Source organism: Esox lucius, chromosome 1, assembly GCF_011004845.1.
Source record: "Esox lucius isolate fEsoLuc1 chromosome 1, fEsoLuc1.pri, whole genome shotgun sequence".
NCBI lineage: Eukaryota > Metazoa > Chordata > Actinopteri > Esociformes > Esocidae > Esox > Esox lucius.
Window position 1 is genome coordinate 11233509 of NC_047569.1, and position 253189 is coordinate 11486697.

At 42.7% G+C, this 253189-nt stretch overlaps 3 protein-coding genes and 2 long non-coding RNA genes across 8 annotated transcripts; 2 read left to right on the plus strand and 3 right to left on the minus strand.

The window, feature by feature from the left end:
* Positions 1–29118: 29118 nt before the first annotated feature.
* On the minus strand, positions 29119–30099 carry LOC109615908. Its single transcript, XR_002196930.3, has 2 exons — positions 29711–30099; positions 29119–29245 (listed from the first exon to the last, which is right to left on the minus strand). It is a non-coding gene; the product is annotated as an uncharacterized LOC109615908 (long non-coding RNA).
* Positions 30100–42723: 12624 nt separating this feature from the next.
* Positions 42724–58714, minus strand: LOC117593919. The gene is made up of 5 exons (XM_034290654.1): positions 58656–58714; positions 45703–45754; positions 44732–45028; positions 43755–44051; positions 42724–43422 (listed from the first exon to the last, which is right to left on the minus strand). Exons 1-5 carry the CDS (start codon positions 58662–58664, stop codon positions 43142–43144), a joined length of 936 nt encoding a protein of 311 aa, XP_034146545.1. The 5' UTR covers positions 58665–58714; the 3' UTR covers positions 42724–43141.
* A 20317-nt stretch (positions 58715–79031) lies between these two features.
* Positions 79032–206068, plus strand: LOC105024072 (cytoplasmic dynein 2 heavy chain 1). Of its 4 annotated transcripts, none has more exons than XM_029119454.2 (91): positions 79032–79189; positions 79684–79900; positions 80077–80247; positions 80841–80979; positions 81062–81180; positions 81268–81412; positions 84949–85181; positions 85481–85615; positions 85700–85813; positions 85912–86023; positions 86121–86245; positions 86317–86492; positions 87406–87601; positions 87690–87785; positions 87894–88157; positions 89300–89439; positions 89712–89940; positions 90643–90770; positions 90857–90972; positions 91908–92035; positions 92689–92838; positions 92931–93136; positions 93222–93377; positions 93593–93707; positions 93999–94328; positions 94412–94480; positions 95197–95351; positions 96146–96278; positions 96446–96563; positions 96647–96759; positions 96835–96948; positions 97158–97308; positions 100168–100373; positions 100905–101087; positions 104096–104278; positions 104413–104636; positions 104841–104956; positions 106808–107007; positions 107431–107562; positions 110649–110781; positions 110922–111129; positions 112845–112974; positions 113162–113317; positions 114002–114261; positions 115481–115727; positions 117845–117996; positions 118129–118273; positions 119572–119674; positions 120708–120872; positions 122272–122399; positions 124842–125090; positions 126014–126122; positions 126699–126812; positions 127153–127295; positions 127377–127461; positions 127556–127716; positions 129660–129797; positions 131255–131368; positions 131814–131974; positions 135954–136077; positions 137761–137882; positions 138059–138145; positions 139554–139680; positions 140492–140633; positions 140953–141062; positions 141398–141418; positions 143853–143951; positions 144883–145006; positions 145947–146110; positions 146227–146346; positions 146809–146943; positions 147771–147914; positions 150672–150761; positions 158856–158921; positions 159057–159107; positions 162519–162596; positions 163193–163324; positions 164178–164250; positions 180020–180180; positions 180313–180438; positions 184162–184272; positions 185538–185693; positions 189310–189606; positions 189688–189792; positions 193640–193756; positions 196977–197186; positions 198367–198456; positions 200883–200992; positions 201360–201441; positions 202388–202504; positions 205578–206068. In XM_029119454.2, exons 2-91 carry the CDS (start codon positions 79718–79720, stop codon positions 205734–205736), a joined length of 12954 nt encoding a protein of 4317 aa, XP_028975287.2. In that variant the 5' UTR covers positions 79032–79189; positions 79684–79717; the 3' UTR covers positions 205737–206068. The 4 variants fall into 4 exon arrangements, with proteins under 4 accessions (XP_028975287.2, XP_028975289.2, XP_028975293.2 ...); XM_029119456.2 differs by having other exon boundaries at positions 120726–120872; positions 205578–205736; XM_029119460.2 differs by lacking the exon at positions 159057–159107.
* An 11928-nt stretch (positions 206069–217996) lies between these two features.
* Positions 217997–218966, minus strand: LOC109615783. Its single transcript, XR_002196774.2, has 3 exons — positions 218827–218966; positions 218526–218637; positions 217997–218286 (listed from the first exon to the last, which is right to left on the minus strand). It is a non-coding gene; the product is annotated as an uncharacterized LOC109615783 (long non-coding RNA).
* A 2300-nt stretch (positions 218967–221266) lies between these two features.
* Positions 221267–230730, plus strand: LOC105024085 (semaphorin-4E-like). The gene is made up of 14 exons (XM_010893756.2): positions 221267–221411; positions 226513–226652; positions 226750–226809; positions 226904–227002; positions 227218–227317; positions 227474–227584; positions 227768–227919; positions 228026–228201; positions 228345–228498; positions 229040–229262; positions 229372–229490; positions 229607–229773; positions 229887–229939; positions 230090–230730. Exons 1-14 carry the CDS (start codon positions 221267–221269, stop codon positions 230728–230730), a joined length of 2340 nt encoding a protein of 779 aa, XP_010892058.2.
* Positions 230731–253189: the final 22459 nt, after the last annotated feature.

Consider the following 253189-nt stretch of genomic DNA (forward strand, 5'->3'; position numbering starts at 1 on the left):
TATATGGAATTCAGGATGTGTGAAGGGAGAAAGTTATTAACATTTGTATGTATACATGTTTATATCAATTGGTATTCATTTAATTGCATGATGTTCGAGAGATGGTAAAGTATTTTCTCACAACTTAAAGTGAGAGGCTCTCTGATGTGGAAGAGGAGGTTTGGCCAGTGGTTTCTGCCTAGCAACAGATGAGGGGGCTGTTATTCTCCAGTTCCCTGTGTTGTGTTTGTATTCCATTATCACTGCCACTAACCTGTGAGAACAGGAATGGGAGAGACAGATACAGTGGGTCAAATGGAAAATTTCAATATTGAATTAGAGTACTAAATACAAAGTTTCCAACAAAAAAGTTATGTTCCTTACATTTCAATTCACCATACTTCACTTCCCTTTCTGATCTTTTGTGATATGTTTTACTTATTCCCCTTCTCTGCCCCTTCCATGCCAAATCCAGAACACAGACCATTTTGTGACTGAGGCTTTGGAGACATTGAGGTACCGTCCACAGAGCATTTATGAAGTAGGTCAAACAGCCAGATACCAGCCTTTAAACCTGAAGTAAGCAACACTTAGGGACTGTTTCAGACAGGAAACACCACGTAATTGATGTATCCATTTATTGAAAACAATGGAAGTATGATGTCTTGGCATGAGGTTCTGTTTCTTGAGGTAACTCACTGCCGTCACACAACATAAATACATGCTAATAATGATAATAATAATAATAATGCGTAAAATGTTAACATTAATAGCAATAATTACAGGCAATGAGCAAGATATGCAGTACCAATCCCCCCCAGCAGAAGGAAACACAGAACCAAACAGGTGGAGGCTGGGGCAGTGGGTGGGTTGGCAACCTCATGCTAGTACGACCGGCAGCGTACTGTAGCAGAAATGAGTGAGTCCCTCAAATATTCTTCCCTGTTTAAATAATGAAACTGAGACTGTGGTAGGAGCAGCCCCTACATCTGCTAATGTAGCTGAGTCAGTGCATCACTTGGGTTCTCTAGCTATGCTAATGTGTTGCATAAACATTTTTTTGAGTTTTTGAAGGGGAAGTTCACCCACATGGCCTTAACTTTGTCCTTTTTGTGTTGACCCACCCAAAGTATTTCAACATTTGCTTTATTTAGAGAGCCTTGGTTTTCACATTTTGCCAAATCATCACTTGCCATTGATTTATCTGCATGATGAAATAAAAAAAAATGATATCACACACTAGGGTAAATTTGTGTCTCATAAAAACAAAGTTAAAACAAAGGTCCCAAATCCAACCCTTGAAGAACACCAAAGGGTACTTTTGATATGTCAAAGAACATACCATCCACGCATATTAATTTATATCCTTTTCTGATATATATTCAATTAAACCAGGCAACAACTTGTCTGCGTAGTCCAATATGGGTTTCCAATCCCACCAATGGAATGGCATAATCAATGGCGTTGACTGCACTAAGAAGTATGAGGACAGAAGTCATTAATAATTTAGTCAAATGTTTTAGTCACAGGTCAGGAATGTATCAATGCTGAAATGAAGGCCAAGTTCATTTGTTGAATTTAGCTTTTTACTTAACTGCAACTGTATCTAAAATACGTTTTGGATCATTTAGTTTTTTGTTCTTCTCAATCTGTTGGAAAAGTAGGCTGATTGAGCAGATGTGAATGCTTTTTGATATTCCATCATACTGTCTATTTAGGCTAGTCTTCCAATTTAAAGCGCCATTTCTGTTCCAGTTTTCTGGAGGCATGCTTTAAGGCTCTGGTATTACACTCTGGTGGTCTGTTTACAGGGGAGCTAGTTTCTTGTTGTGTATTCCTTTTGTTTTTGATATTTTGACTGTATCTTAGGTATTACTCAGGATTAGGTTTAGATCCTGTGTTAGATCTTTAAAATATTTATTTACTCTGACATCCTTGGGTTGTTGGAGATTGTCTGGTTTTACAGCTTTTGAACGTCCTTGGTTGGAGTTGTAATGGGGGAAAACCAAGGGCACGTGGTGAACAGACAATCTTAGCTTGAACGTGTTTTATTTAAACTCGAAAGCCAAAAAGGAAGATAAGACCAAAAAAAACTCAGGTATGCAACATAAATAAAATAAACATAAGGTTTCTCGAGGAACGGGCTAGGCAGGCGGTGATGCCACAGCTGGGCTCAGTCACAGCTTGTAACCCAAACACACACAGCAGGCCATTACTCATTTACGTTCTCCACCTCACCTGCATTGGCTCCCATTCCCCTCTGACTAGCTGTGTGGATCAACCTTCATGACAGGCAAGTGCGCAGGGTAAAGTTCCAGACAGGTGCGCCTCTCCAGCTCTCTGCACATTCTCTGAACATTCATTGTCTTCAAGCACTCAGTCTCAATGATCAAGAACCTCCATGACAGATCTACAATATCTATTCCACAGGACCAAACAAGTCCCACTACGGTAACCAGGAGAGGCATCATTTAGGGCAGTAAATCCATCAGGCTTAAGCAAGGTTTCACAATGACATTCAGTTTATGATCAGTGATTCATTCATGAATGTGATTTTCTTCAATGAAAAGGATCCGACATTAACTAGTCCAGTTTTGAGTTGCAGGGATTTATTAGTCTTTTCTGTTAATGACCAAAACGGAAGAGGGATTTAGAGTGGGGAGAACAAGTATTTGATACACTGCCAATTTTGCAGGTTTTCCTACTTACAAAGCATGTACAGGTCTGTAATTTTTATCATAGGTACACTTCAAATGTGAGAGACGGACTCTAAAACAAATATCCAGAAAATCACATTGTATGATTTTTATATAATTAATTTGCATTTTATTGCAAGACTTAAGTATTTGATTATCTACCACCCAGTAAGAATTCTGGCTCTCACAGACCTGTTCGTCTTTCTTTAAGAAGCCCTCCTGTCCTCCACTCATTACCTGTATTAACTGCACCTGTTTGAACTCTTTACCTGTATAAAAGACACCTGTCCACAAACTCAATCAAACAGACTCCAAACTCTCCACAATGGCCAAGACCAGAGAACTGTGTAAGGACATCAGGGATAAAATTGTAGACCTGCACAAGGCTGGGATGGGCTACAGGACAATATGCAAGCACCTTGGTGAGAAGGCAACAACTGTTGGCGCAGTTATAAGAAAATGGAAGAAGTTCAAGATGATGGTCAATCTCCCTCGGTCTGGGGCTCCATGCAAGATCTCACCTCGTGGGGCATCAATGATCATGAGGAAGGTGAGGGATCAGCCCAGAAATACACGGCAGGACCTGGTCAATGTCCTGAAGAGAGCTGGGACCACAATCTCAAAGAAAACCATTAGTAACACACTACGCCGTCATGGATTAAAATCCTGCAGTGCACGCAAGGTCCCCCTGCTCAAGCCAGCGCATGTCCAGGCCCATCTGAAGTTTGCCAATGACCATCTGGAAGATCCAGAGGAGGAATGGGAGAAGGTTATGTGGTCTGATGAGAGAAAAATAGAGCTTTTTGATCTAAACTCCACTCGCCGTGTTTGGAGGAATAAGAAGGATGAGTACAACCCCAAGAACACCATCCCAACCGTGAAGCATGCAGGTGGAAACATCATTCTTTGGGGATGCTTTTCTGCAAAGGGGGCAGGACGACTGCACTGTATTGAGAGGAGGATGGATGGGGCCATGTATCGTGAGATCTTGGCCAACAACCTCCTTCCCTCAGTATGAGCATTGAAGATGGGTCGTGGCTGGGTCTTCCAGCATGACAACGACCTGAAACACACAGCCAGGGCAACTAAGGAGTGGCTCCGTAAGAAGCATCTCAAGGTCTTGGAGTGGCCTAGCCAGTCTCCAGACCTGAACCCAACAAAAAATCTTTGGAGGGAGCTGAAAGTCTGTATTGCCCAGCGACAACCACGAAAGCTGAAGGATCTGGAGAAGGTCTGTATGGAGGAGTGGGCCAAAATCCCTGCTGCAGTGTGTGCAAACCTGGTCAAGAACTACAGGAAACGTATGATCTCTGTAATTGCAAACAAAGGTTTCTGTATCAAATATTAAGTTCTGCTTTTCTGAAAGATTGCAATATTGATCACCACTTTGCTTTACTCGACCTAGATCGAATCACCGTCTCAAATTGAGAAAATTAGGTAACTCTGACTATGCTAGCAACACACTCCAGCAAGCAAGCAGACTAGGTAACAGCCTGCTGCCTGACCTGCACCTAGATTATCATGGTGAGGCTACCTGCACCTAGAGTATCATGGTGAGGTTACCTGCACCTAGAGTATCATGGTGAGGCACCTAGAGTATCATGGTGAGGCTACCTGCACCTAGAGTATCATGGTGAGGCTACCTGCACCTAGAGTATCATGGTGAGCTTACCTGCACCTAGAGTATCATGGTGAGGATACAGGAGTCTGGCTCTTGTCTTTGTTCCTAACAGAGGGGCACCATTCCTGCTAGGACAGAGTCCATCATTTCAGCAAGTCAGGTTTCTAAAACCTCTATCCCCCATGACTGGCAGAACTCTGCTTTCATTTCTCTACTTTAAACCATATTGCTTCGCCTAACTGAGCGGTTTCCGGAGACAAATATTCAATGCCTGCGGATCTTTCTAGCTGGTTTACACGCTGAAGCTATGTTCTGTTTTTTAAGCTGTGACTGTTTCATCTAAACATCATTGGTGCCAACATGGATTAGAATATTATCATGCTCTCTATACTTTTACAATTTCAGACTTCACAAGAACCTACTACTGATATTTCTGTATTTTTCTATTATACATTTACAAAAATTTATAAAACCCTGTTTTTGCTTGGTCATTATGGGGTACTGTATGTAAATTGTTGAGGGAAAATAAGTCTAGTGTCTGGCATATAATTAGGGACGGGAACCATTTGAAATATTTTGGTTTCAGAACCTAGTCTAGCTATGCATTTAGAGAGTAACCTTGAAGCATTCAGGTGTATTTTTTTAAAGAAAATAAGCTAAACCATATTTAATATTGGGTTCACTCACTGATCTTTTAACACAGTCAAAATACTTTATCTAGGCTTTATCCTCCCTGAACTTTTCGCATCCATGTTTTCTTAGATTTCTTGTGAATACATATTGAATACATACTTGAAGCAAATTGCTATTTTATATTACAGTAGTTGCATTTGTAAAAAAACTAATGCCAAAACTCCACTACATGATTACTTTTAGCTAGCTGGCTAGTAGCCATCTTCAGTCATGTTTTTAATAACGCTACCTGTGTCAACACGAGTAGCTTGGCCAGTAACAGTTTTTTAGGCCCCATGCAGTGCTGTACTACAGATTTGGTTAGTGCTGATCCCACATTTAACCAAGCATTAAAACATATATTTTACATACAATACCTGCTCTTAAATCTGATTTCTCTCTTCAACATGGTTTTGTCTTTGGTTGCAAAAATGTGGGGTCAAGGTAAAAAACAAACATTTTAATCAAGGCTAATATTTTTTATTCATCTGCTCACCTTTTTAATTTAATCTGTTTTTTATTCTGTATTTGTTTTGTTTTTCCTCAATTTGTATTTCTGATATTCATTTGTATGACTGGTCATGTACTGCAATGGTGGACTTGACCCCAAAATCCATTTTAAACTATCTCCACATGAAACTCTAAAGAAGAAAATGTTTGTGGGGTGGCATTTGAAAAACTTGAAAAACATCACTAGTTGAGCATTTGAAGAAAACAGTCTGCTTACTTTAGCCATGGTTTTTCCAGGTGTGTAGTTATATCTTTATAGCCATTGCCTAATTTATGAAGAACTACCTTTTTGCTAATTTTATTTCTTTGTTGTATGATACATGACTAAAGGCATGTGTCACCTCATAATACCCCAGTGAAACAGGAATTATTGAACACTTAAGAGTTCCAAATGCCTCAGATGAACTTGAAAAAATATACATATAACAATGGGAGGATTAATCTACTATATTTGGTTAATACAAATATTTAATAATTGTTTGTTTTGGAGAAAAATATATATTCTGGTGAAGATCTTTTTTTCAACTATTTCATCTCAATTAAAGGATAGATCTTGTGAAATTTGACCTTCATCTTAGGAATGTCAAGCTGATGAACAACAATTATGTTTTTATAGTCTAATAATTCTGGAGGGCAGTGTATGTTCTGATCTACATAAAACCACAATGGCATTCATAGATCTCCATTATTGGTGTGACATTTCCGGTTCTGGCCATTTTAGTTTTTGTGAAATGTCTACTAAAGAAAACCCAAACTGTTGTGTGCTATCAAGCTACTTCAGTTGTAAAATGTCTGTAGATTTAGCTGTTGATTGCTTCTACTAGTTCCTCTTGGAGTTGAAACATAAACAATGGCTGAATAATGAAGAATTGCATATTATATTATATTTTAAAGAGAGAACTGAAGAAAGAAAGGACTTCTTCTGCTGTAATACTTCAGCTCTTAACAATGTTAAAAGGTCAGCAGTAGAACTATTTCTCTTTTTAGGAACTGGAGAAAGCTGAGGGAATCCCTTTTGGTGGATATCTACCTTCTCTTGAAAGCACCTCTATTTGTTTGTTATTCTTCAGAATTATTATTATTTTCCTCCCAAACCCTACAAACAGAGTAAAACCTCTACATGCTTTGTAAGTAGGATAACCAGCAAAAACGTCAGTGTATCAAATACTTGCTCTCCCCAATGTACATCAAGCATTGTTACCAAGCAATTGTTTCAGTCAACTGAACATTTTAACGAAAGTAGTCAAAATTAAAAAGTACTGTATACATTTAAGATTTAAGACAATAGCAAATTCCCTAAGACTTTATTTTAAATAAGCAACGCTTGAATCAATTGTCATTTAAACTTCAGTGAGCCTATACACTACCAAAAGTTTGGGGTCTCTTAGAAATGTCTTTGTTTTCCATGAAAACATACATGAAATTCAATTAAACTACATTAAATGCAACACTTTTATTTTTGCCCCCATTTATCATGAGCTGAACTCAAAGATCTAAGACTTTCTCTATGTACACAAAAAGCCTATTTCTTTCAAATATAGTTCACAAATCTGTCTAAATCTGTGTTAGTGAGCACTTCTCCTTTGCCAAGATAATCCATCCACCTCACAGAGGCTAGAGCTGTTACTGACAAAAAAATCTGTCTATTAAATACTTTCACATTTTCAATGATCAGTATTAAAAATGTACTTATTTACTCTAATGTACATATATTCAGTACTAACCTTAATCTGTTTCATGTACTGGGAACATTTCTAGATAGTTTTTTATACATCTAAATCAAACAATTCCAACTTTGCTATGGATGAAGGGTTGGAAGATTTTGCTGTGGTATTTTTCTGGATTTTGTTATAATGTTCTGTATGTATCAATTTACATTTTAACAGTAGCGCTCTTCATCTTGATGGGTGATGGATGTTGAATTTGTTTTATTTGGAGTTGATTGAAAACATTCAAACAGCATATCGAAGTAGGATATTAGTAACAACAATACTATAATATACACTCACCTAAAGGATTATTAGGAACACCATACCAACATTGTGTTTGACCCCCTTTCGCCTTCAGAACTGCCTTAATTCTAAGTGGCATTGATTCAAAAAGGTGCCGAAAGCATTCTTTAGAAATGTTGGCCCATATTGATAGGATAGCATGTTGCAGTTGATGGAGATTTGTGAGATGCACATCCAGGTTCCAGGTCCACCACATCCCAAAGATGCTCTATTGGGTTGAGATCTGGTGACTGTGGGGGCCATTTCAGTACAGTGAACTCATTGTCATGTTCAAGAAACCAATTTGAAATGATTCGAGCTTTGTGACATGGTGCATTATCCTGCTGGAAGTAGCCATCAGAGGATGGGTACATGGTGGTCATAAAGGGATGGACATGGTCAGAAACAATGCCAAAGTGTGCCAAGAAAACATCCCCCACACCATTACACCACCACCACCAGCCTGCACAGTGATAACAAGGCATGATGGATCCATGTTCTCATTCTGTTTACGCCAAATTCTGACTCTGAATGTCTCAATAGAAATCGAGACTCATCAGACCAGGCAACATTCTTCCAGTCTTCAACTGTCCAATTTTGGTGATCCCGTGCAAATTGTAGCCTCTTTTTCCTATTTGTAGTGGAGATGAGTGGTACCCGGTGGGGTCTTCTGCTGTTGTAGCCCATCCGCCTCAAAGTTGTGCGTGTTGTGGCTTCACAAATGCTTTGCTGCATACCTCGGTTGTAACAAGTGGTTATTTCAGTCAAAGTTGCTCTTCTATCAGCTTGAATCAGTCTGCCCATTCTCCTCTGACCTCTAGCATCAACAAGGCATTTTCGCCCACAGGACTGCCGCATACTGGATGTTTTTCCCTTTTCACACCATTCTTTGTAAACCCTAGAAATGGTTGTGCGGGAAAATCCCAGTAACTGAGCAGATTGTGAAATACTCAGACCGGCCCGTCTGGCACCAACAACCATGCCACGCTCAAAATTGCTTAAATCACCTTTCTTTCCCATTCTGACATTCTGTTTGGAGTTCACCCCTAAATGCATTGAAGCAACTGCCATGTGATGGGTTGATTTGATAACTGCTTTAATGAGAAATTGAACAGGTGTTCCTAATAATCCTTTAGGTGAGTGTATAATAAATCAGAAAAAGGTAGTGTATGCACTCCAGTAAATTGCTAGTTTAACAACTAGACTACATCCACCGCACAGTAGACATCTAACGTACTAGTAAGAAACAATTGGTTTAGTTGGTGAGATTTATCTCAGGGGTGTCAGTGACACACATTAACTTTGACATTAGAGTGACATTTATACTGCCTGTTTTCCTAGGAATCTGAAAACACACAAAAAAGAAGTGAGAGATGCCTCACCACTAAGCTGATGCCCGGAAACATTTAACCCTAACCAAGACAGGGAACTACTTTGGCCTGAAGCCGTCATCAAACCTTGATGGGTGTGAGGAACTGAACAATGTTTTGATGATAGGAATGAATTCGTACTTGCTGTCAATAAACATAAAAATGACATGTGCCTGTGAAAGAATGTTAACTGGACCATCAGTCAAACTATGATATATAATTGATACACACAATTATTTCACATCTAACCAGATGAGACCTAAAGCCTTTCTGCTAATCAGGAAGTATTTAGTTGCTGACTGCATAATGTTATCCTAAACCAGATTGAGGTGAGTACTGTTCAGATTAAGGTGAGGATCAACAGAGTCCTCCATGCTGGAGTCTCCCATCAATACCCTCTATCAGGCTATTTTAGGTCACACATTCATGTTGCAAACCTCCCATTCCATCTCATGCCAAAGGTGCTCAACTGGATTGAGACGTGAGAACCACGCAGGCCATTGGACTAAACTGAAGTCACTGTTATGTTTGAGATACGTGGAACCAAGCTTGGTTGCCTGCTGCTGTGGCCCCTGTGCTTTAAAGTTTGATATGTTGTGCATTTGGAGGCGCCCTTCTTCACACCACGGTTGTGAAGAGAGGTCATTTCAGTATTTGTGGCCTTTGGCACAGTTTGAATGAGTCTGGCCATTCTTCCCTGTCCTTTCTCATTAACCAGGTGTTCTTTTGGTTTATCAACCGATTCTCTGTCGAGATACTAGTGCATGGAATTCCTAGGAGGTAATCTGTTTCTGAGATGCTGTATCAGGAGTACATTGGCCTGAATGGTGTGTGTCTTTCTGACGCTGTGGAGCTGAGCAGGGACACTCAGGATGACGTGGAGGCAGAATGACCACGATCCCTACCCTATAACACACATGCTTAGACTAGATGTCATCGGTATGACGCACATACTGTCTATCTGGAACTGAAACTGAACTGCATATGCTTTCAACTGTGTAGCTCTTACACTATGTACTCAACTTTCCATACTTTCTTTAGCATTATTCGGATGCCTGCCATTTTAAATGTTACCCACAAATTTCCTATCTCATGCCGATTTTAGAGATAATTCTGACCAAGACCAGACATTTTTGTTTAGGTTCCACCAATGACTGATGTATGTTGCATGCTAATATTCTTCAATGATGTATGCTTTTAAATTAATAAAAACAAAAATTCATATTTTTCCATGTTTGGTTATGTCCACGTGTAGATAATATAATGAATGTTTTATTGTTGTATTGTATTGCCAGAATGTTTTTACAGAGGTAATTACCTTTGGTGACATCAAAAGGTCACCATGTTAGAGAAGTGAGAGTCAGGATGACAGACGAGTTGCCAGTTCAAGGGCTGTTCAAGTGGATTTTTTTCCAGTAATACGTGGTGAATTCCCACTACCCAATTGATTATGAACTAAACATAGGCTTCAGGAAAAGTTGTTTTGATTTAGCAATGTTGCAAGTAGAATTGCAGCCAGGTGCTTCTGTTTCATCTGACAAATAGGCAGAATGTAATTCATCAGGAAGGTCGTCATGACAATGACAGTAAATGTGATGGACATGAAAAAGTCCAAACTTTTAAGGAAAAACTAGAGAAGAGTAAACTCTCAAGATAATCCTAAACACCAATTGCAGTTCATTATTACAGTTTATTCACTGCATGGGAACAAGAAAAGTGCCATGAATTGTTCTAAATCTACATTGTTACTGTTATCTTGTATTACTCCATGGTCAGTTCCCAAAATATTATGTCTTCAGCTCAAGATACATAAAGGAAAACAAGTTGTCACACCAGCATGAAAATAAGATAGAATGTTACACTCCAGGCAACCACTGTTCTTGTCATGTCTGCAACGTCCCATGTTGCTGTTTCAAGTTCCCCTCATTCCATACCGGTTTCCAGGTTCCCCCCGTTCCCAGTCTCCTGCCTTTTAAGCACACCTGTTGTCCATTGTGTTAATTATGTTAAAATGTATTCGTTGCTTAGGTTCATTGTCTAGTCTTGTTCTCACATGTGATATGAGGGCCATTTGGCTTTCGGTTTCACAAAAATGTTTAGGGTACAAAGGCCATTGAGTGAAATAACTGATGTTTTATCCACATAAAAAGTTACATTTTCATGTTTTAATCCTTGAAATTACATCTACTCCCCGTCAACATTTGTATGGATTCTGGCGTTTATTTCATTTCAGAGGTTTTAGTTGGGAGCGTTCACATGACGACAACAAACAGGCTACGGCAGGGTTTTTTCAAATATTAACCTATGAAGGACGGAGCCTGCTGTTTGTTTTTTTTGTTCTACCTCATCGTTAATTGGACCCACCTGGTGTCTTAAGTCTGAATAGGTCCCTGATTAGAGGGTTGCAATGAAAAAATGGAGTGGAACTGGGCTACGGTATTGACAGTTAAGTAACGTCAAGTCTAGCTAGCCAGAGGCATAACATTACCTCAGTTACCCAAAAGTAAACTGCAAAGTACCCTTTATCACAATCACCTGCGCTAATGAGTACGACCTAAAAAAAAAAAAAATGCCTTTTTTGTGCGCGGAGCAAGTCATTCTTGTTTTCTAATCTTTCACCACAAATGCTTCCATTTCGAGTAATGTGAAATCTGAGTTTTCAAAAAGCATTCAGGTGTATTCTCCCAGGTGTATGGGCCAGTCACATCCAGGAACCACAAGGTCCTGTCCTCATTCCAGCAGCAGTATACAGTTGATTTAACATTCAAAGATAATTACTGCTTAGTGTGACACAGTCAATATATTTAATTGGATTTTAAATAGTATTTTGGCAGGCCTTTAATCAATAAACAGGATATTATTCTTACAGAAATGTATTGGTATTCATTATGCAATTAATACACAGATCATGATGATAACTATCAAATACTACATGACTCCCCGTTCTCTTAAATATCCTGTATGACATCATGGAGTCAAAATATAGAGCAAAATATTTTTGTACTTCGGAGCAAGACATTATTGTTACTAGCCACAATGATTAATGCAGATGTTTTGTTTTTATCTCCTGTTAGTATTTTTTCACAAACATAGGGTTACAATTACAGAATACATGTTGTCATGAAAAGCACTTTGAAAAATCCCTGTATTGGATATGCAATGGGCTTAGAAATGCCATAGAAATAGTGTGATATGTTAGGCAACTACAATTTAGGTTGTCTGTGTGCTTCACAATCTGTAGGGTCCACCAGAAGCTGTTTCGTCTGCTGCCGGGAGGGAACCAGCAGGCTCTGCCCTCGGCTGGCGTCTTCGATCCTTTCTCTGGACTAAACCATAGTGCGAATTATACAATGATTTAGGCCATTGACTCTCCTGGGCTTTCCTCCCACTGCTATATTGATGTCAAACCCTATATCTACAACAGCTAATCCTCCATTATCTCACTGCTCATGACTAAGCACCAGTGTTAACTAACATTAGATAATATATGACATTTTATATTTTATTGGTAATAAAATGCCAATACAAAATGCCAAGCCATGGGCACACAACGAGTCAGAAAATATGTACATTAGGGATAATCTCCAAAAGATTTATCAGCTGTTTTGGCCAACCTTAACCAACGGCAAAACTCAGGACTCATTAGCAGTTTTCCATCATTACATTTCCATGCAGTTTAAGCCAGAAAAAAATTATTTTAAATGTCCTACCTTAACCAACTTAACCCAGGGACACCTTTGAAGGGAGGGAGAGCATCACAACACATCTTACCAGCACAAAAGCTGTTTAACTCTTGCCGGGAATTTGCAGTACGTCACTCATGCGTCTTTTATGTGTCACTAATTAACCACCCCCCACTACAACAAGTGAACTATGAAGACATTCATTCATTCATTCAATATAAGGTTGAATGAAAGACTCTATGGCAGTGTAAAATCACACATTTTGACTCTATGGCAGTGTAATACCATGTAATATTCTCTGCCATAAAGTCAAAATGTGTGTGTATCCCCAGCCTTATATTAAATGAATATGTCTTCAAAGTTCCGGTTTACCTGTTGTAGTAACAGGGCTGTCATTAAAAAACCCCACTGCGACGTTGGGGGTGAGGCAGGCAGAAGAGATTTCCAACTAATGTCAAGGTTAAGAAATTGTATGGTCCACTTTAGGGGTGTCTGAAATCGCATCACAAGGTTCTTCCAGGCATGCTTATGGTAAATATATTGTAATATTTATAATTATAGGTAAGAACAGTATATAAATGTTTCGACCCCCCCCCCCCGACCTGCTGTTTTCATCTCTTTTGGGGGGGACCAAGTCTTCATTAGGAGGGTGAAACCCCCCCAATCCCCAAGTAATTCGAACCCTGGCCTAAACCATCTTCACTACAACCCTTAGAGAGGGAATGGAGGGAGAGGGATGTTTTTGGAGAGATCTGACCTGGGTGTGATGTGTCTCTCTCTGCTTTAGCCTCTGTGGAGGGCAGCAGTAGCCCAGTTTGAGCGAGCTATCGGCCCAGCAGAGCAGGAGGTTGCATGCAGACTGAAGGCGTACATTGCAGATGTACAGGACAACCCACAGCAGGTGAGAATGTCACTTTGAATTTCTTAGCACTTCTAATCACATGAACTCCCTTTTAATTGTTCTTTAAATCCTAATCTCCTTATTGACTTTGATGTATCCAGCTACTACAGGCCTCAGAAGCACAAGGAGCTGGTAAAACGAGTCACCGTTAGTAAGGAGTTACACTCAGAGACAGAGACCCTGCTGGCCAGGTTGCTGGATTACATTGAAGGTTATGTACTTTAAAACTCCACTCAGAGTACAATCATTATATTGTTATTGATGTGACCCCTCATGTCCTAATCCAGAATGAATATTTGACACCACAGGTCTGAAGACACACTTTGAGGGCCATGGCGCACCCTGGGAGTCTGACCCCCTAGCAGGCCTTCCGGAGGTCTTCAACAACACTGTCCCTGAGCTGGTTCATAAGGTGTGTATTCTGTGTCTCCTATTCTGCATGCCTTTAAGAAAGCATTTGTGTGTTGAGATGATTGATTATTTGTCTGCCTCTCAGGTGGAGGACTCTAATAAGATATCAGAGGCTGTTCTGTCAGAATTGACAGGATTTCACTCATTCTTGCAGTTCTGCGATGACCTGAGACATACTCTCTAACCTCTCTGACCAAAAGTCAGGTTTCACCGGAGAACCATAAAGCTGTTTGTCTATATCAACTTTGCCCTGGCCTATGAGCATATACTTATACATGTTACCTCCCCAGCCCATCATTAATCTTTAAACGGACTCTGTGTAGAATTCTGCCTCTAAACAAACACACACCTCCTCCTCGTCTTCCCTTACTGAACGAGACCGGAATGGTGTTAGTCCAGGATGGTGGGAAGGGTAGTTCTGAGTGTCTAAAGCGGGTATAAGGAGACTACAAGTCACTGCAAACTGATAGACGGACTAGAAAGTGTGAATGGGAAATTACTCAGGCTTTGGATGAATTTGTATGAAAATATCATTTGAAACATGAACTGCAGATTTGTTCTCGTCATTTCTGGTTGTCTTTGAGCTAGTAGTACAGTAACAATCTTACATATTGCCCAATTAAAAACAATCCTTTTGAATGTCTATTTCCCCACTGAAACACAATCCGAGTTCCCAGTCCAAAGAGTCAGGAAGCTGAAGATCACCAGGCAGGGATGGTCCCAAAGAGCTGGAGGTGTACATAAAAAAATAACAGTTGGCTGGAGAGCGACTCTCCAGTGAGAACCGTAAACGGAGAAGGTGCTAAACTTGTTGAGCGTGGACCTGCTGAGACAGCAGCAGAGCTCTAAGGATGGACTGCAGGAGTTACACACTGAGTTCTCTAGTTTGGATGCACAGATAAGCACAGAATAATAAAGAGTAGGAGGCTTTGCAATGGAGATAGAGAGGTTTAAACATTTGAACCATGCATTCATGGCTTCAGCTCAGTCCCATCCGCAAGGAGTAAAACAAAATAAGATAATTGAAATGCATTCATGTTAGCACTGTGTTAAATGGCTTAAAATATTAATATGCCTGATCTGGGATGTTCAATCCAATAAAGGGACTTTCTGCAGAGTTTAAATGGGTCCCAGAAAATTGCATTGATGTGCCGATATGTGTCACAGGTAATCAAAACGACTACATTTTAAACATGGAATTTCATGTCTAGCTGAAAGTGAAAGTGATCCTACTTAGTAATACATGTAAGTAATAATTTGTATTTATGCTGAAATCATACTTCAATTCATAAAACCTTGATAGATGAAGCCAACCACCTAGGCCTGTTGCTCCATGCAAAGGCTTACATCTTATAGCAGACCATACTCCTGTGTTGCTTAAACAGATCGGGCCCAAACACAACATCAGCTGTTTTTAGACCTGCAGTCCCAGAGCTCAAGAAAGGGAGGCAGTCTCTGCCTTACAGTGGTAGGCACATGAGACAGAGCTACTTTTATAGTCATGTTTATCTTCCTTGAAAAAGTGTGTAGAGGGAATACATGGAAATAAAACTAGCTCTTATTGGGATGGTTTGTCTTCTTCTACTGGTCAGGTAGTTGTCTTCTTGTTTGTATTGTAATTTTGTGGTATAAGGGAAACCCCACTCCGCCCACACCAAAGTGTTCTTCTGCGTCTGCTGATAGTCCGGATATGATGTGCTACACTTCAGTTTCTGTGAAATCAAGAACCAAAACTCAGTCTCTCCTCGGACACTGAAAACGTGCTTTGGTGATGAAATTGAACTTCCTTATGAATATATTATGTCTAGAGGATAATCTAGAGGATTACTTAAAAAAGAACATAATACCCTCTACAAGTTTCAAACACACTGTATGTTTGTACTGACATACTATTTGTATTGTTGTGCCAGGTAGACATGGAGGTGTTAGTGGAGGAGCTCCTGCTAAATGTCAAATGTAGGATTGGAAGAAGAATTTAAAGGCCTTGAAGATCCAGGGGAAAGAGTTAGACCGACTGCCCAGGTACACGGCCTCCTGACAGCTTCTTATGATCAGACCACCTCGAAGGTGATTCCGTAGTTTTTTCTCTGTTAGTCTGGACAAGGTGGACTGCATCTCTATGAACTGTGATCCAGTTATGCAGCAATTGATGACCTCATTCTGATTTTTTTTAGTTTCTTTGATGTCACTCAGGATGTCCATGCAAGATAATACCTGGTTTGTAATTTGACAGTTATTAATTCAATGTTCTGTATATATGCAAATCTCAGACAGATCCCTCACTGTAAGTTACTATGGCCCCCTAGTGGCAGCCTAGACAGAGAACTCATTTTATTTTCTTTCTTTTTTTTAACAAATTCCCTACAAAATGTCTGTTTGATGAAGGAACATAATTTATCTTAATTTATTTTTAATTCTTGCCTGAATAATTAGAATCCAGCATGTTTTCAAGACTGAACTTCATTGTGTGCTTGCTAGCTAGGATGGAAAGAAGCCTGTCTACAGAGATGTACAGAGATAACAGATGACCATGGTTGTGTGAAGAACCAAGCTAAAAGGCTAATCCTGAATTACTATTGAAGTGGGTTGTGACCTCAGGGGCTTTGTAACTGCCTGTGCATCATCCAAGTAGGTGCTGCATTTTGATAGTAGTGAACAGTAGCAAGTGTGAGTACAGAGCCACAGACGGCGTGGATGGCAGGTAATCGTAAAGTCTCTGGGCTCCCTGGTGCGTTCGTGTATACAAGTAATCAATCAAAAATCTTTGAGATTTTATCTTATCATGCCCTATTTAGATTAGAACATGTCAAGTGATAACGCTTGCACAGATCCCCAGCCTAAACTCCCAAGAAACAAGCAACAACAAAAAATGTATGCACAGTGGCTAGGAAAAATAGCCTAGTAGGGTCAGAACCTAAGAGGAAATGTGGAGAGGAGCCAGACTCTCAGGTGTGGCCAGCTGTCTTCTGACTGTGAAGATTATAAGAGTACATTAGTGTGTTTGGCTATATCGGTGTATGTGTGTGTTCAGATGATTAATGGGTCAATAAATACAGGTGGGCTGAATCCAGAGTCTTTAGGTTGAATCCAGACCATCTGGGGGGGCTGTAGGCAGTGACCACAGGAATCGTCAGACAGAAGCTAGATCTGTTATCAAAGGAACTATGAAAGTTGAATATATTATTAATATGTATTATTTCCTGATGATGAACTATCTTGTGACAAAATGCTGTTACTCCAGTTTCCATTTGAATAAGTAAGTATAACACATTTTTGTTTTCCTTCTTTCACTTCCCTTCCTGATGTTTTACTTGTCTTACTGTCTTTATTTTTCTCTCCTTCTCAATTCCTCTGCCTTTCCCTCCCCTTTCAGGCATACCAAGACTACATTTGTGTGACTGCGGCTATTGAGCATTTTCAAAATATAACAAATTCAAAAGGAATTCAGATCCCTTCACTTTTTCTTGATTTTCTTATGCTACAACCTTCTTATAAATTGTAAGAAATATTTTTCATCATTTTAAACCGTATACCCCATAATGACCAAAAACAAGGATAAAAAACATAAGTAGTGATAATGATGGATGAACCTTCCCTTTAATGTCATGTTATATAAACCCCAGTTCTGTAACTTTGCCGGTGTCTGGCAGTTGGAACGCATGATGGAGAGCAACCAGACGGGTCTAAGTGGACAGACACAACGCTTACGATGTGCACCGATACACAAACCCACCCCTTTCTCCTGTAGGTGCAGGTGATGTGAATTCAGCCTAAAAAATGCAAATGTTTGGACAATGATTTAGAAAGTTATACATGTCTAGATAAGGTCCCACACTTGACAATGCTTGTCAGAGCAAAAACCAAGCCATCAAGTCCAAGGAACTCTCGATAGATCTCCAAGTTAGTATTGTCTTGAAGCTCAGATTTGGGTAATACAAAAATCGCTAAAGCATTGAAAGATTGCTAAAGCATGTGAAATGGAAGCATTTTGGATACACCAAGACTCTTCATTTGTGCTGGCCAAACTAAGCAAAGAGCAGAGAGGTGACAAAGAACCCTCCTCTAACAGTTTCAGAGATTCTCTACGGAGATGGGAGAACCTGCAGGAGGGAACCATCATCTCTGCAGCACCATCAATCAGACCTTTACGATAGAGTGGCTAGATGGAAGCCACAAAGTGTTTTTCTCTGCAAAGAAAGCTCTTTTAACAACATGCTCTAAAATTGGTCAGCAGTAGAGTATTTTTCACTACCTAGAAAACTGAGAATGCTGAGGGAATCCCTTATGGTGGGTATGTACGTTGTGTTAAAATCCCCTGGATTTATGGTAAGCAGTTTGTCTTTCTTCTGAAATGTTTCTTTTCTGGTTGTGATCTGATCTTTCCTCCCACACACCTCGTCCACTTCTCTTCTTCACTTCCTTTAATAAGGTTATGCTGTCTGTGTGTCCAGGTAAGTCTGTGGGAGGTGCGTCTAACTGATCTGGATGAGTATCTGGTCAGTCTGAATACCATCCAGAGGCGCTGGGTCTATCTGGAGCCCATATTTGGACGGGGCGCCCTGCCCAGGGAACAGTCCCGCTTCAAACGGGACTGTTATCATGTAGATTATGACAAAACATCTTGTTTAAACAGAATAGCCTAAAATGCAACAAGACCAGATGCTGTACGGAGGAGATAGAAATTGTAAACTTCTAAACCTGTGATTGATATGTATCACATAAAATGTATCCAGCATGCACTACAATCGATTGGTGTTCCCCAATTTGATATTTTTGATGTGATGAAACATTCTTCTTCAATATACATAATCATTATTTCACAAAGTTCTGTGAAAATGCTTCAGAGGTGAGAGAGCAATTTAACCTTCTGATGTGGCAATATCTCTAGCTCAACCCTGCTCTCCTTGAGTGAGTGTTTTATGCATGGTGAGAGAGTACAACAATTACTTCAAGCCATTTATGAACATAGACAAATCTTTGTCATTATTCCCCTTGCATTTAAGATGCATTCAACACAGCGTAGCTCGTTATTTACTTCTTTTTTATATACATACAGCTCTTGAAAGAATTAAGACCACTACAAAAGTATCAGTTTCTCTGGTTTTACTATTCATATGTATGTTTTTGAGTAAAATTAACAGTTTTGTTTTATTCTATAAACTGCTAACAACATTACTCCCAAATTCCAAATAAAAATATTGTCATTTAGAGTATTTATTTGTAGAAAATAACAACTGGTCAAAATAACAAAAAAAAAGATGCATTGTTTTCAGACCTCAAATAATGCAAAGAAAACAAATTAATATTCATTTTTCAGCAACAAAATACTAATGTTTTAACTTAGGAAGAGTTCAGAAGTAAATATTTGGTGGAATAACCCTGATTTTGAATCACAGTTTTCATGAGTCTTGGCATGCTCACCACCAGTCTGTCACATTGCTGTTGGATGACTTTATACAACTCCTGACACACTTTTTTTTTTAAGTAGTTCGGCTTTGTTTGATGGCTTGTGACCATCCAACTTCCTCTTGATAAAATTCCAGAAGTTTTCAATGGGGTTCAGGTCTGGAGATTGGGCTGGCCATGACAGGGTCTTGATCTGGTGTTCCTCCATTCACACCTTGATTGACCTGTATGTGTGGCATGGGGCATTGTCCTGCAGGAAAAATGAATTCTCAGAGTTGGGGAACATTGTCAGAGCAGAAGGAAGCAGGTGTTCTTCCAGGATAACCTTGTACTTGGCTTGATTCATGTGTTTCACAAAGACAAACCTGCCCAATTCCAGCCTTGCTGAAGCATCCACAGATCATCACCAATCCTCCACCAAATTTCACAGTGGGTGCGAGACACTGTGGCTTGTAGGCCTCTTGAGGTATCCATCTAACCATTAGACGACCAGGTATTGGGCAAAGCTGAAAATGTGACTCGTCAGAGAAGATGATCTTACCACCATTCTTCTATGGTCCAATCCTTATGGCCTTTTATAAACTTCAGCCTGGCTCTTCTTTGCTTCTCATTGATGAAGGGCTTTTTTCTATCTTTGCACAACTTCAGCCCTGCCTCTAGGAGCCTGTTTTGAACCATCTTCACTGTGCACTTCACCCCAGCTGCTGTTTGCCATTCTTTTTTTAGGTCACTTGATGTCGTTCCACAGTTTTTGAGTGACATTCGAATTAGTTGATGTCATCTCGGTCAGTGGACATTTGTTTTCGCCCTCTGTCCGTCTGTAGCTTTGTTGTCCCCAATGTCTGTTGCTTGACCTTGATCTTATGAACAGCTCTCTTTGAAATTTTTAGGATGGAAGCAACCTGATGCTCACTGTATACCTCTGCCAGTAAAGCCAGAATTGAACCCTTCTCAGAAGCGTTCAATTTACAGTGGTCTCTTAATTTTAACCCTTCTGTTCCTCACTCAAAACCTTCCTTTTCTACTTTTTTGGAAAGGAAAAAAAGAAAGTGCAGTGGTATCTTAATTTTTTCCGGAGCTTTATATATGTTAGGTTATGGATGAAAAATAAAATATTTAATTGGATGATGATCAGTGCTTGTTAATGAATTCAAACATTGGCCCAATTTGTTAATAATGTATCTGGGCGTGAGAAGATTTATCTCTACAAACGTGTAATTTTTTCAGTTTTTAAACACAATTCACCTTTTCCAGAGAGCTACGTACACAGCTTAGACCGCAGGAAGTTGGGCTGCCTCTGCACTCTGTTCACGTTCAAGTTCAGTTCAGAGGTGGAATATTAACAAAGCTGGACACTTAGACCTCAGTCTATTTAGGGCAGACAGACTATGTTTAGTCCCAGACAAAAAAAGACATCCAATGAGCATTTTAATTTTTTAGTCCCTGACTAGGCTGAAATCTGTGTAATTGAAACTGGACAAGAACCTTGTATTGCCTGAAATTGTAGTTTTGCTGTACAAACTAAATCAGCAGCCTAATATTACAGGCCTCTCCTCCATCTGCCAGATTGTGTGTGTTTGGTCATTAATGAGACAAGCTGCACCGGTCGTAGGTCAGACCAAGGAATACAAGTATCGTCTCCTTGCCAACCAGTTCACACCTTAATACTCAACTCCTCATGCACCTCCATTCACACCTGTCACTTTATGTCATGCTCATCTGCCAATTATATCATGCACACCTGTCACTTTTACATTGCACTACAGTTGTATAGTTGTATAGTTATTATAATTGATGCGAGTTTTTCTATAGTCTTATTACTGATTGACTGTGTTCTCTTCTATATTTTCAAATTATAATTACTGTAACTTTTTAACTTTTAACTGCAGTGTCGGGAGTAGGTAAACCAAGCATTTCATTGCCATAACTTGTTATTGCAAATGACAAATAAACCTTTGACCTTGAACTCTACACTCCCTGCAGGCAAGTTTCACAGCACATATTTCTGTATGTGATTTTATTTAATAAATGAATTGTGGATGTGTCCTTGTTGGTCGCAGTCTAGCTGGTTTGTGACAGTAACCAGGTACTGATTGCTATGAAACACGTCTGTCAGGAACACAGGGTTAGAACAAGTGTGAAAACTTGAACAGATCAAAAAGGTGAACCCAAATGCAGAAAACCAGATGACAGTTCTGTGCAATGTCTTCAAATCTTTTATTAGATGAAAAGGAATGTCCAAACTGTCATAGGACATATCCAAAATGTAAACTCCAGAAAGTCTTCCAAGAGGTTTGACAATGGTTCCAAAAATCTGAGTATCTCCACAAATTTCAAAGAGCAAAAGTCAATAAAGAACAAAAAGGAACCATACCAATTTCACAAAGTAGATATACACTCCAGAAGAAGCACAGCAACGAGATAGACCTAGACTTGGTCATGACACTGGAAACACTGAGCAAATTACTCATGAGAAGGGTGACTTAAATACACAAACAGGCAACAAGGCACAGGTGACAACAATAAGACATAATGATAGAGACTGAGAACCAACAAAAGATACAATAGGGGTCTCTAGTGGCCAAGAATATGTCTAAAACCCTAACAACGTCATTGATTTTCTATAACAGAACAGTGCAAAAGTCCTAAGTCAACTAAAAATTTAAGTCCAATGATTGCAAACCAACTACGGGAGAAGGTAACAGCCATTGTAGAATTACAATAAGAATTACTGTAGGACTAAAATCCCTTCCATGAAGCCCAATCTGCCTAGTATTACCTAACCTAACCATCCAAAACTCCTATTCTGGCCACATTCATAATCCCAGCAAGCCTGCAGCTCCCCGTTTATACTGACACCTGCCATAATAGGTTAACCCCTTGAATACTGTCTCTAAACAAACTGGTACTGACACTGCATTAACAATGCCCCCTAAGGAGGTTTTTCAATTGCTACATATAAACCAGTGACACCGACAGGGGAGGGGCAACCGTGAGTTGTCTTCAATATAATTTGGTTGGCTTAAATATAATTATTAATTTGTCATTCAATGTTTCATGTTTTTTTTACTCCTTGCTGTTTTTTTATACAGTATTATGATTACACCTTTTTCTGTAGAAAATGGTTTGTTCAACCAACAGCCAATCAATGATACCCTAACACCTATAGCCAATCAAAGTGATACACAAACACCAATAGCCAATTAGGGTGACATCCTAAACACCAGAGCCAACATAACCTTGTTAAAGCTAGATAGGATTTATTCAGTCAAAAAAAAAAACATAACATTTTATCATTTTTGGAACATGCCGCTACTTCCCAGCCTATCCCGTTCCAACCAAATCACCTTCTGCGAGGCAGGCTTTCCCCCTTGGCTTATTTTGTGAACACGCATTTTACCTGGATGCTTTCTGACGGGGGACTAATTGCTAAATGCTGTAATTGTTTTTTTTACAGAAAAAAATCCTACATAGTGTAGTAGTGCAGCATAAACATTTTTCAAATGTAACCATTAAATTTGTCTAACTACATTACTTTAGCTATCTGGCTAAAACATTGCCACCATGCACCCAAATCTAGGAGCACAGAAATGGAAGGAGAAATCTAAAAGAGAATGTCTAAATATGTGTAGCAGTTAAGTAATGGCTGATTGGGATTGAGACGTGACATCATTAATTACCTGTGTTTAAAACAGAAGGATTTGAATGTGGCCTACTTATGTATAAAACATTAAACAAAACGTTTATGACCTGTTTTTTGGACAGTCATGTAATTACTATAAAAAAAATTTGCCCCATGGTTTGGGTCCTAAATGTTAAATTCTGTCAGCCTACATGTCTACCTCGGGAACCTCATTGCTGCTATCCCTGCATTTCAGTAGGACATGCTGCCTTCATTGCACATTTAGAATTGCCATTTGTAATTGCATTTGCCTTCATTGCACATTAATACATCGCATGTGTAACATACATTAAACTTAATACATGTAAATTATTTTCTGCCCTCATCAATTTGCAGTTCTGACTAGATGCTAACTGCATTTCGTTGTACTATACTTAAAGACAATAAAGTTGAATCTAATCTATCTATGGCCAGCTGGTGGCACAATACCAAATTAAATTAATTTTCTTTTACACCAAAATGCTTGTCTGGTGACATCACCAGGCAATAAGTCAGTTATGAGAGGTCCAAACATTGATGCCAATATGAGTAATTTTTTGTATTTCCCAGATTAGAGCAGTCATCAGAAACGTTGTTCTAACAACTCTGAAATATGTCAGAGAACACAAACTCAAGGACAGTAATAGAGCGCAAGCTAAAGACGCTGAGTGAAAACAACTTTCTCTGCAGTGTTATTTCAGTGTCATTCATTAACCTAATTAAATGTAATATTTGCTATTGACAACCTATCTAATAGCATGTAACAAGCTGAGATTTCAGAGCGTGTTCAGGTCATGAATAGCTAGGTTCCTACTTTATCGCTAGGTTTATTTAACCCTTGTGCGCCCCTCAAATGTACTACCCTTTGGACACCTTCGTGGACAAAAATGTACACGTACAATAAACTGACATAAAATATTCATACATTAATATTTTTTCCAGCTTTTTTTTTCATAAATCTCTTAAAAAACTTGAAACCTGCTCAAAACAACCAAACATTCAATACATTTCAGGATTTTAACCCTTTAAATGCAAGCTTGATTGTTTGAATTACCTCATTATTTATTACAAAAAATCATTAAAAACATGGATACACACACACGGGCGCGCGCACACACACACACGCACACGCACCCACACATGTGCACACACACACGTGCACACAAAAACTCTTCTACCAGATTCAACCATTTTCCCATTGTAGGCCAATGGAAGAAATTATTGTGTGGGTGTGTGTGTGTTTGCGTGTATGTGTGGTGGAATACAGTCAAAATGTCAAATATTACAACTTTTCTTCAAAATGGAATGCTTACATTACAGAATGCATGGTTTTATACTCTAATGGCAGTGAGATAAATAGATAATTTTTTTTTATGGAAGTCAATGGGACATTGTTGTCCACGAAGGTGTCAAGAAGGTGCAAAATTCCTAAACAGAGTATGAAAGACATGAAAGAGTTAAAGACATTGGATTTCAAAAATTTAAGTTTTGCCAAAAAATCATGCCCCTTACTGCAACACAGACAAAATGATCCCCAAATCATAAAAAAAAAGTGAGAAAAATGTACAAAAATGCCCGAGGGGCGCATAAGGGTTAAAGACACTTTGTATTGCTTGCTGTCTAGGGTGTAAGACTGGGTATCTCTATCTAGTTGAGTGGCTGATGTAATTATAAACAGTTTTGGCCTATTATACCGGAACTAAGAATTTATGGTTCTGCAGGCCGGCCTGTTAGTCGTTACCTGGGGAAACTTTCAGGATATTTGCCTGTATTATGGCATCACATCAGTCTCAAAACGCATGTGCATGCAGGATAGACTCTAGAGAGCAGAAACATAAGCTGCGCATGCAGAGGACCAAACTCGCGCGGACGCCGGTGCCACTTCGAGAAGAAAAAAATCAGCCGAGAGAGCAGAAAGTGAGGTTGAGGGAGCAGAAACACATGCTGTGTGAGCGAAGGACTAATCGCGCAAGAGTATAAACGTTGTGAGAGCACAGACATCGTGGCGTCTAATTTCTCTGCGCCTTTTCGAAAACCCCTGCTCTCCAGTGATGGGTTCGCGAACGAATGTCTTTTTGGTGAACGATGGGAGCCGATCCGCGAGCAAAAAAGAGCTGTTCATTTGGCTCTTAAATATGTTTGATGTAAGTTGTGTAAAGAGAAGACATTTGCAAAAGTAATTTGCCGTAAACCTCAATTATTAAAATAAACTAGTTGTATACGGATCATGTTGCTGTTAAAAACTGTTAAAAATGTTGAACAAAAATATAATTCCAAAGGAATAGGCTGAACCGTGAACCCATTAAGACGTAACCCTTGATCGATGTTGTAATTTGCCGATGACGGAATTCAGTAGGATATTCATAAACGTACAGTTTAATGATACTCAGAAACTTGTAAAACACTTTTTTAAATTGTTCATTCCTATTACCATTTTGGCATACACACAATCTGTGTATGCGTTCAATTGTCGATTTTTTAAATACAGCCTAAATAAAATAACTGCGTGGAAACCGCGAAAAGACTCAGTAGCTAGGATGCCAACAGGAGTGACACTCCTAAAAACCTCATATTTGGAAGTTTTTTTTTACCAAAAATACAGTATACAGTATTTGCAAAGCAACACTTTAAATTCGTTCTGGCTCCACCAACAATCTCCACAGGCACGTAAAATCGAAACATCTAAAAGTCCTGTTGCCACCGCTGTAAGTTGCAGTTAGTGTGTTGCCTGATGCTAGGGATGCCTCTACCACAGCTGAGTCAGGGACCCTACAACCTCTGCAACTGCATCCAGTGCTGCAAGTGCATACAGTTACCAGACAAAACCCCCAAACCTGCCACCCAGACCTCCATAGGCCAGTACATGCCAAAAGCCATTACCTCATCAAAGAAGATGATAGATGAAGAATTGGCTAAAATGATTGCCAGAGATGTCCAACCACTTATCATTAACATTGTTGAGGACAAGGAATTCAGAAAGGTGGCATCCTTCCTGCTTGATTGTTTTGAATTCAATGACCGGCACACTGCTGATAACCTAGCAGAGGAACTAGTCAGAATGTCAACAGAATGGAAGGTCTTGGAGAAAGTGGTGACAATGCAAGCAACATAACCGCTGCAATCCGGAAAATACTATGGGCACTCCATCCATGTCTGACACATACCATTAACCTGGTAGTTAAAGATGCTCTGGCAGAAATTAAACCAAATGTGGACAACGTTTCTCTCTTGCAGCTATGTCACAGCATCTAAAGTCATCATTCTTGCCAAGGGTCTGCAGCGAGTCACTGCCAACTTCCAGAGAACCACAAAAACCACTGAACAAATAACAAAAAATTGTGAACTCTACACTGGACCCCAGATTCAAAAAGTAAGCCTTTGTTGAGGATAGAGTTGCTGGCGAGGCCTTACAGCGCATTGCTGTCGCAGCAGGGAGAGTCAACCTCAGCAACCAGCAGGGAGAGTCAACCTCAGCAACCAGCAGGGAGAGTCAACCTCAGCAACCAGCAGGGAGAGTCAACCTCAGCAACCAGCAGGGAAAGTCAACCTCAGCAACCAGCAGGGAGAGTCAACCTCAGCAACCAGCAGGGAGAGTCAACCTCAGCAACCAGCAGGGAGAGTCAACCTCAGCAACCAGCAGGGAGAGTCAACCTCAGCAACCAGCAGGGAAAGTCACCCTCAGCAACCAGCAGGGAGAGTCAACCTCAGCAACCAGCAGGGAGAGTCAACCTCAGCAACCAGCAGGGAGAGTCAACCTCAGCAACCAGCAGGGAGAGTCAACCTCAGCAACCAGCAGGGAGAGTCAACCTCAGCAACCAGCAGGGAGAGTCAACCTCAGCAACCAGCAGTCAGACGCAGATCAGAGAGGTGCCATCATGGAGGTGAAGTCTTATTTGGAGGAGCCCCTGCTTCAGAGATCTGCAGACCCCCTTGAGTGGTGGGAAAGTCGGGCTTTGGTTTACCCCAGGCTATCCAGAGTCATGACCCAGAGATTGTGTACTGTGGCAACATCAGTGCCATCGGAGAGAGTGTTTATCAAAACAGGACAAATTATAACCGAAAGGAGTAACAGAATCAGCCCTGCAAAAGTGAGACAACATGTTTTTTTGAACGCTAATTTCCCATGAAGAAGGATCTCCTTATCCAACTACTCTGTGACACACTGGATAAGAATAGACTAGTTGAACCTTGAGACATGTTTATAGTTTGGCCAACAATTAGAACAAATACCATGTTGAACTGGTAATAATAATATTAGTCAGTATATGTTTCCTTGAACCATTTTACATTATTAGTTATTGTGTGTTACAATGTTTTGTTATTGTGGTCTATTGTGATCTGTTGTATTGTTCTTTCAATATTAATTTTTTTTAAACACAATTGCATTGTTAACAAGATGTTGCACATGTTTGTTTAATGCATGGAATCTGATAAGATTAAAATGCATAATTTTCAGTGAAAGATAAATTAACAAATAAATGTGTTAACAAATACATGATATTATGGCCATTAGATAATTTGGGCTGATGAGAAAAATAAGCAAAATTACATTTGCAATAAAGGGTGATAAAAACAAAATACTGAACGAAGAGCTGTTTTGAGAGCCAAAATGACCAATCTCTTTTAAGTGAACTGAGCCAGATCACTAAAAAGACTTGAAATTCCCATCACTATATTGCACTAATGACCAATGATAGCTCGGTAGATCCCAGGCTTTTAAATTAGCCAATCAACGGCATTGTAACAATATATTTGATTAAGCAATAAGTCTACCAATCATATTTGATTTACCATGTACTGTTTCGTGAGTGCAAACACGTGTCAAGTGAGATCGGGGGAGGGGGGGGTTCGAGAAAGCGCAGGTGAATTTTGATAAGTTGCAGAGAAATTTCGCGCAACGATATGTGCTCACACGATGTTTATACTCTCGCGCGACTGCTCCTTCGCTCACGCGGCTTGTGTTTCCGTTCTCAACTTCACTTTCTGCTCTCTCGACTGTAGCTGTTTCTCAATGTCAAGGATCCTTCCTTGGTAGGACTAGTCCTTCCAAGGAAGGATCCTTCAGAGGCTAGGACAGGCTCCTCCTTAGCATTCGAAGAACACGTACAATGGAACAGGCTAGCAAGTGCACGTCATTGCGTGCTTGCGTCATTGAAAATCTCGCCCTCTTTTCCGCGCTACATTTCAAAACACTGGATGAAATCGAGTTGGAACTGTAAACGGTGCTGTTCAATTTTTTGTTGCGATGGAGGAGGTGAATCAGCGTCAGTCTGCTTGCAGGAGGAGAATACTCTGTCGACAACTTTGCCCGCAACGTGCGAAGGTAGGTAACGTTACCGACACTAATAAGCTATAATATAAGCAATGGTCGTTTTGTGTTATTAATTTCATGTCAATAAAGTAAACACTCGTGGGAGTTAATGTTTGTAGTTTTCATAACACTTACCGGTAAGGAGAATTGCATTAATTAATCTTAATTACATTAAACTTTCAGTAGCTAACCGTTTACATTAACTTGTAGTTTACTGCATGTATGTTACATTAGCTCATTGTCCAGTAGCTTCTAGCTTTCAGACAAATGAGGTGCAAAACATGAACAACAAGGTAAACGCTACCTGCTAATAAAGGTTGCCATAGGCAGTATGATAAGCAGTAAACTGCAAGTGAGAAAGGTTAAATAGTACTGTAAACGCACAAGCTACAACCAACATAGGAAAAGTCATAATAACACCATTGATAAACACCCACTAACACAGTAAAGGTAGGTGTAAGTGTGTCAAATGGTCAGCAGTTGTCAGAGAAGACCATGATGAAGAAATTACCATTATGTTACAGCATGTGTAAATATACTTTTACACATACAATTGTTATCTTACCAGAACAGGTTGGATAATTAGACTAACCTAAAGCTTTCTCCTTATGTCTACAGTCTGGAAGCATCCCCATCATCGGCAGCTGAGTCTGATCGCCGCTTCATGTTAAATATACTTGTGTACAGCTTATAGCCATGTTTGAATAAATGTTATAATAAAGATATGTTTCGTTAATGTCTTTTTAGAGCTTGTATACTTAACGAGTTATTAAAACAGGTACAATCTTAATAATTATTCAGCTACAAGTTTCCTATGTGCAGATCACAATTTGATGGAAAAATACACATTGAACAACAGTTTATATAATATACACACCCAAAAAATGTATTACACAGACAAACCAGTTAATTTAATGCATTTATTTTTAGAATGTCAATCTCAAATATAGCAAATAATCTATTCAACATCTGTCTCCCTGCTTGTCTTTGGCTTTCCCATCCCCAGTGACAGTCTACGTTTGTTCCTTAGTCCCTGTTAACAGAGATCAAACAAGAAAAATGTTTACAGTTATGAATGCTATAACGAAACGTTACAGAACATTATACTTGTAACATGGGACACTACACATACATTTTAGCTTTCATTTAACGTTGCTAGTGAAGTTAACAAGGTGCAGCGTTACCTACCATCCTGAAGCTACAACTGATAAACACATCATTTTCAAAATATCTGCTAACGTGACGTGCCGTGACATTAACGGCTTATAAAAAGCGATGAAAATGCCACCAGACATTAAACTTTACAAACACAAATGGTAAAAAAAGACGGCAAGCGAGCTAACAGACTAATGTTAAAAGATAGGTTCAGTTAGCTAACGTTATATATATCTACCTAATTATGATAGCTATTTGTACCAGCATTAAAGCGTTAAGCTTTACATTGATTTAACACATTAACGGTGATAACAAATGTACGGCAAACACTAAAGATACTTACATTTAAATTATTATTTCGCCGTCAGCGATGCCGCTCCAACTCCCCGCTTAGTTCCGCCATTTAATTCATTTTTACAAGCTGGCAAAAGCTGTGCGCATTGGATTGTGGGTGATTTGGGGCCGCGAAGGATGCACTTATGCATCCTTCGCCGTCTATGGGAAATTCTCCGAACGAAGGACTCAGTCCTTGGTAGGATTCGGAGGATCCTCGACATTGGAACGGTCCTTCGACGGACGTCGATGACGTAGCATCCTTCAAATTCTGGCTTCGAAGGATCCTTCCTTGACATTGAGAAACGCCTTGTATTTGTTCTTCTTGAAGTGGCATCCGCGTGTGAGCGAGTTTGGTCCCCTACACGCGTAGCTTGTGTTTCTGCCCTCTCAACTCAATTTATTCTTGAGTTGAGAGGGCAGTGCGTGCATGTGCGTGCGTGTGAGTTTTGAGACTGATGTGACGCCATAGTGTATTTAGTGTTTGCATTTGAAACTACTGACATCTAGTGGACAAGTGTCAAATTGCAGACAAGTTGTAGTGACTGAGTTCACCATTCAGATTTATGACAATCAAGAACTTGGTGGTCTGCATGGTAGTCAACATACTACCATTAAATGCTGAATAGGTCTTATAAAAATATGATCTGCCTAATACTTAACTTGCTGAGATCAGTGTTGGTTCTGCAAACATTTATTAGATCAAATTTTGAATTGTATAAAATGTCCACACATGTAATAGATTTTTTTAAATAAACATTTGTTTATTAAAGTCACTTTAGATGTATTGCTGATTTGAATATATTTCCATCTATCTGGTTCCTGATTATGTCTGGGGTCCTTTGCTGGACGTCCATGGCAACAGTCACATGATGTCTATCTCCCAAGTCCATACTGTGGAGAAGAGGCAGAGATGTGCATCAGAGGATCAGAATACAACATGGATCAACACTGGTTTTATGTTTGAATTTGGCCAAACAGGGACTAGAGTAGGATGAAGGGCAGGACCAGTGTGGAGTCAGGCAGGACCAGGTTGAAGTCTTGCAAGACCAGGGTTGAGTCAGGTAGGACCACGGTGAAGGAGGGCAGGACCAGTGTGGCAGGGTAGCTGACTACAAGTCCACACAGGGAGGAAAGATTGCAAACTTCTAATCCTTAATTCCTTTGTGACCAGAGTGAAGCCAATGTAACCACTAAGGGGAAAAACTGCTCACTAAATGTCAACACAAGGAAGGAACAGTCCAATATGTTTTTTCCCCCCTGCGTGGCTCCCCATTTCACCTTGTGTGACCTCAATTATCAAATGCAGTCTCAAAGGGCACAAATATCTGACTAAAAGTCAACACAAGGAAATAATATTCCATGATGACATTTATTTAAATAAAGTCCCTTTAACATCAGCAGTTGTCACAAAGTGCTTTTACAGACACCCAGAATGAAACCCCAAAGAGCAAGCAATAACTTTTTAAATACACAGTGGCTGGGAAAAACTCCCTAATAGGTTGAACTTGGAAGAAACCTAGAGAGGAACCAGACTCTGAGGGGTGGCCAGTCCTCTTCTGGCTGTGCTGGGTGAATATTCCAAGAGTACAATATTATAATAATTAATATATGCATGCAGACTGTTTCTAGAGTATATAAACAGAATCCAAGTTAGCTGCATGTCCAGGTGGACAAGGACAGGGAAAATCAGGTGGGGTGAGAGCAGTGGCAGCTGGAATCGTCAGGCAGCAACATAAGCTGCAGGACAACCAGGAGGACTTTGGACAGGGACAACAAAGAGTCCTATGGACCTGGTTGTCCTGAGGTGTGGTCCAACGGCATGTTCTTCTAAGTTTAAACAGAACAGGAAGAAAAGGAAAGTTAGAGATGCCAGTTACCTTCTCACCCGGCACAATAAAATAGCAGCGTAAACATCTTGGGGCTAAGACAGGAGGGTCCAGCGACACTGTGGACCCAACAGGCAGTAAGTTACTCCACCCACCATGCACTTAATCATAGGCCATGCTGAAGAGATGACAAGTAGACACTTAAATGTTTGGAAAGAGTCTCTAACCTTAATCATCATTCCACAGAAGTGTAGCTCGATGGGAAAAAGCCCTGCCTCCATCTGATTGTAAAGATGAAGGTCTCCTCCTTCTATCTTGAGTGAAGAAATGTAGCCTCTAAGGCCACAAGTAGCTTATTTAAAGTCAACACAAAAAAAAATATTCCAAGATGTAGGTGTTCTCCCTGCATGCGTCCTCCTTGACTGACCCGAGTGAACAAATGCAGCCTCTAAGGGCACAAATTTCTCACTACATGTCAAGATTAGGATGGAAAGGTCCAACATGGTCTTCTCCTCCATGCACACGTAGTCCATCCTCCTTGGTTGATCTTAGTGAGCAACCCTAGCCACTATGTGCAAAAATGGCTCACTCAGTGTCAACACAAGGAAGGAACACTCCAAGATGAAGATCGCCTCCCTGAGCGTTTCTCCTTCATCCTTGTTTGACCTGAGTGAAAAACTACAACCTCAAAGGGCACAAGTAGCTCACTAAAAGTCAACAAAAGGATGGAACATTGCTTAAGGCAAGAGTAGCTCACTAAACGTCAACACAAGGAAGTAAAATATAATGTTGATGATCTCCGCCATGCGTGCATCATTTATCCTCTTTCTGTGACATGAGTGAACAAATGTAGCCTAGAAGGGCACAAGTAGCTCGCTACAAGTCAACACAAGGAAGGAACACTGCATGACAAATATCTTCACCTTCCTCTGCGCGTCCTCCTTTCACCTTGGTTGACCTGAGTGAAAAACTGCAACCTCAAAGGGCACAAGTAGTTCACTAAAAGTCAACAAAAAAATGAAAGTGTCCAAGATGAAGTTTATCTCCTCACTGCGCTTGTCCTCCTTCTACCTTGGCTGAGCTGAGTGAAAAACTGCAACCTCAAAGGGCACAAGTAGTTCACTAAAAGTCAAAACAAAAAAGGAAAATTGCATGATGAAGTTCAGCTCCTCACTGCGCTTGTCCTCCTTCCTCATTGGTTGACCTGAGTGAACAAATGCAGCCTAGAAGGGCACAAGTAGTTCACTAAAAGTCAAAACAAGAAAGGAAAATTGCAGGATGAAGTTCAGCTCCTCACTGCGCTTGTCCTCCTTTCTCATTGGTTGACCAGAGTGAACAAATGCAGCCTCAACAGGCAGATGTAGCTCACTACAAGTCAAAATAAGGAAAGAACACGCCAAGATAAAGGTCTTCTCCTCCCTACGGTTGGAGAAGGAAAATTGCAGGATGAAGTTCAGCTCCTCACTGCGCTTGTCCTCCTTCCTCATTGGTTGACCAGAGTGAACAAATGCAGCCTCAACAGGCAGATGTAGCTCACTACAAGTCAACATAAGGAACGAACACTGCATGACAAATGTCTTCACCTCCTTGTGCACATCCTCCTTTCACCTTGGTTGACCTGAGTGAAAAACTGCAACCTCAAAGGGCACAAGCAGTTCACTAAAAGTCAACAAAAGGATGAAATTGTCCAAGATCAAAGTGTTCAAAACCCCCTTAATGATGAAAAACATTTAGTGTTCTGTGATGTCACCCGGTATGGCGCAGCCGGGGCCCCACCCTGGAGCCAGGCCCGGGGTTGGGGCTCGTTCGCGAGCGCCTGGTGGCCGGGCCTTTCCCCATGGGGTCTGGCCGGGCTCAGCCCGAACGAGCGACATGGGGCCGCCTTCCCGTGGGCTCACCACCACATAAGGGGCCGGTGCGGAGAGGATCGGGCGGCAGTCGAAGACGGGGGCCTAGACAACCCGATCCCTGGACACGGAAACTAGCTCTAGGGACGTGGAACGTCACCTCGCTGGCGGGGAAGGAGCCTAAGATCGTGCGTGAGGTTGAGAGGTTCCGACTTTGTTGTCGTTTCATCTGACCTGCGGCCGTATGTCTTGGACACTCAGGTGAAGAGAGGGGCGGAGCTGTCAACTGATCACCACCTGGTGGTGAGTTGGATCCGATGGCGGGGGAGGAAGCTGGACAGACTCGGCAGGCCCAAGCGTACTGTAAGGGTCTGCTGGGAACGTCTGGCCGAGTCTCCTGTCAGAGAGATCTTTAACTCCCACCTCCGGCAGAGCTTCAACTGGATCCCGAGGGAGGCTGGCGATATTGAGTCCGAGTGGACCATGTTCTCCACCGCCATTGTCGAAGCGGCCGCTCGGAGCTGTGGCCGTAAGGTCTCCGGTGCCTGTCGAGGCGGCAATCCCCGAACCCGGTGGTGGACACCGGAAAGAAGGGATGCCGTCAAGCTGAAGAAGGAGTCCTATCAGGCCTGGTTGGCTTGTGGGACTCCTGAGGCAGCTGACGGGTACAGACAGGCCAAGCGGACTGCAGCCCGGGTGGTTGTGGAGGCAAAAACTCGGGCCTGGGAGGAGTTCGGTGATGCCATGGAGAAGGACTATCAGCTGGCCTCAAAGAGATTCTGGCAAACCATCCGGCGCCTCAGGAGAGGGAAACAGTGCCCTACCAACGCTGTTTACAGTAGAGGTGGGCAGCTGTTGACCTCAACTGGGGATGTCGTTGGACGGTGGAAGGAGTACTTCGAGGATCTCCTCAATCCCGCCGTCACGTCTTCCATTTAGGAAGCAGAGGATGAGGGCTCAGAGGTGGACTCATCCATCACCCGGGCTGAAGTCACAGAGGTGGTCAAGAAACTCCTCGGTGGCAAGGCACCATGGGTGGATGAGATCTGCCCTGAGTACCTCAAGTCTCTGGATGTTGTGGGGCTATCTTGGCTGACACGTCTGTGCAACATCGCGTGGCAGTCGGGGACAGTGCCTCTGGGATGGCAGACCGGGGTGGTGGTCCCTCTTTTTAAGAAGGGGGACCGGAGGGTGTGTTCCAACTATAGGGGGATCACACTGCTCAGCCTCCCTGGGAAAGTCTATGCCAGGGTTCTGGAGAGGAGAATCCGGCCGATAGTAGAACCTCGTATTCAGGAGGAACAGTGTGGTTTTCGTCCGGGCCGTGGAACACTGGACCAGCTCTATACCCTCTACAGGGTGATGGAGGGTTCATGGGAGTTTGCCCAACCAATCCACATGTGTTTTTGTGGATTTGGAGAAGGCATTCGACTGTGTCCCTCGCGGCATCCTGTGGAGGGTGCTTCGGGAATATGGGGTCCTGGGTCCTTTGCTAAGGGCTGTCAGGTCCCTGTACGACCGAAGCAGGAGCTTGGTCCGCATTGCCGGCAGTAAGTCAGACTTGTTCCCTGTGCATGTTGGACTCCGGCAGGGCTGCCCAACCTCAAAGGGCACAATCAGTTCACTAAAAGTCAACAAAAGGATGAAAGTGCCTAAGATGAAGTTCTGCTCCTCACTGCTACTCGTCCTCCTTCCACCTTGCTTGACCTGAGTGAACAAATGCAGCCTTAAAGGGCACCAGTAGCTCACTAAATATCAACACAAGGAAGCAACACTAAAAGATGAAGGTCCTTTCTTCCATGCTTGTCCTATTTCCTCTTTGTGTGACAAGAGTGAAAAACTGCAGTCTCTAAGTGCACATGTAGCTCACTAAAAGTCAACACAAAGAAGGAATACTCCAGGATGAAGGACTTCTCCCTTCACGCATCCTCCTTCCTCCTTGTTTGACCTCAATAAACAAATGCAGCCTCTGTTGGCACAACAACTTACAAAAAGTAAGCAAGGATGGAACTTCGAAGTTCATGTTCTTCACGCAAATTCTCCTTGTGTCATCTCAGTGAACAACTCACTACACATTCCTCACTAAACATGAGGAACCAATACTCTATGATGATGTCCTTTTCTTTCTTATGGCCCCCAGCCAAATACTCCTTGGCAACAATCTCTCTGTGTCGTATCGCTTAAACAGATAGTTGATACATGCGATTATAGATGGACAAAATTAAAGCAGTAGACAGCGCTACTGAGAGACAGGCACATTTGTGGGAGTGTAGCTATTATATTTAGTAAAGCATACAAACATTACAGAGAGCTTCATAAATGACAGCAGTAGACAGCGCTACTGAGAGACAGGCAGGTCTTTGTAAGAGTAGGTATTATATTGATAGCATACAAACATTACAGACAGCTTCATAAATGACAGCAGTAGATGGCGCTACTGAGAGACAGGCAGGTCTTTGTAAAGAGTAGGTATTATATTGAAAGCGTAAAAACATTACAGAGAGCTTCATAAATGACAGCAGTAGATGGCGCTACTGATGCAGTTCAGTATTAGAAAATGGTATCCCATGCCACAGAACACAACACACAAACTTGTGGTAACTTTGCGTAAGAAGACTGCTCACATAATAAATGCCTTTTTCAGCACTACTGAGACCACAAGCAGCATGAACTGTGACAGAAAATAAAAACATTATCGCTTACCTGTAACACAGTCTCTTCTGTAGAAGACTGCTATTTCAACACAGTAACTACTAGAGATCACTGCTATTTCAACACACTCTCCCTCTATGGAAGATGTTTTAACACACTCTTCTCCAGGGACCACTGCTATTTCAACACACTCTCCCTCTAAGGAAGATGTTTTAACACACTCTTCTCCAGGGACCACTGCTATTTCAACACTCCCTCTACAAAAGAAAAGGGTGTCCTACCAGAAAAATCCCACATTCGCTCTTGAGTGGATAGGCTGAGAGAAGTTACTGAGTTTCAGAGTTTTTCCAACATGACCCTGAAATAGAGACAATGTGGGGTGTTGTTTTGCCACTGCATTTGAACAAACATGACAGCTTGAAAACTGACTCAGTAGTGCTACAATGTCAACGGAAGGCATCCTTGTAGGAGTTGGACGAGGTCCAGGCCCACTGCTATTTCAACACCCTCCACTCTAGGGAACACTGCTATTTCAACACCCTCCCCTCTAGAGAACACTGATATTTCAATACACTCCCCTCTAGGGAACACAGCTATTTCAATACACTCCCCTCTAGGGAACACAGCTATTTCAACACACAGGCCCACAGCTATTTCAACACACTCCCTGCTAGATCCACTGCTATTTCAACACACTCCCCTCTAGGGAACTCTGCTATTTCAACACGCTCTCATCCAGGCCCCCTGCTATTTGAAAACACTCCCCTCTAGGGACCGCTGCTATTTCAACACGCTCTCATCCAGGCCCACTGCTATTTCAGTACACTCTCTTGGGACACTGACACTGATTTGTCTCTTAGCTCATTACGTCTGAATCTGCTATATTGGTTCTTGCCACAGAAACTCCTCTGGCAACTCGTGGTTTATATGGACAAGACGACCAGTTACCATAGCAGTTGCCATGACAACAGCCATAGTTGCCAGGAGTCACCAATACAAAAAACCCAGGAGTTGGTAAGACAACACTAACAAATCTGGGATCAGGCCAGGACAGTGTCCATGATTATCCACCAGTAGGATCTGTAAGACGGGTACATTACAATAACATACTGATAGCCGAAAAGCACTTTGAGACTATAGCAAATAGCAAGACTAATGCCCGAGTTCATAAAGAAATCTAAAGAAATATTGCACTGTCAAAAACTTTTAGATATGACTTTTAATGCCACTGTTATCACATGGTGTTGTTTTTTGAATAGATGGTATGAAAGTGAAGCATTTATCTCAGAAGACACAGTGTGTTTTACAAACCTTTGTTTGACGTTGGCATGCTGTATCTTTATTGTGCTGGTAATACTGGATGATGCTTTATTTTCTGTCCAAATATTGCATGTTTTTAAACATTTCCACTACTTTACTCTGATCTATGACTATATGCTCTTTATGGTCTAAATGTGTAAATACTTCCCTGTACCCGGTAAACGTGCCCTTTATTCAGTTGTGTTGATTGACTAATGGCCAATCCAGACCTATACATGTCGGCAGGGTGACCCGTCATGGGTATCACCGAAAATTGCATAATAATATTCAATTAATCACAGGGGTCCTATATGGTACCAAGGTGCAAGCCCTGACTTGCCCCAGCCTAGAGCCACCAAATATATACAGTGGGGAGAACAAATATTTGATACACTGCCGATTTTGCAGGTATTCCTACTTACAAAGCATTTAGAGGTCTGTAATTTTTATCATAGGTACACTTAAACTGTGAGAGACAGAATCGAAAACAAAAATCCAGAAAATCACATTTCTTTTATTTTTATAATTAATTTGTCCACACACTCAATCAAACAGACTCCAACCTCTCCACAATGGAAAAGACCAGAGAGCTGTGTAAGGACATCAGGGATAAAATTGTAGACCTGCAAAAGGCTGGGATGGGCTTCACGGAACAATAGGCAAGCAGCATGGTGAGAAGGCACCAACTGTTGAAGCAATTATTAGAAAATGGAAGAAGTTCAAGATGACGGTCATCTGGGGATCCATGCAAGATCTCACCTCGTGGGGCATCAATGATCATGAGGAAGGTGAGGGATCAGCCCAGAACTACACGGCAGGACCTGGTCAATGTCCTGAAGAGAGCTGGGACCACAGTCTCAAAGAAAACCATCAGTAACACACTATGTCGTCATGGATTAAAATCCTGCAGCGCACGCAAGTCCCCCTGCTCAAGCCAGCGCATGTCCAGGCCCGTCTGAAGTTTGCCAATGTTCATCTGGATGATCCAGAGGAGGAATTGGAGAAGGTCATGTGGTCTGATGAGACAAAAATAGAGCTTTTTGGTCTAAATGCCTCTTGCCGTGTTTGGTGGAAGAAGAAGGATGAGTACAACCCCAAGAACACCATCCCAACCGTGAAGCATGGAGGTGGAAACATCATTCTTTGGGGATGCTTTTCTGCAAAGGGAACAGGACGACTGCACCATATTGAGGGGAGGATGGAAGGGGCCATGTATCGTGAGATCTTGGCCAACAACCTCCTTCCCTCAGTAAGAGCATGGAGGATGGGTCGTGGCTGGGTCTTCCAGCATGACAACGACCCGAAACACACAGCCAGGGCAAATAAGGAGTGGCTCCGTAAGAAGCATCTCAAGGTCCTGGAGTGGCCTAGCCAGTCTCCAGACCTGAACCCAATAGAAAATCTTTGGAGGGAGCTGAAAGTCTGTATTGCCCAGCGACAACCCCGAAACCTGAAGGATCTGGAGAAGGTCTGTATGGAGGAGTGGGCCAAAATCCTTGCTGCAGTGTGTGAAAACCTGGTCAAGAACTACAGGAAACATATGATCTCTGTCCATCCATCCATCCATCATCTTCCGCTTATCCGGGGCCGGGTCGCGGGGGCAGCAGTCTAAGCAGGGATGCCCAGACTTCCCTCTCCCCAGAAACTTCCTCCAGCTCTTCCGGGGGGACACCGAGGCGTTCCCAGGCCAGCCGGGAGACATAGTCCCTCCAGCGTGTCCTAGGTCTTCCCCGGGGTCTCCTCCCGGTGGGACGGGACCGGAACACCTTCCCAGGAAGGCGTTCTGGAGGCATCCGAAACAGATGCCCAAGCCACCTCAGCTGACCCCTCTCGATGTGGAGGAGCAGCGGCTCTACTCTGAGCTCTAAACCGAGCTTCTCACCCTATCTCTAAGGGATCGCCCAGCCAACCTGTGGGGAAAGCTCATTTCGGCCGCCTGTATCCGGGATCTTGTCCTTTCGGTCATGACCCAAAGCTCATGACCATAGGTGAGAGTAGGAACGTAGATTGACTGGTAAATCGAGAGCTTCGCCTTGCGGCTCAGCTCTTTCTTTACCACGACAGACCGATACATCGACCGCATTATTGCAGAAGCTGCACCGATCTGTCTGTCAATCTCCCGTTCCATCCTTCCCTCACTCGTGAACAGGACCCCTAGATACTTAAACTCCTCCACTTGAGGCAGGCACTCTCCACCAACCTGAAGTGGGCAAGCCACCCTTTTCCGACTGAGGACCATGGCCTCGGATTTGGAGGTACTGATTTTCATCTCCACCGCTTCACACTCGGCTGCAAACCGTCCAAGTGCATGCTGAAGGTCCTGGCTTGAAGGGGCCAACACGACAACATCATCCGCAAAGAGCAGAGACGAAATCGTGTGGTCCCCAAACCTGACACCCTCCGGCCCCTGGCTGCGCCTAGAAATTCTGTCCATAAAAATTACGAACAGAACCGGTGACAAAGGGCAGCCCTGCCGGAGTCCAACATGCACAGGGAACAAGTCTGACTTACTGCCGGCTATGCGGACCAAGCTCCTGCTTCGGTCGTACAGGGACCTGACAGCCCTTAGCAAAGGACCCAGGACCCCATATTCCCGAAGCACTCTCGCCGCGAGGGACACAGTCGAATGCCTTCTCCAAATCCACAAAACACATGTGGACTGGTTGGGCGAACTCCCATGAACCCTCCATCACCCTGTAGAGGGTATAGAGCTGGTCTAGTGTTCCACGGCCTGGACGAAAACCACACTGTTCCTCCTGAATCCGAGGTTCTACTATCGGCCGTATTCTCCTCTCCAGAACCCTGGCATAGACTTTCCCAGGGAGGCTGAGCAGTGTGATCCCCCTATAGTTGGAACACACCCTCCGGTCCCCCTTCTTAAAAAAAGGGGCCACCACCCCGACTGTATGATCTCTGTAATTGCAAAAAAAGGTTTCTGTACCAAATATTAAGTTCTGCTTTAGTGATGTATCAAATACTTATATCATGCAATAAAATGTAAATTAATTACTTAAAAATCATACACTGTGTTGTTTCTGGATACAATGTTTGTGGATTTTTTTTTTTTGATTCCGTCATTCACAGTTGAAGAGTACCTATGATAAAAATTACCGACTTCTACATGCTTTGTAAGTGGGAAAACCTGCAAAATCTGCAGCGTATAAAATACTTGTTCTCCCCACTGTATATTGCGACTGTTTCTGGTGGATTTTCGAAATATGCATCCGTGCATGCGCTTTGGGTCAGGATAGACAAACACATTTGCTGGCTTATCATACAGTAGTTACGTTATAGTAAGCCTTAACTGAAACCGTATATGGTTATATTGCGACTGTTTCTGGCATGGAAAAGTTCATCTTCAGTCTTGCTAGAAATTGCTCAATTCTTATGATTATTCCTAGGAAGTTAGTAAATACTAGTAAGCCTATTACTGGCTAATAATTAGAACATCTGAGGCTGCAGTCTTTGTTTTTACCACATTGCTTTTAAATTTACTTGTTTCTTCACCTTACTTTTTATTATTATTACTACAGGTGTCAACTTGCTATCCAAATAACAATGACTCCTAGATGAATACTGAAGCACTAAAGCAGGATTTGGCAAAAGACAAAACTGGCCCGCCAGCAATAATATCTGGCCCACAGCATGATTATTTTGACAGTGGCTGGTGCTGAAATATATCTCAATCATGACAGCTACATTTACTCACATAAACACTTCCTCTTTGGTGATTTTGCCTACAAAATAGAAGTGCGATTAAGTTTTTTGCAACAATTTCTTGAATGTGCTCTCTTACTTCTTGAGTTATATTTATCAATTACGCATTTCCCATTCTTAGAACGGCGATCTGTGTTACAAGTTGGTGAATGAAGACACTTGTTGGGTTAGGCCTACGTGTCAGTAGTACTGTATTAATTCATCCAGCACAAAACCTGGACACCATCACACAACTGTGGCTTTTTGTTTCTGACTGTCCTACAGGATTTAACCACAAGCTTATAATGGGTGTGTTATAGATGAGGTACTAGGTCTTGGGACGGTTCTATGAGTGTATAATGGGTGGGTTATAGATGAGATACTGCTTCTATCGCCCCCTCCTTTGTCCTGTACATTTCTCTCATCTCCTCTCCCCTGTTTATTCCAACTCTGGGTTTGTTCTGTAGATGCGGCAGGATCAGATCAATAGATCAATTACTTGCTCACAAACTCACTTAGACTGACATCAACCATTTTCCAGGATCTCCCTCTTTCCTTTCTCCCCCCCATAATTCCCAGCCAGTACATGGCCTTCCTGCATGTCTACACCTCCATCTTCAGCAGAAAACAGAGCCAGCTCACTCTCAGACAGCAACACCTACAGGTAACACACACACAGCATTATTTCGGTGTTCACACACCAGCTTGCTGCCACGTATATGTTGACATACAAGTAAATAGGAAAAGAAAAGGCCCAATGAATGTCCTTATTTGGGCCAAAACTGTTTCAGAGTGCCTTGGTGATATATTTTCCTCAGACTTCTCCTAAAACATTGAGTCTAGCAGACTTGGTCTACTGCCTTTAATGTTTTCCAGAAGTCTCCCCTCTTTTGATGTCTTTGAGACTTTTTTCTAGTCCTCGTAGCCAAACTAATGGGCATTTGGGCCCTGACCACATTTTAATGTACTGCTCCAAGCCTTTGAATGCATATTTTAGATTAACTAACAATATATTCTGTATTCCTAGATTAGTAGTGTTTCCTTAATTTCAGGTTTATTTGTTTCATTTGCAAGTTTTTTTTTGGATGGTACAGCCTGCTGAACTAACATGACAGCATATTATTGATGTTTTGGCTGTTTTCCCTGAGGTGGACTCTAAGATGAATGAAGCTAAAGCATTGGAGTTGAAGAGGTGGTCCACTAAGCAGAGCTTTATATTGAGGACCAAACAGCTGGAGGCAGACTCTGTCCAGTCCCTGCCCTGTCCCCACCTCAATTTCTGTCTACACCTTCAGTATGTGTGTGAGCATATTTGTTTATTTGTGTCCTTATATTTGAGGGATGGAGGTAAGGGGATAACAGGAAAGTGGGGGTGGAGGTAAGGGGATAACAGGAAGGTGGGGGTGGAGGTAAGGGGATAACAGGAAGGTGGGGGTGGAGGTAAGGGGATAACAGGAAGGTGGGGGTGGAGGTAAGGGGATAACAGGAAGGTGGGGGTGGAGGTAAGGGGATAACAGGAAGGTGGGGGTGGAGGTATGGGGATAACAGGAAGGTGGGGTTGGAGGTAAGGGGATAACAGGAAGGTGGGGGTGGAGGTAAGGGGATAACAGGAAGGTGGGGGTGGAGGTATGGGGGAGATGCAGTGGATGTATGTTAGAATCCCATTGCAGGTGAAAAACAAGTAACGCAACACAGTAATCTCAAAGCACCAAACACCTAAGAAAATACTTTATTCACCTAGTATGTTTGCAGATACCCAAAAAAAGATCTTCCAAAGCACAAGTTAGTCTGTTAGTGGACTTTCTCATTTGGGAGGCCCCAGGTGTCTCATAGTATAACTCCCTAGGCCAGTGAATCGCATAGTGGGGGAGGTGGTGAGACAGCTTTGAGTCTTCACTTGCCAGTGACTTTGAATTAATTTTAAAAACTATGTAACACTTTAATAGGTTACCTATCAAAAAATAGTGTTTATGTTAAATATGTTGACCAGTCTTCAGCATTGGCATGCAAATTTGGATATGCATAACTGATCAGTAACCAGAAAGCACTTTCTCCAGTTTAGCCTGACAGAAACAGATTATATCTGGCTGCTGCACCACCAGAGGGGGCTATTATTTCCTAATTACAAATGGTGTGTTCTTGTGAGACTGCGCCCCCTACAGCACAGCTGAGGTTCAGCAGCCGCCCAGGCCTGCAGTTAATCACAATGGAACTGGTGACAGAAAACAGCAGAGAGACTGGGTCCCTGTAATCACTGCTGTCCACTATTCTCCACAGGCTCTGGTTTGGAAACAGTCTCCACTTGACCTCCTCGCGTGGGTAACCGGGGCTGGAAAAACAAGTCACCAAGCAATTTCCATGGAAACAGGTTACTGTTACTTTAGGGATGCTGTAGTTGGCTGGAAAGAAAGAGAAGAAATTAGATTCAGAGGAGGAAACATCTGTAAAGAAAGATTAATGGCTTAGAGGAATGGATCAGACAGCATCTTACTTCCTCTAAAATATGGAAAACCCAAACAGCAAAGCCACACTGTGTTTAACAGCTGAGAAAACAACATTATCAGAGTTTACTCTAAAAAATAAAGTCGTCACAGCTTTGTAAGAATCAAAAACAGTAAATCTGACAGCATAAACATAATGTTCCCTATCCAGGAAGCCATACTAACATATCAAAATTAAATAGAAACATGAATTGAACACAAAACATTTAAAATAATTGAGGTAGTGTTACCTGTGACCTGGAGCTGCATTTTCACTTTGTTCTTGGATGTTGATATGTGACATTCATACAACCCCTCGTCTGACGGGCGCAGATCCCACATTTTCATGGTTCGCTGGGTGTGGTTTACGTACGTTCGACTTGCATACTCTGTATCTAGGGGCTTTGTTGAATGGTAGCCGTTGATGAACACAGGGACGCTCTCATTGACAGGTCTTTGAATGTAAAACCACTTCACAGTATTTGAGAGGTCAGATGAACACTGAAAGGTCACAGCTCCCCCCACCTCTCCTAACAATGTGGTGGTATCTGATATAGCAGGAGAAAGGGAAGGGAAGAGTGATGGCAGGGCTAAGATACGATTATAACATCGACATACAGTATCTACACACAGTGGGAAACTCATCATCTTTGAAGATACATCAACCGCACTACAATACACCAATGGTTGGTACAAAATCATGGGATATTGGGAGCAGTCACATGCTTTTAGGTTGTTGAGAACATTGATTTGATTATGGCAAAAAAGCTGGTTTATCTATGAACTGAAAGTTATGCTTTCATGCTTGTGAACAAATCTGTTAAAAATAAATGGGGCTGGAAAAACAAGTCACCCAGCAATATCCATGGAAACAGGTTACTGTTAAGTTATGGATGCTGTAGTTGGCTGGAAAGAAAGAGAAGAAATTAGATTGAGAGGAGGAAACATCTGTAAAGAAAGATCAATGGCTTCTTAGACAGCATCTTACTTCCTCTAAAATATGGAAAACCCAAACAGCAAAGCCACACTGTGTTTAACAGCTGAGAAAACAACATTATCAGAGTTTACTCTAAAAAATAAAGTCGTCACAGCTTTGTAAGAATCAAAAACAGTAAATCTGACAGCATAAACATAATGTTCCCTATCCAGGAAGCCATACAAACATATCAGAATTAAATAGAAACATGAATTGAACACAAAACATTTAAAATAATTGAGGTAGTGTTACCTGTGACCTGGAGCTGCATTTTCACTTTGTTCTTGGATGTTGATATGTGACATTCATACAACCCCTCGTCTGACGGGCGCAGATCCCACATTTTCATGGTTCGCTGGCTGTGGTTTACGTACGTTCGATTTGCGTATTCTGTATCTAGGGGCTTTGTTGAATGGTAGCCATTGATGAACTCATGGACACTCTCATTGACAGGTCTATGAATGTAAAACCACTTCAGAGGTCTTGAGAGGTCAGATGAACACTGAAAGGTCACAGCTCCCCCCACCTCTCCTAACAATGTGGTGGTATCTGATATAGCAGGAGAAAGGGAAGGGAAAAGTTACAGCAGGGCTAAGATACGATTATAACATCGACATACAGTATCTACACACAGTGGGAAACTCATCATCTTTGAAGGTACATCAACCACACTACAATACACCAATGGTTGGTACAAAATCATGGGATACTGGGAGCAGTCACATGCTTTTAGGTTGTTGAGAACATTGATTTGATAATGGCAAAAAATCTGGTTTATCTATGAACTGAAAGCTATGCTTTCATGCTTGTGAACAAATCTGTTAAAAATAAATGTAATGGAGTTTTTACCGGACAGCGTAAGCGAAGCCGACCAAGAAGAGCGAATGTTTCTGAGTGAGTGAGAGGATTTGTTCAGAATAGACACAAGTGGCTATACTGACACCCTTGAAATGTACTGCTCTGTGGTGTAGTGGTTAGCAACACAGCCTTCTGTGTGGATGACCTGGGTTTGACTCTAGAGAGGGCAATACTTTCTATTGAGGGCCGGCTGAACTAGGCTTGCCTGGTTTCTGGTTCACACACACTTTTGTCTCTGGTAGAAAGTGGACAAAATGTCCCAATTAAGATCTTGCGTGATATGGGTGCATTGCAGGTCATTTATTTTGGTGACTTGTTGCCATGGCTGTGTGGCCATTGAGCTGATGCATAAGAATGCCTCTTACCTTTACTTTCAAGAAGAGGCACCAATACCAAGAAGAAGAGGGCGTGGCACACCTGTTTGAAACCATAACAACAGTCAAATAATTAATGTGAGGCCATTGATAGAATTACACACTGCGTTATTATAACAAGTAATATCGCTTAAGCAACTAGGCTAGATGTGATATTTTGCAATGTATGTGTATGCTGAGGGCCCCATAAATAGATACTTATTTTTATTCAGCTGTGGAGGTCAGGGACCATAGCCAAATGTCTGGAAAGGCACCTGAGAAGTAACACCTCGGCTACACCAAACCTTCCTCTAGGCAAGAGAATGTACGGTTCACCAGGAGTTGGAGGAACAATATCGAGTGTGGGCACCAAGCAGCCTATCACTACTTTGTTCCTCATTTTCCCTGTTCCTAAGAGCCTTGTGCTTTACTTATTTACTATGCTTGTCAAGTAAAACCTTTGTTTGCCCGTAACCGCATCTGCTTTCCTCGTTTCCTTACAACGTGATACACGCTCGCTACTGGTTCAGCAGATTAACACCTGTTTCTGTCGATTCTACCGGGTACCATCCAACATTTTGACAAGGCCAGTACAGCCTCCAACACTCCAGTTCCAGTTGCTGCTATCCCCAACCCATCGTTGCCAAACCAGCTTATTAACATCGGTATGTCTCCCCGAGAGGTTTGATGGAACCCTGGCTTAGTGCCATGGTTTCATCCTACAACGCAATCTGCAGCCACCTTGGGGAGAGCAAAGTTCAAGTTCAAAGCTGGCCAACATCATCAGCCTCCTGTCGGATTGGACTCTGGAATGGGTTCTTGCCATCTGGGAGATAAGTAAGTTGGAGGTGAGCTCATACGACGTGTTGATACATCTGTTCCAGTCAATCTTTGATCACTCCCCCATGGACAAAAAAGGGGCTAAGCAGCCACTTTGTCTACTCCAGGGCTCCCAGACCAACAACACCTCTTCTGGAGGGTGGCACCTACAGTGGCTGGAATGAGCCAGCATTGATCACCTGTTCCGCAGTGGTCTGAGAGAGAAAGTCAAGACGGAGCTTGCATGCCGGGATAACCCCTGTTACGGGACCAGCTCATTGCCACGGACATCCAGTGGGACCATCTCCTCAAGGCTCAACGTCACCACCTCATTCACCTCTTCTGGCTTCTTCTTTGTAAGGAAAAGAGGTGGAGTTCTACATCCCTGCGTCAACTCTTCGGGGAAAAACAATGTCACAAGGCACAGAGCCGGCCATCGGGACATTGTGTCAGGACAGGGGACTATGGTTAGCCTGGAACATGTTGAGGTATACTTATGAATACGAGGAATGCCGTCTGGTGTCCCATTTAAACTTTACTCACGTCACAGGACCACCTGGCCCGAGGACCACCTGGCCCGAGGACCACCTGGCCCGAGGACCACCTGGCCCGAGGACCACCTGGCCCGAGGACCACCTGGCCCGAGGACCACCTGGCCCGAGGACCACCTGGCCCGAGGACTTGTAGCCGTCCCTGGCCAAAGTCCTCCTGGTTGTGTTGCAGATCAAGTTGCGGCCTGTTGATTCGTGTTGGCACTGCCCAAGGTCCATCTGATCATCCCTGTGCTTGTCCATGTGGTTCTGTTGCTGATCTGAATTCAGTTTAAAGAATCTGGACACAATCCACATGCATTTATTGACTTGCTGGTCATCTGAACATGCAAAAACAGATGTGGCACAAAATGTTATGTACTCTGATAATCTTCATCCCCGGCACAGCCAGAAGAGGACTGGTCGCTCCTCAGGATGTTCTTTAGGTTTCTTTCTAAGTTTCAACCCATTTAAGGGTGTCTAGCCATTTAAGAGTGAACTCCATATTCCCCCCATTGCTTTCATGGCTAACACAATAAAACCAAGGACCGGCTCTTACACATTTACGTGACAAGCATTAGCACATTTCCATGGCTTGAGAGCTGGTCTTGTTTATCTGCCATCCGGCAGACATATACCTGTCTGTAAAAAACATACATGACATGCAAGAGTGCCGTGACCTGAAACCAAGAAGCTGGTAAATTTCTTATGGGCTGCTTCCGAAGGTTCATAGCCAACTGAGCTAACATAGCCTCACCACCGACCGACCTCATCAAGGCGGGCTTATCCATGAGGGTACAATGGTCACAAGATCCCAGAAGGAGGCGATTCTGATGGCACCTGTCTTCAAGAAATAATTCACCATCCAGAAAACGCCACGGACACAGGTTTTGGATCCCTTCTCTTAAGGGGTTGGGGAAGGTGTACATCCAATTGCCTACATAAGCAGGAAGCTCTAGGATGGGGAATGTAAATACACAATGGTAGAAGAAGAGAGGAACTGATGATAAAAAGCCCTCTTCTTCCTCCAACATACATGTGAGGGGGAAAAATTCACCCTGGTCACTGATCATGGTCCGCCAAACTGGATGTCACCGAACAGTGAGAATAACAGACGCATTACATGCTGGTTCCTTAGCTTACAACTGAATAATTTTGTTGTTGCCCATAGGTCGGGGGCCAGTGTTGCCAGATGGGGTGGTTTCCCGACCAACCGGGCTATTTTTAATGACAGTGTGCAGACTGTCAATGAAATCTGGAATAGGAACTCAGATGCTTACGCAGTAACTAGTGCCTGACGTGCTGATTTTGTTTTGGCGGTGAAGGCACGTGGACAGTCAGGGACCAAGGCATTGTCATAGGAACGGGATGGCATTGTAGAAGTAATACCTTGGTTAAGCCAAACCCAGCATATCACACATGCAGTGAGAGACAAGTGTTTCACACATGCTGTAAGAGACAAGTCTGTAACTTGCACCTCAGTCAACCAAATGTCATGGATATAAAACCTGAAGTCCAAACAATAGCTATAAATAGCAGATTCAAGTACATTTTAAACATTTAAATAGAATCTGCAAAGTATTATAAACCAATAAATTGTATTTTTAAGTGTGTTGGAAAGCATTAAAAAAAATGTTAAGCATACTGTATCTATTTGAAATGCTAAATCTACACAAAGTACACTGCACACATACAGTACAGACACCAGATGAATCTATATGCACTACAGACACCAGATGAATCTACATGCACTACAGACACCAGATGAATCTACATGCACTACAGGCACCAGATGAATCTACATGCACTACAGACACCAGATGAATCCACATGCGCTACAGACACCAGATGAATCTACATGCACTACAGGCACCAGATGAATCTACATGCACTACAGGCATCAGATTAATCTACATGCACTACAGGCACCAGATGAATCTACATGCACTACAGGCACCAGATGAATCTACATGCACTACAGGCACCAGATTAATCTACATGCACTACAGGCACCAGATGAATCTACATGCACTACAGGCACCAGATTAATCTACATGCACTACAGGCACCAGATGAATCTACATGCGCTACAGACACCAGATGAATCTACATGCGCTACAGACACCAATTTACTCTATATAAACTAATTGAGACCTGGGAAGGTGTTCCGGTCCCGTCCCACCGGGAAGAGACCCCGGGGAAGACCTAGGACACGCTGGAGGGACTATGTCTCCCGGCTGGCCTGGGAACGCCTCGGTGTCCCCCCGGAAGAGCTGGAGGAAGTGTCTGGGGAGAGGGAAGTCTGGGCATCACTGCTTAGACTGCTGCCCCCGCGACCCGGCCCCGGCCCCGGATAAGCGGAAGATGATGCGATGCGATGCGATAAACTAATTGGTCAAATTCTATTTTAAGAGTTTTACCAACGCCATATTTTTCATCTGTTGACCTCTTACCCAACTTTACTACACTGGGACTCTTTTTGGACATAATTAACAGAACTACTCACCCCTGAACACCCAAGGCTAACCCAGTAAGCAATCGCTGGCGCGCCGCCGGCGTTTTGCTGCTGGCGGGCCGGCGGCGGCAATAATGTCGTACAGCCAGCAGGCCACCAGCTTTTGCCGCTTTTCTCCTGATCTCAATTTTCATAAGCTAATTTGCATCTCAGGTGGGTTTCCACCAGCGGCCCGACTGCGTTATGCTGCTGGCTAGCCGCCGAAAAGAGGGCGTGTGCTTTAGTCTGCTGTATCTGCTTGTGTTGCCATTTTTTCCAGCAGAAATTGTACCCCTTTTATTCTTGTACTGATGATTTGATTTATTTTAATATTGTAAAATCTTAGTGTACAGAATTTTGGTCAAAATGTTTGGTAAAATAGACTTTGACTATTGCACTATTGCTTGTGTAAAGGACCTTTGTGTAGACATGTACAGTAAACACATCTCGCCATTGCTAACCATAATAGTTTCACAAACTAATGGCCATTTTCCACTGCATGGTATCGGCTCAACTCATCTATAGCCTCGACTTTAATGCTTCATGGGGGACAGTTCTTTACTGTGTTTAAACACAGCCATGTCCGTAGATGGCGCTATAGTAGCGAATTACCAGAGGTGGGGGACTCAAGTCACATGACTTGACTCGAGTCTGACTCGAGTCACAATTTTCAGGACTTGTGACTTGCTTGATTAAAGTAGGAAAATGACTTGACTTGACTTTGACTTGAGAACAAGTTACTTGAGACTTGACTTGACGTGGAAGACTCGACAATGACTTGAACTTATAATAAAACAGCAATAAAATTATTTTATATGTTGTGACATCAGCACCACTAATCAGCGCATGTGCCTTTAACGCTGCACAATTCAAACCGTGCCAAACATGGCAGACAGTAACGTTAGTCGAGCTCCACAAATAGTATCGTTTGGATACAAGGACTTTGAACTGGACAGTTCTTTACTGTGTTTAAACACAGCCATGTCCGTAGATGGCGCTATAGTAGCGAATTACCAGAGGTGGGGGACTCGAGTCACAATTTTCAGGACTTGTGACTTGCTTGATTAAAGTAGGAAAATGACTTGACTTGTGAATAAAAAAGATTTGCAACAACGTCAAATTTCATTAGTTATTTTAAGAACCACAAGGAAAGGTAAGAAAGTAATCTCTTTATATTCAGTTTCACTAAGATCTATAACGATTAATGTAATTAATTAATCTTTTGTTTGTCATAATTTGGCCTTGGTTGCATATTATATATATATATATTTTTTTTTTCTTGTTAGAAATGTGACCATTATCATTGCTGAATACGTCTGGGAATTTGACTATAACAGTGGCATAGCCTGAATTTTAATGTTGATGGGCATCTTAAAATGAGCGGGCATGTATATTATTACACGTAGGCTATAATGTCTGTATTAAATGTGGGCATTTTCAAGTGTTTGTGGACTGCGTGTGGAAACTAAAAAGCATTGTGCTTACATCATAACAGTTAACTTTACTGCATGAAAGGCTAACATGGAGGCGCCGATGTGATTACTAGCACCTAAACATTTCGAAGAGTTTTTTTTTTAAAGAATAATTACAGCGTAATTACATATTAGGCAGTTTTTCAGTCACAATAATTAGTTTATAAGGTTGTTATTATTAGCCCTTATTACTTGGATTGGCTGAATTCCAGTGCAGAATGCGTGTTATTTCTTGATAACAGACCGTTGCCATGAAAAACAGCGCGTTGCTATGGACGCAGCAGGATTCTAACCAGAGACGGAACGGACTATTTTCTTTAGAGGAAGCAATACAATCGTTTTTAAATCAATAAATTCCTTTTGAAATCAATATTTTGTGTCAAATTATAGATTTATTTGGTAGGTAGCCATGTAATAAGCTGGATAAGGTATAGCGAGGCGGTTGTTATAGCGAATACAACCCCTTCAGGCTGATTCAACATCCCTCCGCTTCGTCCCCCCAAAAAAATTTACAGCGGAGGAGAAAAATATTTGATTTCGAAATCGAGCTTCGCACCGAGCGCACGTCAGAAACAGAGGAAACAGTGTGTGTGTGTGTTTTCATCTCTTTAGTACTGTGACTTGACTTGACTTGATACTTATAAGGACTCGACTTGACTTGCTTAGGGTGAACCCTTGACTTGACTTGACTTGCTTGATTTATCTGAACTGTGACTTGAGACTTGACTTGAGACTTGATGGTTAAGACTTGAGACTTGCTTGGACTTGACCATGTGTGACTTGTCCCCATCTCTGCAAATTACACATATGTAAGGCAAGACCATATGTCTATGGGCAATACAGTCGCCATTTGGATTCCATGCTGTTGTACCGTGAAAACTATAAGGAACAGTCATTTTAGCAACTTGGTGCTCTCGTCAACTCTTGTTCAAAGTGTATAAGCTATATGCTCTGAACTGGACAATACAACATGTGGATTATCACATTGTTTTACTACAATTTGATGAACTCCTGAAAACGAAGATCAAGGATTTTTTGGACATCAGACTGAAAATTGTTGAACGCCGAGTCACCTACATAGCTATGTTGAGTTCTGTTCTGGGCTATTATAAATAACTAGCGTTAAGTGTTGTTAGGTTACTAAGTAAGAACGTAATGACTGTTTTGTACAATGACTGTTTGCAATATTCTATTAACATTCAAATTCTTTAGTCAAGTTACTGGTAGCTGAACACAAGTTCTAAACCATTGGCAGGAAAACAAGTTATAGAAACTGAGCTTGAAAAAACAGCGTTGGCCTGAGATTAAATACCTACAGTAACCCTTGTTTATTCGTGTGCCAACAAGTTTGGTTGCTTATTATATTTTGTTTCTTCGTTTATCCTCAAGTTCAGAGGTTTGTGCTTTTTCATGTGGGTAACGTTACACTTGGTAGTAAATTTAGATTAGCTAAACCTGGACCTGTTGTCTGTGTATCCACATTGTTCTTAGCTAGCCTGTGTGTGTCTTATGCTGCCGTTTTTTTAAACTTATTTTCTAAACATTGCTTTCGGGTCATGACCTTTTCTGTAGTTTTGTTCCCGGAGGAGGATGACTGTGTGGCAGCAGTTCCACGCCAGGTATGTGAATTAAATTTCGTAATGCTGCACTGTTTACTTGGTTTCACCATATTTACCTGTTCACCAACTTTTATGTTTATTTTTAGGATGGAGCAAGCACAGTACTTCAAGGCACCAGAGAGGTACTCCACGCTACCATGTAGGGGATGGTAACATAGGTAAGTGTGGGTTCATTCACTTAACCCAGATGCTTAACTTGTTATTAAAGCATGTTGCTTCCAATTTTATTTGTCAATTTCAATTTATTTTTAAGGGCAAGAAGGCAGAGGTAGGGGGAAGATTTAGCTCTGCACATGAAGGTAAGAATGAACATTTTGGTGGACACTGCGATTTGAGTTCTGATTGTAAAATAACCAGATATTTAGGACTGAATAATTAACTTTCTATCAAAAACTGATGCAGAACTATTTTCAGAACATTTGGAGAATATCAAGTGGCTGACTGAAGAGATGTTGAGCTGAGGGCATAGCTGGCTCTACAATCAGGTAAAAACAAGACTAGTTACGCTAGCATCTTGTCTTAATTAAACTGCATTTGTCTGAACGTGTGCCCTTTACTGAAATGCAATACTGTACAGCCTTTCTGAAATTACATGTATGTGGCAGTTTTGTTTATTTCACTATTAAGCTATTGACATTTCATTGTGTTTTTAAGCTTCTGATAAACGTCTGACTGAAAAGAATGTCAAGCGGAGGGCACAGCTGGCTCTACAATCAGGTAAAAACAAGACTATAGTTGTGCTAGCATGTTGTCTTCATTAAACACTTAATTTGTCTTGAATGTCATGCAATTCTAAAAATCATGTCAGACCATTTAAGTACAATATCTGATTACTGTATTACAGGAGCCATAAGGAAGAATCTTTCCAACCGGGATGCCACTGATGAGGCTGTCCAGAACCAGGTCCCCAGGCTTTCCCAGAAATAGGGCTAGGCCTGATCTGCTGAGGAGCGACGGACTCCATCCCAGCTGGAGTGGTGCTCTTCTTTTATCTAGGAACATTGACAGGAGTCTTACTCCTACAGCCTCACCATGAGATAGGGTGCAGGTCAGGCTGCAGGCTGTTAGCCAGCCTGCTAGCCGTGGAATCTATCGATAGCATAGCCAGAGTAGTTAGTACCGCTTTACCTATTGCCACTGTGACACGTTCCAGGCTGAGAAAAGTTAAACAAGTTAGTGCTAACAAAAACAACCTTATTAAGATAAAGCCTTCCTCCACCTCTATCACAAATAAAAATAAAAATGACTGTATCACCTTGCATCTCAAAATGGGACTCCTAAATGTTAGATCCCTTGCTCAAAAGGCAGTTGCAGTAAATTAATTAATTTCTGATCATAAACTAGATGTTATTGGTTTATGTGAAATGTGGCTAAAGCCTGATGAATTAATTGCCTTAAATGAGGCCTCTCCTCCTGGCTATACTAGTGATCATATCCCTCGTGCATCCCGAAAATATAAATTTACTCTCAAATACATCACTGATATTCATTCTTTTGAACTTTAACTCATGAAAGTTAACCAGGCCAATAAATCATTTTACATAGCTACTATTTACAGGCTCATTGGAAAAGTCCAATGATCCTCTTCAAAAAGCCTTTGAAGCCATAATTGACTCAATGGGTTTTATCCAACATGTCTATTACACGAATGACATTTACCTTAAAACAAGAAATCCACTTGCTTCCGCAAACAATGAGTTTCAAAAGCCGTACTATAAATTCTTGGACTACAAATAAATTCCTTGATATTCTTACAATTTCGCTCATTAACGACTGAGTAAATAAATCTATAAACGATCAAATCGAGGATCTAAGCTCAACACTGCGAAATACATTAGACATGGTTGCACCACTAAAAACCAAAGAAATTCGCAACAAGAAACTTGCTTCCTTGTACACAGACAATACTAGAGCACTTAAGCAAGCCTCCAGAAAATTGGAGCGAAAGTGCCGCTCCAACAAGTTGGAAGTATTCAGACTAGCCTGGATAGACAGTACACTACAATACCGAAAATCACTCACGTCTGCTCGATCAGCTTATTTCTCCAACCTGATTGAGGTGAACAAAAACAATCCAAAATGTCTCTTCGATACAGTTGCAAAGTTAACAAAAAAGCAAAGCTCAACAAGTGAAGTGGGTCTTCACTTTAGTTGTAATGAATACATTAACTACTTTGATGAAAAGATCATCACCATTAGAAAACAAATAACTGACTCCTCCTTAAATACTTATGGTCCTCAAAATCTCAGTTGTCATAAAAATGTCCTGAACCTCCCTGACCAGGTGTCAATGGGGACAGTTAAATGTTTTGATACCGTATTGCTCGACACATTCACAAAATTTGTAATGAGTTCCAAACCCACAAACTGTCAGCTAGACCCGATTCCAAAAAAATTACTTAAGGAGCTATTTCCTGTGCTAGGTCAGCCAATGTTGAACATAATAAATTGCTTCCTTTCCTCCGGATGTGTACCAAACTCACTAAAAATAGTGAGTTTGGTAGTGGTGTTCCTCAAGGCTTGGTTCTGGGCCCATTATTGTTCTCACTATTATATGCTGCCTCTGGGTGATATAATCCAAAATCACAATGTACATTTTCACTGTTATGCTGATGACACAGTTATGTATTTCAATGAAGCATGGAGAAGCCCCAAAATTAGCTACTTTGGAAGCATGCATTTCAGATATTAGGAAGTGGATGACAGAGAACTTCTTGCCCTTAAACTCAAGAAAAACAGAAATGCTTGTTTTAGGACCCAAGAAACAAAGAGCGTTGTTAGCAGATCTCACTGTGAACCTCGACGGCTGCATGGTCGTATCCCAAAAAACTGTAAGAAACCTCAGCGTTACCCTTGACCCTGACCTCTCCTTTGATGAACATATAAAATAGTTGCTTATTTTCATCTTCGAAACATTGCAAAAATCAGAAACTTTCTATCAAAAACTGATGCAGAAAAACGAATCCATGCTTTCATTACTTCTAGACTAAATTACTACAATGCTCTTCTTCAATAAATAAACTTCAATTAGAGCTGCACAGGGCTGCTAGAATCCTAACTAGAACAAAAAAATTGGGTGGATTGATTTCCTGCATGTTGGGCCTTGTCGGGGGCCTCCCCCGGGTAGGGCCACTGTGTCGCTGGACCCCCACGTCTCAGTTCCAAGGTCTTACGCTGCTATACTATTGTGCTGGGGGATTGGGTCATTTCTCCTTCCCCAATAAGTTCTCCTTCTCCACTATAAATCATTGTTGATATGAGGAATGCATTTTCTCCTTCCATTTTAAACTTTAGGAGGTCCTGGTCCACACCTGCAGAGTACCTGGTTTGGGGGGCCCGTTGCTGTCCCTGTTCTTGTCTATCTGGTCATACTTCTGACCTAGTCTAAATTTAAATAGACTCTGGATTTAGCCCACATGCATTTATTAATTATTCCAATTGGACTCTTAATATCTCACCCGGCACAGCCAGAAGAGGACTGGTCACCCCTCTGAGCCTGGGTCCTCTCTAGGTTTCTTCCTAAAATTTGGCCTTCTTAGGGAGTCTTAGGGAGTCCTAGCCACTGAAATTCAACACTACTGTTGTTTGCTCCTTGGGGTTTACAGGTACTGGTCATATAATTAGAATATCATCAAAAAGTTGATTTATTTCAGTAATTCCATTCAAAAAGTGAAACGTGTATATTATATTCATTCATTGCACACAGACTAATATATTTCAAATGTTTATTTCTTTTAATTGTGATGATTATAACTGACAACTAATGAAAATCCCAAATTCAGTATCTCTGAAAATTTGAATATTACTTAAGACCAATCTACGTTCCTACTCTCACCTATGGTCATGAGCTTTGGGTCATGACCGAAAGGACAAGATCCCGGATACAGGTGGCCGAAATTAGCTTCCTCCGCAGAGTGGCTGGGCGATCCCTTAGAGATAGGGTGAGAAGCTTGGTCACCCGGGAGGAGCTCAGTAGAGCCGCTGCTCCTCCACATCGAGAGGGGTTAGCTGAGGTGGCTTGGGTATCTTTTTCGGATGCCTCCGGAACGCCTTCCTGGGAAGGCCCCGATCCCGTCCCACCGGGGAAGACCTAGGACACGCTGGAGGGACTATGTCTCCCGGCTGGCCTGGGAACGCCTCGGTGTCCCCCCCAGATGAGCTGGAAGAAGTGTCTAGGGAGAGGGAAGTCTGGGCATCTCTACTTAGAATGCTGCCACCACGACCCGGCCCCGGATAAGCGAAAGATGATGATGATGATGATGACTTAAGACCAATACAAAAAAATAATAATTTGAAATGTTGGCCAACTGAAAAGTTTGAACATGAAAAGGATGAGCATGTACAGCACTCAATACTTAGTTGGGGCTCCTTTTGCCTGAATTACTGCAGCAATGCGGTGTGGCATGGAGTTGATCAGTCTGTGACACTGCTCAGGTGTTATGAGAGCCCAGGTTGCTCTGACAGTGGCCTTCAGCTCTTCTGCATTGTTGGGTCTGGCGTATCACATCTTTCTCTTCACAATACCCCATAGATTTTCTATAGGGTTAAGGTCAGGCGAGTTTGCTGGCCAATTAAGAACAGGGATACCATGGTCCTTAAACCAGGTACTGGTAGCTTTGGCACTGTGTGCATGTGCCAAGTCCTGTTGGAAAATGAAATCTGCATCTCCATAAAGTTGATCAGCAGCAGGAAGCATGAAGTGCTCTAAAACTTTCTGGTAGACGGCTGCGTTGACCTTGGACCTCAGAAAACACAGTGGACCAACACCAGCAGATGACATGGCACCCCAAACCATCACTGAGTGTGGAAACTTTACAATGGACTTCAAGCAACGTGGATTCTGTGCCTCTCCTCTCTTCCTCCAGACTCTGGGACCTTGATTTCCAAAGGAAATGCAAAATTTACTTTCATCAGAGAACATAACTCAGCAGCATGCCAGTCCTTTTAGTCTTTAGCCCAGGTGAGATGCTTCTGACGCTGGTTCTTGTTCAAGAGTGACTTGACACAAGGAATGCGACAGCTGAAACCCATGTCTTGCATACATCTGTACGTGGTGGTTCTTGAAGCACTGACTTCAGCTGCAGTCCACTCTTTGTGAATCTCCCCCACATTTTTGAATGGGTTTTGTTTCACAATCCTCTCCAGGGTGCGGTTATCCCTATTGCTTGTACACCTTTTTCTACCACATCTTTTCCTTCACTTCACCTCTCTATTAATGTGCTTGGACACATAGCTCTGTAAACAGCCAGCCTCTTCAGCAATGACCTTTTGTGCCTTGCCCTCCTTGTGCAAGTTGTCAATGGTCGTCTTTTGGACAGCTGTCAAATCAGCAGTCTTCCCCATGATTGTGTAGCCTACAGAACTAGACTGATATACCATTTAAAGGCCTTTGCAGGTATTTTGAGTTAATTAGCTGATTAGAGTGTGGCACCAGGTGTCTTCAATATTGAACCTTTTCACAATATTCTAATTTTCTGAGATACTGAATTTGGGGTTTTCATTAGTTGTCAGTTTTAATCATCAAAATTAAAAGAAATAAACAATTGAAATATATCAGTCTGTGTGAAATGTATGTATACATTATACAAGTTTCACTTTTTGAATGGAATTACTGAAATAAATCAACTTTTTGATGATATTCTAATTATATGACCAGCACCTGTAAGGCCGGGTGTTTCTGTAAAAGCACTTTGTGACAACTGCTGTTGTAAAAAGGGCTTTATAAATACATTTGATTGATTGACATGCACTACAGGCACCAGATTAATCTACATGCACTACAGACACCAGAGTCGGTCCATCAATATACGTACATCAGTGTGTATATTAAATTATACATAATGTATGTTACAACAGTTAAAGTTGGGTAATCCCACATAATTACCCTCTGTTTAAATAAACTGTTCCATTTTAGCCATTACCAGGTGAATGTAAAAATAAATGTAAGACTACATACCAAAAATAGAGACTAGAAACATCTTGTGATATGATGGCTATAAATCCATAGTATGTAGAATAGAATTATTCTTACCAGAGCCATTTGTGTTTCCTCTAGAGCTACTTGGAGAGTGACAAGAGAGCAACAAGGTTTTTATAAAATGCTGTACACCTCTCATTCCAAGTATTTTGTAAAGAGGGGGTGTGACCTATTTATGACTAAGCCATTGAAAAAGTAATTTTTTTTAAAACCTGGTTTACAAATTTTGCCATGGTAGTATTTTAATCTCTGTCAGGGAGTGTTGTTGGTAAATAAGTTATCAATTACTTTCAGCTTACTCTTATCAATCTTACCATCACATACAGTAAGTACAACAAAGTACAGTGCCCATTATAAGTATTGGGTGAGTGAAGATTTTTTGTTCTTTTGGGTAGAGATTGATGTTTAAACCAAATGTGTTTTACAGATCGATGTACTGAATCTTGCTGGTAGTGTCCTGTTTTTCCTGGCCTAAATGTCAGACAGAAACACAAGATGTTTGGAGAAGTACTGTATACCAACCACTACTTTCAGACCCAACCTAAAGATATATTACTAACATATTCTACTCACCCTCATCTGTTGGATTATCAAGTTACAAGCATTTTACTTATGATACCAGGCCACAGGGGTGGATTTTCACTGCATGCACAATTATTAGGAAACAGTTGGTGTGCAGAATTATTAGGCAACTAATACAAATGTTTTAAATTCCCAACTCATGTGTTTATTCAAAAATAAATTAAGTGTAACAAACAAGTAACACAAAATGACAATTAATTCAAATGTTTGTCCTTTCAAAAATATTGAGTGCCCAATATAACCAACCTTCTTTTCAAATTACTGCCATGAGCCTTCCATCCATGGAGTCTGTCAGTTTCTTGATCTGTTCAACGATCAACTTTCGCTGAAGCAGCAACCACAGCCTCCCAAATGTTGTTCAAGGAGGTGTATTGTCTTCCCTGACTGTAAATCTCACATTTGAGAAGGGCCCACAAATTCTCAAATAGGATTTAAGTCAGGAGAGGAAGGGGGCCAGGTCATTATTGAGGCATCTTTGTGGTCCTTGCTGGCTAGCCAAGCAGTGGAGTACTTGGATGCATGTAATGGAACATTGTCCTGCATGAAGAACATGGCCTTCTTGAATGCTGAGGACTTCTTCCAGTACCACTGTTTGAAGAAAGAATCTTCCTGAAACTGGCAGTAGGTTTCAGAGTTGAGTTTCAGTCCATCTTCAACATGAAAAGGTCCAACTACCTAATCGTTAATGATTGCAGTCCATACCAGTATCCCTCCTCCACCTGGCTTGGCGCCTGACTGAAGTTGTGCCCTGTGTCCATTAGTGATCCAGTCACGGGCTCATCCATCTGGTCCATCAAGAGTCACTCTCTTGCGTCTTTTCTTCTCCATGTGTTTTTGTACCCCAGGTGACTATTCACAACTAAACCTTTGATTGTCCGGTGGTCACGCCTCAATAGTTTAGCTATTTCAAGAGTGTTGCATCCGTCTGAAAAGCATTTTCAGTGTCAGCAGTGTCAGTTAAATCTCTTTTTTTGCCCATTTTACCTGAGGTCATGAAGCTGCCTAATAATAATGCACACCTTGATATTAGGTATCACTGTTGCCACACCCTCCCTCATTACACCAATACATTTTACCAGAAAATGATTCAATCCAATGAGCATTCAAGTTTATATGGTTTGGAGTTGGAAAATGTGCATAGAAATAATGATACGATCAGAATACTCACTTGCCTAATAATTGTGCACGCAGTGTAAATGTGGCTTTGTGTGTTTTTGGTTCAGTCCCCTAGACACTTCCCCTTTCTAAATGTTATGTACATGTGTATGCAAACATATTAATCACTAATACAATGTAACACCATACAACACATTTAACTTTAACACTGATTGAATGAGTAACACGATTCTAAATAAAGGGTATGCACAACAAAATCTGCCATTTTCCTGAATTTAAACATTTGCACTAAAGTAGTTGAAATTAATTTGACCAATGTATGAAAAATCAGTATCATTGCTAAGTCTGGAGAGCCTTATCTGAAAATCCAATCACGTGACTTGTGTCTAAATCACTTGGGTTTGATTTTGTTTGGAAGACCTGATGTCACGTCATCATTTCATTTTGAAACGAACAACAATATGCTTTCTATATTTTCACTTCACAGCCTTATTTGAATGTGCAGCTAATGTCCATACGGCAAGCAACTTATCAGATAGTTAGCTTAAGCGCTAAACATGATAATGTGTTGGTACTGTGTCACTGGATGTAAATGCAATTTGGATCCCTTTTTTAACTTTCCCAAAGATGGAAATATAAGGGAGAAGTTGGTTGCATTTGTTTCCCAAGTTGAGGACGCTCCTCGAGTTTCCCACTGTGATCCCTAAGTCTACCATTTGTAGAGCACATGAGTGCTTTCAGAACGTGATGAAAAACAAATGGGGTATGCAGGGGCGAACATCTGATATCAAGTTTGGAGGGGACAATTACATAACATTTCCTCAAGAGCAATTTTTGAGGGGGACACCAAAAGTAGTGCAGTAATACTGCTTTAGTTTTCACCATCGGTATGCTTGCTACTGTAGCTCTGCAAATTCAGTTATTTTGGGTGAACCCTAACAACATCAAACAAATTTACTGGATTAGCCTCACGTTAGCTACGTGCATCCAGTGCCTTCAGACGGTAGACACGAACACTACATACACTGCACTGCAAGCATCTCTCATTGACTCGAATCCAAACAGCTGCAAAAGTGGGCTGATGTTACTGTAGCTTGCTAGCTAACATCAGCTAACCGCTAGCTAACAAAGTGTGACCTGTAATTCAATGCAGAGAAAATTAAGGCTTGTACCGGTTAGAAATATTTTTTATTGGATTGAGTGGTAGTAGTAAACATATGTCTAACATATCTCTTGTGTTACCTACTTAAACCCCAAAGACAGACTGTCAGAATCCCACTCACGCACTGTACCTGCACGATGTGCAACTACAACTGAGGGCTGGGGGGCAGTGGATCAAACCATTGTGAGGCAAAGGGTGGGGGTGTCGCAATGTTTTAAAACTTAAACCCAAGATTTTAAAACTATTAAGTGCAAATAATAGTTTTCCCCAGGATGGGGTCATGTCCCTCCTGTCCCCCCCGGGATTCCGCTTATAGGGGTTTGCAAAGTTTCTTTTGCTGAAGCCTGATATAGTTCCAACACTTGAGTTACCACTTACAGTCCAAATCAACGTTTACCGGTAAGTAGCTAGCTAGCTAGTAAAGTTAGACTTTGTCTGTCTACAATGGTCAAAATGTGTGGTGCTTCTATGAATATTTATGAAACAAGTGTAAATGTTTGTCTAGCTAGTTAGCTGTATGTATGAGGCAGCATACTAACAGGACTAACAAACATGAATATTAAAAATGCTTATATTTCCATTGTTCTACATGTGATTTGGCTGGAGGAATGGGGGAAGAAATACAAGTATATGCATAATGATCTGTCATTATGGCAGAGATGATTTAAAGTTGGAAGCAGTATGTACAGTATCTCACAAAAGTGAATACAACCCTCACATTTTTGTAAGTATTAGAGTATATCTTTTCATGTGAAGAAATTACACTTTGCTACAATGTAAAGTAGTGAGTGTACAGCTTGTATAACAGTGTACATTTTCTGTCACCTCAAAATAATTCAACACACAGCCATTAATGTCTAAACAGCTGGCAACAAAGGTGAGTACACCCCTAAGTGAAAATGGGCCCAATTAGACATTTTCCCTTCCCGGTGTCTTGTGACTCATTAGTGTTACATGGTCTCAGGTGTGAATGGGGAGCAGGTGTGTTAAATTTGGTGTCATCGCTCTCAAACTCCCTCATACTGGTCACTGGAAGTTCAACATGGCACTTCATGGCAAAGAACTCTCTGAGGATCTGAAAAAAAGAATTGTTGCTCTATATAAAGATGGCCTAGGCTATAAGATGATTGCCAAGACTCTGAAACTGAGCTGCAGCACGGTGACCAAGACCATACAGCGGTTTAACAGGACTGGTTCAATTCAGAACAGGCTTCGCCATGGTCAACCAAAGAAGTTGAATGCCCATGCTCAGGGTCATATCCATAGGTTGTCTTTGGGAAATAGACGTATGAGTGCTGCCAGCATTAATGCAGAGGTTGAAGGGGTGGGGTGTCAGCCTGTCAGTGCTCAGACCATACGCCGCACACTGCATCAAATTGGTTTGCATGCCTGTCGTCCCAGAAGGAAGCCTTTTCTAAAGATGATGCACAAGAAAGCCTGCAAACAGTTTGCTGAAGACAAGCAGACTAAGGACATTGATTACTGGAACCCTGTCTGATGAGACCAAGATAAACTTATTTGGTTCAGATGTTGTCAAGCGTGTGTGGCGGCAACCAGGTGAGGAGTACAAAGACAAGTGTGTCTTGCCTACAGTCAAGCATGGTGGTGGGAGTGTCATGGTCTGGGGCTGCATGAGTGCTGCCTGCACTGGGGAGCTACAGTTAATTGAGGGAACCATGAATACCAACATGTACTGTGACATGCTGAAGCAGAGCATGGTCCCCTCCCTTCAGAGACTGGGCCCCACGGCAATATTAAAACATGATAATGACCCCAAACACACCTCCAAGACAACCACTGCCTTGCTAAAAAAGCTGAGGGTAAAGGTGATGGACTGGCCAAGCAAGTCTCCAGACCTAAACCCTATTGAGCATCTGTGGGGCATCCTAAAACAGAGGGTGGAGGAGCGCAATGTCTCTAACATCCACCAGCTCCGTAATGTCGTCATGGAGGAGTGGAAGGGGACTCCAGTGGCAACCTGTGAAGCACTAATGAACTCCATGCCCAAGAGGGTTAAGGCAGTGCTGGAAAATGATGGTGGCCACACAAAATATTGACACTTTGGGCCCAATTTGGACATTTCCACTTAGGGGTGTACACACTTTTGTTTTATTTTGAGGGGAAAGCAAATTTACACTGTTATACAAGCTGTAGACTCACTACTTTACATTGTAGCAAAGTGTCATTTCTTCAGTGTTGTCACATGAAAACATATACTACATATTTACAAAAATGTGATGGGTGTACTCACTTTTGTGAGATACTTTATGTGTTCATGGGAGACAGAGAACTCATAAGGGATACATACACACACAAAACTGTTTGATGCAGGGTTTTCCCATTCCCGATATCGTTTCGGTTGTTTAATAAGACCTGTAGGAATCCTATCCCTGCTATGTTTTAGGTCTATCTTTGATTAACTTCTAATTAATTAACAAACCATTTTGACATGGGTGTCAAAATATATTCAAGATCAAATTACTGATGTCTCTGTAAAGCGTGGCATTCAAAACAGGGTCCATTGTCAGTTGGATTTTCTGCAAAGGGACAGGCCACGATTACTGAATAGAATCTGATTGGTTGATAACGTCCACATTTTAGGGACAGGATAAGATCAGCTTAACCTAGTAGTTAGCAGGCTAGTTTCAGTGCCTTTATTGCTATGGTTTCTGTTCAGGCAAGGAACCCACGGTTGAGATAATTCTCCTCCCAAGAACGTCATACGAAATAGTTTTCTTTTGTATTACATTTTCCTTCCTTCCGCACTGGTGCAAGATTCACACGAAGATGTGCTCTACAGGTGGTCATGTCCTAGCATCCTCGACATGACCATAGAGGCCTGGAAGAACTAACCTAGATGTTCCCTTATGGTGAGGAGCAGAAAGTGCAATCCCAGCTCTACAACAGGATGTTTCAGCCATGACAGTTTCACCCAGGTGATAAAGTGATCCTCCTTGTCCCAACACGGGAACACAAGATCCTAGCACAGTGGAAGAGTCCCTTTGAGGTGATTATGACAGTCGGCAACGCACCAAGTAAAGCTACCACATCTACCTTTTAAAAGCCTCCATGGAACAAGAGGCTCAGGTCTTGTTTACATTGTAGCTGACAGCAAAATAACATCCTGGGACAAGATGAAGCAGAAAACCTAAAGCAGAGTCCAAACTAAACATGGTCAAGATGTGTTTAGCAGTTATGCTGCACACTTCTGGAACAAACTACCTGAAGATCTTTGACGTGTCTCAAATGTATCCATTTTTAAATCCAGGTTAAAAACACTTCTCTTTTCACACGTCTGTGACCGAGCACTTAAACTTAACTGCACTGTTCAGCCTTACAGCTTTTATAGCTTTCTATTTTCTTATTCTATGTTTTATTATTATGATGTTGTTTTGATGTTTTCATTTGTGTATTTGTTTTAATGCTATTGTATTTTAATATATTTTTTTTGTCGTTGTAAAGCGCATTAAATTGCTTCTATGTATGAATTGTGCTATTTAAAAAAACTTGCTTGCTTACTTGCTAGGATATATGATTTTTGTAACTCTGGAATTTATTCCAGAATCTCAATTTTTTTTTAGGGATTTGTAGATGTAACTTCAAGGATTAAAACATGATAATTGAACTTTTTATGTGGAAAGACCATATCGGTTATACTAATTAATTATTCAAATGATATTATTTTTTTTTCTAATGTATTTTATTCTTATCAGCAATTCAAGTTGGTTATTTGTAAGCTCCAAATCCTATTTCACTCAATGGCCTTTGTGCCCTGGCATGTGACCTTGGTGCCTCAGTCCATCTTAAATTAGCTTGGTCCCAGAGAATTGCGGTGGCGTTTCTGGATCTTGTTTATATCTGGTTCCTGAGCCTATGCAGTGATATCCACTACCGAATAATGTCTGTTTTTAATTCATGTTTGCCTGAGGGCCTGAACATCACAGCCATCCAATATTGTTTTTTGGCCTTGTCCCTTGTGTACAGACACTTCTCCAGATTCTCTGAATCTTTAAATGATATTATGTACCATAGATTATGAGATCCCCAAACTCCCCTTCCCTTTCTTTACTTCTGAAAGACTCGTCATCTCTGGGATGCTCTTTTTATACCCTATCATGTTACAGTACTGACCTGTTGCCAATTAACTTTATTAGTTGTGAGACATTCCACCAGGTTCTGTTTTGCATTACACAACTTTTTCCAGGCTTTTATTGCCCCTGTCACAGCTTTTTTTAAATGTGTTGCTGGCATCAAATTCACAGTGGTCATATATTTTTCAAGGAATGGTAAATGTGTTCAGTTTCAACATCTGATAGGATGTCTTTGTACTATTTTCTATTTAATATAGGGTTTAAATGATTTGTACATTTTTGCAATTTGTTTTTATTTCCATTTCACACAGCGTTCCAACTATTTTGGAAACAGGATTGTAGATTAACTGCTAGTTCCAGAGCTTTTGATCCAAAACTTATTTGTAACATACTGAGCAACCAGCAGTAGTGTGTTAGATTTTTGGGGCCAACAAAATGTTTGCATAATGGGTCACTGACCTGCCGTCTAGCTGGGTCATTGTGGCTAGGAGTTCAAATTCTGGATGTGAAATACAGGCAATGCCCAAGGGGTCTCACAGAAGATGATTCAAAGTTTTGTCCTCTAATGGAACTCCTGACATTTCAGGCAAGCTATAAGCTAAATTAGCTTTAAAAACAACCAAACAGCACAACATCTCTCCCTTTTCTTATCCGAATAAAGCATTGACACTTCAATTTTAAGTAATTTAGCAGACACCTTTGTCAAGAGGATGCTAGAGCTAGTGTAGATCTACCCAGAAGCTGGAGTGTCAGGACAATAACCAAAAGGTAGCTGGTTTACATCCCACAACTGACACTGTAAAAAAAGTATATTAGTTCCATTGAGCAAGGTGCCAAACCCTACAAGCTCATCTGACTTGCTCTGGATAAGTGCATCTGATAAATGACAAAACACATAAAACATATTGAAAACTGCCTTTTAATAAGTGAGCATTTTTCAAATACAGATCCAGAAAAAATAAGAGACCGCTGCACCTTTTTCTTCCCTTTCCAAAAAAGTCAAAAATTAAGGTTTTGAGTGAGGAACAATTCAACGTTCAATGTTCAATTTGCAGTGGTCTCTTAATTTCAACCCTTTTGTTCCTCACTCAAAACCTTCCTTTTCAACTTTTTTGGAAAGGAAAGAAAAAGGTGCAGTGGTCTCCTTTTTATCTTTGAAGGTCCATAGTGTCTTTTTGTGCACAGATAAAAGTATTGATCTATAATGAATTACCAAGGACACAGTATTCTTATTGGTATTTGATAAGATATCAGAGCCTGTTAAGAAAACACAAGGGTAGCAGAAGAGCACAGGATTATTCAGAATTGTTGATGATTCCTGTAAGTAGTAGAAAGCTGGAGCTACATTGGGTGTAAAGTGTTTTTTGTGGTGTTGATGCTGAAGGGATTGAACAATCAGTGTGTTGTTGTATTCAGTAAAAGCAGCTACATTCTTAGCATTGCTTTGTGTCTTTCCCAAAGTCAAGTAAAAAAAAAATACTGGGTTCTATTTATTACCACGTTACCACTATTTGTCTTTGGTGGAAAGATATTAAATCAGCTGATATAATGAAGAAAAAGAAATCCAAGTTTCTGTCCTGTACTGTTAAATTCTAATAACTATTTTTCATTTCAAAGTGTACGTGCACTAATCAATATCAATATTACAGTAATGCAGCATTAATGCAATTAAATATGTACACAACTGTTCAAAGGTTTGGGGTTATTTAGAAAAGTCTGTGTTTTAGAAAGATAAGCAATTTCTTGTCCAATAAAATAACATCAAATTGATCACAAATACAGTACAGACATTGTTGAAAATGACTATTGTAGCTGGAAATTGCAGATTTTTTATAGAATGTCAACAGAGGCGTACAGAGGCCCATTAGGGTCAGTCCTGTGTTCCAATGGCACATTGTGTTTGCGAATCCAAGTTTTTCATTTTAAAAGGCTAATTGTTAATTAGAAAACACATTTGCAATTATGATAGCACAGCTGAAAACTTTTGTGCTGATTAAAGAAGCAATGAAACTGTCCTTCGTTGGACTAGTTGAGTATCTGGATCATCAGCAATTGTGGGTTCGATTACAGACTCAAAATGGACAGAAACAAAGAACTTTCTTCTGAAACTTGTCAGTCTATTCTTGTTCTGAGAAATGAAGGCTATTCCATGCAAGAAATTGCCAAAAACCTGAAGATCTCATACAATGCTGTGTACTACAAGAAACATTTGTAAAACGCAGCCCAAATGAAAAGATGCTAGAGTGCTTCACACCATCTGTCAAGCATGGTTGAGGCAATGTGATGGTCTGAGGGTGTTTGGTATTGGTGAAGTGGGAGATTTGTACAGCGTAAAAGGGATCTTGAGGAAAGAAGTTTATCACTCCATTTTGCAACGTCATGCCGTGCCCTGAGGACAGCGCTTGATTGAAGCCAGTTTCCTCCTACAACAGGACAATGTCCAAAAGCACAACTCCAACCTATGCAAGAACTATTTATGGAAGAACTTGTCAGCTAGTCTTCTGTCTGTAATGGAGTGGCCAGCACACTCACCGGTTGTCAACCTTATTGAGCTGTTGTGGGAGCACCTTGAGCGTATGATACGTAAGCAGAGCCCATCAAGCCAATCCAACTTGTTGGAGGTGCTTCAGGAATCATGGGATGAAACCTCAACAAATTGAAAACTGGAATGCCAAAGGTCTACATGGCTGTAATTGCTGGAAATGGAGGATTCTTTGACGAAAACAAAGTTTGAAGGACACAATTATTGTTTAAATCATAATTTTTAACCATGTCAATTATTATATTTGCTATTCATTTAGATATATTTCCTGTCCAAACTCATTTCATGTATGTTTTCATGGAAAACAAGGACATTTCTAAGTGACCTCAAACTTTTGAACAGTGTTGTAAATAATTATTCAGTTTTGAGTATTTTGTAGAAGCAGCTCTCACAGGTTTAAGTCTTCTTAGGTATGCCTTTACCAGCTTTGCAGTTTTCCCCTTATTGCCCTGCAGGTTCTCTTAATCTGGCCAAAAAAAGATTAGCCCCTTTGCCATTATTTTCTGCCCCCTAAGTCACTTGGTCATGGCGCCAGGGCTGGTTTGGGGTCACCTTTGTCGTATTTTCATTTCATAATGTGCCAAATGTTTTCAATGGATGGCAGGTCTGGAATACAGGCAGCCCAGTTTAGAACCCGGACTCTTTTACTATGGAGCCACAATGTTGTGATACATGCAGAATGTGGTTTGGCATTGTCTTGCTGAAATAATCAAGGATTTCCTGAAAAAGTATTGTTCAGCATTAATGGTGCCTTCACAGATGTGCAAGTCACCCATGCCTTGTGCACTAATGCACCCCCATACAGCATAGGAATTTCACTACCACCACAACGTCCATGGCCATCGTTGCTAATCGCTCTTGCTGTGAAGTCCCAAAAATCATTGTATTCCCTACGGCCACCATGGCCTTTGTGCTCCTGCTACTGTCAAAATCTCACGGTCAGAAGTCGGTTTGTTTGTAAGTTTGTTTGTAGTTCGCAACTGAGAAAAAAAACGCAAGCTAGTATCGATAGATATCATACTTATTTAGTCTGACGTCCCAACCTGCAAAAACTGAATTCAGGGAGGTGGCTTCACCGGCTACTACTAGGTTTGGCATCACACTAGATATGGCAGCGTTTGTGGTGAAAGATAAAAAAACGAAAATGACTTGCTCAGCGCACAAACAAGTAACTACATTTGTTTATTTAGGTCATACTCATTAGCACAGGTTATTGTGATGTTAAAGGAAACTTTGCAGTTTCCTTTTGGGTAAGTGAGGTAATGTTAGCCTTCTGGCTAGCGAGCCTTAACGTTACTTAACTGTCAATACCGTTGCCTCTGTTGTCGTTGTGTGAATGCATGGAATGAAACAAATTCCAGAATCTCAAAAATATTTGAGGGAGTAGTAGATGTAACTTCAAGGATTAAAACATGGTAATGGAACTTTTTATGTGGAAAGATTATATCAGTTTGTTAGAATATGCTCATTATGTCCTCAGTTGTGTATTATGAATATAATGCGGTACTATTTTGTATTGTAAATGTGTACGCCTCAAGGTGGCGCTAATATGCAGGCTATGTTCCAGTGAATCACCTGAATTCAATTGAGGGCTGTCTGACCGTGAGACTGATGTGTCGCAGCTAAAGAATAAATATGGCAAGAACGGCTGAAGGTGTCTCATCTCCATCGTCTAGTCTTTTCCTCCGAATGCAACGCTAGCTACAATAATAGTGCGACATAACTCAACACAGTTATTCAATGATATTAAAAAAAAATTATAATGTATTTTTTTCTTATCAGCAATTCAAGTTGGTTATTTGTAAGCTCATCATCATCATAGATTATGAGATCCCCAAACTCTTTGCAATTTTACATTGAGAAATATTATTCTTAAATTGTTGCAATATATGCCTGCGCAGGCGTGTTCACAGAGTGAACCCTTCCCCATCTTTACTTCTGAAAGACTCGTCATCTCTGGGATGCTCTTTTTATACCCTATCATGTTACAGTACTGACCTGTTGCCAATTAACTTAATTAGTTGTGAGACGTTCCACCAGGTTCTGTTTTGCATTACACAACTTTTCCAGGCTTTTATTGCCCCTGTCACAGCTTTTTTTAAATGTGTTGCTGGCATCAAATTCACAGTGGTCATATATTTTTCAAGGAATGGTAAATGTGTTCAGTTTCCTCATCTGATAGGATGTCTTTGTACTATTTTCTATTTAATATAGGGTTTAAATGATTTGTAAATTTTTGCAATTTGTTTTTATTTCCATTTCACACAGCGTTCCAACAATTTTGGAAACAGGATTGTAGATTAACTGCTAGTTCCAGAACTTTTGATCCAAAACTTATTTGTAACATACTGAGCAACCAGCAGTAGTGTGTTAGATTTTTGGGGCCAACAAAATGTTTGCATAATGGGTCACTGACCTGCCGTCTAGCTGGGTCATTGTGGCTAGGAGTTCAAATTCTGGATGTGAAATACAGGCAATGCCCAAGGGGTCTCACAGAAGATGATTCAAAGTTTTGTCCTCTAATGGAACTCCTGACATTTCAGGCAAGCTATAAGCTAAATTAGCTTTAAAAACAACCAAACAGCACAACATCTCTCCCTTTTCTTATCCGAATAAAGCATTGACACTTCAATTTTAAGTAATTTAGCAGACACCTTTGTCAAGAGGATGCTAGAGCTAGTGTAGATCTACCCAGAAGCTGGAGTGTCAGGACAATAACCAAAAGGTAGCTGGTTTACATCCCACAACTGACACTGTAAAAAAAGTATATTAGTTCCATTGAGCAAGGTGCCAAACCCTACAAGCTCATGTGACTTGCTCTGGATAAGTGCATCTGCTAAATGACAAAACATATAAAACATATTGAAAACTGTATTTTATTAAGTGAGCATTTTTCAAATACAGCTCTGGAAAAAAAATATGCAGTGCTCCTTTTTCGTTCCTTTCCAGAAAAGTTGAAAAGGAATGTTTTGAGTGAGGAACAAAAGAGTTGAAATTAAGAGACCACTGCAAATTGAACGTTTAACATTGAATTGTTCCTCATTCAAAACCTTCATTCTCAACTTTTTTGGAAAGGAATGAAAAAGGTGCAGTGGTCTTACATTTTTCCGGAGCTGTATATGTGATGCTACATAATACCCTTTGTGTAAAAAGCATGATTATTTCTGTGTCTTGAAGGTCCATAGTATTGTTTGGTGCACAGATAAAAGTATTGATCTATAATGATATACCAAGGACACAGTATTCTTATTGGTATTTGATAAAATATCAGAGCCTGTTAAGAAAACACAAGAGTAGCAGAAGAGCACAGGATTATTCAGAATTGTTGATGATTCCTGTAAGTAGTAGAAAGCTGGAGCTACATTGGGTGTAAAGTGTTTTTTGTGGTGTTGATGCTGAAGGGATTGAACAATCAGTGTGTTGTTGTATTCAGTAAAAGCAGCTACATTCTTAGCATTGCTTTGTGTCTTTCCCAAAGTCAAGTAAAAAAAAAATACTGGGTTCTATTTATTACCACGTTACCACTATTTGTCTTTGGTGGAAAGATATTAAATCAGCTGATATAATGAAGAAATAGAAATCCAAGTTTCTGTCCTGTACTGTTAAATTCTAATAACTATTTTTCATTTCAAAGTGTACTGTAATGAACACCAGGACCAGAGTTGTGTGGGTCCAATTGCAAGAGTGCAATGGTAGATTTATTTTTTCGTCGCACAAGGGAGTAGGCTAGCACACAAACGATAAAGCCAGGCAGAGAGTCGGAAACCAGAAGATCAGTCCTTGAGGGCGAAGGCACAGGCAGGGAGGAGCAGAGACGTGAAACCGAGAAGCAGGCCAGCAGGTCAGGAAGCCGGGTGATCAATCAGCGGAGGCTACAGTACAGGCTGGGAGAGACGGTATGGATATCCAGGGGCAGGCAGGGAGGTCGGTATTCCGGGAAGGCAGTCCGAACAGGTAACTACACAGGTAGGGTAGGCAGGGAGAGACACGACGGGGCCGACGAACACGTCAAGATGCAGGATACTGTAAACGAGGAGAGAGGACGGGACAAGAGGGTAGAGAACACAACAGGCTGGGAATCAACAACGTAATGCGAGAGCACGATCGATTGCTTGGCAGGTCCACTGGGAACAATACCTCACACTGGAGGGGAGGTAGAGCACGGGCTAAATAGAGGGGTTAACAGGGCACAGGTGTTCAATATTCAGGTGATTGGGATCTGGAGTGTTGGGTGCGTTCATGCGTGCTGGGAAGTGAACCGGTGGCAGGTGCGGAGCGTGGCGGGGAGGAGTCGGACCGGGAGTGACGGGAAGACCTCACATGTACGTGCACTAATCAATATCAATATTACAGTAATGCAGCATTAATGCAATTAAATATGTACACAACTGTTCAAAGGTTTGGGGTTATTTAGAAAAGTCTGTGTTTTAGAAAGATAAGCAATTCTTTGTCCAATAAAATAACAATAAATTGATTACAAATACAGTGTAGACATTGTTGAAAATGACTATTGTAGCTGGAAATTGCAGATTTTTTATAGAATGTCAACAGAGGCGTACAGAGGCCCATTATCAGCAACCATCAGTTCTGTGTTCCAGTGGCACATTGTGTTTGCGAATCCAAGTTTTTCCTTTTAAAAGGCTAATTGATCATTAGAAAACACATTTGCAATTATGACAGCACAGCTGAAAACTGTTGTGCTGGTTAAAGAAGCAATGAAACTGTCCTTCGTTGGACTAGTTGAGTATCTGGATCATCAGCAATTGTGGGTTCGATTACAGACTCAAAATGGACAGAAACAGAAACCCGTCATTCTATTCTTGTTCTGAGAAATGAAGGCTATTCTTCCATGCAAGAAATTGCCAAAAACCTGAAGATCTCATACAACGCTGTGTACTACAAGGAACATTCTGCAACGCCATGTCTTGATTGGAGCCAATTTCCTCCTACAACAGGACAATTTCCTCCTACAACCGGTTGTCAATTTTATTGAGCTGTTGTGGGAGCACCTTGACCGTATGGTACGTAAGCAGAGCCCATCAAGCCAATCCAACTTCAACAAATTGACAACTGGAATGCCATAGTTCTACATGGCTGTAATTGCTGGAAATGGAGGATTCTTTGATGAAAACAAAGTTTGAAGGACACAATTATTGTTTAAATAATTATTTCTAACCTTGTCAGTTACTATAATTCCTATTAATTTCGCTATATTTCCTATCCACACTCATTTCATGTATGTTTTCATGGAAAACAAGGATATTTCTAAGTGACCTCAAACTTTTGAACGGGCTTTGTAAATAATTATTCAGTATTTTGTAGAAGCAGCTCTCACAGGTTTAAGTCTTCTTTGGTATGCCTTTACCAGCTTTGCAGAACCGGATTTGGGCAGTTTTCCCCTTTTTGCCTTGCAGGTTCTCTTAATCTCTGTCAGACTGAAGCCATTCCAGCATTGGCTGTGTGATTTCCGTCACTGTCATGCTGAAAGAATTTTGGCCCCAGTCCTGAGGGCTCTGGATCAGGTTTTCTTCAATAACTTCTGTATTTTGCTCTGTTCATCCTTTTTTCAATCCTAACCAGTCCCCCAGTCCTTGCCACTAAAAAGCATCCCAATAGCATGATGCTCCCACCAGCATGCTTCACCGTAGGGATGCTATTAGAGATGGCAGGGATTAGCCAGGTGATGGACAGTACTTTGATTTGCCAGATTTGGCATTCAGGCCTAAAAGTCTGATTTTGGTCTCACCCAAACTTACAATGATGTCTTCATTTCAGAAACACAAACTAATTTCACCCCTACTATTCACCTAGCTCCCCAACATCAACTTGATTCCCTTTTCTCTCCCTTTTTGATTCACACCATTCACAAATGTTCATGTTCAATTAAATGTTTGTGCCTGGAGGCCTGTCCAAACTCTTTGAATTCTTGGATAGATGTTGGAGAGGGAAGTCTCTTGTTGGCCGCCGCAATGCCATATGTCTATCTGAACATTTCTCAGCCATGATATATCTGCCATATACCACACCCCCTCGTGCCTTATTGCTCACTTGAACCACCATCCAATTAATCTTGAGGGAAAATCTCCAATTCGATTTTAAACACCTGGTATGGATAAAAACACAGAAAATCAAACACGATTGTGGTAGATTTGCATTTCTTGGCAATGGGTGCAGGCTTGGCACTGATCACAGATATATTTTCAACTACTGCTATTAAAAATGTACTTATATACAGCACTTGAACGACAATCCATTTAATCTACTGGGAACATTTCCGAATCGTTTTTTATACATCTCTATCAAACACGTTTCTGGTAAATTACCAGGGTTGAAAGGTTTTTGTATGGATTCTTGTGGATTTTGTATTTAAGTTCAGAACATATCACTTTAAATTGATTCATGGGACGGGTCTGGCCTGCTGACCCATAGATATAAAGCATAGATGGGACATACAGTTCTATCTGACATCTCAATAGCTCCGCCATTGTCATGGTGCGGTGAGCAGCAGCGCCACCGTGCCATAATTTCTCAAGTTCCCATATCTCACGAACACATCCCGGACTGTCACATGTTTCCCATCTTCCACACCAGGTCCCAATTGTCATCATTTGTATGTGTATATATGTTTCCCCTCTGCTCCCCACATTGTGGATCATTGTTGCTGTTATGTTAGTCCATTTAATCGGTGAGTGTTGTTGAATGTACTGTTTGAATGTTAATTGTTAAGACGCATGTTGCGCACTTTTATTTCATTCAGTCATTAGTATTGTTTTCCGTTCGTGTTTGGTTTGTTTGTTGTGTATTAAAACCCATGAACGAGATTACTGCCTGTGCCTGGTTCCTAACCAACACGACACCAACAAGTGCTACAGCCATCTTACATGGGACCAGTTCGGAAAAGTCAAGCCACTGAACACTAGTCATGGTGGTATTTTGTGCAGCAGTAACTTGGTCCAGAAAAATTATGAACGATACAAAGGAAGTGGGAAACAGTGTTCACGCATCAGTAATAGTGTAGAAATGTATAATAACATACTTAACTTTCAAGATAGCTAATCCAGCCTAACTGTAGCTGTTGTGCTACGCAGCGTTGTGTATTTTTTTTTAATTAACTGTCTCAGCTAGCTCGCTACAGTAAAGTATGAATTAATGTTGCACACAACCTATGTGAAATAATGCGTTTTCGTCGAAAAGCGTAATTACTGTGTATAAGCAGCAGGTGGTGATGTTGGGTAGCCTTTGTCCACAAAAAAGTAGCCTTGTTACTCTTACTTCTGTCCTCTGATTACTATGCTACTGTTAGCATACCAAATTCAGTGAGCTAGCTTGCTCTGTTTAGCGTTCAGTCATTTATGCTTTATGCTATGCATGACAGGGGCTAATTATATATTATTAAGGAAATCTAACTATTATATGAACTGAAAATGTCACTTCAATGTGTTTCTACTGTAGATTGTTTAGAACAGGTCCAAGGTAAGATGGCTGTTAAATTGCTCCATTCTGATTTATAGGGTTTCTATGACATCAGCCCATCTACTGTTCTATTATCTAAGTGCGGACCGCTTATAGAAATCCTAATCAGCGTCTTGTGGGCAACATTAAAAAACCACTTCCGGGTCACAGAAATTAGGACATTTTCAAAATAAAGGTGGCCAACGAATTACTTCATTACTGATATACATTAAATTTATTAATTGTTTAAGAACATTTACCAAAATTCATATTTTATTATATTTAAGAGTAATTTCAATAAAAGGTGGGTATTAAAACACATTCAAAAGGTCAAAATTCTGACAATGCGAATGACTGAATATGGAATACATATTGCCCAATACATACATAGCTCAAAAACGATTGCATGTTCCACAGAGAAAGCAATGTAGGAAATGTTCAGGAGAGTGTGTAAAGTCAGAACTGTCTAATCATGGCAAATTGGTGTGCAACATCTAGCAACACATTAGTTTCCACACCCTCTTTAGCCCCCAATGCAAAACACTATAATAGACTGTACATGTACATATTGCACTATACAGAAAAAAAAAAACTATTCTATACGCCGCAGTGAATGTATTGTAGGAAATGTTCAGGAGAGTGGATAGAGTGATTATATACTAAGCAATCAAGAGGCATTATGTATTTGCAATTGTCGCTGGCATTTTACTGCGCCCATACCATTGCCCACAATGTAACTCAGTGAATATGAAATACATATTGCCCTATACAGAAAAAACATATTCTATACCCCGCAAGTGAATGTATTGTAAGAAATGTTCAGGAGAGTGGATAAAGTGATTACATGCAACAACAACAAAAAATCTGCACCTGAAATACACCAAACATCCTGAGAGCCATAGTGCATGTGCACATTATTGAATGATCACATTATTGCAGACTAATCTTCTTGTAACAATGTACATGGAATAATTTTTTCATGCCATTCACCATCTGATGAATATTATCTGACATTAATGCTTTAACCTTTTTTCTGATAATTCATATAAAATAGAACATCTCATCTGGTTTTGAATGAATTCGTTAATGTTATCTCCAAACAGGACTGCTTTAATGAATAAGCACACACAGGGACCACCACTACGTCCATCTACCTGAGCTTTGAAATTCCCACAAAAATATAAAATTCATATTTCAGAACAATGTCCAGAACCTTTGCCTGTAAAGCCAAATACTGGAATGCCAGATACTTCTATTGCAGGTGAAGAATGCCTTGCAATTTATTCTCATACTGCTTTAAGGAGTCCATTCATTTACTATTCAGTGTTATACAGTTTTGTGCATGTACTTTATTTTTCATCCATTCAATGGTCATTTAAATTCACAGGTATTATTACATTCTCAAAACACCAATTGTGTGCTACTCTAGGTACCTTAGGCAGAACAACCATCCTTTCATAAACATAAACTTTGATGTCTTAGTGCAGTTTGCGTGCCATAATATTTATACAATGTGACCATACTGGAAAGAGTATTTGTGTGTTTGCTAAATATGGACGGTAAAGTAAAGCTTATAGGTAAGTGCATCCTCACTGTGTCTATTTTTATAAGCAAAGTCTTTGGGGTGTGGGTAACATAACAGTTGGAATGTTTGGAACCTTTTGATTTCTTAGATATATTACATACTGTACTCTGCTCTGTTGTACTGAAACAAAGTATTCACCAATGCTTTCTGGAGAAATCTCCCTTGGTTCTACTATGAGTTGTTTTGTGTTTAGACTGTGAATGTAGAGCAGGTCATTTGCTAAGAAGTTAGCAGATAGAATATCCTGAACGGAATTTTCAACTATATCCTTTACACAACTATAATGAAGTTGTTGTTGAATCATGGATTGTGAAAATATGGTTGAATCCAATGCTTCTAACTGGGAAATGGCCTTTTTGAAGTGACAAGATGTTTTACTTGATCAGCTCTAAGTAATCTCTTATGGCATTCTTGAAATGCTGGTGTAGTACTTAGTAAAATCAAAATGGGTAACGCTTCATCCACTGTATGGTTGGTTGGTTGGTTCCTACTATGAGCCCAATATATATATATTGTAACAATTATTTTGTTTATCTAAAAAGTATAAAACTGTTAACTGTCTTTTGGGCTCACCTACATCTCAAAAGGTGGTGGAGCAGGCTAATGACCGGTTAATGTAAGCTATTGACAACTCGTTCAGATTGTTGGCTGAATTGTTAAATAATCACCAAGTCAAGTGGTGATTAGCACCTCCATTAACACAACGATAAAAACTGATGACTTTTCAGTAATTTTGAATGTGGCCAACAATAGCAAATACACAGTGACCCTTGACTTTCCTGCATATTTTGAATCTACAGAATCTCCTGAAGATTTACTACAATACATCCACTGTGGCACATATAATAGATTTTTCTGTACAGGGCAATATGTATTTCATATCCATTGAGTTACATTTTGGCCAGTGGTTTGGGTTGAGTAAAGTGCCAGCGACAATTGCAAATACACAGTGCCCCTTGATTTTTTTAGCATGTAATCACTCTATCCACTCTCCTGAACATTTCCTACAATACATTCACTGCGGCATATAGAATAGTTTTTTTTCTGTATAGGCCAATATATATTTCATATCCTTTGAGTTACATTGTGGCCAATGGTTTGGGCAGAGTAAAATGCCAGCAACAATTGCAAATACACAGTGCCCCTTGATTGTTTTTGCATATAGTCACACCACTCTCCTGAACATTTCCTACAGCGTATAGAATATTTTTTCTGTATGAGTCAATATGTATTTCATATACAGTCATTTGCATTGTGGCCAATGGTATGGGTGGAGTAAAATGCCAGCAACAATTGCAAATACACAGTGCCCCTGCAGCATATAGAATAGTTTATGCTCTATGATGCAATATATATCCTGTGTACAATATATTATAATGTGTTGCACTAGGGGAGGAGGTGGAAATAGTGTTGCTGGATTTAGCACAACAAGCCCATATTTAACTAATGAACGCCAGAAATTAACAAGAATTACATCATCAAGGATTCAGCAACTAATTTTTAAAATATTAAATGTTTACAACAATAGTTTACTCCATTTATCTCCATTTCTCAATGTGCTCCACTTTAGAATATTATTCATCCTTTGTGAAGTACTATTTAAATCGCATTTTTCTTTAGTTTATTTTTTATATATGTAGATATTCCTTTTAGTATCTATATATTTACAATATACACTAAAATGAATAGGTTAATTACATATTATTAATATTTATTTTGAATGCAAAATCCGAAAAACGGAAGTCTTATTGCTGCTACGGAATCTCTAATGTTGCCAGCATGACGCTACTAATCCTGAAGTTTTTTTTTACCGTAGCCAGCCAGTAAAAACAGCAGTAATGGGAAAGCTAGCTACGTAGATAACGTAGTTTCAATGGTAACTACGCCAGCTTCAGCGCAACTGCAAGAACAAGGTATCCGCTGCAGATTATGCAGCACTCACTCAGCTTTAATTACAGTACTTATACAAAATCTGTTAGTTTTTTTTGATAAAGGACAAGTTGTGTATATGATTTAGTTATTTGGTCTCCACCTTTGGTCGTATCGTCAGTTCATCCTGTAAGTACGATATCTAAGCTGCTTGCTAACGTTTGTTTTAACTGCTACAGTCAGTAGCTAGCTAACGTTATGCGCTAGCTAGTTGGCACTACTGGCTGCTTACGCTTACATATGTCAATGGAAACTCACGCTACAGACTAGCTAGCAACAACTTGGCTGTAGCACCTAGCTATAATGCACTATTATTAAACTATAATAGTGCATTATAGTTTAAGCTCTTTATGCGAGTGAATACGTTCAAGCACTCAGCATAGGTAAAAGACTTCACAAGCATGCATCCACATATATGGGATTATAATAACATGGGAGTTATTATAATCCCAAAAAAAAATATATATATATAGAGCTACAGTACAGTTAACGAGACCACTGCCCTGTAGCCATCGCACGGTAGCCCTTCAACAAGTGGTGTAGTTGGCGGTATCTCACGGACGCGTGTGGCATGTTATTACTAACTTTGATAGTAGAGTGACATTTACTGCCTCTTTTCCTAGGAATCTGAAAACATGCACAAAAAATAAGTGCGAGATGTCACACAGCAAAATTGACTCCCGCAAACAGTTCATCCTTACCACGGGTGGGAACTACTTCGGTCTGAAGCCGTCATCATCCCTGGATCGATGTGATGAACTAAACAATTTTTTAGATGATGGCAACGAATTCGTGCTTGCTGTCAACAAACATGGGAATGACCTTTGCTTGTCAAACAAGGTGAACTGGGTCATTAATCAAATTATGAGATATAATTGAACACACACACATAAATATACTGCTTTCTTTTTTCACATCTAACGAGAAGAGATCATATGTTTTCCTGCTAATCAGGAAATCGTATGTATCATTTCAAAACATCATAATTTTCTGTTTTTCTCTATTACTGTGCTCAGATTGAGGCCGGGGACAGCAGTGAGAAGGTTCTAGTTTTCTTTAAGCTGCGTCCCACAGTGATTACAGAAGAGAATCTGCACCAGAATGTCCTGGTGTCCTCCATGCTGGAGTCTCCCATCAATACCCTCTATCAGGCGGTGCGACAGGTGTTTGCTCCTATGCTGCTAAAGGTGGGTCATAATGAACACACACACTCAGTGGCTACTTTATATTTATTAGGTACACCTACTGTATCTAGGATTACAACTTTTGCCTCCAGAACAGTCGGAGTTCTGAACAGTATAGATTCAACCAACACTTTTTGGGGTTTTTGTCCATGCCTACTCCATAGATCCATGCAGTACCTGCAGGTCTTTTGACCACACATGGCCATGCTGCCAACAGTTTAAAGCATGGTTATTTAAATGTTTGTGGCCTTTCTGTCAGCTTGAACAAGTCTGGCCATTCTCTGACCTTTCTCACTAATAACAGCGTTTTCCTACCCAAAGAAATTAATACCACAGCCAAAGTCACTTAGATCATGCATCCTCCCTATTCTAACCTCATGACCACGACTGCATTCTTTATATGGATTTGCAGGCACATCCTTTTCATTCTTTTGCATTTCTGTTTGGCTTTTTACATTACCAAGCAGGTGTGCCTAATTAAGTGGCCACTGAGTGTGTATCGTCAGTGTTAAAACCTATTTAACAAAGAGGCCTCTGTCATTCCCCGGAGGTTGGTTTTAGGTTTGTGTATTGATTTGTCTGTTCTCAACCTCAAGGATGAGCATTGGAGCTCCGCATTTGACCCTAAGCTTGCAGGCCTGCTGAGTGAGCTGGAGCAGGGCCTGGGCTCTGTGGTCCGCATGGCTGGAACAGACCATACCGGCAAGAGGAGTCAGAGAGAGGACAATGTCCTGGGTGGGTGCCCACAATGACCAGACGTGTTGCTCCTTGATGTAGGTACAGTGGACAGATGAAAACCCCTTTGTTCCATTTGCAGGTATCCTGACCCCGATGGATGAGTTCCAGTACTGGACTGATCTCTCTGAGACCGGGGAGAATAGCACTGTGAGAGAGAGGGCCGCACACTTCTCAGAGCTCTTCAAGCCCATCAAGAAAGTATGTGTGTATAGTGGTGATCTCCTGGTGTATGTGTCTTGAGTGGGATTGTGTGTGTTGACTCTCTCTGCCCTTTGTGTGTATCAGGAGTACATTGGCCTGGATGGTGTGTGTCTTTCTGATGCTGTGGAGCTGGTGGAGCTGAGCAGGGACACTCTGGATGACATTTGGAGGCAGAATGACCATGATCCCTACTCTGAAACACGCATGCTTAGACTGATGGATGTCATCGGTATGACGCACATACAGAACAACTATCCTGCCCTTATTCTGTAGATTATTCTGACCTAGAACAGGCTTTGTTTTTCGGTTCCACCTCCGATGACTGACTTAGGTTGCTATAATGCTGAAATTGGGGGTGGGAACTTTAATTCAGTTTTATAGGTATGAGCCATTCAACAAAACAATTACTGTAATTCTCCATTTATAACCTGCACCTTGTGTAAACCGCACCATTGATTGTACAGCTTTGTGTGTATACAACCTCACCGATATATACAGCTCCGGAAAAAATTAAGAGAGCACTGCACCTTTTTTTTTCCTTTCCAAAAAATTTGAAAAGGAAAATTTTGAGTGAGGAACAGAAGCGTTCAATTTGCAATGGTCTCTTAATTTGAAACCTTCTGTTCAAATTAAGAAATAGGTGCAGTGGTCTCTTCATTTTTTTTGCTACATGAGATTCTGAGACATCTATGCCATCAAGCAATCATCTGTTTAAAATCTCACCAGTGGAAACGGTTTTAAAGATGTCAACTCATGTATTAACCTCGGTGGTTGAAAATGTTTTCAAAATGAATGTATAAGCTGCGGTTTATAAATGGGAAATTATAGTATTCCTTACAAATAAATAAATAAATAACAAAAAACATTGGGGGGGGGGGATTTGTTCATGTGTACATGTTATAATTAATGTTTTATTGTTGTATTGTACACATAATGCCAAAATACTGTTACAGAAGTAATTACCTTAGGTGTCATCAACAGGTCACCATTTTAGAGAAGTGGGAGTGAGCAACAGATGAGTTTCATGTTTAATTAAAGACTGTTCTAGTGGATTTTTCCCAGTAATACATGGGGAATTCCCACCCATTCGGTTATGAACTAAGCATAGGCATCAGGAAATGTTTTTTTGATGTAGCTACAGTGGGGAGAACAAGTATTTGATACATTGCCGATTTTGCAGGTTTTCCTACTTACAAAGGATGTAGAGGTCTGTAATCTAAAACAAAAATTCAGAAAATCACATTGTATGATTTTTTAAAAATAATTAATTTGCATTTTATTGCATGACGTAAGTATTTGATCACCTACCAACCAGTAAGAATTCCGGCTCTCACAGACCTGTTAGTTTTTCTTTAAGAAGCCCTCCTGTTCTCAGCTTTTTACCTGTATTAACTGCACCTGTTTGAACTCGTTACCTGTTTAAAAGACACCTGTCCACACACTCAATCAAACAGACTCCAACCTCTCCACAACAGTGTAGTGACGAACTTCCGCTTTTGTCTAGAAGTCGGTGTTGCAGTTTCCGGTTCACTTACTAATACTCATCTGCATTAGTAAACACCTAAACTCACAAGATGAGTGATGCTGTTGTACGAAAAAAAAAAAGAAATATAATGTACGTGACTCATTTCATTTTCAAGGTACAATCATTTTTTTTATTCTTCCACGTAACGCAGGTTTAAGCGCAATTAATATCATATAGGACCAGATGTTTACTTCCTATGCCAGTTGTTATTTTTCAGTTTTGTTGTGAAATGAGGTTACAGTAGGAAAATAAAAGAGGAGACCTGTTTTGGTGCTATTTTGAGGCTATGGAATTTTAAGCTTCATTCAGGTTAGAAGAGGCTGAACGAAGGTTCGTTTCAATTCACTTGCTATGGAGACATGCTAGCGTTCCAGCTCAGCCAGCGTTCTTTTGCCGTTTTTGAGGCTAGGATGAATTTTTATGCGTTCTATTGTCCTGCCTAATACTACACTTAAAAGGAACATGTCGCTAACTAGCTTAGCCGATAGCCGGCAGGCACACCACAGTAAACTACTTACCCTCGTAGTTGTGCAGATAACTCGATACGTAGAGTTTGAATCCCTTGTTCCGCTTGCTTGTTGGAGCAGGGGACCAGGCATCAACAATTCGATGGACATCACTAATGCTTATTTTAGGCAGGTCTTGGAGACATCTACTAAATTTTGGGCAATGCGGGTGATCACCTTAAGTAAACCGGAGAATTATATGCCGACATCTGGCTAAAGCGGATGTTCGTCCATACGCTTGTGCACAGAGCCTATGACCAAGACCAGAGAGCTGTGTAAGGACATCAGGGATAAAATTGTAGACCTGCACAAGGCTGGGATGGGCTACATGACAATAGGCAAGCAGCTTGGTGAGATGACGATCAATCTCCCTCAGTCTGGGGCTCCATGCAAGATCTCACCTCGTGGGGTATCAATGATCATGAGGAAGGTGAGGGATCAGCCCAGAACTACACGGCAGGACCTGGTCAATGACCTGAAGAGAGCTGGGACCACAGTCTCAAAGAAAACCGTCAGTAACACACTATGCCGTCATGGATTAAAATCCTGCAGCGCACACAAGGTCCCCCTGCTCAAGCCAGCGCACTTCCAGGCCCGTCTGAAGTTTGCCAATGACCATCTGGATGATCCAGAGGAGGAATGGGAGAAGGTCATGTGGTCTGATGAGACAAAAATAGAGCTTTTTGGTCTAAAATCCACTCGCCGTGTTTGGAGGAAGAAGACGGATGAGTACAACCCCAAGAACACCATCCGATCTGTGAAGCTTGGAGGTGGAAACATTATTCTTTGGGGATGCTTTTCTGCAAAGGGGACAGGACGACTGCACTGTATTGAGGGGTGGATGGATTGGGCCATGTATCGTGAGATCTTGGCCAACAACCTCCTTCCCTCAGTAAGAGCATTGAAGATGGGTCGTGGCTGGGTCTTCCAGCATGACAACGACCCGAAACACACAGCCAGGGCAACTAAGGAGTGGCTCTGTAAGAAGCATCTCAAGGTCCTGGAGTGGCCAGTCTCCAGACCTGAACCCAATAGAAAATCTTTGGAGGGAGCTGAAAGTCTGTATTGCCCAGCGACAGGCCCGAAACCTGAAGGATCTGGAGAAGGTCTGTATGGAGGAGTGGGCCAAAATCCCTGCTGCAGTGTGTGCAAACCTGGTCAAGAACTACAGGAAACATATGATCTCTGTTATTGCAAACAAAGGTTTCTGTACCAAATATTAAGTTCTACTTTTCTGATGTATCAAATACTTCTGTCATGCAATAAAATGCTAATTTATTACCTACAAATCATACAATGTGATTTTCTGGATTTTTTATTTTAGATTCTGTCACTCACAGTTGAGGAGTACCTATGATAAAAATGACAGACTTCTACATGCTTTGTAAGTGGGAAAACCTGCAAAATCGGCAGTGAATCAAATACTTGTTCTCCCCACTGTACATAGCACTGTTGGATTGGATTCCAGCCAGGTCCTTCTGAATATAGGCAGAATATAATATAGACATAAAGAAAAGACTGCATGTTTTCAGAGAAAGTGAGAGTTTCTGATTTGTCACCTCAAGTCTGAATTAAAAAGTCAAACATCATGGATAAAATCTAGCCATGGTCTATTAAGTTAAAATAGTGGATTTCAGCTGATGTGATGCTTTAAGATGTTCACCCCCCCACCCCACCCCTCCGATATTGTGCTATAGTTTATCCCACAGTGGCTTGTGTTTCTGACTGTCTTAGGCGATGCACTGGGCAGGTACTTGCAGAAGAAGCTGAGTGGTGTGAAACTCTTTGAGGACCCATTCCTCTCTGTGAGAGAGAGTCTGAGAGTGGGTGTGATCATCTGTGAACAGTGGGTGTCGGCCTGTGAGCACCTGAGTGGACAGGTGTGGAAGAGATACACCCCTTACTCTTGGAAGGGAGACGTGCACCGCCCCCAGGCCCTGCACAGCCTGGCTCAGAGACTGGATGAGGTCAGATACACCAGCTGTCTCTGTTGTTGACATAATTATCCCGATTGCATTTCAGGAAGTGTTGTATAGCTGCATATATCCATATATAGATATTAAGTAAAGCTCCTAATCAGTTTGTGCTTGGACTTTTTTTAATTATCACTCTAAATCTAGTTTTTTATTGCAGTCTGTCTTTAAGTCACGACACTTCCCTTTTAAGTTAAGGGGAATTTGAAATTCTATATTCTGGTTCCTGATAGATGTCTTTGCGTGTTACATGAATATATGTGACTCTTATTTGAGTTCCATGTCTTTCTAAGGTGATCACAATCCGTACGGTCCACGAGAAGCTGCTTCGTCTGCTGCCGGGAGGGAACCAGCAGGCTCTGGCCTCGGCTAGCATCTTCGAACCTTTCTCTGGCCTAAACCCTCTACATTACAACCCCTACACTGAGGTACGGAGGAGGGGGGAGAGAGAGGGAGATGAAGAATTCAGTTAAATATCTGACCTGGGTGTGATGTGTCTCTCTCTGCTTTAGCCTCTGTGGAGGGCAGCAGTAGCCCAGTTTGAGCGAGCTATCGGCCCAGCAGAGCAGGAGGTTGCATGCAGACTGAAGGCGTACATTGCAGATGTACAGGACAACCCACAGCAGGTGAGAATGTCACTTTGAATGTATCAGTTCTAATTGCTTGCACCCTGATTTAATAATTCTGTAAATCATGACCTCGTCATTAACTTGGATGTATCCAGCTCCTGCAGGTATTTCAGAAGCACAAGGAGCTGATAAAACGAGCCACCGTCAGGAAGGAGTTGCAGTCCGAGAGAGAGACCCTGCTGGCCAGGTTGCTGGAGTATGTCAAGGGTAATGTAGTTTAAAACTCCACTGAGAGTGCAATCGTTATGTTGTTAGTAATGTGACCCCTCATGTCCTAATCCAGAATGAATCTTTGACCCCACAGGTCTAAAGACGGACTATGAGGGTCGTTGCCATGGAACGCCCGGGGAGAAGTCTGGCCCCCTGGCTGGCCGGAACCTTCCGGAGGTTGTCAACAACATTGTGTGGGTCCGCCAGCTGCTTCATAAGGTGTGTATTCTGTTTCTCTTTTTGCTTGTGTTTAAGAGAGCATGGGTGTTGACTTACTGTCTGCTTTTTAGGTGGAGGACTCTATTAAGATATCAGAGGTTCTTCTGTCAGACTTGACAGGATTTCACTCATTCTTGCGGTTCTGTGACGACCTGCTCGAGGTTCTTCAGGCTTACGAACAGGAACAATTTGACGACTGGTCCAGAGACATACTCTCTAGCCTCTCTGACCCAAAGTCAGGCATCAGGTCAGTTGAGGACCATTAAGCAATTTCTCCCTATCCCCATCCATTCATTAATCTATAGAAGAAAAGATGCTGTCGTTGGCGCACATTTTACCACTATTATTGAACTCAACAGACATTAGTCAAATCTGTAATTCCATATTTTAATAAGCATATACTGTGGTTACTTACTAGGAGAATTTACCTTTTCCAGTTTCACGTATAAAAACTATAACCCATTTTCTTTAAACAGCCAATGTAAACATCTGCAAATTTTAACCCGGTAAGATGACATCAAAAAAATATTGTTTTTTAAGGGCCAAATCACTTTTAAGTAACACCAAATCCAGTAGGTAGCTGGCTTGAGGGGTTAGGGGTTAGTGTTCCGATTTTTTTTTCATGCTTAATACACAGTTTGTATACTTCCATAGATTCTTTCTAGCTAAAGTTTTGCTAATTATTTGAATAGAGGTTTAAATAAAACGAATTCATGCATCGTGGTTTCTGTTGGCCCATATAGTTTTCTTTCAGTCTAAGGAACCATTGAACAATCTAACAGTAGAACACTAACATGTACATTATGTCTGGTTAAGATATCACAGTGTCATCACTGTGGAACATTGAGAAGTTGACTTCCACTCCTGTTTATCCCAACTGGTTACAGAGCTAACTATCAGTGGTGGTAGTCACTCACATACAGTGAGTACACAGACATGAACATATGCGTTGACATCAATACAAGCAACATACTCAAACATTGAACTTTACATATTGCCGAAAACACATCCAAACAATAGACTAAAGGTAGGATAATTATGCCATGTGTGGCAAAGAGGAGATTCAGTGTCATACCTTACTTTGTTTTTGCCCTAATGGCATTTCTATTGTCGTGGCTCAATTTACTGTTGATAATGTATAATAAAATCTCTCCATCCAGTCTTCAGGCTAGTAACCGTGTGATGGAACTGGACCACATCGATGGGAAGCTGAAGATCCAGTACTCCGACCGTCTGGTGATGCTGTTGAGGGAGGTCAGGCAGCTGTCAGCCCTGGGCTTCCCCATCCCTGCCAGAATCCAGCAGGCTGCCAACACCGCCGACAAGTTCTACAGACAGGCCATTATCCTCAAACAGGCAAGGGCTAGCACACGCATTCACGCACGCACGCACACACACACACACACACTCTTTATGTTGAGCTGTGACCCTGTGTGTGTGTCAGGTGGCCCATTTCTACAACACCATCGACCAGCAGATGATCCCTTCTCAGAGACCCATGATGCTTAACTACGCCCTGGCCTTCGAGCAGGTCATCAAGGTACTTCCATATACGTACACTGGGGTGGACATAACACATCAGTCTATCTTTATTCTTAGTTGTCTTACCATTTGGAATGTTCTGACAATGTCCACTTCCCCACTGTAGCAGAACCCGCGCTCCCAGTCCAAAGAGTCTGGCGGGAAGGTGCAGATCACCTGGGATAATCCTAAAGAGCTCGAGGTGTACATCGGAAGATTACAATCGGTCGCAGAAAGACTCTCCACCGAGAACCGTAAACTGAGGCGGTGGCACACGGACTTCACTGAGAAGGTGGTGAACTTGATGAGCGTGGACCTGCTGAGACAGCAGCAGCGCTGGAAGGATGGACTGCAGGAGTTACGCACAGGGTTTGCTACTCTGGAGGCACAGGTAAGCACAGAATGATAGGGAGTAGGCGGTTTTGCGATCAACGTTAAAACATTTTAATAACATTTCTCGGGCTACAGCTCAAACACCAAGAGAATTTTAGTGCTGTGTTAAATTGCTTAAAATTTAGTATTTTTATGTGCTCATGTATTCTACCTTTAACTGAATTGATGCCTGATCTGTGTTCAATCTTTTAAAGAGGCTTTCTTCAGAGACTTGGCCACTGCCAAAATAGGTGCCACATAATCCAAACCACTCGATTTCAAACATGGAATTTGATGCTTCAATTATGCCTATACAGTATAAACAACATTGCACATGCAGCCCAAAGTGGAAGGTTTAAAACATGTATTTTATGTTCACAAACATTCTGTAATGCATCTCTAACTTGAATTTGCTAAATGAATCCCTTTTACATCTTGAACACTGACTTCCACCGCTACATCCACTATTTCAAGCTACAAAGCAAAGCTTCTCAAATGCCAGTTCAGTACATGGTACATGTGTGTGGGTGTAGTTGCACAGGATGTGGGTGTCCTGTGCAATGGAACTAAAAAGGACAAAACATTTGCTGCTAATGAGTACTGATAGCAATACATATTGAAGTAAAAAAAAAGATTGCAGTTTGATAAAGCCTAGAAAAAAAAATTCTGTTGTGACTGCATAGCTGAAATTCAGTGATCAAGCTGCTGTCACACTGTACCTAAAGTAACATTAGCTAGCTGTTAACACTTTTTTCAAATAGTTATTTGCATCATAAACTCTGTAGTAATTATTCTCTTTGCATTGTTTGCAAATGCAATTCTGACCTGATAGCTGCTCACACCAACCAGGTGCTAGCAGTTGAAAGCTAGCTAAAAGGTAGCTAGCCATTTATTAGCAAGTATAGAAGTCACATTATTTTGTTGAAGCTGGATACTGGATACACTCAGTTAGAATGCATCAATATGATTTAAAGAAGAAAGTATAGTATAGTAATTTCAAGCGCAACTCCACTAAATGTAGCGAAAAAATGGGCTTTACATCACTGATGATACAAATCTGTCTTGCTTGATATGAGGTTTCAGTAAGATGCTTAAGATGAGTATATTTGGTTAGAAAGCACTGTATCATGTCAAGTGTGTGTTGTTTGTTATGTGGCATAGGGCTTCAGTTTGGGGGACATGAAGGCCTGGAGGCAGCACTGGAACCACCAGCTGTACAAGGCTTTAGAACACCAGTACCAGACGGGCCTGGAGGCCCTCAACAAGAACCTGCCAGAAATACACATTGACCTGACCTTCAAGTCAGTGGACTGCTTACTTTCATCAGTCTGTCTATGTGTCTTTCCCTGTTTGTCTTTCCCTCATACAATGTATTAACCAGTGGCTGTGTGTGGGTTAATTAACCAGAAACCAGAAAAGCCCTGCCTGGAAGAAAGAAAAATCCACACTCTACAAGCTGTCATTAGCCTGGCTTCCCTTGGCTTCCATGAATGCATGCCACTGGTATTAACCTAAATAAAATAGAAGAAACAAGGTTACACTTGCTTAGCTGGGTTCTCCTCTCTGTCTATAGGCAGGGTCGTCTGCAGTTCCGTCCCCCATTTGAGGAGGTGAGGGCCAAATACTTCAGGGAGATGAAGAGGTTCATCTCTATCCCCAACCAGTTTAAAGGAGTCAGTGCCCTGGGGGAGGAGCTCATCTTCAGCGTCATGATTGACAGGAATGCTTCAGGCTTCCTTACCATCTTCGGCAAGGCAGAGGACCTTTTCAGTCGGCTGCTGGGGGTTCAGGATAAGTTTAAGGTGTTTTACCTAATGTTACACAATTTTGCTTTGTCTTATACAGAAGTCACATATAGGAATCAATTGGTGCCTGTATAGTAGGGCTGGGCATTATACACAACAAATTATATCACTATTAGTTATAAAAAGTAATATTTTTATTTAATTCATGCTAGGGTACACAGGTACAGAAATAACAAAATATTGGTATTAGCAACATCTGCTAATTATTCTATATAAATGTCGGTATTGGGAACAAGTTTTCTTATTGGTGCGACCCTGTGAAACACCAAAGTTTCTGTCAATTCAGGTTCTATCAAATCCAGAACTGAAACTTAATTTTTCCATGAAGAGTGAGAACTTTGGTGATGAAATTGTACTTCATGTAATTCATGTACCCCATGAATGGATTGTGATAGAGACATTAGTTTGGATTAGAGGATTACCTAGACAATAACACAATTTCAACCAGTCTTTGTTCATGTAGACATACAGTACTTGTACTGCAGGTTTAGATTAGACCCAAACTAACAGACTGGCTTTATTTGAAGGGGAGTTCTAGTCCCTCAAATCGATTGTTTAACCAAATGAAAGGCCACCCAATTTCCACCTCCGCTACATCTGAGTAAATCATGTCTGAAATTTGTCTGTGCTCAATAAAGTCTGTTCTCCTTTTCTAGGAGATTTGATCTTTTCAAAGCTATGTGTGTGTTATCTTGGTAGGAGTGGGTGGTGTTGGGCCAGGTGGACATGGAGGTGTTGGTGGAGAAGCACCTGTCATCTGTCCAGGATTGGGAGAAGAACTTAAAGGCCATAAAGGCCCGGGGGAAAGAGTCAGAACGACTGCCCAGGTACACAGCCTCCTGACTGGGCACATCTTCCGTTGATCAGACCAGTGAATAGCTGTATGGTGATTTAATTGTTTTGTCTTTGTCAGTCTGGAAAAGGTGGACTGCATCTCTGTGAACTGTGAGCCAGTGAAGGCAACGATTGATGACCTCATCCAGAGATTGTTTGATGTTCTCCTGATGTCACTCAGGAAGTCCATACAAGGTATTGCCAGGTTTCTAATTTGAAATACAAAATCTTAAATGTACTGCATGCAAATCTCAGCCAAATCTCTCATTGATGTGAATAAGTTACTTTGGCAGAGAGCTCTTAGAGCCACAGACGACGTGGACGGCTGGTAATCGTGAAGACTCTGTGCTGCCTGATACTACCAGTTTTCCCATTTGACCTAACTAAAGCCATGAACTATCTCAATCTTTAGTCTCTTGACCACCTACCTTCTTATCGTTATGATTGAGGATGTGTTTGTTCTTTTAATCTGAATTGTTTTTTGTTGTTTTTCACTTTATAACTATTTGAGATGTGTTTTCAACCAAGTCAGATTTTTTTTTTATAAAGACCTTTTTAGATCAGCAGCTGTCACAAAGTGTCAATACAAATACACAACCTTAAATCCCCAAAGAGCAAACAAAAACAGAAATGGATGCACTGTGACTAAGTATAACACCCTAGTAGGGTCAGGACCTAGGAAGATGCCAAGAGAGGGGCCAGACCTCTAAGAGTACATTAGTGTGTTTGGCTATATCGGTGTATGTGTGTGTTCAGATGACCAGTGGGTCATTAAATACAGGTGGGCTGAATCCAGAGTCTTTAGGCCAAATCCAGTCCATATGTGAAACCGGTGGGACAAGGACAGGGTGGGTTGTGGGTAGTGACTCCAGGAATCGTCAGACTGAAGCTAGATCTGTAATAAAAGGAACTATAAAAGTTAAATACATTACTATCCATGTATAATTGCTTACAATGAGCTATCTGGGGACTTCAACCTATATACTCCAGTTTAGTTTCTATATGAAAGAGCAACTTTCACACATCTTCTCTCTTTCTTCTTCTTTCACTTCCCTTCTTGTTATTTCACTTGTTTAATTGTCTTTATTTTCCTCTAACTCTTCATTTCTCTGCTTCTTTCCCCCTTCCAGGCCATACCCAGGACATTGACAGTTTTGTGACTGAGGCTATGGAAACGTTGATGTCTCGTCCGGAGAGTATTGATGAGATAGGCGCGGCCAATGCCAGACATAGCCAGATACAAGCCCGCAAACCTGAAGTAAGCAAGTCATTCTCAGGGACTAAGTGTCTCTTTAAATGGACTATGATTTTAAAGAGGGAGTTTACCCATGTGTGTCCTGTGTATCTTTATTTGCACAATCACTATATCTGTCCAATTTATATCTCTCCAATTTGTAAACACTTGCCAAAGACTAGAAAGGCATTACGAAAATGTGTCTAATGTTATCACACGCTCTAAAGCAAGACGTATTGCACCAAAATCCCATTCTGGATGATCTTTGAAGAAAACAAGTACCTTAAATCCATATTTGCATTTTGTTGTTGTAAATAGCATAATTGTTGCAATATTGTAACCGGAGCCCTGTGAGGTCATACAGTACATTATGGCACAGTGAAAAACGAAATAACATTTGTGCAGAGACTATCCAGAGATTATCCATAGATTATCCAGAGATAGAGATTATCTAGAATATCATTGTAATGTAAAATGGCTTATCAGTTAATATAAAAAAACAAGTAGTGCAAATGATGGATGAACCTTCCCTTTAATGTGATGTTTTATAAATACAACCCTAGTTCTGTAACTTGGTCTGTGTTTAAGTTATGTTTTTGGGATGTTCGATCCAGCTATGTAACCTGCTATGTAACGTTGTCTGAGGGTTGCTGTAATGTTCATGGGTCCTTGTCTAGATCTTACCCCAGTTTCAGGCAGCAGAGGAGAAGAACCGCCTGCTGAGGGCTGTAGCAGGAGGAGGTCTGGACTCTCTGTCCTCCCTCAGGGCCAAGTGGGACAAACTGGAGCTCATGATGGAGAGCCACCAGCTCATGATCAAAGAGCAGGTGGGCCTACAAGAACAGACACAATACTTAAATGCATATGTACAGAGACACACTGAAACACAACCCCCTCTTTTTCTTTCTGTGTCCTGTAGGTGGCAGTGATGCGTAGTAATGCGGAGAGTCGTATCCAGGCATACAGGCTGGAGCTGGACAGGTTCAGGGCTCGCTGGGACCAGCTAAAGCCCAAAGACGAGGTCATAGACACGGGGGATCAGGCATCTCTGCTTGCCTGTGTCCAAACCATCAGAGACAAGAGACAGGAGTTCCAGGAGCTGGAGGCCACACGCACACGCCTGCTGTAGGTTACAAACAGACCTGCGGTCCTTTAATGCTACAGCATTGTGTATGGTGTTTCTATTGAACTAACTGTCCGTTCTTCTCAGTGAGGATTGTGGTCACTTCGAGCTGGAGGCTCCAGACTTTTCCCTGGCAGAGGAGACCATCCGAGACATTGAGGAGTACGGCCAGATGTGGTCTTTGTACGAGGAGTGGTACGAGGGCTTCCAGGAGAAGGCCAAAGAGGACTGGATCACATTCAGGTTAGGAATTTGGTGTCTCGTGGGAGGTTTGGAGATAGGGAATCCCAGACGTCCCAGGGAAGGTATGGGAATATGGAATCCCAGAGGTCTTAAAGGTGGTTTGGGAATATGGAATGCCAGCATTCTTAAGGAGATTTTTGGGTTAGATGCGTTTTACATTATTTGGTCACCTGGCTAAATCAAGGTTGATTCAACAATTCTGTGTTTTTTTTCAGGAGTAAGACCTATATGTTTGAGGAGTTCCTGTTTGCATGGCAGGACAGACTGAGGAAGCTGGATCAACACACCAGCATGTCTGTCAAACTGCAGAAAGAAGTGGACAAGTACAAGGTGAGCCAGAGTGGGAAGTGGGAGGACAATGCATTTGCTGTATCAGGACGGTAAAGGGGAATTCAAGTCACGTTATCATTTAACTGAAATCACCTTTCATCTGAAATGTGCCACATTAAAAATCGATCATTGTTTTTGGGGACAAAATAAGTGACACTGAGTTCTATCCTGTTGAAATTGACAACAGTTGTTTTTGTTTGAGCTTTGCCCTTAGAATATTATGATCTTGTGACAGTTGTTCTCCTTTAATGTGTGTGTGTGTGTGTGTGCATGTGTGTGTGGTGCTTGCAGAGTGTGGTCCCAGTATTGAAGTATGTGCAAGGGGAACAACTGTCCCAGGACCACTGGTTGGATCTATTCCGGCTTCTGGGACTGCCTAAGGGCACCACCTTAGAGAGACTGACCTTCTGGGACCTGCTCAGTGTGGCTGACACCATCATTGACCGAGCTCTGGAGCTCAAAGACCTAAACAGCAGAGCTCAGGCAGAAGTGACCATCAGAGAGGCTCTCAGAGAGCTGGACCTGTGGGGTGCTGGATCGGCCTTCACCCTCACCGAGTACACAGATAGTGCGGGACACACAGTAGCGCTCATCAAGGACTGGAAGGACATCGTCAACCAGGTGCGGAATGAGATCGCAGACTAACTCACACATTCAATGTGACTAGTCTAGCACATCCTCTCACCTCTTCTGGTCCTGTACAGGTTGGTGACAACCGCTGCCTGTTGCAGTCTCTGAAGGACTCTCCATACTACCGCGGCTTCCAGGACAAGGTTAGTCTCTAGAGGGACTCTGAAAGCACAGAAACAACACAGAAAGCAGTACAGATCGTGTAAAGTGCCATTGGAAAAGGGCCGCTTTTTTAGACTTTATAATTTATAATTGGTTCAAATACCCGGACTGGCTGGGGTTCCTCAAGGAGAGGTTTGAAAACCCCTGCTCTAGAACTTCGTTGGAGTCCACCTGTGGCAAATTCCATTGATTGGTCATGACTTTCTAAATAAGGTCCCACATCGCACCTTGCTAGAGCACAAACCACCAAGTCTTTTCCCATTCCGCCAAACTAAGTAACTTTGCAAGAAGGGCATTGGTGGCTAGGTGACCATGAACCCAATTGCCACTTGATCAGAGCTGTAGAGTTTCTCTACAGAAATGGGGGAACATGCCAGAAGAACAACCACTTCTGCAATCAGGCCTGGTAGAGTGACTAGATGGAAGCCATTTCTGAGTAAAATGCACTTGAAATGCCACTTGAACCAATGGTCAGCATTAGAGCCTTTTCTCTTTCTAGAAAATATAGAATACTAAGGGAATCCCTTTTTTCTGGGGATGTACCTTGAGTTGAAAATCCCTCCATTTAGTGTGTGTAAAGTTTGTCATTCTTCTGAAATGTTTCTTTTGTGGTTGTGATCTGATCTTTCCTCCCACACACCTCGCCCACTTCTCTTCTTCACTTCCTTTAATAAGGTTATGCTGTCTGTGTGTCCAGGTAAGTCTGTGGGAGGTGCGTCTAACTGATCTGGATGAGTATCTGGTCAGTCTGAATACCATCCAGAGGCGCTGGGTCTATCTGGAGCCCATATTTGGACGGGGCGCCCTGCCCAGGGAACAGTCCCGCTTCAAACGGGTTGACGAGGACTTCAGGTATGCTTTTATAACTTTGTGAAGTTTTGTTCTGGAAAAAATGGGGCTTGGGTGGTTGGGTGTGGTCAAGAGTGTTTCAGGGGGCGTGGCATGGGGAGTGGGGATTGACGACTTTGGCCCGTCACCCCAGAGAATATGAATTTTAGAGGCCCCTCAGTATCTTGATAATGTTTAAGACAATTTCTTGAAATTCAAACGATTTATTTAAGGTGCAAAAGAAATGTTTGAAATTTCAAAGCAAATTCAGCTTCCCATGGAACTAAGAACCAGGGCACAGCCAACATAGCTCACACTTTTAGCGTTTAAAAAATAGCTATCCTATTAATTAAGTATTATTGTAATTATTATTATTATTGTTGTTGTTTCAACAACATGTTCTGACAGCAGGAATGAGCTTGATATTGTAGTTGAACTGGAGTCACAACAGATGCCTTAATGAATAGGAATGGCCATCACGACTAGCTAGATCATTCTGCTGAAGTCCCTGAGGAGGTTATTGAGAGCCCATTGGCTACCTTAGTTTTTCATAGAGGATACGTGTTGCCGCTTTCTGCTGGGGATATTACCGTATTCTATCAAAAATGTTTGCATAATTACTGATTAATGTTGTAATGCTTTATTTGTAGAGCGCGGCTTTAATGCTATTTGTCACTTTTCGTATAAGGCGTCGCAGATTGTTTTTTTGGTGGCTTGCTTAAGATATTCTATGGCAGAACAAAAAACATGCATGTCTGTGTGTCTGTTGTCCATGCATGTTGTGTTTTTTAAGCTCTATGTTTATATGTGTGTACCAGGTCCATCATGGCTGATGTACAGAGAGACAACAGAGTGACGTCTCTGAGTTCTCGGGCTGGAATCAGAAACTCCCTCACCACTATCCTGGACCAGCTCCAGCGCTGCCAGAAAGCGCTCAATGAGTTCCTAGAGGTAGCTAGCAAACAATCAGCTAAAGAGTAATCAATACATTAACAAATCAGTAAATCCATAAATCAGTTGATATGTTTATCAGTAACAGTTCAAACTTCAATGTAGTGGTCCTTACTAAATATGGAGACATGAAACAAGTGAAGTGTGTCTCTCTGTGTCCACTGTAGGAGAAACGTTCTGCATTCCCGCGCTTCTACTTCATTGGAGATGACGACCTGCTGGAGATTCTGGGCCAGGCGACAAACCCCACTGTCATACAGTCACACTTGAAGAAGCTGTTTGCTGGTACAAACACACTTCACCTTCACATAACTAATTAAGCAGTCCACAGGTGTGTATAGTGACTGTTTCGTGTTTGTTGTCGGTAGGCATCAGCAGTGTGGACTTTGATGGGGACTTTCAACATATCGTGGCCATGCGTTCCTTGGAGGGAGAGGTGGTCCCCCTCAGGAATCTTGTTGGCATCTCTAACAGCGTTGAGGTACGGAGGCACTTCAATCAGGGTTTACCTCAATCACCTGACAGATGATTACCTCCTGATGTCTATGTGTTTCAGGTGTGGTTGGGGGAACTTTCTGCAGAAATGAAGGAGACTCTGAAGCACCTTCTGTATGAGTGTGTGTCAGCCGGGAGGAAAGGAGAGGTGGACCCTTCCCGTTACCCCTCTCAGGTACTGACTGATTCCTGATTCTTTAATCTATCGACCTCTGCTGTATTTGTTTTCCGACCCCTGTGTGACTCCTAATTAACTCCTGTTTGACTTCCCTCCTGTGAAACTCCTGTATGACTCCGGATTGACTGCTGTTTGACTTTCCTCCTGTGTAACTCCTGTATGAATCCTGACTGACTCCCAATTAACTCCTGGGTCTACTTGTGTAGATCCTGTGCCTGGCAGAGCAGATCCAGTTCACTGAGGAGGTAGAGAGTGCTCTGAGAAACAGCAGTCTGCACCAGCTGGAGGTGGAGCTCACTGCCAAGTTGGAGCACTACACCAACATAGACACCAGCTCTGAGGAGAGTGGGAACACAGGTGTGTGTGTGTGTGTGTTTGCTTGTTGTTACAGTGGCTCATTGGTGCGCCTCAGGCTCAGCTCTCTGATGTTAATAATGTTTCTGTGATCAGAATCTACAGTGTTATTCACCCAGTCAGTGTCAGTTAGATACCCAGTAATGCCCCCCCTCCACTCCCCGGGCTAAAGAGGCTGCAGTAATAACTGTCAGTCTGATCTAATGGCTGGGCCATAATGAATAGCCACTTAAAGCACATCCAGTGGGGCCTGGGAAGGAGAACGTGCTCTAACTGAAGAAGATGCTTTTGAGAGAGCTCCACTCACAGCACTGGCAAAGGAACAATATTTTCAGTATTCTGAGGGAGGCTTTGCCATTGCCGGACCTGAAATGGTGTTTTTGATACAGCATTATCAACAAGGACCAAGCCATGAATTTCCCAGCTACATCGCTGGCCATGGGCGATTGAGTGGCCTGTAATGCCCTCGCAAAACAACTAGGCCCTGTGGCGAGTGGGCTCTAATTATTCTAGAGGCTTTTTATTGTTTTGTCACATTGATTTCTGAAACGGTTCATTTACTACAGGGGCTCTCAAAAGAGTTCACCCACTGTGACTTTTCTACTATTTATTGTTTTACAAAATGAAATCAATTGAAATGTGTTTAATTAGGAGTTTTTGCCACTGTTCGACACAAAGTCTGTAGTGTAAAAGTGGACAGTAAATTTAGCAAATTGTTCTAAATTAATTGCAAAACAGTATTTTGTTAGTAATTACAGCCCTGATTTAATACTCTCGGCACTACTTATTGTTTAGCCCAGTCTTCTTTGCAGAATTGCTCCAGCTCTGCCGGTTTTGATGGGGACCATTGGTGAACAACAATCTTTCACTCTTTCCGCATTTTCTCAATTGGATTGAGGTCCTTTGACTGGGCCACTGATGGGCATTGACCTTCTTGGTTTTAAACCACTCCTGTGTGACTTTTGCTGTATGTTTGGGCTCAATGTCCTGCTGGAAGAGTAATATTCACCCATGTCCCAGGTCTCTTGCAGACTTCAGAAAGTTTTCTTCAACCATTTCTCTGTATCCATTTTGCCCTCAGTCTTCACAAGCTTCTCAGGCCCAGGTGCAAGGAACCATCCCCACAGCATAATGTTGCCACCACCATGCTTGCATCAAACATTGGGCTTAGTGTTGAGGCCTAAATGTTTTTCTTTGAATGTTCCTTTGTCTTCACAATGTGTTTTTGTTAGGAAGTGTACTCCCCAACTCTGGGACCTCCCAGAAGCAGGTGTATTTAACCTGAAGTCATGTGAATTAACATCATTGCTCACAGATGGGATCAATTCAACTATTTCTACTACTTCTAAAGTCCAATATGTTGCACTGAAGCTTATTCAGATTTATAATAGCTAATGGGGTGAATACTTATGCATTCAATTATTTTCTGTTGATAGTTTTTAGTAATTCCAGACAATTAGAAAATTTTATTTTCAATTTGACATTTTAGAAATATTTGTGTTTACCATTGGTAAAAAAAAAAAAGGAATAAAATCCATTGTGATTTCATGTTTTCACAATCAAATGTGGATTAGTCCAAGGGGGTGAGTTGTTTTGAGATATATTGTCTACATTACTTGGTGTGTTGACCTGTCATCAACATCTGCTGCAAACTTGGAGGCTCTATAGTCACCAGAAAGCACTTTCCTTAGTTTGGTCTGACAAAAGCACAATATACATTCTTGCTGCATACCCAAAGGTGGCTTTTGTTCCCTCAGCAGACCCAGAGACAATGGGCAGCTTACATAAATTGGACTGGCACTTAATGGCAATCAAAAATGCATCAGATTTAGAAAGTTGCCTGGGGAAAGTGTGTGGGTTTGTCTACTTTTTGAATGGACTCCAGCTCCTCAGTACTTACACAACTGTCTGTTCCTGTCAGACCACGTTCCCTATAGCACAGCTAATGTTCAACGTATAACCAGAAAATTACACACAAAAAGGCTCAAGGGGGGTGTATACTTTTTAGGGTCTGTATAGTTAATTAATCACATGCAGTAATATCTGAAAAGTTACCTATTCGGGACCATGCGGCTTCTCCAGTAGATGGTTGATGTATGTATATTTAAGCCCAAATATATAATTTTAATTATGCTATTTTTTTGCAGATCTATTATAAGTTCAGATTTGCGATCATAACAGATCCATTTCTGTCCCCTCCCAATTTGCATTTATGGCCATGCCTCTCCCCCGTTAGGTTCAGGAGCGTCAAACATATTTTCGAAACATAACACATGAACAAGTTGCATAAGTGACTCATGTTTCCAGCAACTATTTGAAGAAGCAAAAAGATTGCCCTTGTCTGTGTGTGAGCATACCACTTAGTGGAGGCTATTGAAAGAAAAGTTGATTATAGTTATATATTTATATATTGTTATATATAATTATCATTATTTTAATCTATCCAGTGGGTGTTTCATTAAATCATTTGAGTGAATCAGACCAAAATTTTACTTTTTCCATGAATAAACTGATTACATGTCCGCTAAAGAAACACCACTAACCCAACAGCAGTATAATGTTTCTGGCAGGTGATTAAATGATAACGGCACTCAATGAAATACAAAGACAAAACATACATGTTTTTAAGACCTCATTGTTCTCCTGATGTGATTTCACCATTCTTGTGTACTTACAACATTCAATGTCATTGCTTTTCTATTAAACAATTTTTGTTTGCGATTACTGCTGCTCCTTAAGTCGTTAGATTCCTAGCCTGAAAGACTGTGCCTCTGTATGTCTGGTATGAAAACCATCAACTCTATTGGTTATAGTCCTTACGGTCATAAGGTTTGTTTTGACCTAATGAATCTCCCTCCGCAGAGTCGAATGTCTTGCAGCTGAAGCTGAAAGCTCTGATACTGGACATCATCCATAACATCAGTGTGGTGAAGCAGCTGTGTGAGGCAGGGGTGACCAGCTCTGACGCCTGGGCCTGGAAGAAGCAGCTCCGCTTCTTCCTAAACAAGGACAAACGCTGCTCCATTCAGATGGTCGATGCTCACTTCAGCTACACATACGAGTACCAGGTACTGGACTGCGAGCACGCACCTTGGAAAATGAACCCATGAATTCCAACACAGCGACCTTACCGACCTCCTTACTGGATAACATAATGTTCAGATTATGTAGTCAGGAATGTGAACTTTGAAGTGAAATGTGTTTGTTGGTTATTGTTAATTGATCATTTACGGCTACAATAATCAAAGTAGTTGTAATAATTCATGGATTAATTATATCATATAATCAATAATAGTTCCATTCATAATTATCGAAAGCACTTCAGACTATTCATAATATGTAGCTATTTGTCAGTATCACCCAGGTCTTCACAAGCAGGTACCAGCTCAAACAGATCTACTCAGTACTGACGTTCACCACCGGGGAGTGATGTTACCCCATAGATAAGCACACTCAATCCGCTCCCCTTCCCTGTACATGCTGCAGTCTCTCTGCAGAGTCTGGCTCAACACTTTCACTCTCTCTCGCTCTCTCTCTCGCGCTCGCTCGCTGTCTTCATTCCCTTATCCCTCTCCCTATTCCTGTGTGTCCCTCACCAGGGTAATGCTGCTAAGCTGGTCCACACCCCGCTGACCGATAAGTGTTACCTGACGCTGACCCAGGCCATGATGATGGGTCTGGGGGGAAATCCCTATGGCCCTGCAGGCACTGGGAAGACTGAGTCAGTCAAAGCCCTGGGGGGCCTGTTCGGACGACAAGTACTGGTCTTCAACTGCGATGAGGTAAATGCATCCTGGTTACGGTTGTACAGGGGTCCGACAAAATAAATGAAACACAATTTATAAATAACAAGGACCTAATAAGGAATAGGGCCACCCTTTGCCTTCAGAACAGCTCCAGTCCTACTTGGAATGCGGTCATACAAGTCCTGAATTGTGTGTAGTGGGATGTTGCGCCGTTCTTCAAGAACAAAAGCCTTCAGTTCTTTGAGGGATGAAGGAGGTGGATATCTACTTCACATTCTGTACTCCAGGACTTCCCATAAAGGTTTAGGGATGACGTTTGACGGTGTTCATAAATTCTGTCTAGAATTTTTCTAACAGTGTGAATGGGGTAATATTTGTCCTGGTATATGGGAACCTCAAATCTGGAACAGTGTTGGCACAGTAGGGTGCGCCTGGTCCTACATAATGGCTGTATTTCGTGGCTGAAATACAACCATGCAGAGCAATCTTCGGACCCAATGATTCCCACGAGATGGCTGCCCATACCATTATGGATCCACCATCATGTTTAATAGCTGGCAGCAGACATTGTGGTCTGAAAGTATGCTTTGTCTTTCTCCAAATGGAAACCCATTCGGATGTAAGAAATACGGCGAAGATGGCTCATCAGACCATATTACATGTTTCCATTGCTCAGGAGTTGAGGGTTTTTTCTGTAGCTTTGTCCAAAGGCCTTGGGTACAAACTATTTCTGAATGGAAGCCCTGCCATAAATTCCAGCTTTGTGAAGCTTGTGATGTACAGTTTTTGTTGCTGATACAATTCTGTGGTAAACTGAGCAACTATCCTGTTAAGTGTCCATCTTACTCTGTTGGTCAGACTTGACTTCCGACTGTTGTTCCTCTTTGCTGATGCAATTTATCCATGTTGGACATGCTGTCATACATTTCAAGTTTCTCTTGACATATTGTATAATTTTGCAGTTATTGTGACCGATTCACCAGCAATTTGGGTACCGACTAGGAGTGTCATGATACCAGAATTCTGTCTGTTTATGTATCTATCGTTCCGTCTATCGATCGTTCTGTATTTCTGTCTGTCTGTCTATCTATCAATCGTTCCGTCTATCTATCTATTTATCGTTCCGTCTATCTATCTATCTATCTATCTATCTATCTTTCTGTCTATCTATCTGTCTATCTATCGTTCCGTCTATCTATTTATCTATCTATCGTTCCGTCTGTCAATCTATTGTTCAGTCTATCTATCTGTCTATCGTTCCATCTATCTATCGTTCCGTCTATCTATCTATCGTTCCATCTATCTATCATTCTGTCCGTCTGTCTATCTATCTATCTATCTATACACAAATATACACATTTCGTATGGCAAAAAACATATATTTATTTATGCCATTACCTTTTTTTTTAATTTCAAATCAACACAACATTATCATCAATGTCTGCATTAGGCTAGCTAAGCTCTATATTTGCTGCATTTAAGTCAGCTTAATGTATTTTCCATGGCACGATAATTAACTAATATGAGCACAAGTAGCCAAGGGTTGTTGAATTCATGTAGGGAAGTAGCCTAACATAAATGCTCAACTGCTCTTATATTCCCCTGATTTGGTTAACGGAGCAAAGCAGAGTTGGAAGAGAACAAGAAAAAACTATTTCACTGTGGTTAATTTAGTGAAATCCACTATAATGCTTCTTCCTTGTCACTAACACAGTTTGCTTCAAAGCACGTAGCTGTTAGCCGTGAGCACGGCATGCTTATTAAAAGGTGTGAACAATGCATTTAATGCCAACAGAGATAATCTATCGGTACCAAAGGCTAAAGGCAGCGAAATGTTAAACAACCGACTTATAATGGTGATGATTGTCCTGGTATATGGTGATGATTTTTTTCCTGTCTTTTTGAAGGTTTTTCCATTTTGTGACATTATTTTCCGGTAAAATTGATACTGCCGAATGTGTGAAAAATGGAGATCAGTACCGTTGATACTGAATGGAACTGAATTAGAATCGAAGTATTGATTCTCGTGACGTCCTTAATGCTGGCTTTGGAACTCATTTTGTTCCCAGTTTTATTTGATAACACAAATAACAGAGCTAATTGTCAGACATCTTTTATAGCTGACAAAATGTACCATAGTTGTTATTTTGGATTGAGATCTGGTGACTGTGAAGGCCATAGCCTATTATTCACATCATTATCATAGTAATCAAACCATGGATGGGGGCATTGTCATCCTGGAACAGACCCAATAATGAACCCTCCCTCAAAGTCACTTTGGATCCTCTTGCCATCTGGATCCAAAGTCAAGGTCAACTGGGCTTCCTCAGCATTAAAAAAAATACCACAGTGCCTTTTTTTTATTGTATCTGTCACGTCTTCGGGGCGAAAAAGGAGGAGTAGGAGAACGGCGTAATACTTAGTGTATCTTTTAATAATTGAGAAATACAAATGCGAAGCGCAACACTGCTCTTTGAAACAGCGAGACAATAACATACAAAGACAGGGGAAGCAGAGGGAACATATATACTGGGGGGAATGATGAGGATGAGAACCAGGTGCGCTAAACAAGACACAGGTGAAATGCATAATGAGATGGGCGGTGGTGTCAGAAGGCCGGTGACGTCGAAAGCTGGAGCCCGTCTGCTGCAGGGGGAGGTGAAGCAGCAGAGGGCGCAGTTGTCACAGTATCTTGCATTTGTATCATGCATTTCCCCCGTATGGAAACATATGCATTTGCTATGTTCCCCCACTAATTCATTAGGTTTTTCCTTTAATTTGTCACCCGTCTCTAAATGTTGCTAATTGGCAATCAACCTAATGGGACCTCTGCAGCTATGCTTGTGATTTAGATACTTCAAAGTAACATATTTTTTCCCTTATTTTGTCCATCCCCTGTACATGCGAACGCACACACAGACGCACGCGCAAAACAAACTGACATAGACACTTAACCGATATGCTCTTCCAAATGATCTCCTGAATAAAGTGTATCTAAATCAAATGAGGAAAGGAATGAGTATGCTGTGTGATGCTTTGTGCAGGGCATCGATGTGAAGTCTATGGGCCGTATATTTGTGGGGCTGGTGAAGTGCGGAGCGTGGGGCTGCTTTGATGAGTTTAACCGCTTGGAGGAGGCTGTGCTGTCTGCTGTGTCCATGCAGATACAAGCCATCCAGAACTCCCTGAAAAACCACAGGACCATCTGTGAGCTGCTGGGCAAGGAGGTGACCGAACACACACACAGTCACAGACAAGCAGGAAGGCGTTTCTTGCTCTCATACCCACATGGTCTGTTTGTACACTGGTATTTTCATCAACCGCTGCCCTTTCTCTTGATCTCTATTTCTCTCCCTGTCAGGTGGAGTTGGACCCCAACTCAGGGGTTTTTATCACATTGAACCCCGCCGGCAAGGGCTACGGTGGGAGACAGAAGCTGCCTGACAACCTGAAGCAGCTGTTCAGGCCGGTGGCCATGGCCCGACCTGACAACGAGCTCATCGCCGAGGTCATCCTCTACTCGGAGGGTTTCAAAGACGGGGAGATACTGGGACGCAAGCTGGTCGCTATCTTCAACCTCGCCAGGTTATTATTCATTTAAACTAGTATGACTGCTTTTCTTTGGAGGGATGGTGTGTGCGCACGCGTGTGTGCGTGTGCGAGTGTGCATGTGCGCGTGTGTGAATGTGCATGTGTATATGTATGTATGTATGTGTGAGTGTGTGTGTGCGTGTTTTTTTCTGCATGTGTGTTTACAGTGCATGTGTGTAACACTTCACCTGTGTGCAGGGAGTTGTTGACCCCCCAGCAGCACTACGACTGGGGTCTGAGGGCTCTGAAGTCGGTGCTGAGGGGCTGTGGAAGTCTGCTACAGCAGCAGAGGAAGGCGGGGGCCAAGAACACCGGTAATAACACCTCCTCATAGCCCCAGCTCCCACCACTGAAGCATCCCTCGGAGCCAAACACTGTCGGCAAACTTTTTGTCGGTCTCAACATTTGGGTTCTCTGTCCTCTCTCAGGCCTTTTCCCTCAAACCTCTGATCTTAGCCAAGCTGTTTTTCCCATCTCTCTCTCCACATATCTTTCCCCCCCCTTTATTTGACCTTTCCCAGCCTTCCCCCTGACACTTGGTTGTCAATACCTCACTGATCTTCAGTTGATCTCAGTCTCCCTGCTATATTTCTCTGTTTTTCCTTCTCTCTCTCTTTCTCTCCATCTGGTTCTTTCTCCATCTAGTTCTCTCATTCTCTCGTTTTCTCTTTTTGTCAGACAACATGTTTGTCCCCAGGGCAAACTCTGGTCGCTGCCTCTGTAGTCGGGCCAATTGTTCCAGTGAAAGAAGAGGCCTGATTCTTTCTCTGTGCCTCTTCTGCCAGCGGAATTAGAGAGAACAAAAGTATTGATGAACTCTAAATCATGACACGGTTTGCAATTAGCCCATGGATAAATCTGCTGATGTACAGTGCCTTCAGATGGTATTCAGACCCCTTCGCTTTCTCCACATTTTGTTGTTTTATAGACTTCATTTGTAAATACTGGAGCTTGCAAACCTTGTTTTGCAATCAATCTACACACAATTCCTGATAATGACAAAGCAAAACCAAATTTCTAGAAATTCATGCCGATTAATTTTTATATATTTAAAACTCTTGTAATTAAATATCTCAAATGTTCAGGGTCATCTTTGCTATGCCTCAACCAGCTTTGCACATCCTCTCAGTCCCGTTCTGATTGGATGGGAGAACTGATGATCCCGTCAATGCACTGTGATCATCAGATAATAAATAGGGTTCAAGTCTGGGCTTTGGTTGGGCCATTCAAGGACATTCACAGATTTGTGCTGAAGCCACTCCACAATGTGTTTGCTGTCTGCTTCGGGTTGTTGTCATTCTAAAAGATCAATCTTCGACCCAGTCATCAGTCTTGTGCACTGTGGACCGTTAATCCTTCCTTTAATCCTGGCCCACCTCCCAGGCCTTGCTGCTGAGATGTATTCCCATAGCATGATGCTCCCACCACCTTGCGCCACGGTAGGGATGGGATTATCCAGGTGATCAGCAGTACGTTGTTGTTCCTCGAAGTAGCGGTTGGCATTTTGGACCAATATTTGTGTTTTTCTCATCAGACCAGAGGGTATGTTTTGTCCTGCTTTAAGAGTACTTCAGATGGCATGTCTTATGCCTTTTTCACAGGAGTGGCTTCTGTATAGCTACTTTTAAATCATAAAGGACTGATTGATGGAGTGCTGCAGGATGGCTGTCCTTCTGGCAGGTTCTCCCATATCTGAGTGGCAATTGAGTTCTTGATCACCTCCCTGACCAAGGCTCTTTTTGCCCCGTTACTTAGTTAGGCTGGATGGAAAGCTCTAGGAAAAGTCTTTGTGGTTCCAAACTTTTTCCATTTTATAATGAATGAGCCCATTGTGCTCCTTTCCCCAGATCTATACCACGGTACAATTCTGTCTGGTTTTTGCTCTGACCTGCACTATGAAGTGTGGGATCTTATTTAGACAGGTCTGCGCCTTTCTAAGTCACCTCCAATCAGTTTTTTCATAGGTGTGCTCCAGTGAAGTTCTGTAGACATCTCAAGCATGATCAAGTAGAGAAAGCGAATGGGTCGGAATACTTTACAGAGAACTAGCTCGTAGTGGTGGAGATAAGGAACAATGCAGCTTGCTAACACCAACGCTCTGGTCTATATCCCTCTTCCTCACCATATCCTTCTTCCCCCCGCCCTCCCCACCGTCTCACGCACAGTCATGGAGAGTAGTCTGGTGGTGCAGGCGCTGAGGTTGAACACCATGTCCAAGCTGACGTTTGCAGACAGCAGCAGGTTTGATGCCCTGGTCCGAGATGTGTTCCCCTCGGTGGGCTTCACTGACGTGGAGGACCAGACCCTCAGCCGAGCACTGGAGGCTGTCTACGAAGATGCACACCTAGAGCTTATACCCAGCCAGGTGGGGATGTGTACATCTGATCTCACCGCAGACATAGTAAAGCCTGGTTAATTGGTCCCCACAAGGTGTTTGTTGGCAGGGAAATTGCTAATTCTGGCTCGGGTTAGGTTTAGAATTGAGGTACCTTGTAGGTTAAACATTTCTGGTGAGAGTTAGGGTTAGATTGAGGTTAATTTGAGGGAAAATTGTGATGTTTATGTTTATGAAAACATTTTATGAAACGCAGGACCAACACTAAATGCTTGCGTTTATCTTGTTGTTCAGTAGAAAACCTATAATGTGAATTTGTTCCCCATAACTGGCAAAATGTTTTGTCTCGAGCTGTTGAATCAAGAAGATAGAAGAGTAGATAAGTAGATTAATGGATAAAGGAATGGACGGAGAGATAAATGGATGAAGTCATTTCTCACTTTCTCTCGGTAGATGAAGAAGGCCCTGGAACTGTATGAGCAGTTAAGGCAGCGTATGGGAGTGGTGATCGTGGGTCCCAGCGGGGCAGGAAAATCCACCCTCTGGAGGATGCTGCGTGCCGCCCTGGGCAGGACGGGCAGAGTGGTGAGCACACATCAGATTAATCATTATAGTTAATGACGATAATAACAATCATTATACTGTTTCACTGTCTGCCTCACATGCCCAGGGAGAGCTCTATGCCCTAGTCCTTAATTATTATGAATGTCTTCCATTTTATATATGTTTCCTATTATAGTTGTTGTTATATTATTTATTCTCATTATTCCAATTCCTTATGGGACTTTTATTTTTGCCAGACTGCATAAGCAGAGCCGGCCAAGAAGAGTGAATGTCTCTTAGTGACTGACTGACTGACTATGCCTTGTTAAATAGCGTGGTGGTTAGCGACGCTGACTCTTTGCAGGGGACCGGTGTTTGACCCTCGAGACAGTCAAAGCAAATCAAGCATTAGGATTTTTTCAGGATAGACAACCTTCAGTAGCTACGTTATAGTAAGCCTAAAATAAAACTACACAGTTATATACGCATCTGTGCATGCTTTTTGGAGTAATATACAGTAGATCACAAGCCCCTGCGCAGTAAAAGAGGGGTTTACACAATTCTCTCGTCTTTTCACTTGACGGAAAAATCTGTTATTGTCACCTATATTGATAGTTATTGTATCAATGCCATTCATGAATGAAAGAAAAATGAGCGTTGTTGTGCCATGAAGAGAAAAAGCTGTCAGTATAAAGTTCATCTTCAGACTCGCTAGCAATTGCTCAATTCTTATTGTAAGTAGTAAGTTATAGCGACTAATAAGCCTGTTACTGGCTAATAAAAACCATACACTTCATAGATGCTATTTGTGGTGGAAGTAAACTTAATAAGAAAAGTTAGTCAGTTTAACCTAATGATTAATAGTGTCTAGCTAAATATTCAAACTTGGCTTGATGTTAATACGTGACAAAATGATCTAATGTCAAGACGCAATTTTCTGACGGGGTAATATGTCCCAATCGGTCCCAGTACTGGCATACTACAGGTGCTGGTCAAACAATTTGAATATCATCAAAAAGTTGATTTATTTCAGTAATTCCATTCAAAAAGTGAAACTTGTATATTATATTCATTCATTACACAGAGGCTGATATATTTCAAATGTTTATTTATTTTAATTGTGATGATTATAACTGACAACTAATGAAAATCCCAAATTCAGTATCTCAGAAATTTTGAATATTACGAATATTATTAAAAACAATACAAAAAAAATATTTTTAGAAATGTTGGCCAACTGAAAAGTATGAACATGAAAAGTATGAGCATGTACAGCACTCAATACTTTGTTGGGGCTCCTTTTGCCTGAATTACTGCAGCAATGCGGCGTGGCATGGAGTCGAACAGTCTGTGGCACTGCTCAGGTGTTATGAGAGCCCAGGTTGCTCTGATACTGGCATTCAGCTCTTCTGCATTGTTGGGTTTGGCGTATCGCATCTTCCTCTTCACAATACCCCATAGATTTTCTATAGGGTTAAGGTCAGGCGAGTTTGCTGGCCAATTAAGAACAGGGATACCATGGTCCTTAAACCAGGTACTCGTAGCTTTGGCAGGTGCTTTGTGTGCATGTGCCAAGTCCTGATGGTAAATGAAATCTGCATCTCCATAAAGTTGGTCAGCAGCAGGAAGCACGAAGTGCTCTAAAACTTCCTGGTAGACAGCTGCATTGACCTTGGACCTCAGAAAACACAGTGGACCAACACCATCAGATGACATGGCACCCCAAACCATCACTGACTGTGGAAACTTTACACTGGACTTCAAGCAACGTGGATTCTGTGCCTCTCCTCTCTTCCTCCAGACTCTGGGACCTTGATTTCCAAAGGAAATGCAAAATGTACTTTCATCAGAGAACAAAACTCAGCAGCAGTCCAGTCCTTTTTGTCTTTAGCCCAGGCGAAACACTTCTGATGCTGTGTCCTTGTTCAAGAGTGGCTTGACACAAGGAATGCGACAGCTGAAACTCATGTCTTGCATACGTCTGTGCATGGTGATTCTGCATGGTGATTCAGCAAAAATATAATGGCTGTGGTAAAAGTAACATTTGGAACCCTGTAGTCTTGTGGGATTATCCCCGACCTACAATGTTTTGACCCTGGTTTGATTCTCCTCAGACGTTCCAATTTTTGTCTCAGAAATATTTATCCACTCAGTACTTTTCAGCCATCACACAACAGTATATATCCACTCTGTAATACCATGATTCTCATATATTTAAGAGAAAAATTTGACCCTTTTATATTGCTACTGTTTTCTAAAGAAACAAACCAGCCACGGAGTAATTGGAGTCATTTTTCTCGTTATAGGTAGGCTGTATAGCTGTTAGCTAGCCATCAACAGTAATCTGTATACAAGAGTACACTTAAGTTATTTTAAAACATTTTCTGTTGCCCACGGTATTTCAGCAAATATTGTAATGGCTGGCGTGAAATTAAAATTTGGAGACGATACAGAGCTGGGACAAATTGAATAGCCATGTGGATTTGTGGCATTATCCCTGCCCTTCAATGTTTGGCCCTGGTTCAATTCCCCTCTCAGATGTTAAAATTCTTGTCTCTCAGAAATATTTTTCCGCTCTGTACTTTTCAGCTGTCACACAACAATGTATATTCACTCTGTAATACCATGAATCTCAAATATCTAAAAGAGTAATTGTATTACGTGACCCTTTTATATTTTTATTGTTTTCTAAAGAAATGAACCTGTCATGGAGTGATTGGAGTCATTGTTTTCATTATAGGTAGGCTGTATAGCTGTTAGCTGGCCATCTACGGTAGTCTTTGTACAAGAGTACACTTTAGTTCTGTTAATAACCCTTCTGTTGTCCATGTTATTTCAGCAAAAATGTAATGGCTGAGGTAAAAGTTGTACTTTTTATAGTTTGAGTATGTCACACACAAAACCACAGATCAAAACCAGCCAGGGACAACAACATTCCTGCTTTCTAATTGTGGGCCGGCTGAACTAGGCTTGCCTGAACTAGGCTTGCCTTTTCTGGTTATTGTTCATTATTCCAATTCATTATTCCAATTTCCGTTATTCTATATTCATTCCTGTGATACGGTGTCAAATGTCCTGTCAGCAAACAGCTTCATCCATATCTGTCCTTGTTGCTGTTGCCTGTTTAGGTGAAGCAGTACACAGTGAACCCTAAAGCCATGCCCCGACAGCAACTTCTGGGTCACATCGATATGGACACCAGAGAGTGGGCTGATGGGGTTCTGACAAACAGCGCCCGGCAGGTGGTTAGAGAACCACCGGGTAAGAACCACTAACATGAAGGGTTCAGCCATCAGGATTGACCACGCTAGTTAGACAAATCCAAGGATTTGATTTTACACTGAAAAATAATGATTCTGACAAGACAGGGCTGTTCGCCATTGTGTGTGTGTGTGTTACAGAGGTGAGCTCTTGGATCATCTGTGACGGGGACATAGACCCAGAGTGGATTGAGTCGTTGAACTCGGTGTTGGATGACAACCGCCTGTTGACCATGCCCAGTGGAGAGAGGATCCAGTTTGGACCCAACGTCAACTTTGTCTTTGAGACACACGATCTCAGCTGTGCCTCGCCGGCCACTATCTCAAGGATGGGCATGATTTTCCTCAGGTGCTGTGAGTGCATGCGTGAGTGCATGCGTGAGTGCATGCGTGAGTGCATGCGTGAGTGCGTGCGTGCGTGCGTGAGTGCGTGCGTGAGTGCGTGCGTGAGTGCGTGCGTGAGTGCGTGCGTGAGTACGTGCATGAGTGTGAGTGTGTTTGTGTTTGTGTGTACATGTGGAGAGCAGGGGTACAAAACATTTTCTATTACCAGAACACTAACAACAAATCCATGCGTATTCAATAGATTTTGGTAGCTAATAATGCAGAATCAAAACAATTATGAAACTAATTTCAAAGACATGCTCATTAAGTTTGAAACTAGCTTCCAACTCCAATTTTTGCAGATTTTGGACACTTACAAGTGAAAGTGAGCGAGAGACATTGTGAAAATGAACATAACAAGAAGCTCAGCATGTAGGCTGCATACTGTGAGTGTGCACAGGCCTGAGTGAGCAGAAGGCAGTAGCACAGAGAGGAGAAACGGGAGAAGGGAGCTTTACAGAGAACTTATCAAAACACGTCAGAAGGCTTTCATGCCCCGTCTCCTTATTAATTCAACCACTTACAAAGTAGCACGTTAAAATGAATGACTCACCCGCTTCTGATTTCTTCCATTTATATTTTCAAAGAGATATCACAGAAGCGTTCTGGGAAACTACGCAAGCTTCATAGTAAAACAATTATGCGACAGATTGAATGATAAACTATCTGCTTGATATCCTACCATATTGCCCAAGCAGGCATATAACAGTACTTTAAAAGCAGCTACAAATACTCACATTAATAAAGTGAAATGTTTTATTTTACCTTTATTTTACCTGGCAAGTCAATTAAGAACAGATTCTTACTTACAATAACGGCCTGGCAAAATAAACACCTACGTTAGTATTGCTGGTATTGACAAATGACCTGTGGCTATATTGTATGTGCACTCTTGGATATATGTGCAGATAATTGGGAGCCACCTATACAGACTTGCAGGTTACGGGTCTGACAGAGGCAAAGCAGTTGGTTTCAGTTGTTGTGTCATTAGCCAGCTCTGCAAACTTTATAATGTCAAAATACATTTGGTACTGACTACTGTTTTTGAAACATTTTGTTTCTGGTCATCTGTTCTTATAATCATTCAACAGAAGCCTAAACTGTAAAGGACACTGTGTCGTTTCACTTGTAAATGAAGTTCATGTCTGTCTTTACATCACTGACCATTTCATTGAAATTCATTCAGAGTTTCAGTCAAGGCCTAGTCCTACCCACAAACACAGTAAAAGGAGTGTCTCTAAGTGTCTGGGTACATCTTTACACTAAGATTATAACTTGTTTACTGTTAGCTTTCTCAGGGATGCTTGCCAAATTGACTTTGAGTACTATCTGCTTTTTTGTGCTTAATAGCCAAATGCCTGAGGAGGCTAAGAAATATGCCAGAAAATCTGTGAAATAATATTGTATGACTCAATCGTGTAGATTTTTGGACCAAACTTCACTTTCAGAATTACTTCGTTAAAAAAATCTATGCCAGACGTTTGGATGAGCCTTCAGGTGTTCCCACGCCAGTGCTGTACCCTTGAGTGTTTCAGACATTTTAGAGATTGGAATCCTTCTTTAAAATAGACTTTAGAAATAGAAATAGAAAATGTTTGAATCAAACTATTGAAGTATTTAAAGTGTGTGTGTGTGTCAAGTCATTCTATTCTGGTTCAAACCCCCGTCATCCGTCTGTAGCGATGAAGACACTGATGTGAATGCGCTGGTGAAGTCGTGGCTGAAGGGGCAGCCGGACGAGTGTCGTGGGAACCTAGAGAACTGGATGGGAGACTACTTCCACAGAGGCTTGGACTGGGTGCTCAAACAGGTCTTGCATTCATACTGCCCTCTACTGGTCACTGTAACACGTCCATATAGCCCTTTTTTTCCCACCAAAAGAGATCTGACTGGTCAAAAGACTAAGTAGTTTAAAAAGATGAGAATTTGTCTGTTGGTGTATCTGTAGCCCAAGTGTTTCTGATTTTGTCTCTGCTGCTGTTTGTTCGTTTGTTCAGAATGACTTTGTGTTGGACACCAGTCTGGTGGGGACTGTGTTGAACGGACTGTCTCACCTGAGTGGGGTCACGGAACGCGGTCAATTTGTGGTCAGTCTCATAAGGGGGCTGGGGGGGAACCTCAACTTCAAATCAAGACAGGACTTTGCCAAGGAGGTGAGAGGAAGTGGCCAATACATCTGTCCATCTCCATCCCTCCATCAGTGCCTCCAACTGTCCATGCATCCATCCCCCAGTCTCTGCATCTGTCAGTCTCCCCTCCATCTGTCTATACATCCCTCCATCTGTGCCTCCTTCCCTCCATCTATGCCTCCATCTGTCCATACATCCCTCCATCTGTGCCTCCTTCCCTCCATCTATGTCTCCATCTATCCATACATCCCTCCATCTGTGCCTCCTTCCCTCCATCTATGTCTCCATCTATCCATACATCCCTCCATCTGTGCCTCCTTCCCTCCATCTATGCCTCCATCTATCCATACATCCCTCCATCTGAGCCTCCTTCCCTCCATCTATCCCTCCATCTATCCCTCCATCTATCCATACATCCCTCCATCTGTGCCTCCTTCCCTCCATCTATGTCTCCATCTATCCATACATCCCTCCATCTGAGCCTCCTTCCCTCCATCTATCCCTCCATCTATCCCTCCATCTATCCTTACATCCCTCCATCTGAGCCTCCTTCCCTCCATCTATGCCTCCATCTGTCCATGCCTCCATCCATGCATCCATCCCTCAGTCCATCCATCAATCCATCACCCATTCGTGCGCCTGTCCAACCACGCGTCCACCAATCAAACGTCCTCACCTGACCCGCGGCATGTGTCTGTTTCCCTCCAGGTGCTGGGCTGGGCCAGAGAGACCCCTCCTGACCCTAGGAAACCCCTGGACACCTATTACGACTCCGGGTCCGGCCGGCTGTGCGCGTACACACTGGAGCGCCCTGATGGCCTGGACGTAGAAGAGCTCACACACGCTCACACGCTGCCCGTCATCCAGACCCCTGACATGCAGAGGGGTCTCTACTGCTTCTCCCACTGGTTGTCCTCTCAGCACAGACAACCCTTCATACTGGTGGGGCCTGAGGGTTGCGGCAAGGGGTAAACACCCACACCTTTCTCAACCTAACCCTAACCTATTCCCAACCCTCACTTCTAACGTTAAACTTAACCAATAACCTGAAAACTAAACCCAACCTAACCCTAACCTATTCCCAACTCTCAATTCTAACGTTAAACTTAACCAATAACCTGAGAACTAAACCCAAACCTAACCTACTCCCAACCCTGACTCCTAACATTAAACTTAACCAATAACCTTACAAATAACCCCAACCCTCACTCCTAATGTTAAACTTAACCAATAATCTTACAACTAACCCCAACCTTAACCTATTCCCAACCCTTGCTCCTAACGTTAAACTTAACCAATAACCTTTAAACTAACCCCAACACAACCCTATCTCTGATTGTAACTTTTACCCTTTTCCTCACTGGCGAAAGATCCTTACTCTCCTTGTGGGTTTTTATCTGCCCACACAATATTAATAAAGCATGAACACACACACACACACACACTGCTTAATACCGGATGTGCAACACACATACCTAATACAGGATGCATCTCCTCATCAGATCATCCACATTCTGCTTAGTCAGTGACTAAGAGACAATGGTTGATGCGTACGACACACATTTAGGTCTTCAGGCATGTTTAATTTAAGGCTCGACCTTTCTTAGAATAGCACAGGGGACGGAGGGCCAGGCAGGGGGGCCGACTTGTTGAATCTACAGTCATTACTGTCCTCCCTGGGGCATCTGAAGCGAGGGGGGGGGCTTCTCTGATTGGCTTTTACACTCCACGTAATCCTCTCTGTGAAACACACGCAAACTTTGTCTCGCTGAAAGGTCACGGTGTCATGGAGACGCTTGTGTCATCCATGTCTGATGAAAGAACATCTAATTAATTTCCCCAGCTACCCTAAGACATAAACATACTCACACACACATATACACACACGTACAGACACACGCACACACACACACACACACACAGGCACACCAATTATCCGTCTTCAGTTTGCACCCTCACAAAATGTCTCCCTTCGCCCTGAGCTCTGTTCTCACAAACTCAGTTAAACAGACCCCTGGGGCATAAACACTCTTCAATACGGAGTTGAATCTTTCGCCTCTCGTTCTCCTCTTGTATTCAACCACTGACCTCATGTCCCCCTATGTTCAATGTGAAGGACTCGTTTAGTTCTATTGGACATGAACTAAATGAAAGTGTATGTGTTAATGTTTGTGTATTTTCCACCAGCATGTTGCTGCGCTATGCATTCTCGCGGCTGCGCTCCACCCAGGTTGCGGTGGTCCATTGCAGTGCCCAGACGTCGTCCCGCCACGTTCTCCAGAAGCTCAGTCAGACCTGCCTGCTGCTCAGTTCCAACACGGGCCGGGCCTACAGACCCAAAGACTGTGAGAATCTTGTCCTTTACCTCAAAGACATCAACCTGCCCAAGCCTGACAAGTGGGGAACCAGCAACCTCATTGCCTTCCTACAGCAGGTAACCAATACCATACCATTAATAGAACATTAACCTATCCAGCTATTAAATCCAATACCATCAATACAACCCAACCCAAACCCATGTAACCAATATGATACCATCAATACAACCCACCCCTAACCCATGTAACCAATACAATATAATTAATTCAGCTCAACTCTAACCTATGTAACCAATACAAAACCATTAATACAACACAACTCTAACCTATGGAACCAATACAATACCATTAATTCAACATAACTGTAATCCAGATAAAAAAATACAACACCTTATATATCGCACAACTTCAGACCAGGTAACTAATAGAATACCGTTAATACAACACCCAGGTCTGTGGCTACGCAGCCCCATATGCAACAAACTGTAATGCACTGTGTCCTGACACCTTTCTATCAGTACCAGCATTAACTTTTTTCTGCAATTTGAGCTACAGTTGCTCGTCTGTTTGCTCAGACAACATTGGACCAATAGCTGGCTCTTTGTTGTCCCTATCAAAGTGTGCGTAGAACCTGTTGGTGAAGGAGACAGCGCTGGCTGTGGGAGCAGGGTTCTTTGGCTGGTAGTCCGTGATGGCTTGGATGCCCTGCCACATATCGAGGATCAGAGTTGTTGTTGAAGTGCTCATCAATTTGCAGTTTGTTGTCATTTTTAGCCATCTTGATGGCCCTTTTCAGGTTGGCCCTGGATGAGCTGTAGGCCTCTGCATTGCCGGATCTAAAAACAGCGTTGCGTGCCTTTAGCAGTTGTCAGATCTCTCCATTCATCCACGGCTTCTGGTTACGGAACGTCTTTATTCGGTTATAGGTGGTGACATTGTTGGTGCCGATGTTGATGTAATCCAGAACGGAGGAAGCATATGTTTCAATGTCCGTATGGGAGCAAAGAGTGGCTTGAGTGGCAAACAGACTCCAGTCTGTGTGTTGAAACTGGTGCTGTAGAAGTGAGTCTGACCCTTCTGGACACACTTTGACTGTCCTCACTAGTGGTTTCACACGCTTAATGAGGGGTAAATACTTGGGTAGTAGGAATAGTGAGAGATGGTCAAATTGACCCAGGTGGGGGAGGGGAATTGCTTTGTAAGCCTCTGGAATGTTTGTGTACACATTGTCCAGTGTATTGTCTCCTCTGGTGGGGCTGGAGACATTTTGGTGGAATTTGGGAAAAACTGTTTTCAGATTTGAATGATTGAAGTCCGCTGCAATCACCAAAACACCATCTGGGTGTTCTGTTTGCTGTTTGCTAATGGCAACCTGCAGTTCTTTCATAGCTTAGCATTAGCATCCGGGGGTATGTAGACTGCCATAACAACTATAGATGTAAACTCCAGATGCAAGTAAAAAGGACTTCATCTAACCCTCAGGTATTTCAGATTGGTTGAGCAATGACTCCCGGTTAAGTTAGTGTTTGTACACCATGTTTTGTTTAGATAAATGCATAGTCCACCACCTCTTGTATTTCCGCAGTCCATTTCAATCCTATCTGCTCTGAAGATATTGCTGCCATTCAGCTCAATTACGTTGTCTGGTATGTTGTTGTTAAGCCACGTTTCCGTGAATATCATGGTGCTGCAATTCATAATCAATTTGTGTGAGATTAATCTAATTTGTATTTCGCCTATTTCGTTCGCCAGTGATCGTATGTTAGCAAGGAAAAAGCTAGATAGTGAAGGCCAATGGGGGGCTTGCATTATCATGGCCTGGGTGCCTCCACGCTTCCCACGCTTTAGTTTACAATTCCGACACCGCCTCCGGGCACCACTAGTTGGCAGTGCGAATAGCACCTTTAGAATCTACGGTGGAGGGTGAAAGTTCTCAAAAATTCTTCCAGTGCATTGTGCTCATGTCTAGGAGTTATTGTCAGTTGTATTGAGTGTATGCAAGGCCGTACTGAGTGAATGTGCTAAGAAATATTAAGTAAATTACTGCTAATTTGCAAAAACTGGGTATCCTAACCTAGGTAACAAATACTGTACCATTAATACAACACAAACCTAAAACCTGGTAACCAATACAATAACATTATACAACACATATACAATTACCTTGATTGATGTGAAATACAAACTGTCATCGCGTGACAGTTCTTTCTCTTTCATCTTGTGCATGTTCTAGGTTTTGACGTACCATGGGTTCTATGATGAGAACTTGGAGTGGGTGGGCCTGGAGAACATCCAGGTGGTGGCATCCATGTCAGCAGGAGGTGCTGTGGGACGACACACACTCACATCCCGCTTCTCCTCCATAGTACGCATCTGTGCCATAGAGTAAGTACGCACGCACACACACACACACCCACACAAACAGACACACTTATTCAAGCAAGCGCAGATAGACACCCACAAACAGGCGTAGGCACACACTCTTCAACCGTCACCCCACCCTCTCCATCTCTCCAGTTATCCGGACAGGGTGCAGCTCCAGACCATCTATAGTGCGTACTTGCAGCCTGTTCTCCAGAGGAGCCTTGGGAGCCAGGCATCCTGGGCCAGCACTGGGAAAACACACCAGTTAGCAGGGTCCCTTGTACAGGTCTACGAACAGGTTAGTCTGTGTGTTGTATTTAGGCCTGTTAATTTAATCTGTTAAATTAATCTGTAATGTTTTTTCCATGTAGCAGATTAGAATCTTAAAACTGGGGTCTCAGTGCCCGAGGTCTATTTTTTAATAAATGTTTTAGAATTTTCACATAATTGGATACTGGTTATATATTTGGTCAAATCTTGTTACGTCCTGCCTTGCTTATCCACACCCAAAGACAGTCATATTCTATTAATATGCAGATATTATAAGCAGTGTTTTTATCTGTACCCCAGTGGTAGTCAGGGCATTATTACTGAGGGGCACATGGCGATGAGGCCCAGAACCTCCTTAGCGACCCAAAAAGCTCAAGCCAGCCTGGCTCAGATAGCTTATGAACATGTGTGTTGTGGGTGGTGGGTGGTTGTGGAAGAATTGTTCTGATTTTACAGTTGATTTGCGGAGAATGAGAGGAAGAGACATTAAAGTTTGCATACTCTAGCGTGAACAGTTTACGAGATATTGTCAGAGGGTTAATACAGATTTAGGGTTAATTAACGTTAATTATGCAAAAGTTTGCAAATGTGAATCTTCATAGTTGAAATTCTTTTAAGCATTTTAAGTTGTAATAGCCTACATAATGTGGAATAAAGGTGGTCTCTGTAGCTTACATGGTTCAAGAGAAAAATATTATATTATTATTCCATTAATATCAATGAAGAAATCCCATTCAAGAAATAACTTTCTTCAATGGAATTAAAATATTTTATAAAGCATAAACTATAAAGGAAATTGAGTAACAAACTATTGTAGACCATTTTATGTGTTTGTAAGATTGAATGGTCTTTCTTAAACAGTAAAAGAGGAGTATTCATCCAACAAATTGTTACTATTACAAGTATGTCAAAGATCAAACTTCGGGCCTTTGTCAGCCCCAGTAAAAATTAATTTGCATTTAAACTTAAAAATATTCTCTCAGCCTCAAAGCAAAATGTGTAGGATTGCAGGATTATCATTGGTAGTCATTGTACAAGGCAAACTTTATGCGGCTGTCTGAAACTTAATTGCCGGCTTGTGAAAATCTATCTTTTTTTCTAGGGGTCCTCGCCCTGGGGCCCATAATATTTGGGTGTCCTTGGAATTAAAAAGTTTGAAAAACCTAGGATTAGACTGCTTTCATCAAACTATTACATACTGCCTCTTAAAGTTAATTCACACAGGGACGCACACACACAAACACACACACACACACTATACAGCCACTTATCCCAAGCCCTGGAGGGAGGTGTGTTGTGTGTATAAGTCTCCTGTCGTCCATCCAGGTGAAGGCTAAGTTCACGGTGGATGATCACAGCCACTACCTCTTCACTCCCTGTATTCTCACCCAGTGGGTTCTCAGCCTGCTGCGATACGACCTGACCGCAGGTGAGTCATCCTCAACGTCACAGTTCAACTGCAAGGTTAAACCTCCCCTTCTGTCTGCAATTGATACCAATCTTTTGGGGACTATTCTTTTCTTTAAGGGCTCTAAACGCAAATGCTACAGATTTACGGGGTTGAATTTGTTTTTTGTTTCTGACTTACAATTGAAAAAGTCATACTCTACTGGGCCTTGATTCAGGCTGCTGTTCGATGTTCCTGAATCCTTTTGAAAGTCAGTAGTTCTCTACCTCCACCTTCCTCCAATTCTGCTCTCCTGTCACCCGTCTGTCTACTTCTCTTTCATGATCCCCTTCTCTTTCCTCCTTCGTCGCACACTCTCTCCCGTCCTCCTGCAATGTGTTCTCCCAGTGATAGGGAGTCCAATCAGTCATTTTAATTAAAAGCGTTTGCGCACACACACAACTTCTTTTTTCCCTTTCTTCATGACTCATCGTTTTTCACTCTCGTCTCTCCTTCTCCATCTCTCTCCCCCTCCTGCTGCTTACCTCTCCCCACGGTATGTCAAAACTCCCTCTCTCATCAGTTTTACTGTCTGTGCTGTGATGTGTGAGCGTGTATACTCTGTGAAGTCTTTATGCTGTGTCTGTGGTGTCGTGCAACGGCAGGTAACTGGCAACGTAAGCGAAACATAACGCTGTGTCCGTTGTCTCGTCTTGCGCGTCTTTAGCCTTATTTCCTGTATGAACCATGTGATGGGTGTGTTAACCTGTAACATCTGCTTGGTGTGTTAACCTGTTCCATGAGATGGGTGTGTTAACCTGTACCATGAGATGGGTGTGTTAACCTGTTCCATGAGATGGGTGTGTTAACCTGTACCATGAGATGGGTTTGTTAACCTGTACCATGTGATGGGTGTGTTAACCTGTTCCATGAGATGGGTGTGTTAACCTGTACCATGTGATGGGTGTGTTAACCTGTTCCATGAGATGGGTGTGTTAACATGTAGCATGTGCTTGGTGTGTCAACCTGTACCATGTGATGGGTGTGTCAACCTATGTCCCCTATGTGTCTGCAGGTAATTGTAACATTACAGACTCTGTGCTGGAGGTGGTGGCCTATGAGGCCAGGAGGCTGTTCAGGGATAGGCTAGTCTCCTCTAAAGACATACACTCCTTTGACAACATCCTCTCCTCCGTCATCCGAGGGGACTGGGGCTCGGATGCACTCGACAACATGACTGGTAACTCAAACGCAACACACACATGCTTACATGGTCGCAGAGTTACAGAGTGGCTGTAGTATGTATTCACCCATTATTTATTGTCTGGATTGAAATGATTTAGACATTATAATGGACCTACTGCAGAAATGTTTCAAGTTACTGCCCTTTTCCGATCGCAAATCATTTATGATGAACAAATTACAAAACATTTAATATCAAAACCCTGATGTGGTTCCTGAGCCCGAAAGGTGTACCCTTGCCTTTGCTAAGTCCTGAGGACTGGTACACTGATCGTCCTGATTATGACCTAAAAAGGACTGCTATGGTCCCTCGTGATTCACACAACTAATTGCACATGGTTTAATGGTTTTGGTGTTAGCCAACAAATTCCAACAGAATACTGAAAACAAACACAAATAAAGATATCCAGTGATATACAAATGTGCATATAACATTACAATCCACAAAGATTTGCAATAGTTGTACATGTGTTAGTGTTGTATGTCTACTTGCAGACTGTTGGAATTTGAGTGCAGTGTAATGTAGCTACATTTAATTTATGGTTAAAAGTGGCTTGATGTGGCGAGCATTGTCTTGTTAGTCTAAGTAAGATATATATATATATATATATATATATATATATATATAAATATATAAAATATCCCCTTCAGGAGGTGTTTTAGATGGTAATGAATGGGCTTTGGGTGGTGCGTGCTGCACTCTGAGGTCAATTTAAAGGAATAAGGCAGTAAAACTGACCACGGTAATATGAATTGCTTAATATTTCAGATTAATGATATTCAGTTGTTTAACAGATGCATTGTTGGAGGTGCAGTCGCTAGCATAGAGTAGATTAACGGGTGAGCGATTGATTGGCTACGCTTCAGTGCTGAGGGATGAAAGAGTCTACAATGTGCTTACCCATTTTAGGGCTTGACATTCACTTGAATTGTCTGTGGCATATAGGGGCCAATGCTAACTGTAAGTCACTGGATCAAATGAGGAGAAAAAACTTTGGAGGTCAAGATCTGGCAGTTAAGAAAATAATGTGTGCATAATTTCAATGGAGAGTTACAGACATACAATTCAAGGAACTTCAAGGGGGCTTTCAAGCACTTGATTGCCATTTCCAAGAACCGTAACCTCAGGGATGTAACCAGGAAGCCGTTGGAGATTTGAAAATGTCAATGGAGTTAATGTATTTCTGGGATACATTGTTCTCTGGAATTAGCATTTATCAAAAATATTATAGTGACAAAAAATGATGCGCTGCATTCCATTATTTCAGTGAATGTTTCAAAGTGGCATAATTTGACTCAAATATTGTCCTGCAGATGGGTTCTATGCAAAATGGGGTTATTATTTACTCTATATGGTTGTGTCTGTGTGTTTGTAACAGTATGTTTTCCCACTGCAGATGGGTTCTATGTAACATGGGGAGCATCTGAGGGTGGGGGAGTGATGGCCCCTGGTCAATGTCTGCCCCCCCATGGTAAATCTCTGGGATGCCTCGACTCTGCTGACCTCCGCCAGGTTATACACAAGGTCAGTGAGTGCTTGTGCTGCGTATGGCAGTGAAAGAGAGTGTTTCTATATATTAGTTATTCCCGGGTTGGCTCATGACTATTATGGGGATTTGCCATTTCTTTGTTGTAATAATTTTTTATTGTATAAAGTATATTCATTTTCACACAAATAAAACATGCTGTTTGCTTTCAAACCTGTGGGTTTTGACCAAATAACATTTGGGATGCTGGAGGTTTTCAAAGGGTCATGGACATGTGTATAGCTTGTATTTTGAAGTATAGTACTACAGCTACAAACACATGGACTAGCATTGCATCGCTATTCATTGCTGGAGATATAAATGGATCTCAAATGACCCAGCACAGCGCGATCCTTTGCCTAAAACATTCTGAAATAACAATACTAAAACAATAACTATGTAAATAATGTTGTCGCAAAATTCTACAAATTGTTCAGGAGTTTTGTGTACCAGTGAAACGAAAGAGATGGTACTAACCAGTGCCGCCAATACAAAGTTAAATATCCTTCACCAAAGCTAGCTTATCTGTTGATAAGTAGCTGCTTGCTGATATTATGAGATGTTTACAAAGCCGACTGTCTGTTGTTGCTGTGTCTTCTGCAGTAACATTACAGTTGGCTTCTGTGTTGGCTGCTGATGTGCTCAGCTGATTGAAAGTACCATTGTGAAGATGTTGATCCACAGCTTTATTTCTGACAACATTTTCTACATAATGGAGGTGAAGAATGTAAACACTGTCTACTGATTTTGATGCTAGTTTATTTGCACTCCCTTGTTGCTGTCTTTACACTTACAGTCTTATGAAAAAGTAAGTACACCCACTGGGAAGTAATTTTTTTGGGATTTACAAGTTAGTCAGTTCAGCTTCAGCTTTTTGACAGATAGCCTCACATTCACCAGAATTATCTGGTCCAATATGGAATTCATGGTTGACTCAATGATGGCAAGTTGGCTAGACCATGAAATGTAATGCCACCATCTCCATGCTTTACAGTTGGTGTGAGGTTCTGTTCAAAGGCAGTGTTTAATTTTTGCCATACATGTCCAAATATACATGTGTCCAAATATGTACAACTTCTTTGTGCTACTCTGACACTGCCTTGCTATACTTGATAATGGAAGTTTTCAGTTGTTAAAGGTACTTCTCAATGCTGATATCCTTGCATTTCAGTTGCACATACATCTTGTACATTAAATTTGCCTCTTTGCACATTTAAAATAGCATTTTTACAGTTGTTACACACGCATGTCTACCTCTGGACCTCATTGATGTTATGTCTGCATCCCGGGTGCATATGCTACCTTAATACATCACTCTTTCATTTGTGGATCTTGAATGCCTTTTTGAAATTATTTGTAAATACTTGTACATTCTGCCCTCTATTTGCAATAGTTAGATGCTAACTGCATTTCGTTGTAATGTACTTGTACTGTTCAGTGACAATAAAGTTGAGTCTAATCTAATATGTAAAAGAACAAGATAATTGTCCAGGGGGTGTACTTTCCTTTTCAGTGTATGGATATCTTGCGACGGCTAATTAATTAGGTAAATGGTTATATTTTTATTCCAATTATTCAAACTTACAGTGTAAATGTCAGACTTGTGTATTCTGCAGTTTACCAGTTGATGGTTTTGTATTTTATTTGCACTGAAATATGCTTCATTATCATCTATATCTATATCTTTTGAATTAGCCATATTTAGCTAAGTCTATTATTACATCTGCCTCTTAAATTGATCATTTATAATGGATACGGATAATTAATTGATAATAAATGTTTTCTAGTTTTTCAGATTAGAGCTATAAGCTATTTATGTTATTTATTTCATTTTACCTTTATTTAACAAGACAAAATATAAATTGAGACACATTGTCTTCCAAGACAGACCTGCCATGATTGGTTTAGAGGGTTCTCCCTCCCCTTTAAATCCCCAGGCCCAGACAGACACTAACCTAACTCAGCAAGCGTGAAAAGTGGACAGACACACGCTTGGCACCACAGCCTATCACTCACTCATCTCAGGGCACCACTCTCTGCCCTTCTATCTCCAGCCCAAACATCATTTGTGAATCGTAGCTAGACATTGTTGTTCTCGCAATAAATCTAGTCTCACTTTATGTCGCCTTTTACTGAGGCCAATGCCGTGAGCTAAGTGTGAGCGACAGATCATTAGAAGATAACATGACAAATGTAATTTCATTTTGTGTGTGGTTTGGGGCGAGCAGCGAGCTATTCCTTCCACCAGCATCTCGTTTTTTTTCTCTCCATCTTCTTAGACGCGTTCATCTATTAACAAAACGAGTCTACTACAGCGCTTCTTTGCCAGTTGGCGTTAGGTGCAAGCTTTAGTTGTACATTTAATTATGTAGTCGACCGGTTCCAGGTTAGTTATTAGCATTAGCTGAGTGGGTGTGTTAATTAATCTGTCTCCTACATAGGCAGTGGTGCTGTATGGTCGTGACAACAGGGAGCTGGACCTGCTGTTGTTCTGGGAGGTGTGTGACTTCGTGGCTCGCGTGGACCGGGTCCTGAGCCGCCCGGGGGGGTCCCTACTGCTGGCCGGTCGCAGCGGGGTGGGCCGACGCACCGCCACCTCCCTGGTCTCACACATGCACGGACACACGCTGTACACACCTAAGATCTCCCGTGGATACGGGGTCAAACACTTCAACAATGACCTGAAGGCCGTGAGAACACACTCCTCATTCTGTCTCTGTGTCTGGCTTTGTCTCTCGATACAGTTTCTCACTGTTTGACAAATTGTTCTTCTCTTTTTAGTTATGTGTGTTTTTGTTTTCCTGTGAGTGATGTGTGTTGCTGTCTTCCTGTGAGTGATGTGTGTTGCTGTCTTCCTGTGAGTGATGTGTATTGCTGTCTTCCTGTGAGTCGTGTGTTGCTGTCTTCCTGTGAGTGATGTGTATTGCTGTCTTCCTGTGAGTCATATGTGTTGCTGTCTTCCTGTGAGTGATGTGTGTTTCTGTTTTCCTGTGAGTGATGTGTGTTGCGGTCTTCCTGTGAGTGATGTGTTTTGCTGTCTTCCTGTGAGTGATGTGTTTTGCTGTCTTCCTGTGAGTCATATGTGTTGCTGTCTTCCTGTGAGTGATGTGTGTTGCTGTCTTCCTGTGAGTGATGTGTGTTGCGGTCTTCCTGTGATTGATGTGTGTTGCGGTCTTCCTGTGAGTGCTGTGTGTTGCAGTCTTCCTGTGAGTGATGTGTTTTGCTGTCTTTCTGTGAGTGATGTTTGTTTCTGTTTTCCTGTGAGTGATGTGTGTTGTGGTCTTCCTGTGAGTGATGTGTTTTGCTGTCTCTCTGTGAGTGATGTTTGTTTCTGTTTTCCTGTGAGTGATGTGTGTGGTTGTCTTCCTGTGAGTGATGTGTGTGGTTGTCTTCCTGTGAGTGATGTGTGTTGCAGTCTTCCTGTGAGTGATGTGTTTTGCTGTCTTTCTGTGAGTGATGTTTGTTTCTGTTTTCCTGTGAGTGATGTGTGTTGCAGTCTTCCTGTGAGTGATGTGTTTTGCTGTCTTTCTGTGAGTGATGTTTGTTTCTGTTTTGCTGTGAGTGATGTGTGTGGTTGTCTTCCTGTGAGTGATGTGTGTTGTCCTCTGTGTAGGTCATGCAGCTGGCTGGTCTGGAGGGCCGACAGGTGGTGCTGTTGTTGGAGGATTATCAGTTTGTCCACCCATCCTTTCTTGAAATGGTCAATAGTCTGCTCTCCTCTGGTCAGTCACCAATAAATAACAACACACAAATAGACTACACTGTGTACTTTGTATGCACATCATGTATTTCTAGATTATATTTTATTTTTTCTGTTCTACTCAGTCAATGTCAAATGTGCATAGAGTTTTGAAAAAAGCCTTTTTTATGATCTGTTGTGTTTTTGTGCTGAGTTTTGAAATATTACCATGTTTGAAAAGTGCCAAAATGACAATGTACTGTATTGAGATGTGTGTTATAGATGAGGTACTAGGTCTTGGGACGGTACTATGTGTGTATAACGGGTGTGTCATAGATGAGGTACTAGGTCTTGTGACAGTACTATGTGTGTGTATAATGGGTGTGTTATAGATGAGGTACTAGGTCTTGGGACGGTATTATGTGTGTATAATGGGTGTGTTATAGATGAGGTACTAGGTCTTGTGACAGTACTATGTGTGTGTATAATGGGTGTGTTATAGATGAGGTACTGGGTCTTGTGACAGTACTATGTCAAAATGTTTTCAGGGAATGGTTTGTTATAGAGGAGGTACTAGGTCTTGGTACTGTAATATGTGTGTATAATGTGTGGGTTGTAGGTGAGGTTCCAGGCCTGTACTCCCCTGAGGAGTTGGAGCCCCTCCTCTCATCCCTCAAGGACGCAGCTTCCCAAGACGGCTTCACTGGTCCCCTCTTCAACTACTTTGCCTATCGTGAGAGACTCCGTCATCTGTCTAACTGCTCCCATCGACCCCTCCTTTGTCCTGTACTTTTCTCTCATCTCCTCCCCCTTGGTTTTTGGGAAGCCGCGTTTGTTTTGAAGATGCTGCAGGATCAGATCAATAGATGTCTCTTCTCTCTGAGTTTGTCTGACTTAACTACTGGCTGAAACTCACTCAGTCTCACACCAACCATTATGCCGGCTCTCACTCTTCTTTGTACCACCCTCTCTGTTTCACCCGCTCATTTGCTTTTGTTTCTCTCTCTTACCGTCTGTCTGTTTCTGTTCTGTTTTTTTGTTTTCCTCCATATGCATCTCTCTGTCTCTCTCAGGAATCCAGCAGAACCTACACATAGTGTTGATCATGGACTGTACTAACTCGAACTTCACCATTAATTGTGAGAGCAACCCAGCGCTTTACCGCAAGTGTTCTGTCCAGTGGATGGAGGGGTGGTCTGAGAGCAGCATGAGGAAGGTGGGACGAAGAGAGAATGAGGTCATAGCTAACAGTGCAATCGGCTCAGTCCTCATAACCCATGTGTTGTTCTCCGGTCAGATTCCTGAGATGCTGCTGGCTAAGATGGAAGGACAGGTGGAGAAGAGTGGAGGAGAGAAAGGGCCTAAGGGGAAAGGGTTGGCAGGTAGGAGAAGGCCTTTTCACAGCGTTGAAGCTACAATATGTAAGTTGCATCCCATTCTGTCTGTATTTGAACTTGTGTGTGTTGTCCCTCCCAGTGTCAGGTCAGGGTGATCTGTGTCGGTCCTTCCTGATGATCCATGAGTCGTGTAGTGAGCATGGAGCCACTCCCAGCCAGTACATGGCCTTCCTGCATGTCTACACCTCCATCTTCAGTAGAAAACAGAGCCAGCTCACACTCAGACAGCAACACCTACAGGTAACACACACACAGCATTCATTTGGTGTTCACATATCAGCTTGCTGCCATGTGCTCACATGTTACATCTCCATCACTTGATCACGTTGTTGCCATGGTCACTATACTATAGAAACTGCAGCCGTATTGATGGCCTGTAGTTGAACAGGGGCTAATGACATTAAACGGGCGGGTTACAGTTTTGTGTAAATTACACTAGAGGGACTTGGAAATATGAAAACATAGGCTTTTAAAGTAGGCTTTTATTGAGTTTAAAATAAGGATGATATCATCAAATTTACTTCAAATTTAGGTCAATGTTTTCATTAGATTGCAAATTCTGTCAATAATAGCTAGAGATGCTAATGTTGGCTTGCTAAAAAATCTGTATTATATTAATATTTATATAATATTTACAATTGCTTTGGCACAATTGTCAACTGGTTTCCAAACCTCCAAACCACTGGGCACTTGTTCAGAACAGATTTGAATTATTTCTTATTCCTTTAAACAGATTGCAAATGTTTTAGCACATCTATGCAAAAAAAAGTACACTTCTGCAATCTGCACAATTAACAATTGAATATATCTTGCTGATCAGAACTGATTATGTTGCTTCTCAGTTGAATAGTTGTACTCTTCAAAACATGCACAATAATTCATTTATAGGAATGAACTATTGTGTCAGGCATAAATACCATGAATTTCATTACAGTAAAATACATTTTTTGTGAAGTCGGCTAAATTTAGCCGGTGAAACTTGAACTTCGCTAGCGAATGTGTATTCCCAATATTGGCACATACAACACGCAGAAACGTCTGACATTCTTGGACACCCTCTATGGAGATCTTATCCCTGAGAATGAGAGAGGTTTGGTAAGGCATGGCTGACCAGATTTTGTAATTGTGTGGTATAATGTAAGCTTCCACCATGCAGATGTTATCAGGGAATGGTTTGGTGTGCATCAAAGGATCCTGATGGTCTTCCTTCCACCATATTCTCCAGAGGACATCCAGTGAGGTGTAGCCCTCCAGCTTTACTGTCATACAGTGTTGGGCCGTACATTATATTCCTTTTTGTATTGATTGTATTTTTGTATAATATTATGCAGTTAAAGTTTTCTGTGTACAGTCACAATATCCATGGAAATGTGAGTGCAATGTGTAATGTAAAACCTTGTACTGTTGAGATCGGCATCTGAAAAGTATTCAGTTTGATACACAATAGCATTCAGTTAGCTGGACAAAAATAACATTCTAGTTCTGTAAAAATCCAGAGTCAATGAAAAATAGGACAAGACTGGAATGTGGATATAAAGAACATTTTCAAGGTCCACTAACATACTGACAAAACATCTAAACATGTTGACTGCCATTGTTGCCAAAGGAACTTTTCATTTTATATTCATAACTTTGTTTTGAAGCATGAATTACATGTTTTGGGTGAGTTATGACCTTTTGCAGGTGAGCAATGGTGTTGTTCTGTACCATAGAAGCTATTTTGACAAATGCAACTAGAGCTTTGTGAATGTTAACAATGTATAAAAATAAATTAACTGTAATAAACTGTAACTACCTAGTTAACATTATACTGCATCTAAAATGAATTTGATAACATCAAAGAGTTGATGAAAGATTTAGCTACTAATTACTTTAGAGGTGGTATAGTGTTTTCAAGCCGTGGTAATGCACTTTAGACCAAGTCTTCATCTGTTCCCTTTGAGGCAGCATTGAGTAGAATCTCAGTTGGACATCAGCCCCAAAAGGAAAGTACAAAACTGTATTGTGCTAACACGTGAAATCTTTAATGTTGAATTAGAAGTAAATGGTAAAAGGAAACAATAAACAGGGTGTTGGGTCCATTAAGCACTGGAATAATGATTTTGGTGGTTACCTTTTGTTATTTGTGAGGTATTTAGGTTGGAGCCTGCTATATTAACAAGACAACATAACATTCCCCTCAGGCGGGCGTGTCTAAGCTGAACGAAGCAAAGGCATTGGTGGATGAGCTGAAGAGGCGTGCCGCTGAGCAGAGCATTCTACTGAGGACCAAACAGCAGGAGGCAGACTCCGCCCTGCTGGAGATCACCACCTCTATGCAGGTGTGTGTGTGTGTGGAGTGTGAAGACTCTCTTTGACACATTTAAGCCTGTGGTGGACCAGCTACGTTTTCAGATTCGCAGAGGCCGTTTCCGTGATGACTGCAAAACAGATTTTAATGACAGCTCCTCTCTTTTCTCTCTCACACCCACACATGCTGACACCTACACGAACACACACTTTTCTCTGTTTCGGACAGCTTATCATTTCCCTGCACATAATTCACCCTGATTAGTCATAAGCCCACTGTGCATGGCCAGGCAGCCTCAGAACCCTGTGGTGTGTGTGTGTGTGTGTGTGTGTGTGTTTGTTTGTCGAGCATGTTGTCTGGGCAGGCTGGTGATGTGGTGGTGATAGACTAGGACAGGACTCCCTATAGGGACTTCCATCTCCTTCAGGCTACACTTTTGCACCAACTTTTTATCAAAACTTTCTGTGTCCATGCCCTGCCCTCTTTCCTTGCTTGGCTTCATCGCAATTTGTGTGCGTATGCCTGTGTGTATGTGTGAGTCCTTATACTTGATAGCCAAGCTTTTTTCTCATCCCCTCTCCCCTTCTCCCTGATGGATAGAAGTATTGAGGAAAACGCTGTTCATTAGTTAAGATATCTTCTCATCTGGCACTGTGGGGCGTTGAGGCCTCAGTCAGAGAAAGGAAGGAGAGAGAGGGAAGAGACATCATTTGAGCTGTCAGTGGATGAGGAGTGTGAGTGTAGCCAGGGATAATTAGCAGACAGACGCGTCCCTGTGGGCAGAAATAACTTTGTCCCATGGAGCTGTAGACAGAAAGGAGGAGGAGTGAAAAGGAGGGGTGGAAGTATGGGGGGAGACCAGGAGGTTGGGGAGGTGGTATTCGAGGACAAGGAGTTTAGGGAAGAGAAGGGGTTACGGGTGAGAAAGGGAGGTAGCTGTGGAGGTGTGGAAGACAGGGAGGTGGGGATGAAGGTATTGAGACAGGAAAGCAGGGGGTGGAGGTATGGAGGAGACAAGGATGCAGGGGTGGAGGTATGGAGGAGACAGTGAGGCAGGGTTGTAGTACAGTGGAGACGGAGGCGAGGGTGGAGGTATTGAGGAGGCAGGAAGGTGGGGGTATGGATGAGACAGGGAGGGGGGTGGAGGTATGGGGGAGGCAGGGTGGAGGAATGGAGGGGACAGGGAGGCCAGGGTGGCAGTATGGAGGAGACAGGGAGTCAGGGGGTGGAGGAATGGAGGGGACAGGGAGGCGGTGGTGGATGTATAGACGTTTATTCGGATCCTCATTAGCTTTTGTCAGAGCAGCAGATATTATTCTATGAAGTTCTATGAAATTCACAACTCAACGAAACACTTCTAAACTAATTCAACCAAAGAAAAACAAGACAAACAGAATCAACAAATATCGGGGTGCTGCCCCAGTTGTCCATAAGATTTGAACCCTTTCCTAACCTTTCCTCTTTCTTAACCTTTCCTCTGTGTTTCAGAATGCCAGTGACCAGAAGACTGAGATGGAGAAGATAAAGGGGAAGATTGCTCAGGAGGTGTCAAAGTGTGAAGAGAGGAAGGGAAAAATAGATGATGAACTAAAAGAAGTGCAGGTGAAAAACAAGCACAGTAATCTCTAAGCACCAAACACATACGAAAACAATTTATTCACCTAGTCAGTTTGCACATGGTTTGACCAGTAATAGACCCATTTAAACATTGATGAATACATTTACATATTGAAAACATGCTGTAAACACAGTTTACATAGACCTATAACTGCAGTGGATATACTAAATCTATATGCAGAGATACTATATATCTGACTGTACACCAGATGGATGTTTGATGAGGGACACGACCGGTTAAACTGTGACATTCGCGGCTAGTCTTAAAACATTCGTCCAATCGCATATTAGCTGTTGTTTTACCCTATGAATACTATCACAAGCCGTTGGGCGCAGATGGCCCATGTTTTACCCATAGGACACACACACACACACACAGTTATTTGACCTGTGTTCAACCCCTCTGCGTGTCTCTCGCCTGTATGTGCAGCCACTGGTGGAGGAGGCCAAGCGGGCCGTAGGGAATATCAAACCAGAGTCTCTCTCCGAGATCCGCTCACTGAGGATGCCCCCCGACGTCATCAGAGACATCCTGGAGGGAGTGCTACGACTCATGGGCATTTTCGACACCTCCTGGGTCAGCATGAAGAGGTGAGTGAGAGAGCGATGGGGGGGGGGGGGGTTAGGAAATAAGATGATAGTTTATGATGGAACGAACTTGGGGAGAGGTTTGTGTGAGACCTGGAACAATGCAAAAGTGGAGTGATATGGAGAGTTATAGGAGAAACTCAAGAAGGGTGTGCGTGCCCTTTTTTTTACTTGTGAATCCCCATGAGGTAAAATGTTCTTTGTTTTAATATCCAAGTGAGGATTTTAGTGTAGTAAAACAAGGCCAATGCATTTTGGCCAGTCCCCATGTTGAAATTTTTTTTTGTAGTTTAGGAGTGTTTTTAGAGTCAAAAGTAGAATTGGAGTTAGGGGTAGTTTAAGTATTACTGTTAAATTAGGTAATGTTTTAAAGGTTAGGGTTGAGGAAATCATTGATTAGGAAGTCATTATACCATTTTAAATCTAGCTACGGTGTTTTGTTTACCAATGGGCAGCACTTCTTAAATTTGACCGTCATGAAAGGTGGTATTTCATGAAATGTCTTGAGAGTTTGTATGCGACAATGAGCAGTGTTTCTGAATTTACAAAGTCGACTGAAAAAATTGCTGTTTTCTGAACAACCCTATGTGTAAATCAACCTGCCCAACAGCATTTTGGCCTGCACACTGTCCTTAAAAATAGCCCCACCTGGCAGCACTGGTTGGAGAATGTGTTACAGGCTTGTAGTAGCTTACAGCTTTGGAACAATCAGTGTGAGAAGAATTGGACTAGCTTGGCGAGATGTCTTTTTAAGTCTACTTAATTATTAAAAATTATTTGAATATGGTACATTTGTATTTTTTGTGTGATTCCCAAGCACCATATTTTCATGCATTGTTAACTTCCTAAGACCTGAGCTTTGATGCAGGAAGCCTAAAACGTCTACATATGTGGACACAGGGTTTCAGGAGGTTAAAGTAGGTGAATATTTTTTTATTGTCTCTTTTCCTGCCACACAGTGTTAATAATTCTTAATTGTTAAGGCAATTCTATAGTTTTATAATGTTATATACAATGACATGAAGTCTATCGTGTTTGTATATGAGTGAATGTCAACAACATACTGCTCCGGAAAAAATTAAGAGACCACTGCACCTTTTTTCTTTCCTTTCCAAAAAAGTTGACAAAAGTTTTGAGTGACGAACCGAAGCGTTCAATTTGCAGTAGTCTCTTCAATCAATCAATCAAATGTATTTATAAAGCCCTTTTTACAACAGCAGTTGTCACAAAGTGCTTTACAGAGACACCCGGCCTTAAACCCCAAGGAGCAAACAACAGTAGTGTTGGATTTCAGTGGCTAGGAAAAACTCCCTAAGAAGGCCGAATTTTAGGAAGAAACCTAGAGAGGACCCAGGCTCAGAGGGGTGACCAGTCCTCTTCTGGCTCTTAATTTTAATCCTTCCGTTCCTCACTCAAAACCTTCCTTTTCAACTTTTTTGGAAAGGAAAGTAAAAGGTGCAGTGGTCTCTTAATTTTCAGATTTTCTATTTTCCAGTGCTGTATGTATATTTTGTCAACATTTCTTGGTCATTCCAATACTGAAGACTTAGACTGAAGATAGACAGATTAGATAGACTACTAAACAATTGACCAAAATAACAAGAGACTAAAATTAAATAAACTGTCGATCCAAAAAAAAATCCACAGAATTGAAGCAATTGAATGAAATAAATGTTTTTGCCACTGAAGACTTGTGAAGTGATGAAAGAGACACTTATTGCATGGTCTACTGAAATGGTCTAATGAAATGTTTTTTAGTTGTCAGGCTACCAAACTACAAAGCAAGTGCCACAGATGGACATATGAGAACTTGCCCTTTAACACCAGGACCGCCAAGCCTTTCAAACGAACATTAACAGCCAGAGCCGAACGCCGTTTTTCATCATTTGCCTACCAATCGGCCCTATTAGCATACTCTTCTGCAGCATCACCATCCAGCCAGAGCATCAGTTCTTCTACTGGGTTGTTATCAAACTATATACAGTACAAGAGTAAAAAAAAATATGAATTACAAAATGTGTTTGTTTTAAATGGTTAATGAATTTGAGAAAATACAATAATCTGTTTGTGTTGAGGGTCTTATCTTACAAAAAAAACAGACTAAAATATAATACATAGAACGATTATTTCTAAGAACACAGTCTATAGTGTTTTTGTTCATTTATTATGCCCTACAAATGTACAAAATGAAAATTACACAACACTTAAATTATTCAAAGATAAATCCAGAGAATGTAGTTTTTATTTCCATCTCATTTTGATGATGTACAACGTAAAATAACAGACATTATCCACCAGTTTGGAGACGATCAGAGGATCTCCACATGAATAGCCGTACATAGGCCTGCCGGTTGCTTGATTTCAACGCCAGTGCAGAGCTCTATTCTCCTAGATTACTGGCATGTAAGATTTGACATGAGTTATCAAAAAACCGAGAGGCGTTATTAAAAAAGACTAGGTCCAAAACGAATAGGCTGTGAATGGTGCATCTTTGCAGGTCTCTTTTGTGGGTTGTAGTGGGGCAATGGAGTTGATTTTAACACACTGCATAGCTCTAGTTGCAACAAATATTGTTGGTATTTCGTTTTGTGAATAATTATTAAGCCTCAAACATTTGTAGAATATTTATCTTCAGTAAAACAAGCCGAGAAAATTCAAAGAGACATGATAGGATGTGTTTGCGATTTAGTGTCTCTTTCTCTCCTAAACAGTAATGTGTAATACCTTTGTTGATTTGGTAATTGGTAACTTGTAAACAGTATCCTTGGTATTTCGTTTCATGAATAATTAGTTGGCATAATACATTTGTAGATTTACATTTGATGAATTAGCCTACACAATAAGCTGAATCTGCTATTGAAAAATAGTAACGTGTGATAAGTAGCCTATATGGTTTGTACAGTATGTTTTGTTTCAATAACAGCCTAATTAAGTTTTTTAATGGTCATGGAAGTCTTGTATTTAATTTGTAAGTCAACCAAGACTAATCATTAATCTGGGAGTATCACACATTCATCCATTGACGTCATTCAGTGAGGGGTGATTAGCGCCTGGGTACCATTTGGGTACCAACGCAAAGTCCCGTGTGCTATAGGAAAACGGGGTAAAATAACAGGGTAAAAAAACAATAGTCTCTAAATGGTTTTCTGTTTAGAATTCTGACAACGGAACAGTTTAACATACGCCTATTTAGGAAAATTCATGGAAGGAGGAGGGTGTAACTTTCAAAATGGCAGTTTTATTTTAATTACAAACTCAAATGCCAATTCACGTAGGCATTTGGTGGTCCTAGTGTTAACAATAACTGAGCAGAAAATATTTATCTTAAAGTAAAAATACACTGTAAATGATCATTCATCTTTACACCTTGTGTAATTTATTTTCCTAGCTGTCAACTTTAAATTGCAACCCTGATTAATGAAAAATGTTAATAGGCTTGACAAATGATGCCTTTTTTTTGGGGTACTTTCAGGTAGGCAATAGTCTGCAGGACCTTCATTGGGTGGCTGTGGTTTACAATTTCACACATTTTTAATGCCAATTTTTTTTCATGCCGACGCATATCTTGTGAAAAGTATTGTTAATCTCAATCAAACTCTTGTAGTGTGAAGAAGCCATAAAGTTTGTGTGTGTGTAGTGTTCTTTCTTATGGCTTGTTCTAGTCATTCATTAGTAAGGAACACTCATACGACTGGGAGCCATTCTAGAGGAAGTGTCTGAACCTAATCTGCCGTTGATCATTGACTTGAGTTAATTGAGTGAGTGCATCCACTGTGTGTTTGTGTGTTTGTGTGTGTGTATGTGCCTGCGTGATACAGTGTGTTAGATACTAGATATATATGAGTAATAAACCCAGCAATTTGTCACAGTTTGCTCTTATTACAGTTTGAAGTTTTTTACTTCAATAACTTCAGGCTTGGATTAGCATTAGCTGCCTCATTATCAGGATCAAGCGCTTTCATTTTTTTCTTTCTCACTCTAGTTTCCTGGCTAAGAGGGGTGTAAAAGAGGACATAGCAACGTTTGAGGCAAGGAACATCAGTCATGAGATCCGCCAGAGTGTGGAGGAGCTGCTTACAAGAAACAAGACCTCCTTCGATCCTAAGGTGAACTTGTTAGCCTAGTTATTTAGCATAGCTCTTTGAGATAGTTAGAGGACGCAACTGGGAGAGATCACATTCTAGCATTTTATTGTCAACTTGAAGGGACTTCATCCTTCATTAGCTGATTCCTTCTGATGATGGCAAATCATGACACCAGTGGGGATAACCCATAAATTAAACCAAAAGAGGGTGAATGCTCACCAAAATCTTTCTTGAGTAAGCCTAATGTGTTTCTAAGAGCTTAAGCAGGACTAAGAATGCCATTATCTTGTCGTTATCTTATTTCTCTGAAATAACTTCAAATAAAAGATTGTGTCAAGGGTGGTGCAAATCTTAGCACAAGATTGGGGGGTGTGATATGTGGCCAGTATTGCATGGCTTAGGGCTGGTCTTATGCATGACACAACGCGGGGTGCCCGGAAGAAGCCCTTAGCTGTGGTATATTTGTTGTATATTTCAAATCCCCACAGTGCCCCATTGCTTCTATAGCCAATTTTCAACGTAATTAGAATAATAAAAATGTAGTGAGTATGCGACTGCTGACGGTATCAGAAAGAAACTTTCTGAAGTGCACAGTAACCTCTAATCTGGGTGGGTCCAACCCAGTATCTGAAATCTCCTTGGACAGAACTTAATCTCGCAGCTGGACAATACTGCTAAAATAACCAATGAGCTTTTCAGGCCAAAACGTGGAATGTTCTTGAGTCAAACATCCAACTCCTATCTAATTCAGCATGCATATATCACTCGCTGAAGACAAAAATCCACCAAAACAAACAGGAATTGAATACGTCTGCAGTACAGGCCTAGTAGAGCATCACCCGGGATGATACCCAGTACAGGCCTGGTAGAGCATCACCAGGGATGATACCCAGTACAGGCCTGGTAGAGCATCACCAGGGATGATACCCAGTAAAGGCCTGGTAGAGCATCACCCGGGATGATACCCAGTACAGGCCTGGTAGAGCATCACCCGGGATGAAACCCAGTACAGGCCTGGTAGAGCATCACCAGGGATGATACCCAGTACAGGCCTGGTAGAGCATCACCAGGGATGATACCCTGTACAGGCCTGATAGAGCATCACCTGGGATGATACTCAGTACAGGCCTGGTACAGCATCACCACGGATGATACCCAGCGTTCAATCATGTCTCTGAGTTGCAAACTTTCTTTAAGATAATGTTAATTAGGCGTTCTTGCCAAAGGCAAATCATGACTCTACAGTTCTCTCACAGTCTTATTATTATTATTTCTTTCACTCACTGTAGAGCCCAACCGAATAAGCTATCAACTCAAAATCAAGTCTCAAATGTCCATGCAGCCGCGTCTCGAATATCAGATCGATGAAGTCTACTGACTCCTGGCTAATCCGTCAAAGTTGACAGTCTGCACTTTAACCTCTTAGTCAAATCCAATGTTCTAGAGTACAGAGTCAAAACAACAAAACTGTCCAAATATTTACAGACTGCAGTGTACATGCGGAGATATGACGTCCATAGCCGTACAGCTCATTCTGTGCACTGTATTACAGTCTATGCCAATTGTAACTACTGTTAGACTAGTGCTATGAGGAGCTATGCACGCTTACAGGGGCATTTAGCTTAGCTTCAGCTGTGTGGTCAAATGATAACACAGTAATCCTGCTAGCTCTGACTGGACTGGGTCTGTTGTTCCTGTCGTCAGAATGCTAAGCGCGCGAGTGCCGCTGCCGCCCCGCTGGCCGCCTGGGTAAAAGCCAACATCCAGTACTCCCATGTCCTGGAGAGGATACAGCCCCTGGAGAGGGAACAGGCTGGACTGCTGGAGTGAGACTGCAGCCGCACGCACGCACGCACACACACACACACACACACACACACACACACACACACACACACGTAACCCCAATTATCCTAACCTCTAAGCCTTATTAATGATTCCGTCATCCTTATGCATCATTTGAGCTCATGGTGTGTTTGTGTTTGTCTTTGCACACGTGTAGTAACTTGAGAAAGACGGAGAGTCGAAAGACTAAACTGGAAGAGCAGCTCAACTCTGTAGGGGAGAAAGTCAACGAGCTGAAAGAGAAGTGAGTATGTTTGCATCTCTCCATCCCTTGACAGTATCTCCGCTACTGTTTCACCGATCAATTCACGGTCCGCTCGTTGTACAGGCAGGTGACAGGAATATATTCTTCTGGTCCTTATTCCCCTATCTCAAACTCTCGCTTTCTCTATCTCCCTTCATCTCCCTCACGCTCTCTCTGTCTGTCCATCTGCCTTACTCTCTCTCTTTCTCAACGTTGGTCTCTCTATCTCAAAATATTTGCATACTAACAGCTATTGAATATCTGCCATTGTGCAGTGTTGTAGAAGTGTGTGAATAGTTACGAATACGAATGACAAGGAAAAACAAATACGTTAATATGGGTTAGCTTCACAATGTCGTTTGTACTCCACTGTTGCCCTTTTCTTATGACAATGAGTCACAAATCCTGCTGCTGCAATTGGACATCTCTAATTATTAGTGGATCTGGGTGATCTGAGGGAAATGTTTGCCTCTAATATGGTGATACATTTAGCAGGAGATTATTAAGTGCAGCTCTGTTTCCACATCATGTTCTTCTTTCTAGAGACATGTCTGCCTGTGGCAGCCTCTGTTGATCGAAGGGCCATGCTCATTGCAGCTGTACTTATGTGGTTTGGTATTCTGCCTCTGTGCATCCTATGTTTAGGGCTCAGTGTTTTTGGATGATTCCTTCCAGTGTGTCAAATAGTTATCTTTTAGCTTTCTGTAATTTGGTTGGTCTTCACTTTCACCTCCTTCTTCTGTCTTTTTCTCTCAATCTTTTTTCCTGTGTATACAATACTCAATGGCAAGGGTGTTCCCTTGGCATTGAGAATAAAAAAAATACGAGAGTACACTCGCTTAAAAATATTTGTAGGTAAATATTATCTTGCGCTGGGAATGAATCTTTGAACCTTCCACTCGATAAGGCTACAATACACACATTGTTGCTGCCATTGTTCCGCGTGGTTGCAATTGCAATCATTTGGAAATCATCTGAAATACCTTTGAAAACAAAAATGGTGGTTTTGTGGGCAATAAATCTGAACTTGGCTTTATTCATACTTTAGATAATTTTTTGTCACTAAAAAGCGATTGAAACACTGTAAATAGCCCTTTGTGACCACTTGCCCTGCCTGGCTGGTGAAATAACAAAACATGCCTGCATTTGGCGTGTGTTCATTTGAGGCTCTGCATGCAGGAGGACTGCGTTCAGGAATTCAATAGGGTGCTTTTGCCTTTCGAAAGGAAATCTTGGAGAACTGAGTGAAATCTTGTTTAGCAGTGGGTTCAATGAAACGTTTCATTATTTTTAGCAATTTTTTTCTTTCTTAGGTAGGAAATTTCAATTTGAAGCCCTGCATGAATTCTCTCATTCAGTGCCTTATTTAGGTCTCCAGTTGAGCTTTTTTTGAACCCCCCATCATTAGGTTCCAGTGTCGTACTACAGAAGCGGCCAAGCTGGAGGCTGAGGTCAGTAAGGCCCAGGAGACCATTCAGGCTGCAGAGCAACTCATAAACCAACTGGACGGAGAACACACACGCTGGAATGCCCAGGTGTGTGTGTGTGTGTGTGTGTGTGTGTGTGTGTGTGTGTGTGTGTGTGTGTGTGTGTGTGTGTGTGTGTGTGTGTGTGTGTAGCACGCGCGCGGGTATGTGTGTAGCACGCGCGCGGGTATGTGTGTAGCACGCGCGCGGGTATGTGTGTAGCACGCGCGCGGGTATGTGTGTAGCACGCGCGCGGGTATGTGTGTAGCACGCGCGCGGGTATGTGTGTAGCACGCGCGCGGGTATGTGTGTAGCACGCGCGCAGGTATGTGTGTAACGCACACGTGTGTGTGTTTGTCTGTGTGTTTGTCTGTGTGTCTGTGTGTTTGTCTGTGTGTTTGTCTGTGTGTTTGTCTGTGTGTGTGTGTGTAGAGCATGTGTGATTAGTTGGGATGTATCCTGCTGTCTGAATCCCTGCTGGCTGTTTTCACCCCTCTCCCCAGCATCTGTCGGCTCCTTAATTAAAGCGCTCAATCTCCCACTGTCTCCCTCCGAGATGTGCGCACACACACACACACACACACACACACTGAACCGCTCTGAGCTCTCACCGGCTACCGCTTCACCTGCTAGTCACGTACGTGCGCGCGCACACCCCTATCCACGCCCTGACAGTTAGCTTGTGAACTCGTGGGGGTGGTCAGAAAGGTCTGGGGCTTGTTCACTCTCCGATCAGCGCAGATGTTCTGGCTCCGCGCCATGGACCGAGTCTCTTCTCACTCTTCCCGTGGCTCTTCTAGCCACTGTCAAGGTAGTAACAACTAAATCAGCCAACCTTAAATGGCCTTCAACTGAGTGTGTGTGTGTGTGTGTGTGTCAGGTGGCTGAGATCACTGAGGAGTTGGATACGTTGCCTAAGAGAGCGATGCTAGCAGCGGCCTTCATCACATACTTGTCTTCTGCTCCAGAGGACAGGAGACGGAAAAGCCTGGAGACATGGATGACGGCTTCAGGACTGGAGAGTAAGATAGAGGCGGGCATACGGGCACAAGCCCTCAGAGTAGCTAAATTAACTCTAGTGGGATTAGCCCTCTGTTCTAAAACCAACCAAGTTTACTGTTTGTTCATGGAAGTTTGAGGTTCATGTTTCATTTCATATTGTTAAGTTCCACCGAGCCTTTTTCAAATCATTGATTTGTTGTCCTGGGCCTTAAATGTTTCACTAAACAGCTAAAGCAGTTTGTGTGGGACAAACAGTAGCTTGTCTCAAAACGTTTCCCTGGGTAGGTGCTTCCTTTTGATTTGGCTGTTAAATTTGTTGATGACCCTGTTTTGTGGTAGAGTTTGACCTGCGCCAGTTCCTGTGCTCTGAGAGCGAGCAACTGATCTGGAAGAGTGAAGGCCTGCCCTCAGATGACCTGTCAATGGAGAACGCCCTAGTCATTCTGCAGGTCAGAATTTCCCCTGTTCTTTTTGTCTTTCACTCTCTTTCTCGCTTTCTCTTTTTACTCCCTCTGTGTTCTTTTACATGGCTTTTATATGTATTGTGTTCCGCGCTGTTTTGTGACTTTTTTTAGTTAGTCCTTTTTTGGAGGGCATTTGCCTGTTACTGTCTTGATGTGGTTTTTTCTGTTACTCTGTTTTTTCATGTTGGCCCTGGAGTCCCTCCCTAACAGGGAAAGTGTTTTGCATACTGCTCATGTCCATTGTTTTCACGCTCTTTCATTTCACTGTGGTTCACCCCTCTCTCTCCTGTTTGTCTTTCTCCTGCCCTCGCTGCATTAAGATCAATGCAATCAAGTCTCTGGTAAGAACTGCTCCATCCATCTTCACCCCACCCTGCTGAAGGATGCCTGCAACACACACACCTACACACACAAACTTGCTTTATTTAAATGAGCACCTCCAGACATGTGCAGCGTTTTGCGGTTTTACTTCCGTTGAAATCGTACCATGACGATAACTTCTACCACTCCTACGTTGTAAGGCTAACAATCCCAGCTTGTGTTGAACAGCTTTTGATCCCATGTGCTCAGTGAAAGTGGGATAAAATAGGCTACCTGAACACAAAAACCTGTCCCAGAATGTCTTTGCACAGGATATTTCTATTATATTTCCTCAGGATTTTAAATATGATTTCAGATTCAGTTGTTATTTAACATGGTCACACAGATTCGAGATATGTGGCCACAAAGGGCTATCTGGGATCTGAAGGTCAACTACATGATGTCTTGAATAATCACATTCATGTATATCCCTGAAGATCTCTATCCTGAACCGCAATTTGCACTGATAACCGAGGCTGTTCAGGCGTAATAAGTGGCTGATACTTAATCACCTGGTTAACAAAAAGCCTGTTCTGTGTAGCGGTCAAATGTCCATAATGAGCAGCTCTCACATACACACACACACACACACACATACACACAGACACTTTTATTTCTTATGCTTGTGGGGACCAGAAACCTACTGTAGCTGACCCAGAAATTGATGTTCCTAGTGCCCTAGCTCTAAACTTTATTGCTCAAACTTAACCATTCTCTTACCTCAACCTTTTGTGCATTAACTTAAACCTAGCCTTAACAACTAAAAAATATAGTTATTTCTTATATTTATGCACATCACGGATCACAGCAATCTCACACCCTTACGCACAGCGACGGCATTATTTCTTTAATGGCGTTTTACATTTGAAAACAAACCACTTGAGTTTCCCATTTTCAACAAATTGTACCACGTCATCTTCAAACACTTTATTTGTTGTCCTATACTTTTCCTGATTATATAATCAATGCAAGAGTTTTTAGTTTTTGCCTCAAGATGCCTCTCGAGGTACCAAACAGCCGTACGCAAATACGACATTCCATGAAAATTCGCTTTTCCTTTTGATTTGGTTGATGTGTGCGCGTGCGTGTGAGCGTGCGTGCCGGCATGCAAGCCTTTGCTTCGGTAGAAAGAGTTACACCCTCGTAACACTCTCGGAATGCGTAATCGGGCCTCATTTGCCACACGCTCTTCCTCCAGAGTAATTGGTGGCTGTGCTGTGTAAGCGTTCAGACTTTCCGCGCCTCTCCTTCCCTGCTGGCACAGGGAAACCGAAGCATAAGCCAAAACCCCACACCCCTGAATAACTCTTTCTGCGTGGGTCGCTGTTTCCTCTGGCCCTCTTAAGCGCACGCGACGACGTCTCCGTTCGATTGGGGTGGGGACCAACCGTCACCCTACTCCTGCCTCCCACATCTGCTCCTCCGCTGTCCACCTTGAAGATGGCCCAATCCGTCAGTTCGTTAAATGGAGGTGTGGTTGTGACCATTTTACCACCGCCCATCTGGGCTTCTTTATGAAGACCCATTCAGGTTGCCAGGACACCCTTTTTGTATTAGGACGGCATGGTCGATCCGCCCGTACCGGAGAGAGCGACCACAACATACTGTAACTCCCCCACTCCTTCCTCCGGCTGGGGGGAGGAGAGGTGACATGCAAGTCATGTGGCCTCTCTGATACTGATGGATGAAACGATTTTTTTAGACCTTACTGGCGGATGTCTGTGATGCTCTCACAGCAATATTACTGGCCTCTGCGACGCGCAATAAAAGTATGTTTTACTGGAATCTGATCCTGTGTGATGCGGCTGGTCTGTGTAATAAACTGGCAGGATATGTGATTGATGTGTGATTGATGTGTCTGCCCAGGGAGACCGTAAATAAAGGCTTCGCCGTCGTGGACGTAAACTTTAACCACGCCACGTTGGTCCTCAGTGACTCGGGTCGGTGGAGAAAGGCTCTTGCGACGCTGGGAAAGTGGGTTAGATTCCCGGGACCACTCATACCTACAATAACTACTTGAAACAGAAGCTTCTGGCTGATTGCACTATGATATTCTGAAGTTTGGATAAGTGACTCTATACAGGGAAGGAGAGAGGGAAGGAGGATAGAGAGAATGCATTAAAGAACCTAGATGATCATAATGGAGAGATCGAGAAATTGAAATATTTTGAAAAGAGCGAGACTTAAAGGCTGCTTTAGGTTAAAGGAGAGATATCATCCCCTTTGACTGGTGTGGATGCTCTCTGAATCCACTGGCCAATCACTGACTAGTGTCTGAGAGGACTGAATTGGGCTTCAAACAGTCTTGTGAGAGAGAAGAATATCTAAGGGAAAGAGGATTCTCAGTTCCTCAGGAGTTTCAGTTTGTCATCAATCACTTCCATCTCTTTCTCTCTCTTTATCTTTCTCTCTCAGAGTGTTGCGTGTCCGTTCCTCATCGACCCCTCATCTCGAGCTACTGAGTGGCTTCGTACTCACCTGAAGGCACACCGCCTGGAGGTCATCAACCAGCAGGTACACCGTTCATATACACAAACACACGAACAGAAAACACACTTGTCTCATACAAACACACACACATGCAGAGAAAACACACCTGTGTCTCACACACACACATGCAGAGAAAACACACCTGCCTCTCACACACACACACCCACCCACACAAAGCACACCTGTCTCACACACACACACACACACACACACGCACAGAAAACACACCTGTCTCGTACAAACACACACACACACACCAACCCACAAAAAACACACCTGTCTCATACATACACACACACGCAGAGAAAACACACCTTTGTCTCACACACACACACGCACGCACGCACACACACACACATACACTGCGAAAACACACCTGTGTCTCACACGCGCGCACACACACACACACACACGCAGAGAAAACACACCTGTGTCTCACACACACACACACACACACACACACAGAGAAAACACCTGCGTCTCACACGCACACACATGCACAGAAAACACACCTATCTCACATACGCACACATGCACAGAAAACACATCTGTCTCATACAGACAAATCACACACACATGCAGAGAAAACACACCTTTATCACACACACACGCATGCACAGAAAACACATCTGTCTCACACAAACACACACACACACGCACAGAAAACACACCTGTCTCACAAACACACACACAGACACACTTACACAGAGAAAACACACCTGTGTCTCACACGCACGCGCACACACACCCAAAGAAAAAACACACCTGTCTCACACACTCAAAGAAAACACAACACAGACATGGCACCTGTCACATCCAAATAGGCAGGTTTAACAGCCATTTCCCTCCGCCATCCGGTGTTTAACCCGTCAGTCAACCGCTGCTGTAAAACATGTGATCCCAGACATTAGTCCCTTACCAGAACCCCTCTGCTGTGTCTGCGTGTGTCCTCCAGGACGCTAACTTCATCACGTCCCTGGAGCTGGCTGTGCGTTTCGGTAAAACCCTGATCATCCAGGAGATGGATGGAGTGGAGCCCGTCCTCTACCCCCTACTGAGGCGAGACCTGATCGCTCAGGGTAGGTCTACACCGGGGGATGGGGGAGGGCAGGGGAGGAGGGCGAGAGGGGGAGGAGGAGCGAGAGTGTTCTGTGTTCCCGCTGTCCTGCATCACCTAAGGTACAGGAAGTGCTCGTGTTCCCAGCGTGCAGCTGTTACCATGGCGCCCATGGAGACGGCAGACGTCCATGACTCATCTAAGCCCTTTAAAGCCGGATTCATCCAATTCCACACTTGTCACTAACTACACCATTAGTCAGGACAATGTTACATTTCGCACTGGGTATTCATCCTCACCCACGTATGAACAAGTGGGTGTGTGTGTGTGTGTTTGTGCATGCATGTGTTTTCTTTCTTTTTTATCTCCAATTTCCCTCATCTGTGCTCTTAACTTAGTCCAATGGCCTCGCATGAAAATTGAGACACGTGTCTTCTGACACACCTCCCCGCCTGGGTGCTGTTCATTATTACGCTGCTCCCTAAACCAGGACGTTTGCCCGGAACTTGAAAATACATTTGACGAATGAGAGCGTGTCTCTGCGGAACTTTTCGAACCCTGTTGACAGTGACGCGGCTGCATGGCCAGGCGGTGTCTCTGACGGCTACACCGCTGGGAGTGTGTCTGGATGTGCCCCGGGCCATGTCGAATATGAACACACCTTGGTCACATGATCAGACTGCTACCATGTTAAATAGTACATGAATATTAACACAGATGCATCAAGGACAGCTTGGGAGACTGTAATGGAGGGGGGACAGGAGTGTGGGAGAGGTATAGAGGGGGCTCGGTAGGGAATCCACTGAGGATGGACAGGAACGTTAGACAACAGGGAAGGGGGGGGGGGGGGCAGGTTGTGCTGCAATGCAGAGGCAGCAAGTATATCCCTGATACCTCAGTCCCGGATCAATCCTTCTTTCTGTTTCTCAGTCCTCTCTTACGCGTCTCTCCCGGTCTCCCAGGTCCGCGCTACGTGGTCCAGATAGGCGATAAGGTGATCGATTATAACGAGGACTTCCGCCTGTTCCTGGCCACGCGTAACCCAGCCCCCTTCATCCCACCCGACGCCGCCTCCGTCGTCACGGAAGTCAACTTCACCACCACCAGAGCCGGTCTGCGGGGGCAGGTAAACGCACATACAAACACACTGTCCACGACCAAGACCGTTGACACGTTACCGTATGCTGACTGTCTCGTGGCATTCGTTTGGTGTGTGTGTGCGGGGGCGTGGGTGTGTGTTAGCTCCTGGCGCTAACCATCCAGCAGGAGAAGCCGGAGCTGGAGACCCAGAAGACCCGTCTTTTACAGCAAGAGGAAGACAAGAAGATCCAGTTAGCTACACTAGAGGAGTCGTTGTTGGAGGTACACACACACACTACAGACACACACACACACACAGCCAGTCAGTCAAGAAAAGAAAATGCAATCCACACACCCTTAGTCACGGCGCATACAAATCACTCGTGGAGGTAGCCGGCTATTATATTCCTGATTACGACTGCCTGGTCATATTCTAACATGCTTTGCTGCCACGGGAACACAATCATTAGTGATTATCATGTCCCCATCTCTGTCCTCAGAACACCACGTCACTCCCCACTGTACAAGACATTAGTTCTCCCTAACTTTGGCAGGCTGTCCTCTTATTGTCCCTCTGTATTCTCCCACCTCTCTCTTTCTCTCTCTCCCTCCCTCTCTCCCTTCCTCTCTCTCTCTCTCTCTCTCTCTCCCTCCCTCTCTCCCTTCCTCTCTCTCTTTCTCTCCCTCCCTCTCTCCCTTCCTCTCTCTCTCTCCCTCTCTCTCTCTCTCGTCTCCTGTCTGTAGACTCTGGCCACAGCCCAGGGGAACATCCTGGAGAATAAGGGCCTGATTGACTCTCTGAACCAGACTAAGACTAGCAGCGCCCTCATACAGGATTCACTGAGGGAGTCACACAGGCTGCAGACCTCTCTGGACCAGGTACCCGTGCACACGCACGCCAGCACGCACGCACGCACTGAGCCGTCCACCTCTTCATCAACCTCCCATAGGCTGGGAAACAGCCCTACCTGTGGCGTGCGAATGACAGTGGGGGAATACATTAACTGTGCGCCTAGGGAATAGCGCAGTCTGGAGTGTGTCAGTGCAGATGGAGTACTGAGAGAGGACTGGGGGAGAGATGAGACAGAGACGCTCTGAAATGACAGAGAGAGAGATAAGGAGGAGGGGAGGGAGAATACATGAGGGTGTGAGGTAAAGAAAGATGTGGCTGATGTAGAGAATGAAAAATGCAATCACTGTCTGTCTGTCGGAGTCCCTCTGAAGTCCTTCTGCCTGCCTGCCTGCTTGCCTGGATGCATCTGTTATTGTGCACTGTCTCTTATGGAGTTCATTAACCAGGAGGACATTGAGTCCTGCGTAATACTTTACAGCCATTAGCAGGGAACGTTACTAACAACACTCTTTGGCCTCAGCCACAGTAGTCGGTTCTAATTCCGGGTTTGTTTTGGGCTTGGCTGAGATGCGACTGAGGTTCCGTTTGACGAGCACCCGAGTGTGTTGGAGCGTGTGCCCCCGTTTTCAGCGGCAAGGAGGGTTTTCTGTTTCCTCCAGGGGGCAGTGTGACACCAGTTCTGACTGTCTCCCATTCCCTCCCTTTACCCCACCTCCCTCATGGTCCCTCTCCTATTCTCCCGTGCTCCCCCCCACCCTTCCTATCCTCCCCTTTTAAAATCTCTTTCCTTGTTCGTATTATTTTCTAATTCGTTCTTGTTCATTGTACCTTGTCTCTCTCCATCTGTCCCTAGGAGCGTGATGCATACCTGCCATTGGCTGAGACGGCCAGTAGGATGTATTTTGTTATAACGGACCTCTCCAGGGTCAACAACATGTACCGCTTTAGCCTGGCGTCCTTCTTACGCCTCTTCCAGAGAGCCCTGCAGAGCAACAAGGTGACTGTCCGTCATGCACATACAAACACAGGGATTGTGACAACTGGAGAGGAAGTGTTCAGCTCCAAAGTCTTTCCACCCCCCCCTTGATCTTCCTCCTCTATTCTCTTCTATCCTCCTCCTACTATATTGTCCTCCTCTATCATCCCCATCTGTCATCATCCTATATCCTCCTTCTCTTCTGTATCCTCCTTCTCTCTATCCTCGTCCTCCCATGTCATCCTCCCATGTCATCCTCCCATGTCATCCTCCTCTGTCATCCTCACCTCCTATGAACAGGAACTCATCACACGTACAGAACACTTCTCCTCGGATATAGTGGCATATTTGCTTCTCAACCCACCTCAACCTTCCCATTTTCTCAAACCAAACTCTCACACACACTCTCACTTTGGCTGGCCGTTGCTATGGTGACCAGCTACATGGCGACATTCCAGGATGGAACTTCAACAGAGAGAACCCACAGGATTTAGGGAATTAGCGCTTAGACGCGCCCCAACCACAGCTCACACACGATAAGAAAGCCCTCTGTGTGTGTAGTGTGTGTGTGTCGCTGCACAATTGTCTGTGATTGCCTGCGTGTGTGTGCACTGTGTGGTACTGGTTTACACATGGCACTATAGTCATGAGGACGGGGGGATCACAAGTGAGTCGGTAATTGTATCAAACAAGTTCTAACCCTGGATCTTCCCCTATGACGACTTCATCCCACCCCCTCTCTGACAGTTTGCTGCCCCCCCCCCCCCCCCCGACCCATCGGCCACTTCATGGCCAACTTCAAACACAAAGCTGTTTCTGTGCGTGCGTGTGCGTGCATGCGTGTGCGTGCGTGTGAGGATAATTATTTCTGTCAGGCCGCTGCTGTTGAAGAGCCCTCAGACGTTCCTGTTCCCATTGAGATGTGCTCTGAATGAGAGAATGAGGGTGGCCATCTCTTAGCCAGGGTCACAGCCTCAGTCCCATGCTTTTCAATATTTACATCAACAAATTGGCCGCTGTTGAAAACATCCTCAGCCCCTGGTGTTTCCACAGAGGTTAAATGCCTGCTCTTCACAGAGGACAAGTAGAGACTGGACCTGCTAGAGCAGTGCTGACAGACTTGGTCTCTGGCAGTAAACCCCAAAGAGGCAAAACAAATATCTCAAGAGAAGCCCCAGATTCAAGGGAATTAGGTCCAAGTTTGTCAATTGGTACAACAGAAAGTATTGTACATGTTGGTTTAAACATAAGCTCAACTGGGTACCAAAATGAGGCAGCGAATGAACTTGAGAGACAAAACACACAGGACGTTCTATGCCATGAATAAATATTAGCCCTAATTCAAAAACCTGTAGAAAATATTGCTGAAGTGAATTGCTGTTGAAGGAACTGGATTAGATTCATTCCAAATAGTCAATGAATTCATGTAAAATGGATTTAATATATAAAGAGAGTTTTACAGTTACGGTACAAGTATCAAAGATAAAAGTTCTCAGGAGATTCAAGATGTTTGCCAGAGCAAAGGAAAAAGCAAGAGAGCTTTCCCAAACCACCCTCTGGTTTATATCCCGAGATATATATCTCTGGTTTATATCCCAAGCTCAAACCAAGCTTTGGGCTTGGTTTGCTGACCTAAGGATATCAAAACTAGTCCTAAAGAGTAGACCCCTTATCAATTAGGGACACATTCCTATCTGTTCTGGGGCCATTTCATATGACAGAGTGGTGTTATCTCGAGAAGCAAGCAAGCTAGGCAATAACAAGCAAAACTTTTGTCCCTACATTCACAGCTTACAGAAACATCTGTTAACCATTAACTTTCCAATCATAGACTACTAGGACAGAAAGTCCTATGTATTAATGTCTATACTAAAGAATAAAGAATCACTGAATATGTAAATAAATATGGAATATACCTTTCTGTTCCTTCACTGTGCTATTGAACCTAGTGTACATTATGGTGGGAAGGTACTTGCTAAACCAGATTGCCCTAAATCCAACAAGCATCCCATTCAGTCCCTGCATAGAGAGTTTGCCTTCGTGACCCGAAGAAAAAACACAAAAATACGTAATGGGACGGATTTGACCAAAATCCAGTTGTAATATGAAGTTATTATCCCTTCATCAAGCTCAATCTATTTGGCCCTTTAGTGAACAATTTGTCCTGGCAAACTATTTGACCTTAAAAACCTTGAACAAGTACAGGCGCAGTAAACACAGCCATGCTGTACCAAAACAAAACCTGAGACATAATGTCAAAGATATAAACCATTTGCCAAAATGTTCAATTATTTCCCCAGGTTTTAAATACCTCTCCAAAGAGAATAGGTAACTGTTCTTTTTAGGGGAGGACAAAGGCTGGTCTTTGATAAGTGTCCTCGCTGATTGTCCCATTGACAGTGACGTTGCACTTAATGTTACACTTAACACGTTCTCCTCAGTACTTTTGCAGTATGTACTTTATATCAGTTCAGTGACACCGTATGAATGGAACTGATAGAGCAGTGGACTTGGGCTTGTTTTTTACTTATAGGAGAAGAGGAAGAGTGTAGAAAGAAGAGACCTAGGAGCTTAAGAAGGCTGAAAAGGGATGAAAAATAGCAGAGGTGGTAATGATAGGGGCGGAGTGAAAAAAAAGACAGAGTACCACGCAATTCATGGATTGGTGTTTCAGACACGCAGCTCCGTCCGTCACCGTCGCAGAGTGTGTGTGGGACTCCGGTCAGTTGGCAAATGTAACCGACGGCCCCGGTCCGTTTCCCTGTCACCCATCCACAGGAGGCTCAGACCACGGAGGCCAGGATAGCAGCTCTGGAGGCCAGCCTGAAGAGCATGGTGTACGAATATGTCTGCCGCTCGCTCTTCAAGGTAAGTACACACAAACACACACACACAGCAGCGCGGGACCACCGATGGTCCGCCCTTGGGTGTGTGGCCTGACGTGGCGGTCGATAGATGGAGCGGGAACACGGACAGTATCGGCTCTGTCCATCTGCTGCAGGCCCCACATTAACATGGAGGAAACAGTGGATTACATTAACCTGACGCTACGCCGTCCCTCCGTCCTCTGGAGGAGGGAGTCCTGCTGAGGGAGAGTGGAGGAGACGGGGAGGGAGGGAGGTAGTAGCTGTGGTCGAGGTGCCATGTGTCTGTGTGACAGTGGCCAGGTGTTGCTTCCTGGCGCGTCGGCGGTGCACTCTACATTCCCACCGGTCTCCCTTCAGTCTTAGCGAGACGGCTAACGCCACGCCGCGACTACAATCGATCAGGACCGTCAGAAGGTTCCTACGAATACCCGGGCGTCTTTAGAAATGTGCTCTGGTGCAACAACGATGCACTTTGAACCAGCTCTTCTTCAGAGCACATTAAAGTGAATGCTCGGTTCGGCGTAAGTCCTGAGACGAGCGTTCAAAGCAGTACTGGGAGGAAACGTGCCTTCCGTCAATAATAAGAGGCCTCCTGTGATCAAGTAGATATCTATGTGTTGATCACACCTCGGTGGGGATAGTCTGGACTGGACCCCTGAAAGGCCACTGTGTGTGTGTGTGTGTGTGGGTGTGTGTGTGTTTGAAAAGAGCAGCGGACCTTTGCATTGGCATCACGTTGGGGCAGGGGGAATGCACAATGGAAAGGTCAGGCTTTGAGATGAGATGCTCAGAAGTTTTCCTTTTTTCCTCCAACACACGCACAGACAGCGTTCTGGGCGGGCTGGTTTCTAGGGACTGCCCTTGGCCAATCCTATTCTCAACCACCGACAAGACAGCACCGGTTGAAGGCGATTTGACGTTAGCCCAGCTAGTGGTTAGTGCACTGGGCCAGTAAACGAAAGCTGGCTTATTTGAATCCCAGAGCTGTCAAGTTGGAAAAACTGTCAACGTGCCCTTTAGCAAGGCATTTAACCCTAATTGGTGTCAGTGTGTCTGGGGAAGTTGTGATATAAAAAAAAAAAACATTCAACACTTCTCACACACATACAGACTTGCTGATTCACAGCAAGAGCAGAATAAATGAAGTGTGTGTGTTTGAGTTTTCATTAATGTCCTTCATTCTTCCTCTCTGAAAACTGCAAAACGTATATGTCGTATATTGTACACCTTTCCTGTCTAGATAGCTAGAATAGCTTTTCTAATATTGTCACAGAACCAGATTGTAGCAGTGTGGAGCCAATCGTAGTCCTTCACTACTATCAAAAACATGAATGCTGCCAGCATCCTGCTTTGCAGGGCTGTTAAACATACAGTAAATATGAGATGAACACTATATATTATCACCTTCTGATGAATACCCCTCCGAAACAGACTGTTTTCTTGAAATGGGAGAAATGTCCATGTTTTCCCATGACTTTATATGCAATTCTGGAACTTTGAACGTATTTCCTTGATCCTGGAAATGTTGGACCATGCTCCCCTCTGTTTCTTCTGTCAATGTGATGTTATGTAGCTTACCCCACGTCTTATAATGTTAAAACTAGCCAGTACATTCCAGCCCTGATGTCAGTCCTGGTTGTTCTGTAGGGAGGAAACCATATGGTGACAGATATGGTGCAGGGACAGACAGGCAGTGAATGAGAGAGCAAACAAGCAGAAAGGGAGAGACAAACCAGTCCCCCAGCCATAGTTTGAGTGACAGTCCCATTTGAGGCAGCATCTTCCCTGGACAGATCACCTCTAACTCACCCCAACCTGAAGACTTATCACTCCCTCTCAGCCCTGACAGACAGAAAGTCCACAGAGGAGTGTGTGTGTGTGTGTGTGTCTTACATGTGGGTCTGTGTGACGGTCACGGAGAATAGTTTAGTTCACACAGAGAAGAGTCCCACCGGGTGAACAGCATTCCTCCTTTCCCTCCGAAGTGTTATTTAATCACCTCGGTTGAGACCACGTCTCCTACAGGCCCATCCCATGTCATGTGACGAGGATACTGAGGAGATCCCCGCGGACGGAATCTCAAGGTCACATCAGATGTTCAGTTTCACTGAAAATCCCACGTTAGAAGCCTCGTTTGCGGCTAAGCCGTTGTTTTGATTGGTCTACCTGTGTGAGTTGAGCCTTTCAGTATGCTGAGTGTTGAAAGCACTTGGCAGAACCGTTAGCTGGTGTCGTCCCTCTGGGGTTAGTGTAGGACATTAGACCACTTAGCACTAGTGCAGCTACAGCAGCGCTAGACAGGTCTCAGGCCACTGGGGAAAGAGTGTTTTAGTTTTTAGCTGCAGCGCGTCCTATACAGCCATTTCTTCTAAGACTTATTCTCACAGTTGAAGCGTGTCCTTTGGTGCCAGATGACTCTGCCGTATGTCGAGCAAGGACTTTCCTTCTGTCCCTCAAGGAAGTGACATCAGACATCAGGCAGATTTTTGGTTCTGCAACTGTGTTTTCTCTCTTCAACATGTCCAGTTTCTTAAAATGTCTTAATTACTTCTCACAAGATATCAATTACCTTTTTCTTCAAGCCAATAAATACTTACTGCCCAGATAAATATCTTAAACTATTTTCTCAGGCGTTTTTGCCGGGCGGCGCAAGCGGAGCCGGCCAAGAAGAGCGAATGTCTCTTACTGAGTGACTGACTACCGCTTGTAAAAATGCGTAGTGATTAGAGATGCAGACCTGCAGCCAATAGGCCCTGTGTACGAATCTCGTCACAGTCAAAGCAAATTATGCATTAGGATTTGTTCTGGATAGACAAAGTATTTTCTGGCTACAAGCTTCAGTTGTTGTGTAAAGTAAGGCTACAATAAAACTGTTCACGGTTATATTGAGAGCATTTCTGGTGGATTTTCCTTTGCAGTGTAAAGTTCATATTCAGTCTCGCTCGGAATTGCTCAATTCTTGTGACTATTCAATGCAGTGAGATACTAGTAAGCCTATAACTGGTTAATAAACTGTTAGAACGGCAAAAGCTATACATTTTATAGATTATATTTGTGGTGGAGGTAAACTTAATAAGAAACTTTAGTCAGTTTAACACAATGCTTAATGGTGTCTAGTGAAATATTTAAACTTGGCATGATGTTAAAGACACCACCACTCACGTGGGAAGGGCAACGATATTTATCACTTTTCATTGTGGGCTGCCTGGTTCCTTTTCTGGTTCATAGTTTGTTTTTGGGACCACTTTTATAAATCAATTGTCTTTTAACTTTCGTGGTAAATGTTTTAGTTTTTTGTGTAAATTCAAAAATATTCTAATGTTCTAGAGTCTCTTCTCAAGAGTCTAATATCCTTGTGTTCCACAGACTGCACTGTAGTCTAATATCCTTGTGTTCCAGAGACTATAGTAGAGTCTAATATCCTTGTATTCCACAGACTGTACTGTAGAGTCTAATATCCTTGTGTTCCAGAGATTACTGTTGAGTCTAATATCCTTGTGTTCCACAGACTCTACTGTAGAGTCTTATATCCTTGTGTTCCAGAGACTTTACTTTTGTGTCTTATATCCTTGTGTTCCAGAGACTTTACCGTAGTCTAATATCCTTATGTTCCAGAGACTACTGTAGAGTCTAATATCCTTGTGTTCCAGAGACTACTGTAGAGTCTAATATCCTTGTGTTCCAGAGACTATTGTAGAGTCTAATATCCTTGTATTCCACAGACTGTTCTGTAGAGTCTAATATGCTTGTGTTCAAGAGACTATTGTAGAGTCTAATATCCTTGTGTTCCAGAGATTACTGTTGAGTCTAATATCCTTGTATTCCACAGACTCTAATGTAAAGTCTAATATCCTTGTGTTCCAGAGATTATTGTAGTCTAATATCCTTGTGTTCCACAGACTCTACTGTAGAGTCTTATATCCTTGTGTTCCAGAGACTTTACTCGTGTGTCTTATATCCTTGTGTTCCAGAGACTTTACCGTAGTTTAATATCCTTATGTTCCAGAGACTTTACCATAGTCTAATATCCTTGTGTTCCAGACTCTACTGTAGAGTCTAATATCCTTGTGTTCCACAGACTACTGTAGAGTCAAATATCCTTGTGTTCCATAGACTGTACTATAGAGTCTAATATGCTTGTGTTCAAGAGACTATTGTAGAGTCTAATATCCTTGTATTCCACAGACTGTACTGTAGAGTCTAATATCCTTGTGTTCCAGAGATTACTGTTGAGTCTAATATCCTTGTATTCCACAGACTCTAATGTAAAGTCTAATATCCTTGTGTTCCAGAGATTATTGTAGTCTAATATCCTTGTGTTCCATAGACTCTACTGTAGAGTCTAATATGCTTGTGTTCCATAGACTCTACTGTAGAGTCTAATATCCTTGTGTTCCATAGACTCTACTGTAGAGTCTAATATCCTTGTGTTCCATAGACTCTACTGTAGAGTCTAATATCCTTGTGTTCCATAGACTGTACTGTAGAGTCTAATATCCTTATGTTCCAGAGACTACCGTAGAGTCTAATATCCTTGTGTTCCAGAGACTTTTCTCTACGATTGTATTCCTGGGGCTCTAGAGTCTAATTGTTGTATTTGTTAGCTCCTACTACTAGATCCCTGCTCCTTTGGAAAATAGGTGACTCTGAATAAATTCCTATGTAGCACTGGCTGGTATAGTTACTGCTTTTTGACAGCATGTACTAAAGTTGATTTACTCCACACTTTAGCCTGGTCCCCTGCTTTGGTGATTGGCATTTAGTAGGCCCAACTAGGAGGGCTGTAACAACGAAAAGACCGGAGTCAGATGTCAGCAAGGACGTTTAATAGGAAGAACTAATATGTACATTTAAAATAAACAACTGTGAACCCAAAAAGATAGAATTGATTAAGTGTAGGAGAAAATAAATTGAACAACAATTTGCTGTAGGGGAGAGTTATGTCATCTTGTCCTTGGGGAGTTTATGATCTATTTAATGTGGTCTGGTCAGTGTAACATTTCTCATTCTTAGCAGTGGGCTTAAATATAGAGGAATTATTGTTAATGTGCCTGTCCACTTGAATATTAGAGTAATTTTATTACTCCACTTATTCACAATTGTGCCACTTTATTATTTACATATGAATATGGGATGCACTGTCAAGAAGTGTGAATCGAATTGTATTTTGGTGAGAGACACCATATACAGAACAGAATAATCAATCTGGCATGCTTAAACAATATGAATGTCAAATCAATGCCGCTAAGTAGTTAATTTTGTCATCTGTCACAGTTTACTGTGAGGTGGGAAAATTACCCAACTTAATATAACTGGTGATTAAGAAGTTAGTACCAGATAATTCTCTACTCTTACATTTCTTAAGAGGGCTGCTTTTAATTGATGCAGCTGGCCAGGTGTCTCTGTCTATACAGTTATTGGCAGCCTGACTGGGAGGAGGAGACGCTTTTAGTACCTCTAAGTGTCTGCATGACCAGGACCCTTGGATCGTTTGAATCTTGTCAGTGTTGAAACGTTTCCATTGAAGTCCCACATCAGAAGCTGTTATCCACAGTGAAGTAGTTAGGTACAGTGATAAGTTAGTGCATTAACAACTCTTCAAACGGGGTGTGTGACGGCACTGAACTTTGACCTGGCTTGAGGAGTCTTGCGCGGTCACCCTGTCTGAACGGTGACCTTGTCGTGGTTCCCTGACACAGTGGCAGAGCTAAAAAGTTCTCTCTGGCGGTACGTTCCAGGAAGTGGTGAAGGCCATCGGTTCATATCTGTAGTATTCACCACAGGCCGTGTGTTATGGGCCAGTTAATGCGCTGGTTTAGCTGATGTGTCAAGGTTAGCTTCTAAACTCTGCCGGTCCTTAATGTGCCGGGTATGGCCGTGTCTCTGTCAGGAAGCTGTTACTGAATAATAACGCTCCGCCCTGGAAAAAAAGAATAAGCGTTAGCAGTTTGCGCGTGTATCTACCTGTGTGTGTGTGTGTCATATAAATGTGTCAAATCCCACTGAGGAATGGGATGGAGAGAGTGTGTCTGTGTGTTTGCCAGGGTAGATACATTTCAGATAGCAGGTGTGTGTGTGTGTGTGTGTGTGTATGTCTGTAGATATAGAGAGATAGATGTGAGAGTGCAGGTGGGTTTAAGCTGGTGAGAATAAATGGTTCCGCTTCGCTCCGAACCGCCGTCCTTCTGCATCTATGAGGGGCGTGCGTGCGCGCATGTGTGTCATAAACGGCTCATCTTCAGCATTTATTAGCTTCAGAATAGGGGATATAGAGTGGGGAGAACAAGTATTTGATACACAGGTTTTCCTACTTACAAAGCATGTAGAGGTCTGTAATTTTTATCATAGGTACACGTCAATTGTGAGAGGTGGAATCTAAAACAAAAATCCAGAAAATCACATTGTATGATATAATTAATTTGCATTTTATTGCATGACATAAGTATTTGATCACCTACCAACCAGTAAGAATCCCGGCTCTCACAGACCTGTTAGTTTTTCTTTAAGAAGCCCTCCTGTTATACACTCATTACCTATATTAACTGCACCCGTTTGAACTAGTTACCTGTATAAATGACACTTCAACACACTCAATCAAACAGACTCCAACCTCTCCACAATGGCCAAGACCAGAGAGCTGTGTAAGGACATCAGGGATAGTATTGTAGATCTGCACAAGGCTGGGATGGGCTACAGGACAATAGGCAAGCAGCTTGGTGAGAAGGCAACAACTGTTGGCACAATTATTCGAAAATGGAAGAAGTTCAAGATGACGGTCAATCTCCGTCAGTCTGGGGCTCCATGCAAGATCTCACCTTGTGGGGCATCAATGATCATGAGGAAGGTGAGGGATCAGCCCAAAACTACACGGCAGGACCTAGTCAATGACCTGAAGAGAGCTGGGACCACAGTCTCAAAGAAAACCATTAGTAACACACTATGCCGTTATGGATTAAAATCATGCAGCGCATGCAAGGTCCCCCTGCTCAAGCCAGCGCATGTCCAGTCCCGTCTGAAGTTTGCCAATAACCATCTGGAAGATCCAGAGGAGGAATGGGAGAAGGTAGAGCTTTTTGGTCTAAAATCCACTCGCCGTGTTTGGAGGAAGAAGACAGATGAGTACAACCCCAAGAACACCATCCGAACTGTGAAGCATGGAGGTGGAAACATTATTCTTTGGGGATGCTTTTCTGCAAAGGAGACAGGATGACTGCACCATATTGAGGGGTGGATGGATGGGGCCATGTATCGCGAGATCTTGGCCAACAACTTCCTTCCCTCAGTAAGAGCATTGAAGATTGGTCGTGGCTGGGTCTTCCAGCATGACAACAACCCGAAATACACAGCCAGGGCAATTAAGGAGTGGCTCCGTAAGAAGCATCTCAAGGTCCTGGAGTGGCCTGGCCAGTCTCCAGACCTGAACCCAATAGAAAATCTTTGGAGGGAGCTGAAAGTCCGTATTGCCCAGCGACAGCCCCGAAACCTGAAGGATCTGGAGGTCTGTATGGAAGAGTGGGCCAAAATCCCTGCTGCAGTGTGTGCAAACCTGGTCAAGAACTACAGAAAACGTATGATCTCTGTAATTGCAAACAAAGGTTTCTGTACCAAATATTAAGTTCTGCTTTTCTGATGTATCAAATGCTTGTGTCATGCAATAAAAAGCAAATGAATTACTAAGAAATTATACCATGTGATTTTCTGGATTTTTGTTTTTGATTCCATCACTCACAGTTGAAGAGTACCTATGATAAAAAATTACAGACTTCTACATGCTTTGTAAGTGGGAAAACCTGCAAAATCGGCAGTGTATCAATTACTTGTTCTCCCCACTGTATACTCTCTCTCTCTTTATCTTTCTCTCCCCCCTGTATCTCTCCTCACATCTTTGCTTCTGTTGTCTTCGCCTCCACTCATATTTTTTTACTGCACAGTTTATTATAGCCTCTTCACTGTCCTCCTCCTGTCTCTATCTCTCTCTATCTGTATAGTATATAACCAGCCATTTCCCTCTCTCTTTTCCCTTCTCTCTCTCGCTGTCTTTATCACTCGTCTCCTCCCTTATCTCAGACGTTACTCTTTGTTTGGTTCTCTGCAGGCGGACCAGCTAATGTTTGCCATGCATTTTGTCCGAGGGATGCACCCAGACCTCTTCCAGGAGAATGTAAGTTGTCATAATCATTCATAACATGATCACTATCAGACATCCAGTACCCTTTAACTCTTTTTCAGAAGGTCCTGTCTACGTAAAATCTCCTATTCATCTTAACACTGTTCTTTTTATTGGACTCCTCCACAGGAGTGGGATGCCTTCATTGGCCTTATTGTAGGGGACACAGTGAGAAAGGCGGTACGTACAACAGTAGTGTTGGTGTGTCTGTGAAAATTGAAAACAGCAGAGGAAATAAGCTATTTCCAACTCAATGGTTAGAAATGGGAATGATGCTGTAATAGTGATAGTAAAATAGTGTTTTTGATAGTAAGATTCACTGCGTGCACTATTATTAGGCAAGTGAGTATTCTGATCATATTATTATTAGGATTTCAGCAGTTCACTGGTGAAACCCTATTGTTTTTGTTGGCGTTATTATTATTATTTGTCTGCCGTTTTAAGGTGCAGATTCCCATGAGATAAAATGGCGCAAAAGGGCCCATATTTGCACGGTAGTACAGACCCATGGCCCACAACTTCTGATGCAATGCCATGCAAATTGGCCTCACGGTGGCGCTGTCATAAGCCTCCAAAGTTACACTTTTTGCAAGTTCACCATGCCCACCCCATGTGAGCTAGAGTCTTGAAAATTGGTACATAGGTCTATCTCCTCACTAGGAACATTTTTGCCAATGGATCCCATAAAGTCCGCCATTACGGATTTTGTGAAAAAAAACTTAAAACGCTACTCCTATGGCACCAAGTGACCGATATTCACGTAATTTTGTATTTGGCATCTAAGGATAAACGCTGTCAAATGCTATATAAGCCAGGCAGGTATGTTAAAAAACATGGCCGCTATTGACCAATAAATATTGGTTTTTGCACATTTATGGACTACAAGGTTAATGATATTATAATTTTAATGTTGACAAAGATGATAGGACAAAAATGACTGCAATATTATTTTATCAGCCACATGGTGGCGCTATTGAGGTTTTTCACATGCTAGTTCACCACGCTCACCTCTTTTCAGTTAGAGCCTTGAAAAGAAATGGATATGTTAATCTCCTCTCATGGAACATATTTGCAATTGGGATCCATTAACTTTTCATTTTATGTTTTTTTGGCCATTTTGAATTTTTGAAAACCCCTTAAAACACTTCTCCTATGGCACTTCAATTAATATGTGGCATCTTTGGTCAAAGGTCTTCAAAATGTATATATACCAGGTCAGTAAGACAAAAAACATGGCCGCTATTGACCTATGAACTTTTATAGATGTGTGGTTTTGCGCATATAGGCACAGAATTCCTACACGTTTAATCAGATTTTATTTTTACTTCACAGTCTTTAGACAAATATGTGTCTAATTCTCGTCTAATCGACAAAGTGTCTAATTGTTGTGCCACACAGTGGCACTATAGATTTTTTTGAACATATGCATCCTTATGATGCTCGTTAGTAGATGGTTGTGAACTCCATCTCCTAACGTAGAACATATTTGCCATTGGAACCCATTAACTCCATTTTGAATATGTAAAAATGCTCAAACTTTATTCATCTAGCCCTAAATGACCAATCTTAATGTTACTTCATATTTTGCCTCTACCTATGAAGATCTTTACATTTATATAAATTAAATCTGTTTGTGAAAGAACCTCGCCGCGGTTGACCAACGAACATGTGCAGGGCCTATTTTTGCACATATTAGCACACAACTCATACCCCAAAAATAATATTATAATTCAATTTGGTAGGTTTGTTTACAATCATGAAACGACCAAATGGGACCAAGCAATTTCCAATGAATCACAAGGTGCCGCCATTCAGTTGTCCACATTTGCAAGCTCACATTGTTCACGGTGTGAGTAAAAGTCTGAAAAGAGGTATATAAGGTAATCTCACAAATAAAATGTATGCCATTGGAAGCCTTAAAGTTCACCATGATGGACAGTTTGAAAAAAAATCCATGCCACATTTGGTACTAATGCATTCATATGTATTTCTCAGCGCAAATGGTGCAATAAGTATGTCAAGTGCTGTTTGCTGAAACCCACTCAATGCTGCTTGCAGCTTTAATTTCTATGCACATTTTCCAACTCCAAACCATATAAACTTGAATGCTCATTGGATTGAATAATTTTCAGGTGATATGTATTTGTGTAATGAGGGAGGGTGTGGCAACAGTGAATAACACCTTATATCAAGGTGTGCATAATTATTAGGCAGCTTCATGATTTAAGGTAAAATGGGGCAAACTGACACTGTCAAGTAAACATTTGTAAAATACCTTTCAGATGGATACAATACTCTTGAAATAGCTAAACTATTGAGGCGTGACCACTGGACACTAAAACTTTTTGTTGCGTATAGTCAACTGGGGTGCAAAAAATGCATGGAGAAGAAAAGAGGCAAATTAACTGCAAAATACTTCAGAAGAATTAAACATGAATCTACCAGGAACCCATTATCCTCCAGTGCCACCATATTCAAGAACTGCAACCTACCTGGAGTGTCCAGAAGTACAAGGTGTCAAGTTCTCAGAGACATTGACAAAGTCAAGAAGGCTGAAAGAAGACCACCACTGAATAAGATTCACATGTTGAAGCATATAGATTGAAAAATCTGTCTTCAGGTATTTCTTTGCCCAAAGGTTTTATGGGCAGATGAAATGAGAGTGACTCTTGATGGAGCAGATGGATGGGCCCGTGGCTGGAACACTAATGGACACAATGCACCACTTCGAGTCAGGCACCAGCAAGGTGGAGGAGGGGTACTGGTATGGGCTGCTATCATTAAGAAGAATTAAGGAAGTTGGATCTTTTTGGGTTGAAGATGGACTGAAACTTAACTCCTATACCTACTGCCAGTTTCTGGAAGAAACTTTCTTCAAACAGTGGTACAGGAAGAAGTCCTCAGCATTCAAGAAGGCCATGTTCTTTATGCAGGACAATGCTCCATCATATGCATCCAAGCACTCCACTGCTTGGCTAGCAAGCAAGGGCCTCAATGATGTCCGAATAATGACCTGGCCCCATTCCTTACCTGACTTAAATCCTATTGAGAACTTGTGGACCCTTCTCAAATATGAGATTTATAGCCAGGGAAGACAATACACCTCTTTGAACAGCATTTGGGAGGCTGTGGTTGCTGCTTCAGCGAAAGTTGATCGTGAACAGATCAAGAAACTGACAGACTCCATAGATGGAAGACTCATGGCAGTTATTGAACAGCAGTGTGGCTATATCGGTCACTGAATATGTAATTTAATATTCATTTTGTGTTACTTATTTGTTACACTTATGGTAAAAATTGAGAATAAACAAGTGAGATAAATAATTTTTGTAATTTAGTTGCCCAATAATTCTGCACGCTAATTGTTGCCTAATAATTGTGCATACTTATGTATTCCCCTGATAAAGATCAAAACTAATTTTTTAGAGCATTGTGTTTGTTCAACAATAAAATTAATCTTGAGGAATAGGATTTACCTAATAATTGTGCACAGAGTAGCGTGTTTCTTATAGTAATAATGATAGTAAAATAGTGTGTTTTTGACATTCAATTCCCCATCCTTTCCTCCGAACTGACCCTCTGGATCTGCAGGATACCCACAAGTCTTTGCGGGAGCAGATTCCTTCCTGGATCGATCAAGAGAGACTTGGTGCTGTAGCCATGTTAAAGGTTGGTATATCAGGGCTTTATGATTACCTTTTGTAGAAACTGTGTGTCTCTAAGTCAGTGGTAATTCATTATCCTAATAAATAAGCAATAAAGTAATAATATTTAATTGAAAGATTAGCAAAGCAGTCATCTGCCTCTTACTTTGGTGCAACATGCCTATCATCAATCTGTTCATGTCAATCCAAAGATGCAATAATCTGAAGTAGACTAATCATTATAACAATTACAATCTGGGTGATTTTTTCAACAGCTCTTTGGTGCTGGGAAAGAAAGAAGAAAAAACTATTCTAGGTCATGCTGTGTTTCTGAATTGGCCAAATTTCACAATTTTATACAATAAAGCACAATATAATTAACAGAGAAAAGGATAGAAAAGTTACAAAAAATCATTATGTATTCAAGTATTGCATCATTTCTGATAAATCAATACCATTTCTACTGTCCATACCGCCCACCCAAATGGTGAAGGTTTCTGAACTGCATGTACATACACCAATGAAAAGGAAGGAATATGTTAACATTGCATATCCCTGATCTTCAGCTTTACAGCATTCTCCTTTTATTCCAGAGTTGTTCTCTGTTGTGTGTCATTGCAGAGTACCTTCCCGGGCCTGTACCAATCGCTGTGTCTGAGTGATTCAGACCTTTGGCTCTCGTTCTCACGGAGCTCCACCTGTGAACAGGAAGTCCCGCCCTCTGTTGCCAAGAAAATCACACCCTTCCAGCAGGTGATCTTTGAATTAATGTTAATCACAGGTCATCATGTCTTTCTCAGCGTTTTTGATTTGTCATTTACACAAGATTCCCAACCATGGGCGGTTGACATAGAAGAAAAGTAATTCCCTCTCGTGCACAGTATGGGCACTCAATTGACTCAGCACAACCCATGCTGTGAGTCAGTACTGGATGTCTTACTCCCAGAAACATGCTGCAGAAAAAAAGTTGCGAGACAATACATATTTGACAGAATGGCCATTTCTGCCACTGTAAACTTGTCCCCATTCCCCAGGCTGTTGCATGTAATGCGCCAAAGTGTTGAGGAATGTGATATTCTGAACGTGTCTTAACAAGCTTATATGGACAAAAGTGATATTAATAGCCCTTTTTCATCATTCACTACATGTGATTCGTATGAAAACGGTGAAAAGAATCTAGGTAAGTAAATTGTTTATGGTCAAATAACTTTGCTATCGACAACAGTCCCTCGTTATATTTAGCCAGCTAGCATCACAGATGGCAGGGATCCAGTAATGCAGGGTTTAAATGTATTTAGTATTCTCCCAAGTAAAGTTTGCTTGCTGGGAGCTAGGAATTTGCTTTGCAGGACAAATGAAAGGAAGTGACACTGTCTATCCTCCGGGGGTGTCTAAAATCTGATGAAATCCCGGTAGATGCGTTTGTTATTTTGCGTGTGTTTGCACAGGCGACGGGCCAGGTCACAGAAAATATTTCTGTGTGTGTTCCAGTCAGTGGTGGACAGAAAATCTGGGTACCTGTGGTCTTTAATGTGCTCCCAGATAGCTTCCTATTAACCCTCATTCTAATTCATTTCCATTCCTTTCCCTCTCTTTCTCTCTGCAGGTGTTACTGGTTCAGGCCATCAGGCCAGATAGACTACAGAGCACCATGGCTACCTTTACCTCTCAAGCACTTGGTGAGTGTGTGTGTGTGCGTTTGTGAGGTACGTGTCTTACGTCGGCCATAAATCTGCCTGGCCAGTAACGGTGTCATCATTAGCGCCGATCAATCCGTCCTAACGAGACGCCAAATAAACACAGCAGCAGTCAACTGCATTGGACCCGTGTCTCCTCAGTGCACATCGATCTGCAGACGGGACGGCGCGAGTCAGCACTATCCATTTCTGACCGCGGCACATGCGCGGAGAAGCGGCCGACAGACTTGCGGAAACACGTGAGCTGACTCGCTCAGAGAGACCCTCTCAGAGAGACCCTCTCAGAGAGACCCTCTCAGAGAGACCCGCTCGGAGAGACTCGCTCGGTGGAGACACTGATGGCGTCCGTGTACGGAGCTGCCCGATGCAGGAACAATGGGGAAAGTGTCCGGTGATTAATACACAGTCGTTAGTTACATCTGTCACTAGCCAGCGTGTCGAAAGCGCGCCGGGGACGAAGCGTGCTAAATTAATCACCAGCCATTTCTCTTCATTTGACGCGAATACCCACATGCTTGGCAGTTGTGTGTGCGCGCGCGTGCGTGCGCCCGTAGACCTGATGAATGTGTGGTGATTCCTCTTCATTATGCCAGCGGGCTCAGATGGGAGGACAGAGCGATATGATTGGCCGATTAGCCCCATGGAGGGAGAACAGATTGGCTGTAATACTGTGGAGCCACTGAGGTCTGACAAGGTTTGCCTTGCATTCAGTGCCATGTAGTGCACGCTATTTAATGACCATCAATCCTGGGAGAGGTTTCGTTTTGATTGGTTATCGAATATCATGTAAACAGCCCAACTGCATTTAAAAAAAAAATTCTAATCAGGGATCATGTTCTGCGCTGGTGACACCAACAAAGGAAACTGGTCTTTATCATGATTTTAGCATACCATATCTAAGTAACCTTAGTTCAGTGCTGGTATGCAGATGTAGTGGATTGTAAGTATTTGTTTATCTGGGGAGCAGAAAATTAAGGACTATAGTTTTCTCGTTCATTTGTCCTTAATCTGTTGTTATAGAATCAACTGTATTTTTCATTTTCATTTTTCCTTAATTTGTTGTAATAGAATTGGCTGGTTTGGTCTTTTTCATTTGTCCTTAATCTGTTGGCTTGAATCCAGTGGTAAGACTGATGTTCTAATTTCCACGATTTTCTCTAAAAGCAGCGCTCTTGCATTCCAGTCATTCCACATAGGACATTATTCTGTCTGCTGGGACTTCCTACCGTGTCTGCCTTTCTGTCCTTGTCCAGTGTCACCTTGCTCTTTTTCTTTTATGTAATTGTTTTATACACTCACCTAAAGGATTATTAGGAACACCTGTTCAATTTCTCATTAATGCAATTACCTAATCAACCAATCGCATGGCAGTTGCTTCAATGCATTTAGGGGTGTGGTCCTGGTCAAGACAATCTCCTGAACTCCAAACTGAATGTCAGAATGGGAAAGAAAGGTGATTTAACCAATTTTGAGCGTGGCATGGTTGTTGGTGCCAGACGGGCCGGTCTGAGTATTTCACAATCTGCTCAGTTACTGGGATTTTCACGCACAACCATTTCTAGGGTTTACAAAGAATGGTGTGAAAAGGGAAAAACATCCAGTATGCGGCAGTCCTGTGGGCGAAAATGCCTTGTTGATGCTAGAGGTCAGAGGAGAATGGGCTGGCTGATTCAAGCTGATAGAAGAGCAACTTTGACTGAAATAACCACTCGTTACAACCGAGGTATGCAGCAAAGCATTTGTGAAGCCACAACACGCACAACCTTGAGGCGGATGGGCTACAACAGCAGAAGACCCCACCGGGTACCACTCATCTCCACTACAAATAGGAAAAAGAGGCTACAGTTTGCACAAGCTCACCAAAATTGGACAGTTGAAGACTGGAAGAATGTTGCCTGGTCTGATGAGTCTCGATTTCTGTTGAGACATTCAGTTGGTAGAGTCAGAATTTGGCGTAAACAGAATGAGAACATGGATCCATCATGCCTTGTTACCACTGTGCAGGCTGGTGGTGGTGGTGTAATGGTGTGGGGGATGTTTTCTTGGCACACTTTAGGCCCCTTAGTGCCAATTGGGCATAGTTTAAATGCCACGGCCTACCTGAGCATTGTTTCTGACCATGTCCATCCCTTTATGACCACCATGTACCCATCCTCTGATGGCTACTTCCAGCAGGATATTGCACCATGTCACAAAGCTTGAATCATTTCAAATTGGTTTCTTGAACATGACAATGAGTTCATTGTACTGAAATGGCCCCCACAGTCACCAGATCTCAACCCAATACAGCATCTTTGGGATGTGGTGGAACGGGAGCTTCGTGCCCTGGATGTGCATCCCACAAATCTCCATCAACTGCAAGATGCTATCCTATCAATATGGGCCAACATTTCTAAAGAATGCTTTCAGCACCTTGTTGAATCAATGCCACATAGAATTAAGGCAGTTCTGAAGGCGAAAGGGGGTCAAACCCAGTATTAGTATGGTGTTCCTAATAATCCTTTAGGTGAGTGTAATTTTTGGGTTAAATCTCATTAGATTAGAAATAATATTTCTAGATTGTCCTGGCCAAAAATAACAGCACACATGTAAATCAGATGTTATCTCACTATGGTGCAGCAATGAAAAACACACTCATAGAGGCTACAGTAATGTTATGCCGACCTCACTGGCCAATATACATCCATCAACCATAACATTATGACCACCTGCCTTATATAGTGTAGGTCCCCCTATTGCCAACAAACAGACCTGACCCGTCGAGGCATGGACTCCACTAGACCTCTGAAGGTGTGCTGTGGTATCTGGCACCAAGTCGTTAGCAGCAGATCCTTTAAGTCCTGTAAGTTGTGAGGTGGATATGATTTGTTTGTCCAGCACATTTCACAGATGCTCGATTGGATTGAGATCTGAGGAATCTGGAGGCCAAGTCACCACCATGAACTCGTTGTTGTGTTCCTCAAACCATTCCTGAACAATTTTGGCTTTGTTGCAGAATGCTCACATGCCCATTGTAGGCGCTTTCAGCAGTCGTCACAGGGGTCAGCCTGTGCATCCTGACTGGTCTGCGGTTACACAGCCCCATACACAACAAATTGCGATGCACTGTGTGTTCTGACAGCTTTCTATCAGTACCTGCATTAACGTTTTCAGCAGTTTGAGCTACAGTAGCTTGTCTGTTGGATCGGACCACACAGGCCAGCCTTCACCGCTTTTCCTTCCTTGGTTCACCGCTTTTCCTTCCTTGGACCACTTTTCATAGGTACTGACCCCTGCAGACCGGGAACACCTCACAAGGGCTGCAGTTTTGGAGAAGCTCTGAACCAGTCGTCTAGCCATCACAATTTGGCCCTTGTCAAAGTTGCTCAGATCCTTATGCTTGCCCATTTTTCCTGCATCTAACACGTCAATTTTTGAGGGCAGAATGTTCACATGCTGCCTAATACATACCACCCACTGACAGGTGCCATGATAACGAGATTATCAGTGTTATTCACTTCACCTGTCAGTGGTAACAATGTTATGGTTTATCGGTGTATATTATGTAGCAGATGTTCTTATCCTGATGGACTTAAGTGCATACATTTCCATACTGACCCCATTTAGCCCACAACCCCAGCGTGAGTGTACAGTATATTATTGCCTTTAGGAGTTGATTTAAGTATATAGGAGCTCTATATCTGGGTTATGATACACTGCTCAACAAAATTAAGAGAACACAATCATCACAGTACAACACCAAGTCAATGAAACTTCAGGGATATCTATCCGTCCAGTTAAGGAACATAAATTATTGTGAATCAGTGTCTCCTGTTTTGGTGCAAATGAAAGTGACACAGCAGGTGCCCTGGAGAGACAACAGCAAGGCAGGTGGTGGCTACAGACTATTGCTCTCTCCTTATCCTTCCTGACTGATTCTTCTCTAGTTTTGCTAGTGTCCTTGTCTCTACTGGTAGCATGTGGCGGTACCTGCAGCCCATTCAGGTTACACAGGCCATCCAGGTCCTCCAGGATGGCACATCCATACGTGTCGTCGCAGGAAGGTTTGCTGTGGAGGAGATACCAGGAGATGGGCCATTACACAAGGCGTAATGGTCAGGCTGGACAGGGCCGTAGAAGTTCATCAACCCAGCAGCAGGACTGGTATCTGCTCCTTTGTCCAAGGAGGAACAGGAGGAGCACTGCCAGAACCCTACAGAATGCCTTCCAGCGGGCTACTGGTGTGCATGTTTCTAACCACACTGTCAGAAACAGACTCCATGCGGGTGGCATGAGGGTCTAATGTCCTCTATTGGGACCTGTGCACACAGCCCAGCACTGTGCAGCTTGATTGGCATTCGCCAAAGAACACCAGAATTGGCAGGTCCGCCAATGGTGCCTTGTTCTCTTCACACGTGACAACAGGTTCACACTGAACACGTGTGAATGTGTCTGGTGACGCCGCGGTGAACGTTGTGCTTTATGCAACATCATCCAACATGACTGCTTTGGCAGTGGGTCAGTGATGGTCTGGGGAGGCATATTCATGGAAGGTCGCACAGACTTCCACATTCAAGCCAACACTACCCTGACTGCTGTTAGGTACAGGGATGAAATCCTCAGCCCCATCGTCAGACCTTATGCTGGTGCAGTGGGCCCTGGGTTCCTCCTGGTGCAGGACAATGCCCGGCCTGATAATGCCCGGCCAGTGTGTAGGCAGTTCCTGTTTGACAAATCCAATTGAGAACCTCTGGGACGTTATGTATGAGTGCATCCGACGTCGCCAAGTAGCACCACAGACTGTCCAGGAGCTCACTGATGCCCTGATCCAGGTATGGGAGGAGATCTCCCAGGACACCATCCTCCATCTCATCAGGAGCATGCCCAGACGTTGTCAGGAGTGCATACAGGCATGTGGGGGCCATACACACTACTGAGTCACATTATGAGTTGCCGTGATTAAATTCACACAAGTGAACAGCCTGTGATTTAAAATGCTTACTCAGATTTTTGGTGTGAGTTTGAATCCAACCCTCAATCAGTTGGTGATTTTGGTTTCCACTGACAGTTGTTACATCATTTTATTCTCAACGAATTAAACAATTTGTAGGAAAGATTTTGAAATGTAATATATTTCTATTTCCCTGAATTTTTTGTTTCATCCCATTTCCCAAATCCAAAAATACTGAAATGGCCCAGTGAAAGCACTGAATATTTCGCTGTAGAATTGTGTTACAGAGCAGCATTCATGATTCATATAATGCTAGCAAAGTGTTTAGGTGCTGATGCAGTAAAACAACCACAAACCATGACACCACCTTCGTTGGGCCATTTCCTGGTGGTTTTCTTAGTCTCGCCTGTTGGGTGAGGTTGTGCTGTAACTAATTCCTCGTATCAGCTCGACAGTATTGTATTTAGTTTTTCTTGGCTTTGGGGAAATGCTAGACTAGGAACATCCGCGTTTACACACATTGTGAATACATCAATATCCTTGATTCTATTAAATGTATTTCTTTACAAAAGATATCTATGTTTCTTTTGGCAAATGGGCAATTCTCACAGTGTAATTGCAGTAGAATCCATATTTTTGTCTCACTCTGTACTGAGCTAGAAACAGTAAGTTATAGGAAGATGAAAAAAAGCTATACTCAGTGTAGTGCCACTTTTTAAGTCCGATGAAGTGTGGTTGAAAGTTCAGAGATATCAGCGTTTCAATGTATAGTCTTAGCATATTGACGCTGTCGTAGCATTTAGTCTGTTCCTACGAATTAAAAACTCGATAACATCAAGCTATGAAGATTTGTAGAGAGGGGTAGAAGGTACTTAGTCATAGTTTTGTATCGCCGTATGTCTTTCCCTCTGTCTCTGTCTTCCCACTGTCTCCCTCTCCCCTCCTCAGCACCCACTCCCTCTCTCACCTTCTCTTTGCCTCTCCCTCTGTGATTCCCTCCCTCCCTCTTTGTCAGTCCATCTCTACCTCCTTCACTGCCTCCCTCTGATTTTCTTCCATGAATATATTCATCCGTGTGTCGTTTGTCTCCTGCAGGAACGCACACTCACACACACACACACACACTCTTGCGGTAGATAACTAACCTGGCACACAGGGCTGCTACTACCTAATGAGCCGCCTGTTCATTATGATTATCTTCCTAATTACATGTAGGCTTATGCCAGCGCTATCAATGACTGCAAACGGGGGTCTTATAATATGTTTGTGTGGACCCGTGCATGTTAAAATTTCACAATTGCCACTACAACTGAAGACGACTGAGGATTGGAGCACTTTCTCCACACATCCCCCGCAATAATGAAAGGAAATTGGCTTTAATGACAGTGGGGAAAAATATCTGTAATGTCAGTTGATGTTACCTAGTGATGTGGAATTATCACGAAATGACCACATCCCTAAAAGCTATCAGTCTAACACAGTGATAGTGTTTACAGACTTTCCTATCCCCTCTCCCTGGTTTCTGTGTCTTTCTCCGTCTGTCTGTTTCCGTAATGGGTCTATTGCACACTATAATTGTCTATTGATCTCTAGTGTATCCAGTCCCCTATCTCCTACATCTTCATCTTTCAGATATCACTCTCTCACTCCCTGGACTTGCGGTCAGTTCCCCCATCTGAAGTCAGGAGCCACATTGATGGGGACCATCAATGTGTTGGGTTAAGGCCTGCTGTCCTCTGTTGTCACCTCAACCTTCCTGCATCTTCACATGGCGTTGGGTTAAGGCCAGCCGTCCTCTGTTGTCACCTCAACCTTCCTGCATCTTCACACAGCGTTGGGTTAAGGCCAGCCGTCCTCTGTTGTCACCTCAACCTTCCTGCATCTTCACATGGCGTTGGATTAAGGCCTGCCGTCCTCTGTTGTCACCTCAACCTTCCTGCATCTTCACATGGCGTTGGGTTAAGGCTAGCCGTCCTCTATTGTCACCTCAACCTTCCTGCATCTTCACACGGTGTTGGGTTAAGGCCTGCCATCCTCTGTTGTCACCTCAACCTTCCTGCATCTTCACACGGCATTGGGTTAAGGCCTGCTGTCCTCTGTTGTCACCTCAACCTTCCTGCATCTTCACACAGCGTTGGGTTAAGGCCAGCCGTCCTCTGTTGTCCCCTCAACCTTCCTGCATCTTCACACGGCGTTGGGTTAAGTCCTGCCGTCCTCTATTGTCACCTCAACCTTCCTGCATCTTCACACGGCGTTGGGTTAAGGCCAGCCGTCCTCTGTTGTCACCTTAACCTTCCTGCATCTTCACACGGCGTTGGGTTAAGGCCAGCCATCCTCTGTTGTCACCTCAACCTTCCTGCATCTTCACACGGCGTTGGGTTAAGGCCAGCCGTCCTCTGTTGTCACCTCAACCTTCCTGCATCTTCACACGGTGTTGGGTTAAGGCCTGCCGTCCTCTGTTGTCACCTCAACCTTCCTGCATCTTCACACGGCGTTGGGTTAAGGCCTGCTGTCCTCTGTTGTCACCTCAACCTTCCTCCATCTTCACACGGCGTTGGGTTAAGGCCTGCCGTCCTCTGTTGTCAACTCAACCTTCCTGCATCTTCACACTGTGTTGGGGTAAGGCCAGCCGTCCTCTTTTGTCACCTCAACCTTCCTCCCGTCTCACCTGTTCAACAGCGTCCTGTAATATCTGATATGGCGTTTCACCTGCTCCCGTCCTTGGCAAGCGTTTAAACTGTATTAGTTCAGTAAAACGACAGAACGTGAAGACCAGGTGGACTGCCCCGCGGCGTGTTTTGCATGGCTCGGCTGTAGCCAACTGACTGCCTCGCTCCGATAAGGTCCTTGTTTGAGAGGAAGGGTGTCGCGTCGCAGCCAGGGGTTGAGGAGTTGAGAGGACTCGTATAGATTGAAGGAGCGTCTGTCTTCGCGCTTCTGTGGAGATAATGAGCAGGGTGTTTCTCCGTGGCGCTGTCCGACACAACGCAGAGCAGTCAGGTTCACACACACAGACACACACACACACACACACACACTGTGTCTTATCTTCACACCCTATAACAGTCTACCTCCATCGAGCTACTGCAATTGTCAGGGAGTGCAGAGATGGGCCTCCCTGTCTCTCACACAGACACGCTTTCTGCACACTTCACAGCCAGAGTTCGGCATAACCTGTAGTGTCAATTAACCTTGATATAGGCTGTCGAGCTTCCCCCCTATCTCTCTTGGCCTCCCCTTCCATCCCTCCCCCTGCGTGTTCACATTGGGCCGGTTAGCCTCCGGGCCTGGCACACTGCTGCCACGACGCGGTTCATCCAGGGTACTATTAGCCTGCTAAAGACAAAAGTGTGTCAAACCCAGGGCAAGGTAAGCAACGCTAATGCCATCACGTTGTGAAGCAGAGCTTTACTGCCTGCTAATGCTAATGGAGGCACTTCTCTACCAGGGCAATGTTTTTGTATAGAGTAGTCATTAGAAAGCCCCATGCGCTTTCCAGGTAACTACTCAATTCTTTGATTATTGAAATGGAACATAGCCTGAGGCTGAATTTGGACGTGAAGCAGAGCAGATCGTTAGGCTGGGAATCAAACCTTTTCTATCCAGAGTGACTTAAAGGAGCAATTAAGGTTAACTGTCTTGCTCAAGGACATACCAACCAATCTTTCACCTTGCCAACCCTGGGATTCGATTTACCATTCTTTCGGTTTATGGACAAATGCTCTAATCTGCCGTCCCACACGTTGTTCATTGAACTGTACGTACAGTGTTTTAAATGGCCTTATCCATTGATCAAGGTGCTGCATATCCACCTATGGTGTGTATGTGTGTGTGTGTGAACGCTAAGTGAACTGTTTGATGAAGCTGTTGTGTGTGTATTTGTGTGTGCGTGCGTGCGTGCGTGCGTGCACGCTTCAATACACTGCGTTTCCCTGGCGGTGAGTCAGTATGCTAATGAGGCGTGGGCTTTAATCCTCTTAGAGCTAATCTCCCAGAATCCCAGTCGAGACCGGCCACCGTCTCAAACACAGTGTAAACACACAACACACACTCAAACACACACAGTCACCCCTACATACACAATTTCCTCCACGCACACACGTTTTTTACACCAGGGTTACACATACCCAGCTCTTATATTTCCAAAGTATTTTTTATCTTCTTCTAAACCTAAATACTCCGTTTCAATAAATTGATCAATCAGTCAGTAAGACCAGGAGGGCCACAGAGTGAAGGCCTGAAAACACAGCAGCCCTAGAGAACACACACACAGAATTTGTCAGAAGGGAACACATTCCCTCATCCAGATGTGCACTGATCTTTTATGTCATGCCCGTGCCCAGGATTACCACAGAGCAAAAGGTGAACACTGCAAAAGAGAGAGATGGACAGACAGAGTCATAGTTGTCTGTCTGAATACTAATCAGGCACAAGCTTTTCATTGTGGAATGGTGTGTATAGGTTCTGTGTGTGTGTGTGTGTGTGTGTGTGTGTGTGTGTGTGTGTGTGTGTGTGTGTGTGTGTGTGTGTGTGTGTGTGTGTGTGTGTGTGTGTGTTTTGGTTTGCTTGTCAATGTGCGTGGGGTATATCAGTGTGTCAAAAGGTGGTAAGGAACCAGACTTCAGCAGTCATGCAAGTCAACTCAGATGGATGTTTCTCTTAGGGTTGCCATGGCAATGCAGGGAAAGGTCGCTGGAAGGCGTTCTAGCCCTAGCCGAGAGCCGGGATGGAGGGGTGTGCTTGTGTGTGAGTGCGTGTGTGTGGCATGAACAGAATATGAATAAAACTGGGTTGGTTGGGTTTGCCGTGTATGTACATGTTTATGCATGTGGGTGTTGTGTTTTTTGAGGACAGTTTTACTTGACCCCATGTGATCTCCCATGGTGATATCCTTGTGTGGTCTGAGAGGAGATAGTGTCAAAAGGAATGTTCCGGAAGTCGCAGCAGTCTTTAACCAGAGAAGACAGGAGGCACAGTGTGTGTGTGGGGGGGGCTGATATTCAGGGTCATTGTCATTGCATTGTGCATGCTTCCTGCTGAGATGTTGATCAGTTAATCTTTACATTCTCATCAGCTGCTGCTGTTATTCACAGCAACTTGCATTGCTGGTACATTTAGTGTCCATTGTCCATTCATTATTGTTATTATTATTGGGGTGGTTGATGTTCAGATGTCCGACAAAAAAACAAAAAGTTATAAGTAATCTATGTAGTCTGTTTGATATTTGAACAACTTTTATGAACAGTTTCATACATATGAGGCTTAAATTTTGTCTTCTGTTGTGACTGGATGATTATTATGCATAAAATATAAAACCTAATTAATTTTGATGAGAAAATCACTTGTCATCATTATTTGTCACTACTCTCTCAAAATAATTTCCTTTTGTAAATTCAGTAAATTAAGACATTTTCTTAGTAAAGGGTATATCCTCTAATTTAGAAAAGGTTTTACCCTGTAATTTGTAAGATATTTTCCATAGATTGCTTATGTCCAACTGAGATTCTACTCAAGTCTTCCTCAACTGGAGCGGATGAAGATTTGTTAGAAAAGTGCATTATTAAGGATTGAAAATCAGTTTCTGAAAAAAATCAGTTTTTTTAAATGAATTTTCTCACCTTATGGTAAGAAGTGCCCAACAAGATCTCACCTGTTGAGTAGACATTTGAGGTGTAATAGCATAATATTGAATTGATACAATTGAATACACTATACCTCCTCTGAAGAAGGCATGTGATTAGTAGCTAAAACTTTTAGCATAATTTTTATGTCATCAGATATGTTTTAACTGCTTTTGCTAGCTAATTGCATCATTTACTTTTTCAAAGTAAATTTTATAACACGATGATGATGATGATGATGGCTTTGTTGTGTTTTACTAAAAATGTGCCCACTGATATTGATGATGGCATTGTAGTAGTGTTGTATTTCCATACCCCAATAGTGTAATTTAGATGAAACAGTAATTAACTTGTCTAGTCTTAACCCCTAGTTCAACTATAGGTCATCTATGCTGTGTTGTTTATAGAATGTGACAAACCATGAATGAATTCACACATTTACTTTTGACTGCTGTTGAGATCACTTGCCATATGCTCCATTACAATTGTTCTCTTTTCTTCTAAAAATGTAATCGAATGTCACACAGCAAAAACATAGCAGTCAGATTTTTTGGTTTAAGAAAGTATGTTATGTACAATTTTCAAAAAGCAATGCTGTTGAACAACATCAACAAAATAACATGTAAACCTTTGTCATGTCCTTTAGTGCTTGCGCACTTGAATTCATTAATTAATTAATCCCCCCAAAATGGAAATTGAGCATAGATGAGTTATAAACTCTTATCTGCTTACTCTTTTTGAGTTTCTTAATTTCTCCCCAAGCATTGTTATGTGTGATGATTGCTATAAATATTTCAGTTCCCCCTCTAGATTTCTCCTGTTGATAAACCACATAGCCAAAAGTATGTGTACTCCTACTCGTTATACATCTCCTACCAAAATCAGGGACGTTAATATGAAATCTCCTGCCACCCCCCCCTTTGCTACAATAACAGCCTACACTCTTTTCAAGGCTTTCCACCAAACATTGGAACGTTGTTGCAGGTATTTTCTGTCATTCAGCCACAAAAGCATTGGTGATGTTGGGCACTGATGTTGGGTGATAAGGCCTGGCTCACAGTCAGCGTACTGATTCATCCCCATGGTGTTGGACGGGTGTTTAGGTCGAGGCCCTGTGCAGGCCAGCAAGTTTTTCCACCCCAGCAAACCATCTGTATGGAAATGGCTTTGAGCTTGTGGGCATTGTCCTGCTGAAACGGAAAAGGGCCTTCCCCAAATGGTGCCATAAAGTTGGAAGAATTGTCTAGAATGACATTGCATTTTTCGGCATTAAGGTTTTCCCTTCACTGGCATTTAGGGGCTTAGGCCGACATCATAGGTAAACAGCCCCAGACCCTTATTTCTTCTCCACCAGACTTGACACAGTTGGCTCTATGCATTCAGGGCAGTTAGCATTCTCCAGGCATCCGCCAAACCCAGAGTTGTCAGAATGTAAAATGGTGAAGAACACATTCTCATTTCACAGTGCTTCACATCTTAGGCTTGTGTGTGGCTAACCAGCCATAGAGACCCATTGCATGAAGTTCTGGAAGAACAGTTTTTTTGTTGATGATCAACATTTTGCTGATGTTGCTTCCAGAGGCCGTTTGGAACTGGTTAGTGAGTGTTTCAACTGAGGACAGCCATGTTTTACACACTATGCACTTTAGCACTTAGCTGAGAAGTAGGACTAATTCAAATAGGACAATCATTTAAATTCACAATTAATTACAACTAGTAGTATATCTACTGTTTACTACCTTTTCTATTTACTCTCTATACTGTTTACATTCTGTTTCTTGCTCTCAGGACTTCCTCTCTTCACAGGATCAGCATTAAACCTCTCCCTGTATTCTTTGTGTTCTCTGTACACTCAGTATTGCTGTCGCAAACTGAGAAAAAAAAAATCCTGTCCGTGAGATTCAATATCCATGAATGTGTGTGTGCGCGCGTGTGTGTGTGCGCGCGTGTGTGTGTGCGCGCGCGTGTGTGTGTGCGCGCGTGTGTGTGTGCGCGCGTGTGTGTGTGCGCGCGCGTGTGTGTGTGCGCGCGCGTGTGTGTGTGCGCGCGCGTGTGTGTGTGCGCGCGCGTGTGTGTGCGCGCGCGCGTGTGTGTGCGCGCGCGCGTGTGTGCGCGCGCGTGCGTGTGTGCGCGTGTGTGTGTGCCTGTGTGTGTCTGTGCATATGCAGGCACATGCATGTAGTATCTGGTTTTTTTTGCCCCCGATTAAGATTATATTATTATTTTTATTGATTAACAATAATAAATAATGAAAATATAAAGTCATTACTTAAAGGGGAATAACAATGAATATCTACAATTTGTCTAAGTTCATAAATTGCTTCAAGTAACTGTTGGACTGTCCCAAATGGGATTTGATAGAATTTAGTGAAATCACATTAAAACTTCAACATTGGCCAACCCCACTGTGGGATAAATGTCTGTTGCAGGTTTTAGGGCAGTTTTGCAGGCACGGATTTAGCCTAGTCTAGGACAAACAAATCAAGTTCAATAGAAACCTCCATTGTTTTTTTAATGCCTTTTATAATATCTCCTATATTAAAGAGAGAAATGTTTCTTCCTTTCGGCCACAGCAAAAACACAACATTGGGGAATAATCAATTGTGGTCCATGTATACATTTAATGTGATGAATGTCTGTTGCGGGCTTTACATTTTACCTTTTGTAACATCTCAAAGACAGTGTGTGCAGTGTAAGCTGTCTATGGAGGTGTCAGAAAAGTATACTGTCCTGTGGTTTGACATGACATTTTTTTTTTACACCAGAGGACATTTTATGCGGTTTGGGCAATGTGTGCTCTTCTGGTGATCAGTGAGCATTCTTCCTCCATACCAGCTGAACACTACTTTATATACTACTTTATTTTTGCATTTTCACATAGACATTTTGATAAATTCATAATCAAAAATATACGCCATGCTGATATCATTTACTCTATATATGTCTTCTGCACTTCATTTACATTTAAAACATTTAAAACGCCGTCACGTCTTCCATTGAGGAAGCAGAGGATGAGGGCTCAGAGGTGGACTCGTCCATAACCCGGGCTGAAGTCACAGAGGTGGTCAAGAAACTCCTCGGTGGCAAGGCACCGGGGGTGGATGAGATCCGCCCTGAGTACCTCAAGTCTCTGGATGTTGTGGGGCTGTCTTGGTTGACACGCCTGTGCAACCAAGACAGGACAGTGCCTCTGGGATGGCAGACCGGTGTGGTGGTCCCTCTTTTTAAGAAGGGGGACCGGAGGGTGTGTTCCAACTACAGGGGGATCACACTTCTCAGCCTCCCCGGGAAAGTCTATGCCAGGGTACTGGAGAGGAGAATACGGCCGATAGTAGAACCTCGGATTCAGGAGGAACAGTGTGGTTTTCGTCCGGGCCGTGGAACACTGGACCAGCTCTATACCCTCTACGGGGTGCTGGAGGGTTCATGGGAGTTTGCCCAACTAGTCCACATGTGTTTTGTGGATTTGGAGAAGGCATTCGACTGTGTCCCTCGCGGCATCCTGTGGAGGGTGCTTCGGGAATATGGGGTCCTGGGTCCTTTGCTAAGGGCTGTCAGGTCCCTGTACGACCGAAGCAGGAGCTTGGTCCGCATTGCAGGCAGTAAGTCAGACTTGTTCTCAGTGCATGTTGGACTCCGGCAGGGCTGCCCTTTGTCGCCGGTTCTGTTCGTAATTTTTATGGACAGAATTTCTAGGCACAGCCAGGGGCCTGGAGGGTGTCAGGTTTGGGGACCACACAATTTCGTATCTGCTCTTTGCGGATGATGCTGTCGTGTTGGCCCCTTCAAACCAGGACCTTCAGCATGCACTTGGACGGTTTGCAGCCGAGTGTGAAGTGGTGGTGCCTTCCTGGGAAGGTGTTCTGGTCCTGTCCCACCAGGAGGAGACCCCGGGGAAGACCTAGGACACGCTGGAGGGACTATGTCTCCCGGCTGGCCTGGGAACGCCCCGGTGTCCCTCCGGAAGTGCTAGAGGAAGTGTCTGGGGAGAGGGAAGTCTGGGCATCTCTGCTTAGACTGCTGCCCCGCGACCCGGCCCCGGATGAAGCGGAAGGAGATGAGATGAGACATTTAAAAATGAAATATGTAGCTTGTGATATGATCGAACTCTGTAACTCCTTTAGAGTGATTGTTGGCATCTCTGTGGCTTCTCCCATAAGTCTCCTTGTTGATCCCTATGCCTTTTCTTGGCAGTTCTTGGGTGGTCTGATGTAGCGTCCACTTCCTGATTATTGATCCAGCTGTGCTCACTGCGATCGCGACACTTGTGTTTTGTACCCTTCTCCTCATCTAGGCATGTACATTACTTTATCTCTGTTTTTTGTAGAATGGTCTTTATTTTCCTTCATATTGACATCCTGACCAATGATTCTTAAACAGTGGTGTTTCTATCCAGTAAATGTGACAGCAACTTTAATGGCTGGAGGACAATGATAATGTAATCGTGTCCTCTTCAGGGCAAAGCCATTCATCTGTGTAAACTGGGAACATCCAGAGCACAGGGGTTGAATACTTATGCGAGTAACATTACAGTTTTTCATTTTTCTTCCAAATAATAGGAAGCGCCTTAGAAAAATAGATTTTGACTTTCAGTGTTTTAAAACAAAAATGTCAATGCACCAATCGCCATTCAGTAATATGAGAAGATTGGTCTGGGGCCTGAGTAGTTTCACGAGGCATTGAAACCTTCTGGTAGACGTACCGGATGAGGCCGCGCCACACTGCTGTCAGAACAGCTCGCAGAACACACACGCTCTGTGCTGCTCAGCATGGAGCAGGTTGGATAAGCATCTCTGAGTCACAGTACGTAATCACAGCCCCGATCGCTGTGTGCAGGAGGCCACATGCCACCGGTGCTCTGAAGGGGGGAGGAGGGGGATGTTCGCAGGCTGTCGCTGCCTGTCCTTACTCTGCCCTTTTGTTCTTTCTTTCCCTGCAACCTTCTTGGGAGGGTTGGGGGGGGGCTGCCTACTGAGATGTGTACATTGAACGCTGGGTTTCTGAGAAAGTGGCGGATGTGATCCACACACTGTCCACACCAGAGAGAGTCCCCAAAATAAAACGGAACACTTCCCTGTTCTCTAATAGCTTCTCTGTTTCGCCCCCTGCTCTCTGTCTTTCACTCTTTCCGTCCACCTTTCTCTCCACCTCTACTCCTCTCTCTCTCTCTCTCTCTCCGTCTCCACCCCTTCCCCTCCAGGAATGAAGGAGTTGTCCCCCCCTCCCCTGAACCTCAGGAGGTTATATGGTGAGACTCTGGAGATCGAACCGGTCCTCATCATCATCTCAGCTGGCGCGGACCCCTCCCAGGAACTACTGGAGCTGGCCTCCGAGACCGTCGGACGGGACAACTACCAAGAGGTATGCACACACACACACACACACACACACACACAGACACACACCCTACCAGCGCTCGTCTGACAACGGGTTGGCCACGATGCACGGGACGGCGCTCTGATAGAATGTCAAGCTAACGGTGTCTGTCCCCAGGTGGCGATGGGGCAGGGACAGGCCGACGTGGCCTTGGCCTCCCTGAGAGACTGTTCCCGCAGCGGCAACTGGCTCTGCCTCAAAAACCTCCACCTGGTCACTGCGTGGCTGCCACTGCTGGAGAAGGTGCGTGTGTTTGTGTCTCTCTGTTCAGCTGGGGGATGACATGGCGTGTTCGGTCGGTCGGTGGGTGGGTGGGGTGGTGGGTGAGTATGTGGGTGGGTGGTCGGTGGGTGGGTTGTTGGGTGTGTGGGTGAGTGGGTGAGTAGGTGGGTGGGTTGTTGGGTGTGTGTGTGGGTGGGTGGGAGAGTATATGGGTGGGTGGTCGGTGGGTGGGTGGGTTGTTGGGTGTGTGGGTGGGTGGGTGAGTATGTGGGTGGGTGGTCGGTGGGTGGATGGGTGGTTGGGTGTGTGGGTGGGTGAGTATGTGGGTGGGTGGTCGGTGGGCGGGTTGTTGGGTGTGTGGGTGGGTGGGTGAGTATGTGGGTGAGTATATGGGTGGGTGCTCGGTGGGTGGGTGGGTGATTGGGTTGTTGGGTGTGTGGGTGGGTGGGTGAGTATATGGGTGGGTGCTCGGTGGGTGGGTGGGTGATTGGGTTGTTGGGTGTGTGGGTGGGTGGGTGAGTATGTGGGTGGGTGGTCGGTGGGTGGGTGGTCGGGTTGTTGGGTGTGTGGGTGGGTGGGTGAGTATGTGGGTGGGTGGTCGGTGGGTGGGTGGTCGGGTTGTTGGGTGGGTGGGTGGACGGGGTAATTCGGTCAGTGGGTGGGTGGACGGGGTAATTCGGTCAGTGGGTGGGTGGACGGGGTAATTCGGTCAGTGGGTGGGTGGACGGGGTAATTCGGTCAGTGGGTGGGTGGACGGGGTAATTCGGTCAGTGGGTGGGTGGACGGGGTAATTCGGTCGGTGGGTGGGTGGACGGGGTAATTCGGTCGGTGGGTGGGTGGACGGGGTAATTCGGTCGGTGGGTGGGTGGACGGGGTAATTCGGTCGGTGGGTGGGTGGACGGGGTAATTCGGTCAGTGGGTGGGTGGACGGGGTAATTCGGTCAGTGGGTGGGTGGATGGGGTAATTCGGTCAGTGGGTGGGTGGACAGGCAGACGGACAGAGCCCAGGTGAGGCAGAACACACGTGTTGGGCACCACCTGCCCCACTCACTTTTTGCTCTCTTTCTCGGTCTCTCCTCAGTCACTTTTTCTCTGTCTCCTTCACACTATTTCTCTGTCTTCTTTTGCAATCGCTCTATTTCTCTCTTATACTATCACGTGTTCTCGGTCTCTTCAGTCACTTTGTTTCTTCCTCTCGCACAGTCTCAGTTTCCTTGTCTCTTTTCAGTCCTCGTTCACTCTTTCTTATTCTCTTTCTTTCTGACTCCCCTCAATCAATCTTTCTCTCTGTCTCCTCAGTCAGTCTTTCTGGCACAGTGTCAATCTCTCTGTTTCCTTTCTCAATCACTCTTTCACCCGCACTGTTCCTCCCCTTCTCAATCACTCTCTCGTGCACACCCTTTCACTCCTCCATCACACTTTTGTCCCTCTCAATAACTCCCTCTCCTTCTCAGTCCGTGTCTTTACTCTCTGCCACCTCCCTCTCTCCAGAGTGATGTCATTACTGGACTCCGGGTGTGTGGTTGGACTCAGTCTGTCTGCCCGGCAACCGCTGACAACAGCGTGTGTGTGTGTGGGGGGGGGGGGTCAAACGGCGTGGAAGCTTAAAAAGAAAAAGTGAGAGAAGGGAAGGTTGAGTGAAGGGGGGAGGGACGCGACGTTAGAGACCGGCCATCCACGGCACACAGGTAGGAAGCAGCCATGGAGGACAAAGAGATCCTCTCTGTTTTATCACCGCTACCTAGTCATCCTTCTCTCCCTACCTCCTTCGTAGCTTCGGAGATCTGAGCAGTTGGTCAGTGTCGGTTAGCAAGAGAGAGAGGGGGGAGGGAGAGAGGGGGAGGGAGGGAGGTAGGGGCGGTCAGTGCTCTCTGAGTTTAATTGAAGCTGGCAGGAAGGCTCTCTCGCTCTTCCCCCGCTCTCTTTTTGCCTCTCTCCCTTTCTCTCTCTCCCTTTCCCTCCCTCTGCACTGCAGCAGTTTGGGGCGTTTAACAGGGACCCCTCCTTGCTCCCCGCAACCAATCAACTATAACATGCTTCAGTATTGCCCGATATAATGCGTAATCGCAGTAACCGGTCATTCAGTAGTAACAGAATGAGTGGCGTTTTGTGTTGTAGCCGACAAGCAGACCAGAACAGCAATATTCAATCACTGAGCCACACAGTTGTATTTTGTAGATTAAAGTCATGCTCTAGAGATTTCGTATAATTTCAGAGACGGGATGTGACTTCTGAGAGATTAAACCTCAGATACAGGAGACCACACATACACACACACACACGCATACACCCATGCAGACAAATGCCGACCTGCCCAATAGAAAGACGCCAGAATGATTTTAAATAAGGAGTACATTAACATGATTCTCTCTTACTCTTTGTCCCTCAGTTTTGCTTTGCACTCATTTAACTCTAATCTTTAGAGACTTCGTTTTCTCTGTAAGTTTCACCTGAAGGTAGTATGAGATATAAATTGGAATCTCTGCTCTTTCCCATAGTGAGGTCATACCCTGGAGAGACCTTCCATACAGACTAGAACAGCCTACCTGTCCATGCGTCATGGTAGAGTGTGTCACGCTAATGACTAGATCCTCTACTCTAACCCCGGCCTAACCCCTTTCATGCTTAGTGCTTTTTGGATCTCTGAGCCACCTTAGGCTCTCGTGTTCCTTCATCTGTCTCAGATCACAAGTCAAAGATGATTCATGATTCAGGGTTCAGAGGCTCTGATGCCCCCAGGGCGTGTGCGTGCTTGTTTGTGTGTGTGCACGCGTATGTTACTGTCTGTGTCTGCTGTCTCCTACCTCACGCGCCCTGAACCAGTGTGAGGCCGACTGGTGGGCTAAACTCACTGACCAGGCGAGCGTACACGGACACTGACACACACTCATGCCTGAGGACAACAGGGGCTCTGTCAACCTCTACATAGAAATGTTTAACATCAACAGCAGACATGCAGCAGATTTTCAGCTCAAGGCAGTTGCACTCAGTGTGTTTGTGTTTGGGTCTGTGTGTGTGTGTGTGTGTGTTTGTGTGTGTTTGTTTATGAACCAGGTTAGCTGCCTTTCTTCGTCTTGGCATTTGAAAAATCAATGTTTTCTTGCCTAACATTAAAATATCAACAGAAGAATATATTATTACCTTTGGTTACGGACTGTAGGTTTTGAGAGGTTGAAAATAAATAGGCATACAAAGACACACACCACACACATACACACACGCTTCTCCTTAAGACTGAATTAGAGCCCACTAATGTAGAGACAGATGGAATATGAAACATGGGCTGTGTGTGTGTGTCTACATGCTGAATTGTGCAGAAACACATCTTAGCGTGTCAATGAGCGCTCAGTCTGATGACACAAGGCCTCGGGCACCTCCAAGTTATTTTTAACCCTCAGAGAGAGAGAAAAGAAGAAATGGACACAGAGAGGATAAGGGATCGAATGAGACATGGAAATGGTAGATGAATATAGAACGACAGAGAAAGCTCTTGGCAGCCATTGGCCCTGTAATGGGCTTCTGTTGGGTTGAACGCAGCGGATCTGAATCCCTTCAGACCCATGGACACGGATACACGGCGTGTGGGAGAGGGAATGGGCCAGCGAGCTGATATGCAGTGTTGCGGCCCACGTGTGAATCCTCAGACGGTCGCGGTTTTACTCCCATTTACCCACTGAAATTGCACTTCACCGGATTGCTGAGGCGCAGTACGGCCTGGTGATCGAATGCATCTCTCATCCACAGGAGCTGAACGTTCTGCAGCCCAAGGCAGGCTTCCGTCTCTGGCTCACCGCTGAGGTCCATCCCAGGTTCCCCTCAATTCTGCTCCAGTCCAGCCTCAAGATCACCTACGAGGTAGACCACGCGCACACGCACACTCACATCTATACATATGTTAGCTGTGGGGACGCGTTTGAGTAAGACGCAACCCCGGGCGTGCAGTGGGAACCGGTAAAGGCAGAGCATGTCAGCCTGGCCGAGGCGTGTCCCTGAGGCGTGTTATTGGTTCAACTGTATGCAGAGTCTAGAAAAGTCAAGGAGTCCGGGAAGGGCAGTCTCCAGCCCTTACCAGTCCGCTGACCAGCTGCGCTGTTTGACATGCTGGCATTAAGGAACACACACACACACACATCTGAGTACTGGAGCGGTGTTATCAGTCCTTCCCTCAGGCAGGCGAACCCTGGCCCAGCGAACAGTGGTCTTTTTAACACGGCCCAGTCTATAGCCCACCTCCTGCTGGCGTCACTCCCAGCCCGCTCCTCCAGGGGTGGGCAACCCCGGTTTAACCCACACAGAATGCCGGCTCTGCTGAATTCACTGGAACCCTGAAAAGCTCAGGGAAGATCTGATGTCAAAGGAAGATTGTGGTTTCAGGTTTACCCGCCTCATGAATCCTCTTGTATGGCACTGCTGTAAGTGGGACCAGTTAGCGTCTGGAGATTTTGTGTTTGTTCTCGAAATGTATTTGCACCTGGGTATCCTGAACATTTACTGGTTTTCATCCAGTTGTCCTCTCTAGAGGATGCTTTTAACTGTGACTAATGCCTGTCATTTGACGCAGGTTATCACTCAACCGGAGAGTTTATACCAATAGTGTTGGATCGGCCCTATCCACTTACACTGATCATATCTTCACTGAGAGTTTCCCCGGAAAGCAATATCAGCTGCTATTGGTTATAAGGAGCATGATATTGCAGCAATAACAAGGAAAGCCAAATAATATAAAGACCTTTATAAGAAACGATACAAGAGTTTTCACTCTTCTTGGCAGTGTAAAATATTTAGAGAAGGCTGGTCTGATGGGTATAAAGAGGTGTTAAAGAGGTGAATACACATTTTAAGTATTTGTAAAATTATACATGCCTATTGTTGAAAAACATGCATCTGTGGAAAGACCTGTCAAGTTCAAAACTGTGAGAATTGTAAGAGAACCCTGGACTGAAGATGAATTGAAACATTCTATGGACATTATGTGGAAACAGTTGCCAAATAATTAGTCTAATCAGCCGATTGTTTGACTTATTCAAATATTGACTGAGCAAACCTCAACACCATCTATGATGTTCTTCCAAAGTTCTGTCTTTTTTTTCTCTCTAAATGTTTCCCTTTTTATCTTTCAGGCACCTCCTGGTCTAAAGAAGAACTTGTTGAGGACCTATGAGTCGTGGACCCCCGAACAGATCAGTAAAGGGGGTCTGCTGCCCAGAGCCCAGTCTCTCTTCTGCCTTGCATGGTTCCACGCAGTCTGCCAGGAGAGACGAAACTACATTCCCCAGGTACCAGAATACTTTGTAAACTGAATCCTCCAGGTGCCTGAATACTTTATAAATTACATCCCCAGGAAAACATGTCTCCTTCAAAATGTCATCCAACATCTACACCAGCCCTTTTCAAACTGCGTTCTACAGGTGACCCAACACTTCATAAAAAACATCCTGTATCCTACAAAAGTACATCCTACCCAACAATCTGTGAACTACATGCCCCAAGTTACTTGCTGATAATTAATTGCACACAACTGGCAAACCAGGTCTAAATCAGTCCCTCATTATTTCAGCACAATTAAAAAGAAACAGTGGACCTGGCTTCAGGGTCCAGAGTTGAGTTTGACTGCCCTACACGCATCGCAGGAGACGACATTGAGAAGTTACATCCCACACGAACCTGAGTACCGAATAAACTACATCCTCCAGTAAACCTAGCGCCTGATAAACTACATTCCCCAGGCAACCCAGGCTCCTGCCGAACTGACCTCCCCGAGAAATAAAGCCCTTGCCTCAAGTGAACCACACTTCCATAGAATCATCCCAGGGCCTGCGATTGATGACCTCCATTTGCTCCCACCCTGCCCTGGGCAACTGTTATGGGCCTCTGGCCGCCCAGTAGAACAGCTCACTAATGTGTGTTTACTGTCTGTGTGCGCGTGTGCGTGTGTGTGTGTATATAACCTGGTCACAATCATTTAGAGGCACGCTTTCTGGTGGTCTCTGAAGTCCCACAGCTACCAGCTAGCCGAGCCTGGCAGCCTGTTCCACAAACTACGGTATCCCACCATGGACCAGCCTGGTGAGACCTGATGCAGTCTCACCGGCTCCAGATTACCGCAGCTTTACCACCTACAGCTTGTTTACAGCAACACACTCGAGCCCATGACAGCTGATACACAGCTACACACACAGTACTCGTAGCTTAAGCATTCCCACACACACACACACTTAGCGGGCAGTACTAAGAGCGCAATGGAGAGTCTTGATGACACAGATGTTTTGGTGATGGCTGTAATTAGGTCGAGTGTATTTAGACGTGTCTGGGGCTGAACACATAATTAACACGCTGGTTAAACACAGTGACATGAAGCTATGCAGGGATCCGTCCAGAGTTATTAATTAACTACAACCCCCTCCCCGTCTTTCGCTTTCCACCCCCCCGCCCCACCACCACATTCCTTTCTCTTCCGCCTCCTGTGTTTTTGCCACCTCCCCTCTCTCTTCTACCTCCGCCACTTCATTCTCCTCCCCGCTTCGCTCGCTCTCTCCCGGTGCAGTCAGTAGAGCAGCGGTAGTGTGTAATATTAGATAGGTTAATTAGTCCATCATGCAGGAACATGATCAGCGTCTAATTACTGACCATATAGCGAGCTACAGCCACTCTGAGCCAGGAGTCTCATTCCTCCCTCACTCAGGCCCTCTGGAGAATAGAGGCAGTCATGTGTTGAGGCAGGGAGGTAATTCCAGCCCAAACAAATCCCTGCAACATTCACAATGGAAACGGCAGATGTGGAAGTGTTCGAAAGATTGAATGAATGTGTATCCGTTCAACGGGTGACTTCTGGGTTTTGTGACAAATGATGATGAAAACTGCTTTTTTATTGTCATTTTTTATTGTCACAACGTTTGAGGAGTAATTCAGTAGACCAAATGCGGGCCACGTGATGTGACTATGAACCCTGTGTTGAATTCTAAACGATAGGCTGTTGCTCAGGAAAATCTGTTTGGTTGCCTAACTATAAAAAAGATAACGACGGACTCGAGGTCCCATTGCAATTTGAAGTTTGAACATCATTTCAGATGTCTGGGCCAATGCAAGGGCGAGTTACATGAGAATAAGTCGGGTATTGAACTTTGCTTTCTATCCATATTGTGGCTTGCGGCTACCTGAGACGTGAAACAGAAAGGTGGACCGGGCTACAAGGGCAAACCGGCTGTCCTCTCGCCATTAACGCCAGTTCGGCTAAATGGCCAATGGAAACTGTTCAGCCACTTTAAAAAAAGAAAAAGAAACACAAGACAGTTGGATGGAAACGTATCGTGGTAGAGCATCGTGGCCTCCGCTTGGCACGCAAACTTTGCAAATGTCGACCATAAATCCCAGGACGCGTTAATGGACACCTAGCTATTGTTTCCTGACCTTTGTTTTGAAGCGACAGTGTGATTGCCATTACTCCTTGTTATTCCCACCTCGCTCTCATCATCTGGGCCTGTGCGGCGGCAGTGTGTGTGTCTGTGTGGGGTTGCAGATGGGGTGGTGTGGATACAGAAGCAGAGCAGAAGGACGTCATTACTGTTATTGCTTGACTGAGAGATGGAGAGTACAGCACACCAGAGGATGAGAGCTCATTAAGCGCGGTGTACGTACACAGACACACACACAGAGACACACGGGACTGCAGTGAGCCCAATCCAGTGTACGTACACAGACACACAGACAGAGACACACGGGACTGCAGTGAGCCCAATCCAGTGTACGTTCACAGACACACAGACAGAGACACACGGGACTGCAGTGAGCCCAATCCCCTGTCATCTCAATCAGAGGACAGCAGCGATGGCTGATGAGTGGAGATCACTGAGGCAAGACACACCGGAGCCTCAGTTCAGCATCGTCACGGAGGAGCATCAATCAGCCGCGTGTGTTTCCACTGATTATAATCGACACCACTCCACCAGCTAAATTAAGATCCAAGGTCTCACAGCCCTGTGATTAAGTCTCTGTCTGTCTGGCTGTGTGTGTGTGTGTGTGTGTGTGTGTGTGTGTGTGTGTGTGTGTGTGTGTGTGTGTGTGTGAGGTAGCACACGTGCACGGTTGATTGGTATTGTGTTTCCCAGCCCGTCAATATCACCTTTAACAGACGGACGGACATGGCTGAATAACAAAAACACAGATCCTGATATTAATATCTGTAGAGGACCGTCCCCTGGGCATTCACCTGTTAATGCACATCCATATTGTTTCAGTTGGGAGGTTAAGATACTTCACCTCACGTCTTAACCGTATCTGCATCTGCCCACACATTCCACAGCACACACTAGGATGGATATGGGCTATCTCTGGGTCCACAGCCCCCCTATCGCGGGCCAGATAACGCCATCAGCTTCCAGACCAGCACAATACGGCCGTGCGATATTGATAAGCAACAGAGACACTCGGTCTGACAATTTCATTTTTCTTTGAGGACCCCCTCCGGGCTGGTGTAGAACAGGCCCTCTCTCTATTGTAGTCGGACGGAGCCCTGTTTGCCGTCTACATTGCTCGGATGACGGGTCTCGAGTGCACCTGCAGTGTCTCAGGAAGTTTCCGGTTATCTCAGAGAGACAGAGCTTCAGCGTTCTCTCCCTGACAGTCAGTCTACCAGGTTACATTCTCTCTCTGTACTTTTCTTTCTGCCGGTGGTTCTAGTGATGGAAACAGAAAGTACAGACAACACGGAATGGACTATTTCACATTTACATTCAGCGAGAATCTGACTTACAGGCGCAGTTGTAGTGTGGTGCCCCGTCTGTTTTTACCTGTTTGGCTTAAGGATTAGAACCTTTGTTTACCGGGCCAATTTTCTTGGTCTCGGCTATCTGCCGCACATTGTTCTGACATTCTCTTCTCTCCCTGTGGTTCTAGGGTTGGACTAAGTTTTATGAGTTCTCACTCTCTGACCTGCGCGCTGGCTTCGAGATCATCGACCGCTTGTTTGAAAGCGGCAAGGCGTTCCAGTGGGAGTTCGTCCACGGCCTGTTGGAGAGCGCCATCTACGGAGGCCGAATAGACAACCCATGTGACCTCAGGATCCTGCGCTCCTACCTGGAGCGCTTCTTCTCCTCGCGCCTCCTATCTCCCTCGGCCAGTCAAGGTCACCGGAGCAGGAGTTCCCACCCCTTCCCATCACAGATCGGCCTGCCCAACTCCTGCTCCATACTGGTGAGCCTTCACACACATGCGCGCACACACACCGTCTTTGTCATTTGTCTTACTCGGTGGTGTGTGTGTGTATTTGTTTAGGACTACCGCGGTGTGATAGAGAATCTTCCAGAAGATGACCGGCCAGCGTTCTTTGGCCTGCCTGCCAACATCGAACGTTCCTCCCAGAGAATTACCAGCTGTCAGGTATAGCAAGCAGCCACACACACACACACACACAGTGCTTTACACAGTAAATCATAAGCCCGAAAGGACTCTTCTCTCATAGACACCTGCATCCCATAACTCTGTCGGTTGAGGAAAGGGAGTGTCCCTCCCCTGTCAACACAGACGACTCCCTCCCCTGCCCTCGTGTCCTTCCACCCCACTGGCAGGCATCTGCTTTCCACAGGAAAGCCACTGCTCCAGACACTCCTCGTCCTCCCGCGCTCTTGTCTGTCTCTGGCCTGTTTGATGTGTGCCTCCTTGCTGAGGATCATAACCTTGATTCTAACCCAGTCCCTAATGCAGTCGATCCTTTTTTAAACGTATCCCTGCCCCGAAATACGCCGCTTTCATGCACCACACCGGCAAGGTGAGATCTCCCTGGTTTGTTAACCCTGCGTGGGATCTTGGGACAATAAAACCTGTACGCACGCAGACATAATCAATCAGTCATCGCTACTCTGTGACGCTCAGGTACTGTCTGGCACAGCCAAGGCCAAGCGGGCGGGCACGAGTGACAGAAGCAGACGAAGACTGATGAATTTACACACGCTCGGTCACATTCACACCCCTCAGGCTGGCAGAGATGCCCGACACGCTGACCATGTCACGTCCAGCGGCGTGTTCCGCACGGCGGCCATTTTATTCCAGTCGAGGCGCCCTGTGCCTATGGGCGGGGGCTGTTCGAGGGCCAATTACAGGCCTAATTACCAATTAAAGAGATGATTGCTTTGCCAGATTACGAGGGGAAATTGCTCCGACATGCTATGTGACACGGCACTTATTGCTGCTAAATCTGGAGCTGCGCGTCGTCAGCTAATTCGGCACCTCGGCGTCAGAGCCCCACCCAATCGTTACGGCTGCGATCGCTTTCGGGTTCCGTCCGTGTCCCTCCCTCCGTTCTCCTCCACGTTTCCCTGCACGTCTCAACCGGCGCCACGTTAGGACCTTTCCAATCACACTCCGCCGCGCGTTTGCGAATTTGGATCGTCGCTTCTGATCGATAGCTTCCTCCTCGGACGGCTCAGTCCTCCGCCATCCGAGATGCCAGCGGGCCGTATCCCTACGCAGTGCAATCACATGACACGTTGGAGCCGCATTGCCTCCCAGATCCCACGGCGGTGGTACACCAGATGTAATTCAGTCTAATTTGGTGGAACGGTGAGAAAACCCCCCCCCCCCCCCCCCCCACACTCTCTCCCCCTCTGGTTGCACTGTACCAGCAGCCGACTGGGAAACCGACAGCAAGAGGAAAGACGTTTTGGAGTTCTGCGAAAGTGTGCCAGGGCTCAGTTCTCAGGGCTCCGCTAACCAAGCCCCCCCACCCCCGAGAGAAGAGACGTGGGTTGTTCTGTGTGTGCCGCGTGTCACTTCCTGCGAGACGTCCTCCCGGGACTGTTGTGTCAGCAGCATGCCCTCCTCCAACTGGACCCAGGGGATGGAGGCCGGCGATGTTGTTGTTTTGGCTGCTGCAGCTGATGTAACCCATGGAAATGGTCCCCTCACACACACGCAGACACACACACAGAGAAGTAATGCTGAGGTGCACGTAAGCTACACAGATGCACCAAACCTTGTGACGTTTTGCGAAGAGCCTATCCAAGCCTGCGCTGGGACAACTTATGGCTACTTGTTGGTGTCTGTGTGTGTGTGTGTGTGTGTGTGTGTTTATGTATGATAGTGAGGAAGGATGAAGGAGTACCTGCCAAGCCTGCTGAGCTCCGATAACAACGGCTCATCCACCTTCTGAGACAGACTGTGTGTGTGTGTGTGTGTGTGTGTTAAGGGCAGTGACAGTAGTTAAGAGCAGTGAGATGGAATGTTATTACTCTCCCCCTGTCTGACATGAGGAGGCCTGTACCCCTCCACTGCTGACCCTGGATGGGTGCTTGCGTGTCTGGAAACTTGGGTGTGTGTTTGTGTGTGTGTGTGTGTGTGTGTGTGTGTGTGTGTGTGTGTGTGTGTGTGTGTGCGCGTGGCCCTGTGGTTTAAGTATCAGGTCGAGCGCCAGACATTCACTCGCTCTCACCTTATTCAGAATCCCTTAACTGATCTCAGAGGAGAGCCCGGTAGAGCGTCGACTCCATTGTGCGACCGTGTTCAATATGTTCCAGTGGGGGATTTAATGTGCAGCCCCCCCTTCCCCGTGGGCACTGTTCACTATGAATCTATTAACCATTAGCGCTGGTTTTCTTTCTCTTTATCGTCCTTCTTTGTGTCTCTCTTCTCTCTCTCTTTCTGTCTCCGCTCTATCCATCATTGTATCTGTACTCTCTGGTGCCGTTTGTCTGTGTCCCTGTTCTGTTCCCATAGTGATGATCTCTGACCTCCTGTTCTCTCTTTGGACCCCCTGTCACTGTCAGGGAGGTATGGGCTGTAACACACACACACATTTGTGTGTGCTCAAGGCCTTATGCTGTGTGGTGTAGAAGAGAGACTCATGGGAGGCTGTTTAATAGTTGATGTGAATAAGCCTGAGAGGGAGCTGAAGGGAGCTTGAGGTATGTGTGTGTCAATGACCTGCTCTGCCGTGATCCGCTCCGGTCTGTTCACCTCCCCTCTCCTCAGTGGACTGAACACGTTTACTCGCTCCTTGGACTTTTTTTATGATGCCTCGTTGCGTTTAAAAGTGTTATTTAAATTGATTAACTGCAGTTGCGCAATCATTTTTTATTGTTTCATTTAATGCCAACTTGGTGTAGCGGTTTGAAGAAATGTCTCCGAGGTGGTTATTTTAGTCCTGCTAGTCTCCACGGGACAGTTGGTCTGTTAACTAGAGCCACAGAACAGGAAAATAAACTCTTCAGGTGGCGACCTTTTCTCCTTAGTCTACCGGAGGAGAATGTTCGGAACAGTGGGTAACCAGGTTAGGAGGGTTCGGCAATGATCTGGCCTGCACACTTCCTAGCCCTGGACTCATGTCATCCTTGACGGAGGGCAGGTCAGCAGCGAATAACCCTTTATGTGGACCGTACCAATCTCTGAAGTTCACCGCTGCAGCAAACGGACCTAAACCAGACAGTGATGGAGGAGGCCAGGATCAACTCGATGATCGATGCGTAGAGCCCGGGCCAGCAATGACTGGGAGACCTTTCTTCAGCTGCCGCAGGTCGTAGATCCTCTAGTGTGCCTTTTGGTGATCCTGCTTTCCTCCCACCTGAGGTTCTGGAAGATGATGGTTCCTAGAAATTCACCGTCCTCCAAAACATCCCCCTCCTTTGGTCTCTTCCGAGTGAGGATGATAAAGCGTAGGCCGAGCGCTCGCCCAGACCAAATGAAAGCCATTGATCAGACACGGCATTCGTCCGATCTACGGAGAGTCCTTAACACAAGCCTACGTCAGAACCGAAGCCCTGTCCGATCAATCCCAACGCTATCCCAAGTCTCAGACGGTGTTTACCACCGTCTTTCAAACGGCCCTTTACCCACCACTTTCTCCAATGCCCCGTTCATGAATATTGGTGTTTTCCTGGCAAATCGGGTGGGGTTCTTATTAAGCCGTAGGGACTTCTTGCGGCTCAGATTATTATGGTCTAATACAACTGAGTTGTTATTGAATTCACCTGTGTAAACTCAATGTACACAAATTGCCTGTGTTTTGGTTAAAGTGTAGGAATCATGACGAGATCTCCGGGGGACTTTTATATTCCTCCAGGTGAATTACCCCCGGCCTCCTTCAGGTCAGTGGAAGCTCAGGCAAACAGGAGCAGGCATGGTGAATTTGTGAGACCTTTGTCCGTCCGATCCGTTCCGTGCTACCGTGCCTTCACGCCGTCGTTTCAAGAAACCCACTAATTAACTACTTCTCTCCCACACCGCCTTTCACCAGGTAATCTCCCAACTGAGGATTCTGAGCCGCTCGGTCGCTGCTGGGTCAAAGTTCGACCGAGAGATCTGGTCCAACGGCCTCTCTCCTGTGCTCAACCTGTGGAAGAAACTCAACCAGGTAACTCTGTTCCCTCTTTCCCTCTTCACCTCTACCTGAACAGTTGTGTGCGTGTGTGTGTGGGCGAGTGACGACTTGCATGTGTTGGCCACTGGCTGCTTACGTCTTGGTTTAGTCGGAGTGTGTGCAGTTGCTTAGAAACCAGCACCCTTCAAATCAGTGGAACGTTCCCCTGGTGTGTTAAATAATTTAGCCCTTTTTTCCCTCTGCCTCGCTCCTCGTTGCCTTTCCTGGTTTTTATCAGTATCTGGATTTGTTCTGTGGGTCTAAAACATGATGTGTGATTATCATCACTGTCTGGTGAAAACTCAATTTTTGCCAATTATCTTGTTTCTCTTTTTCATTTTTTACGCAATTCGAAAGCACTAAACTTCCCTCAGTCTACTCGGAAATGGCTAAACTGACACAGAGAAAATGCATTTGAAATAGCTTCGGAAGTTTGTAAATTCTGTTTTAGTTAATGGTTTTCATTTCCTGAAAAGATTCAGTTTAAGAGATGAGAGGTTTTGGTCCGACCACGACAGCACACATTTCCAGAAGTGTACTGCTTATGTACCTGTGCGGTTTGACACTCCTAGAATCTAATAAGGATTGGATTCGATGTTTATGTTCATGGCTTTGTCAGTACTGCTATTGTCCTTTAATTGATGTGAGTGAAGTGTTTGCTCATTGGGCGGGGCTCCACTAGTTATTATTTGTTAACAAGCATATTTTATTTTAATTATACCATAACTGGCATTCAATGAGGTTATGTTGTGTCCTGTCCCCTCTGCCTAATTTGTTTCTTTTTAAATCTAAGCGCTTCATTATAAAATGGGTGTGTATTCACCGGAGCATTAAGGTCCAAATACCTAAATATTTCCGCAGTCATGCACCATCGCAGCTGGTTCTGGTGTAATGCATTCACTTTCCCTACAGGGAACTGTGTGTGAGTATGTGTCCCTTTTTATCCATGCTAACAGTAGTCCACTGTGAATCCAGATGAAGTATTCATTGTGTGTTTCTGTGTTGTTTACTCAAATATAATTCAAGCCGCTATGAAGTAAGCCTTGGTGATAAAACAATATGAATAAATATTAACGTGCCCTCAAGTGGTGCAGGGACCAAAGTCACTTACTCTTAGTACAGCAGCATCATTGCCGCCATGTTCAAGGTGCCCAGGGCATCAAATTGGTTTAGCCCTGCCCGGGTTGGATGTTGAACAGGATGGCCTGGCCTTGTTGCATTCTAGCGACTCCTTGTGGTGGGCTAAATGCCTGCAAGCTAAAATTTGTTTTTTGGCCTGAGAATAAACTCTCCTCCCCCACATATGAATTTGACATAGACATAAAATGTGGTAAAAAAAAATGATGATAATAGATGCATCTGTGTCATTTTGATACTGCATCTGGCTACAAAGCTTAAGAGGCAGAGGAATATGCTGTCAGCTGAGACAGTTTTTTTCCAGCTGCCAACATAAAACATATGTAATCCACCATGTGAGGAATGCATTTTGATACATAGACCTCATATAAATAGAGTTAAGCGTAGTAGGGGGGAAAGCATCTATATGTTGAATCAAAAGACGTTATCACATTTCAAAGTCCTATTAGTTATCTTTTTGAAGAGGCAATGTGGGAAAGCCCTTCTGTGTGTGCCTATCTGCTAACCACTTTGTGTGTCTGTTGGAGATTATGCTAATGTAATAACTATCTTCTGGTAGATAAAAAGGCTTCCCCAAATACCTTCTCAATGAATGTTAACTGCAAGGCAGTCTGTACCTGGCAGGAAGAGATCATGATTATCAATCCAGTTGCTCTTTACTGCCAACTCTGCAGTCGACGCGCCAACGAGAGTCTGTTGCCGGCGCGCATCCGAAATAAAGATTTCTGGGTATTTACACTTCTCCGGGATGTAAAAATCTGTCTCCTGATTTGGTTTAATCTCATGTAGACTTAGAATATCAAATGTTCTATAAAACAAACCAAACTCACTGGGGTGAATCGTAAACCTGGAAGAAGTGGCGGTAGCTGACGAGTTGCTGGGATGCAGCACAAGGAAAGCAAATTAGCCAGTATCCCACGGGGATTGGGGATGCATTGTCAGCAGCCATATCGTGGCTTTATTGCGCTCTAGTCACAAACACAACAATAGATGACGAAATTGAAGAATGGGAGAAAAAGGGGTGTAAAACATGGTACGCGAATTGCATGAAACCCAATTGTCATGTTTCTCATGCCATTTGCATTTTCTTGCTGTATTGTTGCGTGTATAAATTGTTTGCGCAATATCACCCGGCTGATAAAATTTGTCCTTCTCAGGCTCATGGATTGTGCTCATTTCTAATGGATTGTGTGCGCGCGCGTGTATTCCCTCTCGTCTGGTTTAACATTCCCCTTGTAAGTCTCTCAGGTGGCTAATGAGTTTATGTAATGATTCATGCGTCTCCGTGGTGGAGGACCGGCCTTACGTTGCAGACATGATTGTTCTTTCTTCCCCATGGCCAGGCTGGGCCCTGATTACTATGTATTATTTTCCCTCCGAAAAAGATCCCCCCCCCCCCCAACATCACACACAGGCAAACACACAAAGTTGTTGCGTTTGGATATTGATATTCGAATGATGCATTGCGGGGATGTTTTTTGTATGGGAGCCGCTTGACATCCCACAATCCTCTGCAGCGCCCCGCTGGTTTTAATTAATGGCGGGTCCCTCCTCGTATACCTCGTAACCCTCATCAGCATATCTTACCCAGCCTGCACCGGGGACAGAGAAAACAACACGGTGGGGGAGAGAACACTGGAGCTGGAGGAGGACCGCGCGTCGTCCGAGAGAGGGATGCTGGGAACGGAGCGCTGCTATTGTGCGTTCACCCGGTGGATCGTCTTTTATGTTGCTCATTGGTTCCGCGGTAAAACAGGCAACCGTACGACAGAGCTTGTTTTGGTCAGTGGGCCCCTGACGGTTAGCGATACGAAGGCTTCATTTCACTGATCGGTCCGCGGGGGCTTTTCCTCTTTGTATGGGCGGTGTATGAACCAGCTCAGCCCCGGACTAGCCACTAATGAACAGCTAATTACTCCTCCTGCTACCTCCAAGCAGTCAGCTAATCACCCCTCCAGTAATCAGCTATTAATCAACTGCTGGAATGAAGCCAGGAGGTGGCCTGCATTTTTCACAGCCCCCATGAATTAACTTGGGACTAGTATAGGTTATTTCATTGTCTTTCTGTCTCTCTCAGGGCTCATCTCTGATCCATCAGAAGGTGGCCCCGCCCACAGAAGGTCAGGGGTCACCTGTCGTGTCCTTCATCGTTTTGGAACAGTTTAACGCCATCCGATTGGTGCAGGGGATCCATCAATCCCTGGCGGCGCTGAGTAAGGTGATCAGGGGGACCTCGCTGCTCACTGCTGACGTCCACAAACTGGCCACCGCTCTGCTTAACCAGGAGGTACTGAGCGTGCACGTGTGTGTGTTTGTGTGTTGGGAAGGGCTTGGCACTTTTATTCTTTTCTCATATCTGTCCTTCTCTTCCTCTGTTCTCGTTATCTCTCCTTTGAGACTATGGCTGCTGATGGGTCTGGCCCCCTGATTGACCCCAGGCTCTGACTGGACGCTCGATTAACTCTGAATCGTCTGTGATTGGACGAGCCTAGTTAGCCAGTGGGACTTATTACCCACCTCCTGATCCCACTGGCAGCTTTAGTCAAGACACATTTTAAACAGAAAACACACACAAGTTGTCCTCTGGTTAGTTGTCCTCTGGTTAGTTGTCCTCTGGTTAGTTGTCCTCTGGTTAGTTGTCCTCTGGTTAGTTGTCCTCTGGTTAGTTGTCCTCTGGTTAGTTGTCCTCTGAATAGTTGTTCTCTGAATATTTGTCCTCTGAATAGTTGTCTTCTAGCTAGTTTTCCTTCCGTTAGTTGTTCTCCAGCTAGTTTTCCTCCAGCTAGTTTCCTCCAGCTAGTTTTCCTCGAGTTAGTTGTCTTCTTGTTAGTTTTCTTCTAATTAGTTGTGCTCTTGTTAGTTGTCCTCTAGTTAGTGTATTTTCTCCTGTGTCTGGAGGAATACCATAGAAAGAGATGAAGAGGCCATTAAGGAGCAGAAAGATGGAGGAGGGGGACAATAGATTTGGCTGTTGTGGCCGCTGGGTCTTTATATTGGCTAGTTGTGTATGTGATCTGGATCCAACCTATCCATCTTTTATTTGACAGTATTCATTGTTGGCCTTGGGCAGCAGTGAGAACGAGTTTCTGTGTGTTACCACGCTGAGCGGGCTGGGTAGAAAGAAGACGTTTAGGCTCTAAAGGCCTCTAAGTCTGAGAAATGTGTGTGTGTGTGTGTGTGTGTGTGTGTAGTCTCCTGGGGCTCAGCTTTGATCTTTCCCTAATAGCACAGGGCATGAGCGCTGCTTCTCCAAATCTGCTCTGCGAGTTAAAGCTCTGGAAAGGGAGCCCTTCATTTGAGAACACACACGGTGCGGGGACACACACACACACCAAGAGGACCAGCAGAGACTCGCTCTCCTCTGTCAGTCCATCACTCACTGCATCAGAAAACCAACAGGGGTGTCCCACTGTTAATATTAACATGATTCTCTCCGTCTTCATCCGTCCCCCTCTCTGTCTCTCTAGTGTCCGCTGAGCTGGCAGAACAAGTGGGAGGGGCCGGAGGACCCCATGCAGTACCTGAGAGCTGTGGTGGCGCGTACTGTTGCCATACAGGTACGCACACACGGAAACATGACGGAGCACTATTGTCCTGACAGGCCAGGTTCACTGGTGAACACCCTTCCACTCTCCCCAAACCCAGCGGAGGGAAAGGGCGGTGGGGGAGACAGTGGGGGAGACAGAGGGGGAGACAGGGGTAAGGAGGACAAGGAATAGGCTGTTATCTCCACGGTGTCTTATCTGGTTAATTACGGCCACCACCACACCAGTCTCCAGGTCTGTCTGGCTGCCCGACTGTGAGTCTGAGCATTAGGGTGTGGGGGGCGTCGAGTCTGAACGGACGGGGAAAGGAGAGCCACTGACACCGCGCCAACATACTTCCAAATGGGCTGCTGGTGTGTCTGCGGTGGTTCGTGCATGTTGTGTCAAACCGGCCCAGCCTTTCCTGTCATATCCTCAGCAAGGCGTTCCATCCGTTAGAGAGCTCGAGTCTCCTCCGCGAGCAACTGATACAACCAGGGAAGCTAATCAGACCAATAAAAAGCAGGAAAGATGTGCTAAATGTCAGGAATTAGAGGGATAATAAGGGAGAGACAGGGCGACCTTGACACACACCCACACACACACAGAATACTAACCACCACACACCACAGTCAACTGCATTATTCATGCTCGGGGATGCTCTGTGTGTGTGTGTGTGTGTGTGTGTATAACCGGTGCATTTGTCTTCAGGGAAGCTTGCCCAAATCTATTTGCAAGCCAATCGAGATGGACAGATAGAGCTTAAAACGAATCAATTTATTATAAAGATTAAATCAGATCGTTGCTCATTGTGCTTATAGATTGTCAGCATGTTTTTCAACTGACCTCAAATTCTGTTGTTTTTGGCATTTATGAGGAAGCTGCTTACCTGCCCGAAGTCGATTAATGAATGGAAACGGATTGTTTTCTTATTTGTTATTTTATTGCTGTTAATCTTGCCCAGGATTTTCGGCCTTGGACGGATGAGGATGCCATGAACACGCGTCAGGTCCACAGAGGATTGGTCCGGTGTAGGTGGGCAGCTTACCCTGACCTGGCCTCTTAAACCAGGCCTGGCTTGTCGCTACGCCTGTGGAATACCTATAGGCATTTTGTTGCAAAGGGGTGGAAAAAAAGTTTTTTGAAGTAACTCAAAAGTCAAGTCTCAAAACCCAGTTCAGTGCATTGCTTGGGAGGGGCTTATACAGGTGCTCACGTGAATAATGCCTTCAGTGCGACAGTAGCTAGCTTAGTGAAGATGGCAGTGAAATTGTCAAATAAAACCCTATCGTAATCTGTAGATGTATGTCCCATTTGTGGTGAACCATATCGGTCTTTTTTTTAAACCAACATAACCTTTTCTTAGGTAAATTGTCTTTATTGCGACCGGACTACACACGTGCTTTAGAAGATTTAATAGGACCGGTAAAACTGAATGATGGGTTTAGCGGTATGTGGCTCCTGTCACAATCTTCTGTTAAAATATATTTTTTAAAGTATGCATGACGTAGAAAGAATTTGTGCTTTTGTGAGGGAAAAGGCTAATTCTTAACTCAGAACGATAAGAGGGGGCGCAGCAGTCTCAACCCCCAGATGTACTAAAAGATGTTCACCTAATGAACAATGGCCTGTAGGAAGAAACGCCAAAAAAAAAATTCTGAACAGCATTTAAACAAAGAAGTTGTAATGGCTTTATAGACTTGATGTTATGAATAATGCACAGTTCTTCCGAAACAGAATTACATTTTTCCTCCCTCTTTGTTCGAAGAAATAGTGAAACTTTGCTAAGCCCACCTTCAACAAGCCTGCGAGTGGACGTTTTTTGAAAACTAACATCCAATAAAAATATTGTAGCTGAGAGTCAGCAGTAACTTTTTTGTTAGGCACGTTTCCACACCTCCAAGGAACCCAGATGAAATTGGAGGTGTGGCCTTGCGAGACTAACCCTAACCTACAATGGCAGACCTAAATGAAACGCCTGAGTGACGTCTCAACGTACAGTTTCGGGGGAAAAAGGACATTTGGTTGAAGACACGGTTATCCTGCAAACAGATTAGATGTTTTGTACCGGCGCCACTAAGACACGCGCACACAGCGCCTGGAGGTAACTGAAGTTAACGTTGCATCTCCATCCATCGCCAGTGTTGATCTGCCTCCGATAAGGGGGCTCGGCTAACGACCTCTCCCATTGACTTCCCCGTCACTCCCTCCATTCATTCTCCTGCCCCACAAGACTCCTCTTAGACTCCTGGAGAGAGAGGATCCTATGTGTCTGTACCCAACCGGCTCATTGTGTTTGGATTAGTTCATTAGCACACGGTAGCGCTCCACATAGCGAGGGAGGTCTTCATCACCCATTCATACTGTCCGACTGCACTTCCTGTGTCCTCTCTCTGAGACACACACACACACACACACACACACGGTCTCACAGCCGGTCATGGTGTGTGTCTTTGTAGAGTTGGGTGGAGCGCGCAGAGACACAGGGACTGCTGTCTGACATTCTGGACCTGTCTGAACTCTTCCACCCTGATACATTCCTGAACGCCCTGCGCCAGGAGACCGCCAGGTACCACTCTGGTGTGTGTGTGGTGTGTTTGTGTGTGTGTGGTGTGTTTGTGTGTGTGTGTGTGTGTGTTTGTGTGTGTCTGTGTGTTTGCATGCGTCCAAACTAGTGAGATCCAAAAATCTCCTCAAGGATGGTAAAACAAGGACGGTTTGACCCTGTTGGGACGTTGCCAGTCCCCATGAGGGAAGCTTTCTGATTTCATTGTAATGTCCCGCAGGGGGATTTAGGGGGAAAGTTACATTCAGGGTTAGTTTCGGTTTATTGTTTAGGGGTGTTTTCTTTTGTTGTTAGGGTTATGAAATATGTTTTTTAATCTGTGTAGATGGTATATGTGCAGGATGTATTAACGCTGTGTCCATGGTCTCAGGTCAATGGGCTGTTCCATGGACAGTCTGAAGTTCGTGACATCCTGGAAAACTCCTGTTGCTGAGGCTAAACTCCAAGTCAAGGTACAACGCTACACCCGAGAGAGAGGCGGGGGGGGAGGGTCTGGGTCAGCAGCTGCAGGGAGGGGAGTGGGGAAACTCCGTTCTCGTCTGCGGGAGAAGCCTTGTTATCCCCGACAATGACAGCACACACAGAGACACGCCCGTGAGGGTCCTGAGTCACCGTCATGACATAATGTCACCAGAGAGGCCCTCACTCCCCTCCACCCCTCACTCCCCTCCACGACTCACTCCCCTCCACCCCTCACTCCCCTCCACGACTCACTCCCCTCCACCCCTCACTCCCCTCCACGACTCACTCCCCTCCACCCCTCACTCCCCTCCACGACTCACTTCCCTCCACCCCTCACTCCCCTCCACGACTCACTCCCCTCCACCCCTCACTCCCCTCCACGACTCTCTCCCCTCCACCCCTCACTCCCCTCCACCCCTCTCTCCCCTCCACCCCTCACTCCCCTCCACGACTCTCTCCCCTCCACGACTCTCTCCCCTCCACCCCTCACTCCCCTCCACCCCTCACTCCCCTCCACGACTCTCTCCCCTCCACCCCTCACTCCCCTCACTCCCCTCCACCCCTCACTCCCCTCCACGACTCACTCCCCTCCACGACTCACTCCCCTCCACCCCTCACTCCCCTCCACCCCTCACTCCCCTCCACGACTCACTCCCCTCCACGACTCACTCCCCTCCACCCCTCACTCCCCTCCAGCCCTCACTCCCCTCCACGACTCAGTCCCCTCACGGGGAAATGAATTTCCCTACATCTCTGACCCCCGATTCTTCTCTCTCTCTCCCCTCTTATCTTCTCTCCGCCCCTTTCTCTTTTTCTCGCAATTTCCTCTCTTGCCACCCCCGCACTCTGTCTCTCACCCCTCCCTCCATCTCCCCCTCTCTCTTTGTCCCTTTCTTCCTTTCACTCCTCCCCCCTCCCACCTCCCTGTCTTCCTAGGTGGGTGGTCTGCAGTTGGAGGGCTGTAGTTTTGACGGCACTCGTCTGTCTGAAAACCAGCATGACTCGCCCACTGTGTCCGCCGTACCTGTCTGCTACATGGCCTGGATAGCACAGGTATGCCCTATCTCTCTCTCGCTCTCTCTCGCGTGCGTGCACAGACGTGAATCATGACATCACAGGAAGTACTTTCCGACTGTTCTTTTGGTTGGCGGGGTCAGGGTTTTCCTCTGTAAATAGCTGTCGTCACAGCAACATAATTCTTATTGTTCACATGTCTCCTGTGATTTTATTTATTTCCCATTGGTTCCTGGTGTGTGTGTGCTTGTTTTACCATACTTGTGAGGACTAATGGAATCTCCATGAGGGAAAGGGCTATTTCCAGCCAGAGGTTAGGTTTACGGTCAACTTACTTCAAGAAACCTCACCCCACAAACGCACAGACAGTATGCTGGAAAACACTGTCATGGCAATTATTGTGTTTAGTGTCATAGGCTGTGGTTATTAGTTTCCCAAGAATCTATTGGTTTTGTCTTCCGAGAAAATTGCAAGACATTACCGGGCTTCCCAGGTATTCCAAGTGCCTTTTGAAGCATAAAACCATATGTAAATAGAGAAATACACATGGAGCTGTTACATTGGTTACATTCAAAAGCTCAAAGTTACCACAGTATTTCTGTTTGTTAACATTTGGTGGCATTTGTTGGTCCAATAATCAATAAAATTTCTAGCATTTGTCAGTCATTATCTTTTATGTTCTTGTTTAATTTTTACTAATCTTACAGCATAAAGAAAGTGGTAGTGAGCCTTCTGGCTACGCAAACTTGGAACTGTAGGTTTGTAATCAAATGTCATAAATCAGTCAAGAACACCCTTCCACCCTGGAAACACAGAAATCCACCTGTCGAACAGCCATCAGATTTTATTGTTTTCATGTGTGTTTTGCATTCTTCTTTTGAGAGGGAACAACCTGCTTTTCCGCTAAAAGCGATTCTGAAACACAAAGAGTGTTACAGTTTATCAATTGCATTTTAAGGTCTTAAAATACAGCTAATGTTTATTAATGTTACAGCATACAGAAAAATAAACTTAAGCCTTCTGGCTACTCAGACCTGAATTATAGGACCGTTATAAATAGCCCACAACACTTTTTGGGGTGTGCAGTGCATTCGGAAACTATTCCAACCCCTTCACATTTTGTTACGTTAAAGCTTTATTGAAAAATTTATTAAATCGATTTTTTTCTTAATTGATCTACATATAGTACCCCCTACTGACCAAGCAAAAACAGATTTTAGAATTTTTTTGCAGATAAAAAACCCACCAGAAATGTCACATTTTTACATTTTCAGATGCTTTGAAAAATTCTAAAACCTGATACTTGAAATTGAGCTCAGGTGCATCCTGTTTCCATTGATCATGTTTGCAATTTGGGGTGAAGGGTCCTGGTCAGGAAGGTGATCAAGAACCCAGTGGTCACTGACAGAGCCCCAGACATCCTGTGTGGAGATGGGAGAACCTTCCTGAAAGACAACCATCAGAACTTTACCAATCAGGCCTTGATGATAGAGTGGCCAGACAGAAGCCACTTCTCAGTAAAAAGCACATGATTCAGACAGGGTCTGAATTCTGTGATAAAGAAATATGTAACTTCAAACATTTCTGAAAACCTGTTTTTCTTTGTCATGATTGGGAGTAGACAGGATAAGGCTATAATGTAACAAAATGTGGTATAAGTGAAAGCATCTGTGTACTTACCGAATGTGCTGTAGGAGTGCTGAATGACGGAGCACTCCACTTATGGAGCTGGCAGTACTTCACATGTTTTGCTTCCATGTTTTGCATCGGTGGCGTTCATTTATTGTAAAGCTTTGCCACACATGACATTTTTGGAATTAATAAAATCAACTAGATCTACTAGTAGCTTAAAGGTTGGATTCAATTTCGTTAGCATTTTATTTGTATTCGTTTTTAAAGAATTTATGGGGACTCGTAAGTAAACAATGCATGTGCTTTGAATTTATGGTGACTTGGTGTCTTCAACAGCACACTCACTCCCTGAGCAGTGATTAATGATCATGCAGACAGAGGAGCATAGATGTCGATAGGGAAGACATATTTACACATTGCATATATTTAACAGTTCCATTTCACGTCATACTGCTCATATAAATCATTTATTACAATTTACGGATTTCTCAACATTTTCTCTACTGGGAAAAAAGATTGTGTCTGTGGGGTAAATCTCTAAACCTCGGTATCACGTTTCCGGCTGGTTCGTTTTTTTTAGGGAATTTGAAAGGGCTTGGTCAGTTGAGACAGGATGATCATCATTATCAGAAATAACTCTCCATTTGGAACCTCACAGTATTTCCTTTTGCTAAAATTATAAGAAATATTTTACTCCCAAAGATATGGTCACTATCACTAAGTTAAACCATCCCTTATGAGCTGTTCATGATCATCTTTGGATAATGTTTGGTTTACAGTAACAAATCAAATTCATGCAGGGAGGTTTTGCAACCACTGGCCAAAAACAGCGGCATACATATTTTAATTTAGGGTTAATGGTTAAGGAAAATAGGATTTTGAATGAGAATAAGGACCATAAAAAAACTGTGCGTCTCAGTCTTCGCCATGGGCATAGAAACAAAGCAGCCAAGGTTATTTTAGTGAGCAGCAGGAAAACCATTTCAACAGAGGTGTAATAAGCTGTTAGTGTCCTCTGTCCCCCCTGAGTTGGAGGTGGAAGATAGAAACATCTTAACGTTCTCAACCAGCCGTCATCTCTCTCCTCTCTGTCCTGTCTTCTCCCTCAGAGATCACACACAGGAAAAGGTGCTGCCTAACATCTGACCAGTTGGCTTGGTAACAAAACCCCTGTTTATTTATAGACAGAACATCTTCCTTCACCGCCTCCCCGTTCCACCCTTGGCTGGTCTTGTAATGGGAACGTGTCCTCTCGTTAGTCTAATGGCCACAGCGCCAGGCTAATGAGTTCAGCCCTGCTAGTTATCAGGGCCATCACAGGGGCCATTCCACCAGCTCCAACACCAGCTCCAATCTCCTTTCACTGGCGCCTAAACTTTCCTTTACTTCCACAACACACGCTCCCCCGATCCGATTAGTGTGTTATTAGAACTTTCCGCAGCAATGTTCCGCTAATGTTACGTTCGACATTGTGTTGCAGAATTCCCAGATCAGCTACAGTCCCGAGGAGGTCATCTCGCTGCCTGTGTACACCAGCTCTGAACGGGTCCGGGTGGTCGGTCACGTTACGCTGCCCTGCGGAGGAAACTCGGACCAGTGGATCCAGAGTGGTGCCGCCCTCTTCCTCAAACAGCAGTGAGGCGGTTAAGGCCAGGTGGCTGGCCAGAAAGAGAGATCCTGGTTTTGACTGGGTTACTGGAGTGATGAAGAGAAGCGAACCATGTTTCTAAGGAAAGTTGAATGGCAGGCTTCACCACAGGGGTTGGTTGTTATTTTGAAAGTGACGAAAGTATGTGATTCAATTTGTAAAGCATATGTTATTTTGCAGTTGAAAAGCATAAATTATATTGTTGAGATGTAGCAGTGTTTGATGGGTTATTTTTTTTACTCTTCATTATCATCAAAATATTTGAATGTGTCTTTGCATTGTATTTCAAATGCATTCTAAAATAAAGCTCTATTTAGCTATTACTTTTGGTTTCAATCAACAAAGGGAGTTTGTATTACTGTAAAGAGGTGCATATTTGGGTGAGATACAGTATCTGGCTCTGTCCATACTGTCAAATTGAACAATAAAATCAGCAAATTGTTACAATACAATCTGGAAATTGTTAAAATCAGCCAAATGCATTACAAATATGAAACAATATAAAATAATTGATTGCGTAAGTATTCACACATTTTCTATCACTTATCTGAACTAGCTGTGGTGCAATCAATCGTCTTTAGAAGTCACATAATTAGTTGAATGGAGCGCATCTGTGTGCAATCAAGGTGTTTCTCATGATGTCAAGTTAAATACACCTGCTTCTGGGAGGTCTTACTGCTGGTACATGTAGGTACAATTCCCCAAACATACTACATCATGAAGGAACATTCAAAGCAAATCCAGAATAAGGTTTTTCAAAAGAACTAATCAGTATAAGAACAAGGCACTGAATGTCCCCCGGAGCTCAGTAAAGTCCGTTATTAAGACATGGAGAGAATATAGCTCAACTGTCTGGAACAGGCCATCCTTAATTGAGGGACTGGGAAAGGACACCAAGAAATCTATGGCAACTCGAAAGGAGCTGTTCATACGCTATGCATACTGCAACCAATCAGGCCTTTATGGGTGAGTAGCAAGAATAAATCCATTGAAAAATACAACAAATCTCAGTTTAGAGTTTATTTGAGAGACTGATATCATCTAGAAAAACTTTCTATGGTCTGATGAGACCAAAATGTAGATTTTTGTCTTAACACTAAGCGTTATGTTTGGCACAAGACTAAAATGGCAAATCGTGCATCATGCAATGGAAATTGTTATTTGTGTCAGGGTCTGGAAAGCTTCTGAAGATAGAGGGTAAAATGGATGCAGCAAAGGACAGATAGATATTGGAAGAAAATCTGCTGAGGCCTGCAAGAGACCTGGGACATCATCCAGTAGGACAATGACCCTCAACATACAGCCAAAGACACTGGCATAATACAAAAAAGGTCAATGTCCTGGAATAGCTCAGAGCCCGGACCTCAGTCCAATTGACAATATGTGGAAAGATTTGAAAATGTGCAGAACGCTGTGAAAAATGTAACGAAAAACTGTTTAAATTATCTAAACCTTATATTCTACATAAAATAGCACAAACACAGTATATCAAATGTTGAGAAATGTTATTGTTTCTTGAAAAATATGGCCACTCTGAATTTGATTCCACGACACATTTCAAAAGGCGACATGACTGTCTTTCAGAAGTTGGGGAGGAGTTCACTCTGTGAAAGACTGCCACAGGCAAATATTGCAAGAGTTTGGGGACCTCAGCATCTATGGTACATAATATCATTAAAAGATTTAAAGAATCCGGAGAAATCTCTGTACGCAAGGGACAATGACGAAAACCAATATTGGATGGTCGTGATCTTCAGAACCTCAGACAGCACTGAGTTCTGTAGTGGAAATCACTGAATGGGCTCAGGAACACTTCTAAAAACCATTGTGCATCCACAAATGCAAGTTAAAACTCTACTATGCAAAGAAGAATCTATATACAGTTGTGCTCATAAGATTGCATACCCTGGCAGAAATTGTGATATTTTGTTATTGATTTTGAAAATATGAGTGATCATGCAAAATAAAATGGTATTTTATTTAAGGATAGTGATCTTATGAAGCCATTTATTATCACATAGTTGTTTGGCTCCTAAATCATAATAACAGAATTCACTCAAATGGCCCTGATCAAAAGTGTACATACCCTTGAATGTTTGACCTTGTTACAGACAAAGAAGGCGACACACAGGGGAAAATGGCAATTAAAGGTGAATTTCCCACACATGTGGTTTTTTAAATTGCAATTAGTGTCTGTGTATAAATAGTCAATGAGTTTGTTAGCCCTCACGTGTATGCACTGAGCAGGCTAGATACTGAGCCATGGGGAGAAGAAAATAACTGTCAAATGACCTGCGTAACAAGGTAATAGAACTTTATAAAGATGGAAAAGGATATAAAAAGATTTCCAAAGCCTTGCAAATGCCAGTCAGTACTGTTCAATCACTTAGTAAGAAGTGGAAAATTCAGGGATCTCTTGATACCAAGCCAAGGTCAGGTAGACCAAGATAGATTTCACCCAAAACTGCCAGAAGAATTATTTGGGATACAAAGACAAACCCACAGATAACCTCAGGAGAAATACAGGCTGCTCTGGAATGACGGTGTGGTTGTTTCAAGGAGCACAATACAATGATACTTGAACAAAATTGAGCTGCATGGTCATGTTGCCTGTAACAAGCCTTTACTGCACCAATGCAACAAAAAAGCCTGGTTACAATATGCCCTAAAACACCTTGAAACGACTCACAGCTTTTGGCACACTGTAATTTGAAGTGACAAGACCAAAATAGAGCTTTATGGTCACAACCGTAAGCGCTGTTTGGAGAGGGGTCAACAAGGCCTATAGTGAACAGAATACCATCCTCACTATGAAGCATGGTGGTGGCTCACTGATGTTTTGGGGGTGTGTGAGCTCTAAAAGCATGGGGAATCTTGTGAAAATTGATGGCAAGATGAATGCAGCATGTTATCAGAAAATACTGGCAAACAATTTGCATTTTTCTGCATGAAAGCTGCACATGGGATGCTCTTGGACTTCCCAGCACGACAATGTCCCTAAGCACAAGGCCAAGTTGACCCTCCAGTGGTTACAGCAGAAAAAGGTGAAGGTTCTGGAGTGGCCATCACAGTCTCCTGACCATAATATCATGGAGCCACTCTGGGAAGATCTCAAATATGTGGTTCATGCAAGACAAACTAAGACTTTGCATGACCTGGAGGCATTTTGCCAAGACGAATGGGCAGCTAAACCACCTGCAAGAATTTGGGGCCTCATGGACAACTATTACAAAAGACTGCAAGCTTTGATGCTCAAGGAGCAATACACAGTAGTAAGAACTAAGGGTATGCAGACTTTTAAACAGGGGTCAGTTCATTTTTATTTTTCATGATTATGCCATTCTGTTATGACATACAGTTGAATGTGAATCCCATAAGAAATAAAAGACGTGTTTTATGTGGTCACTATGTTTTCTTTACAAATGGTACATATTTTACCAATTCTCCAAGGGTATATAAACTTTTGAGCGCAACTGTATAAACAAGATCCAGAAATGCCGCTGCTTTCTTTGGGCCTGAGCTCATTTCAGATGGGCTGAGGTGAAATGGAAAACTGTCCTGTGTTCTGACAAATCGAAATTTGAAATGATCATGGATGCCGCATCCTCCGGGCAAAAGCTTGTTATCAGTGCACAGTTCAAAAGCCAGCATCCGTGATGGTATCGGGGTGCATTAGTGGGTGATTTGCACATCTTTGGAAGCACCATTAATGCTGAACAATATTTACAGTTTCTGAAGCAACGTATGTTGCCATCCAGACAATGTCTTTCATGGAAGGCATTGCTTATTTCAGCAAGACAATGCCAAACCACATTCTGCACGTATCACAACAGAATGGCTCTGTATTAAAAGATTATGCGTGCTAAACTTGCCTGCCTTCAGTCCAGACCTTTCACCCATTGAAAAGAAATTGTCCCAATGGAAAAAAAATTGACAATGGAAACCCTGAACTGTTGAGCAGTTGAAATCCTATTTCAAGCAAGAATGGGAATACATTTCACTTTCAAAACTACAGCAATTGGTCTCCTCAGTTCCCAAACGGTTACAGAGTATTGTTAAAAGAAGAGGTGATGCAACACAGTGGGAAAAATGCCCATCCAACTTTTTTTAAAATGTGTTACTAGCATCAAATTCGAAATTGGCATGTATTTTTTCAAAAATAATAACATTTCTCACTTTCAACATTTGATATGTTGTCTTTGTACTATTTCCAATTAAATATAGAGAAGTTATTTGTGCATCATTGCATTCTGTTTTTATTTGCATTTTATGCAGCCTCATAACTTTTTTGGAAACGGGATTGTAGATTCATGGCTGTAATTGCTGCTAAAGGTACCTCCAAATATTGACTAAGCAGATAAATAGTTATGCAATCAACTATTTTGTTTTTAATTAATTTAGAAAAAAAATTACTTTTATGTTTTACTTTTATATAATGGACTTTTTTTGTGTTGATCATTGACAAGAACTCCAAATTAAATTCATTTTGATTTCATGTTGTAACACAATATAGTGCGAAAATGTCCAAGGGGGTGAATGCATTTGGGAGCAACTGTAACACTTAAACCATAACCCCAACTGTAACATATAACTTAAGCTGAAATTGTCTCAACAAAGAAAACCTTTGTTAAATTTATAATAATAATGCTTTACAAAATGAATATGGAACAGAAACAAACAAAATATACATAAACATTATACATATATACATTCAATATACAATTTTGGTAGTATATAGTTATAAAACAGACTTACCTATAGGTCAGTCTTAGTTTAACTTCAGTGAGATTGGTGGGTCAGTGTTAGTGGAATTGCTTTGTAGTATTCATTTTTCAGACTCTGCTGGTGTTTGTGTGTGTGTGTTTGTTTCTCTTTCACCTCAGTAATGACCCTGGAGAGGCTTTGATAAATGAAGATATGGGAAGGAGGGATTGGGTCAGTGTATATGTGGGGGGAGGAGGTGTGTGTGGATAAAACATGGCAGGAGGGGTGAAAGCATGTTCTGCACTGACAGAATAGGGGAGAAATGAAACCGGTGGCTTCAAAGGAAAGTGAGTGGATTTCAGCAGAATAAGGAACCATGTATTAGAGAAAGGAATGGTAAGAGATAGCAGGGTAGTGAGATAAATATGTAGATTGGGGTGAGGGTTAAGAATTAAGAGTGGGGAGGACAAGGTTAAAGTGAGGGGGTTAAGGAAGATGGAGAACCTGTCAGAGGAACGATGGGACAGTGGGTTCCCCATCAGCAGAGCCGGAGCTGCTGACTGCCTATGTGCATGGCTCATATATCTTGCTATATGATGCTGCATGTGGATTTCAATTCTATTCGTATCTCCTGTTTTGATTCCAACATCTCCAAAAACCATGAACCCATTGGTCGTTTCCAATTCCTTCATTGTCCCTTCAGAGCTGTTGCTAAATTAGCCCAGTTGAAAACATTGAAGCATGTAATCAGGATGTGCTTTGTTGCATTGTTTAACAGTCACACAAATGTACGTTATACACATAAACCTCCAGCGCTGAAAATGACTTCATTATCCGATTGGGCTGACTAAAACAGTGATAATGTTATATTTTCATCTGATAATATCCTACAGTGAATTATCTTTAGTTTCCCAGACGTGCTATCGAATGAATCTCCGCTAGGCCTCACAGGGAGCTGTCATCATTTCCTCTTGGTTTGCAGACTGCATTAGAAACAGCAGTCGCAGTTTGTGGAGTTCAGAGTTAATGTTGGTCACCTACCTGTAGAAAAGCCAAGTGGAATTGTTTTGTCTCAAACCTAACCCTACCAACCTCTGTCCTTAACATATCCTTAATAGGTCCTCTTAAGAAATTTTTTGTATGATCTTTTAAAATAAAGGGTTTGTGTTGTAAGCAGCACCTTGTTATTTTCCCAGGGTGTACTAACAGTGACATGGGCCAGGCACATGGTTCCTGCAGCCCAGCATGAACCAACGGATTCAATTAATTCACAGCTCTTCAAAGCCATTGAATCGTGTCACTCTCCGTTTTGTTTGCAAGGTTTTTGACACAACGGCAGTGCTTCTATCTTTCTGTGTGTGTGCTTGAAGGTGGTGTAGCAAAAGAGGTAATAAGGAGTGAGGGGAAAAGATGCCAGGAATGGTGCTAATTAAATAACAGAATATTTATACCACCCTGACCGCTAACACACAAATACACACACATACACCCCCATCCCTATATGAGGAAAGCCTGTGGACTTTAAATGTGTTTAGACTAGGACAGAACTATTAGGCCATTCTACATATCAATCACCCACACTCACATTACAGGACTATACGTTGAGTATTTGATGTGTGTGTGTGTGTGTGTGTGTGTCCCTCAGGGAATGTTGTTATCCTCTTCCAGTGGAAACTTCTGTTTTCTTCCTAGAGAATGGAGGTTGGGGGTCAACTCATTCTGTAAGGGAGTAAATGTAAGATATCAAATCATTTCATGTATTTACACCTCCAAAAGGTAAATATTGATTTTACACTTTTCCTTCTCTGATTTAAGGACAGGTGAGTCAGTGAGGATACTGTAGTAAAGGTCAACCCCATGATAGCAACACCTGATCCATAATTGTAAGGACCTTCAAAACGGACAAAGGACTAACCTTTTCCACACTATTTTGGAGTAGAAAACTCCCAAGTGACTTAACAATGCTCACTTTACTGCACTATAGTCCCACTCCTTGTAACTTGCCCCACGGTGGCCTGGCAGTAGACTCCCCGTCCCACCACAAAGGTGATGGCCTGTCGAAATTACCACATCAAACTTCATCAATAATGCTGGCACTTTGACAGATAATATTTGGTTGGCTTAAAATGTACCTCTGATGGAGGTTTGATGGAGTTCAGTTTATCCCGCAGCCCCCAGTGAGATTTTTGTGTGTTACTTTTGAAGAATGCTATGGATTAGAACCCTGACAGGGGCTAACCAACCATTCATTTTAACCCCTCCCATCCATCGACACAGCAAATGGAGCGGCAGAGATTAACAACCATTTAGACCAATCACAAACCTTGTTCTCATCTATTGCCAAGGTGATGTCCTTGGGGGATTCCCAACAGAACTACTACACACTACTACACACTACTACACACCAGCACTTAATTTGCCACGTGTTTCGCTCTTTTCGGATGTTTATGCTTTCCCAGAAACCGCAAATCACTGCTGCAACAGCTGGGTGGATTCATGGCTGCAGTTCTGTCTTCCACACTTCGACAAACCATGCATCACCCTGAATAGTGGATACACACACACACACACACACACTCACACACTCATTCACATTCATAGATATGCACTGCAGTTTGTTCAGTTAAGCACCAAAACACTTTTGCACATTTATTTACACACACAAATTACATATTTCATTTCGACAATGCATCATTTTGTAGGGTTTATTGTGTCAGAAATAATCTGTACTTTTGGGCGTTTGGAGTTTTACTTACTCAAACATGTCTTTGAGGCAGATCTGCCCTAAAGACAGAAATTAATGTGATTGGGTGACTCAGTTGAGAGGGCAGAGATTTTACGTCCCAATTTTGAAGTCACACAATATACGTTTAAATGTAAAATGGTTAGGGTTATGATTAAAGTTCCTGTTGGATCATTCAGCAAGTCCAACAATAACATTACCTTATGCCTTCAGGGCAGATCTGTTTGAGTTACAGAATATCCTCTTTTTCTGATTTAAAGTTTAGCCGCTATGTGCTGGAACATGATGGGTTATTGTGCAACAACAGCATCACTTTGGTTTGAGGAAGATGGCAGCAGATTATTTCTATGTACAACACTAGCATTGACTTGAGTGTTGAATGCATTGTTGTGTCATCAACCTTAGAATTCTTCAGAAAATTATATTTCTGGTGACCAAACAATGCAAAGTTTAGAATGCTGATGTCATACAATATTTCATTATTAAACTTATGATGCAGAAACCTTAATAGAATCCAATCTGACCATCACGTGACACTGTTTCGTGTGCAAGAGGATACTCTAAGGCAATTTAAATAGTACTTGTTGAGGCCCTTGCCTGTGTAGCCGCTGCATCTTCAACATAGTGCAGAATGTTATGTGATAATCAGCATGAAATGACCGACATTATGACATGTTGAATCACTGCAAATGCTGGAATAGCTGTTAAGTGTGTAACCTCGTAGCCTGGCGAGAGACATCAAAGAGACCTTTGGATCCATTTCCTGCAATCAAGTGCATTGTTGAGCACTGACAGCCAACAACCATTATGACTCCTTTCACTGCCCTGACAGTCTTTTTTTTTTTTTTTCTGGTCCTTAAACCCTTGGCCCAGGGTGAAGTGTTCACTAGCACTCCAAGGGAGACCATCCAACTCCATAGTAAGCCTTTCTGTCCATTTGTTGTTTGTGTAATTCTATTAAGTCAGGCCCGCATTGCAGCCTTAACTATGATACAAAGTCTATATACTTTTGTTAATATTATTGAGAACAGTATTCATAAAGCCTTTATATGCATACCATAGTTGTAACAGGCTGAATGCATGTATAAACCATACAAAGTCTTTATGTATATGTAGTCTTTTAGTGAGGTTGTCACTCCATGTCAGTATATTTTAAGAACATTTTCAGGACTTTATGACATCGCAATATTCCCAGGGAATTTTCTGGAGGACCTTGTTGTAGATTCCCAGGACAAAAAGTCCCATGTGTATTATTAAAGGCTAAAGTGATAATTTTACAAATAGTAGTTGGGTAGTGCCTATAGACACTTTCAGAGTGTTAGCATAATTACCATTGTCAAATGACTTGAAACTGCTACTGCTAAACAGTGCTACAGTGCTGCTTGAAGGTTTGTGAACCCTACATGGATGGCCATTATTTTAGTACAAAATATTTAAATATATTCACAATATCCTAATCTAAACCACCATTTGTAGTAAAGAAAATCCAAAGACACAACCAAAAACATTTTATATATTTTCATAGTTCATTTAACAAATGTTAATTACTTAATGGGGCACTGTGTAGAATTCTGTTTCTAAACAAGAAAAGAAACCAGGCAAGCCTAGTTCGGCAGGCCCGCGATTAGAAGGAATGAATGCTGTTGCCCTGGCTATGTGTCTTTAACCACTACGCCACTAAGCTTTACGTGTGCGGAGTGTTCTGCAATGTTAAACCAATTAGTTGAAACTCCATGGTTCTTGAAACAAGTTCCCTAGATTAGCGAACATCCAAACCAACAGGTATAACAGGGTCGCTACACTACATTCAACATGTTAAATTAGAAAGAGATTACTGTAGGGACCGATTGGGACATACTACAAAAAACTGGGTCTCAACATTAGATCATTTAGTCACGCATTACCATCATGCCAAGTTTACTGTAGGCAGACAACATTAAACATTGTATTAAACTGACTAACGTTTCTTATCAAGTTTACTTCCAGCACAAATAGCATCTATGAACTGTATGGCTTTTGCCAATGGCCGTTTTAACAGCTTATTAGCCAGTAACAGGCTTACTAGTATCTACTTACTACTTGGAATAATCATAACAATTGAGCAAATGTTAGTGAAACTGAAGATTAACTTTACACTGCCAAAGCTATTTAATTTCATGGCACAACAATGTTCATTTTCTTTCATTAGTGAATGACATTGATACCATAACTATCAATATAGGTGACCATAACTGACTTTTTCGTCAAGTGAAAAGACAAGAGAATTGTGGATACCCATCCTCTTACTTCGCAAGGGGTTTTGATCTATATTACCTCAAAAGCATGCACGGATGCGTACTTAAACAAGAAACTAGGCAAGCCTAGTTCAGCTGGCCCGCAATAAAATGTGTTCATCGTGGCTGCCCTCTCGAGAATCTAACCCGGGTCACCCACGTGAAAGGCATTGTCATTAACCACCACGCCACCAAACTGCACACATGCTGGCCATTAGTATAACCTCTTCACATTATATTATTTTCACTCATTAACATCATGCCAAGTTTGAATATTTATTTAGACACCATTAACCAACTTTAAACTGAGTAATGTTTCTTTTTAAGTTACCCCCACCACAAAGAGTATCTATGAACTGTATGACTTTTGCCACTGGCCATTTTAACAGCTTATTAGCCAGTTGTGAATGACATAGATACAGTATCTATCAATATAGGTGACGATAACTAGTGATGGCCATTCAAGGCTTCATGGATTTTATGGATATTAGGATACTCTAAATTAACAATCTAGTCTGTGAAGAAGAACAGACAAGAATACCATTAGAACGGACTCACCTAAAGGATTATTAGGAACACCTGTTCAATTTCTCATGAATGCAATTATCTAATCAACAAAAAAAAATTATAATTGCACCAGGGGTTTCAGGTAGCCCTGTGAATATATAGCAAAAGCTGTATTCAAGCTGAAGTCTTTAAGACAGTAAGCTTACAGTACTTGGTATGTTGTATTTCATTGAAGAATTTTCTTTAGAAATATTTGTGTGTGGTAAAGTTACATTGTGTCAACATATGATGTTGCTATCAAAAGACTGAGGTGAAAAATCTTCCTACAACCCATATCACTTTTATTATGTAGTAGGCAACGGAATAAGTCTTCAGTAACATTTTTGCCTGGAATATAATGTAATTTAGAAAATGCTTCCATATTTGTTTTTGATAGGGTATTATTTTATTGAGAAAGGAGCATTCCAATTTTTTTATACTGTGAACTATCAAGCTGCTACAGATTAGCTGGTCTGCACATTTAATGTCACACTTCTTTAGTTGTAGAAACCTTATCAGGGGATTACAATCTATATATACAGCTGTGAAAAAAATTAAGAGACCACTGCACCTTTTTCTTTCCTTTCCAAAAAAAGTCGAAAAGGAATGTTTTAAATGAGGAACAGAATGGTTAAAATTAAGAGACCACTGCAAATTGAACCTTTCTGTTCCTCACTCAAAATGTTATTTTTCAGCTTTTTTGGAAAGGAAAGAAAAACGGGCGGTGGTGTCTTAATTTTTTCCGGAGCTGTATATATACAGCTACATATGAAATATTTTCCAAAAAAGTTGAAAAGGAAAGTTTTGAGTGAGGAACAGAAGCATTCAATTTGCAGTGGTCTCTTAATTTTAACCCTTCTGTTCCTCACTCAAAACCTTCCATGTAAAACTTTTATATATATATATACATACAGTGGAGTGAACAAGTATTTGATACACTGACGATTTTGCAGGTTTTCCTACTTACAATGCATGTAGAGGTCTGTAATTTTGGGTCGTGAGCTGGGACCACAGTCTCAAAGAAACAGGTGCAGTTAATACAGGTAATGAGTGGAGAACAGGGCTTCTTAAAGAAAAACAGGTCTGTGAGAGCTGGAATTCTTACTGGTTGGTAGGTGATCAAATACTTATGTCATGCAATAAAATGCTAATTAATTACTTAAAAATCATAGAATGTGATTTTCTGGATTTTTGTTATAGATTCCATCACTCACAGTTGAATAGTACCTATGATAAAAATTACAGACCTCGACATGCTTTGTAAGTGGGAAAACCTGCAAAATCAGCAGTGTATCAAATACTTGTTCTCCCCACTGTATGTATGTGTGTATATATATGTGTGTATATGTGTATTTATATATGTGTATATTATATGTGTGTATATATATATGTGTGTGTGTGTGTGTTTTTTTTTAAGAAAAGCATTGGGGAACAATTAGTTTTTCATTCATTGCTAACTAGCAGTTAATATCAAACGACAGGCTGAGTGGGCGGGGAGATTTTGTTCATGAACTCACCTTGATTGACAGCTCTTTGAAACAGGCTTACAGTTGTTGCCAGGTAACAAGGTAAACAATGTTTCACATGTTACTGATGACTTTAATTCTGAGCACATATGCCTCAACCCATTTTCTCTACAAAGTACCCTAATGCTTAGCCAAGTTATTCATGGACTGTTGGATATCTAACAAAAGGCAGCAGGACCCAACTGCCTTTAAATTGTTGTAACTAATTACAGAATACAGTTCACTAATACACTTCAAAGAAATATGTCAAGCCCAAGTCCCTTTAGAAACTAAGACAAAAGAGAATGTACATTAAAACAGCATTTCCATTATAAAGGACAACATGTTCACAATGATTTATTTTTGATCACACTTTTATTTGATCATCTATAGTCCAGATTAGCGAAATATGAATCAACATAAATATTTGTGACAAACACATTTGGGAAATAATAGAGTCACATCATCTGACATTAAAACGATTATTAGAGCCTAATATATACAATGTTCAGGACCCTCTTCTACAATCTATCTATCCATCTCTTTTCCAACCCCTGTGCTTTTTATAAAAAACTATACCAAGACATATTGCTTTTTAGAAAAGGAAAATGCAACCAACAACAGAGATTACTGGGGAGGGGAAGTGGAGACTAATGTGGAGAAGATGGCCCTGTATCCCGCTTCAATCAGGCTTCAGTCTCCCAGATGGGAAACAAATCCAGCCATAGCCTCCTCATAGTCAGCCCTTCCACACTGGGCAGACAGGGGTCCTGGGAGAGACAGCACAGGAGGGGATTCAGATGCCTGCCTACAGTACACAGCTTGCAAAGCTTTTGACAAGGGAGATGTTTCTTAAGTGGATAATGAATTCGATTAAATGTTCTTTTCGGGTTTAATAGTGTGAGATGGTTCATCTATATGATCAATGGCTTTCAGTTTGAATGTGAGTTTTTTTAACCTGAAATTCTAAATTGATCCAGATCTAAAATTAATAACTATGAATACTTACTGGTTTGCTCTTCACTGGCTTCACTGTATATGTTTGCCTTGGGAGAACTGATTTTATGTTTGCTTGGCTGCGGTGAGCTTGTTCACTGAAATGCATGGCAACCAGGTGCAGCCTAAAATAATATGTTTATTTTGGAGAAAGGACACAGTTGAAGTCATTACACAGTTCCCAGTTGTCTGAAAAGAAGCAGTACACTCACATATTTTCCACGTGTCGCAGAAAAGACTGTGTTCACAGGTCAAGCAGTCTCAGTTGCATTAGCTAACGATTGCACACCAATCCCCTCCAAAATGCTGCCTACCCCATCAGACACCTCAAATGTCGATAGGCTACAGTATGGTCAGCGCTGGCAAGATCCGTAGTCAATGATTACAGCATCTTTCTTTAGGATTTGTCTTTTGGCAAGACCCATTGATTGTTCTCCTCACTTGAAGCGACAGTTCCCTTGAAATGTGCGCTACACATCCGTGACATGCATGTAACATGAGCCTGGCTGCTCTACATGAAAATAGCAGCCACGCTGTCTGGTGTCTTCTTCTGAAAACGGTGTAATGTTACAGTTACGCTATGGCACCCAGCCACAACACAGTGGGCTATTTCCAGAATGCTGTTAAGTAGGCTACCAGTCACACCACATTTCTGGTCACACGTTCTGCTTGAGTAAGCTGGTTTACGGTTTGTACATATGGGCACGTGGTGACAGTTTACACATTTCCCTTAATTAAAAGTGCCTTACTTTTCTGGCTTTATCTTATGTAGAATAATGCATAGTAGTCCCTGCCTCATGAACCAAAGTGTTTGATAGGGGGAGGAGACCAGACCAATTAGCAGATACTCTTATCTGGAGTGACTTATAGTAGTGAGTGCATGCATTTTCCTACCAAATCAAACCTTCATACCTTCCAACTTTAACACTAATTACATAGTAAAATAATGGAATGGACGCACACACAAAAAACACACACAACCACGTGCACACAAACACGTGCACACAACCTACCTGTGAAATGATGCCTTTAAAAGCTTAGAAGGGCTTGAGTCTGTCAAGAGTCGGACGTAGACAGCTATCCATAGATGTAGAATATGTTTGACGTACATAATGATTGGCATTCTGACTTTTTAGTTCAAGCTAGATTGATATTTGGGTGAAATAACACTTACCTTGAGCTGTTCTTGGAGGCCAATGAGAAAGCCATTATTCAACTTTATTGTCAGTGTCCAAATTCACGAATTAAAACTGTGCATCGTGAGCTACAAAAGCTGCATTGCAAGTGGAAACCGTACTGCGAAACACTCTAACCAGGTTGTAGCATAAACATCTTGAGTGATTCAACGCTGGATCAAATGCCTGCACACACAACACTCCAGATAGAGAGGCTTATGGATTTTATACAGTAACCGAACATAGCAGTTATTCTAATTAGTGCCACAGTGTCAAGCGATGGTTGATCCATGGGTCCAGAAACTTAATACTGGGATATGACAAGACACTGCCATTAAGTGTGATGATTTTAGGACTTTATTTATGCTAACCGATAGCTGGAGACAAAGGCAAGACAAAGAAACAGAAAACATTCTCGTTCCTTCATGTGATGAGAGATGTTTGCCAATTAAGATGAAAAGGACAAAATGGAGGTCAGATGTTGAAGGAATACTGCACAACCCAAAAGAAAATTACTTTAGAAAGTTATTTTTATACTTGTGTACTGATCCAAGGTGAGACCATACACCAATATGTGACTGAACTGAAAAGTAAGAGCAAAACGTATGACTTTGGGAACTTAGCAGAATCTTTAATAAGAGATCCAATCGTGTGTGGAATGTAGCCGTGTAAAGCACACGACACAGGGATGGAAATTGAGTGCAATGCCTGAGTCTTTTACCAAGGTCAATAAAGGAAGAAATCAAAGACAAAAAGTTATCTACTCTCTCTCCTCTCTGGTAGCAGCTTGGGCTCATGCTGCATGCTTCACGGAACTTTGCAGTCTGCTTCCAGCTCATTCCCTCAATTGAGCAATTGTTGAGACACGCTGGGCTTACTTTGAAAAAGACAGTGGATATATTGTGTAAGGCTGCATAGGTGACAAAAAGTAACAATTAAGACCCTTAAAAATAGTCAAGACACATCCCTGGATGAATTAAAGCAGTACAAAGGCAAGAAAAATGTGAAGACAGCCCAGGAGCAGTCACAGACAGCAAAAAACTGATCAAATGAGGACGATGTGGGAAATAACATGGAAATAAACAGTTGGCCGGCCTTTGGATTTATTTATTTTATTTTAGGAAAAATACTTTTGCAAGAATGTGCCTAACTGGGAAAATACATACCGTGAAACAGTGGGACAGAAATTCTTCTCGTTCTGAAATGGAATAATAATAATACAAAAATAATAATTTGTTGTGATAGTCAAAGAAAACTAAGTGAGTGGGTCAGCCTTATGGTTATTGTTGAAAAGCCCGACAAGTCCTTAACAATTTGCTTAGACCAGCATGAACTGAATATTGCATTCAAAAGAGAACCAGCTTCCTACGATGGAAGGAAGCTGAAGTCTTTAGCATTTGGAAGCTTCTAGTTGATTGCAAATACTATTGGATTCTCAGAGCTCAAAGTATACTACTACTTTATACTACCTCTTGGAGGATTGTTTTCAGAGATTACTATTTGAAATTTCTAGTGCACCAGAAGTCTTCACAAGAACATAGGGGAAATAATGGAGGGAATTGATGGGGTGACAACATACATGGATGATTTATTAATCTTAGGAACCACCAAAGACGAGCACGATGAGAGGCTCCAACGCTTCTTCATGAAAGCTAGAAAAGTGGACCTAAAATTCAAAAAGAATAAAGGTAGCACATTGCACTGCAGCAAACTGAAGTACTTAGGTAACATACAACAGACGAAATGAAACCTGACAATGGGAAAGTCAAAGCCTTACTAGAAATATCAGAACACACAAACAAGACTAAATAACAAATATTTTAGGTAAATATTTAAAAGAAATCCTGGCAAAATGCCTGCTTCACACATCTGCAGTAACAAGATCACTGTGATTGCTTTGAGATGATGTTGAATGGCACTGGACTGAGGAACGTGCCTTAGGTCCACTTCTGACAGTGGGGAATCGTCAGGCCCTTCCACGCCTTCAGCTCAGTTTATGGGTAGGCAGCTGAAAACACGACTATACTCCACGGAAAGCTTACTTCAACTGGAGAATAGCAAATCAATGCAACAAACACTGCGAAGATAAATGGAAAACGGAACATAGAAGTGCTTCTATGACAAAGGATCAAAATAATTGGCAGTTCTCATCACATAGGGAGAATGTGTGAGAGTTTGGAAAGGAAGCTGTGAATCTGCCAAAGTAGTCAGAAAAAGTAAAACACCAATATCATATTTTGTGGAGTTACTATCAGAATTTCACTTGAGAAGAAACAGAGAAGAAACAAGCTCCAAAATATTCCACAGAATAGTTAAGTTCTAGATGAGAATACATCATTGTCACAGGACTGGAACACTGAAGAAACACAAACTAACAATGGTGTCACAAAATAAACTAGAGTAACTCCACTGAGTGGAGTGCAGGAAGATAGGACCAAAACACCTATCTTGACAAGTAAAAGATATAGACTTGTAAAGAAATTCAACACTACTGTTGTTTGCTCTTTGGGGTTTCAGGCCAGGTGTTTTGTAAAAGCACTTTGTGACATCTGCTGATGTAAAAAGGGCTTTATAAATAAATTTGATTGATTGAATTTGAAGAAACCTGAAAGATTTGACAAGAAGTTTGTATCATCTCGGGTATGGGCCGACCTCTGCTAAACAACATGCAAAACAATTTGAATTCAATACAATATGAACTGTACTCGTATCAATGTTAACTTCAGATTTGTTCAGTGAATCATTTAAAGATGTAAATTAAAAAGGAAGTAAATACATTAACTGTTTGAAAATGGGGTTAGATCCTGGCGTAGATGTAACCACTACTGATGGATTTATTACTGTAGGAAAAGAAGGACATCGAGATGACTTAGACAGCCACGCATATTCACTCACCTAAAGGATTATTAGAAACACCTGTTAAATTTCTCATTAATGCAATTATCTAATCAACCAATCACATGGCAGTTGCTTCAATGCATTTAGGGGTGTGGTCCTGGTCAAGACAATCTCCTGAACTCCAAACTGAATGTCAGAATGGGAAAGAAAGGTGATTTAACCAATTTTGAGTGTGGCATGGTTGTTGGTGCAAGACAGGCCGGTCTGAGTATTTCACAATGTGCTTAGTTACTGGGATTTTCACGCACAACCATTTCTAGGGTTTACAAAGAATGGTGTGAAAAGGGAAAAACATCCAGTATGCGGCAGTCCTGTGGGCGAAAATGCCTTGTTGATGCTAGAGGTCAGAGGAGAATGGGCCGACTGATTCAAGCTGATAGACGAGCAACTTGGACTGAAATAACCACTCGTTGCAACCGAGATATGCAGCAAAGCATTTGTGAAGCCCCAACACGCACAACCTTGAGGCGGATGGGCTTCAACAGCAGAAGACCCCACCGGGTACCACTCATCTCTACTACAAAAAGGAAAAAGAGGCTACAATTTGCATGAGCTCACCAAAATTGGACAGTTGAAGACTGGAAGAATGTTGCCTGGTCTGATGAGTCTCGATTTCTGTTGAGACATTCAGATGGTAGAGTCCGAATTTGGCGTAAACAGAATGAGAACATGAATCCATCATGCCTGGTTACCACTGTGCAGGCTGGTGGTGGTGGTGTAATGGTGTGGGGGATGTTTTCTTGGCACACTTTAGGCCCCTTAGTGCCAATTGGGCATCGTTTAAATGCCACGGCCTACCTGAGCATTGTTTCTGACCATGTCCATCCCTTTATGACCACCATGTACCCATCCTCTAATGGCTACTTCCAGCAGGATAATGCACCATGTCACAAAGCTTGAATCATTTCAAATTGGTTTCTTGAACATGACAATGAGTTCACTGTACTGAAATGGCCCCCACAGTCACCAGATCTCAACCCAATAGAGCATCTTTATGTGAGTGTATGTCACAAACAGTGGTGTAGTGCAGTGTTGCATGGACAAGGAACCAGGTGCAGGCAGGGGTAGTCGGTGTGGATACTTTAATTGATAAGAAATAAACAAACACCGAGCACAAAACACACAAAGCAAAGGGCTGACTAAAGCAGCAAAACGACAATAAGAAATGACACAAGTACTTACAAATACCGGCAACACACACGACATCCAAACACGACAAGAACAATGTGGGGAGCAGAGGGGAAACATATATACACATACAAACGATTCAAATTGGGACCTGGTGTGAAGGATTGAAAACATGTGACAGTCCGGGATGTGTTCGTGAGAATATGGGAACTTGTGAAAATATGGCACGGTGTCACTGCTGCTCACCGCACCATGACAGTGTATGTACAATACATATGACAAAGATCTAGAAGCAGGAGTTGTAGAAGTCTGAAGAGTACCAGGTTCAATGCTGTTTAAGTTATCCATAAAACCGTTAATTACAATGCGTTGTGTTTTCCTTTATAAAAGCTTAACAAAGTCAACCTAGAGTCATGTGAGTTGCAATGTAGGGCTGGTGGCAGCTGATGTCCCTGTCTGCAGTTTACCTCTGCACCAGACAGACACAGACCTACACAAGACAGTGAACAGTCAAGGATCTAGTCAACAATTGATGCGTAACCCGGATCAAGACTGATAGACCGGCTCTCCGCCTTATCTTTCCAGTCCTATTGACAGAAATCAGCATTTATGTTGTGTTTTGTGATTGTATAAATGTGTACACAAACGCAGCGTCCAAAACCCTGGGTAACTCACCAGGCACAGAGAGTACAAGTGGTGATGGAGCAGGAGGATAATGTTTACTGGCTGTTGTGATCTTAGCTCTTTCTCTCTAGGCAGCAAGGCTTGGGGTGTTATATCCCACAGCTCAATGACTTCAAAGACAAAGTGCTTTTATAATCCCTATCATTGGCATTGTTGCAGAGTATACAAAAAAAGAAAAACTCCCATAGAACAGGGCTTGACTGACTTTTGCTGGGTTGAAGCCTTCTGCTCGGTGGATATGAGTGTTCCTGGGTTCCCTCTATCACTTGTGTCTCATCTATAACTGTACTCTGGCATCTTATTGTGTGGACATTCACATCTTATTACACCATGGCAGTAGCTTAAGAAACGCCTACCTCATCCAAGAAAATGCAGCAGCTGCATGAATTATTCTGACTCGGGAGGTGGGGATGAATATTAACCACACCGGACTGATTAGAATCTCCATAAATGGAATGAGTAAATTTAAAAGTACACTGCGTAAAGACTCTGGACACAGCCCACTTGTATTTATTGATCTGAATGTGCAAAAGTATTGATATGGCTTGAAAAGGTCATATAGTCTTATAATCTCCCCAGGGCACATCAGGAAGAGGCTACACCTCAGAGTTTTTCTCCAGAGTTCCATTTAGGTTTTTGTCGGACCGCGTAAGTGGAGCCGGCCTAGAAGAATGAATGTCTGTTACTGAGTCCGTCCCTGACAGACTGACTGATTGACTGACTGGCTGACTACCCCTTGTTAAATAGCGTAGTGGTTAGAGATGCAGGCTCTGGAACAACAGGTTCGCTTGCCGTAACAGTCTAAACGCATTATGCCTGAGGTTCAGGACAGAATAAACTTCGCTGACTCCACGATTCTCTTGTCTTTTCACTTGACAAAAAAGTCAGTTATCGTCACCTATATTGATACAGTAGTTATTATATCAATGTCATCCACGAATGGCTAATAAGCTGTTAAAACGGCCAGTGGCAAAAGCCATAAGGTTCATAGATGCTATTTGTGGTGGAGGTAAACTTAATAAGAAACGTTACTCAGTTGAACGCTGGTTAATGGTGTCTAACAAAATATTCAAACTTGGCGTGATGTTAATGAGTGAAAATAATATAATGCGAAGAGGTTATACTAATGGCCAGCATGTGTGCAGTTTGGTGGTGCAGTGGTTAATGACAATGCCTTTCACGTGGGTGACCAATGTGCTACGATGAGCACATTTTATTGCCTGGTATCTTGTTTTTACTAGCCACTGTGTTTCAATTTCATGGTATTGTTTCTCTTTGGGGTTTTAAGCTAGGTATCTGGATAAGCATTTTGTGAAAACTGCTGAGGTAAAAAGTGCAATAGAAAACATTTCATTTGACTCAGATCCTTCAATTGACCCAAGATGTCAAGTTAGTAGGAGAAATGTGTAATCTTAAGCCCTGGTAAACCTTATCTAGGTTAATTTAAATGAATATACATTATTATACATGCATTATACCTTAAGTAAATAATGTGTTTTTGAACTATTATTACTCATTCCACAACACAGCAATGGTGGGAAATATTAATCAATTTATGTTACTCCTGAATCCCATCTTCAGTGTATTTTTAACACATCAAAGATTTATGAAGTGCAAAGTGTAGGAACACATGTGCAAAGCAGGAAGATTGAAACGACATGACCTAAAAGGTTGTGAGCTCAAATGCCAAGTGATGTTAATGACGAATGATTTCTTTTTGAATGAACAAACACAACATTATGGAAAATCGCGTCAAGGTGTGTCAGTCACGTCAGTGAAAACATTGTCTGAAACATTATTTTAAAGCTCCTAACTGCACTGAGGTGGGATATACATTTTTCGAAATGACGAACATTTCTTGTGAACATTAAAAACAAGATGACAAGTACAATACCTCCAGGGGACATTGAAAACATCCAAATGGGGGACCAGGCAACTTTCAGGACATCATGACAATACATATCATTGACTTATTTGTGTCTCTTGGTATAAGCCTATAAAGTATAAAAGCAACAGTATTTAGGGAGTTACGACTATATAAGACACAAATACAGGTTTTATTAATGCCGCACAAAACCAACAACTAAATTGTTACCATGTAGTTTTTGTGGTTAGACGCTAAGATTTTCAGAGAGAATGGCATTTTCAACTATTCAACAATGACATTGAGAGAGGACCAGGGTCTCCTATTGGTTGGCGCTAGAGAGGCAGTGTACGCCCTGAACCTGGAGGATGTCACCTTGAAATGGGCTGGGGTAAGAAACTCTTGTCAAACTATAGTACATCATGACTCACTGTACATGACAATTGTCTCCACAGAGCTCTGTGTGTTGACGCTCTCTGTTGTGGCAGGTCTATTGGCAGGGGTCTGAAGAACAGAAAGCATCTTGCAGGAGCAAGGGAAAAGGCTCGGTAAGCAGATTTCTCCTCACAGATAACTCAGTGATACCAATATAGTGGATGTTGTAGAAACAAACCACACTGTAGGAATGTTATCCTGTTCCAGGTGGAATGTCACAACTACATCAAGACACTTGAGACTCTAGATGATGGCAGGATGTTAGTGTGTGGGTCCAACGCGTACAGCCCTATGTGTGACTACATGGTGAGTAGAATAACCTGGACAGGAATAAACATCTCTGATGTTGTTTCACACTAGCATGTGACTGAATGCTGAAATCATACTTATTTACACTAAAGTAATAACACACATATCACATAGCTGCCCTATGATTTTCAATGCAGCACCTTACTAGCTTGATAAAAGCACTAATGTACACCTTCACATTGTAAACAAACATGCCTTGTGGTCTACAACAGAACTACACAAATGGAACTTTGACCCTGGAACATAAAAGGGAAGATGGCCGAGGGAAAGCTCCCTTTGACCCCTTTCAGAAATCCGCCTGTGTCATGGTTGGTGAGGACTAGTTTGTGATATCCAGCAGTACCTCCATATTAGTTTTTAGGTCATTGAATGGTTTATTGGAAACAGACAACTATATTCATGATAACACTTTATTGTGTTCTTAAGATAGTAATTATTTCCAGTTCTTTTATTTTTCTCACCTATCAGGGAGAGACCTTTATACAGCCATAGCGGTAAACTTCCTGGGCACAGCACAGGTGTTCCAGCGTCACTCCTCCCCGGCTATCAGGACTGAATACAGAGAGTCCTGGCTTAACAGTAAGCTCCAACCCCACATATTTTAATATAGTATCCCATCCTTTACCAAACATTGTGACAATGTTTTTTAAAATCATCTATATTTACAGTTAAACAGACATCTAAAAATAGACATTCAACATAAAGATATAGCATATTCAGTATTGAATCGCATTAAAAAATCTGAACTGTATTTTTTGTCAGAGCCCTCCTTCATACACTTGGATGTCATCCCAGAAAGCGTTAACAACCTTGATGGGGATGATGATAAGGTCTATATGTTCTTTAGCGAAGAGGCCGTGGAGTTTGACTTGGAAAAAAAACTCAGAGTGTCTCGTGTCGCACGAGTCTGCAAGGTACATTTATAAAGCAGGCTTTCAAAGGTAGAAGAATGAAGAACAATGTAAGACGGCTCCAGTGACACCAAGAATGTCTGGCTTCCAATGGTTGGTTGGTGTGCAGGGGGACATGGGTGGCCAGAGGACCTTACAGAGTAAGTGGACCTCCTTCCTGAAAATCCGCCTGGACTGCACCGTGCCCTTTGACCCTAGCTTGCCAGCTATCATACAGGACGTCTTCCTCATGAAACACCAGGACTGGAGCAAGAGTGTGTTTTACGCTGTATTTGCCCCGCAAACGTGAGTCCTATTTTTCTAGTCAAGGTGCTATAATTTAAAATCTTTCACCAATTATTGGGAACACAAATATGAGAATTGTATGGTAACTATTCAAATGTACTAATAATACAGTATCATAATACATTTTGTTTTGATTATTAAAGGATAACTTCGGACCTATCTACCGTGTGTGCATTCAGTGTGGACGACATTGGGCGGGTCTTCAGCGAAGGTAGATATCTCACTCCGGTGACAGCCGAGTCAGAAACAAGATGGGTGACTTACACTGGTGACGAGCCTGTGCCACGGGCAGGATCGGTGAGTAACACGATTCATTCTACTTCATAACGTACCAGTATAGCATATTTTCCTCTACAATACAGAAAAATTTTGGGTCATAGGAGGTTTTCTTATGAGTGTGTTTGGTCTGATTAAATATTTTGGTCTGATTAGAAATGATTATTCCTAGTGAAAAGTGTGTAGAAATTATCATAAACATATAGATTTACAGTACCTCAAACAAACTGGCCTTTAACTAAATAGCTTGGTAAAATCCTTCATCGAGAATATTGGCAATATGGTATTATTGTCAATGTAAAATATGGGCTTGTTGTTCCCTGGTCTCAAGGAAACGCTACATTAACTGTCAACATAGCATAGTACAATAGTTTTGCTGATAGCATTTGCAGTGACCCAATCCCTCCTTCCATGACCCAAAATGACCTCCACCAAAATTGACTTAAACATGCCTAGGGTGCACTTGAGATCCCAACCCATAGTCAAGAAACCCTGATATATACTGTATATACATTTTGTGTTTCTCTGTCATCACTCTGTTGTTCTTGTTGATGTTTTTAAGTGTATAAACAATGCTGCGCGGGACATGGGGGTAGAAATCTCCCTAGACCTCCCTGACAAAACCCTCCAGTTTGTCCGTAACCGGCCACTCATGGAGGGAGCAGTGCCTCCGCTGACCGGGGGTCCACTGTTGCAGCAGAGAGGAGCCAAATTCTTGAGGATTGTGGTGGACAGAGTGATGGCTGCAGATGGAGAAACGTACCAGGTTATGTTTATTGGAACAGGTGCTGACTACTCACAGGCATAAATCGTTCCGATACACTGTGCTGTGCTTGTGGAAGTGAGGTCTCCGTAGGCTTTGGAGATTAACCAAAGTTTCCTGCTCCCTGACAGAGGAAGGCAAGGTGCAGAAGGCTGTGCAATATGCTGTCGGTGACACTATCATTATCGAGGAGATCCAAGTGTTCCAGGTCACGGAACCAATCAGAGTGCTTCGTCTTTCCTCTGGCACGGTAACATGCTTAGCGCAAAAAAAGTATTGAATCTGAGTGTTGAAGATCAATGGCACAAGGACTAATCTGATGAGAGGCGAATAATGGTGGTTGGGTAACCGGCGTGTATTCCCCAGAGACATCTCTATGCCGGCTCAGAGTCTGGAGTGGTTCAGGTTCCGGTCAGGGACTGTGGTCGTCATGTTTCCTGTCTTGACTGTATCCTGGCCAGAGATCCCTACTGTGCCTGGGACACCATCTCAGCAGTCTGTGCACCTGTCTCCAACCCATCCTCTATCTCCAGGTAGGATCCTACCAAACTCTACAGCAATTTCACTGTAAACTGCATGTGCTATTAGAACAGATTACATTTTCACATGTCCTTTGGCGAACTGGGATTCTTTCTTTATCCTTCAGGAACATTTACCAAAGCCTCATCCATGCAGATGCCTCGATTTGCCCCAGATCAGGTACACTGACTTTTAAAACAATAAAAAGGGGGTGGTGTTAGACAACGCATTGTTCAGCAAAAACCAACATGAATCTGGCTACAGGCCATGTTGACGGCATACATTCAGCTGCTCACGCTTTTGTCGTTATAATGTTTGTATTGGTTCCAGTCCCTGCAGAGCCAGTTCCATTGACATTCATTATTAGAAGCAACATCTACCTGCCGTGCCAACCTACTTCAAAGCTGGCACAGGTGAACTGGCAGTTTGCCGGGCAGTCCCTCCAAATCAGTAAGAGGCACTGGGTTTTGAACCAGGGCTTGTTAATAGTGAGTGTTGAGGCGTCAGACGCTGGCCGGTACTCCTGTCACAGTGTGGAGGATGTCAAAGGTCGACTTTACACCAGAACCGAAGCTGCCTACATCCTGCTACCTGCTGAGCCTCCAGTGGGCCTGCGGACATCTGTGGCTGTGTTGTCTTTTCTGCTGGGGGCCATGGTCCTCTGGCATGTTAGGAGACACCTCCGATTCATGGGCCGAGTGAACTCAGCAGGAGACAGTCCGAACCATGACAGGAGAGCCATCCCTCGTTGCACCGTTGTGGGTGATTCAAACAACAATCACACCATCATCACCACTGAGGATATGGATGAGCATCAGACAAGCAGGGTCTCTGCTGCTCTCCTGTCCTCGTTCCTGGGGTTTATGATCATTTGGAATGTTGTCAGAGATCAGCTGAGCCACAGAGAAAAGCCCAGAATTGGAAGGATGGAAGAAGAGCTCAAGGAAAACATAGATGGGCTTCGAAAATAGGGGAGGAACATTCTTTTTTTTTTTGCAAATTAGAAAAATATTTAGTTTTCATCATTTTCAACATTTAAGAACCGAGTTGAAATAAAGTTAGAACATCCATGCAGAATCTTTCCTAAATCTTGGTAACCTTTCATCAGCACTTATTCATTTCCCTCTTGATTTTGAAAATTCATTTCTGTCTCCTCTGTGTGGTAAAATAATTACGGACATTGATAAGACATTTAACTCCAAAAACTTCACTTACTTGAGAGTATACAAACTTTCAAATTCTATTTTTCTTTTCAATGTAAAAAATATAAATGAAAGCTAAGTTAACCATTGCTTAGTCAGCATTAATGCCTGATTTCATTTTTGATGTGGGTTTGATAATTTGGGTATATAGACTGGCTTTTTTTTTGAAAGCCTCTGAATGCTGCAGCAGTTCTTTGGCCAGCACCATCTGTTTCAGGGTTAGTACCCAAATATCTGGGTTTCAGGATTAGTACCCAAATATGGTTGAGCTGCCTTGTCGAACTAGAGACTCATTGTGGCTTCTTGGATGCTTGTAAACTCAATCAAGGTAGATGACTGGAGAATGCATTCCCTCTGACGCATCTACACTTCCTGGTTGAGCGAGCAGCTTGTTAAGTGCCAGAATGCCATTGGATGTGCCTTGGAGGTTACATTTCTCAGTATTAAAAATGTGATTTTCTGCAATTATCCAGAACCTTAACTAAGATTTGGATATCACAAACTTGGGGAGAAATGGTATAAAAATATGACGTACACCACCGTTCAAATGTTTGGGGTCACTTAGACATTTTTTGTTCATTAAAATAACATTGAATTCATCAGAACTAGAGGGTAAACACTGTTAATGTTGGAACTGACTATTGGAGTTGGAAACAGCTGATTTTCAATGGAATATCTACATACACTGCGTGCACAATTATTAGGCAAGTGAGTATTCTGATCGTATTATTATTTCGATGCACATTTTCGAACTCCAAACCATATAAACTTGAATCCTCATTGCATTGAATCATTTTCAGATGATATGTATTTCTGTAATTAGGGAGGGTGTGGCAACAGTGATTAACACCTAATATTATGGTGTGCATAATTATTAGGCAGCTTCATGACCTCAGGTAAAATGGGCCAAAAAATAGATTTAACTGACACTGAAAAATCTAAAATGTTAAAATGCCTTTCAGACGGATGCAACATTTGAAATAGCTAAACTATGGAGGTGTGACCACCGGCCAATCAAACTTTTTGTTGTTAATAGTCTATATATAGCTACCCATAATCCTCAGTGCCATCATATTCCAGAACTGCAACCTACCTGGAGTGTCCAGAAGTACAAGGTGTCAAGTGCTCAGAGACATGGCCAAGGTCAAGAAGGCTGAAACACGACCACCACTGAATAAGATTCACAAGTTGAAGTGTATTGATTGGGCAAAGAAATACATGAAGACAGATTTTTCAAAGGTTTAATGGACAGATGAAATGAGAGTGACTCTTGATGGACCAGATGAATGGGCCCGTGGCTGGATCACTAATGGACACAGGGCACCACTTCAGTCAGGCGCCAGCAAGGAGGAGGGGTAGTGGTATGGGCTGCTATCAATAAGGATTTTCATGTTGAAGATGGACTGAAACTTAACTTTCATACCTAGTGCCAGTTTCTGGAAGGAACTTTCTTCAAACAGTGGTACAGGAAGAAGTCCTTAGCATTGAAGAAGGCCATAATCTTTATACAGGACAATGCTCCATCACATGCATCCAAGTAATCCACTAATTGGCTAGCAAGCAAGGGCCTCAAAGATGCCTGAATAATGATCTGGCCAACTTCCTTACCTGGCTTAAATCCTATTGAGAACTTGTCAAATGTGAGATTTACAGTCAGGGAAGACAATACACCTTTTGTACAACATTTGGGAGGCTGTGGTTGCTGCTTCAGTTAAAGTTGATCGTGAACAGATCAAGAAACTTACCGACTCCATGGACGGAAGGTTCATGTCAGTTATTTAAAAGAAGGGTGGCTATATTGGTTAAAGAATATTTTTGAAAGGACAACAATTTTAATTAATTGTCATTTTGTGTTACTTATTTGTTACACTTTTAAAATTAAGAAAAAACAAGTGAGTTGGTATAAAATTATTTTTGTAATTAGTTGTCTAATAATTCTGCACACTTATGTATTCCCCTGAGAAAGATCAAAACTCCCTTTTTCTGTGTTTCAATGGCACGTTGTGGTTGCTAATCCAAGTTCATCATTTTAAAAGGCTAATTGATCATGCAATTACAATACTGTTTTCAGAAAAGTTGGGACACCGCATAAAATGTAAAGAAAAACTGCAAATCTTTAAACCCTGTATTCAAGAGAAAATAATACATAGACAAGATATGAAATGTTGAAACTGAGGCCTTTTTTTCTTTTTTAAATAATGCCCACTTTGAATTTGATGCCAGCAACACGTTTCACAAAGACTGGAAATGTTGTGTAATGCTTAATTAAAAACTATACCTGGTGGCATATCACACAACTAATTATGGTAGGTCACTTGGCAACAGGTCATTAACATGATTGGGTATTAAAAGATAATTCCTGAGAAGATGGGTCTTTCAAAAGTGAGGATTGGGAGGGGTTCACCACTCTGTGAATAGTGTAACAAATAGTGTAACAATTTATGAATTACATTTCTCAACATAAATATTTCAAAGAGTTTGGTGATCTCATCTATGGTACATAATATCATTAAAAGATTCAGAAAATCCAGAGAAATCACTGTGTGCATGGGACAAGGCCGAAAACCAATATTGAATGGCTGTGATCTTCATCCTCTCAGGCGGCACTGCATTAAAAACAGACATGATTATGTAGGCAAAATCACTGCATGGGCTCAGGAACACTTCTGAAAAACATTGTCTGCGAATATCATGCATATATAAACAAGATCCAGAACCGCCACCGCCTTCTGTGGGCCTGAGCTCAGACCTGTGGTCTGAGGAATCAAAGTTTTAAATAATTTTTGGGAATCATGAATGCTGCATCCTTTGGACTAAAGAGGAGAGGGACCATTCTGCTTTCTATCAGCGCACAGTTCAAAAGCCAGCATCTGTAATGGTATAGGGGTGCATTACTGCACATGGCATGGATGACTTACACATCTGTGAAGGCAGCATTAATGCTGAAGAATACATACAGGTTTTGTAACAACATGTTCTGCCATCTAGGCAATGTCTATCTCAGGGAAGGCCTTGTTCATTTCTGCAAGACAATGCCAAACCACATGCACGTATTACAACAGCATGGCTCTCTAGTAAAATAGTCTGGGGGATAAACTGGTCTGCCTGCAGTCCAGACCTATCACCCATTGAAAACGTTTGGCACATTATGAAACAAAAAAATGACAAAGAAAACCCCAAACTGCTGAGCAGCTGAAATCCTATATCAAGCAAGAATAGGAATGCATTTCACCTTCAAAACTGCAGCCATTGTTCACCTTGGTTCCTAAACGCTTTCAGAGTGTTGTTAAAATAACTGATGCAACACAGTGCTAAAAACATGCCCTCTCCCAACTTTTTGAAATATGTTGCTGGCATCAAATCCAAAAACAATAACATTTCTCAATTTGAACATTTGATATGTTGTCTTTGTACTGTTTTCAATTTAATATAGGGATAAATGATTTGCACATTATTGCATTCTGTTTTTATTTGCATTTTACGCAGCTTCCCAACTTTTTTGGAAACAGGGTTAAATGTTATCACAGCTGAAATCTGTTGTTCTGATTAAAGAAGCATTAAAACGTTGCCTTCTATAGACTAGTATCTGGCTCAAATGGCCAGATCCGTTTCGTTCAACAAATGACTAATAATTTGTCTGGGTATAATATCTTTCTAACTCGTTGTGCCATGTTCTGCATGCGATTTGAGAAACACTGTCTAAACACTGTCTAGACGCATAGACGTTCCTACCGAGGTCGAAAAAACTCTTGTTCTCCCTGTGTGTGAAACAAATATTTCAGTGTATGCCTCTATAGCAGAAGGGAGATAGAGAGATCACCAGGGGTACAGACGTGTGAAGGTACCAGGCGTTTGTTTGCTTGACTATGTTAATTAGCTAACTTTTCCATTAAAACACAAATTACTCTCTCCTTGTTTATATGTTGCAATCAATATTGTTGGCACACTTGTATTACAATTTATAGTGATTTTTTTTTTTTAGGCATAGCAAGTTTTGCAAACTTTTTTGCCATGCTATAGTCGTTCATCCAACGTTAAGTGCGACGTAAATGGATTCGTTTTCGATGTCATTTTTCTATTTTAGGTTTAGTTTAAAAACATATTTTAATCAGCAGCGAAAGACAAAGGGAGAGCAGGGACAATATTGTCAGGTAACTTTAGGTAGTCTGATGAAATTAAATCATGTACTGTATTTACTTGAACCTAAATAACCTTATTAATTAGGATACATTTATTAGTACCATCTTTAAAAGATTATGTTCTATGTTTTCTTTCTAAGAAGTGTATGCATTACTTTACTAGACAGGGAAGAGACAAAGTATTGAAAGTGTGAGATAGAACGGTACAGAGAAGAAAACTAGCAGGGGACTTGGAATAGGAGAGAGTAAACCAGAGTGTACTGTAACAGAGGGGAAGAGACAGCAGAGAGGATGAGACAAACATAGAGCTAATGGGAGAGGAATAGAGGAGAGAGGAAGTAAAGAAGAGATTGAGAGGAGCGGATAGGAAGAAAAGTGAGAGGAAGAAAGGAAAGAAGAGATGGAGCGAAAGGAGGATGGCATCTGGCTACTTGCATGTGCTTCTCCCTCAACTGCCCCCCTATCAATAAGCTGAACTATAGGAATTATTTTTCCAAAAACCTAGAAGAATTAAGCGCCACTCAATAAAAATGTTCCCACAGCAAGAACGTTTTCCAGAGGGAACACTGCTGTGTACTACTCCCTTCACAGAACAGCGCAAACTGGTTTGAACAAGAATAAAAAGAGGAGTGGTAGGCACTGGTGCACAACTGAGCAAGAGGACAAATACATTAGAGCGTCTAGTTTGAGAAACTGATGCCTCACAGGTCCTCAACTGGCAGCTTCATTAAATAGTACCCACAAAACACGAAAAGATGCTGGAGGAGTGTTTGACACCATCTGTCAAGTGGCATGGTAGAGCTAATGTGATGGTCTGGGAATACTTTGTTGGTGGTGAAGTGGGAGATTTGTACAGGGTAAAATGGATGTTGAAGATGGAAGGCCATGCCATGCCCTATGGATGGCGCTTGACTAGAGCTAATTTCCTCCTAAAACAGGACAATGACCCAAAGCACATCTCTAAACTTAGCAAGAACTATTTAGGGAAGAAGCAGTCAGCTGAAATTCTGTCTGTAATGGAGTAGCCAACACAGTCACTGGATCTCAACCCTGTTGAGCTGTTGTGGGATCAGTTTGACCGTGTGATAGGTAAGAAGTGCCCATCAATCCAACTTGTGGGAAGTGCTTCAGGAAGCATGGGGTGGAATCTTTTCAGATTACCTTAACAAATTGACAGCTCAAATGCCAAAGGTCTGCAAGGCTGTAATTGCTGCAAATAGTGAAAGCAATATCATGAAAGCAATATAATTATTTCTAACCTTGTCGATGACTATATTTCCTATTCTTTCAAATTTTCTATTCAAACAAATTTCATGAATGTTTTCATAGAAAACAAGGAACTTTGTGACCCCTAACTTTGGAACAGTGTATATACACTCACCTAAAGGATTATTAGAAACACCTGTTCAATTTCTCATGAATGCAATTATCTAATCAACCAATCACATGGCAGTTGCTTCAATGCATTTAGGGGTGTGGTCCTGGTCAAGACAATCTCCTGAACTCCAAACTGAATGTCAGAATGGAAAAGAAAGGTGATTTAAGCAATTTTGAGCGTGGCATGGTTGTTGGTGCCAGACGGGCCGGTCTGAGTATTTCACAATGTGCTCAGTTACTGGGATTTTCACGCACAACCATTTCTAGGGTTTACAAAGAATGGTGTGAAAAGGGAAAAACATCCAGTATGCAGCAGTCCTGTGGGCAAAAATGCTTTGTTGATGCTAGAGGTCAGAGGAGAATGGGCCGACTGATTCAAGCTTAAAGAAGAGCAACTTTGACTGAAATAACCACTCGTTACAACCGAGGTATGCAGCAAAACATTTGTGAAACCACAACACGCACAACCTTGAAACGGATGGGCTACAACAGCAGAAGACCCCACCGGGTACCACTTCTCTCCACTACAAATAGGAAAAAGAGGCTACAATTTGCAAGAGCTCACCAAAATTGGCCTGGTCTGATGAGTCTCGATTTCTGTTGAGACATTCAGATGGTAGAGTCAGAATTTGGCGTAAACAGAATGAGAACATGGATCCATCATGCCTGGTTACCACTGTGCAGGCTGGTGGTGGTGGTGTAATGGTGTGGGGGATGTTTTCTTGGCACACTTCAGGCCCCTTAGTGCCAATTGGGCATCGTTTAAATGCCACGCCTACCTGAGCATTGTTTCTGACCATGTCCATCCCTTTATGACCACCATGTACCCATCCTGTGATGGCTACTTCCAGCAGGATAATGCACCATGTCACAACGCTCGAATCATTTCAGATTGGTTTCTTGAACATGACAATGAGTTCACCCCACAATCACCAGATCTCAACCCAATAGAGCATCTTTGGGATGTGGTGGAACGGGAGCTTCGTGCCCTGGATGTGCATCCCACAAATCTCCATAAACTGCAAGATGCTATCCTATCAATATGGGCCAACATTTCTAAAGAATGCTTTCAGCAACTTGTAGAATCAATGCCACGTAGAATTAAGGCAGTTCTGAAGGCGAAAGGGGGTCAAACACAGTATTAGTATGGTGTTCCTAATAATCCTTTAGGTGAGTGTATGTATCCCTAAAAATATATATAGTGTACATGTATCCCTAAATCTCTCATAAAATCACTAGCTACAAAACATGAACTACAGTGAAATAGATTTTTTCCTCCTGGCAGTTATTTATTTAGAACTATAAGCACTTCTTTTAAGTGTGATGATCAGTAATAACTTGCAAAGGAACCTGTAAGGTGGGGTTGGGGACATTGCCAACATGTCCAGGAGAACTGTTTATAGGGCTCTCTGCTATGCTAGATGCAATTACAAATTTCCTTTGGAACAAACACACATTTCTATTGGAACACACGCAACATTGTTTAACTACATGATTGGGTCGGGGCTCACGTTCACCTCTTGGAACACAAAGGGTCTGATCCAGTCATAGAAATTAATATCCTAACCCGTTTTGAAAGTCTCTCATCTGCACTATAATTTGATCCTCAGTCAGTTACAGTTTATCTGTGTCAAAACTCTTTTCAATGGGTTTTATGCACTACACTGAATCTCTGCTCACTGTGTTCAGTCGTGCTCATGTGGGCCATTCTGTGCATGTGCTACATTTGGTGTTAATCCAACACCATATAATATATTAAGTCTTAAATGGAGGGTTGTATGCTAGCAATAACTGTTTTCTATACATTTTGTATAAGTAAGCTGATTCCACATATGATCTCTTTAATTAGCTTGCAGAAAATGGATGAATTATTTGTATGTCCCAATAAACTAGCATAAACAACAACAAATATAATGTAGGCTTGCCTGTTAGAGAAAGTTGTGATAAAACTCCCCTTAGGGAATCGTCCTTTGCTCTCAGAAATAATTTATCTTCACCAGATCTCCCAAATACTTTCTCCGGTTGCTGCCTCTTTTTTGCTCAACTTAACTTTACATCTGTCTCATCATCACTCACGAAAAGAGTGCCATTTTACTCTACATTACCCTACAATTTCTGAATTTGGTCTGGCTCTCTACTAGGCACTCACAGCAAATTGCATAGTGCTCTGGTACAAACTCTGGGTCTGGAATAGTTTTTTTTAAACTAGAGTGGTGAGCTAAGCAGCCCACAACCGTGTGTTGTTCGCATCCTCGAGGAACCCTGAGTAGAAGGTTGGGGGCCCTGTAGCTGCAATCTTTTTAAAATATTTTATTTATTACTGTTATTATTATTTTAACTGTGCCAGTTCATGAGGCCCCTCAGTGATGTGAGGCCCCAGATAATTGCCTGTTGTGACTGTGTGGTCTGATATTCAGGGAAACCAAAGTGCGAAACATCTGGGAAGGGCTGTGTTTGTGTGAGTGTGTGTGTCTGTAGGGCTCCACACTCTATGTGTGTGTATCATATGTGAATCTACAGTAAAGGCTTTCCTCTGTGTCATCAGCCTTGCATCAGGTAACACAGTAGGGAACACTTACTGGGGCACAGCCTAAAGTGTACCACCCAAGCGTTTGTGTTTATGTGCGTCTGTGTGTTTTGTCCCCCTCTTCTGATACCTTGTTTAATTAATCCTGCTCTCTTATGACTGTCTCCTGGCACTGTGTGTGGGAGGGGTTTCGAGTGTTGCTCAGTGCCCTTCAAGTCATTGATTTGCCTTGGCGTATTGTATGTGTGACTGTGTATGTTTTCACCCTCTAGTGTGTGCGTCTCTCTCTCTGTGTGTGTGTGTGTGTGTGTGTGTGTGTGGAGCATAGCCAATTGGGCTGGATTAGACTGTAGCTCAGAGTGTTTCTGACACTAATAGGCTTCATTAAGAGACATTAACGCAGCCGTGCAGACACACAGGACTGAGCTAAACCAGCCAGCTGGGGAGACAGAAAGGGGGAGCAAGGACAATTGGATAGGGGTCATGGGGGGAGAGGTTATGGGGGTTATAGGTCACGCACAAGCTTTGTTTGAGAAGGGCGGTGTACCTCAGTGTGAGGAATGACAACATTTCTTCATGGAGGAGGGTGAGGATGACTCATCTTCATCATTCTGCATGTCATCACTCTCTCCATTAGCTTTTAGTTTTTGCGTTATCCAAAACACAAAACACCCACACACTCATTATGGCCATTTTCTATAATGGGACTTAAATCTCTACTGTCCTCTTCAGCTTCCTGTTTTGGCCCTTGCTATTTTCTAACTTCTTGTGGTGTAGGGTAGCAGGTCTACATTTATTCAGGTATCTTGATTTGTCAAACTCACATACACACATATGCTCATGCAAAAAACTGCATCATAGACCATGAGAGCGGTAAAGTGCGGTAAAGGTTATTCCGTGATTTATTCAGTTTTTTGTTTTTAAGTTGCACACAAACACACGGCTGAACAATGACGTGACCTTTACCTGCTGTCCAGAAAACCCACACACACCTTTCTCTTTTATTCAGACTTTTATCTTGTTCAGGAAATCAGACTTCCAGCCAAAGACAGCATCCTCTATGAGAACTGAAGGAACTGGAAAGATGTCAGCAACATGGTGGAATGTGAGTGAATTATAGCACTGAGGTCGGGTGATGCCGATAAAGGTGTCAGAGACCAGTCTTCCTGTGTTTTAGGCACATAAAACCTCTCTCAGTCACCGTCTCACCCTCTAGCATTTTACTGCCTCACCCTGTGGTCTTTTACTACCTCAGCCTGTGGTCTTTTACTACCTCACCCTCTAGTCTTTTACTACCTCACCCTCTAGTCTTTTAGTGCCTCACCCTCTGGTCTTTTACTGCCTCACCCTGTGGTCTTTTACAACCTCACCCTCTAGTCTTTTAATGCCTAACCCTGTGGTCTTTTACTGCCTCACCCTGTGGTCTTTTACTGCCTCACCCTGTGGTCTTTTACTACCTCACCCTCTGCTCTTTTACTGCCTCACCCTCTGGTCTTTTACTTCCTCACCCTCTAGTCTTTTAATGCCTAACCCTGTGGTCTTTTACTGCCTCACCGTCTGGTCTTTTACTACCTCACCCTCTAGTCTTTTACTGCCTCACCCTCTGGTCTTTTACTGCCTCACCCTCTAGTCTTTTACTGCCTCACCCTCTAGTCTTTTACTGCCTCACCCTCTGGTCTTTTAGTGCCTCAACCTGTGGTCTTTTAGTGCCTCAGCCTGTGGTCTTTTACTACCTCACCCTCTAGTCTTTTAGTGCCTCACCCTCTGGTCTTTTACTGCCTCACCCTGTGGTCTTTTACAACCTCACCCTCTAGTCTTTTAATGCCTCACCCTGTGGTCTTTTACTGCCTCACCCTGTGGTCTTTTACTACCTCACCCTCTGCTCTTTTACTGCCTCACCCTCTGGTCTTTTACTGCCTCACCCTCTAGTCTCTACCCTAAATGCCTTGCACTCACATCCTAAACACAGATGCACTTTGGCAATTTTATTAGTAACCCTTCCTGTATTTTGTGTGTGTGGTTAAAAATGTTTAACTATGAAAGCTTTTCCAGTCAAGTCGGATGTTTTGAGAGAAAACTGCTGGGATGCGGAGATTTCTTTTAGACCACAGGAGGAGAATTCTGTCTGAAAGTGTTTGTGTCTCAGTTTTTTCGGATCTGTTGTGTGTGTGTGTTTCTTTGTGTCTGTATTAGGGTCTGTATGTGTGTGTGTGTGTGTGTTTGTGTCTCTGTTAGGGTCTGTGTGTGTTTGCATCTCTGTTGGGGTCTGTGTGTGTGTGTGTGTGTGTTTCTTTGTGTCTGTATTAGGGTCTGTATGTGTGTGTGTGTGTGTTTGTGTCTCTGTTAGGGTCTGTGTGTGTGTGTTTGCATCTCTGTTGGGGTCTGTGTGTGTGTGTGTGTCTCTGTTAGGGTCTGTGAGGTGAGCCATTGCGCTCCTGCTGCCATATGTTTCCTGTTTTTGCACCTTCTCTGTCTGATCGCCACAAATTCCTAGATGAGGGGGTCACACGACAGTCCTCCCTCCCTGCCCTCGAAAACACTCCACGTTCACCACCTTCTTGCTCTGAGCTGTAGAAATAATATGTCAGTGCATGTTTTTTTTCAGGAGCTGTTATTTTCCCCATATTTTTCAGTTACAGTATGTACTTTTCCTTCTGTTTGTTGAGGGGTCTGCTACAGGAGGTTTAGTGGCCTGGGGGAGAGGGTTTGGGGGGAACAATTTGACCACATAAACAAACCCGTCAAAATATAATATTTTTGTGAGTGTGTTGTTTTTCAGCATACATCCTCCTTTGACAGCAATCCCACATGACTCCCCTTTTTACCTTCGCTAATCCAAAAGTGTGTGGTTCCCACATCAACAGGGAAGCCTGATAGTCTGTGTTAAAACTGAATGCTGACAGAACTGAAGATCTCCTTTACACAAAACCAACCCGATTAGAGATTGTCGCTTCTGAAGCAAAGCTTTTAATCTTGGCAAAACAAGTAAGTGTGTATGTTTAGCGTCCATGTTTTCGGTGTGTGTGATCACTATAAGGCAAAGTGTCAGGTATTTCAGGTAATTCAATTGTCCCTGAGTCACATTTGAGCTGTAAGGTCACTGCACCAACACAATATCTTGAACAATCCGCACACACACTATTGGTTTTCTTTGTGGGTACCTGAAACCTAACACTAACAGAACAATCCATGTTCTTTATCCCCTAACTCTTAGCCTAACCCTAACCCCAATAACCTAACAATAACCAAAATATTGTATAGCTTGGGGTGTTTGCAATGACAACTAATGAAACAAGCCTGGCGGGAGAACCAATATTCTTACTGAGCGAATGTCTGGTTTCCTGAGTGGAGACTTTTAATTTGTGATCATTTCGTGCTACTTCTAGAACACAATTACAGTGAACACTGAAGCTGTACCCACTTAAGGTAACAGTTTCAGATGGTAGTCAATAAACCGTCGTGGCTATTTAAGCATAATCTAGACCTGTAAAATGTAACTTGTGTAACTTGTTAAATGCACACGTGTGCCTTATTGTCATCAACAAAGTTGTGCTGCAACGCCATTAAAGAGCAGGTTGTCAACTCATCCAACATTCGTGTTTGTTGTAGCTCACATCAACCTGACCCTAAACATTAAACTGTTGGTTACTTTAAAACTAACCTTGATCTGGGTGCTCATAGGTATATGTTAATATTTTATCTTTTAACTGATTGCATGTGTCAGATTTATCACATGACTCATTAGGCAGAGAAAAGCAGTTGCTATCAAACATTGTCTACTTAATCAACTGAGTCAGTGTACTGCTGAAGGGACAGATCAAATAGGCCGATAGATGGAATCAACTGAGTCAGTGTACTGCTGAAGGCATAGATCAAACAGACTGATAGATGGAATCAACTGAGTCAGTGTACTGCTGAAGGCATAGATCAAATAGACTGATAGATGGAATCAACTGAGTCAGTGTAATGCCTAAGGGACAGATCAAATTGGCTGATAGATGGAATCAACTGAGTCAGTGTACTGCTGAAAGGGTAGATCAAATAAACTGACAGATGGAATCAACTGAGTCAGTGTAATGCCTAAGGGACAGATCAAATAGGCCGATAGATGGAATCAACTGAGTCAGTGTAATGCCTAAGGGACAGATCAAATAGGCCGATAGATGGAAGGTTTGCAAAGTGATTTCATGCTCCCTTTAAAACATGGTGTGGCAGCTTTATTTTGTAGTTTATTTTGACACACTTAAAATTAAGGTATTTGGTATGTTATTTTAATATACATTTTGGTGTATCTTTGCCCGTCTCTGCCTACATTCAATTAAAATATTTTACATTAGAGTGTGACATCTACGATTTTGTATCTGGTCTGTAACACAGTGGCCCACTAGTAGAAAATAAACCATATAAATGCATTATAATTACTATATTGAGAATTATAAATGTAGACTTTGAAAGGGTTCTGATATTATGTTGATTTTATCAATGACAATCTTTTCTGTAGTACTAACTAATATGGCAAACTCAGTGAAGTTTGTCAGGTCTGTTCGTGGGCATTTATTCTGCCTCGAAGAGCTGCATGGCCATGGACAAACACAAATTCAATTGAACTTTTGTAAGAACCAAAATTGGTCAGTTTTCTCCCCAAGGGAATACAGTAGGTTTTTTCTTATCCCCAGGCATGGGTGAAATGTCTGATAATGAATTAAGTTCCATTACAGTAGCTTAAACACAAAATAACAAAATAACCTATAACAAACTGATGCCGAAAAACTAATCCATGCTTTCATTACTTAAGGATTTGTTCAAGATATCAATAAATAAACTTCAAATAGTGCTGAACACTGCTGCTAGAATCCTAAATGAAAAAATGTGGACACATTACTCCTGTTAAGGGTAGGGCTGATTTTAAGGTTTTATTGCTAACCTACACCGATCAGCCATAACATTTTGACCACTGACAGGTGAAGTGAATAACACTGATTATCTCGTTATCATGGCACCTGTCAGTGGGTGGGATATTAGGCAGAAAGTGAACATTCTGTCCTCAAATTTGATTTGTTAGAATCATGAAAAATGGGCAAGCATAAGGATCTAAACAACTTTGACAAGGGACAAATTGTGATGGCTAAACGACTGGGTCAGAGTATCTCAAAAACGGAAGCCCTTGTGGGGTGTTCCCGGTCTGCAGGGGTCAGTACCTATCAAAAGTGGTCCAGGGAAGGAAAAGCGGTCACCCACCAACAGGGTCATGGACGGCCAAGACTCACTTGAGGAAGGCTGGCCCGTGTGGTCCGATCCAACAGACAAGCTACTGTAGCTCAAATTGCTGAAAATTAATGCTGCTATCGCAGTTTGTTGCATATGGGGCTGCGTAGCTGCAGACCAGTGAGGGTGCCCATGTTGACCCCTGTACTACCAAGAATGCCTACAATGGGCATGTGAGCATCAGAACTGGACCACGGAGCAATGGATGAAGGTGGCCTGGTCTGATGAACCATGTTTCCTTTTACATCACGTGGATGGCTGGGTACGTGTGTGTCACTTACCTGGAGAACACATGGCACAAGGATGCACTACAGGAAGGAGGCGAGCCGGCGGAGGCAGTGTGATGTTTGGGCAATGTTCTGCTGGGAAACCTTGAGTCCTGCCATTTAATGTGGATGTTACTTTGACACGTACCACCTACCTAAGCATTGTTGCAGACCATTTGCACCCTTTCATTGCAACGGTATTCCCTGATGGCATTGGCCTCTTTCAGCAGGATAATGCTCCCTGTCACAAAGCGAAAATGGTTCATGAATGGTTTGAGAAACACAACAACAATGTTCAATGTGTTGATTTGGCCTCCAAATTCCCCAGATCTCAATCCAATCGAGCATATGTGGGATGTGCTGGACAAACATGTCCGATACATAGAGGCCCCACCTCACAACTTACAGGACTTAAAGGACTTGCTGCTAACATCTTGGTGCCAGATACCACAGGACACCTTCAGAGGTCTAGTGGAGTCCATGCCTCGGCTGGTCAGGGCTGTTATGGCGGCAAAAGGGGGATCTACACAGTATTAGGCAGGTGGTCATAATATTATCATTGATCGCTGTACAAAGCAATACATGGACTTGCTCCTACTTACCACGCTGAATTGGTCCAGCCATACATACCTACATGCTACCTAAGATCGCAGGATGCAGGCCTTCTAACAAGGGTTTGAAATTACATATGACCTTTGGGGTCCCTTAAAATTTTATCATTTTATCATAAAAAATTCTGAAGACAATTTTGCTATCTTATCTGTACGTTTTCTACTTTTTAATGTTATGAAATCATATGTTTGGAATTTGAACCACAACTTAATATAGCCTACCTGATATTCACAAATTATATCAAACCCTACTGGTGTATTACATATGAAAAATGCCAATTTTAAAATGTTGCAAGCAAGCGGCTGAAAACATTTCAAATTGTATCTGTCCAGTATTCCTTAATCCTACAACATATCACAAAGGAAGTCAAGCCATTAAATTTAACTTAATATTAAAACATTATATTGGGAGGAGCCTCTTTGTTCACGATAATAAAATCTAGGAAAAACCTATAAACTGTATCATACTGTCCTGAGTTGATTATGAAGAAAATAAGAATGTATTTGAAAAACTATGTTGAAACGTCTTAAGATCTTTTATCATAACTAAAGACAATTCAATGACAAAATGAACTACTAATAACCCAGTGTTTTGCATTCATCATGTTAGTTGGCCTGGCAGGTTTTTTTTATTTTTTTTTGGCTCAGCTAGTTCTCAGAAAGAAAAAGAAAAGCATTAGTTATTAATATAATATAATAGTAACACTTTATTTGAAGGGGTGTGCATAAGAGTGACATGACACTGTCATAGCCATGACATGACACATGTAAGAATCATTATGAATGTTGTCATTAGGTGTCATTCGGTTGATTATGTCATTTTCTATGCAAGGTTGACATTGTTTGGGATGTCTTTATTATGACAACTTGACATTAACTGAGTCAACACAACCTGTCAATGGGTTTGTTTTGACAACGTGACATTAACCACAACAACATTAGATTAGATTCAACTTTTTGTAATTGAACAAGTACAGTACAATGAAATTGAAGGAGTAGGGTAGCATGTGCAACTGAAATGCAGAGACAGCAGCAATGAGGTTCCTGAGGCAGACACGTACCTGTAACAACTGAAAACTTCAGACTTTGCTAGGCAGTGTCAGAGTCCAGTAGTACAAAAGGTGGATATGGTTAGTGATGGGTCACAGAGTTCAGCAGGGTTACAGCAGATGGAAAGAAAGTGTTCCTGAGCCTGCTGAAGCGGGACCGAAGAGACCTGTACCACCTGCCTGATGGAAGGAGGGCAGTTTGTGGCATGGATGTGAAGGGTCCCTGATGATGCCACACACCCTGTGCATACACTGCTTGTGCTGGTGCTCTACAATGGCGAGGAACTGGGTACCAGTGATGTGCTGGGCGGTTTGTACCACCCGTTGCAGGGCCTTCCAGTCGGCTACGGAGAAACTGCCAAACCATGCTGTGGCGCAGTTAGTCAGAAACATAACCTGTTATAAACATGTCATAGCAGGCCTGATTATCAAACTTGAAGAGACTATTTAGCTTTATGTGTTGGCATTAAATACAACTGTCCTATGTGGTTGGTTTTGACATTGGTTGTCATGAGACCATTATAATTGTGTCATTAATATTTTTCTTGACCTCAAGTACCGTCGTACAATTTGGACTTGTCATAAAGATGTCATGACGTGTTGTAACACTGTCAAAGACTTTCATAACAGTGTCATTAATATTTTTCTTGATTTCAAGTACAGTGTTACAATTTGGACTTGTCATAAAGATGTCATTAAGTTTGTCAAAAACTGTCAAAAAGATGTAATTAAGTCTGTCAAATGCTTTTAAATACCTCAACAAAAGCAATACATTTCCTTTATTGTTTTTGTATAACAAATGTTTCAAAAAAAAAAATAATAATACTTTCAAAAATCCTGCTTTGGTTACACTTTCCGATAGGGGTACATAAACATCTATTAACAAATGCAGTAGTTACCTTGAACGAACAATGATAAACAAGACATTAACAAATGGTTAACAGTGATAACCCTTACTTTATTAATGGTTTACAAATGCATTAACAGAGTGCAGAGTGTTTTTTCACATCATGGAAAAGTCTGCCCAAGACACCATTATAATAGCGTATGGCTAACCAGTGGTGCCACTATCATTTTCAGTGACTCAGGAGTGCGATTACCTTTATAACTCCATATTTCAAATTTGTATTTCTGCCATGCATATCCTTTTATGGCAGAGTACTGGCTAAATAGTTTCTTGAATTTTGATAATTAGGCCCAGGTTATGCTGTAGTCATAAAAAAAAGACATTGACAGGTTGTCTCATTTAATGTCAAGTTGTCATTATAAAGCTATTGACAGGATATTTTGACTCAGTTAATGTCAAGTTGTCATAACAAAGACATTGGCAGGTTATGTTGTCTCAGTTAATGACAAGTTGCTAGGTCACCTAGTAGCAGCTAATTTGGTTTCAATACTGCCCAGCTAGCTAGCTAGCAACTCTGACAAAATCACTCTTATAAACATAATGTTGGACCGTATCAGCTAATATTGTTCTTTATGCAATGATAAAGAGATCAACATAAATTGCTTTATACTTACAGGATATTCATTCAGGTATTGTAGCCTATGATTAAGTGTAGTCTGGTCCAGGGTGATTGGAATAGCTTAATACTGTCCATCCATGCTGCAGGCGGGCTCTCATCTCCACTGGGTCGCCCTCCCTTCAATGCCATTTGGGGCGGTGTAACTGACTTACTGTTGTATCAATCACTGAACATGTGGACTGATATTAAGCAGCATCGTGAAACTTGCTGTCTAGCCTGTTTTAGGACAATCCGTACACTGTATGCATTGTTTGAGCCAAGCTGTCCAGAGTGTCATCCCTGCAATTCACCTTTTTGAGAGTAAGCGTACCTGTACCTTTTTTAGTACTTGACCTGTGCGGGAGCTGTCAGGAGCATTGTACCAACACGCTTTCTGAGTAATTGCGTAGGCAACCGCAGGCACCTCCATAAAACAAGTCCCGGTCAGTATACTAGCAAAAAAAACATTGATCAAAGCCGAATGAAGGTGGAATCTGCAATGAATAACAATGACAAGTGAGCATTCATGTGATTCTACCCCCAAGCCCTTACTTGTGCCTGTACACTTCAAGATTGGGATGATTTATTCAATTGGGATTTGAAAATGTCTGCTCAGCCTAGTCAAGGGGGTGCAAAATACAAGTAAATGGTTGCATTCTGGAGCCCTAGACAGAAACACAACAAATGACCTTATCAAATTAAACCAACGTCATGAGTAGTGTTTTGTTTTCTCTCAATCCATCCATCACCATTGTGATTTGAGCTTATATGAAACTCAGCTTTAAAGATAGTGTCTTTAGGTTCATACATACCACTTGTTTTATTGTTTACCTGCAAAATATTCAAACCCAGATGAAAGATATTTAGTATAGCAGTGAGAGCAAGGGGTAACAGGAGATTAGGGATGGAGACAGGAAAAGAGAGACAAAAAGAGGGACATACTAAAAAGTGAATATAATTATTTTCTGTGTACTACTTCAGGGTCTCATGTGTTTTTATGGTTTACTGCAGTCGTGTTGCTTCTCAGATGGCACTGAATATTTCAGCCAAGGGGCATCTCACTAACTCTGCATGCTCCAATGACTGTTCTCTCTCCCCTTATCCTTCCTCTTCCTACCATCCATCCCTCTCTCTGCCTTCTTGCTCTCCTAAAATGCTGTCCACAACAATTATCTATTACCAGCTTCCATAGTCCCTGGGCTTTTAATACTTGACGTTAAATGGTGAATTGCTGCGGTGTCTGTTTTTAAAGTGCAAAACATGACAATGGAGGCCAGCCAAACCCCAAAGATACTCATAACTCTAGCCTGACAGTGAAAATAACAAAATTGGACCTATACTTAGAGATATGTAGCAAACTTGCTAGTGCATAAAATAAACACTTACAGAACGCCATCAAAGCTACAGATAGAGAACAGAAACACACACACACACACTGCTCAAAATGTCTAAAGAAAACCTAAGAACCGGCAGTTGAGGTGGAGGGACAACAGCTAACTAAAGAGCCTCATACTCTGGAGAATATTTGGAGCAGATTCCTGCAAATCACGTTGTGCAACATGTAGAAATGACCTGTTCAAATTATGCCTGGAACTCTATCTCCAACTGCTCTATTTTTCACACTAACATTGTTGAGACCTAACAGAAGCATTTTCATTGCCACAACTTTTTGGCAACGTATTTTTGCTGTGACGAAACACAAGCTCTACAATTAAAATGTTCTGTTATGCATGCCAACATGCAGGGACTTAAAGATGTCATGTCTTTATGAATACATTTTAAGAACATTGTTGTTTTTGTCATATTTTGGACCGCATGGTCAATATACATTGCTTGCCATTATTAATGAAGTTTGGTTGCTTGAATAATCTCTGTCATGTATGCATTCCTTTTTTAAATCAGGGATTAACAAAAAGATTAATCAGACAAGAGCTTTCAACAATGACTACGAATATCCAAATTTGTATGATTCCTCGCACAGGGCACCAAACTATAGTGGGGTAATATATTTAATGTGTGTAACTCAAGTGCGAACAGTATACAACTATGCAAGCATATTATCAAGTGTAACATTCTAAGGACTAGAGTGATGCAAAGTAGCAATGTGAATCATGACAAGTCCTGAGATAGGAATAGGCAAATAGATTTACCTTTACGTTACATTATACATGAATAACTACATTATACAAGGCGTACATTTAAAGTTACAAGAGGCTGTAGTGCTAAAATTAATGAAGAGATGTGTGCAATGCATTCTTCAGAATGGAAGCTAGCTGAATTTCAGCAAGAGTTTGCATTCAAACCAACCCTTTGCATTCCGAGCAATCCCCACTTTCCTAACAATTCTTGTGTTTAACTATTACTTCAGTCTAGTACAAACTGATGTAAAAACAATATTTCTTATATTTTGTAAGATATTTGACAAAGATTTAAACTGCTCAATGATTCACTGTTTTTTTTTTGTATCAATAGAAATTGAGTGAATGTGTGAAGAATTTTAGCAACCAGGAAAAACATGCCCTTGGTCTGCCATTGCTGGACAGTAAGCAGTAGCCCAAATAAGCAGTAGCCCAAATGAGAGTATTACTATACTAGTCTACTGGAAAAATAATATGCTACTGAAAATATTTTTCACATATATGCAGAACATCATATCACTGAATGAAAATTAAATAAAAAGACAACTCATGCAGGCAAACCCACCCACTTTAATTAAAGGCAGTGCATCTCATTAAGACAAGTAATTCACACCTCCGCTTTTCCACAAACTTATTCAAAACCCTGCTTTTACTTCAAAGATTGTCATAGGATAGGCAAAGTAAACTAGTCTTACATAGGCTACATTGATTAAGAATACTCCTATCATATAATTTGAAAGAGAGCATTGCAATCAATGAAAATGATACCCATGTCTATGATAGTCATTTTATTTAATTTATTTCCTTCTGATGCTTTAATTTAAGTGCTACATTTGTATTTATTTGTTTATGTTATTTATTTTAGGACTGTAAGTCCTTTCATACAGTCATTCATGTAGATTCACTTTCAGTGATAATATATAACCACATATATAGGCATTAATTCATGCGGAAGATATGGTACTTAGCTCTTCTGACTCGGCTAGGTATAAATTAGTCTTTAGACACTCAGACAGTGCTACCTCTGATCACAGAGGTGACAGAATGGGGGTTGGGGACATCTTAAAAGAATTGCTGCATAAGGTTGATAAGCGGGGGCAGGGCCAGCCTTATAACAAGACAGAGGAGGTGGAAGATAGTAGAAGATTGCGATATTCTGAAACGAGGGAGTCGGGTGAGAATGAGGGGTTAGAGAGTCAGATGTTTCCTCTCATTTTCCTAACTGTTTCCATGGTAACGGCAGAAGGTGAACTGTCCTGGTAAGTGATGAGAAACATGGGACCAGGCAAGACGCAAGTCTGAGAATGACTTGAGAGAAGTTTCTGCAGTGGCCACCCTATTTACCTAGCGATATGCAAGATGTGCGTGTTCATCTGTTTTAACGAATGACTGAATCCTAAGCCAAACACTGGAGAGAAAAACTAAGGTCTCGTGTCACATCCATAGACACTTTCACGCATGCTGAAGGTACAGTGTGTTTCAGTAACCATCAGACACACTAACACACACTGCTGACTAAAGTCTAATCTGCTAGACAATGCAAGATAGTGTTGCATTTTGTTACATCCCCTCTGAAAAGCAGATAAGAAGGTGCTGACAGAAGCAGCATTCTAGGGAAAGATAGAAAACAAAATGGATGTCCTCTCTCTACCGCTCACCATCTTCCCTCTCTTTATTACACTCTCATTCTCTCTCTCCCCCCATCCTGCTCTCTTGTAATCCCTCCATTTCTCTTACTCTCTCGTCCCCAAAGGGCTCACAGGCAGAAGTAAAGGAGAGCTGAGAAGCAGGAGAGGGTTAGGATCAGCGTGTGTAACTAAGTGTTTGTGAGTTTTTCCTTTCCCAGAATAACTGGTAAACACGTGGCGGGGCTAGCCGCGGGGAGAGGGTGTCGTCTAACGATAACAACACAGGCACTTGCTGCCGTGGTAACCACAGAGACAGGACATGTCAGTGAGTGTCATCCCTGGATCTAATGCGGGCGGGGCCAGGCAGGTAGAGGGAGGCTCTCAAGGTAAGTAGCCTGTCCCAAATGTTTAGGTTTGTGATGAAGGGATGCACAACCAGATTGAAGATGTGATGAAGAGCATACATTGTGAAGATACCTTATATCAGACTTTCATGACAAACCATTCCATTCCTTTTCATCACAATCAACCTCTCTGTTCCATTAACTGATTTCTGAACACAAGGATTGGTTTCCATGACTACATGGCAAGTGTGAGTGAGAGGACATACAGTATCTCACAAAAATGAGTACACCCCTCACATTTTTGTAAATATTAGACTATATCTGTTCATGTGACAACACTGAAGAAATGACACTTTGCTACAATGTAAAGTAATGAGTCTACAGCTTGTACAACAGTGTACATTTGCTGTCCCCTCAAAATAACACAACACACAGCCATTAACGTCTAAACCCCTGGCAACAAAAGTGAGTACACCCCCAAGTGAAAATGTCCAAATTGGGCCCAAAGTGTCAATATTTTGGGTGGCAACAATTATTTTCCAGCACTGCCTTAACCCTCTTGGGCATGAAGTTCACCAGAGCTTCACAGGTTGCCACTGGAGTCCTCTTCCACTCCTCCATAATGACATCACCGAGCTGGTGGATGTTAGAGACCTTGCGCTCCTCCACCTTCTGTTTGAGAATGACCCACATACGCTCAATAGGGTTTAGGTCTGGAGACCTAGTCCATCACCTTTACCCTCAGCTTCTTTAGCAAGGCAGTGGTTGTCTTAGAGGGGTTTGGGGTCATTATCATGTTTGAATACTGTCCTGCGGCCCAGTCTCCAAAGGGAGGGGATCATGCTCTGCTTCAGTATGTCACAGTACATGTTGGCATGGTTCCCTCAACTGTAGCTCCCCAGTGCAGGCAGCACTCATGCAGCCCCAGACCATGACACTCCCACCACTATGCTTGACTGTAGGCAAGACACACGTGTCTTTGTACTCCTCAGCTGGTTGCCGCCCACACGCTTGACACCATCTGTCAATAAAATAAGTTAATCTTGGTCTCATCAGACTACAAGACATGGTTCCAGTAATCCATGTCCTTAGTCTGCTTGTCTTCAACAAACTGTTTGCAGGCTTTCTTGTGCATCATCTTCAGAAGAGGTTTCGTTCTGGGATGACAGCCATGCAGACCAATTTGATGCAGTATGCGGTCTGAGCACTGACGGGCTGACCCCCCACCCATTCAACCTCTGCAGCAATGCTGGCAGCACTCATACGTCTATTTCCCAAAGACAACCTCTGGATATGACGCTAAGCATGTGTACTCAACTTCTTTGGTCGACCATGGCGAGTCCCTGTTAAACCACTGTATGGTCTTGGCCACCGTGCTG

Bases quoted from the DNA above. Each gene is read 5' to 3' on its own strand.
- LOC117593919 (XM_034290654.1), bottom strand. The intron at 45,029-45,702 runs GTAAGAGGCATT...CTGCTATATCAG, and splicing joins GCCTCTTCTTGAAAGTAAAG to ATACCACCACATTGTTAGGA. The intron at 43,423-43,754 runs GTAACACTACCT...CTTTCTTTCCAG, and splicing joins AATGCAGCTCCAGGTCACAG to CCAACTACAGCATCCCTAAA.
- LOC105024072 (XM_029119454.2), top strand. From the start codon at position 79,718: ATGTCACACAGCAAAATTGACTCCCGCAAACAGTTCATCCTTACCACG. The intron at 87,786-87,893 runs GTACTTCCATAT...TCCCCACTGTAG, and splicing joins CCTTCGAGCAGGTCATCAAG to CAGAACCCGCGCTCCCAGTC. The intron at 88,158-89,299 runs GTAAGCACAGAA...TATGTGGCATAG, and splicing joins TTGCTACTCTGGAGGCACAG to GGCTTCAGTTTGGGGGACAT.
- LOC105024085 (XM_010893756.2), top strand. From the start codon at position 221,267: ATGGATGATTTATTAATCTTAGGAACCACCAAAGACGAGCACGATGAG. The intron at 226,653-226,749 runs GTAAGAAACTCT...CTGTTGTGGCAG, and splicing joins TCACCTTGAAATGGGCTGGG to GTCTATTGGCAGGGGTCTGA. The intron at 227,003-227,217 runs GTGAGTAGAATA...GGTCTACAACAG, and splicing joins GCCCTATGTGTGACTACATG to AACTACACAAATGGAACTTT.